Source organism: Canis aureus, chromosome 2 (genome assembly GCF_053574225.1).
Source record: "Canis aureus isolate CA01 chromosome 2, VMU_Caureus_v.1.0, whole genome shotgun sequence".
Classification (NCBI taxonomy): Eukaryota; Metazoa; Chordata; class Mammalia; order Carnivora; family Canidae; genus Canis; species Canis aureus.
In genome coordinates this window covers 38647232-38935589 of record NC_135612.1, presented here as the reverse complement: position 1 = coordinate 38935589, position 288358 = coordinate 38647232, and the positions used below count along the sequence as shown (strand labels likewise).

Genomic DNA, 288358 nt, shown 5'->3' with positions numbered 1-288358 from the left:
ATACACACACACACACACACACACACACACACACACACACTAAAAACAGGGAGGAAAGAGTTAAGATGGAGGAGGAGTAGGGGACCTTAAATTTCTCCAGTCCCTCAAATACATCTAGATACTTATTGAATTATTCTAAACACCTATCAAATCAATTGGAGATCTAGAAAAGAATTGCTGCAATCCTACAAATAGAAAGGCAACCACTTTTTGGAAGGTAGGAAGTGTGGAGACTTGAATCCAGGGTGATACATTAGAGGATACAGTGGAGGGGAGAGAGGTTGCTAAAGGAGGCTACTGCAAAGTATTACAAGCAGTGGAGTACAAAATCAGAACTTTTAGAAGTCTATTACAACAGGGTACGTCCCTGGCTTAAAGGTGCTTACGTGGCAGAGTAAGGTGGAATCCCAGGTGTGGCAGCATTGTTTCAGGATCTCCTGGGTCACAAGAAGAATGGAGGTATTTGAGTGCAGCAGAATTCCCAGGTATGGGAGCAAGGAAGCTGGCTAAAAACAGCAAGTCTAGGTGTCAGCTTTCTGCTCTGTGTTTCCATAAACTGCAAACCGCAAATTGATCTTGCTACTACTCTCCTAGTAGGGGCCCAGAAAAAGGCAGAAGATGGTGGAACACCCCTCTCACTCTCCCAGGAGGAAAACCTCGGGTCCATGCTGAAGGAACTCATAAACTTTGGTATTGAAACTCAGTGTCTTGCCTGGAATAAAACCACTTGGTCATGGGCCATGTAACCACAGAGTTCAAATGAATACGAGGGAGACGAGAGTGATTGACTGCTTTTCTGTGAGGGCTGAAGAGTGGGGGCCATGAATTTTCAGCTCCAGGGCTAGAGAGACACCACCATTTTCATCCCACCTATTGGTTCTAAAATCCAGCAGGGAGCAAAACAGTGCCACAGGGTAGAATCTGCAGCTGCTTAGTTAGCTTGGCCCCCTGGCAAGGGAGGTGCAATTCCACCAGGGTTAAGGGCACCTAAGAATCAGCACAACAGGCCTCTCCCCAAGAAGACCAGAAGGAACAACTGGCCCACACCAAGTATTCTGATTATAGAGAACTGCAAAGCTTCAGCTCTTGAGGATGACAATTTATACCATACCCATGGGTTTTCTTATTCCTAAGTTTTTCACTATTATTTTTTGTTATTTTATTTTTTCAATTCTTTTTAATTTTACATATATACATCATATATACATATTTATCATTTCCTTTCATTGTATTTTATCTTTTAAAATTTTTGCACATAGCCCCGGGTGGCTCAGCGATTTAGCGCCGCCTTCAGCCCAGGGCCAGATCCTGGAGACTAGGGATCAAGTCCCACCTTAGGCTCCCTGCATGGAGCCTGTTTCTCCCTCTGCCTCTCTCTCTCTCTGTGTCTCTCATGAATTAATAAAATCCATAAAAAAAGTAATAAAATAAAAAGTTTGCACATATAAATGAATATATTTTTATTCCTTTTTTTTTTTCTGGTTTCTGTTGTCATTGTGGCTATTGTTGTATTTTCTCTCTTTCTTCTATTCTTTTCCAGACAGAATGACAAGACAGAGAAATTTACCCCAAATGAAAGAACAGGAGGTAGTACTCACTGCCACAGATTTAATTAATATGGATATAAGTAAGATGTCTGAACTAGAATTTATTTATTTTTAAAGATTTTATTTATTTATTCATGAGAGACACAGAGAGAGGCAGAGACATAGGCAGAGGGAGAAGCAGGCTAACTGCGGGGAGCCTGACGTGGGACTCGATCCCAGGACCCCAGGATCACAACCTGAACCAAAGGCAGACGCTCAACCACTGAGCCACCCAGGTATCCAGTCTGAACTAGAATTTAAAATAACAATTATAAAGATACTAGCTGGGGTTGAAAAAAAGCATAAAAGACACTAGAAAATCCCTTACTGTAGAAATAAGAGAACTAAAGTCTAGTTAGGTTGGAATTAAAAATGCTATTACCGAGATACAGTCCCAGATGGAGGTTTTAAAAGTGAGCATAAACAAGCAGAAGAGATAGTCAGTGACATAGGAGATAAAATGATGGAAAATAAGGAAGCTGAAAGGAAGAGAGAAACAACTACTGGTTTATGAAATGAGACTAGAACTCTGATTCCATAAAGCAAAATAATATCCAGATAGTAGAGGTCCCAGAAGATGAAAAGGGAGAGACAGGGTTATTTGAATAAATTATAGCTGAGAATTTCCTGATTCTAGGGAAGGAAACAAGCACTCCAGTCCAGGAGGCACAGAGAACTCCATTGCAAAATCAACAAAAATAGGTCAACACTGCTTCTCAGCCTTTTGGCTAAGATCAAGTGTAAAAATAGGTCAACATCCTGACATATAATAGGAAGCTTGCAAATTTCAGATATAAAGAGAAAATCCTGAAAGCAACTTGGGGCAAGAGATCCTTAACCTATAAGTGTAGAATCATAAGGCTGTCAGCAGACCTGTTCATAGAGACCTGGCAGGCCAGAAAGAACTGGCATGATATATTTAGCATGCTAAATGGGAAAAATAAATATTTTTTAAATGTCTATGCTATCCAGAGAAATTTGCACATTCAATGCAATTCTTACCACTGATATTTTAAACAGAACTGGAACAATCCTAAAATTTGTATGGAACCAGAAAAGACCTTGAATAGCCAGAGGAATGCTGAAAAATAAAACACCAAAGCTGGAAAGATTATCCAATGGAAAGAAGACAGTCTCTTCAATAAATGGTGCTGCGAAAACTGGACAGCAACATGTAGAATAGTGAAGCCAGACCACTTTCTTACACCATACACAAAAATAAATTCAAAATGGATGAAAGAACTAAATGTGAGACAGGAAACCATCAAAACCCTAGAAGTGAACACAGGCAGCAACCTCTTTGACCTCAGCTATAGCAACTTCTCATTAGGTCACTGAAGGCAAGGAAACAAAAGCAAAAATGAACTATTGGGACTACATCAAGATAAAAACCTTCTGCACAGTGAAGGAAATAATAAAACTAAGAGGCAGCCTACAGAATGAGAGAAGATATTTGCAAATGACTTATCTGATAAAGGGTTAGTATCCAAAATCTACAATGAACTTATCAAACTTAACTCCCAAAAAACAAAAAATCTAGTCAAGGAACAGGCAGATGAAATGAACAGACATTTTTCCAGAGAAGACATACAAATGGCTGACACATGAACAAATGATCGCTTTGCATCAGGGAAATATAACTCATAACCACAGTAAGAGAACACCTCATACTGGTCATAATGGCTAAAATGAAGTCAGGAAACAATAGATGTTGGCAAGGATGTAAAGAGAGGAACACTTATACATTGTTGGTGGGAATGCAAGCTGGTGCAGCCACTCTGGAAAACAATATGGAGTTTCTCAAAAAGTTAAAAATAGAGCTACCCTACAACCCCAGCAATCGCACTCCTAGATATTTACACAAAGGATACAAACATGGTGATCTGAAAGGGCACTACATCCCAATGTTTATAGCAGCAATGTCCCTAATTGCCAAACTATGGAAAGAGCCCATATGTTCATTGACAAATGAATGGATAAAGAAGGTGTGGTTAAGTACACACAATGGACTATTAGCCATCAAAAAGAATGAAATCTTGCCATTGCAATGATGTGGATGGGACTAGAGAGTGTTATCCTAAGTAAGTCAGAGAAAGAAAAATACTATATGATTTCAATTATATGTGGAGTTTAAGAAACAAAACACATGAAAATAGGGGAAGTGAATTAAAAAATAAAATTAGATGAATATAGAGAGGCAAACCATAAAAGATGCTATTCTCTAGGAAACAAACGGTTTCTGGAGGGGCGGTGGGTGGAGGGATGAGGTAATCGGATGATGAGCATTAAGGAGGGCACTTGATGTAATGAGCACTGGGTGTTATATATATATATTTTTTAAATTATTTATTTTTTTTGGAGTTCAATTTGCCAACATATAGCATATCACCCAGTGCTCTTCCCGTCAAGTGCCCCTCTCAGTTGGGTGTTATATTCAACTGACAAATTACTAAGTTCTACCCCTCCAACTAATAATACCGTATATGTTAACTAAATTGAATTTAAAGAATAAAAAAAAAAAACAGCTACCTATGCACTCACTAGATCACTCACGAAGTGTTTCACAAAACTTCTTATTCTTATATCTAACACTAGCACCCAAAATACCTACCCATATGGAAGCTGTAAACAAGAATTGTTCTAGAAGAACAAAAACTTTTGAGGCCAAAAATCCTTACCCTAAAATTGAGGTAAAAAACCTCTCTATAACATCTTCAGAAAGTACTTAGTCCCAAATATGTAGCTATGAAACTATCAGCTGTCCTTTCATAACTGCATCCTCACTCACACAAGCACGTGCATGCCTACAGATATACACACTCTTTCACGCAGTAACATTCTATAGTCAATTATCACATTTTGGACAAGAATAATTTATTTCTATAAATATGATTTTAATAATATTTCTTAAGTATTTAGTAATCAAGGATTCCTCTAAATCAGAAAAAAACCCCAAAGTAATTAACAAATGTCAGTTATATATATTGATATACATATATATAATTAAAAAAATCTTTTTGTAATTTAGTTTTTAATTTTGAATTTGTTTTTAAGAGTCCACAATTAACATGGGGTTTGAATGCACAACCCTGAGATAAAGAGTCAGACACCCCATAACTGATCCAGTTAAAGTGCTCTTTAATTGTGAATTTTTAAGTGATGGAAGGAGTGAAGGATTCAATGCTGGAGTATAATTTGATGGGGAATTTCAGACTATTTAGGTGGGAATTTTTTAAGTTTCTTGCAAATATAAGTCAAGCTTGCTCCAATTCCACAAGAATACCACCACAGTCTTTAGGATGGAGAAAAATCACTGGTTTTCCATGTGCTCCTATTTTGGTCTCTTCACTGAGACTACGAATGTTCTTCTCTTTCAAATCCATCACAGCTGCATTTATATCATCCACCTTGAGAAAAGGAAATAAATAAGAATCACATTTGAGATCATTTGAGATCACATTTGAGATCACAAAAATACCAAACTATAGGATGTTAAGACTTAGAAGAAACTTTGCAAACTAATGTGGTCTATCTTCTCTGCCTCTGGGCAGAATCATTCCTAAACCTTCACAAAAATAAGCTTAATACTTCCACAGAAGGAAAAGCAGTTGGTAAATTTTCATAGGTGAGCAATCACAATGCTTAAGAATTTTCACCATTAGTAATTATTTCTCCTTATAACCTAAAAAATGTATGTTACATTTTACAATATTTTCTTTTAGTAGTACTACTGTTGATACTGCACATAGTTTTTTATTTTTTTTTTTTTGTAAGAGCCTTGAGTTCCTAATTTATAATAAAGAGATGAGGCCTACCGTATAAATGGGCAAGAGATTAAAATAACAGATCAGAAGTTTTTAGCAGTATATGATACAGGTTACAGTAGGTACTCAAAAGATATGAGTGTTTCTCTGGATCCACAAACTTCCCATCTGCCATACCACCTAGTTATTACTTTTGAGATTAAGATTTCATATTTTAATATAAATTACTATGAAATTGCCATCAAAATGTTTTTCCCCATTCTAAAAAATCCAAACATTTATAATTTTATGACTCTCTTCAAAATCATCTCTGTTTTCTTCATATTTACTGGCAGTCTAGGAAAGAAGCAAATGTGTTTCTATATACTGATGAAAGAATGATTCTCCTCTATCTTGGAAAGTCATCTTCCTTAGACTGGGAACCCAGTAAATGGATAGAAAGGTATTACATGAAATCCCCCATTCCTAGGCAGTCATAAATCGCCCTGGAGTTTAATAATATAATGGCATTCTAAACATTAAAAAAGCACAGAGAATAGAACACCCATGTACCCAACATATAGATTTAACAAATGTTCATATTTATACAATCTGATTTTCAATGAGCCAAGAATTATATATTAAATTCTAAAACTTGACAAACAACCGATAAGGAGGATACTAGCTATTACTATAAATAAATGATGATTTCTTCAAATAGTGTACATTCTAATTGTACACTCCCGACAATGTTTCATTTTAAACTTGATAGCTATGTCAAAGTCATGCCCAGACTATGATCATGGTTACGACATGTATCTCCAAATACTCTCATCTTTTGCAGAATAGTAGAATTCCTCCTGATGTCTTATCTTTCCATACCTGGACATAATGAATTTCTTTCTAATGAATGTAACTTCTCTTTCCATTTTTCCAAAGTTAGTCTAAATTCAATCTTTCCATTTTAAAATAATTTAAAAATTACAGAGTACATGAAAATTTAAGGATACAGATAAAGCTAAGTACCCTTTTACTACCACCACAATCACTTTTCTCTCAAAAGGGAACTACTATCTTCAACTCAGCACACATTCTTCCAAATCCTGAAATAAATTTATAAGTTTACATATATGTGTACTAGTAAAGAATTTGGCCTTTTCTAAAGAGAGGTCTTGCCTCAACGTCTGGGAGATAACCTATGTAATCTGAGAGGAGTGTCTTTGTTTAGGGTAGAGGCTGACCAGATTGATTCTTAAAGTAAGCTGGCCAAACCCAAGTCTTAGAGGAGGAGCTGGCTATTCCAGAAACCATGTGATTTAAGATAGGAGCTGTGGGTCACAGGATATCAGTTGATATGGAGAAAGTTCAACCATGTGGTCAATCAATCAGGCCTAAGTAATAAAGTACCAAAAAAACCTCAATACTAAAGTTTTTGTTAGAGTCCCTGGTTGGCAATATACTCAATGCATATTATCACACATCGATACCAGAATGGTCCTGAAGAAAATGGAAGCTTTGCGTTTAGAATCCTCCCAGACTCTGCCCTATGTGTTTCTTCCTTTGGCTGATTTTGATTGTAATAAACCACAACCGTGAGTATAATAACTTTCACTGAGTCTTGTGAGCATTTCTAGTGAAGTACTGAGCATGAGGGTTTAGAACACCATTAAATCTGCAGATGGTATCACAAGTGAGGTGGTCTTTTGTTGGACCATGTGTCCAATAAACTTGACAGTTGGCTCTAAACTTTGCAGTTTGGGACGCCTGGGTGGCTCAGTGATGGAGGTCTGCCTTTGGCTCAGGATGTGATCGTGGGGTCCTGGGATCAAGTCCTGCATTGGGCTCCGAGTCTGCTTCTCCCTCTGCCTATGTCTCTATCTCTATGTGTCTTTCATGAATAAATAAGTAAAAATCTTTAAAAAGAAATAAACTTTACAGTTTGACAAATATGTATATAAAGTTTTAAATATGCATATATATCTTCTGTATGCATTATTTTTTGTTTTTTACTTAAAAAATTTTAGCAAATTTTCTAAGTCAGCTGACATACAGGTGAACAACTTTTTAACTACTACACAGTGTTCTAAAGAACTACTTTATAGAAATACAAAAGGCGATCTACTCATTCCCCTACTGATAAACATTTCGGTTAGAAGGGAAACCTGACCCTTTCTCAATGGCTAGGCCTAAATTGGTCTTCCTTGGTATTGCCAATGGAACACAAGAAAGCTTGGTGACTGAGTTCACAGACAAGATTCCACCGGCATTTAAAGGCATAAGCACAGGGGCAGGATCTAGTGTAGATAAGATTTTTAAAAATTAAAGCAAAACTTGGGGATCCTTGGGTGGCGCAGTGGTTTGGCGCCTGCCTTTGGCCCAGGGCGCGATCCTGGAGACCCGGGATCGAATCCCACATCAGGCTCCTGGTGCATGGAGCCTGCTTCTCCCTCTGCCTATGTCTCTGCCATTCTCTCTCTCTCTCTGTGACTATCATAAATAAATAAAAATTAAAAAAAATAAAAAAAAATTAAAGCAAAACTTAAAAGATGGAGAATAGATTGAAATATCCTAACAAAACGGAGCTAAAGACAGAGACAAGATGGAGTGACAGGAGCAGTATTTGAAAAGATAACTGATAATTTTTCATAATTGAAGAAAAATTTAAGTCTTCACGCTAAAAGTAAACTTAAGAATTAATCAAGATCAATATGAACCAATACATGTATATGTAACTCACAAAATTTAATAGCATGAATGATACAGAGAATATCTTAGGAGCTTTCAGGGAAAAACAGTAACCACCTTCAGTTAAACTGACAGCAAATTCTTTGTAATAGTATATATATATACAAACACACGTACCATAGTATACCAGTGAAACATTATGGGTGAAATTACATGATGTCTGGGAATGGCTTCAAAATAATTTAGGAAGAGAGAAATGTGGTGGAAGGGAGCATATATGGAATGAGATTGCCCATGAATTGGTAACTTAAAATTGGGTTAGATACACGAGAATTCATTACATTATTGTCCTTTTTTAATGTTCAAATTTCTGTAAAATAATAAAGCTAACTACAAAAAATAGAACTAAAATCTGTGGCCTCTAAAAGCAGAAGGAATGTAAAAAAAAAGTGTCTCAATAAAGGAAAGTAGAAAGAAGGAAAAAAATTTTAAAAAAGGTAAAAAGAAAATACTATAAAATACATAGACAATATGTTCATCATTAGTTATCATAAATGGAGATGGATTAAATGTATGAATTATAAAATGAGATTATCAGAATGAATATAAATTTTTAAAACATATTTGTTGATTGAAAGATATTTCTACAAAACAATAAAAAAAACTTTAGTTATATGTTCCCTAGAAGAGACTTACCTACACAAAAGATGAGTAAAGGGATGGAAAAAAGATATACCAGGCAAATATTAACCAAAAGAAAGTTGATAGAGCAATATTAGTATCAGCTAAAACAAAATTTAAAGTGAAATACAGGGCAGCCCAGGTGGCTCAGTGGTTAAGCACCACCTTCAGCCCAGAGCCTAATCCTGGAGACCTGGGATCGAGTTCCACATCAGGCTCCCTGCACGGAGCCTGCTTCTCCCTCCACCTGTGTCTCTGCCTCTCTTGAATAAATAAATAAAACCTTAAAAAAAAAAAAGCGAAATACACTAAATAAAAAGATACAACCTAAAAATAAAATGAACAATCCACCAAAATGACAAAACAATTTCAACTCTGTATATACCTAATAGTACTGCCTTGAAACATAAAAAGCGAACCGAACATGCATAGCTCACAGTAACTCCTACACCAAGCAGACAAAAGATTAGGGATAAAAACAAGCTGTAAATCCTTTGACTACATTGGATCTAAGTGCCTTATTAGAAACGTGGTTTGTAGATATTCTCTTCCATTCTGTGAGATTTGTTTTTATACAAAACTTTTTAATTTTGATGAAGCCCAGTGTTATTATTTGTGCTTTTGGTGTTATATCTAAGAAACCATTGCCCAACTCAAGGTCATGAAAACTTATGCCTATTTTTCTCTAAGGGTTTTATAGCTTTAGCTATTACATTTAGGTCTTTGACTCATTCTGAGTTAATTTTTACATAAGGTGTAATGCAGCTCCGGGGTTTTTCTTGAAATGCTGTCTTGACCCAGTTTTGAGGCACTGGCTAGAGATTGGTTAATTCTTCTTGAGCAACTGATAAAGTCCATATCCTAACCATTCCCTTATTAGCTTCATACTCTGGGGCTATCACGTGCCTTCTCTAATTGCCCCAGAGACAGATACCAAACAACCATCTATAGTCCCTATGCCCCAGAGCCCACAGAATTATTCAAATTAGCCAATCCAAAGGGAGCCTATGAAATCTAACTAACCTCACCCCACTTGTCCCACTAAGCCTCCTACTACAGCTCCAGCTTGCTGTTACTCTGTCCGCAAGTGCAATCCCCAATGTGTAGGCCACATGGGGGATTGTGGCAGCTTTCTCTCACTTGGAGCTCTAAGGAACAAAGAATTTTGCTTTCCATCTATCCATTACTATTGTGTCCCACCCTCAAAAGAATCTTTAAATCTTATAAAACATTATGGTGTGAGCCAAGTGTTCTAATACATTCTTTTGCATGTGGCTATCCAGCTGTCCCAATGCCATTTGTTGAAAAGACCAGTCTTCCTCCATTGGATGGGATTGTTATTTTGTTGAAAACTTACTGTAAATATGAGGATTTGTGTCTGACTCCTAATTCTATTTTATTGATTTCTAAGTCTATCCTTATGCTAATATCAAGTATAAATCTTTCAATTTTGCTCTTCTCTTTCAAGATTGTCTTGGCTATTTGGGATCCCTTACATTTCAATATGAGTTTCAGGATTAGTTTGTCCATTTCTGCAAAGATGCCAACTAGAATCTGATGGGGATTGCATTAACTCCGTAGATCAACTTAGGAAATATTGTCATTTTAACAACAGTCAGTCATATGATGTGTAGCATAGATTATATTTCCATTTATTCAGGTCTTTTTAATTTCTTTCAACAATGATTTGTAGTCTTTGGAGTGCAAGTTTTGCAGTTCTCTTGATCAATTTATTCCTAAGTAATTTACTGTTTTTGATGCTATTTTAAATGGAATTGCTTTCTTAATTCAATTTTTAGATGTGTGGTTAAAAAAAAATCCAGATAATCTTTGCATTTTAAATAATGTTTAATCCATTCACACTTAACATTCATATAGTTGAATTTGTTTATCTCATTTAATTTTTTTGTCTCATTAATACTTCATTCTTCCTTTCTTGATTTCTGTTGGTTAAACATGTATTTTTTGGGGTAAAAAAAAAGAGGAGTAAAAAAAACAAAGATTCTTTTTTCTGAAAAAATTTATTTACTTGAGAAAGACAGCATGAATGAGAGTATGAGTGGGAGGAGGGGCAGAGAGAGAGGCAGACTCCCCATTGAGCAGGGCGCCTGAGGTGGGGCTTGACCCTAGGATTCTGGGATCATGACCTGAACTAAAGGCAGATGCTTAACCGACTGAGCCACCCAGGTGCCTCTAAGAAACACTATAGAGCACTAATAGTTACCAGAGGAGAGGTGGGTGGGGAAAGGGGTGAAATAAATGATGGGGATTAAGAAGTGCAACTTGCTATGATGAGCACTGGGTGTTGTACCTAAGTGTTGAACCACTAAATTCTACACTTGGAACTAATATTACATTGTATGTTAACTGGAATTTAAATAAAAACTTGGAAAAAAAAAACATGTTTTTGTATTGTTCAATTTTATCTTAATTATATTTTAGGGGATGCCTGGGTGGCTCAGCAGTTGCACGCCTGCTCAGGTCGTGATCTCGGGATCCGGGATTGAGTCCTGGATCAGGCTCCCTGTGAGGAGCCTGCTTCTCCCTCTACCTATGTCTCTGCCTTTCTCTCAGTCTGTCTCTCATAAATATATAAATCTTTTAAAAAAATTATATTTTAGTTATCCCTTTTCTTAACATTTAAAAAAAAAGATTTTATTTATTTATTCATGAGAGACAGAGAGAGAGAAGCAGAGACATAGGCAGAGGGAGAAGCAGGCTCCTCGCAGGGAGCCCAATGTGGGACTCAATCCTGGGACTCCAGGCTCAGGATCACGCCCTGAACCGAAGGGAGACACCGAATCACCCAGGCGTCCCTAATTTTCTTAACATTGCTCTAGAGTTTATAATGTCTATTTTAATCTTATTAGTCTACCATTTCATATATAAAAAAACTTACAATAGTATACTTTCCTTTGCCCAATTCCCATCCTTTCTACTGTTACCTTAAGTTTTTTTGTTATAAACCCTACATTTAAAAAATTTCAAGTCAATTATCTCATATAATTTGAGGTAAGAAAAATTTTATTTTATTTTAACCTACAAATTTAACATTTCTGGTGCTCTTCATTTCTTGTAAAGATCTGGATTTTCATTTGGTATTACTTCCCTTCATCCTAAAGGAATGAAGGCTGAATATACATCCTGAATATTTCTTTGGTTTTTCATAGTGCAGGTCTACTGGACAAGAATCCTCTCATTTTTGTTCAATGTAAGATACTTCCATTTCACTTTCATTTTTTAAAAAAGATTTATTTATTTGAGAGAGCGAGAGGACAAGCACAGGGAGTGGCAGAGGGAGAGGGAGAAGCAGGCTCCCTGCTCAGCAGCAAGCCAGACATGGGGCTCAATCTCAGGAACCTGGGATCATGACCTGAGCTGAAGGCACTCTTAACTGACTAAGCCACCCAGGTGCCCCTCACTTTCATTTTCAAAAAAAATTTTTTATTTAAATTCAATTTGCCAACATATAACACCCAGTGCTCATCTCATCATGTGTCCTCCTCTCACTTTCACTTTTGAAGAATATTTTTTCCATCAATTGCAGAATCCTAGAATTACAGATTTTTTGTTTCACGTTTTGTAGGAGTTTTAGGGTCACAGCAAAATTGACCAAAGGTACAGAGATTTCATACATATAACCTTTGGCCCTACAGATGCATAGCTTCTTCCATCATTATCAACATACTCATCAGAGTGTGACAATTGATGAACCTATACTGACAGCATTATCATCCAAAGTGCAGTTCACTGTAGGGTCACTTTTGGTGTTGTATATTCTATGGGTTTGGATAAATGTATGATATGTACCCATCATTAAAGTATCATACAAGGTGTTTTCACTACCTTAAGAATCCTCTGTGCTCTGCTTATTCATCCCTTCCTCCCGCTCCCAATCCATGGTAACCACTGATCTTTTTAGTGTCTCCGTATTTTGCCTTTTCAAGAATGTCATATAGTTAGATCACACAGTAGATAGACTTTTCAGATTGGCTTCTTTCATTAGTAACATATATTCAAGATTCCTCCATGTCTTTTCATGGCTTGAATCTGGGGTTGATGTCTTACCTCAAATTGGTAATGTCCTTGTAGGCTATTTCTACAATTGCCACTTGTGTTCTATTTTCTCCCTCCTCTTTTTCTGGGATTCCAACTATACTGATAAAACCTTTGACCATGTTCTACATCTCTCTTATGGTCTATTGTTTTTTCCCCCTCCATATTTCTTCCTCTTGATTTTGGACTCTAGGACAGTTAGAAGACAAATTTCTGCTGTTTTAAGCCACCAAGTTTGTGGTTATTTATTATGGTATCCCTAGGAAACAAATACAACCACCATATACCCATATTGAAACTGAACAATTAAATAGATGTCAGATGGTGGCAGCCAAGTTTCTCACTGTTGGTACGGGCAGTTATGAACCAAGCAAAGAAGGCTACAGTGGTCCATGTGATAATGGGTTAGAGTTAGAGACACCAGTATGAACTCATGAGTTCATAAGTAGGCTATATATACATCTTATAATTTCTGTTTGGCTATGCAGAGAAATTATCTATAGATGTATGTATATATACAATATATACATGTCCTTGCTCTGTTAGCTCAAAAGGCCAAGAAACGGTGATCCTCCGGTAGCAAGAAGCATATCTAGAGCTCGTATCTTGGTTTCTAATACCATTCTCTAATAAAATGAACCAGGGCTCCTTGGAGAAATATGTGGCTTTAGACTAGGGCAGGGAATATAGATGATAAGTTGGAGCATCTTGCAGTGCCAGAAAGTAAGGAAGTGTGGGAGGAAAACAAAAAAGATGTCACATCAGAGACACAGGAGTCAACCCAAAGTGCGCTTCTGAGAAAGCTGAACAATCTAAGCAACAAAATAAAATGGTATTGGATTACAGCCCAAAGTATAAATACTTATAAACCTTCACTGATATAAAAAACGTCTTAATGAATAAGTAAATTATTGAGTAACAAAAAGTTAAATAAATAAGTGGGGAAGAACAGACAAATCTTCCATTTGGAAAATTTCAATTTATGGAATTTTCGAGGAGATGGAGCTTAACTCTCCCTCCCTTCAGCCCTGGCCTCACAGTGACTTCCTTCCAAAGTTTATATTATGGAGAAGGGGGGTGGGGAGTGTAGCTTTACAGTGGAGAAATATGATGACATTTCCTCAGGTAGGGAATAAAGGTCAATATCAACAGTAATAAGTCATGTTGATAATATGTATCCTTGATGTGATATGAGAATGACACTTTACCTCTGTGGTCTCCCTCTCAAAAATCAATAACCCTAGTCTGTCTAAATCATGAGAAAAGTCTCAATTGAAGGACCTTCTACAAAATAACTGACTGGTAATTCTCAAAAATATCAAGGTCATCAAAAACAAGTAAACAGAAAAATTGTCACAGGCAAGAGGAGCCAAAGGAGAAAAGGAGACATGATAACTAAATGTAATGAGGTATCCTAGATGGGATCCTAGGACATAAAAAGGACACTGGGTAAAAACTAAGAAAATATAAATATAGATTTTAGGTAGTAATAATGCGTCAATTTGGTTCATCAATCATGACAAATATACTATACTAGTAAGAGGTTAATATTTTTAAAAAGGGCCTAAAGAGATTAACAACCATTTATAACAAGCGGACTTTGAGTCATGATTAGAGTAAGTCAACTCTAGAGACATTTGTGAATCAATCTAATAAATTTGACTCATGAACTATGTATATGATGGTGACAAAAGATTTTTAATTTAGGCACAAACTATATAAAAGTAAAATGACATGTTGTGAATGACTTAAATACTTTAAGAAAAAAAAATAAAGCAAAGATGCCAAGATCTTGAAAACTGCTGAATCTGCATGACGGGAACATTATCTTTTTTCTACTTCTTGAATGTTTGAAAAAATTCATAACAGAATCATGACTTTTTTCCAAGTGCCCTTTGGTAACTTCTACTCTAAATATGACCATGGATATTTTCATCATAGAACATTCGACCCATGTACAAATATCTACAATTCTGATGTTGCATCTCCATTTTTAGTATACTACCTCTTCGATATTCCTTAACTCAAGAAATAGTTCTATGATTTAATAAATTACTTATATTTTGAAAAAATGCCTACATTAACAGAGACCCTTAACAAGGCATGTTGGGTTGACTCCTGTGTCTCTGATGCCTACATTAACATTGTACTAGCATCTATTTCTATTTCTGTTACTGATTTTGATTTTAAAGATCTTGTACCATATTTATGCTTTTGTTAGAGTGTTGCTATAAAATTTATAATTCTTCAGAAGAACTCCCTAGTATCTTGCTTGGCAGTAGTAAAAACAAAGAAATAATACTGTCATAATTTTCTGAATTGAAGGTAGATGTAGATGCATTATGTACTCTAAGATTATAATAAATGCAAAGCAATTTGATTTGGGAAATTAAGTCTTTCCCCCTAATAAAAATAACACAGCCAATAACAACCCATATATGAATTTTGTTTTTACAATCCTTTGTACCATTAGTTAATGTATCTTTTAGCTCTGTGTGACCTTGAATGCCATGAAGTAAAAATCTGGGCTATTTATCTCATCTTCTTATCAAATTTTTTTGTTTTGTTTTTTTGGGGGTTTTTTTTGGTGGTAGTACCTTAAGACTGGAAATTATTTTGATTTTCTGCTGTCATTTGTAAATTAAGAGTGCCAGTATTCCAAATAAAAATGTTTGGGCTGTCACAGTCAGAATTCAGAATCTTCAGGTAAATCTTATACTCTCTAGTCCTAAACTGTCTCATCTCGAAAAACATCAATGCAGGCTTACCTGTGTGAAGGCAAGAAGTTGGGACTAAATAACATCTTTTTAAAAATCGTATGTAGGGATCCCTGGGTGGCGCAGCGGTTTGGCGCCTGCCTTTGGCCCAGGGCGCGATTCTGGGGACCCGGGATCGAATCCCATGTCGGGCTCCCAGTGCATGGAGCCTGCTTCTCCCTCTGCCTATGTCTCTGCCTCTCTCTCTCACTGTGTGCCTATCATAAATTAAAAAAAAAAAAATTTAAAAAATCGTATGTAATTCTCAGTGACCAAATATTATGAAGAGTATGCTACTGAAAAAAATATATTTTTTCTTTTTTAAAAGATTTTATTTGTTCATGAGAGACAAAAGAGAGGCAAAGACATAAGCAGAGGGAGAAGCAGGCTCCTCAAGGGGAGCCTCATATGAGGGACTTGATCCCAGTACTCTGGGAAGATGCCCTGAGCTGAAGGCAGAGGCTCAACCACTAAGCCACCCAGGTGCCCCACCCCCCTCCCCAATTTTTAAAAATTGAATTATAGTTAACATGCAACATTATATTAGTTTCAGTCATACAACTATATTGATTCAATAACTCTACATTGAGTAATATACAGAATAATATGTTTCCAATGGTGCATATTTTAACTACTTCCAAAAATTTGGGCTTTTATATAAAATTACAATGATCCTAAATGATATCACTAATGAATGAAATTTAATCCTCAAATTGACAGAACTCCATGAAAGTTAAAATTAAGAGTCTGGATAAAATATTTGTTTCAATTATCTTTTCTATCCCTTGCTCTAAACTAAAAACTAAATTATTCAAACTTAGCAATATTACTCTGCATGAGTTTCAGAGGGTTCTTGTGTATTCTTGGAAATTATGTCAGAAGGGCATATATCAATCACCTCAACTTCCACATTTGTTCAGTTGACAGGACTCTTTTTATTCCAAGAGGATCTCTCCTCTTCCTTATTTTTTCTTGGTAAGAAATTGCCCTTTCTTTTACAAAATGATGTTAGCAGTAGTTTGAAACTTACATTTTTTCCCTTATAACACAAGGTTTAAAACCTCATTAAATTGCCCATTTTTGTTTTGCTTTGTTTTGTTCTCTGGAAATGTTATCTTTCTATGAAACTCCCACATCTGGGAACTGGTGACATACAGATCACTCATGAAACTTAGCTATCTCCTAGGGTTTATCATAAAGCCAGAAATAGAACTTTTATTTTCTACTTAAATTTTATATATATATATATTTTATATATTTGACAGAGAGAGAGAGCATACGGGGAGTAGCAGGCAGAGGGAGAGGGAACAAGCAGGCTTCCTGCTGAGCAAGGAGCCTGATGCAGGGCTTGATCCCAGGACCCTGGGATCATGACTGGAGCTGAAGGCAGACGCTTAACTGACTGAGCCACCCAAGTGCCCCTAAACTGGAACTTTTAAAAAATAAGTTGTCTTACTAGCTTTACAATCTTTCTTCCATAAGGAATATATGCTCAGTGGAAACAGAACTATAAGATATACAAAGCCATAAACAAAAAAATAAGTTCTCTATTATGACATTATTCAGAAAATAAAACGGCTGCATTTCTTTACACTTTTTAATCTTATTTTTTTTTTACGTTTAAAGAGATTTAATTCATTTATTTGAGAGAGAGAGAGAGAACAAGAGCACACAAACAGGGGGAATGGGGCTGGGGGAGAGTGACAGACTCCCTGCTAAGCAGGGAGGTGGACTCAGGTTTTGATCCTAGGACCCCAGGATCATGACCTGAGTCAAAGGCAGATGCTTAACCAACAGAACCACCCAGGAGCCCCTAATCTTCTCTTTTAAATAACATTTTTATCATATGCTTTTCCCCAACAGCCTGGTACAGTGAGGGTTACCTCTAGATAAAATCTAATATCCTTTTTGTACTTGTAATGCCATTTCTCAGACTGGTAAACCTGATTCCCATGATCTTCACTATACTTCCTTATTTGATTAAACCTTCTAAGAAATCAGCCCTATTCCTGCTGCTGTCCTTCCTTCAGCAATGCACTCTTCACCACATGTGTGTTCCCTCCCCACTCACCTGTCTACACTTCCCACTCCATCTGAGCTCCCCGTCACCCTGAGCTGGACCTACTCATGCATGGGCATCTTACTCAGTCTCTGGCTCTCCCAAGGTAGGCAGCTCCCACTTGTAGATGCTCTTCTTACCCTACTCTGGCTCCAACACCCTGCTTTGGGCTACTCCAGCTCTCCCCACAAACATGGACAACTATTTTGCTGTGCCCAACCTAAGTCTTCAAGACTGAATTGTTCAGGAAGGGAAGGAAGGGGGAAGGAGCCATAATTATTTTGAATATTGCTTATTTTCCCTTTTGTTTCAGCAACTACAAAGTGATATTCGGTAAAGCAAATAAATATAGTAATCTTACTTAAAGAGAAGGTTTTATTTTGCCTTACATTTCTCTTTTGTTCTAACTTGCACTATTACTTATGTTTGTTATTTTATATCTTATCAACTGTATTTTGGTCAGTTACCACCAATCCTCTGTGGAAAATACAGAGGATGTATGAATAAATGAAGCAAGCAGGCAACTCCAGGAAGATAGGGACTCCATGTTTTGTTCAGCTACATATTCCAAGCAAATTATGTAGTGAGAATCAAAGTGAAACTGAAAATACTCAACAACCAGCAATATAATGCAAACAGAGACATCAACCAAATAGGGTAAAGGGGACCTTATGCAGGGGTCCCAGGGAAGGTTGCTTCCGGAAGGGGGATGTTACTCAGGAGGTTTAGCAGTTGTTTACTAGCTAGCATGGAAACATTAAATATTTTTTACAACTTCAAGACAAATTTGTTGAGTAAGAAAGATTTTCACTGTGACATGCCTTGCTGTCTGGTTAAGTTATTTAGTCAAAGTATAGCTAGTTCTACTCAATATCAGAATCATTTCTTCAGTGAGAGGCCTGTAGGGGGCAGGAAGTGCACATTGGCAGCATCAATAAAAGCTGTGCCAGAAAACAGCAGGCTACTTGGTCTATACTGCAAGCAAGGGGAGGTAACTTCTAAACTTCCTTTAGTGAGGGACGCCTGGGTGGCACAGCAGTTGAGCATCTGCTTTTGACTCAGGGCGTGATTCCAGGGTCCTGGGATCAAGTCCTGTATCGGGTTCACCATAGGGAACCTGCTTCTCCCCTTGCCTATGTCTCTGCCTCTCTCTGCCTCTCACATGAATACATAAAATCTTAAAAAAAATAAATAAATAAACTTCCTTTAATGAAAGGCAAACCACGCAAGTTTAAGAGACTTGGAAAGAAAAAAATGGAAACCAAAAGCCAACTTGGACAGATAACTGTTGATACAACTGGGTGAGATACTAATCCACGTATGAGAAAAAAGTACATTTTGTCTAAAATCTCTGTTAAGTCAACTAAAAGCTGAGGTGCATGTGCATAGTAGACACACTACTAAACCAGAGGTTTTATTTATTTTATTTATTTTAAATTTTTTAAACTTATTTATGATAGTCACACAGAGAGAGAGAGAGAGAGAGAGAGGCAGAGACACAGGCAGAGAGAGAAGCAGGCTCCATGCACCGGAAGCCCGACGTGGGATTCGATCCCGGGTCTCCAGGATCGTGCCCTGGGCCAAAGGCAGGCGCTAAACCGCTGTGCCACCCAGGGATCCCCCAGAGGTTTTATTTGAGGCCCCAGTGAAAAAGAATATAAAGTATCCTGGTGATAATTACAAGAAGAAAGTCACTTCTCTGATGGGGTGAATTTATCATTTAGAAGAAGAGCGCTAAATAAATGGCTGACTGACTACAGACTGTACTTGTGGCCAATTGTACCATGTGACTAAGCTTGGGACCATGGGGCATGAACAGGGGTGATATGTGTAATATTTAGATCCTCTCCTTACAGGCATTTGTGCTGTATTCTCTCTCTGCCTTCTCTCCCCTCTGGGTCACCTCACTTTTAGATCTAGAACAGAAAAATAAAATCCATCTATCCATCTATCTAGTTAAGCCCCTTTATTTTTTATAAAGAGCAGAGAACAAGGACAGGGGATGTCATACTAACATAGCAAATAACTTTTCACACCTTTTCCTATTATACATCTTCATTTTATACTGACATACATTTTCATTTCCCCTTTTTAATCTGTGCTTTTGGATTAGCTGTTACCTTAAACTTTGTTCTTTACTTAACTGAACTCTAACTCACATGGCAGCTTCCTTTGAAGGCATGGGCTCTCTGATGTAGAACAGACACTGTAGTGTGGGAAAGGGAAGAGTCAATTCAAAGGTTGATGATCCTGCTTCTCATCCTGGGGGGGTGTCTTAGACAAACCCTCAAGTCCACTGACATAAAGACTTGCAGCCAAAATTAACCTCCTAAAAAAAGGTGTAAAGGTTAAATATTAGGCTTGTTTAGCTCCTAACATACTATGTCACCCCAGCCTCAAATTTTAAACTTAGCCAATATAATGAAGGCAATCTGGCATCATGGCTAACAGTGCAGATCCTGGAATTAGGACAAATTTAGGTTTGAATCTCAGCCTTCCCAGTTACTAATAATTTGACTATGGGCAAGTTAACTGTCAAAGGTGAGTAAAGTCGCTCATAGAGTAGCTGTGAAAATTAAAGAAATTAGTACACATTAAATACTCCATATACTACCAGAAGATACAATATGAGTTGTTAGGATAACTCTATTCCTTTCCATGTTATTCCCTCTGTCTGGAATACCTTCCTCCTCTTGTTGACTTGGGGAATTCCTTCACATTCATTTACAACTTAAAGCCTGTGATGATGCCTTCTCCTCTCCTCCTGCTAGCCAGGAGCAATCTTTCCTTTATTGGTGTTACTAAGAAGACATGTCTATTAATGCTGCTTTATCTGCCTGTTTAAATAGTTGCCCCTTGTCACTGTGCACATGATCCATTTCTTCCTCATTGCTGAATCCTATTACTTGGTAGAGTGAACATTATAGGTTCTAAAATATATTTGCAAAATGAACTAAATCCTTGAATTCACACTAGAATCAACCCCCTTCTCTTCTAAGTTAGGAATGAGGCCTACCAATAAGTTACACCATTCTTTTTATCAAAAGAATTGTCCTATCAAAATGATTTAAACCAAAGCATAATCAATTAGTTTGCTGATATTACAAAAGGCAGTTATTTGATACAGGCTCTCTAATGAGAATGTTCCTGTCTAACATTTCAAGTTTTTCTTGGGAATTAAGCAGATGCAATTGAAAGGTCTTAAAAATCAGTCACCAATTGAAAGTGTATTGCTTTTGTAATAAGGAAGAAGTTATTAGAATGTTAAGGATAGAAAATAATCCTAAGAATACTTAGCATGTATATGGAAATTCTTTATAGTCTTCTTCTAATTTATAATTTATAAACTTTATTTATAAAATTTATAATTTATAAACTGCTTCTTCTAATTGCCTTGTATGTAACAGTGAAAGCAGCTGTATTCCTAATTACATGGGAGGTTGCGTGTAATTAATAAGTACTATAGCAGAGATGCAAATCTATTTTGGTCAGCTTTGGTGGCCTCTGTTGTGGCCATTAAATCTAGACTTCAATAAAATATATTATTATTTAGTTTTCTAAAGGGAAAGAGAATATATCCATGGATCCATCTTTGAGTAAGACCAGTATTACCATTCCCTTTTAAAAACTTAATACCAGCTTCTGATGACAGTGACAATATGTAGTCTTAAAGAGTAAAAGGCACTTTGTAAAAGAGAAATTTGAAAACACTAAACATTGAAATAAAATACCTCAATGCAGATATGATGCATTCCTCCAGCCTTGTTTTTCTGCAGAAAACCTGCAATTGGACTGTCATTTCCCAATGGATGAAGCAGCTCCATCTTGGTGTTTCCCAGGTTGACAAAAACAACAGATACTCCGTGCTCAGGAAGAGGGACCACCTCACTTATCTGGGCCCCCAGAATATTCTTATAAAATGCCTTGGCTTTTTCCAAGTCTGGCACTGCAACTGCTATGTGATTGAGTCGACCCAGGTTCCACACAGGGCCTGCCACTTGAAGCGAGGACTGTGATGTGGAAAAAGTTCTCACTTTTGAAACCGGTGTCTGAAGCCTAGAAAAAAACCCTGAAAAATGGAACAGCCATTGGTATCCTTCTTTTTGAAAACTAATGGATTTATAAAATTAATTTTTAAAAAAAACTAAATGAATAATACATTTAAAAATCATTTATATACCTATTCTGGTTTTAATTCCTGAAATTAAATCGGTGAGATAAATGGAAAAAATAGGTCAAATTACTCTGCTCTGAAACAACTGTCTGAACTAAAAAACTAATTCTGAGCTTTTCAGATTTAAAACAAAGACGGCATTTTTTCATAATAATTTCTATTTACTGATAACACTTAAAGGATAACTGCACAGCACTAAGAATTACTTGCTATTCTCTACATTTCACAAGAGGTTAAGTTTGAACGTGACAGTGAAATACACATATTTAAACAAGAACATGCAATTTTCATCCCTACCTATAACCAATTTTTTGTCTTATATTCTGTAATATGTATTAAAGCCATAAAAAGCTTTGCAGTGCTTTTTAATGTGATTTTTTTGAATGATTACTAAGCAAAATATCTCACTGTTGGGAAGATTAAGAGAGTTCTTAAACTTATGAGAATTCCCTCTGAGACCAGATTTTTAAAAATGCTTCTTTTTGTAATTGTGAAGAATTAGAAACAGAACTTCTGAATGTGAAGAAATCTCTTTTATTCAGAAATTGAAGAGACCTGTAATGTGTTCTCCCTGTGGATTACTGTTTCCCCAGTCCCCACCACACTGGACTTTAAGAGCCAGATTCTCCCCAGAATGAAAGCTATAGACATATATAAGGTCTAAAAATAATGTTGTAATACTACATCACTTAATATAAAAGGCATAAAATACCGAACTGAAAAATACATATTCTAAAACAATTAGGTTTAGCTTTTAATGTAAAACACTTTAAACAGTACTTAATAACACAGAGCTCCAGCTAACAATTTCCCTTTACTGAAATTGCTGATAATGAGGAAATTAAAGTGACACTATTAAAGATCACAAACCTTGTGGGGAAAGGCAGTCTCATGAGTGTAGTCTTTCAACCCCCACTCAACTGCAGAAGGATGAAACTTCCTTACCAGGAGATATAAAGAGCCCACTCGGCCTGTGCAGGGCTTATCACCTTGTCCTGGGAGTAGCTTTCCCTCTTTCAGACTCCGTGAATGCTCTTTTGTCTCAGCTTAAAATGTGTGCATCATAGGGCGAACCTCATTGCTATGTCACTCCTCTGCAAAGAGGGGACAGGGTTTTTTTGTACTGTGGCATAAGAGGTGTGTGTATAGATAAACTGTCCTGCACCAGCCACTGATAAAGACCCAATGACAATGGTGGACCAACACTCACCGTTAAAGGTAATCTAGCTGTCTCCTTTCTGTGTAAGTAAAGCACTATTCTATCATACTGCTTGTGTTTTCTTTGAAGACTCTGATACCAAGATGAAACAGGGAGTAGTGTTTAGAGCTCTCCCCTGGCACTGGTAACCAGTACATGGTACTCTGCTTGACAAACACGATGCATCATAAGTCAGAAGAAGGCAAAATTCAGCCTAAGATACTCTTCTGCTATGCTCAAGCCTGTATTACTGATTATTGAAATACCCAAAGGTTGTCATTATCAATAGGCTGACACAGATCAATTCTTGGATTCACCATATTATGAAGTTCATGTGTACTCCAACCTAGTACACAAATACATAAATGTACAAGTGAAAGAAAATTTCATAAAAAGCAGATCTGATTCTCAATAGATGTGATGTGGTCTGATAGTTTCTACTCTTATATTTTACTTCAGCTAAAAAAAATTCTGGTACTACCTGCTAAATATCTACCTTGCTAAGTTTGTTGTAAAGATTAGATATTTGGTGTAAAAAATATAATACAGTGCCAAGCATACATAATAGGTGTAGAATAAATTCAGCCATTCTTATTGTTACTGACATAAAATGATCATTTGCTAACTGTCTGGTATTCAGGGCAATCTGCGGAGACCAAGAATTTATCTTGAGAGCATGGTGGTAGCAAATTTTAAAAATGTCAACAACCAACAAAATCATTGGTCAAACTGCTTTTCCTTTCTTTCCTTGCATCCCTATCTGTGCATTTTGCAATGAAAGTCCAATACAGAATGTATTTACATTAAAAAAAATTGTAGCTAAGGCCAGTAATCTTTAGAGTAAAATGCACATCAAAAAAAAGTCGTTTGCACTGTGAAATTTTAAGGGTATGTCAAATATTGAGTTTAGGTATTTCTGAATTCTTATCAGTGTTATCTCTATAAGAGATGGGCAGCTGGTGGTTTCTTGGCAGGCCTCCTATTACTAGCAATGGAACATAGAGAAATATCAGAGGAACAAATTACAAGATGTCCAAATGAAGGTGAAGGTTTATACACTGTTCCAGTTTGTTGGGGAACATTCCAACACTTTTGACACTGAGAAGGAAGCCCAAGCAAATCATGTTATTGGAAGCATCCCTGTAGTCTGTCTACCTTTCTCCATAATCACCTTCTCATTTGGAAATGGGAGAAGGAGTTATTAGAATGACTGGCTCTTTTTCTTTTTAATGGAACACAAAATCTTCATTATATGTTAGGACAGTAGAAAGATAACATCTTTATATAATGTGAAAGTCAAGACTTTGTAGTTATAGGATTACCTTATCTCTAGAAATTTAAATTAGTTTGAGGAAAGAGGTATTACCTTATTGGCTTTATTAGGTCCCTAGGAATAGAACAAAAATAAACCCCGTGAGAATTCAATAATTCAACTTCTTTAAAATGAAGGGTTAAGAGGGACGCCTGGCTGGTTCACTTGTTATGAGTCTCTTGATCTCGGGGTCATGAGGTGGAGTCCCACTGTGGGTAGATTACTTAAACAAACTTTAAAAAAAAAGAAGGGTTAAGAACTTAAAAATGGCCAAAAAACATATAAGATACTCAGTATAATTAGCTGTTAGGGAAAGGTAAATAAAAAACACAATAGGATACCAGTTCATACCCACAACTACAAGTGATCATGAGGATATGGAGAAACTGGACATTGCTGGTATATTGCTTGTACCATTGCTGGTAAGAATGTAAAATGATAGAGCTGCCATGGAACAGTATGGAAAACTCAAGAAATTAAATATACAATTAGCATGTGACTCAGAAATTCCACTCCTTGGTACCTAAAATAATTGAAAATATGTACTCAAACAAAAACTGGATACAAACTTTCATGACAGCACTATGACATGACAGCACTTTCATGACCAAACAATGGCAAATGATTCATATTCATAAAGTGGAATTTATTTTTTAAAGATTTTATTTATTCACGAGAGACACACAGAGAGAGGCAGAGACATAGGCAGAGGGAGAAGCAGGCTCCTTGCAGAGAGCCAGATGTGGGACTTGATTCCTGTTCCCAAGATCACACCCTAAGCCGAAGGCAGACTCAACCACTGAGCCACCCAGGCATCCCATGCCTCTGGCAAATTTTAAATGATATTTTTAATTTAAGTTGCCCTCTGACTGGTAGGAATTCACAACTCTAGTTTCAGGTTTCTCTGCCTCCCATCTCAGAAAGGTACAACTAACTGCATTACTTTGAATTCTGTAATGTATAATTTGTGACTATTCCATATAGTTTTACAATAAACTACAATGTATAAATATGTAAATGAATCAGGTATTTAAGCCTGTTGGAACCCTGGGTGGCTCAGCAGGTTAAGCGGCCAACTAGATTTCAGCTCAGGTCATGCATGATCTCAGGGTGGTGAGATCACACAGATTTCTTTGGCACTCTCTCTCTCCCCCTTTGCCAACCCCCCTCATGTGAACACACACACTCTCAAATAAATAAATCTTAAAAAAAATAAAAACAAAAAAACCCAGGAGTGTTAAAACCCAATAGGATTGCAAAGATGAGTATCTACAGATTTAAAAAAAAACAAATGACTTCCACAAATCAGGAATCTGATAAGAAATAGACAGCTTACCAAATCTGGTGTGTATGTTAATTCTAATTCTTATCTTTCCCTCAATATCAGCACTTGCTAAATACTTTCAATGCCTTGACTTAAAAATAACATTGCATTTCCTTCCATTCAGATTGCATTTATTTCAGACCAGTCTTCCCAAACACTGGCTCCAAAGAAGTTAAAGGTTTAGCTACAAGGGCCTATACTCAACTGCATTAAGGGTACTTACTGTTTAAAAGAAATTATGTTAAATATGTACATAAAGTGTCACAAAATTGTGAGTAGTCACTTGTAGTAAGGTCTTCCTAACTTCTCACTGAGATATAATTTAAACACTAAGAGGTTCACTCATTTGAGGTGTATAATTCAATGTTTTCTTATACATTTGCAAAATTGTGCAAACTTTACATAACATAACCTAAATTTAGAACATGTAATATTTTGTTAAAGTCTGAACTTTCGTATATCTTGCTTGAGGAAATATAACATACTTAGAAAGCCATTCATCAGAAGTGCCTTCAAGTTGTTTGGTGAGAAGCCCCTATGTTTTCTGCATTCAGCCAGTGGATGTCACAGCATCATATACTATTTTCAACCTGTTTAAAACTCTGCTAAGAATAACTTTTTACTCATCACAGTCGGTAAACAGACTGTGTTTCTGTACCCCCACATACACATGACTCCATAATAAAAGTAAATCTCTCCTTACAGTCCTAAAACTTGGCCACTGTTGTCTCCTAAGAGGATCATCTTCTATTTTCAAAACACCTTTTTTCATGAGTCCATCCTTTGCAAGCCAAATTGGAATTTATTGTGTGTACTCATAGGATTTATTTTTCTGAGCTTCTTCTGATTTTTTGTGAAGTATTATGTTCCTTAAAGATAGCGTCATAACCTAAGATTACCATATTATCCAGCAATCCCACTTTTGGGTATATATTTAAAAGAACTGAAAATAGGACTTCAAGGAGATATTTCTATATCCATGTTCACAGATGTATTATTCACAATAGCCAAAATCTGGAAATAACCCAAGTGTCCATCGACAGATGAAAGTATAAGATGTGATATACATGTACAATGCAATATTATTCAACTTTTAAAAGGAACGAAGTTCTGACACATGGTACAACATGCATACACTTTAAAAACATGCTAAGAGAAACAAGCCTTAGAACAAAAGAACAAATACTGTATAATTCCACATTAATACAGCAACTGGACTAGTCAATTTCATAGAAATTAGAATAGTAGTTTCCCAGAGGTTGGGGTAGGAGATAACGGACTTATTTATCAATGGGTATAGAGGTTCAGGTTGGGATGATGAAAAGTTCTGGAGCTGGATGGTTGTGATGGCTGCACAATACGACCATACAGATGAGTCTTGAGCAAAACGGGAGGCTCAGAGTGCTGATCACCAACACAGTAAAAAAAAACGCACATAACTTTCAACTACCCAAAATCTTACCTGTTGACCAAAAGTCTTACTGATTAACATAGACAGTCAATTAACACATACTTTACATTATATGTAATTATATGCTATATTCTTACAACAAAGTAAGCTAGAGAAAAGAAAATATTAGGAAAATTGTAAGAAAAATATATCTACAGTACTGTACTATAAAATTATGAGTATAACTGGACCCATGCAGTTCAAACCTGTGTTTTGTTCAAGGGTCAATTGTATTTAATACCACTGAACTGTACACCTAAATATTGTTAAAGTGGCAAATTTTGTTATGTATATTTAACCACAATAAAAGAAAAAGGGAGTTATTTAAGGTTCAAGCATCTAATAAAATAGCAGAGTAAATCAAAGCCAGCCTTTGGAATACATTGTTTTCATTTTACTTTTCTCTTAAGATGATGTCTATATACTTTACCAAAATATACATATATATATATTATTAGTATTCAGTTCTTGCCATAAAGTATGACTTGTTGGAAATTACATTCCCTTCCTCTTAATACCCCCCATTAACTACTGAATAAAAGTATTTCTAAAAATACACATATAAAAATGTCTCTTCTCCAATATTCAAATTATTATTTATATGTTTACTTTTAGGTTTTGTGATTAAGTATCATATGACAAGCAGCATGTGTTACAGTTAGGAATGTGGGCTCCAGTGTTACACTGCCCTGGTTTAAATCTTGACCTACTATTCATTCTGTAACTTGGGCTAGTTACTTACCCACTCTATCTTTCTTTTCTCATATAGGAAGATAATTCCTACCTCATAGAACTGTCATGAGGCTAAAATGAATAATATATACAAAGGGTTTAGAAAAGTGCCTGGCACAAGTACATAACAAATACCAAGAACTATCATTATGGGCACTTACAGGAAGGTTACATAATAACTTACTTATAAATGCAAGCATCTCTGACTTCTAACATATGTTATGCTTTTAAAGGAAAAAAACTGTGTACCTACCCTATATACATATATACTAGAGTTATGCTAAAAATTTTACTCAAACACTAAATATTACTGGTATTTTTGCCAATGTTTTGGCATACATAGTATTTCTGTATTCCCTGCATCATTTCATCAATCCACAACTTGCTACTTTTTACAATAAGGAGTCTATTCTCCTTTTACTCTGGAAAACTTACTGTGTGGGCTGTGATTTTAGAAGATCTTTGGTAGTATTTCAGTATTCAATGACTACTGACATCATGATTTCATAAAACTACAGTATTTAGTAACTACTGACATCCTGGTGGAATAATGCTTTTGAAAGGTATTAGAGGCACAGTCTTCTTTTTGCCTTTTTTTAAAAATATATATTTTATTTATTTATTCACAAGAGACACAGAGCCAGAGGTAGAGACATAGGCAGAGGGAGAAGCAGGTTCCCTGTGGGGAGCTTGATGCAGGACTCGATCCCTGGACCCCGGGGATCACAACCTGAGCCAAAGGCAGAGGCTCAACCACTGAGCCACCCAAGGGTCCCCTCTTTTTGCTTTTTGATACAAGAATAGTGATTTACAATTTTTTCAAGTTAAAATTAGTTGTTTATAATAACCCTCTAACTCATCCACACTGCTTGTGACTATTGCTTTAACTTGAAAACTCCTTTTAATATCACAGAGAAGTGGAAACTGGTAACAATTCTGCCTTTCAAGAATGTGTAAGCTGGTTATTATCCCCAGTGCAGATATGCTCTAGTCTCTAGGCATTCTACACACTGCTGGGGTTTACCAACAGTAGAGAACTGAATCCTGTGGCATAACATGGTATACCATCTTGCTGATTTGACCTCACTCATCAGGAGAGACCCATGGCTTTATTTCATTGTTAGAGTTATGCAACAATACTACCATGTAAGCTTGCTTAAATCTGTAATCTTGCCTAAGCAAACTGTGAAATCATGAATTCTGAAGTGGGAATATATCATGTGGTAGTCTAGCTCTGCCTATTAGTCCTCATGACCATAAAATAGACATAACAGTAATAGTTCAGGAAACACTTTAATCTTCACCATAACTCTGTGCATCAGACAATATTATTTTTCCCATTTGCAAACATGGAAAATAGGCCTGATTAAGTAATTTCTTCAAGGTCGTACTAAGCTGGGCCTCAAGCCCAGGTCTGTCTGCATCAAAGTTGATATTGTTAAACCATGATGTTGAATTCTTTTTCCTCTGAAATTTTTACCATTCCTTTGATTCTCAGTTTTTAATATCCTTAGTGTATGTTTTATGTACAATATCTACATTCTAACAGATGGCTTCCTAAGAGATGATAAGAGACAACACTTTCTTATTTTTTTTATCTTTGTTTTTTGGAAAGTGTTACTTGCAATCGTGTGTAAGCTAAGCGTGTGTTATTATCAACACTTGAGAATCACCTATTAATTAGATTCATTTCAACAAGCTGTGCTCAGCCTGTTATAATATTTTTTCATGTATACCTATCACCTCTTTAAACTGATAACGTACTGAAATAACTAAAACTATTATGGAGCACTTCTTTGTATGTGGCCCATCACTTAGCCCTGATGACATACAGTGATAAGTGTATAAGAAATGTTGTGATTGGTTGAGAAAGACTGTAGTGGTCAATAAAGAATTGGTTAGGGGCACCTGGGTGGCTCAGTGGTTGAGCATCTGCCTTTGGTTCAGGGCATGATCCCGGGGTCCTGGGATGGAGTCCTGAATCAGGTTCCCCACAATGAGCCTGTTTCTCCCTCTGCCTATGTATCTGCCTCTCTCTGTGTCTCTCATGAATAAATAAATGGAATCTTTAAAAAGAGGAAAAAAAGAAAAAGAACTGGTTAGTTTGAGATGGGAGTTCAAAGGAGGACTAGAACTGTTAAGTTTGACCAGAGACAGCACTATCCAGCAAAGAGATCTAACATTATTAAAGGCTCACCCCCCTGAATACTTTCTGAAGGTGCTAAGCTGAAGGCTTATGGCAAATGTTCAGGAATAACTTTGGACACGTTACACACTTGGCACTCTTCCTAATAAGAAATTTCAGAATTCAAATAGTGGCTCTCTGACAAAGAAGAGGAAAAAGAGAGAAACAGGAGAAAGTGGGTAGCCTGAGAGTCAGAAAAATTGAGTTTCTGTCATTACTGAGTCTATTTTTTTTTTTTTTTAACGGAGGTTTAGAGGACTCAAGGAACTTTCCAAATTTGTCTGCCTTTGTCTTTCCTGTTTACATAGAGAATAGCAAATATATTAGGGCAGGAGGGAAACAATACTCTTGGTGTTCTTTACTGACCTCCAAGTGTTCCTAGGATACTGGAAGTACTTAGGACTTCGGCTTACGTTTGTTTTTTTTTAAAGATTTTTATTTACTTATTCATGAGAGACATAGAGTGGTAGAGACATAGGCAGGGGGAGAAGCAGGATCCCTGCGGGGAGACCAATGCGGGGGACTCCACCCGAGGACCCCGGGGTCAGCCGTGAGCCAAAGGCAGATGCTCAACCTCTGAGCCACCCAGGTGCCCCTAACCAATTCTTTATTGACCACTACAGTCTTTCTCAACCAGTCACAACATTTCTCATACACTTATCACTGTATGTCATCTGAGCCCCGCGGGTGCCCCCAGCCTACGTTTCTTAAAGGACTCGCCCCACTCTCCTAGAGTGCACGGAGATCAGAACTCACTGTCCCTCTGCCATTTTTTCACCCACTTCTGTTCCAGCCGGGCCGTCTGTCCCCGTGGGCAGGTCCCTTCCCCCCTCTGGGGTCACCTATCTTTTTTTTTTTTTTTTTTCTTTATTTTATTTGACGGGGCGGGGGGCGGGGCACAAGCAGGGGGACAGCAGGCAGAGGGAGAGGAAGAAGCAGGCTCCCCCTGGAGCAGAGAGCCTGACGTGGGGCTCTACCCCAGGGCAAAGGGATCTCGATCCGAGCCGAAGGCAGACGCTTAATCAACTAAGCCACGCAGGCGCCCCTCAATGTACAGATGGCAAGGTCAAGTGCACACACCCGGGGCGGGGGGTGCCAGGGAGGCTCGAACGCTGTGAGGAAACCCCACGCTCCCCTGAGGCGTTCCCGGGAGGTCCCTCCCGCCCACAGGTGCTCACAGGTGCCCAAGCCCAGGGACGCGGGTGCTGCGGCCGCCGGCCTCCTCCGCCAGCCCCCGCGCTCGCGCCCCGCGCGCCCCGCTCCCCGGCAGGCCGGACCGCGCGGGGTATTCACCTGCTGCGCCCTCCGCCGCCGCCGCCGCCGCCGCCGCGGCCGCCACCGCCGCCACTTTCCACATGCGCGCCATGTTGGGAAGTGAGCCGCGGAGCCCCGGGAGGCTTCACGTGGGGGGGCGGGGGAGGAGCTCCGCCGAGCGGCTGGGTAAGGCGGCCGGGGGCGGGGCCTGAGAGCCTGGGGGCGCGGCGCGCGGGGCCGCCGAGGGGCTCGCTCTTGCCTGACGTGTCGAAGCCACCCAGTGCAGCTGAAGCAGAAACGTAAACGAAGGACGCATCACCCCTGCGGGCCTTTCAGGAATACAAAACAGTAAGTTTGGAGAAAGTTCAAAGGCGCTAGAACTGACCTACGGCCCAGTGAAAGTTCTTGCGCTGCCATTGGCTCTGGCAGGGGGTGTGTCCGGAACCTGTGCGCCGCGGAACCTTCTCCTCCCCGGCCCAGGTTGCGCGGGGCGCGTTTTTGTGGCGCGGTTTCCGGTCGGACCTTTTCCTGTGCATGCGGCGCTGTGTCCCGAGCGCGGACAGCGATGGCCCCGCGGGTCTGGCGTCGACAGACCCTGGAGCGGTGCCTGAAGGAGGTCGGTAAAGCCACCGGCCAGCCAGAGTGCTTTCTCACGTAAGTGAACAGAGCCTGGGTTCGGGGGTGTCGCCCAGGTGTCACACGTGGGTGCCGACTGCTGGCCCTTTGCAAGTTCTGCAGTAGGGGGAAGATACAGGGAAGCCTACATCTGTTTCCCCCACATTCCAGATACTTTACGCTCCCTTGGCCCATCAAAACATTTAAATTTTAAATGTTCAGTGCATGGGGCGCCTGGGTGGTTCAGTCTGTTGAGCGTCTGCCTTTAGCTCAGGTCATGATCCTGGAGTCCTGGGATCGAGTCCTGCATCGGGCTCTCCACAGGGAGCCTGCTTCTCCCTCTGCCTGTGTCTCTGTCTCTCTCTGTGTGTCTCTCATGAATAAATAAGCAAAATCTTAAAAAAAAAAAAAAAAAGCTATATAGTGCAGATCTGTCGGCTGCATGCTAACAAAACTAGACTCGATTTTTAACTCCCAGAGGCTCCCCCTGGGACTTCGCACCGCTGCCCTTCCCACAGAAGCGCACTAGGCCGGCTGATCTTCCAACATGCTCCCAAACCACTCAGTGCTTATTTATCATACTTTAGAGAAAGTATTAAATTTGCTGTTTACCTATCCTCCCTCCACCCCACCCCGCTTCGATGAGCTTCTTGAGAATTAGGACTGTCTTTCATTTTTCTTCCCAACACAAGTTCCTTGTATTTCATTGAAGGACTTGATAAAGTAGGATCTATGAAAGTATGGCTCTTGGATTTGTATTTCACGCGTGACCTTTCCCTTGAGCTTCAAGCTCATAGTGGCAACAGCCATCTGCTCTCTCAGCATCTGAAATTTCTTATGTCTAAAAAGAAGCGGTTTTTTTTTTTTTTAGGGTTTTATTTATTCATGAGAGACACAGAGAGAGGGGCAGATACAGGCAGAGGGAGCAGCAGTCTCCATAGTGGGAGCCGGATTTAAGACTGCATCCCAAGGGATCCCTGGGTGGCGCAGCGGTTTAGCGCCTGCCTTTGGCCCAGGGCGCGATCCTGGAGACCCGGGATCGAATCCCACGTCAGGCTCCTGGTGCATGGAGCCTGCTTCTCCCTCTGCCTATGTCTCTGCCTCTCTCTCTCTCTCTCTCTCTCTCTCTCTGTGACTACCATAAATAAATAAAAAATATTAATAAAAAAAAAAGTTTAAAAAAAAAAAAAAAAAAAAAAGACTGCATCCCAAGACCCCAGGATCACGACCTGAGCCCAAGGCAGGCGCTCAACCACTGAGTCACCCAGGCAGACCAGAACTGTTGTTTCTGTTTACTCTGCTATGCTCTGCCTTCCCTGAAATTTTTCCCGCGTGCTCCCACCACCTGCCTTCCCTGAGTAAATGGCATCTCTGTTTTTTCAGTTCACACATATAATTACTTACTTGATATCTTCATTTTTCTCATTTCTACCATTAATTCGTCAGCAAATCCTGTCCTTCAAACTATAGTCTCAGTTTGACTGCTTCTTACTGCATCTGCATTTTTAACTCTCGCACAGTTCTTATCCTTTGCCTGGATGGCTGTGTCAGCCTTGTCACTGTGCTTTGATTCCTTTTCCTCCGTTGGCCATCTTTCCAAAGTGTAAATTAATATCATTTTGCTACTCTGCTTAAAATCTTCTGATGGCTTCTCTTTACACTTAAAACCGCAGACTCTATCTCTGAGCCCTGCCTTAATTCCGCTCCCATCTACCTCCCTGGCCTTCTGCCTCCTTCAACACACTTTAGCCACACTGGCATTTCTGTTCCTCAAACTCACCAAGCTCATTTCCATCTTAGGAAATTTGTTTTCAATGTTTTTCTGCTTGGAATATATGTTTCCAGATCTTTTAAAGACCATCTCCTTTCAGGTCTCATTTCAGATGTCATATCTTCAGAGAGGTTATTTTCTGAGCACTCTTGCCAAAACAAGTGTTAACCATTGGCTGAGCGAATGGAGTGGCATATAATATAGCAGAGTTGAGCATTTAAGGCTGAGATTCACTAAATATCTTTAGGCAAAGAGGTGCATAATAGTTTCCCTGCCTAAAATCTATACAGCAGATTTCACAGACACTTAGTTTATTATATTAATGTGGCTCTTTAGCAAGATAATATACTCTTCGGGGCCAGCTTCTATACTTAAAATTGACATTTCGTTCAAATTAGATTTTGCACAAGAGTCGGGGTTCTTTTTAATTCACAGTGCTGTGAAATTATTGCCTGTAATTATAAATCTCTTTAAACTTTCTCCCTGTGCTCCCTTAATAGGATTCAAGATGAATTGGCATCAAACTTCACTTCATTAACAAAAGTACTTTATGATTTTAATAAAATATTAGAGAATGGCAGGATGCACGGAAGTCCGTTACAAAAACTGGTGATAGACAATTTTGATGATGAGCAGATTTGGCAACAACTAGAATTGCAAAATGAACCAATTTTACAGTACTTCCAGAATGCAGTTAGCAAAACCATTAAAGATGAAGACATCAGTCTTCTTCCAGAGATTGAAGAGCGAGAGTGTGAAGAGGATGGCTCAGAGGTGGAGTCTGATGGCCAGGAGGCCCTCAAACAAGATGTGGTGGAGGAGGAAGTGGCTGACCTGAGTGGTAATAATCCTAAAGGGGATGAGAGAGCTAAAAACTTGAGCAAAGTTGATCTGAGGAAAAGTCCAGTTTTCAGTGATGAAGATTCAGATCTTGATTTTGACATTAGCAAATTGGAGCGACAAAGCAAGGTGCCAGACAAAGTCCCTAGGAAACTAAGAGAGAAGTCGGTGGTAGATGATAAATTTTTCAAGCTGTCTGAAATGGAGACCTTTTTAGAAAACATGGAAAAGGAAGAACAACAGAAAGATGATGAGGAAGAGGAAGATATTGATTTTTTTGAAGACATTAATTCTGATGAAGATGAAGGAGAACTGTTTGGAAGTCAAAAACCTAAGGTAAAGTTTTTGGGGGGAAGAGAGAAGGACTTTTTACCTCCTTAAAGTTAGATTTTGTTTTGTTTCTTTTTGTTTGTTTGTTTGTTTTTTGTGTGTTTTGTTTTGTTTCTTGAGAGGAGGTTTAAAATACCTCAAAACTCAACCAGAGCATGAGTGAAATATTTACATCAGTTGAGAACAATGGACTAGAAAAATTAAACCAAAGCTATCATTTCCTTATCACAGAATACTGTAGCATAAGAACCTTAATCACCCATGTTAGAGGTATTTAGAATTTCCCTCAAACATATTCTCACCAAACACTAAAAATAATAATAGGGAGAGGAAGACATTTGTATACTGTAGGCAGGGATATTTCAGAAATAATTATGGTTAAAAGCTTTAGCATTAGGAATACTGTGCTTTGTCTTAATTGGTTATAAATGAATCTATACTTTCTTCTAGTTTCTCATAGTCTAGTAGTTCTTAGGGCTTTATGATAAAGTTGTCAGTTGCCAGTTCCCTTTATGTAATATGCATACACATATATATGATTTAATGTCTTATTCTGTCCTTAATTGAAAACTTGAAACATCTTTTTTACTTTAGTCAGGTAAAAGTTCCAGAAACCTCAAATACAAAGACTTCTTTGATCCAGTTGAAAGTGATGAAGACCTAGCAAGTGTTCATGATGAACTGGGTTCAAATGAAGAAGAGGAAGAAATTGCTGATGAAGAAGAGAGCATTTCTGAAATGTGAGTATTTTGAATCCTTTACATTGAAGCTAGAGCCACCCAATATATGTGTGTACTCATAGTTGTCAAATATGTGTGTCTTAGGTAGTTATATTCTCTAAGATCAGATAGTCTCAAGATAGCCAGAAGAAAGTCTCTGAGTTTAAAAGAGGCATTCGAGATCACCTAGTGAAGGTAAATATCACTGGCAGTAGAAATCAGGCCTTTGTTACAAGGAGCTTTTGTTTGCTTTTTGTGCCACTAAAAATACCTTACTGTTACTTTTGTGGATACATTTATATTATAGATTGAGGAATAATTTACTTTCTATAATTATAGAAATAGCACACTCTTTGGTCTATTTCACCTAAATAATATCTTCTGTCCTTAATAACTGAATGACTTTGAAATTCTGACTATTTGCATTAGGTATATAAAATATCTTTAGTTACTAGAAAAACTGGTTTTTGTTTTCCTAATGAAAAATAGTGTATTATTCTTTCATATGTGTTTTGGTATTATAGGGATGAAGATAATGACCTTGAAGAAAGTGAAGACAGTAAACAACATAAAGAAACCTCAAAAAGAGTGACCTTTGCTTTGCCAAATGATGATGAAAGTGAGGATACAAGTATCTTAAATGTACAGAAAGATTCTGATGATGTTAAATCCTCTTTTGAAAAAAGACAGGAAAAGGTAATAATTAGAAATTTAAGGAATTTTTTTATATGCTTATCAAGACTGTGAGACTCACAGATAACTAATTTTCTCTGTAGTTCTTGGTGGAATGTGTAATTATCTTTTAAAAAACAAAACAAAAATCTTGCTGCTACTCTCTACTGGACACTGTATAGAGATGCCCATATGGAAGGTAGCTAATTTGTAAAAGTCAGTGCTGCATTTCCCAACCTGTGGCTTTCGATTTGTGTAAAAACCTGTTTTTCCTAATGTCCCTGGTTTCTTTATACCTAATGGCATGTTTTTCTTAATTAGCTGTCCTGTGAACCTCTCTTAGTAGCTTATGAGCTGCTTTGAGGTATTCTGTAGATGGCTCCACATAGTCTCAATTTTAATTAATGCCATCTCAAACACATCTTCTGAAGTTGATAAAAATTATTTCCTTGTGACATGATTTCGGACAAATGAAGTGTTATTTGCAAATAATAGATACAGCCTGGCTTCAATTATTTGCCTTTACTATTTAACCACCTTAAAATTATATCACACAATTAGGAATGAGAATAGGTAAATAATCAAATATATCAAGGATATCAATAGAATTACTAGAAAAAGAGAATCTCAGTTGAATTCATGATTGTCGGATTGTCCCCAGAAGAGAGAGAAAATTTGAAGGAGGGGGTAGAGAAACCTTGGGAAAGAAAAAAAGAAATTGTATTGAGTCAGTGTCCTTCCTTCCCTGTCTTCTCTAAAAAAATAAGAGAGGGACGCCTGGGTAGCTCAGCGGTTGAGTGTCTGCCTTGGGCTTAGGATGTGATCCTGGGTCCAGGGATTGAGTCCCACATCAGGTTCCCTGTGAGGTCCCTGCTTCTCCCTCTGTCTCTGCCTCTCTCTGTGTGTCTCTCATGAATCAATAAATAAAATCTTTAAGTTCTGTTTTACTGGGGAATTATATCAAACTTTCAAGAAATACATGATTGAATATTGTTTAATCAATTCCCACATAAAAAGAGTAAAGTAAGGCTTCCAAACATTTTTTCTTGTGAAGCTGTAATAACATGGTACCCAAACCTGACATTAAAACACTCACACAGTTTCTTTATGAATAGTGTTGTAAATATCCAAAATAACCGTGAAAGACTAACACCACCACAACCCAGTGGGCCTCATTGCCTTGATTTGGAATTAGAAAATCTATTAATGTAATTCTTGGTTGTAATAGAATAACAGAATGAGGAGAACAGAATAGGGAGAAAACCATATGGTTCTTTTAATATATGTCAGAAAGACATTTGATGAAATTCAGGATCCATTTCTAATTTTCACTTGTAGTAAAAGGTGCTGTCATGCTTCGTGGTAAAATTCTAGAAATATCCCTTTAAAATTAGAATAAGACTGTCCATAAAAAAAAAAGAATAAGAATGTCCACTATTACTGTTACCACTGTTAGCTAATGTCCTTGTAGAAGTGTTAGTGCAACTACAAAAGAGAAAAATAAGTGGTAAAAACTGAAATGAGTGTTAAGATGAATTAAAAGTGATTAGGAAAAATCAGGGAATTCAGTAAGGCAGCTGAGAAGATTGGCATTCTGTACAATGTAAAGTCATAGATGTCTTTTAGTAGTTAGAGATAATTTGGATGGGGGGTGTGGGGTCAAAAGAGACTTCAGTTACTAACGTGCTAATAATTCATCTTGGAATGCTGTGATAATTAAAATTGATAGTGGCTTATAAGTAGATAAATCATTAGACTAGAATAGAGTCCAGAAATCTACCCAAATTCTTCTGGGGGAATTCAGTATATTATAAACATGGTATTTCAAATCAGAGAGGGAAAGAGGTCATCTGCAGCTACTCAGCCCACCTCAGGTGTCAGGAAGAGTAACTCAACTGTTGGCTTAGTAATAAAATGACAAGAACAAAACAAACATACTGAAGAATAATAGTGTTGTTTTTGTGCTTGTAAAGATGTTAGTTGCTTTTATTTAGCTATAAGCCTGATTTTCTTAAATGTGTAATAAGTTTTTATCTTTTTCTTAGATGAATGAAAAAATTGCGTCTTTAGAAAAAGAGTTGTTGGAAAAAAAACCTTGGCAGCTTCAAGGGGAAGTGACAGCTCAAAAGCGACCAGAGAACAGCCTTCTAGAGGAGACTCTGCACTTTGATCATGCAGTCCGCATGGGTATGTGAGCCCACTGGCTCCTGCAAGTGTGTTTCCATGCTTTTTTCTATGGTTCTATTTCATCGAAAAATTCAAAGTGATACTTATTTTCCCTTAACTTTTAATTTAAAAGCTTATAAACACATAGGAAAGTTGAAAAAATAGTACAACAAACATATATGCCATTCAGCTGGATTCACTGGTTAACATTTTTGCCATATTTGCGTTCCTTGCCTTATGTATGTGATTATGTGTACTTTTCTCCCTCTGAATCATTTGAAAGTAACATCAATATCATGACACTTCACTCATAAGTACTTTTACATGTATCTTTTAAGAAATAGGACATTCTCTTCCATAGGCATGATACTGTTAATTCACCCAGGAATTACTAATATACTAATGAGTGCCTAAAGTGTACCTAATATGTAATCCATAATCCATTCTGCTTAGTGATCTGTGTGTGATTCCTGCTGTAATTGTCTACTGATTAAATTGTGTGCTCTAGACAGAAACCCTGTTTCATCTCATCAAATTCCCTCTTATACCTATGAAGTCAAAATGAGTTTCCATTTTATTCAGTTCCAGATAGAATAAAAAAGAGGGAGTACCCGGGTGCATGAAATAAAAGTATTAGCACTTATTACCAGATATTCTCTAGTTTTGTGTTTTTCAAACTAGAGGGGGCATCAGAAGGGCTACTTAAATACAGATTGGTAGCCCTCTCCCTCCACCTTTCTGATTTAAGAGATGTGGGATGGAGCCCAAGAATTCACATTTCTAACAAGTTCCCAGGTGTTGATGGTGCTGGTTTAAGGAACACCCTTTGAGAAGGACTGGTCTAGTTTATAACTACCTAATGAGTACATGTTACATTTCTTTTAGCACCTGTGATCACAGAAGAAACCACCCTTCAACTGGAAGATATTATTAAGCAGAGGATAAGAGATCAGGTCAGTAAGAATGATATTTAATTTAAAATTCACTGAAATTTTTAGAAATACTATGAGACTATTTTGGGAGTAGTACCAACACTCTGTTTTCATAGGAATTTTGTTTGTATCAATTCTTCACTCGAAGCCCTAAATCTACTCTGAAGTTTACTAAGTCTATACTATCCTTATCTTTTGTTGTGTGAGACATTGCCTTTCTCTAGTGCTCTGGAAAGACAGGCAGTTGTGCCTGACAAATGGGTAGCCAGAGCCATTGCCGGTCTTCCTTGCACCTTGTTCATCTGTCCGGTGGTGCTGAGTGATGCTGGTGGAGGGTAAACAGATATGGTGACTGATTCTGACCTGATGCGGTCATACATGGGACCCCTCATGTAGGCATAGTATCTGCCGGGATAAAAGATTTTTTTTTTCAAATCTTAAAAACCTAGCAAAGTTTTTGTTTAAGAATTGATCTTAGATTCCTAGAGCAATCACTTAAAAAGTATAGAAAGAGGGGCATCTGGGTGACTCAGTCGGTTAAACATTTGCCTTCAGCTCAGGTCATGGTCTCGGTTCTGGGATCAAGCCCCACGTGGGGCTCTCTGCTAAGCAGAGCCTGCTTCTCCCTCTCCCTCCCTCCACCTTCTTGTGCATTCTCTTTCTCTGTCAAATAAATAAATAAAATCTTTAAAAAAAAAAAAAGTGTAAAAAGACAATAAAAAACACAATTGATACATTAAAATTAAATACTGAAAAGTGTTTCAGTAACCCAGGTTGGGAAAGGAAAGGATGCACACGATGATGGAGGCTGAGAAATCCTATGCTTTGCTGTCTGTAAGCAGAAAACCAGAAGTGTTATGTCCCAAATTCTGAGAACCAGGGAAGCTAATAATATAAGTTCCAGTCTAAGTCCAAGGCCCAAAAACCAGAAGCATTAATGTCAAGGGGCAGGAGAAGATGGATGTCCGAGCTCAAGCAGATAGCAGATTCACCCTCCCTTCACCTTTTTGTTCTGTTTGGGCCCTGGTGGATTGAATGATGTCGACCTGCATTAGTGAAGGCATCTTCTTTACTCAGTCTACTAACTCAAATACTGATCTCTTCCAGAGACATCAGCACAGACTCAGATATAATGTTTTACCATCTATCTGAGCATCCCTTCACCCAAATTGACACTTGAAATTAACCATCACAATGGGCAACTGGGAATGAACCCTGCTGGGGACCCCTGAGGATCTGTGTAGAATTTGTCTCAGATTTATCCCACCAGGGATTGATCTGCTGGAATATTTATCAGTCCTTAACTGGTTGAGAACTGCCTCTGGCATGTTAAGTCCTAGACACTTTAGAGCTGCCTGGAACATAGGTAGGCAAGATCCCTTGGCATTCCAGAAAACCTGCAGGATAAGAAGCAGAGTCCCAGCTTGAGATGGGAAGCTGTCAGTATGTACAGATACTGTCTACCTGAAGCTAGGGGTGAGCTAAGAGATGGGTCAGGGAATATGAAAAATGGCATTTACACGGTCCGCTGCACAGGTGTTCAATAAATATCTATCCTATGGAAAAAAAGAATTGATCTTATTTTATAAACTTAAAATAAAACTGGGTGTATGACAGGTACAATAAGGCATGGTACAATTAAAGCATGTATAATGTTTGCTTGAAATAGGAAGAATTTGAAGGGTGAGTACTATATGTGGAGTGTCCTTAAATTTGAAGTCAACAAGACAAGCTCAGGTGTTGACTTTTAAACAACATGATAGGGAAATGAGGAATTAAAGTTGGTAACGAGGTGAAAAATGCATTTAAAACAACAAAAAGAAAAAAAATAAAAATAAAACAACAAAAAGGAAACTTATGTAACATCCCTTTGGTTTTTGTAATACTTATTTTTTGTGACTTGAATATCATTTCACAGGCTGAAATTAATTACTTTTTGCTATAATTTGTTTGCTCTAGACTGACCATAAATATTCCAGAAGAAGAGTCTGAGATGAGTCTAGAATGAAATGATGGATTTTATTAATTTATGTTCCTTCTGCCTTTCATATTGCAGGCTTGGGATGATGTAGTACGTAAAGAAAAACCTAAAGAGGATGCATATGAATATAAAAAACGTTTAACGTTAGACCATGAGAAGAGCAAATTGAGCCTTGCTGAAATTTATGAGCAGGAATACATCAAACTCAACCAGGTAAGGAAGCCTGGAAGGCAAAGCCATTGTTACTTAAAAAAAGAAGTGGAGAACCAGCTCTGCTGGTTGAATGAATTAAGTTCCAATTTCACCCTGGCTGAAATTCATGAAAGGAATCTTGAGCTCTTGGCTCACCTTATTTAAATGTGAGACAGAGTATGTTAGGAATAGAGGGGTTATAATACTACCACTGAATGTGAGGGGGGTAGGGGAGCTTGTATTGCATTTAGTTATTAGTCACCTAATTGTTCCACAGCTAATTACTAACTTTTCACCAATTATAGTAGCCCTACAATTTAAAAATCAGTTCTCATTCATACTGTAAAAGTTACAGATAGAACATATCTGTGAATTCATTCAGATTTTTAGGTCATGGGTTATTTGGTTTTTGATTCTTATTTCTTTTCAGTTAGATTCTTAAAAGAACTACCTGGCTAAGTAGGACAGAGCCTTATTTCCCATAATACTATATTACCAATATAGTGATGGAATTATTCCTTCACATTTGATTTATTGAGAATGTGGTCAATACGTGCTTGGGGAGGAGAGAGTATTTTATTTGCAAAAGCCATTTAAGATTTCTGCCAGATTTGTTTAATTAACGTCACATTAGCAGCAATAGTCATCAGTGCCCTCAATGCCACTGTTAAGTTGAAGATTTGGAAAGATTTGAATTAATTCTTCCTGGCGGTTTTGCATCCCAGAGTGCTAGTTGAAGGAACATGTTACTGAACATTGCCTGGCATGAGAGGATTTAGTAAACACAGAAAGTATTTTGTAACCATGAGAGTTAAAAATTAAATATGTAATGCGACAGCTGTACCAGCTCTGTAAATGATAGTTATATTTATGTCTTAGAATTCATCAGCCAGTTCTCAAGTTTTTGAGTATGGACTTAATTTAGGCTGATTCTAGACCCATTCCATTAAGAGTTTGGGGATGATGAGTATTTTCCAGAGTTTGGTATCCATCCTGGAGGTGATAAGCAAGGTGATGGTACACAGCACATGAATGAACTTCTTGTTGTTTATGTATGATTTCACAGCCATTATTCTCTGGGCTGAGGTAAACAACGTGTTTAAGATTTTTTTTTTTTTAAATGAATTAAGTTAAAATAAAGAAGCAGTGGCAAGTGCTTAGATGTGGCTGAAGGTGGGCTTTGATGACAGAAATTGGAAACAGACCTTGATGCGTCTCAGGCATTAAGGTTGTTGAGGCAAAGAGCCAGTTGCTTCCCTGTTTTGGTGTGTATTGTTTTGTTTTGTTATGCCTTAATAAAAAAGCAAATAAAAACGGTCTTAGCCTTTTAGAATAAATATTACGGGCAGAGGGAAAAGGGGATTGTGAGCGTTTGGGCTGTTTTTACCTTTTGGTTGCTGGGAATAGTGCTGCTCTGAATAGATGTTTACATGTATTTGTTTGAGAACCTCTTTCTACATTCTCTCAGGTATTTATCTAAGGATGGAATTGCAGGGTCATATAGCAATTCTCCGTTTAACTTTTTGAGGAGCTCTCTCATTCATCTCTATTGTGACTGCACCATTTTACATCGTTACCAGCACTGCACAACGATTCTAATTCCTCAGCACCTAATACTTGTTACCTAGCTCCCCTTTATTTTAATGATAGCCATCCTCATGGGAGTGGCTTAGTTCTTGATAGAAATCAGTACCAAGGGAATTATAAGTTCTAAATCATAGAGGTAGGGGTTGCTGCAGCTCCTAAAGTGCACGTCACACTTCTTCTTTGGTGCTGGCACCATCATGGTATTGATAATTTTAAATCTGCCTTGTAATGTGTCTTTGGAGCTGAAGCCTTGGTGTTGAGAAATGGGCTATACCTTATTGACTCTTGTGTTTTGTCCTGTGATGTGTATTAAGCTGCTCAGTCTGATGTTGCTGAACTTATTTTCTAAGCAAAAAACAGCAGAAGAAGAAAATCCAGAGCACAAAGAAATTCAGAAGATGATGGATTCTCTCTTCTTAAAATTGGATGCCCTCTCAAACTTTCACTTCATCCCTAAACCAGTAAGTGTGTTAACATTTCATTGTGTGGTCAGAGCAGATGTGACCTTAATTCCTCTGAGCTTTTGTGAAGCTAACTCTTTATTTGGTTTTAGGATACAAACCTGTAGGAATTCCTTATAAATTACATGCAGGGCCTCTCTTGAGGATGGTTCACATCTAGTCCTAGACAAGTCTGGCTTTGTCTGCTGATCCAGCCTGATCTCCAAATGGGCCCTTCCCAGGCCTCAAGTCTTAGCCACAGGGTCTCTTCATTTCTTACTCTTTCTTATTGTTCAGCCTTCTGTTTTATTTCCATCCTGCAGTTGGTTTGGAGACCTGTGGTGTCTGTACCTGATATTTTTTGGATACCTGCTCTGTGCCATATTAAGTCCTTTATGTACATTAACCCCTCTTCCCCAGTTTGATTAAGACAGATCTGTAACACTGTAGGTTTAAGATGTACAACAGTGGTTTGATACATAGGTTCCCCCACCTTCGGAAAGCACATGAAGCCTTTTGCAAGACTAAATGGGGTAAAGCAAAGAAGCAATTACCATTCATTCAATGGAAAATTTTTTGAGCATTTTAGACCCCAAAAATAATCTGTTGTAGGCTTTTCTGATACTTCAGGACCAATCTTGTAATGGATGCGCAAATAAATTGAGATAAAGCACAGATGCTCACAGACATAGTTTAAAGCTCTGGTGACTTAATGCTGAGATACCAAGTGTAGTTCCTGAGGAAGGAGCTGGGCAGAGCTGCTTGCTGCAGAACAGATGCTGAATGCTATTTTTGTTTTCCCTTTTTTTAAAAAATAAAAGTGAAAAATGTTTTCAGATCTCTTTCACTTAGCAAGAGCAGATACTAATGTAGGTATTTTAGAGTGACCTAGCATAAACTTTTGAAAGGTGTGGCATACCTGCATGAATATATTGAGGAATGATTATTACCACGGTAAGTTTAGTTAATATCCATCACTCTATATAGTTGCAGTTTTCTTCCTTATGATGAGAGCTTTTAAGATCTACTTTCTTAGCAACTTTGAAATATAAAATACTGTTAACAGTAGTTACCCTGCTGTATATTAGATGCCTAGAACTTACAACTGGTAGTTTGTACTTGGACTTGACATCCACCTGTTTTCTATCAGTTGGGTTGTTTTAGATACATCTGAGATTGTTACTAAGAGTTAGATGGAAAAGGAACGAAGCTACCATTATTTCTCTGCCCCAGTAAAGAATTACAGGACAGAAAAATGAAAGCAAAGCAAAGTTTTATTAAATACCCTCCAAGGGAGGAGTGAGCCAGCCAAGAGAGACAATGCCCCAGAAACTGGTGCATGGGGGCGTGGGCTTATATTAGTTTTTCCTTTTGGGTGGGTCCTAGGGTGGCAACATTTGAGTGACAGGCCTGGATTATATTAGCCAAGTACTCATGTTCTTTCCCAAGATGTATTCTGAATGCCTGCAAGAGTGGGAAACTGCAACATTATTTCTGTTATAGAGACAGAAGGACAAATGGCTGCTTTCTGCAGAAGTGCAGTAAGTGCAACAAACTTAACTCTTCCTCTGCTGGGATGTTGCAGCCCCAGACCTACTGCTTGATGGGTGGAATGTAGTGGTCCCTGGGTGGGGCTCTCTGGCAGGATATCTAAGGTCCATTCTCCTGTCGCTCATGCCTAGTTTCCTGCCTAACAGGATCGTACGGTATTTATCTTTCTCTGTTGACTTCCTCCCTCAGCATAATGGCCTTAGGGTACATCAGTGTTGTCACAAATGGCAGGATTTACTTCTTTTTATGACTAAATAGTATTTCACTCTGTATTTATTCATTCATCTGTTGATGAACACTTATATTGTTTCTATGACGTGGCTATAGTAAATAATACTGCAGTGAACACGGGGGTTCAGATACTTCTTTGAGCCAGACATGGGCACCAGCTTGGCTCTACAGATGGGTGAGGTTGCTGGCCAGGATCTCTCCTTGGGCACTGCTGTGAGGAGGAATGTGGTCTGCCAAGGTCCAGGTACTGTTGCTATAAGCCCTGCCCTTGCTCTCCATCCCAGTCTGAACCCCAGTGATCAAGCCTCATATTTTCCCTCCCTGATCCTCCTGACACAGACACAATTGGGCCTGCCCAGAAGCATCCTGCAGTGCTGGGAAGCTGAAAGGCCACCTTGGGTTCTGTTCCACTGGAGAAGGCATAGGCCAGGTCTCATTCTCAATGGGGCACTGTTCTGGCCTGGGATGATATGGTGAGAGTGTAGCCTCTCCTGTACTTCGAATGTGGTCCAGAGGGTTGCTTCAGCATCATCCTCAGGTTCTGGGATTTTCACAGTGCTCTCTTGTCTGTGGATAGTTGCTAGTTCAGATTGACCAGGGTTGCCATCTTGATGATGGCAGTGCTCCTGCCCATTAACTCTTAATCCACAAAACACTAAGGCAGATACTACTCTTTCTGTTTTGCAGATGAGGAAACCAAAGCTTATTAGGAGGTTAGGAGGGTTGGATTTAACTGGGTCCATGTTCTTCCATTGCATCCTGTTCTCTACTAGGCCCAGACCTCCAGTGATCAGTCTGTTTGACTCCCACCATGCTTGGCTCAGTGCCTTTCTACTTTTTAGAGCTTCTTTTCCATCTCACTACCCTCTGTGAGCTCATAAAACATGCCGACCAGTCCTTTTGGTACTTGCTCACCTATTACCTCCTTGTGTCCCTCATGTTCTCTGGAAACAACCTGTCATGAATCTCAAGGACTAGTCTAGAAGTCAGAAAGCTGAGTCAGATTCTGCCCCTAACAAGCTTTCTGAATTAGGCAAATTGCTTCACCTTTCAGCTATACAGAAGAGTTAATCACCCAAATCCTTCTGGTTCTTTGATGGTTGGGTGTTTTGTCTTCTCAGAGAATCCGCATTTCTCACCTTTGTGTGTGTGTGTGTGTGTTTGGTTAATCAGATGTATTTTACATGACACTGAGTTTTTGGTGATAGAAGTTGTCTTTGGATACCAAAGTGCCTAGTATGGGCCGTGTAATAGAAGAAAAGAGGAATTCTTAACCCCTCTTGGCCAGCAGCTCTTGCTCTGAAAAAGTTACTGATGCGAAGAACATGATTCCTTCCTGTGCCTTACAAGGCCCCACGTGATCTGGCTCCCTCTTACCTCTCTGGTCTCCATAGCTTCCTGTCCCCCAGCCACACAGGTGGCCTGCCAGTGCCCTCAGTGGTAGAGTGCCTCCTTCCACATACCTTCCTGCCAGCCTCTCCTCTACCTGCTAGGCTGTATGTACTTCCTTCTTTCCGTGGCTGTCTCCTTCTTATCTCTGGGGTGTCAGGCTGAGTGCTATCTTCTCTTTCCTGCATTCATTTCCCTCACAGCACCATGATTGCCATTGCTCAATTGTCAATCATTCCCTACTCATTTTTTTTTAATATTTTATTTATTTATTCATGAGAGACACAGAGAGAGAAGCAGAGACATAGGCAGAGGGAGAAACAGACTCCATGCAGGGAGCCTGATTCAGGACTCGATCCCAGGACTCCAGGATCATGCCCTGAACCAAAGGCAGATGCTCAGCCGCTGAGCCACCTAGCTGTCCCATCATTTCCAAGCCAGCATAAATGTATTTTGTCACACTAGCATGGAACTTGGCATGGGGAAGTATTCAGACCTTCCTTAGAACCTTGGGAATTGAAGAAGGAGGAATGTATTTAAGTCTACAAGCCCCAGTTTAAAAAGCCTTCCTTAGTCCTCTTTTAGAAACGTAGAATTTTCAGTGTAAGTTCCCCTTAATAATGAACTTTCTTTTATTTTTAGTTTGGTATTTCACAAGTCCTGCTTCACAAAACCTTGTTGATCAGTCATCATTTTTTTGTTTCATTTTTTTCTGGTCTGTCTTGCATTTTTTCTGTATTTCTCTTTAAATTGGTAGAATGGAACACAGTGTTCCTAATAAGTGAACAGTGGAAGAAATTATTTCTTTCACACTCTGACATTTTTTTTTTGTTAGAATCCAAGATCCTTTTGTGCGTATGGATTATTTTCATTCTTTCTAAAATTTCCTGGGACACACATCTGCCTGGTTAACTGGAATATGGCCAAGAGTAGGGTAAGGAAAAGGGTGTGCGAAGAAATCAGTGACACTGCAGTAGAGCTCCTCTCTTCTCAGTCTCATGTTTTCTCCACGGCACCTACTGTGTCCCACACTTCTGTCTTTTATTCTCTAGCCGACAGAGTCCCCATTCGTGTCCCCTGGTGTTCTCAGAGATGTGCGGGAATTAGAGGTAAAGAGCATTAGTGTAGGTGTTAGGTAGATAATCACTAGTGTTCTGCTATTACCAAGGTCAGTATGAAGCCTGTTCTAATTTCTGTCTTTTCCTGGACAGTTCTTCCAAAAAAAAGACTCTTCAGTTAACATTGCATTTCATAAAATTTCCCCTTTTTATAATTAATAGGTTTGATTTATTTCAGTACTATTCTAGTTTTCCAGAGCAGCTCTGTATCATTTTTCTGTTTACAAAGCTATGTTTTCAGGAACTGGCAGATGAGAAAATTTGTTTTAAGTAGTCTATTTTGACTCTTATTGTGATAAGCATTTTTATTTGTATCTCTTTCTGTATATTTCTTTTTTTTTATATAAAAGAGTTATTTATTTATTTATTCATGAGACACAGAGAGAGAGAGAGAGAGGCAGAGACACAGGCTGAGGAAGAAGCAGGCTCCCCACAGGGAACCTGATGTGAGACTTGATCTCAGATCCCAGGATCATGCCCTGAGCAGAAGGGAGATGCTCAACTGCTGAGCCACCCAGACGTCCCTCTTTTTATATATTTCTTAAAGCCTTTTTTCCATAACCACAGATAGGATAATATTCACAAAAATCAGTAGATTCTTTGTAACATTAGATAGGATTGTTTGAAATGTCCACATCCGTGGCAGATGGGAATAGTTCAGTAATAGGTAAGAGAACTGGTGTTTCAATATGGCATAAATGTCCTGCAAAAGTGTAGAGTAAGTGTTCTTGGTGCAGCAGTGAGTCAGAGAAGACCTAAAGTACTCAGATATCAAAAGATTCCTCAACCAGCTCATGCTGCCCGTCAACACTGCCGTCATTCCACTTCCGACTTTTGCTGTTAGCCATCTCACATTTTAAATAATGTCCATGAAATATTTTATTTTTTTTAAACCTACGAGAGCCTTTTTTTTTAAATTATTTCTTTAACTGTGAGTGAGGGGTGGAGGGGCAGAGGGAGAGAATCTTCAAGCAGACTCCCTGTGGAGCAAGGAGCTTGATCCAGGGCTTGATCTCATGACTCGAGGTCATGATCAGAGCTAAAACCAAGAGTCAGACTTTAAACTGACTGAACCATCCAGGACCCTCTCCATAAAGTATTTTGTATATTATGCCTTAAATTAATGTGTTCATACCTTAACAATAGAGAACAAACAGGGTTGCTGGAGGGGTGGGGGGTGGGCTGAATGGGTGAGGACGATTAAGGAGTGTACTTGTGATGAGCACTGAGTGTTGTATGTAAGTGATGAACTACTAAATAAAAAATAATAAAGTAGGGGGATCCCTGGGTGGCGCAGCGGTTTGGCGCCTGCCTTTGGCCCAGGGCGCGATCCTGGAGACCCGGGATCGAATCCCATGTCGGGCTCCCGGTGCATGGAGCCTGCTTCTCCCTCTGCCTGTGTCTCTGCCTCTCTCTCTCTCTCTCTCTGTGACTATCACAAATAAATAAAAATTAAAAAAAAAAAAAAATAATAATAAAGTAAATTTTAAAGGATGTTTAAAAAAATAATAGGTTCACAATGTAAATATTTTATGTCAGGACTATTTCTGACTTGTCTTGGGGTGCCTGGGTGAGTCAGTTGGTTAAGTGGCTGCCTTTGGCTCAGGTCATGATCCCAGGGTCCTGAGATCGAACCCTGCACTGGGCTCCCTTCCAGGGAGCCTGTTTCTACCTCTTCTTTCTGCTCCTGCTCTCTGTCTCTCGCAAATAAATAAAATCATTAAAATATATAAATAAATAAATGTGTTGTCATTTTTCTAGCCTGTTCCAGAGATTAAAGTTGTGTCAAATCTGCCAGCCTTAACCATGGAGGAGGTAGCCCCAGTGAGCGTAAGTGATGCAGCTCTCCTGGCCCCAGAGGAAGTCAAGGTAAGAAGCCAGTGTCGAAATATTTCGTTTATTTTTTTAAAAGTTAGTTTATAGCTAGATCTCTCCTCAACGTCTTTATCCTAGAGTTTGTAGTTTTTATTTTAATGGATCAGCAGTTTCTAAGTATAATCAAACTAATAGTATTACATGGTATTCAAACATTAGTCTTCTGTAAGCAAATATTATGAGTTATGAGAATTATTGTAAAAACTGCTTGTAATATCTGATGTCTGTGTCTTGTTATAATCCAATTTGAATACTAGCAGTGATGTTAGGTTTAAAATTAATGGTTCATGTTGCTCATATACCAGTAATCCTTTAATATCAGCATTTTCCTCCATTGTTGTATTCATTTAGTGCTCATCAATAATCAAATTGGTGTCTAGAATAGAACATTTGGGTTATTAGAAGAAGTTAGACATACCAAATGTACACAGTCCCTGCCTCACGAACATTGAAGCTCATGCATTACACAGGAATGATTTCTGCCGGGTGTCATCTTTCCAGCTGGCCTAGCAGCGCGGCTCTTTGTCCCTCCACACTTGCCTTGCTGCACCCACTCCCACCTCTTCAAAACCTCTGCTACCTCTACAGGTGACAGCCCTGGCAGGATAGGCTGGCAGCTGGGGAGGAAAGAGGACATTGATCCTCACTGGATAGATGTTTCCCTTCTGTTTCTGTAAAACCCTCCTGCCACCCAGTGGCTGTCCTCAGCAGCTTAGTGCCAAGGTAGTCCCAGAAGCCCATCTGAAGTCCTTAGTGCTGGAGGGGGCTTGCTTCTGGGGCCATCAGCTTGATACCCCAGCTTTCCAGGCCACCTCTGCAATGTGCTTTGGGGGCTGAACTGCCACTATGAGAATCTGCTTGTCAAAGAGTGCATCCCAGGTCTTACAGAGCTGAGCTCCCTAAGCTCTTTGGAGTGCAGGTGGGTACTGCATCCTCCTGGTGGTGGGGACACACCATTCGCCGTGCTCTGTGGAACTGCTGGTCTTTTAACTTCTGAATCGTGTGAAGTTAGATTAACTATTATGCTGGGGGTTATTTTTAACAGGAAAAAAATAAAGCTGGAGATGTAAAAACAGCTGCTGAGAAAACCGCCACAGACAAGAAACGAGAACGGAGGAAAAAGAAATATCAAAAGCATATGAAACTGAAGGAGAAGGAAAAGCGGAGAAAACTGCTTGAAAAGAACAACCCAGACCAAGCGGGAAAATACACAAAGGCAGTAGCTTCAGAGAAGTTAAAACAGCTGACCAAAACAGGCAAAGCTTCGCTGCTAAAGGTAAGGATGCAGGAAAGAAATCTGCTGAAGGGGGCCTTCATGGGGACGGCGGTTGAATCAGTGCGTGACATCCACTCCACTGTGTGTCAGCCTGCTGATGCCGCCTGCCTGCCACCTGCCTGCCCAGCAAGAGGCTTCTGGCCCCTGGCTGGATAACAGCCAGAAACTCTTGGCCCTCATAGCTCCTGGGGCCTGGCAGCAGTTGTCTTCCACTCCCTCCTGCCTTAAATTACAAGAACATTGCAACCACATAGAATGCATGTGATACGTCTGTGCTAACTGGTGTGATTTTTTTCATAATTCTCAGTTTTTGGAAATTTATACTTTTGTACATTGTTGTAATCATAAGCACATTTTATAGCATGAGTGTGTTATTATTTTTAATTGCAGGATGAAGGTAAAGACAAAGCCTTAAAGTCATCTCAAGCATTCTTTTCTAAATTACAAGATCAAGTAAAAATGCAAATCACTGACGCAAAGAAAACAGAAAAGAAAAAGAAGAAAAGACAGGATATTTCTGTTCATAAATTAAAGCTGTAATATATTTTGAATATAATGTAAATATTAACGTGTAAGCTTATATTCTGTCATTGTTCTCTTTTATAATAAAATTTTTGAGAATTTTTTTTGCATAGACAGCAGATATTTGACAATTTCTCATTTTGAAAAGACAAACTCCAGACTGACATTGGAAAGCCCTGAGTTGCTTCCTCTGGGTGTGAAGCTGGACTGAGCTCCCACGGCCCTTTCCACACGGAGTCCTCGCTGGGGTCTAGGTGAAGGCCAGTGAGCAGGAGCCAGACTGCAGGCTGACCAGGGCACAGGAGCCAGCCATCCCCGTCACAAGCAGCTGTCCACGGCAGAGGTCCTCACTCTTTGGGGTCCTGATGTTCTTCCCCACTGCCCTGTCATCCTTTCACAAAATAGTGCATGGGCCTTCCATCTTTCTCCTTATGGGGTAATCTCCCATCCAACTGAACAAAGCCTTCATGTAGGCTGTAGAGTACCACACACAGATTTATAGAGAGCAGGTATGATCTAGATGTGATAGTAGTGGACACAGCAGGGAAGGTAGGCTGGCAGTGTGGTGAGTCTTCTGTGACTACCAGGTACTTGCCTTCCCATCCAGGGAAAATTGCCTTTTTGTCTGATAGGACCTCATATTATGCTTTGATGGAAATGCCGTGAGCTTACCTCAAGGGTAGAAAACGAGAGCAGCTTCTCCTGAAGCAACAGGGAAAGCCCTGGTTTTTCATCTACATGGAACAGTCAGTCAGGAAGAGCCCATGGATGTATACTTTCTGCATTTCTGCTTCCTAATACAGAAACAGGCCACATCAGGATTAGAACCAGGTTGGCAAGGGCTAGATGAAGCACCAGTTAATACTGAATTGTCATCTGTTCGAAGTTTTATTCAGGAGAGTTTTCTTCACTATTGTATCTTTGTCTTCTGTTTTTTTAAAAAAAGATTTTATTTATTCATGAGAGACACAGAGAGAGAGGCAGAGACAGAGGGAGAAGCAGGCTCCATGCAGGGAGCCCAATGTGGGACTTGATCCTGGGACTGTGGGATCACGTCCTGAGCCAAAGGCACTGAGCCCAACCACTGAGGAGCCCAACCACTGAGATGCCCAACCACTGAGCCACCCAGGCATCCCAGCATTTGTCTTCTAAACAGTTTGAGGAACCCTGGATCTCTTTCTAGCCTTAGTGAAAGTGTCATTTTGTTTTAGTGGTGATTTGTCTGTTATATGGCTCTAAAAGTTCTGCTTTCTTTAATTCAGTTTGCCAGTCCCCATTCAATTGCTATCTTAGTTCTATTTCCCTTGAGTCTTTCATAATCATTCATCAGGATTAGAATGTTTGATCCTGGAGTGATGATTCACTTTACCTGTCCAAGGGCAGTTTGATGTTTGCATAGTTTGAATCCCTTTTATCTTCATTTCTCCCCTCACCTCTAGGTGAGGTGTGTCTATACATTCACTTTTTTTTTTTTTTTTTTAAAGATTTTATTTTTTCATGAGAGACAGAGGCAGAGACATAGGTGGAGGGAGAAGCGGTCTCCCTGCAGGGAGCCTGATGTGGGACTCAATCCCAGGACCCTGGGATCACACCCTGAATCAAAGGCAGATGCTCAACCACTGAGCCACCCAGGTGTCCTACCATTTGTGAGTTTCTAACTGAATTTCTTCTGTATCTATTATTTGGCATACTATAAGGAAAGTATTCCCTTCTCATTTATTTCACTATTGACTGATTTTTAAATTATTCAATTTTTTTAATCCTTTATTATGAATTTTGATTTTCCAGTTTTGGGCTGATACAGTGGAAGGCCCTCAAACTAATTTCTGAGTTCTGTTATGTTCCCACTATTCTCTGAGCACGTCCTTATTTTCTGGTGCTAATAAATGTTCCAGGCTTATCCTGTCTTTTCCCTGGAATTGGCCATTTTCCCACAGAACCCTGGTTTCTCTTGGAGAATGGTATTTTGAAACAGATATGGGTGCTAAGTGTGCTCATTGCCACTGTTGCCACTAGCCTCACTCACCAGAGCTAGAAATGTGTGGTTGTGTGTGACTGTTATATGTATACCATACATGAGTCATACCAAAACTTCCTGTTCTAATCCAATATCCCTGCAGATTATATTCTAGTATTTACTCTTCCCATATTTGTAATGCATTTTCTAACAGAAATTTTGCTCCCGTTATCTTTATTCGTTTACTCAAGCCTAGAATATACAAGTAGTTTTCAGAATTGGTAAGCTTGTACTACTAGGAAAAGGAAAACATAGGTGTTCTATAGTTGTTGAGAATAGTGTTCGGTATTTCAGATAGTCCAAAGGTTTGATTTTTGTTCAGTTATTATCTTAACTGATTTTTTGTTTAGTTTAATCAATTAGAGAAGCATATAAAATCTCTGTGATTGTGGATTTTTCTCGTAACTGTTTCAGTTTTTGCTTCATGTATATTGAAGACCTACTTTGTCAGGTACATATCCATTTATGATTTTTATGTCTTTCTCATGAATTGACCCCTTGACTATAAAATGACCTCTTTTTCTTTTGTGGCACTCCCTGTTTTGAAGTTTATTTTCAATATAATACTATAGCTCTTTCGATTATTGTTTGAATAATATATTCTTTTCTCTTACTTTCCAATTGCCTGTGTGTCATATATATCACATATTAGGAATTGCTTTTTAAGTGTAATCTGACAAGTTCTATCTTTTACTTATTTATTTTTTAAAGATTTTATTTATTTATTTGAGAGAGAGAGCACAGGGAGGAGGAGGGGGAGGGACCGAGGGATAGCAGACTCCCAGCTGAGCAGGGAGCCTAGACCAAGCTGGATTGCAGGACCCCGGAGATCACAACCTGAGCAGAAGTCAGATGCTTAACCAATAAGGCACCCATGTGCCCCTAGTTCTCTCTTAATTGGAGCTTTTAGTCCGTGCACATTAATGTAATTATTTGGTTGTATTTGGTTTTACCATTGTGCTATTTATTTTCTCTTTGTCTCTTCTAATTTTCTCTTCCTCTTTTTCTGCTTTTAAATTCAGTATGTTAATATTGCATTAATTTTCTATTGTTCAGGAATTACAATATGCATCCTTAACTTAAGACAGTCTACTTAGAGTTAATATTTTACCACTTCATATAGGATGTCAGACCTTTGTAGTGATATAATTGCATTTACATTCTCATCCTTTTTGCCATTGTCCTCTATAATTCATCTAGGTATGTTAAAATCTTCCAGTGCGTTTTTATTAATTTTGCTACTGGGCCTCCAGTTTCTGCCTACTTTTGGTCATTCTCCAATGTTCTCAAATATGCTTTTTTTTTTATATACTTTATAATTACTTATAATTTAAATTTATAACCAAAAACTTGTTTCTGTAATTTTTATATTGTTTGTAAATTTTTATATTGTTTATGCTTATGATATGCAAGATTTTTAGCCAATAAAGTATAGCTACACAGCCATTACTAGAAAGTTCTTAATTTAACTATAGTCATGTTTTTCAATCTCTTACTTTATGGTAGCACTTCTTCTCTTATTTAAGGAATCCTATAATACCTTTAAGAAGATAAAATTATTTCCTATGCAGGCATGTCATGTTACTGCACTTTGTGCTTTGCAGATACTGTGTTTTTTACAAATTGAAGGTTTATGGCAACCCTGTATCAAGCAACTCTGCAGGCACAATTTTTCCAACAGCATTTGCTTATTTCATGTCTCGGTCACATTTTGGTAATTTTGGAATATTTCAAACTTTTTCAATGTTTGTATCTGTTACTGTGATCTGTCATCAGTGATTATGACCTGCTGAAGTCTCAGATGAGACTACTACTAGCATTTTTTTAGCAGTAATGTATTTTTAAATTAAGGTATATACATAGGTTTTTTGTTAAGACATAATGCTGTTGCACGCTTAATAGACTGCAGTGTAGTAGAAACATAATTTTTATATGCATAATTTTTATATGCACCAAAAAATTAATTTGCTTTATTGTGATGTTCACTTTATTGTGGTGGTCTGGAACCAAAACCATATCTCTGAGGAATGCCTATATTCTAAAAGTCTTGAAGTTTGCTTTTCACAATTGTTACTTTAATCTATTCAGCCTTAATCTTTGTATTTGATATGAGGTAGGGATCCAGTTTCATTTTTTTCCAAATAGGTAACCTGTTTTCAAAAACCATTTTTGAACAGATTTTCCTCAGTACTCTATAACATTTACTGTGTTTGGCACTGGATTTATTACATTCTCATAAATAGTTTGGAACTTTCTTCTGCTATGTTCTTTCATTACGTGGCCAACCCCTTCACTTGTAAACTGTATCCCATCCCCTTGCCTATGGAATAATATTAATCCAGAAAGTCTCCTTTCTTCTGCATCAGATTTCACTCTACCTGAATATTCCTATCAGCATATAAACATTGTTATTTTTTCCATCTAAATAAACTCAGCCCCACCTTTCCTTTTAGCTCTGCTATTCCTCTCTGCAATCCTTCACCACAAAACCTCTTTAAAGTCTACACTTACTGTTGGAGAGGAAAAACTTTTCCTCTATAACCCCTTAGGTTTAGTGCCTGAGGACCTGTGAATTAAACTGATAAAAGACGGTTAACAGGAAAAATTATTCATATACTTATGGGAGCTTACTAAAGAAGTAACTTGATAAATGGTTAAAGTTAGTAGGGAAAAGAGAGGGTAGAAAAGGCCTTTGGGGATGAGCACATATGTTTCTAGAAGAACAAATGGGAGAGAAGACAGTTTGTGATAATCCAACAGCAGTTGGATTCTTGCAGTTTCTTGTTCTTGCAGATGCAAGGGGTTTTTCTATCTTCATGGCCCTAAGATTCCCCTGGAGAGAGAACTTACGGTAGGTATACTCTAGGTCTTCTTGGTTATAAAAGCCCATCTCTGAAAAAGGGAATTTATGACAGCCTTATTTCCTAGAATTTTTTTTAATCAAATAAGGGAACCTCCAAGAAGGCTTCTTTTTTCTATCTGTTGAATCCCAAATGCCTTCAGCTTAAAATAACCTTCATACCAACCTGGGTTCTGAATGGTACCCGTATAGTCTCCAATTCCTCTCTCCCAATCTTTCTTGAATCCTATTCAGTCATTCCACTGTTCTGTTACAATAGCTTTTGTCAAAGTTACCAAATGCCCTTCACATTGTTAGGTCTAATAGTTGCTCTCAATATTCATCTTCCATTCTAGCTGCATTTGACACCCCCCAATCTTCAACACACATCATTCACCTGGTGTTCTGGATGCCAACTGTTTTCCTTCTTCCTCACTGGTAACTTCTCAGACTCCTTTGCTGGCTCAGTCTCCTCTCCCTTTTTTTTTATGGCACTGTTCAGTCTTCCTGATCTTTTAATCCTCCATTTGTAGTCACTCCATAGAATCATATATTAATACCATATAAAGCCTGATGAATCCCAAATTTTTATTTCCTGACTTGATTTAATTAATGTATCAAGTGTCTTCATCCACAACGATGTCTGATTAGCATTTCATTTTTTTTTTTTAAGATTTCATTTATTTATTCATGAGAGATACAGAGAGAAAGAGAGAGGCAGAGACCCAGGCAGAGGGAGAAGCAGGCTCCATGCAGGGAGCCTGATGTGGGACTTGATCCCAGGTCTCCAGGATGACGCCCTGAGCTGAAGGCAGGCACTAAACAGCTGAGCCACCCAGGGATCCCCTGATTAGCATTTCAAACTTACATGTTGCTGTGATTTGAACGTTCGCATATGCCCCACCTCTTCTCCCCCAAATTCATGTTGAAATGCTAACGCCCAATGTAATGGTATTAGGAGATGGGGGTCTTTGGGAAGTGATTAGGTCATGAGAGAGGAGCCTTCCTGAATGGGATTAGTGCTCTTATAAAACAGACCTTACAGGGCTCCCCAGCCCCTTCCACCATGTGAGGATACAATGAGAAGTGTGGGATCCAGAAGAAGCACCTGACCCTGCTGGCACCTGGATCTTGGACTTCCAGTCAAAAGAAATGTGAGAAGTAAATTTCTGTTATTTATAATCCATCCAGTTTATAAGCGGCCTGAATGGACTAAGACATGTGTTTGAAACTGAACTCTTGATATCTTTCCCCTTTGTCCTAGTTGACAGGGCAAAGTTTTTTTCTTTCTCTTACACCTTACACCCTTCACCAAGAACAAATTCTGTTGGTTATACCTACTAAATGTATACAGAATCTTGCTATTTCTTTTAGCTTCAACATTAGCTCTGACCCAGGCCACTATCATCTCTCCTTGGATTACTTCCTTAGCTTTCTGTGTTCCCTGCTCCCATTCTTGCTTTCAGTCTCCCCTTTCCTCTGCCCCCATCATCTATGCTTAACATAGATGGCAGAGTGGTTCCTCCATATCACTCACAGTAAATGCTAAAATCCGCAAGACCATCAAGACCTGTTATCAAATGTCAGCAGACCAAAGCCAGAGGCCCAATCTAGTCAGCTATCTGTAAATAAAGTTTTATTGGAACCCAGCCACACTCATGTTACGTATGGTCTATGGCTGCTTTCACACTACAACAACAGTGTGACCAGAGACCCAATGGCCAGAAAAGACTAGAACATTTAGTACCTGGCCCTTTACAGAAAATGTTTGGCCCCCTACATGACCTGCCCTCTGCTACCTACCTCTCTCACTTCCCTCCTGCTCCAGTGAGTTGTCTTGGCCTTCTTGGTATTTCTAGACCTGCTAGGCAAGCTTCTAGCTCAAGGGACACTCCCTGTTGCTGTTTCATCTGCTTACAATCCCCTTTTCTCAAGTACCCACTGCCTTACCTCCTTCAAGTCTGCTCATAGGTCATCTTTTTTCAGTGAAACCCTTCCTTACCACTCTTTCATACTGTAGTCGTCCTCCCTACCCTCACCCTGATGTTCCTGGCTTTCTCTTCGAAGTATTCATCTTTTAATTCTCTACATAATTTATTTTATTTTTTGCTTTTTTTTCCCTTCCGTCTTCCTCCACTAGAATGCATTTTCCATGAAGGCAGGGATTTTCCTCCTCCTCCATTCCTCATTCTGTTCACTGCCATATTTTGAGCATCAAGAACCTCCTCACCTGACAGGAAGGCAGGCACTTGACACGTATTTGAGGCCGAATTCCCTATTCACGTCCCTTTCCCCTTCGGCTCGTTCATCTATCCATGCATTCTTTCGACGCTGTGTGTGGAGTAAGGACACGCTGGCCCTGCTGCGAGCACTGGTGAAGGGTACCCGGGGCCCTGCACTCAGGGAGCGGGCAGTCTGGGTCATTCGTGGGGAGGCTAGAACCAGCTGCTGTCGGTGCTCAGGGGCTGGTAACTGGTACACTCTGCCTCAGTGACAGTTTTCCGTTGTTAAGCAGCCGTTCTGGGACACGAAACCGTATCGCTTCACAATGAAACCATATAAAGGGCCGAAGTAGTGGGTACTCCCGACTCCCCACGGCCCAACTACTTTACACTTTATTGGGCCTCTGCTCTGGAGCTCCTCCCTCCGGCCTCCTGCGGCGAGGCGGCGGGCGGCGGCTCTTCGGGGGAGCGCAGCACGCGGCTGAGCCCCCGAGCCGACTCCGGGCGCGGGTCCGCGGGGCCCGCGGGGGCAGCTTCGCCCAGGGGGCCGCCCGACACTGGGTGCGCCCCCACAAGCAACCTTCCTACCGGCTCGGGACAGGGGTTCGGTCCGGGTGCACGGACAGGGGTCGCCAGGTGTGGAGGAGGAGGTGCCCGGGGAGCCCCCGGCTCGGCTTCGGCCCCTCGGGAGGAGGGGTGGGGGGCAGCCTGCGCTGTGAAGGGAGGGGATCGATTACTCGGGCCTCCGCTTGCCGCGCCTGTGGCGAGCCGAGACGCGGAGATAGGCTGGGCATGTCTGGCCGCGCGGAGCTGGGTGGGAAGCCTGGGGCGGCCGGCCGGGGTCCGGGGGCGCGGGGCGCGGGGTCCGGGGTGCGGGCCGCATGGGGGAGCGCTGGCGACTAGAGGCGGCCGGGCGGAGGGCGGAGGGCGGAGGGCGGAGGGCGGGGGGCGGAGGACCGAGGGCGGGCGGGCGTGGTGGCGGAGCCCAGGTGCGCGCCCGCGGCCCCGGCGGGGAGGCCCGGCCGCGCGCCCCGGAGCCTCGGAGGTGCGGTGGCCGCGCCTGCCCTGGGGGCCCGGGGCGTGGTGACAGATGCCCGCGACTTGGAGGGAGGGGGGAGGTGCTGTGCGAGCCTGTGAGACCGAGCTGACCCGGGGTCGTGCAGATGGGCTTTCTTCCTCCCGGAAAAAGTCACTGATGCAGGGGTTTAAAAAAGGAATCTGGAACCGTCAGGCTTTCGCTTTTTACAAATGGATAGTTTGAGATCATAAAAAGCCTCAGGAATGATCCCTGCGGAGCCTCACGCGGTGGTTTGATGGCCGAGGGTCACCGCGAGATATTGCGTGTGAACCCGGAGCAGAGCCCTGGTCGGTCCCAAGGCCAGGACTTTCCTGACCTCACGGAGACGGTGGTTGCACATTGTTGTGTGGAGGAGGAGGTGGTGCCCGGGGAGCCCCCGGCTCTATTGTCGAACTCAGAACAGTATTTTTAATCCACATGTGTTTTATGTTGTAGGGAGAAGAAGCTGACTACATGAAAACATGAAGTCAAATAGAAGCCCGCTTGTTATTATTTCAAGCCAGGGAAGTAAAAGTGAACCACTGCTGTCTTTACCCAGTAATATCCCGGGTTTTATTACTGGAAACACCCAGTTTTTCTAATACTCATTATGTCAGAAGAGAAATCTCCTGCAAAGAAAAGACCTCGTAGAAGTTTATCAATCAGTAAAACTAAAAAAAATGAGTATAACTCCATTATTTCTTTTTTTAACAATGCACCACCCGCTAAACTTGCCTGCCCTGTTTGTAGTAAAATGGTGCCAAGGTATGACTTAAACCAGCATCTTGATGAAAAGTGTGTTGGTGTTAACAGTGATGACATTACTCCAGTTGATCTGAGGCATGTTGGCTTAATGAATTCAGATGTGTCCACAGTAAATTTAACCAATGTTGTCTTAGAAGATGTAACACCGGGAAAGTTGTCACCGTCAAAGACGGGTTTAATCCCTGACCAAAGTAATTCCATAAAAATGGTCAAAAGACAGCAGACCAGCCCTTACTTTAAAAATAATGATAAATTGATGTGCAAAAATCAAGATAAGCAGAGACATCATAATGTGAAAGTCATTACTCTGGGAAGCCTGTCATCTAAATTGTCCAGAAGATACGCAGAAGCTAAAAAATCAATATGTAAGAATAATGAGGAATTTGCCAATAAGAGTCCACAGAGTTCCTTATCCACAGTGGGTAGGAACCTGGTTGACAACTGTTCAGAGATTGAGGACAAGGATCAAATTTTGGAGAATAGTTCTCAAAAGGAAAACGTATTTACCTGTGACTCTCTTGAGGAGCAGAGAATTTCTGAACATAGTGTAGAAGGCACTAAAATACTGGAAACTGAAAGCCAAAAGGCTACCCAGGAATGGGGGCGATCATCCCTCACCCCTGCCTTCTCAGATAATGCTTCTGTGTTATTTTCACCAGATTTAACTCTTGGGAATCCAGTGGAGTCTACTTCAGAGGAAAGTCTTGCAAAGTGGGAGAGTATCACAGGAGTAGATGATAAAGATGTTGAAAAATGTGAGGCAGGTAGTTGTGAAGAAGAAAAAATGACTGTTGCTTCAGAAGCTAAAACCCAGTTGTTAAACTGGGAGACAAAATCTCCTAGTTCTGCACATGATGTTTCTAAAGGCTGTAACATCCATGTCCTTCCTCTGGAAGGTGATAGTGACCTAAAGAATGAAATCACTTGCAGAATTACTTCAGAGCAGGGGTCAAGCTATGATGTTCCTGATGAAACAAGAACAGTACCACCAAATCATCCTTACTACCTTCGGAGTTTCCTGGTGGTGCTGAAAGCTGTATTTGAGAATGAAGAGGATAGGATGCTCTTCGATGAACATGAGAAGGAAATTGTAACTAAATTCTATCAATTATCAGGTATCTTAACCTTATGTTCCTCCATTTGCTTTCCTGATTTGGCTAGTAATCTAATGACCACAAGGAGTCAGTGTGGTTCTGAGTCCTCTGGGAATACTCAGGGGAAGCAGCCAGCTACATACAAGGTTTGAGAAGAATATGCATGACAAAGAGACAGGATTTTGTGGCTAGGGATGTTTGCTTCTGCACTATCATCCTTACAAGCTCTACTTTGGTTATAATGGAAGCACCTGTTTTTCCTTTATATGTGTATTTGATGGTTGTAAAATAGCCTTTTCCAGGTTAAAAAAAAAATAGGGATTTAGGAAAGTGTACTTTGCATTCTGAGCATGCAATCAAGCTTAACTTAGGTTGTTGCTTTATTGTTTTCACATACCATTTTCTCAAAAATGAAAGTGAAGTAGAATATAGGAAAGAACAAACCAAGGCATATTAAGGCATATTTTTCCCTCCCAACAATGTTTTAGGTTTCTAGACTTCGCTTTTTAAGGGTAGGGTGTGGAGGAATTGGAAACTTTTAGGCTAAGTTGGTGCATTTAAAAATACTGGTCTGTGCCTCAGTTCCTTGGCAGCCAGTGGTGGCTGTAAGTCCTTAGTGCTGATTTGGAGCAGAAGCCACCCTGGTTGTTGCACTGCTAATCCAAGGGGCCATGGTAGCTTTTCGGAACGAAGTCCCTTCTGAGCTGCGGAAAGCTTACTTCAGGGCTATGCTCACCTCTCATTATTAGTAATCTTGTCTGACTCTTCAGTTGGATTAAAAAAAAATCTTAAATATTACTAGTAATGTTCAGGAGAAGGGTCTTTGTTTTAAATTCCCACAATGAAATTACAGTCTTCGTTGTATTACTTTTTTTTTTTTTTTAGAGATTTTATTTATTTATTTGATAGCACGAGCAGGGGGAGGAGCAGAGAGAGAGGGAGAAGCCGACTCCTCACTAAGCAAGGAGCCCAATGGGGGGCTGGATCCCAGGACTCTGAGTTCATAACCTAAGCCAAAGGCAGACATTTGACCAAATAAGCCACCCAGGCATCCCGTTGTATTACTTTTAACATGTGAGTGATACTTCTCTGCGCATAGTTGCACAAATTATCCACACAGCCTCCATCTCTACTTGTGCTATCCTCACCAGAACATGGACATAAATGACACCCCATTACTCTTCTATCCACAGAAGTCACAGATCTTTGGTTGGGTGCTGGTTGCATTCATGCGAGCATTTGAGTAGTCTGTGTGCCTCTGTATAATTGAGAAGTATGAATAGTTTCCCTAGTGCAAGTTTTGGTAGATTCTTGTGTATGGCTCCCCACCAATAGTCATTTGCAGTGTCTCTATGTGAAAATAAGTGTTGCTAATTGAGTTTCCCTCTTTTTTTTTTTTTTCCTATGCCAATGTAAGAATTTATTTATTTATTTATTTTTTATTGGTGTTCAATTTACTAACATACAGAATAACACCCAGTGCCCGTCACCCATTCACTCCCACCCCCCGCCCTCCCCCCCCTCCACCACCCCTAGCTCGTTTCCCAGAGCTAGCAGTCTCTACGTTCCGTCTCCCCCTCTGATACCTCCCACACATTTCCTCTCCCCTCCCTTATTTTCCCCTTCACTATTATTTATATTCCCCAAATGAATGAGAACATATAATGTTTGTCCCTCTCCGACTGACCCACTTCACTCAGCATAATACCCTCCAGTTCCATCCACGTTGAAGCAAATGGTGGGTATTTGTCATTTCTAATAGCTGAGTAATATTCCATTGTATACATAAACCACATCTTCTTTATCCATTCATCTTTCGTTGGACACCGAGGCTCCTTCCACAGTTTGGCTATCGTGGCCATTGCTGCTAGAAACATCGGGGTGCAGGTGTCCCGGCGTTTCATTGCATTTGTGAGTTTCCCTCTTTAAAGAAAAAAATGAAAAAAAGTTGAAGATTTAAGAAGTGTAATTATACCATTTTAGAATTGGCAGAAATCTATTTATTTTAAAGATTTTATTTGTTTATTCATGAGAGACAGAGAGAGAGGCAGAGGGAGAAGCAGGCCTCGTGCAGGGGGCCCAATGTGCGACTCGATCCCAGGACTCCAGGATCGTGCCCTGAGCCGAAGGCAGGCGCTAAACCGCTGAGCCACCCATTCAGGGTTCCTGAATTGGCAGAAATTTAAAGATAATCCAGATAACAGGAAATTTGTGACCAGGTTAATCAAATAACTTTGCCAAGATCACTGAGTTAGGGATGGTTGCTTTACCAAACCTACACATATTTTGAAAATCTTTTCAGATTATTTTCAGCCAATAATAGAGTCATGCATATTAAGCTGAAAGCAGAGAACAAAAAAACTGGAATTCTGAGTAGGGCTTCTCTGAGTGAAAGTATTGGTGGCTAGAAAAATGAGAAACCTGGTTCTTAGAAGTTTTGAAATGGCCAATAACCATTACCAATTTTGGAAATTTTTAGTGGTTGATCTGCCCATCATCAAATACATCATCTTGTTTAATCTTTTCACCAGCATTGGGAAGATGGTGTTATTTCCCCAGGACCCCCCCCCCTTTTTTTTTTTAACAGAAAATGGAGTCTTGGTAAGGTTCATTGACTTGGATAATGCACAAGAGGCAGAGCTGGTCCAGGGCTTGAGTAAGCATAGGTGTATTTCTTTCTTTTTTTTTTTTTTTTGAGATTCATTATATTTTATTTATTTCAGAGAGTGTGCGCATGTGTGTGAGTAGGGGGTGGGGCGAAGGGAGAGAATCTCAGGCAGACTCCCTGCTGAGCACAGAGCCCGATTCAGGGCTTGTCTCATGATCCATGAGATCATGACCCAAGCCAAAACCAAGAGTCTGAACTAACCGACAGCCACCCAGGTGCCCCACCATAAGTGTATTTCTAATAGAATATATTTTACTCAACTCTGTTTTGAAAAGTATATTGTTTTGAGAAGGGAGATAATATTTTTCATAACTTTATTGCAGCTAGTGGTCAGAAGTTATATGTAAGACTTTTTCAACGTAAATTCAGCTGGATTAAAATGAGTAAATTGGAATATGAAGAGATTGCCCCTGATTTAACACCTGTGATTGGAGAATTGCAGCAAGCAGGCTTTCTGCAGACAGGTATGATTAGTCAAAGGAAATGTAATCTGAAAATAGGGCATGAAGAACTCAGTTTCTGCAGAATGATGGTGCTGTTGGTGCCTGGCAAATACTAATTTTTAAAAATTGAATTTTTAACCTTAGGACAACAAATTATTCATGTTAAAGCCATTCTTAGCCTGGGTGAAGACTATTTGTTGTTTTCTTGACTGTCTCATGTTGAGGACAATAAAGTCTCCCCTGGGTCCCTGAAGGTCCTCAAAAGTCTCCCTCACTGAGTCAGTGAAGAAACTCACCCCTTCTCAGCTCTCACCTTCTAGCAAGAATCTGACTCATTCAGCTGCCTCATCTTTGTGATAGAATGAAGCTGGTTTACTTGAAGCTAATATTGCCTCTAAAAGCTTCATCCACCCCCTCATGTACACACATACAGCTCTTGTAGTATGTAAGTTGATTGCCTCAAGTTCGTTGATTTAAACCTATGAGACTGTAGTTTTGGTGGTCTTGTCTGTAGCATCCATTAAGCACCTACCTACCTGGACTGAAAGTGATATTGTACTGGAAACATTGGTGGAGGGAGAATGTGAGTCTTAGGTAGTTGCTGACAGCCTTTTTTTTTTTAATTTTGTTTATTCATTCATTCATTCATTCATTCGAGACACAGAGAGAGACAGGAGACCGAGAGAGGCAGAGGGAGAAGCAGGCTCCATGCAGGGAGCCCAATATGGGACTCCATCCGGGGTCTCCAGGATCACACCCTGGGCCAAAGGTGGCGCTAAACCACGCGGGCTGCCCCGTTGCTGACAGTCTTGACTTGTCAGTCTTGAAATAGGCAAATCAGACCAAAGCCAGGTGGTTTCTGTGTGGAAGTTTGTAGTGAAGAGCACTTAGTAAAGTGAGGTTAGGTGATGTGCTGGGACTGGGGGAAAAGGCAGAGGGGCTCAGTTAAGAAGCTTGAATGAGAGGGATTAGGCAGCAGGATGCAGGCCCTGCTTGGAGCACTGCTTCCAACACATCAGTCCATAAGGGCCACTGGGGAGCTTCTGTCCTCACCTGACTTGGACGGTTTGGTGCAGATTCATAAATTCACAAGTTTGACATGCATGCCAGGTGATTGCTGCAGGTGAGCCTTGACTTACCTTTAAATGACCTTTAACCACAACCCCAGTGGCTCACTATTGTGCTCAATCAAGTCCAAGTCCTGCCCTCGATCTGCATGACCCCATGGGACACGGTCCTGCTCACTCTGCTGTGGCCACAGAGCTCTCCTTGGGGTTCTGCAGCAAGCTGAGTGCACTGCTTTCAGAGCCTTGTACTTGCTGCCATAGCTCCCTCAATTCACCCAGCTCTGCATCACCTCTTCAGAGGTCAGTCTGACCACCCTACATGGAACCAGCCCTCCTGCTACGTTTGCTTTGCCTCAGCCAGTTTTGTTTTTATTTATCATAGTTCTCAGCACCTGACATACCTACTTACTTGCTTGTCATGCAAAGAAAGAGGTGAGCTGCTTGTGGCCAGGACTTGGTTTGTTCATTGTAGTGTGCCCAGGGCCATAGAACATTACTTGGCATGCAGTGTGCACCTAGTAAGTCTTTACTGAATGGAGGAAAAAGGCATTGCCCTAAGCTGTAAGTGCCTTGAAGGCAGACACCAGCCAGGTCTGATTCAGCTGAATCTCAGGTCTAGACTGGTGTCTGGGTCTCGTGATAGCATACATGTGTATGTTTGTTCAGTAATTGAACACATAAAAAGGTTTCCAGCCAGAGGCCTGTACAGGGAGAGCAGAGCTGATGGTCAGTTTACTCTGATCTGTTTGGGAGAGGTCCAGTTGGAGGCCTTGTAATCAGCAAATATACCAGTGAGTTTTTAATGAGGGTGTCTAAGCCATAATAGTTACCCATATGTGTCTTTTTTTTTTTTAAGATTTTTATTTATTTATTCATGAGACACAGAGAGAGAGAGAGAGAGGCAGAGACACTGGCAGAGGGAGAAGGAAGCTCCATGCAGAGAGCCTGACGTGGGACTCGATCCTGGGCCTCCAGGATCACACCCCGGGCTGAAGGCAGCGCTAAACCACTGAGCCATCAGGGCTGCCCCATATGTGTCTTTATGTTATTCAGACTTTACTTTTTAGTGAGAAATTGTATTTTATAACTTTTATGAGATACCTATTTTCCATATTCTGTAATAATTGGTTTGACAAACTAATTACAGTTCCTTTTTTTTTTTTTTTTTTTTTAATAAGAGAGGGATGGGGTAGAGGGAGAGGAATAAAGAGAATCTTAAGCAGGCTCTGTGCCTAGTGCAGGGCCTGATGTGGGGCTTGATCTCATAACTCTTGAGATCATGAGCAGAGCTGAAATCAAAAGTCGGACAGCTGCACTGACAGAGCCACCCAGGCGTCCCTACTAATTACAATTTCTGCAGTAGAATTTCATTGTACTTGCATTTTTTTTTGCAGTCAGCAAGTTTACTCTGTTTATTAAAGTCATGGAAATGGTTTGACCAAAGTGCACAATAGAATGACATCACTGGTTTGTTATAAATCACAGTGAATTACTAGAATACAACAATGTCATTCCTTTACACAGAGGATTACAGGATGGGGTGAATATTATAAAGGATAGGATCTTTTCAACACATTAAGCCAATCAGATTTTACACCTCAACTATGTACCTTTGAAAAGACTGGTTAGCAAAGCTGAGGGGTTTTCCTCCTCTTTTCTTCTCTACCAATTATTACTAAGCCACAACGAAAAAAGCCATGCACAAATTTTACAACACCTGATAAAAAACAGATACAAAATCTTGTTTACTTCATCACTTGGTAAAGCTTGTATCTTTGCTCCTTCATTTTTCTGATTAGGCCACTTGTCACATGACTCACCCCTAAATGAAAAGCTGTTAATAATTTAGCAGTATTCACCCCTGTACACATATCAAGATACACTCCCCATAACCATCAAGTCCATGTCTCTTTCCTGTACATTAACACAAATGAACACACCACAAACCTAGGACTAAAGACATTTACTATACAGTTTTAAAAATTAATATATCTAGCATCACTATCAGTGTATTTCAGATCCCATATTTGGGAGAGGGGATGCTGTATGTACAACCCAGCCCATCTGAAGATTTGGGCAAATCTGCCAGAAATGTATGAGGAAAGCCCTGCAATGTGCCATACATAACCAGTAGCTTTCTGCCTTGCAGAGAGGAATCCAGAGCAGAGCTGTGCATTTCCAGAGTAGGAAAAAACCCAGAACTTAACGTCTTATGGGCGAGTAACTTTTCATAGAGTGAAAGGCAGAGTTTTGTCTTCTTAAACCCATTTTAATGTCACAGCATAGTCAGTGAAGAAAACAGAGTGGTCATCTGTACATAGGTACATAGATCTGGCTAGCCTAAAAAGAAACATTTAAGATTTTTACAGAAAATCTACCATAAAAACAAGTCTTTAATTATGCTCTTATCCATCTACTCACTAGTTCAATCACTGGCTGCCTCTAAACCTAGCAAACCATAATCCGAGGTCCAGCAACTCACTCCTCACCCCGTCCCATTCCAAAAAAGAAATGGCTTCTGCATGAATAATTCAAAATGGTCTTATCCATAAAGTAGCTGCCTCAAACTGTAGTGGAGACTGGCGACTGGATGGTTGTTCCCCTGGGATTTGGATTTTTAGAGACACTTCCCAAATGCAGAGTTGATTCTCAGGGAGCTGCTGTCCCCAAATCATAATGTTACTTCAAACAGTGTTATTGTACCTATCTAAGTTCCTCATAATTGTCAGCTACTAATCAGCTATTAGTATAATGAAATAAAACTGTTCCCAGAAACGAGCAAGACCAAAGCTTGCTTTTTGATTGGTTTGTTTGAAGTTCCCGTGGTAAAGAACCTTAAGGCAGTTGGACTGTGGCCTGCTAGAGCCATCCAGGGCAGACTGAAAAAAACTGTTGTGTCAGAGTTCTTACATCAAAAATTTCCCCCTTTATCAACTGGGGGGATGGATTTGTTGCTCATTCCTTGAGTTCAATAGAGACCGAAGGTCAAGAGTTCAAGGTCACCAACTCCATTTAAAATGTATAACCCACCTAAGTTTCTCACATGGTTTGCTCAGCTATTCATCCACCTGGGTATGCTTTGGATTGTAAGTCTTCCTTGATGATATTACAGATTCAGTTAAAATTTGTCTTGTTCATTATATTTGCATTTAAGTAAGCTTCATTCTTCTCAAAGTCAATAGAGCTAGAAAATAATAAAAATCTTTAAAACTATGTTTACCTTTTTTTTTTTTTTTAATCCATTTCAGAGTCTGAGTTGCAAGAGCTCTCTGAAGTACTTGAACTGCTTTCTGCTCCTGAACTGAAAACCCTGGCAAAGGCCTTCCACTTGGTGAATCCCAATGGACAGAAACAGCAGCTGGTGGACAACTTCCTCAAATTGGCCAAACAGCCTTCAGTCTGCACTTGGGGCAAGAATCAGCCTGGAATCGGTGCAGTGATTTTAAAAAGGTTTTGTTGGATATTGTTTCAGTAAAAACATTAAAATGTTGATAGCACATATTAACTTATGATAACAGATGGTACATTGTTTCAAATTATAATTTCTTATCTTATTTGTAGTTAGATTGATAAGACAGAAGAGCCTTATCACAATAGCTTGGATTCTTTCTTGGTTTATTTTTAATAAGTAATACTACTAAGACCAAGGAATTTCTAGGGCCAAGAAAAATCAGGAAGCAGTAGGCATGTGGTAAATTCTAGTATATTCTTATTCAAGAAAAATGCAATTTTAACTCCTTTCCTACAGGACTTACAGTAATATATTTGGTCGAATATTTATTTTAGTCAACTCTTTATTGAAGTATAATCTATCAGTCTTAATATGTAGTTTTTCTTGGGTTTAGAACATAAAATTGACCAAGAGCTATGGTTTGTTTCTTTTGCTTTTGTGAAGACCTTGAAATGTTTCAATTTGGGGAAAGATGTAAAAACCTTCAGAATTTATTTTTTTTTCCTCACATTATCTCTAGAATGCAGCTATATTAACTTTAATTTGGAGTTGTTGAGGATAAAGTAAGTGATGCTTTTGAAAACACTTTAAAACAATGTCAATGTTTATTTTGTGTAATATATAGTGTGTCTTTCTGAATACACACATGGGCATATATGTGCATGTGCACAAGTAACTTTCAGCTGTTATGTGTCAAGAGCCAATCTTTGTTGGGAGATACTACAAATATTAATCTTTTAAAAAAACATAGCTACAAACAAGACATGCATTATTAAGAAAACTGTCACTACTAACTCTTCAAAAAGTTTAATACTATAGGTTTTTAAAAAATATTTTAATTATGTATTTATAGTTAATTGACTTTTAGGATTATAGAATCTTCGTAGTATATTAAATGTCTTCTAAGACATTTAGACATTAAATGTCTTCTTAGACATTTAGACATTCTTTTTTTAAAGATGATTAATTTGAGAGAGAGAGTGTTCGAGCAAGCAAGAACATGCACGAGCTGGGGGGCGGGTTGTGGAGAGTCAGAGGGAAAGAATCTCAAGCATACTCCCCACTGAGTACAGAGCCTGATGTGGGGCTTGATCTCACAACCTGGGGACCATGACTTGGAGTCAAATACTCAACTGACTTGAGCCACCCAGGCAGTCCCCTAAGTCCTTTCTCTTTATTTTAGGGGCCCCACTTCCCCTAAGTCCTTTCTCTTAATTTTCTTTTTCTTTTTTTTTTAATTTTAAGGATTTTTATTTATTTGACAGAGAGCAAGAGAGAAAGCACAAGCAGAGGGAGCAGCAGGCAGAGGGAGAAGGAGAAGCAGGCTACCCACTGAACAGGGAGCTTGATGAGGGGCTGGATCCCAGGACCCTGGGATCATGACCTGAGCCAAAGGCAGATGCTTAACTGACTGAGCCATCTGGGCCCACCTAAGTTCTTTCTTGTTTAAATTTTTTTAAAATTTTATTTATTTATTCATGAGAGACACAGAGAGAGAGGCAGAGACATAGGCAGAGGAAGAAGCAGGCTCCCTGCAAGGATAACAATGTGGGACTTGATCCCTGAACCGGGATCACACCCTGAGTCGAAGGCAGATGGCTAACTGCGGAGCTACCCAGGCATCCCTAAATTTTTTTTGTTTTTATTTTAATTCTAGTCAGTTAACATACAGTATTATACTAGTTTCAGGTTGTACAATATAGCGATTCAACACTTCCATTCAATACCCAGTGCTTATCATGACAAGTGCACTCCTTAATCCCTATCATCTATTTCACCCATCCCCACACTCCCCTTCCCTCTGGTAACCATCAGTTTGTTCTCTATAATTAAAAGTCTGTTTCTTGATTTCTCTTTCTCTCTCCCTCCCTCTAATTTTTTCCCCTTGTTTTGTTTCTTAAATTCCACATGTGAGTGAAATCATACAGAATTTGTCTTTCTCTGACTTATTTCACTTAGCATAATAGTCTCTGGATCCATCCATGTCGTTGCAAATGGCAAGATTTCATTCTTTTTTATGGTTAAATAATATTCCATTGTATGTATATACCACATCTTAATCCATTCATCAGTTAATGGATACTTGGACTGCTTCCATAAATTGGCTATTTTAAATGATGCTGCTAATATACCAGAGTACATGTGTCCCTTCAAATCAGTATTTTTGTATTCTTTGGGTAAATACCTAGTAGTAAAATTGCTGGATCATGGGTTAGTTCTATTTTTAATTTTCTGAGGGAGCTCCATACTGTTTTCTAGAATAAGTAACTGCACCATTGTGCATTCCCACCAACAGTGCAGGCAGGTTCCTTTTTTCCAGATCCTCACCAGCATCTGTTTTTCTTGTGATGTTGATTTTAGCCATTCTGACAGGTGGGGGGTGATATCTCATTGTGGTTTTGATTTGCATATTCCTGATGGTGAATGATGATGAGTATCTTTTCATATGTCTGTTGGCCATCTGTCTTTTTTTTTTTTTTTAATTTAAGATTTTACTTATTTATTCATGGGAGACACAGAGAGAGGCAGAGACATGGCAGAGGGAGAAGCAGGCTCCATGCAGGGAGCCTGATGTGGGTGGGACTCGATCCCGGAATTCCAGGATCATGCTGTGGACCAAAGGCAGGCGCTCAACTGCTGAGCCACCCACGTGTCCTGATCTGTATGCCTTCTTTGGAGAAATGTCTGTTCATGTCTTCTGCCCATTTTTTAATTGGATTATTTGTGAGGTTTTTTGGGTGTGTTGAATTATGTAAGTTCTTTGTGTATTTTGGATACTAACCCTTTCTTGGATGTTATTTGCAAATATCTTCTCCCATTCTGTAAGTTTTCTTTTAGTTTTGTCAATTATTTCCTTCACTGTGCAGAAGCTTTTTATTTTGATATAGTCCCAGTAGTTTATTTTTGTTTTTGTTTCCCTTGCTTCAGGGGACATATCTAGTAAGAACCTGCTTCAACTGATGTCAAAGAAGTTGCTGCCTGTTTTCTCCTCTAGAATTTTTATGGTTTCCTGAATCACATTTAGGTCTTTAATCCATTTTTAACTTACTTTTGTGTATGCTGCAAGGAAGTGGTTCAGTTCATTCTTCTGTATGTGGCTGGCTGCCAGTTTTCTCAACACCATTTGTTGTAGAGACTGTCTTTCCGACTGGATGTTCTTTCCTGCTTTGTTGAAGATTAATTGTATAATTGTTGGTTCATTTCTGGATTTTATGTTCTGTTGTATTGATCTGTGTGTCTTTATTTGTGCTAGAACCATACATCTTTGATGACTGTAGCTTTGTGGGTGCCTGGCAGGCTTCAGTTGTTAGAGCATGGGACTCTTGATTTCGGGGTTATGAGTTTAAGGCCCATGTTGGGTATAGAGATTATGGATTACTACAGCTTTGTAATATAACTTGAAGTCTGGAATCATGATCCTCCATCTTTGTTTTTCTTTTTGAAGATTACTTTGGCTATTTGGGGTCTTCTGTGATTCCATATAAATTTTAGGCTTCTTTGTTCTAGTTCTGTGAAAAATGCTGTTGGTATTTTGACAGGGATTGCATTAAATGTGTAGATTGCTTTGGGTAGTATAGACATTTTAATAATATTTGTTCTTTGATCTATGAGCATGGAATGTCTTTCCATTTCTTTGTGTCCTCTTCAGTTTCTTTCATGAGCATTTTATAGTTTGCAGTGTACAGGACTTTTACCTCTTTGGTTAGGTTTATTCCTAGATATCTTATTATTTTTGGTACATTTGTAAATGAGATTTTTTAAAATTTATCTTTTTTTTTGCTTCATTATTGGTATATAGGTATATAGGTATATAGAAATGCAATTTCTTTAATTGTATTAAGTATTTTATGTAACCATATGTAACATTTTATAAGTAAGTGAACATTGAAATTAGCAGTGCTCTCAGTATAAGCACTAAGGATATGAACAGAAATAAAAGAAATAAGGTTAACTTTTTTTTTTTTTTTAATCCCTGACTTTGGACTTGTAGGAACATAAGATTCTCAAGGCTATTTTAGTTGTACTAAAATCACTGTCCTTTAAGATTGTACTTTCTTTCTTCATTTTGTTGTAGAACTCAGCAATGGAACCTGAGTCTCTGACAGCCCCAAATAAAGGCAGTGCCTTGTTATTGTACTTTGCTGTTATCATGAAGAAACAGAAAAGGCGCATTATTTATACTTTCTTAATCCCAGTAGATAATCATTGCTCATTTTACCATGTTTAATGGTTCCTTCTGAACTCAGAGAATTGGCCAACTGGGGCATCCCTGGGATGCTGAATGGAGATGGACAAAGTGTGGGCACTTCGTATCAGTCTCTGTTAGATGAGTGACTCTTAATTAAATAGTGGTGTGATAGGAATCTCACCTGTGTCCCCTCATGTATCTGATGGTGCACTAATTTCTGTAACACCCTTAGGATGTAGCACTGCTTTTGGGTTAATAATTCTGGGATGGATAGGAAAGTAAGGTCTTCCATTAGGCCAGTGGTTCTCAACTGCAAGTGACTTTGCCCTCTAGGGAATATCTATCTGGTAACGTCTGGAGGCATTTTGATTGTCTTGATGAAGAGGGAAGTGAGCACTACTGGCATTTACTGGGTAGAGGCCAGTGATGCTGCTGAGTATCCTATAATGTACAGGACATCATCCTTCTCCCCGGCAAAGAATTATCCTGCCCACATGTCAATAGTGCTAAGTTTGAGAAACACTGTTCTAGATGGTATCCAAGTTGTAAGAGCCAGAGGGCCCACGTGGCCCTGAATTTAATTCAGACCTCCAGGCCTACCTCGAAGGCATCCAGAATCAAATTCAATTTACTCTGAGGTAACCCTAGAGCAGAGATGCTTTTGGACAGCTTTGCATATCACAGAATAGCACCAGATCTTGGGACCACTTTTTGGTACACAAAATCATGCTAACCAACAGCCTTTGATGATGGCATTTTATTTTATTTTATTTTATTTTATTTTATTTTATTTTATTTTATTTTATTTATTTTATTTTATTTTATTTTATTTTATTATTTTATTATTTTATTTTATTTTATTTTATTTTATTTTATTTTATTTTATTTATTTTATTATTTTATTTATTTAATTTTATTTTCAAAAAATTTTTACTAAGTAGTCTCTATGCCCAACATGGGGCTCAAACTCACAACTCCAAGATCAAGAGATGCATGCTTTACCTACTGAGCCAGCCAGGTACCCAAATAATGACATTTTAAATAAATATTATTTAATCTGAATGTCACTTGTCAAGAAGTGAAAACGGCTACTTGTATGACTTTTCTTGTATTTTACACATTCATGACCAGTATAAACCTATGTTGCTTTTTTATTGAGCCAAACCTTATGTCAAACGATTTGGAGATAGAATCTCATTTAATCTTCACCATGTCCCTGGGTAGGCTCTGAGCCTCAAAGAGGTTAAGTTAAGCTCCAAGTTCACAGAGCTGGAAGTGGTAGATTTGCTTCAGGGTTAGAATAATGATTGCCACTTACCTTTATTTTTTCTGAGAATAATTTGTAAAATCTAACCTCCAAATGCTTTTTAAAAAAACAAAGTTATTTATCTATACTGTACATTTTTCAGAGCTAAAGCCTTGGCGGGACAGTCACTGAGAGTCTGTAAAGGTCCTCGAGCTATTTTTTCCCGGGTCTTGCTGCTTTTTTCCCTGACGGACTCACTGGAAGATGAGGAAGCCGCCTGTGGTGGTCAGGGACAGCTTTCGACTGTGCTTTTGGTCAATCTTGGCCGAATGGAGTTTCCTAGGTACACCATCAATCGGAAAACCCAGATCTTCCAAGACAAAGACGATCTCATCAGGTAAGATCATATATTAGCTCATTATAATAACTGTGTCACTTTACATGTACGTAAAAGTTTTCATTATTATTATATGTTTCTGAGACTATAAGGAGAATATAGAAATATGTTTAGATTAAGGTTGCCCAAAACCAATGAGTTTGGAGTTAGAACTACAAAAATTTTTCCTGCCCCATGTTCCCAAATAGCTTTGGCAGGAAACATTTTGTAAATACAGACACTTGAACAAACCTGCCTTGTGAATATGTTAGTGGCACGAACAAGGCCGAAGATGAATGTTTCCCTAGCAATAACGCTTCAAATGAAGCTAATACTAACTCTAACTTGTGTGCGTATACTCAAATCATGCACATGCAAGATTAGAGATTGTCACCAATCTGTTTTGGCACATGGACTCAGTGAATGTTTGGTTTGACTGACAAAGCAGGTTTTGGTAAAGATTTCCTACAGGAAAAAAAAAACTTGGATTTCCTTTAAAAGCCCATCATTATAAAAAAGATTAATTTAGATTCCTAAAATGGCACTTTTGATTCTTGATTTAAAGTTTATGACTCATATGTAACTGAAATTGATTCTGATACTTGATTTTAGGAGAGTTGTTAATATGTTGTCTAATGTGTGCTTTAAAAAATAACATTGAAATTATGGAATCAAAGCAGCATCGATATACATGGACTCTAGCCCAGTTTGCTGAGTTGTCAGGAAGCTCACTGTCTTGTTTGTGTCCTACTGGAATAAATTCTTTTAAATAAGAATATGTCCTTACTCTGTTTTGAGTTGTCTCATATCTTTTAACCTTTTCATTTTTAGTGACTTTATGTTCTTTCTCTTTGATGAAACTGTGTACACTGAAGCCAGGTTCCAGCCTCTCTGTAGTAAAGAACTGGTGAAACCACCCCGTGCCTCAGTTTCCCCATCTATGAAAGGGATGGATAATAGTATATTCCTCCAGATGTGTGTTAATACATGCAAAGTACTTGTGCTTAGAGCCTGGCCCTTGGGGATGACTTAGTATGTCCTAGTTAGCATTATAATTGTCCTTATTACTGGCCTAAGGGAGATTACTTTTTAGTTCTATGATTGACAAAACCATGGGTGACAAGTTCAAAAGCAGGGGAGCTGGAAAGAAAAAGCATGCCAGATTCTTTTGAGAAAGTAGGTATCCCCAAAATATTGGGATTGTCCCTGCATATTTTCAGACCATAATGCTTTGAAACTAGAAATAAATCACAAGAAGAAATTTGGAAGAAATTCAAACATGTGGAGGTTAAAGACCATCCTGCTAAAAGATGAAAGGGTCAACCAGGAAATTAGAGAAGAATTAAAAAGATTCATGGAAACTAATGAGAATGAAAATACAACTGTTCCAAATCTTTGGGATACAGCAAAAGCAGTCCTGAGGGGAAATACATCGCAATACAAGCATCCATTCAAAAACTGGAAAGAACTCAAATACAAAAGCTAACCTTGTACCTAAAGGAGCTGGAGAAAGAACAGCAAATAAAACCTACATCCAGCAGAAGAAGCAAGTTAATAAAGATTCGAGCAGAACTCAATGAAATAGAGACCAGAATAACTGTGGAACAGATCAACAAAACCAAGAGTTGGTTCTTTGAAGGAATTAATAAAGATAGATAAACGATTAGCCAGCCTTATTAAAAATAAAAAAGACTCAAATTAATGAAATCACGAGTGAAAAAGGAGAGATCACCACTAATACCAAGGAAATTCAAACGATTTTAAAAACCTATTAGCAGCTATATGCCAATAAATTAGGCAATCTACAAGAAACGGATGCATTTCTGGAAAACCACAAACTACCAAAACTGGAACAGGAAGAAATAGAAAACCTGAACAGACCTATAACCAGGGAGGAAATTGAAGCAGTCACTAAAACCTCCCAAGACACAAAAGCCCAGGGCCAGATGGCTTCCCAGGGGAACTCTATCAAACGTTTAAAGAAGAAACCATACCTATTCTACTGTTTGGAAAGATAGAAAGAAGTGGAATACTCCAAACTCGTTCTATGAGGCCAGCATCACTTTGAGGCCACCAAAACCAGACAAAGACCCCACCAAAAAGGAGAATCATAGACCAATATCCCTTGATAAACATGGATGCAAAAATTCTCAACAAGATACTAGCCAATAGGATCCAACACTACATTAAAGAAGATTATTCACCAACACCAAGTGGGATTTATCCCCGGGATGCAAGGCTGGTTCAACACTCGTAAAGCAATCAATGTGATAGATCATATCAACAAGAGAAAAAACAAGAACCATATGATCCTCTCAATAGATGCAGAGAAAGCATTTGACAAAATACAGCATCCATTCCTGATCAAAACTCTTCAGAGTGTAGGGATAGAGGGAACATTCCTCAGCATCTTAAAAGCCATCTACGAAAAGCCCACAGCAAATATCATTCTCAATGGGGAAACACTGGGAGTCTTTCCCCTAAGATCAGAAACATGATAGGGATATCCACTCTCACCACTGCTATTCAACACAGTACTAGAAGTCCTAGCCTAAGCAATCAGGCAACAAAAATAAATAAAAGGCATTCAAATTCAAATAAAAGGCAAAGAAGAAGTCAAACTCTCCCTCTTCGCAGATGACATGATACTGTACATCAAAAACCCAAAAGTCTCCACCCCAAGGTTGCTAGAACTCATACAGCAATTTGGCAGTGTGGCAGGATACAAAATCAATGCCCAGAAGTCAGCGGCATTTCTATACACTAACAATGAGACTGAAGAAAGAGAAATTAAGGAGTCAATCCCATTGACAATTGCACCCAAAAGCATAAGATACCTAGGAATAAACCTAACCAAAGACTTAAAGGATCTATACCCTAAAAACTACAGAACACTTCTGAAAGAAATTGAGGAAGACACAAGGAGATAGAAAACATTCCATGCTCATGGATTGGAAGAATTAATATTGTGAAAATGTCAATGTTACCCAGGGCAATTGACACATTTAATGCAATCTCTATCAAAATACCATGAAAAAAAAATCAGAGAGTTAGAACAAATCATCTTAAGATTTGTGTGGAATCAGAAAAGACCCCAAATAGCCAGGGCAATATTAAAAAAGAAAACCATAGCTGGGGACATCACAATGCCAGATTTCAGGTTGTACTACAAAGCTGTGGTCATCAAGACAGTGTGGTACTGGCACAAAAACAGACACATAGATCAGTGGAACAGAATAGAGAATCCAGAAGTGGACCCTCAACTTTATGGTCAACTAATATTCGACAAAGCAGGAAAGACTATCCACTGGAAGAAAGACAGTCTTTTCAATAAATGTTCCTGGGGAAATTGGACAGCCACATGCAGAAGAATGAAACTAGACCATTCTCTTACACTGTACACAAAGATAAACTCAGAATGGATGAAAGATCTAAATGTGAGACAAGATTCCATCAAAATCCTAGAGGAGAACACAGGCAACACCCTTTTTGAACTTGGCCACAGCAACTTCTTGCAAGGGACGTCCATGAAGACAAGGGAAACAAAAGCAAAAATGAGTTATTGGGACTTCTTCAAGATCAAAAGCTTCTGGACAGCAAAGAAACAGTCAACAAAAATAAAAGACAACCTACAGAATGGGAGAAGATATTTGCAAATGATGTATCAGATAAAAGGCTAGTATCCAAGATCTATAAAGAACTTATTAAACTCAACAGCAACAAAACAAACAGTCCAATCATAAAATGGGCAAAAGACATGAACAGAAATTTCACAGAGGAAGACATAGACATGGCCAACAAGCACATGAGAAAATGCTCCACATCACTTGCCATCAGGGAAATACAAATCAAAACCACAATGAGATAACCACCTCACACCAGTGAGAATAGTGAACATTAACAAGACAGGAAATAACAAATGTTGGAGAGGATGTGGAGGAAGGGGAACCCTGTTGCACTGTTGGTAGGGATGTGAACTGGTACAGCCACTCTGGAAAACTGTGTGGAGCTTCCTCAAAGAGTTAAAAATAGATCTGCCCTATGACCCAGCAATTGCACTGCAGGGGATTTACCCCAAAGATACAGATGAAACATTCAGTGAAATGCCAGGACACCTGCACCCCAATGTTTCTAGCAGCAATGTCCACAATAGCCAAACTGTGGAAGGAGCCTCGGTGTCTATCGAAAGATGAATGGATAAAGAAGATGTGGTCTATGTATACAATGGAATATTACTCTGCAATTAGAAACGACAAATACCCACCATTTGCTTTGACGTAGATGGAACTGGAGGGTATTATGCTGAGTGAAGTAAATCAATCGGAGAAGGACAAACATTATATGGTCTCATTCATTTGGGGAATATAAAAAATAGTGAAAGAGAATAAAGGGGAAAGGAGAGGAAATGAGTGAAAATATCAGTGAGGATGACAAAACATGAGAGACACCTAACTCTGGGAAACAAGGGTTAGTGGAAAAGGAGGTGGGCGGGGGGTTGGGGTGACTAGGTGATGGGCACTGACGGGGGCACTTGACTGGATGAGCACTGATATTATGCTATATGTAGGCAAATTGAACTCCAATAAAAAAATATCCAAAAATACCCCCCCCCCCAAAAAAAACCCATCTTTTTGTTATACAAAGGGCCTTAAAATGTAAATGAAATTCGATTTAACTGACTTCAGAAATGGTAATTATATAATACCTGGTAATATGATACCTGATCTGATAAGCCTTGTTGGTACTTGAAATATATCATGTCTTTTTTTTTTTTTAAGATTTTTTATTTATTTATTCACGACAGACACAGAGAGAGAGAGAGAGAGAGAGAGAGAGAGGCAGAGGGAGAAGCAGGCTCCATGTAGGGAGCCTGACGTGGGACTCGATCCTGGGTCTCCGGGACACCCCAGGCTGAAGGCGGCGCTAAACTGCTGAGCCACCAGGGCTGCCCTATCCTGTCTTTTCTATCCTCATTTATTCAATATATATGAGTTGAGTGTTGAGTACTTACAATGTGCCTAGGTGGTGGGATTGCAGTATGGACAGATAGAGTCTGTGCCACCATGAGGTTATATTGTACTGGGGGAGATAGAAAATAAAAGTAATTGTGGCATGTGAAAAGTGTTATGCTGATGGAGGGGCAGGCTGGGCAAGTTCCACTTTGTAGAGAGTGTCCCTGGAGAGGTGACATTTGGATTGAGACTCAGGATTGAGGGGGAGCTAGCCATGCAGGGTGTGTGCATCTGGCCATTGCAGGGAACCTGTGCTCCAGGCCCTGAGGCAGGAGCTACTTGCTGAGTTGGAGAAACTCAGAAGACCTCTGTGGCCACAGGGGCAGTATGCAAGTGGGAAGTCAGACAGGAATGCAGAGCTGGGGATGCTCATTCTCAGAAGCCCTGTGAGCAGACTCAATGGTGTTCTCTGAGCAATGGGAAGACACTGAAGAGGTTTAGGCAGGCTGGTGGTCTGTTTCACATTTTCCAAAAAACATCCTGTGGAATAGGGGGTGAAAGGAAGCAAGGGAAGCTACAGGAAGGCTGACATAACCTTGGTGGTCTAGGCGAAGGTCTTGACTGGGCCGGTGGCAGCAGTAACGAGGTGAATATGTATGAGAAATTTTGGAAGGAGGAGAGATTATGTTTATGCCTTGATTATGATTATGACTACAGTGGGAGAAGGACAGGCATGAATCATGGATGGCTCAGCTGGTGGTACCACCAATGAGCCGGAGGGTCAGGAGAGGGACGGTGGTACTAGTTGGGGATCACAGTTCTGGATGCCCACTAGCTATTCAGAGGAGGGTGTCATGTCTGGTGCTGGACCTGCTGGCAGGAGCTGAGGGAAGAGCTCCAGATTAGAGAAAGCATTTGATGTCACTAACACATGGATGGTGTTTGAAGCCTTGGAACCGGATAGACCCCTGACAGGGGAAGAGAAGGCAAGAACCATGGCAGCCAGCATTCGGAGGTCAGATGGAGAGCTGGACCAATCAGGAAAGGGGCATGGGGGACAATAAGGAGCACATATGACATAGAAGCCTAGAGAAGAGTGGTTCACAGAGGGGTGGGTAGTCATGTGTCTCCAGTCATGAGGACAGTCGCTAGGAGGCTGAGTAGATGTGGGGCCAGAAGTAAAACTGTTGGATTTAGTGAGATGCGTGCAGTTGGTGGCCTGTGCAAGAACTGCTTCAGAGAAATTTGTGGAGGTTGACAGTGAAGACAGTAGCCACTCTGGGGGTGGGGGTGGGGGTCAGAGGTTGGCTCTGAAACAGCTACTGCTGCGGTGGAGTGTGAGGGTGAGCAGTTTTGTGCTGCTGTTTTGAGGGAAGCAGATATAAAGGTGTGTGTGCTTCATGCATCCCCTGGCAGAATAGGAGAGGCTGACCAGAAGGGAAGAGGAGACAACCAGAGGAGGGAGAGTGTGGGGAGACGAGAGGGCCTGGGATCCAGAGCACTGGAGGGAGGGTGAAGGTGGGGACAGGGTTGAGGCTGCCATGATGGGAAGCTGAGAGGGCCCCTCACATGGCCTCTGTCCCTGTGGGAGAGATGTGATGGGGAAGCTTGCATGGGGACTGCGGCTGGGAAGGCAAAGCTAGGAATGTGCATCCTGTAGGGTGGGCAGGTGTGCAGGCTTCCCAGGGGAGCAGGGCTGGCCTGAGGTGTCATCTCAGATTACAGGGAAGCCAACTGTCCTGTCTCTGTCATTCTCTTCCCCACCATTCAGGGAGCTGGGTCAGAGAAGTGGTCGGTGTGAACACTGTGATGAGGGTGGGCCCGATGTACAGTGCAAATTTGCCATGAGTGGTGGGCTGGTTGACTCCAACAGGGTAGGGCATAGAAGCCTGCAGGCCAGGAGGCGCTGTGGTTGCAGAAGGAGTCACAGTGGGTCTTGGTGAAGTTGGGGAATTGTTGCCATCAGTAAGTGAGCTGGAAGGATTGGGGGTAGAGGTTCAGTGAATGAAATGCTGAAAGTGAAGATTTTGAGGGCATTGGGGACAGAAGTTCTGAGCAGCTGTCGGTATGTGGATAGCAGAAGCGAGGTGGAAAAAGAATGATTGGCCAGGAAGTCTGGAAACTGAGTGTGCTCTTCATCCTCACAGATGTTGAAGTCATGGGCCATAGAGGTGGGGCAAGATGACAGACAGGTGGCCAAGGATGCCTGCAGGGAGGAAGCACAGGCTTCCAAGGAAGGGGAGAGGTGCTCTCAAAGAGGGGAGAGTGATCCCGAAGCAGCTGGGAAGAAAGGGAGTCTTCTCCATCCATCTCTGGGTGTGAGGGCTGTGGGAAGAGCCACCCCCATGGGAGCGAGGCAGGCAGGGAAGACCGAGTTCTTAGCTGGGTTTTAGAGGGGGCAAGGGCCATGGTGGGTGGGGAAGGGTTGAGGAGATGGGTGAGTGCTGCCGAAGGACCAGTTCCACAGCACTGGGGTGGTACAACGGTATGACGGTATGATGAGATGAGAGCTAGTAACCTTTTCCAGTGGCGCTGGAGGTGACCGGGAGATGAGGCCCCATGGGGTTGGTCTCAGTGGCCCCTCGAGGGTGGGGCTTGGTCAGGGCCATGGGGCTAGGAGTGTGGGGGCCGCTTCTGACATGGAGAAGCTCCTGTGAGACTGGGACAGCCTAAGGACAGTTCTCTCTATTGCATTCTCTTATCAACCTTAGAATTGTCCAATAGTGTTGTATAAGAGAATTAGATTTAAGAGTTCATGAGCAAATTTTTACATTTAGAGGCAATTTCCTTTACTCTTATTTGAACGCATTTGCACATAATGATATTTCATGCTTTTCTTTTAGGTGAGAGTCCAAAATACAATGATCATGTGCTCAGAGCATCACTGGGGCAGATGTCTTTTTCATATCTAAAGATGCAATAAGAAGTTATCTTTGTTTAGGCAAGTGGTTTCATAATCTTTATAATTCAGCATTGCTGTCTCCCGGGGAGTGTCCGGGCTACCAGGCTACCTCTGACTAAATGATTTTTACCAGATCTGCGCCCTAATGTGATTTTGAATTTTTTTTAAATTTTTATTTATGATAGTCACAGAGAGAGAGAGAGAGAGAGAGAGAGAGAGGCAGAGACATAGGCAGAGGGAGAAGCAGGCTCCATGCACCAGGAGCCCGACGTGGGATTCGATCCTGGGTCTCTAGGATCGCGCCCTGGGCCAAAGGCAGGCGCTAAACCGCTGTGCCACCCAGGGATCCCCCCTAATGTGATTTTGAAGTCAGTTATGTGTTTATGGAGTTGCTGCCAGATTGTTGAATGAATGAATGAGTAGAAGAATGAGAGCCAATGAGCTGATTAATACTACATTTATATAGTGGAACATGTTATGTAATAATACGGTGTGAATATTTTTATCTTTCTAGCTAGGTAGCCTATGTTAATTGTTTCAGGCTACTTTAGGGCAGTAACATGTTTTTATTACTAGAGTAAGATTTAAATACTCTTCATATTTTCAAGAAACACTTTACCCTTCAGAATTAGATCTCAGGGATAGGATGTGGTATTTGTTATGTGAATGTTCATTCACATTTGAAACTTGGATGATGTGGATTTTTCCCTCAGATATGCAGCCGCCGCACACATGCTGAGTGACATTTCTACTGCAATGGCCAATGGGAACTGGAAAGAAGCTAAGGAGCTCTCTCAGTGTGCAAAAAGTGATTGGAACAAACTGAAAAGCCACCCTTCCTTGAGGTGAGATCTTTTTTAGGTACCTGTCAAAATTTACTTACCTACAAAGTGATTTCAACCACTTGAGGTAATTCTCTTCATGAACAACTTAGTCCTTTTGTTCTGTGGTCAAATCAGCTGTGTAGGTGAATTCCCCATTCGCTTTGCATAGTCAGTGTTGTGTGACATAGAAGGAAATGTCTGAAAGTCTGAAGTGAATTTTATATAACTCAGCACTCTGCAACAGGCATTTAAGTGAACAAATGGCTTTTTGCTTGCCTTTTTTTTAAATTGAGGTATGATTGACATATAACATTATATTAGTTTCAGGTAAAAATATGATTTGATATTTATATCTTGCAAACTGATGATCACAGTAAGTCTAACATCCATTGCCATCGTTACAAAACTTTTTCTACTCTCAGCAAATTTCAATAATGCAACATAGTATTATTAACTATAGTCCCCAAGCTGTACATTACATCCCCATGGCTTACTTCTTTTATTATTGAAAGTTCATACTTTTGAATTCCCTTTTGGTATGTTTGCTTTTCTGAGTCTTGGTCAGCTGAATTTAAATGTGGGGAAAACCCTGGCAGGACAGAGATGGTGAAACCATGCTAGATGTGTTCTTCCAGTGGAAATTCAAGTAGGTGTTAATCTGAAAAAAAAAAAAAAAAAGAAAGAAAAACAAACTAAATTGAACATTTTCTTTAAAAGCTCAAGTACACAGCATATGATTTTTTTTGGCTTGATAAATGTTAGACATATTTTATATTTGTTAAGTATTCTTTTATATAGGGATGAGGAAAATTTGTAGTGTTAAATAGCTCTTTCCAAAAAAATCTGGGACATAAAATTCATACAGAAATGATAATGACTTAAAAATCATTACCAGGAAAATGGCCTTTAAAGTTAAGAAAAAACTGAATATTTTGCTCAGATTTCATTTGGAAGTATTCTGTAATCCCCATACAGAAAATTTAGCCATTAACTTAAAGGCCCTTCTAGAAATGAAATAACCAATTTAGGGTCACTATTCCTGAGATACATATGTACATTGGATGAGTTTCTTATGACAAGTTAGATGAATTTATTAACATTGCTCACACCAAACAGTAAGACATACAGTTAAAACAAGTTAATTGGTGATTTTCTTCATAAAAAAAGGAAATCATAGAGAAATCATAGCCAGGGAGTTAGATTACTATAGAACAGAGGTTGGTAGAGGACTTTCATAGGTCATCTGGTCCGTATCTTTGGCTCTGTGGCAGCTGCTAATGTCTGCTGCCCCATAAAGAATGTGAATGAACGAGCAGGAAGTGTGCCAACACTATTTATGGACTGAAATTTGAGTTTCTTATAATTTTCACAGGCCACAGACTGTTATTCTCCTTTTGATTTATTTTAACCATTGGAAAATGTGAAAACCATTCTTAGTCTGCAGAACATACAAAATCAGCTGGCGGGGCCTGGGATTTGGCTGATTTGCTGCCTCCAGCTTAGAAGCTTTCAGGTGGTTCTTATTTTACCCCACCAAGTGCCCCAGAAATAATGGCGGGCTATAAGAATGCAAGTTTGTGGTGTAGAAAATTGTATACAACTGACGGAATTTGGAATATATCATTTTACAAGCTAAGAGTTCAGTCTGCTTTGTCACTTCTTAACTATCTTGCCACAAATCAGATTGCTAAACTGCTGGTGTCCATCTTCATTTTAGATACCATGAGAATTTACCACTCTTTCTGCGCTGTTTTACCGTTGGGTGGATTTATACAAGGATTTTGTCTCGGACTGTTGAGATACTGCAGCGACTTCACATGTATGAGGTTAGAGCAGAAGCCCCAACCCCCTGCCTTTACTGATATGTTAGTGGTAAGCTGTGCAGGGGAGCCTGCCCATTAACATTTCCCACATATTTTGTCAGCATACGGTAATGTCATCAAAGCGTGCTTGATGCGAGCAACCTGCTGTCTCCAGGGCTTAGAAGGAAGGTGGCCAAAGAGGATCAACCATTTCATCTGCTTGTGAGCCGCTGCATGTACCCCAGAATAGCCTGGGGGTCCTGGATGGAGCTGTGCAGGGAGCCTCAGACTGTCTGTCTGTCAGGACTCCATGTGGGACTTGAGAGGTCTTCAGAAATCTCTGAGGAGAAAACCTCACATCTGCTTGTGTTTTCCTGACAACAGGCATGATCCACCTGGAAATAATTTAAAATCACAAATCCGAAATTTGGTCCAGTCCTTCCCTATACAAGATATCATGAGGATGCTAGAGTGAACTTTTGTTGTGTTAACATTTCTATATGGAAAAATGGTATTTTACAAAGAGGATACATAGAACATGGGCTTCTTGACATGAGTCCATGAAACCCAAGAAGATCCATGGGGTTAATTGCAAATGCATAGGGCTTTGTGCTGCACTTTCTGAGGGGAATCGTTAGATCTAGTTTCAGAGATCTGTGAACCACAAAAACTGAAGATTTGTGTATAAAACTAGACCAGAAAATCTCCCTGTTGAGGTGCGGTGTTTGGATGAAGACATTGCTCATTACTATCCTGCTCCCCCCTACCCCATGCCTCACACCATCGGCCGTGTGACCTGCTATGCTCCCAGGGGCTTGTGGGCTGGCAGCCTTGGACCTGTGCTCAGCTGCCTAGAGCTTGATTGTGTGCAGCCCTGCGCCGGTTGACTAGGTGTGCAGAAAATCTCATGCAGTGTTCGCAGAGCTCCCTGTACTCACTCACCAGTTGGTCAGAGAGCTGGGAGGAAAGTAGGGATACCTCGGGGGCTCAGGCCTACTCCAGAGGGATATCTCAGAGTCCTGTTCTCGGCCCGGGGTCCTCAACCTCCTTGTAGAATGGAAGATGTGCTCTCTAAATATACTTTGCCAATCTTATTGGTTACTAAATATAGTTACATTTTTGGATATATGAGTCTATCTAATGAACTTTCTCTGTTGTTGTTGGAACAGGAAGCAGTCAAGGAACTTGAAAGCCTCTTGTCCCAGAGAGTGTATTGTCCTGACAGCAGAGGCCGGTGGTGGGATAGACTAGCTCTCAACTTACACCAGCACTTGAAACGCCTTGAACCGGTATTCAGTAACTAGATACACCTGAGTCTTCCTTAACTTCTGCATATAATACATAGCAAACTCTTAATACCTTAGAAACCTAAATGTAATGAGAATTTTTTTTTTTAACATTCTTCTTTGGTCTGTGTTCTTCTAACTCCCCAAATGCTAACAGAAACATTATATGGCGACAGGACACTTTTCATTGGTTTGGGAGATGGGTTGGTAGTGGGCTCCATGTTGGGGTTTAGGAATTAAGGGAGCAGAAAAATTAGAGGTCCCTGTCCTCAGGAAGGTGCTTTTTGTTTTGGAAATAGTGATTTCATTCATTTTTTGCATGGGGACCTCCAGGTAGAAAGTTTTTGTATATATATGTAAGTGTGTATATATATATATATATATATATATATATATATATATATACTCATATATATACACACACACACACACACATACGCACACACGAGTTCAATTTGCCAACATATAGTATAACACCAGGTGCTCATCCCATCAAGTGCCTCCCTCAGTGCCTGTCACCTAGTCACCCCATCCCCACACCCACCTCCGCTTCCACTATCCCTTGTTTGTTTTCCAGAGTTAGGAGTCTCTCATGTTCTGTCTCCCTCTCTAATTTTAACCACTCATTTTCTCTCCTTTTCCCTATAATCCCTTTCACTATTTTTCATATTCCCTGTATGAGTGAAACTATATGATGATTGTCCTTCTCCGACTGACTTACTTCACTCAGCGTAATACCCTCCAGTTCCATCCATGTTGAAGCAAATGGTGGGTATTCATCCTTTCTGATGGCTGAGTAATATTCCATTGTATACATAAACCACATCTTCTTTATCCATTCATCTGTCAATGGAAGTCTGATGGAAGCTGTTTCTTTCCACTGGGAAGTGTATTGTCTGACAAATGCCAACCGGGCTACCTTCTCTTTGGGCCACTGGGATTCTCTGTGGTGGGGATCTTGGGAGTCCAGGATTCTGCCTGCGGGGTTGAGCAGGGCAGGGCCTTGGAAAGCAGCCTTGCTGAGCCCAGAGGTAACAGTGGCCCTTTGTGGAGCTGCCTGAGCTTCCTCCCTGCCAGCCTGTGTTTGCATTGAGCGCAGGGGACCGTGCCTCTGGCAGCTTTTGTTTTTTCCAGCGGCAACATGAAGTGAATCAGGGTGATGTGGAGGTGGAAAAGCTGACCAGGAGTGTGGAAATATGACACACTATTTTTACTGCCTTCAACTGAAAAAGTGCCTTGTTACCTAAAGTGCTTCAAGCTGCTGGAAGCTGTTTCCTTTCTGGGAGGTGGGCGTGGTGACTTCCTTACCTCTTGCTGTTTACTCGGGTTGAAATAGCCAGAGGCAGCGTATGGTAGCCCATAGCCAAATGCAGAGAAAGTTTCTGCTTATGCTGCTTCTTTCTTTCACTGAAATGAAAGTTGGAAAGGGTTTGGATTCTCCGTTGTTCACAACAGTTCTGCTAACAGGTGTGTTCACTCAGGGGCATGGAGGTAAGATGAGCCACTGAGATATGTTTGAGATTGATGGAAAACCCTAGTGCCTCTTAGCCTTTTCTCAAAGATCTTACTGGCCACACTCATAGTCTTCCTCATTTTGTTACTGTCTGGTTCATTTCTTTACATCAGTCTCCGGTGCAGGCATCCATCAGCAGAATTCTTTCTTATTCTTGCAAAGTGCTTAGCAGGTTGCCAGCTGGGTGAGGCGGGGTGACCAGCTGTCCCCTCCCCATGAAGGGGTTAACAGAGCCTGGGGTGTGTCTCCTGCCCTCCTCCTGGTTCCTTTGACCATTCCACTCCTGGTGGTCTGATCTTTCACTGATTTTCAGGTTGTTTTTACTTTTTATTCTCTTATTATATTAGTAGTAACTAATATAATAAATAACAATTCAGCAGCGTTAGTTATAATCACAGTGTTTGTGCCATATTACCAGTATTTCCAGACTGTCATCACTCCAGACAGCAGCTTTGTAGCCAGCTAGTCACTACTGTTCCCTGTTCCCTCCCCACACAGCCCCTGGTGATCTCTAAGCTACTGTCATAGAAACAGACAAATACATAGAAATAATTTGCCTTTCTAGCTAGTTCCTATATTTGGTTTTTCATGACTCTGGCTTATTTCACTCAGCAGCATGTCCATCAGGCTCATCCCTGTTGTAGTAAGCATCAGAATTTCTTCCTTTTCAAAGCTGAATAATACTCAGTGTATGGACAGACCATGTTTTGTTTATCCGTTCATCCCTACATGGACACTTGGTTTGCTTATACTTTTTGGCTATCATGAATAACGCTGCTTATGAACTTGGGTGTAAAAATATCTGTTCAGAACTCCACTTTCAGTTCTTCTGGGTATGTACCCAGAAGTGGCATTGCTGGGTTGGTTATATGGTAATTCTGTGTTTAGCTTTTTGAGGAACTACACATCGACTTTCACAGTGTTGAATCATTCTTTTGTTCCTGTCTGCAATGTGTGTGGGTTCCAGTTTCTCCCACTGCCTTGTCAACACTTACTATTTTCCTTTTTTCTGAGTATAGTCATCCAATTAGGTGTGAAGTGGTATACTGTTGTGGTTTTTAGTGTTTTTGTTCTTTGGTCCAACTCTCTAACCTTAGGAAATGCATTTAACTTCTCCAAACCCGAGATTCTTCCTATAAATGAGGAATCTGGGCCAGGTCTGTGGTTCCTGAGTGCATGTGGAACTTAGCCAGGAGCTCTGAAGTGATCAGATGCCTGAGCCCCCGCCCTGGAGGTGCTCATTCTGCAGATCAGAGGTGGGGACACATGTCTTTTTCCAGAGCTCCCCCAGATGGTGCTCTGAGAACCCCTGAGCTGAGTCTTTCTCTCAGTCTCCTCAGGCCCATAATCCAGGGGCATCCCTGACTTTCTCAGTCTCCCTGAGGGTGTGGTAGATGAGATCAGCCGTGTCTACATTGGATGACCAGGAAGTAGTGTCAGGACCACGGCTACCCATGCTCCAGACATTTATAATCAGGGATTGTGCTTCATCTGTGCAGTAAAAGTAGCAGAATGATGGGGTACCTGGCTGGCTCAGTCGGTAGAGCATGTGACTCTTGATCTGAGGTAGTGTGTTCATGTCCCATGTTGGGCATGGAGCCTACTTAAAAATAAATAAGTAAATAAATGTAGCAGAAGGAGATCTAAGGAAATATCCTTTGTGTCTGGAAGTATTGCTTTGCTCATTTGCTAATTAGCAAAATTGAATAATTAACAGTGGGGTTTCCTGTCATACTAAATTAGCGGATGCTACCATGAGGTCTTTCAGGATCCTGATGTGGGACCATGTTCCTTGCTAGGCTATTAAGTGCATCACAGAAGGGCTGGCAGATCCAGAAGTAAGAACAGGACATCGTCTTTCACTTTATCAGAGAGCTTTGCGCCTGAGAGAGTCTCCAAGCTGTCAAAAGTATAGGCACCTCTTCCATCAGCTACCAGAAATAACCGTGGATGATGTTAAACATGTAAGTAAATATCCTTTGGGCACTTTGCACTTAAATGCATATGCTGCGGATTTTTCTGAATGGAAACAGCCTAAGAACATGCCTTTTCTTTTAGACTTCGAAAACCCTAATGCTTGCTTTGGACAGTGACTCCCTGTTTTCACACCAGTGCCTCCTACATCAGAAGGCTGGGCTGGCTGGGGTTTGGTTTTCTTGTGTCCTGGGTTAAATGAATTTCTGTAAAACTCCGCAGTCAGAAGCTCACAGCCTTTGCCAGTTTCTCTTGCTTGGTCCATGTGCCGCCTCACCCCCACCCCTGCCTTAGGCTGGGTCAGTGACCTGTCCACACCCTCACAGGCACCAGAGTGTGGGTCACATGGCCTTGCGCTCTGCTGAGAATAGGTGCGGGGGGTGGGGTGGCATAGGAAGGTGCATTTCTTAAGACATACAGGTCAGGTTTGCAGGGACTATAGCTCAAGTGAGGTTAATGGATGTTCTGCTGCCATCTAAGGTGACCATCACGGGCCGGCTGTGCCCGCAGCACGGAATGGGCAAGTCTGTGTTTGTGATGGAAGCTGAGGGACCCACTGCTCCTGCTATGGTCCTGTGCTCCGTGGAGGAAGTGGCGCTGGCCTATTACAGACGCAGTGGCTTCGACCAGGGTAATGTACAGTGCTTCCCCGGCCTACCCAGTTGCTGGGTGATGCTTTGTCGGCAGCAGGTGCCTGCTGTCTCTCCGTCCTACCCCAGTGGAAAGTGCTGCTGACCTGGGAGGGTGTGGAAAGGATTGTACTAACCATAGTTGTTAAAGGCCACCTTCTTCCATTTAACCAGCACCCACCACCACCGGCCTGTGAGGAACAGTGCTTTCTGATGGGACGTTAGAAGTCAGTGGGACTAATTTTGCTCTCAGAGAGCTTATGTTGGGCCTGGGAGGAGAACAAAGGGCAGAGTATTCCTCTGGTGCTGCCTGGTAACAGCTAGAGGAGGTGGGAGCTGTGGAGCTGGGCCAGGCTGTTCTGGAAAGACTGAGCAGGACTCGTCAGCTAACAACTTTAAGGAGATTAAGAACCAAGTCCTGGGACTGCACAGCACCAGGGGAACCAGAGAAGTTGCTAGAAAGACCAGTGCTTGATTTTCTTTTTTGTGTATTTTTTATTGAAGTTCTATTTCATTAACATACAGGTTATATTAACACAGGAGCAGCAAAGCATTTTGTTTTGTTTTTAAATAATTGACTTACCTCTTGCGTCTTCCGGAATTTCTGGTATGTGTATGTTTATTCGCATCAGCCCCATTTCCCTCTTACTCTCTTTCCAATTTTGGTCCCAGAGAATCAGTGCTAAAGCACTGTGAGGCCCAGTGAAAGAGGAGACGTGGCGAATTTGCCGTCTGATGAGCTTGTCATTCTGTCCTTAGCAAACTGAGGACTGGACTGAACAAGTACTGACTAGAACAAGTAAAATCAAAGGCCATCAGAGAGGAATTGCAGAGGAAGCACCCAACTGCCCACCAGAGACAAGGTGGAGGGAGGCAGGGCTGTTCTCCTGGAGAGGCTCACTCTAGTCCTTCTTGTTTTTTGAAACTTTTTATAAGGAAGCTGTGGAACATGTCTCTGTACAAAAGTGGAGAGGTGCAGTCAGCCCCCTGCACTGCCCAGCTTTGTTTGGTGTTCCTTCCACGCTCCCTGCCCTGGACCGTGGCAGCCCATCCAGACATCCTCTCAGCCCCTGGGGCACCCAACAAGCCCATCCTCCATCCAGGCAGGACTCCCCTGTGTCCATGCCGAAGGGTCATGAGGATTAAAAACATTCTGATACCTTCAAATATGTGAAAATCAGGACCTCATTTCCCTTGAGTATTAGGTCAGTGTTCAGAAGATTAATGAGGGCCACTAAACAACGATGAGTGTTAGAACAGTTGAGATTAATCTGTGTGGTGTCTTTATTCCTCACAGGGAAGGGAGATGCTATAAGGGAACAAGTGCAAACCCCAGTGAAGACAGAGATACCACAGACCTGGAAGGTTAGAGATAAGAGAATGAGCAGCTGTCCCCAGATAAGCCATAGGAGATGCATAAACTGGGCAGGCAGTTGAGGGCAGAGGACAGCAGGGTGCGTGGCAGGCAGGCTGTGAGCCAAACGCAGTGAAACGCTTTCAGTTTAGCCATGAGCCTGAAAAATGGACAGATAATTCCAATTCCAGAGCATAAAGTATTGTTATAGAAAATATTTTCTTCATTGGATAAAATTGATGCAGTGAAAATGAGTGGAACCCTTGCTGTCCATCTGTTTGAGAGGTGGTTTGGGATAAGGACAATCTCAAGCTCCCTTTGGGGGATGTTTATTTCTGCGTTACTCAGAAGGAGCTCACCAAAAATGATTTCACTTATAATACAGTGGGCTATGGTGTAGACTGCTTAGGAGTGCCGGGTTCTGACCACCAGTGTTCTTGCCTAGACAGTGGACAGTGTGCACTCCTGGGCAGGAATCAGGCTGGGAGTCAAGACCCAGCATTACCCCTGGCTGGGCAGGAGCCCAGGATCCCAGGTAAAGCTTGTTGGTGAAAAAGGGTTCGGCTCCAGCCTGGAGGCCTGAGTAAGTTCCAGTTGTTCCTGCTGCTATCTTTGGCATCTCTGAGACAGGCTGCAAGGACATTGGAAGGTGCTGTACCACTTCTGACAAGAGTCTCTGGTCTGTGTACTTTCATAGGGACATATGTGTGGGCACAGCCTGGTCTCTGTTCTGTGTCCTTTGCAGCACTGTGACCTTGTACAGAATAGGACAGGGCCCACCGGCCAGAAGAGCCCTTGTGCCTGCGTGTCAGGACAAGGTCGCAGGGGTCAGCACCTCCTTTGGCCAGGGCCGTAATGTGGGGAGAGAGGCACCTGCATGGCCACTATCCCTGGTCAAGTGTGTTGAAGCGCAGAGGACTTACCCTGGAGATAGGTCCATGTGCTGTGCCAAGGCCATGCCCCTGGTCTTGTCGACTCTGCTCCAACACCTACATGGCCTGGACACATGGTCAATTGTCTGAGGTCGTAGCCCAGTCAGTACAGTTTCTATGTGGTGTGAGGAAGGGGTCTGAGCTAGGTTTCTGTAAGAGCCCTGAATCTCAGAAACACTGGGCAGGCATGCATGTCCAGGCCAAAGCTTTGGAACCCTAGGTCCAGTGAGGTGAATGGAGACAGCACCTGCTAGGTCAGAGGGCACGGCCTCCTGGGTGCTCGTCTTTCTCTGGTAGATCTGTTCTGGGAAGCCTTTCTCCAGGCACACTTGGAAGGGACCATGCACCAGAGCCCCGTGTGGGGTTCTTGGCCCACCCACACCCACCAAATTGAACCCCGGAGCCTGAGGAGGGAATCTGCTTTTATTTATTCATCTTTAAACACATTCCTATGTTTCTCACTAAAGTTGGAGAACTGCTACTTTATGGCTCTGAAATGTGTATTTGACTTTTCCCATGGTTACTAAGATTTTTGCTTTTATTTTATAATTTTTAAAAGATTTTATTTATTTCTTCATGAGAGACACAGAGAGAGAGGCAGAGACACAGGCAGAGGGAGAAGCAGGCTGCCTGTGGGGAGCCTGTTGTGGGACTCAGTCCCGGGCCTAGGATCATGCCCTGAGCCAAAGGCAGAGGTTCAACCACTGTGCCAACCAGGCGTCCCCAAGATTTTTGCTTTTAAATGAGCCTTCTGTGTATAAGCAATGTGATGTAAACAAAAGAGCTAGGAATGGCAAGAAAACAGCATTTGCATTTGAAACTAAAATCTATAATTTCCTTCAAATTGAATAAGCAGTAGGTAATGATGGTGGTTTTTTAAAAAACTGAAAAACCTGACTTTCCTGTGTGTGTTGACTTTGTCGTAGGGATTCATGGGGAAGGGTCCACTTTCAGCACGCTGTATGGCCTCCTCCTGTGGGATATAATCTTCATGGACGGGATACCTGACGTCTTCAGAAACGCCTACCAGGTGCTCAAGTTACGCTATGTCCAGCGTGTGCTTTTTAGGCAAGCAGATGCCCCTGCGCTTTGTGACTCTTGCCCACCTGTGCTGTGTGTCTGTGGCTATCAGAAACCTGCCAATTACGGTCTTTTGGATGTGCTAATTCTCTGTAAGAATAGTTTTTAATTTACAATGGGATTCATAGAATTTAAAACGTAGGTCTTTTAAGTTTTAAACTTGAATCTATTTTACCTTTATCATTCCACTCGAAACTTATAAGTTTCTCCAGCTTTGACCTTAATCAGGCTCCTGTCAGGGCCTGGCACCCTCATGTGTGCTGTCACCCCTGCCTGCTCTGAGTGCCACCGATGTAAACTGAAAGCCCTTTTCACCTAACAAACCAGTGCAGTAAGTTGTTCTTAGGTTAGATTACTTAGATACTTTTTATGTATCTTTTGAGAAGAAGAATGTGTCAGTTTAATTCGATGGGCCAGTTTCCAAACATTATAGGTATTGAAAGTTCTTCTGATTAATCCGGTTCTGTCCAGGCACAGTACCCTAGCTTGTTTTCTCCGTAACATAGGCATTCCCATTGGACTTGTGTACAGACAGCTTCTTCGCAAGCCGTGGGCCGGCCATCGAGGCCAGGCTGCAGCTGATTCACAGTGCCCCTGCGGAGAGCCTGCGAGCCTGGGTGGCAGCCGCGTGGCAGGCCCAGGAAGGCAGAGTGGCTTCCATTGTCAGCTGGGATCGCTTTGCTTCTCTTCAGCAAGCTCAGGTGAAAATCTGTAGCAGGATTTGGTCAGAAAGTAACACCTCCCAGTGCTGGGTACCTTTTTGGCAAGATGTGTATATGTGTGTGTGTGTGTATATGTATGTGTGTGCATGTATGTGTGTGTATATATATGTGTGTGTGTGTGTGTGTGTGTGTGTGTATATATATATATATATATATATATATGAATGTGCCTGTGCATACATACATTTATGTGTGTAATGCCCTAGTCCATATGCCACTGTTACTGATGGGAACACGTCGAGGCACAAAATAAGCCCAGTTATGCCTTCTTCCCCCTAGTTGACAGCTTCCCTTTGCCTGACCTATGACCCTCAGCAGGGAGGATGCTGTTCCTGTCCTTGGAACTCTAAGCCTTCAACACTGTCATAGTCCTGAGTGTTTACACTGAATTCCCTCCTCTTCATCTGTTCTCAGGATTTTCCCATCTAGACAGAAGTATAACTGACCAAAGGAAAACTGATTTCCCAGCGCTTGCCGGTGGGCATTTTGGCCCGTAGCTCTGGAGCCCTGGCACGAGCCGCAGAACGACACGTGGTGTCCTTGGAATCCATTTCTGCTGAATTACACAGTTTTTACATCTTGTGATTACGGAAAGTATCTCAGTATCTCTGTCAAAAGGGAAGGCTAACCATCCATGTATTTTGTGTTCAGGATCTTGTTTCCTGCTTGGGCGGTCCTGTCCTCAGTGGTGTGTGCAGGCGCCTGGCTGTGGACTTCCGACACTGCCGAGGTGGCCTCCCGGACCTGGTGGTGTGGAACTCCCAGAGTCATCGTGTTAAGGTCAGCTGCACCAGAAAGGAGAACGCTTTTTCTCTGATAATTGTGTTAGCAATTTAATCAAAGGCTACAACGTAGGCATTTCTTGCATGACTATTAGTAAGATTGAGTCCCTCGAGAGCTATTGGATTGAAGGCCACAGTTCCTTGGTGGCTGTCGGCTGGGACTTCCTCCTCAGCCCCTTACCTGTGGACCTCTCCTGTCCACTGTGCAGCATTCCACTTGACAGCTCATTTCATCAGAGCAGGCAAGTGAGAAGAGCCAGGGTGTGAGCAAGATGGAAGCCAGTCCCTCACAACCTGATCTCAGAAGGGACATTCCTTCACTTTTGCTGTATTCTTCTGTTAGAAGCAAGTCACAGATTCCAGCCCCCATTCCCAGGGAAGGGATCCTTCAGGGTGTGAACAGCAGGAGGCTAAGGTGACTGGGAGCTGTTCTCTAAGCTCCCCGTGAGTGCCTTGTTACCCGCTGTGACCTCAGGGCCACCCTTGCCCGCACCCTGGTCTTACTCTGCTGCCTGTCCCAGGTTGGTTTTTATTATTGGGCTTTGAGATTAAAAACAATTCTGGATACACGTCCTATATCAGATATATTTCATTCCAGGCTGTGGCTTGTCTTTTCATTCTCATAATAGTGTCTTTTGAAGAGCAGAAATTTTAAGTTTTGACCAAGTCCAACTTCTCTGTTCTTTAATGGATCGTGCTTTTGGGTTCATGGGACATCTCGGACTGGAACTGTGGATTTGAATGTTTCTCCTTGAAGTTCTATCCAGTTTGCTTCATATATTTTGAAGCTCTCTGATTAGATATAAAAACCTAAGGGCCTGTCACGTGCACTTGATGAGTTGATTTCTCCATCATTGTGAAGTGACCCTCCTTTATTTCTGGCAGTGTTCTCTACCCGGAAATTGACTGATACCAATAAATAGCCACTCCAGCATTCCTTTGGTTAGTGCTAACAGGATGTATCTTTTTCTAGTCTCTTACTTTTAACTTATTTTGTCTTTATATCTAGTGGGTTTCTTGTAGGTAGCATTATACATGGGTCTGACTTTTTCATTCAGTTTGAAAACCTCTGCCTTTTAATTGGGTATTTGGACCATTTACAATTGATGTAATTATTGATGATTGGCTTTAAAGCTACCATCTTGATACTTGTTTTCTATTTGTCTCAGCTCTCTTGTTCTTTTCTTGCCTTTTTCTACCTTTTTTTATTTTTTTAAAGGATTGCATTTGAACTCTTAGCTGGCTTGTTATCTGTAGCTCTTTGTTGTAAGTGGTTGATCCAGTGTTGACAGTGTAGATCTTAAATGTATTGTCTTTCAAGTGACGTTAGGCCATTCCGTGTTATAGTATAAAGAACAGGAGTATATTTTTATATCTCTTCTCTTGGCCTTTGTACTGTTCACATATTCCTACATGTTATAAACTCTACATTTTTTTGACTTTCTACAGCTGATTACTAAGAATCTTTATATTTATTCACATAGATACAAATTTTTTTCCTCCCCTAGATACAAATTTTTTTCCAAAGATTTATTTATTTTAGGGAGCATGAGCAGGGGGAAGGGCAAAGACAGAGGGGGAGAGAGAATCGTCAGGCCTCTGCTAAGCATGGAGCCCGACACAGGGCTGGATCCCAGGACCCTGAGGTCATGACCTGAGCCAAAATTAAGAGTCAGATGATCAATTGACTGAGCCATTCAGGTGCCCTGGTAGATACAAATTCTTACTACTTGTTATTCCTTCATAAAGATCCAGATTTCCACATGCTGTTATCTTCCTTCTGCTTAAAGAACTTTAACACTTTTTGAAATGGAGGCCTGCTAGTAATGAATTATTTAGGTTCTCTATGTCTTTAGTCTTTATTTCACCTGCTTTTTTTTTTTATGATTTTATTTATTCATGCTAGAGAGAGAGAGAGAGAGAGAGAGAGAGAGGGCAAAGACATAGGCAGAGGGAGAAGCAGGCTCCATGCAGGGAGCCTGACATGGGACTCGATCCTGGGTTTCCAGGACCACGCCCTGGGCTGAAGGCGGCGCTAAACCCCTAAGCCACCTGGGTTGCCCTATTTCATCTGCTTTTGAAAGATATTTTCTCTGAGGAAAGAATTCTATGTTGATAGTTTTTTTCTTTCGGTATACTTTGAAATACTGGTCCAGTTCTCTAGCTTGCATTGTTTTTTAATGATAATTGTGTGGTGTTTCCCTTAAAGCTTTAAAAAATTTTAGCTGCTTTTAGAATATTCCCTTTATCACTGATTATGCAACTCAATTGTTTCTTTATGTAGTGTTCTTTATGTTTCTGTGCTTGGGGTTCATTGAGCTGCTTGGATCTTTGGATTTATAGTTTCTGTCAAATTTGGAAAATCTGGGTAGCTTTTATTGATGTTTTGAAGTTCAGTAATTTGCAGTGAATAAAACTGACACAGTTCCTGCCTTCGTGGAACTGATACATAACAGTTTTATCTTTTGATAAATACCATGAAGAAGAACATAGGAAGGACCCTACTTAGCGGTGTTGCTGGACCTCTCTGAGATGAATTTAAGCTGAGCAAGGACGGGTAAGAAGTCAGACATGTGAAGAACAGGATGTCTTGGGCAGAGGGAATAGCAAGCATATGGAAGGGCCAGCCCTTCAGGGGCACTTGGGTGGCTCAGTTGGTTAGGCGTCTACCTATGGCTCCAGTCATGATCTCAGGGTCCTGGGATCGAGCCCCTCGTCAGGTTCCCTGTTTGCAGAGAGCCTGCTTCTCCGTCTCCTCTGTGCTCGTGCTCTCAAATAAGTAAATAAAAATCTTAAAAATAAAAAAAAATAAAAGAGGAAGAAGAGCCCTTGTTGGAAAGAGGTTAGTCTTTCTCAGGAACTTTGAAGTGGTTGGCAGGGTCAAGATTATAGTTTTGTAGGTCATGGCAAAAGTTCAGATTTAATTGCAAACACAACAAAAAGTAATCGAGTTTTAGGCAGGGGAGCAACAATCTAGTGCTTTAAAACTATTTTCCAACTGTGTTTTGAGAATCAATTTACTAATTCTCTGTGAAGAACTGCCTACTTTCTACAGAATAATTCCCAGTGAATTTCATGTTTATATCTCTGTTATATATAGTAGAGCAGTATCAGTGAAAACTACTATAGTGTACTTGGCTATTCTGTTTCAGTAAGATACTAATAACTTTTTTTGATACTAATAACTTTAAAAATCATATTCCAGCTGGTGGAAGTTAAAGGCCCCAATGATCGCCTTTCACATAAGCAGATGATCTGGTTGGATGAGCTGCAGAAGTTGGGGGCCGAAGTAGAAGTCTGCCACGTGGTTGCAGTTGGAGCAAAGAGCAAAAGCCTTTCCTAACTAAGAGCTGTGGTGTCGGGGTGTCTGGTTGTACTTGGACTGATTTTCAAAAGCATAAAGCATGATTACATTTTTAACTTTGATTTTGCTTTGTCAGTAATAAACAAGATCATCGTTGTACAGTGTGTGCATCATAAAACTTGGTCGTGGTTTAATGTACTCCTTGATTCCACATAGCAGGTAGTGAACTTTCTAGAAGGTCAGAACCTTGGTGGCCATTTTAGGAAATGGATGCATCTATGTTATTAAACTAGACTTGCATAGCAACTGGAAACCATCCAAACAGGATGTTTTGCAGCTTTTGGTCTTTTATAAAAGTTGGCACACCCAATGTTTCCAGTTAAGCATATTGGAGAGACCTGAATTTAAGGTTTTCTATATGCCGATATATGCAGCTGTTTAACTTTCTTGTTTTATGATTATCTAAGGAGGGCATAAACAATTGAAATTCTTTCTCTGGGAATTAAAAAAATATTCTCATCAAGCTCCTTAACTTTTAACCTGCTCTTACTTACTGGGCCTAAATCATTAAAGGAATGAATAGTCTCTTAAAGGTAATGGTCCTTTTTCATCCGTAGCCTCCCTACTGACTGGAGGGGCAATTTTCTGTATAGACAGTGTAATTACAACAGGGCTACTCACAAGAGCCCCAGGACAAGGTAGGAAGGCAGCTAACCAGAATGAGTGGACCAGGAGTCAGGCGGGGACTCCAGCCTCCCCACAGACTAGTTCTGAGAGGTTCTTAGGGAATATTACTCTCCAGCTTGGTCATTTATTGAATGGAAGGACCGTCCATTAATACCCATATGGCCTTAACTGCAGCCAGTTCTGAAGCCACGTCAAAAATGTTACTGCTCATTAGCTGTTGCTTTAGAGCAGGCAAAAAGACTGAATGGATGACACACACATGACTATCGTTGGAAGAAAATGCCTTTGCTTCTTGAATCACTATGTTCCTGTACATGATTTCGTATTGACAACTACAACAATTTCTGTGGAAATTTTATTTAGCAGTCAAAATTTCCTTCACATTCATCACTGTTGAACAGCAAGATCTCTCGTCTTTCCTGCTCATCCTACTTTACTTAACTCAAGTCATAATTTTAGGCACAAAGGTTTTCGTTTTCTCTCAAAATCAAGTTCTAACTACTTGAGGTTACTGCTACGGCAAGCAGGTTTTGTTGAAGGTGTTGACTAATTTTCATCCCCTGTTAGCACAAATTAATATACTTTTCTTAAATAAAGTTAAGACATTTTTGGTTTTAAAACCGTTTCCATCATAAAATAACACACTGTACATCTTTAAGTTCAGTACTAGAAAGTCCCAGGCTGTCTGGTGCCTGTGTGGCATCCTGTGGGCACAGGCTTGTTCGCAGGGCTGTAGGGCCAAAGGGTGTGAAGCGCTTTTCCGTGCAGTGTCCATAACCACACGTAGGACTTCGGTTGCCACCACGTCCTGCCAGCAGAGGTGCCAGGCAGCTTTATAACGGCCAGGACTTAAAACTGTTATAGTTGTTTTTCATATTATGCACGAAAACTGGCACAATAATCATGATAGAACAACTGTCCAGAAAAAATAAAACTAAAAACCGTATTTTACTACATTTGATTATCATACAAAAATATGCACATTTTGTTTTGAAACAGTATTAATAGTACCTAATCTTTTTTAAATTTGTAAATTAAGAAAATTGTTAAGGAGTTGAAATAAATGTGTGAGGAGAGATAATTATAAAGAAATAAATGCTCAACAACCCCTCCAAGCCCAATTTAGAGTAATTTATAATAATAAAAAGGAAGCTTAATCAAAAAGGGAGAATTATTACACTTCTATGGCAGGATATGCTGTGGGATTTTAAGGGGATTGGGACTGGTTTCCAATCAAGGACTATAAAATATTTAATGGCAACAGTGCTATTTACTTATATAAATTGAAAAAGCCCTTATTTTCTAGGCAAAAACATTGGGCTTATCCACAAGACAAATTTCCTAAGACATTTTATAAGAACTTCTGTCCCTTGAGGTCCAGAGACATGAATTCTAAAAAGGCAAGTAATTTGAATAGAAACAGCTATTCATTTCACATAAAGGTGAAAGACTTCTTTGAAAAAACTTGTTTTAGAAAAGATAAACTAGCCACTTCACTATAAATTCTTTTTTTAAAGCTTAAGATGGCAGTTTAACAAACTCTAAGAGCCCAATTTGAACCCCTCCATCCTGTAAACAGGGCCTAGGGTGTGGGCAGGAGTGAGGAGTGGAGGGCAAGGTGCTGAGTGAGGCCTTGGCCTGGGAGCTTCGGCTTGGCCCACACAGCCCTGGCCGGTTCGGGTCCCACCGGCTGACCAAGCACACCCACCCCCCTGTGCTGCTCTGGCTCATGCCACCGGGGAACATTCAAATGGTAGTATTTTGAGAGAAGTACACTTTTCTTTCCCTTCATGGTGACACCTCACCACCAGGAACTTGGTTGGCAGAAGGAGGGCGATGCCTCACAATCCCATCAGTTCTTTCCAATGGGAGGTGCCACCAACAGTGACCCCGCTGCCAATACTGATGGGGGCACCCAGATGCCTCTGGGCGAGACCTCGACTTTCCAGGGTGGGTTCAGCGCCGTCCACACTCACCCCTGCTGCCCTCACACCAACACCCACCTGCCCACAGGCCCACTGTGCCCTCGCTGACCTTCAGATGGGAGGAAATGCACTTTTCGAGACTCCTGGCTCCTGGTATGAAGCTCAGGGGCAGGAGGCCTGTTTTCAATATCCAGCCTTGTAACACTTTGTTGTAAAAACTGGAATTGTGTTTAACTCTGTGTCAGGCTTCAGAGTAACATCAAAGGCACTTCTGTGTTGGCATCATCTATAACAAATGCTTCTAAAGTCAACAGTGCGTATCGTTTTAGTCAACCCTACGATGGTAAAAGCAAACTCGTGATTTTAAAACACAGTGATATACGGTCCTAAACAAAGTGATCTACCATCACTGTCTGCTCAGGGAGCTCAGTCAGAACCGAAGTGACCAGAAACCTGCAGGAATACCCAGGCCTGTGGGGCGTTTCCCAGAATGCCTACTGAACATTAACTTTCTTCCTGTCTGCCTCTGTGCAGTGGTGACCTAGGCTCAGGTAACCCTTACCAGGTGGTAGGGGAAAGTGGCTACAGACAGGATCAATGGCACAGACAAAGCCTGCTCCTCTGCTCATAGGAGTAAGAGTGGGAAGTCTGCCTACAGGTCACCCGAGGCTGAGGCAGCCCTGAGAGGACAGAGAGGTCATGGAAAAGAAGAGGGCTGCCTATCTTTTTGAAAACCTGCGAAGGAAGCAGAATTCAACATGTTTTTAAATATTAGTGCAAATTTCCACTGTTAATCTGACATAGAAAATTCTTAGAGCCTCAAGTGCCTAGGTTAGCAATTGTAAGAGAAGTTTCTGGCTTCCCTCAGCATGTTTAAAAAGTCCATCTCAGTCCTCATTTGCTAGCGTCTCAGTAGATAACCAGATCTTGGCCCCACTTAAAAACTTGCTCAAGGGCGTTCCTGAGATGCTCCGTCTACAGAGGTTGCCCACAGGGCTAAATGGGAAAGCAGACGACAGGAAGTCCGGTGTCCCGGGAGTGGCGTGAGCGCTGACCCGGAAGTACATGCGGCTCTCGTCCGGGCCCGCGTGGCCGGCATCCAGGGACCCGGCCCGGTGCTGCCGCAGCGTCCTGCTGAGCGCGTCCACCTCGTCGGCCAGCAGCGAGAGCTTGTGGAAGGCGGTGATGAAGCCCCCGAGGTGGATCTGGGCCTCAGGCACCCAGCGGAAATAGCACAGTTTCCAGAGCTTCACATGTGTTCCCGAGACATGTGGCAGAATAACGCCATGCAGGTCAGCCGGTTTGGAAAACCATTCTCTAAAATACTGCTCGGCACCATGGTCCTGGCTGGTGGGCGGTGGCGGAGGGTCAGGCTTCGCTTTTAGTATCAATGAATTTCTCCTTGGGACCAAGTCTGGGTCACTGATGATTCCATTCCTTAAGGAACCTGGCATTCCTCTCAGTGTGGAACTGTAGCTTTTCTGTGCAAGAGAGAGGTTGGCATTATTTTTCTGGCGCTGCCCCTTTTGGAAAAACAGGAAAGGTGCAGTGGCAAATAAAAACCTAGGACTATGAAAAAGTGGCTGAACAGCAGCCATCAGGAACATCTTGTTCCTTCCCTGGTAATCCTCATCCCAGTTCTCCTCCACTGGGGTTCCATGGTTTTAGGGACGGACCCTGGCTATTAGTCCTTGCTGCAGGGGGTGGGGAGGTGATACATCCTGTTGGTTAATTTGCTTAAATGCAAATTTCTAAGACTCCTGGGTTAGGAAAAACTATACACCTAGCTCATTCTAGAACGAACAGGCAAGTGGATGGGTTTCAGGAATGCGGCCTCCTAGGCTCAGAGTTGCTATCTGCTAAATCCTAGATGCTGAGAGGCTTTGTAGGCCTCAAAGTCGGGGCATGGTCAATTTCAGTTATAAAAGGAATGATCCCTCAAAATCTGCATGGGCAGTGTCGTCAGAAGTGACTTGGCTCTTAATACTCGGTGTTCTGAAAATACGCTTTCTGTTAGGTGTGAGCAAATACCAGGTTTTAATTGTCAGTGCATTTTTGTGACTTACCTTTGTCCGTTTGAAAGATTTCACAGAACCATTCTGGATGCAGGGCGTGCTCTTTCCAATGTACAAGGGGTTATGGAAAAGAGTGCGATCCTTTGCTGTAAACTGAAGAGACCAGTCCCAAACTGAGGGAAATTTTAAACCCTTTTCGTCACCCAACTGGATATTTTTGCTGATAGCAAATTCCTGCAAAGTAAAATATTTGGATATCTATGAAAAGATGCCAAATAAAAGATTTTCCCACATATATTCCTTTTTTGTGACAAACCCTTCATCACTACCTAAGCTGAATTTTCTGGACTGGAGCAACTTGAGCCCCCCGAGAGAGCAGCATGTTTTGCTTTGAGAGAAGAGACGTTCTTGGCACCTCAGATAAGAGGGACATCTCACACGTAGTATGAGCGAGCAGAGGGCACTTTCTTCTGGAAGCTGAGGAAGCTGGGCCCTCCGAGCAATGAGTATGTTATTAGAAGTGAAACTTCACAAAAATGATACCATAGAGTCTTAAGCATGTTGCAGTAGCTTTGGTACTTGTAGCAGTTTACTTTTTGAGTGCACCATCCTGCACTTTACACGAGTACCTGCTGGGGATAAAACTCTGTTGAGTGGATGTGCGAGATAGTCTCTGGAAGGAAATTACTACTGTCTGTGTGACTGTTTTTCTAAATGGACAGCTACCCGTCGCTTTCCAGTGGCCTTCAAAATCTGAACCACAGCCTAGAAGCAGGGAGGAGGGAATCCACCTCTCCCTGCAGTCCTAAAGTTTGGCCAAGGCCACAAAGACCATGCAGTGGCTGGGCCTCCTGCTCCCCGCAGCCCACCTCCAGCCTGCTCCGGGCTCACATGACCTGGTGACCCAGTGGCATGACACTGTGGGGTGACAGCCCACCACTTCTGTGTGGAGGAGGTGAGGATCATCTCAAACAATGCAACTGCACTTAGTCAGGTGGAGAAAGGACCCTTGGGGACACTTGGGTGGTTCAGTGGTTGAGCGTCTGCCTTTGGCTCAGGGCGTGATCACGGGGATCCTGGGACTGAATCCCCGGATCAGGCTCCCTGCAAGGAGCCTGCTTCTCCCTCTGCCTCCCTCTGTGTCTCTGCCTCCCTCTGTGTCTCTCATGAATAAATAAATAAAATCTTAAAAAAAAAAAAAGGCTGAAATCTAGTAAAACATAAACCCCAACCTGCTTTAATGGCCCTTAGGAAAATATATAGAAATCAGTTGTCTTTTCTTTTTAATGTGAAAACTAAAAATATCTCCAAGGAAGGAAATTAGATTTTCCATAAACAGTACCTGACTGTGAGCATCTAAGGCGGCCTCAGAATGGAAAAAAAAAAAAGGCAATGTCTTTGTGGAAGCGACTGAGAACAGTGGGGTCGTGCTAAAAATCAGGACCTTAAGTCAACAGACAGTTTCCCAGGGAGGGCAGAGGCGGTGCTCCCGGCCTCCAGTCTGGCTATTGCATAAATCATAAATCTGAAGCACTGAGGGAGGGAAGGATCCATGTTAGGACTTGCCAGAAAAAGCTTCTGAAAAACGTCCAGTTAAAAAAATACCGCACTGGAGCACAGACCAGGGAAAACAGATGATATACTTTAAAAAAATATTTAACTTCTATTCCTGCATAGAAATCTATTTGTAAACCTATGTCGGCATATCCAGAATCCAGCCGAGAAGGAGGGGGAGGAGAGAGTGCATCCAGGGGGCCAGCTCGTGCTCCACAGAGACCTCCCGCAGCACCCACCCGAGGTACTGTGGTCACTGGCACCTCCAGACCGACATACTGGCATTTTACATCTCATGCTTTGTGTCTAACAAGGCTATTGGATTTCCTCGCCTTGTGAACATTTTGAAGGCTCCAGTGGTGTATGTGTGTGTGTGTGTGTGTGTGTGTGTGCATGGGTGTGCTCTCAGGGCAGTGAAAAGACAGGCAAAAACCACCACATGCAGCCCAGCCCGCAGCACAGTGAGAGGTACCAAACTGATGATGGTCCGTGAACGAGAAATGAAAAGGAGCATCTCAGAGACTATTTAGTTTAGGAACAAACAGGTGCCCACACCTCCAGAGCCCAAGCCCAGAATTGTCAGTGCAGGACTGAGATAGGTCACGTTCTTCTAGGGAAGCAGAGAAATTATTTTATGAAGATCTCTCTCCCGAACTCTCCAATCCGAAATAAATACCCTATGACAGTGTTGCACTTCTCTCACCCTGAGCCCCTGGAGAGAAGCAGGCAAGACCTGTTCTACCTCCCTCTCCTGCCTGCTCCCTCTCATAACCAAGCCCCCAGATCCCCTCTCCTTTGCTTTGGGAGGTTCCTCATTGATAAAGTCATCTCCTTAGATGTCCAGTGCACTTTGTCTTTCACATCCACATCCAGAATAATTCATTTCTTTAGGAAATAGTGAAACATAATGCTTCACAGTTTACAAAATGTTTTCAATTCACAGAATGAGTCCAAAAGTAGTACTGTTAGTTTGGTGGATCCGTTTTTACAGATGGGGAAACTGGGCTCACCATTCTTCCAACCCTGGGCAGGATTCACATTATATCAGGCCATATCGCCTGGATGAGGGCCTTACTGCCAAGGCTAAGGACCCCACAGCTCACCGTGAAGGCAAACCTCTTAGAAAGTCTTCCTAGAGGCCCACAGGAGCCGCTCTTGTTTCTCCAATGATTGCTGCAGCATTTATCTGCTATTCTCATTGTTGGTTTAAATGTGGGCGAGCCAGCCAGAACCTGTGGTTTCGGAAGGCTGTACCAACGGCAATCAGAAGTTAGTCTCAAGTTTGGCTTGAGACTCTCCTTAGTTATGATTCTTCCTTCTAGATCATTGAATTGTGACTAGAAATGGATAATCCTACCCCAAAGGGACTGCTGTGTGACAGGTGGGACATTATCTGGCAGTCCAGCACCCACTGAGAATCTCAGCCTAGCACCATGACTACCCTTGCTCTCTGACAGTCCTTCTCCACAGGACCCTTGAAGAAAATAATCTCGCTTTGCTCAACTTTTTTTCTAAGAAATAAAAGTCCTCTAGCAGGACATTTTCAATTACCCATCCAGACACCCCAAATGTGAAAACACATTTAATGTGGTTAAAATAATTTATATCTTTAAAAACTGGTTAATTTTTTTTGTTATGTATCATGTTTTCTTTTTTTTTTTAAATAGGTCCACACCCAATAAGGGGCCTGAACTCATGACCCTGAGATTAAGTTGTGTGCTCTACCCACTCAGCCAGGTGTCCCTAAAAACTGGTGTATTATTGTGAACAATGTGCATTAGAGAAACATACCTAAAATACTCATAAAAATGAAACAGGGTCCTAGTTTTTATATGTCTTTAAATAATTCATTCAGAAATTGCAGCTTAAAATGGTAGCTAAGACAGTTTTAATTTACATATTTTAACTATGCAGCCAACTGTACTTCACTTCTATTTCCATAAAGCTGCACGAGGCAGAGAAGTCACTGTTGCCACCATCCTACTTACTGTGCTTTGTTTCACCCGCTGGTGAGGGGAGTTGAACAGGAAGGTGCCGAACAGGGAAATGCGGGTGCTGTCGTACAGCACTGCCAAGTATGTCTCTGAGAACTCGAAGGCCGCTGGGTACTGTTCTAGCAGCTGCCACGTGGCATCCAAGAACAGCAAAAATAAAGGAGACTGGCAGACACAAATGGAAAATGGGATTATTTAATGTTGTCCTTTGGTTATTCCCATTTATTTCCAAATTTAGGGCTCATGTTAAGATTACTAAGAAAACATTTCAGCCTAAAACACTTGGCTCTGAAGCTGAGCCAAGGATATGTGGACAGGTCACCATGGCTTCTGTTAAAGCTTAGAAGTATGTTCAACTGCCATTAACATCACAGCCCTCATTTGCCTAAGAAGCATGTATGTTGAAACGGCAAAGTAAACAGGCAGGTGTCACTATATGAATGGGGGACACTAAAATATGTGATTAAATCTATGTTGGAAATAATTCTTTAGAACACTGAAAAAAAGAAAAAAACACCCCAAACCAGAAAACAATTTATGTGATTTGCTTTTGGTAGACTGTGCAGGCTTGACATCTGGGAAAACAACTCCGTTTCAGAAACCAGTTGTCATTAGATCCACGTGGTGGACCCCCAAGTACAGCAGCTGATGACAACTATTCTATCTTGGCGTCCCAGCAATTTAAAAGTGAAGTAGTCGGGATCCCTGGGTGGCGCAGCGGTTTGGCGCCTGCCTTTGGCCCAGGGCGCGATCCCGGAGACCCGGGATCGAATCCCACATCGGGTTCCCGGTGCATGGAGCCTGCTTCTCCCTCTGCCTGTGTCTCTGCCTCTCTCTCTGTCTCTGTGTGTGACTATCATAAATAAATAAAAAATAAATAAATAAATAAAAGTGAAGTAGTCACAACTGAGATTTTCTCAGATGGTGCAGTTTGTTGTTAAACCGGAGACCCCACGAGTTGGACTGTGCTCTCTGCAACAAGTACATCTGTGAGATGCCTATAGGCTGTTCCCAGTTTACCTCTGCACCCAAGGCAGACACTATGCCCAAAGCTGTTATGAAGGTGTTCTTCTCCAACTTTCCATTCTTACACACGTGCCCCATTTTAAGAAAACATGGTATTCCAAAACTGATTTTTCAAAATTCCTAATGTGCTTGTTATCTGCTTTGCAGAAGAAATACAGCATTTTTTCAAAGTACTTTTCAACTTGAAGAAATGCAACAGACAATTTTTTGGAATTTTTACCTATATACTTATAATAATCTTCATAAGTATATCAATTTGGAGGCTAATCCATCATTAGTTTTGGACTAAGGAATGCTAAGAGGTACCAAATGCAATATTTAAAAAGCCTCTTCATCTCTTTAGACAGAACACCTCTTCACAAGATGACATAGATTTTATCTTGTGCACACTTAAATGACTCACAATGAGCATTACAATTCTGTTACCTCTTTCTCAGATCTCTTTAAGTGGTTGCATCTGTCTAGGAACTGATATCCAGCCATGACCCACTCCTTCTGGATCAGACTCTGAAATCCCGTAATTGTCCTAAAATGGGGATCCAGCATCACTTGAACAAGAGAAGCTACAATACAGCTCAAGTCTCTTCCCTCCTCCTCTGTCAAGAAAATGGAAAGAAAATGACTATTATATGGAAAAATGCTGAGAGAAAGGGAAGAAAAGATACAGTAGTTAATACAGTACTCTCTACCTAAGCTGCCTTCAAAATAATCTATGTTGGGAAAGTTCACTGGATTCCGGCAACTTTAAATTATAGACTTACAGATCAAGTAGTGTTTTGTGGGGGATAATCTTTCATATATGAATATTTTGCAGGTAATAAAGCACAGCCCTCACACTTTATATTTCAGTGGTTTGTGGTGGAAATCTTTCAAGAGTCCATTCTGCTTCCTAAGAATATTAAATATAATGTAATCTTTCCACTGGCAATTCCACATGGTGACTAAGAAGTGAATGAACGGACAATGAATTGTCCACTGTCCTCCAAAAAGGTGGCAGACATTTTCATTCCCTCTTTTACAGCTGGTGTCCTTTTCCATAATGCCAGTAATATCCTGGTATCAAAGCCAGCCAAAGAAATCAGGAAAAAAGTCCACCAGTATCCCTTATAATTAAGACTAGAATCATCAACAAAATAGGAGCAAATCAGCTTATCTCATGAATACAAGAATTTATTCTAGGAAAGCAAGGTAGGCTTAACATCTGACAATCAACTAAAGTAACATTTCATATAAATAAATGATAGAAATAACTTAACTCATCAGATAGATAAAAATCATCTGTGTGATAAAAATCCAAAATTCAATATATTTTGTCAAACTGAATTTAAATAAAAAAAAAATCCAAAGTTCATTCTGGATGTAAACTCTCAGCAAACTAAGAATACAGAAGGGTACTTCAACCTGATAAGAGGAATCTATGAAAATCTGCAACCAATATCATTCTTTAACAATGGTAACTCCTATAACTGAGCAATTCCACATCTAAGTATCTACCCACAAAAAAATATGTACATATGTCCTCATGGAGACTTTTATATGAACATTCACAGCAGCGTAATTCATAATAGCCACAGAATGGAAGACACCCAATGTCCATCAAGAGGTAAATGTATAAATAAAATGTCGTATTTACAAAAGAATACTATTTAGAAATGAAAAAGAAACGGCTGATACATGCTACATGAATGAACCTCAAAAACATGCATGTTAAATGAACGAAGCAGGAGGCAATAGATCACATATTACATGACTCTGTTTATGAGACATCCAGAATGAGCAAATCTACAGAAACAGAAAGTAGATTAGTGATTGTCTGGGGTTGGGACACAAGTAATCTTTCTGGTGTGATAAAAATTCTCTCCAACTGGACTCTGAACTCTGTGTTCTGTATATTGACTAAAATTACTGATTTCCACACTCAGAATGGGTGAATTTTATAATATGTAAATCATACCTCAATAAACTGTTTCAAAAACACGTTCTAAAGAAAAGTGTTAGTAAAACACAGGCTCACTATCTAAGCCTTTTGTATTATAACAAATGCATCAAGACATGTGCTAGGTAGGATTTTGCAAGGTAGGGTGAGAACACCCACTGGTTGAGAGGAGAGATTACTGGGTTGCTGGACTCTGCATGCACTTGTGAATTAAATAACTCTGACTGCATCAGTTAAGGATTACTTAAAATAGTGCATTACTATTCTTCTTCTCCCCCCTAAAAGTTGTAAATATCTTTACTTTGTTAAAGTCAGTTAAATTTGACAGTAAAAATTTTTGTAAGCTTTAGTACCATAACATATTCATAAACTATGCAATGTGAATATATCATAAAATAAGGTAGTTCATGGTTTATGAAGCTTTGTCCGTAAGCTTAAAAATTCTCTTAGCTGTAAAGTTATTATTTCACATTCAACTATCCTTTGCTTAACTGAAACATTTTTATATGGCACTTTACTCCTCCTTAACATTAGACAAAATTCACATTATTGGCTACTCAGTTTAGTCAATTTCTTGACACCAAGCTCTTTCTTTAGAGTCCAATTTAGCAGGATCCAGAGGCATTTAAACTAAAATTTGTATGAATTTGAAATGTAGCAAAATTAGAGCAAGAGGATGCTCTGCCAAGATGAACACTTTCTATGACTCCAATAGTAACTGTGACACCCTCATGCTATAGGAGGGAAGACTTAACACAGAGCAGGAAACTGGACTCCTTTCTAATCTTCTACCTGCAGTTGCTGTGCCACTGTTCTCCTCTACCTATGTGTGGAATCTGTAGTGGGTCTGGTGGTGCTGTCATAAGAGACAGCTAGGGATAATGTGATTTACTTGCATCAAGTCACCAAGCTGACTGGCAAGGTGACCAGTGTTTTCAGTAATGAATTACCTTGTAGCACTACAGACAGATGCCGGCTTTCTAGAATGTACACAAGTTCTGCTGAATGTTTAAGGAATGCCCTGAAAAGACAAAGGGAAAAATACTGTTAAAAATCAGACTTCTATAAATATTCCTTTAAAAGTACTTGAAGTCAGGGCACCTGGGTGGTTCATTGGTGGAACGTCTGTCTGCCTTTGGCTCTGGTCAAGATCCCGGGGTCCTGGGATCAAGTTCTGCATTGGGCTCCCCAGAGGGAGCCTGCTTCTCCCTCCACCTGTGTGTGTGTGTGTGTGTGTGTGTGTGTGTGTGTGTGTGTGTCTCTCTCTCTCTGTGTCTCTCAGGAATAAATAAAAAATCTTAAAAAAAAAAAAAGTACTTGAAGTCAAACACATCTAATCTTTCCCTATATTCTTAATGGTCTTTATGAATTTCATTAGTATTTACATGATTCAGAGTACATTTTGATTTTTATATCAAGGAAATTAACCCTTTTATAAAAGGGGGGTTGATTTACATAACATTCTTGAAATCACAAAATACAGAGATGGAGACAAGATCAGCAGCTGCCAAGGGACAGGGATGGGAACACAACTCTGAAGGGGCAGCATGAAGGGCTTTGTGGTGATGGAGTTCTATATCAGGACTGTGGTGGTAGCTGCACAGACCTATATGTGCAATAAAAATGCAGAGAAACACACACACACACACACACACACACACACACACACACGAAAACATGTATAAATGGGTGAAATCTAAATAAGGCCTATATATTGCACCACTTGGTTTTGAGACAGTATTCTGGTTAGGGAAAATGCTACCACTTGGGGAAAGCTGGGTGAGGAGTACATGGAGCGCTCTAATGTTTTTGTACCTCTTGTGAGTCTGTACTTATTTCAAAAAAAAAAAAAAGGGGGAAAGTGTTTGTACAAACCTTACATATTCTAACCACCGAGTATTTTCCAGTGAAGATAACCATTTTTCTTCAGTTTCTTCAAAAGGCTCTGCAATAAATATGGCAATTATATATACACACACACAAACATATGTATACACACATTTAGGCTTTTTAAACAATTTTACATGATCAATAAGAGTTAAGTGATACACGTCACAATTTTGAATATTTAAAAATTGGCTTTAAGAAAGTATTGTGCACTTTCATTTAATAATATGAGCATTTAAAGGATGTGTTACAATTCTAAAAAACACAAAACAAGGCATTCCCCTGGGCCTCTGTTTCCTTCACTGTGGCTTTCAGGGAAATCCTGGAAAGTCTCAGCACCTCTGCCTCCTAAGAGCTGGTGGTTCCCACCTTCTAGGTCAGCCCATGCTGGATTCTGGCGCCTCTTCCCCCCACACCCCAGCTTCCTGCCTGCAAGCCCTGCCCTCCCTGCTTCTCTGGATTCTGTGAGCAGGGAAAGGCCTGTACTGCCCTCCCCAGTCCTGTCTCAAGATGTCTCTCACCTCACCAACTCCAGGCTTTAGTTACATTCTACTTACCAGATGGCTGATAAACATTCATGTCATTGTATACACCACCCCCCTCCTCATCTCTCCTTCCAGGCAAGCGCCCATCCAGTGCCACAATGGCTGTCTCTCCTGGCTCTCAGGTAACTAGGGGCTTTCTCTGGGCACCCTTCAGGGACGACTCACTTCACGCCAAAATGATGCTTTCATGTGAGTCATCCCTTCCCACCCTGGGGCACAATGAAAGCAATTGAGGAGCACCTGCTCAAACACACATATTAGAACTCCAAGGCTGCACAGATTACAACATGGCTCTGTCTGAAATCCATGTCAAGTCCTGTGTCTCAAAAGTGTAACTGTATACATTAGAATTTAGTACGTTTGTCTGTAAGGTAGCTCGCTGTTCTCCTTGGCACTTTTACAAAAGTACCCTACCATAACAATCCAGGATTTGAAAGTGATTTCATTGATTTATTTTCTTTCCTCCAAAACAAGAAGCAGTTTAAACTTCATTTTCTAAGAGCTTCCAATTTTGTCATACAATAATTTGTACAAATATTTCAATGAGCCCCTACTTATATATTTATTTTTATATTTTCAAGGAATATTGCTTTTTCTGACATACCTCATGCAATGCTGTATCCCTCATTCACTATATACATATATACGTATACACACCAAAAAATTAAATTACCATTAACGCATAGTTGCTTGAGTTTTACAAAAGCCGCCTGTATTTCTTGGATATTGGGCAAGGTCTTATCCAAATCTGATTTGTAAACATCACTTCTCTGTGGATGACTTTTAGTTATTGCATTACAGATCCTAATAAAGACAAAATCCTTGAGTCATTCATTCATGCCACACATTTTTTGAAGACCTATTATGAGCTAAGGCACTACTCTAAGAGCTGGAGATAGACGGACATAGACAGGAGGAGCCTCTGCTCTCAATGGGCTTCTGTGCTTGGTGACAGGAGGGTAAATGAGAAAGTAACAGGCTGTAAAGGCAACAGGTGGCATCATCCAGTGAATGCAGGCTAGTTCAAGGCATGTGGTCAGAAAGGCTTTTCTGTGAAAACGCTACTGAAGCCAAAACCCAAAGGACCAGGAGCCACACAAGATGTGAGGGAAAGTGTTCTAGGCAGAGGGACTGTAGAGGCAAAGGTCCTGTGCTGGACACAAGCTCAGCTGTGGAGAAAACTAGAGAAGACCAGTGGGACTGAGCTGATGTGTCTAAGGAGAAATGGGTGGAGAGAGCTTGGACAACAAAGAGAATCTGTCTTACTTATGAAGGGTGGGACAACTGGAAAAACAAAGGAATTAAAACAATTCACAGCTTAGTAAAATTCAAAGATTAAAAGTGCTACTGGCTCTAAGGGTTCAGAATGAACTCTCTTCCCAAAGTGCTGTAGGCTCCCCTCTAATAGCAGTACCCCTCCCTAAGCACTTGACCAGCAGACATGGCAGTCAACAGCAGCCTTGGAGCGTGACAGGAAAGACAGGTCATCTTCAACGTGACTGAAGTAAAAAATCCATCAGAGATGATCTGAAGGCAGTCACCCTCCTTTGCAGAAAGCTGAAGGGTCATGTGAGGGTCATGTCACTTGACGTTTATTTGCTTCAGCAAACATAGCTTTCTTACATTTGGTAGTGTGGAAACAAACCTAAGATCTGGCTGTACCAATAACAGAGTGTGATACACAATTTGAGGCTCTCTGAGCTGGGTTTCTAAGATCTGTTCCCTTGTTCTTCATTTATTTAATTAAGTACTGAATAAATATCCAATATGATAGTTCTTTCCTGAGTGCTGAATGTATTAACGGTGTGCAAATCTAGTCCCTTCAGCTCATGAGTTTACAGCCTAATAGCAAAGACAGGCAATAACCAAGCTAACACACATATACAATTAAAAACTGAGGTAAGAGTTATGAAGAAAACTGAGAGAGCCAAGGAGAACATATAACTTGAGGACTGATCTAATTGAGGAGGTAAGGGAAAGCTCATCTTCAGGAAGTGATGTTCGAACTGAGATACAAAGAATGAGTAAGTACTGAGTGGGTGGGGTAGAGAGTGCTCAAGGATAAGCATGAAGAAAGGCAACCCAAAAGGGAAGAGCACTGGCAAATGGCAGGAGATGGGAAAGCCCAGGCAAAGTCCATGGGGCCGAGGCCTGGAGCAGCAGGCATGGTACTGGCTGAGACACTAGAGGAAGAAATGAGGGTGCCTGACAACACACTGGGCTCAGAGGGGAGATAGCTAGAGTGGACACACAAAGGTTTGTAAGATTTCTAAAGAGTATATGACAGAATTTGATGATGGACTGAATATGGGTAAGGAAGCGAGAGAGAGAATACATCCAGGGTGACTCATGGGTTTCTGGAGCAGGCTGGGAGAGGGTGTGGTGCCCATATATTGGAGTCTGGCTTTGGACATAATGAAAGGGACTTTGAGATTTCCACACAGAAGATGTCACATCAGAGATATAAATTTGATGGTCACTAAATCCACAGCCACAGAACTTCTCTAGGATGGAAATACAGAATGGGCAGAAGCAGTGGACAGATTGCCAAGAACCAGGGTTACAAAACACACAGAGTACAGGTGAGAAAGAGGGGCTTCAGGAGAGTGAAAGAAGCAGGAACCTGGGACTCAGAAGGCTTTAATGAGAGACAGATCAATAGTGATGCCCACCAACTGATGAATGTCTACTGCTTGAACAACATAGAGATTACTGGTGACTTCAGCAGATGATGCCAAACTTGTTTGTGGAAGCTAATCATTTAAGCTACTGTGACTCTGCAGACCTAACACACTCTGAACTATAAGAAAAGTTTGATTTATCCAGAAGTATCTCAACTGGAAATCAATGCACTTTGGAAGTATGATGAGGTGACACTGTTATAGCAAGACATGAACAACTTAAGATCTTTTAGTGTCTTAAAAGCCAAAAGAGTTAAAACTATATTTAGTACAACTTAAATATTAATTTTATGCATTTTTTTCAAAACAGTAATTCTTGCATAGAATATATGGTGCTAATTAATAAAACTCTGCCATTTTCCAAGTATTTTCAAGTAGTCAGGAGTTTACTGTACTCATTTATGATAACTAAAAATGTCCAAAGTAACAATGACCATTTCCTGATTACCTCTGGTCAATTTTCCTCTGTTGTAGCACATCTTTTATGAGGGCCATTCGCACAAGAGCACTGCCATTAGAGTGACTCCAGCACCAGAGCTAGGAGGGAAGCAGAGCCTTTACTTAACTGAGTAGAAAAAAAAAAAAAAAGACATAGGTTTGAATGAAATCCAACAGACATCACTTACTGGCATCCTTCTTCCAACAAAAGAATGGGAGAAGATCTTCAGATCCTGGTCTGCTAAAGAACTTGGCACTACAAAGTATTCTGGAAGGCTGGGGAGGAAAAAGCAAACCTAACATAAGAGTCCTCTGCTTTAGGCAGGTGCAGATCCCATATATAATTTTTTTTTAGAAGATTTTATTTCTTTATTCATGAGAGACACACACACAGAGAGAGAGAGAGAGAGATGCAGAGACACAGGCAGAGGGAGAAGCAGGCTCCATGCTATGCAAGGAGCCTGATGTGGGACTCGATCCCCGGTCTCCAGGATCACACCTCGGGCTGCAGGCGGCGCTAAACCGCTGCACCACCGGGGCTGCCCCCATATATAACTTTTTTTTAAAGATTTTATTTATTTATTCATGAGAGAGAGAGAGAGAGAGAGAGAGAAAGGGGGGCACAGACATAGGCAGAGGGAGAAGCAGGCTCCACACAGGGAGCATGACGTGGGACTTGATCCCAGGTCTCCAGGATCATGCCCTGGACCAAAGGCAGCATTAAACTGCTGAGCCACCCGGGCTGCCCCCCATATTAGAATTAAACATGTTTATCTTCATTTAATTTGTACCCTACTTGGTGACCACATGGTAGGCACCATGGAAGACAAGGCGGGCCCTAGGTATCTCCTTCTTAAACATGTGTGATGTGGTTAATTAACACAACTTATGTTTATGGCAGGAGAAAATATCCAAAGGAGATGTATGAAATGGTCTCCAAAATGATTAATTTATCAACATGTATTCAGTTTCTGAAAAACATATCCACCTGTATTCTCTATGGCTAAGGACACAAGGCACACAAGATAAAACCAAACGCAACCCACAAGTCTGCTAAGAAGTTTTAGCTCCTCCCTCTCTCTTCTAACTGTTCTCATCCCCAAAAGACACCCAGACTCTAGGATACTGCCTGGACAGCAATTCCAAGTGGATAGGCTCACTGTGCTGTAAGACAGCCTCCTTTCTCTCTTCTTCCCTTTATCTTTAAAATATTCATGAATGTGCTATTCAAAACAAATATTCCATTCACCATAACTTAAAAGCTATCAGAGAGCAGAGTTTGATGATTATTCATAAGAGGTCATTCCCAGCTATAAATAAGGTTGTTAAAACTGGACTTACCAAGTGGATATCATGTAACCCTCGTTAATAGAACAAACTCTCCACCCGGAAGCACCTGTTCTCTTGATTTCTCGGTCCCAGTCTGAGTATGTTTCAAAGAATGGGGTTTTTTGGTTGCTGCCACCAACAGCTCCACTGCCACCTCCTGAGGGTATTCCGTTAATTTTAGTGGCTACAAGAAAAAGCAATATTGTTAGTTTTGTTTCAATGGTCACATTTCACATTTCGTCCCACATTCCCCGTTCTTTCTTGGCACCTCCTTAGTCAGGAACACACTTGGACGGGACATCTCCTCCCTGTGCGTCTTTCAAGTCTCTCCGAGATGTTCCTACTGTTCCCAGCAGTCCTGAGAAAGAGGCGGCCCTCCTCTTGTCAGAAGAATTCACTTTGTTTTATCCTTATCTAGCTCTTTCCTGACTCCTTCAGCATCACTTAGTTTCTCTGTCCTTCTACTTGGCTCTATCTCTTCTGCCTTCAAACACAAACAGGTCACCTGGACTTTGAAAAGACTTTCATTTGACCAAACCACCACTACTCCACCTATTAATTTGACCAAACTGCACCACTACTCCATGCTATACATTTTTCCTCTTCTGTTACTAACCACCTTCCCAAATGATGAACAATGCCTACTGCCCAGATTTTCTCTTTTTCAATGGTCTTCTATCTCTACTATTCCACAGAAACCACTCACGAGCCTTGCTCATCCCCCTGCCCTAAACTGTGGGGTAAATTCAAGTCATGCTTATTTTTTCCACACGTTTTGCCTGAAACAATGAATGCTTCCAATCATCTGTTCTTGACCAAATCTTTCATCCTTTTAATACTGACACCTCAACTCTCTTCTATGGCTTATTATAAAATTCTTGGTCTCATAACAGTCCATTTTCCTTTGAAAAGTTCACAAGGTTTCCTTATACTCCACCAGAGGGCCACTTTTATCTGGGGATTTCAGCCTGAATATCCTTAGCAAGAAGCCCTCTCTCATCAAGGAAGGCTGCTATCCTCTGGGACATGCGCACAACCTCAGGAAGGCCTGCAGAATGACCCAAGGGAAGGAGAGCATCTCAGCAGTCAGTGTGATCTACCCTGGCAATCTGGAGAGACAGATGGCACAATCTTTCCTGGTCCTGTGTCTCACAGCTGCAGGCTGCAACGGTGGCAAGAGTCCCGCCTGACATCCCTGACATGATGTTCTCCAGCACTCAAATCAGCCTGCAGCCTGCCATGGGACACAATTCCCCAAAATCATGCTTTCATGATGCTATACCCTTGTCCCAAACTTCCCCTTATGCTCATTTTCCAACTTCCTCAAGCAAACCTAAATGGTTTTGCTGAAAAAGCCCTTAGATAATCAACCTGACCTTTCATTATGGCCTAACCCCCATTTTCCCCTGAAGCCAAGGAAACCCCTTCATTATCCCATGAACATGCCATGCCCATTTCTGTGGACCATTTATTAGCACCTAGTACAGCACAGTTTTTTTCTGAGAACCTCCAAGGTGCTAAGGCCTGAAAACTTAAAAATGGGTAAGGTTTTATCTCTATTTTCAAAGTGCCAACAAGACAGTGGCGGGTAAGTTCAGCACCAGTCACAGTGAGCTGGATGTACAAGCGTACTGAGAGCACAAAGGATGACAACCCTAACGCTCACTGGAGATGAAGGCCTCAGGACCTGACTACATCTGAACAGAGACTTGGGGAGTGAGCCAAATGTTGCTAGATGGCTGGTAAAAAGGAGGTAGGCATGCTGGGCAAAGCAGAACATAAAAAACGTGGTATAATTGTATTAAAATCAAGTAATGAAATACAGCTAGAGCATTGGGAATGCAAGGGGTGGTGGAAGAGAGGCTGGAAAATTAGATGGGGCCAAGACTCTTGGTCTGCGCTGCCCCAAAGAGTAGCCATTAGCCACATGTGCTATTTAAGTTGAAACAAAACAAAACAAAATAAAATAATGCAGGTCCTCAGTTGTACCAGCCATACTTCCAGTGCTCAACAGGCACACGTGGCTAGTGGCTCCTATGCTGGACAACGCAGATGAGAGAACACTGCCCTCCCTGGGTCTCATGCACCATGCTAGGAATTTTGAATTTTATACTTCAAGTGGCACCAGAATTACCCAGTGATTCTGATTTCAGTAGAGCTTGTTTAATATGAAAATGCTAAAGCCAAGCACATATCCTGGAGTGCCACTCCATCTCAGTTCCTTCTTCAGAGTAACTACAACCAGAAAGTATGCTGAGGAACATGGGAACTGTAATCTCTATAGGATGCAGAATTCCCAGGCAACTGTGACTTTATACACAGTGTTCCAGAGCACCAAAACCCACAGAAAGCTATTCAACATTAGAAAATGTAAGTAATTCATCATATGATCAAATTGAAGGGAAAGAAAAAAAACCCATATGATCAGTTCCGAGTGTAGAAAACATTTGATCAAGTTCAATACCTACTCACAATTTTAAAAAACAAACTTCAGGAAATTGGGACTAAAAGGGAAATTCCTACTTGATAAAGGGTAATTACCAGAAACACACAGTAAATATCTTCATCAGAATCCGGAACAGAAATAATGCCTGCTATCCTGATTACTATTCAATATTGTACCAAAGGTCCTTGCCACACAATGAGACAACTACCACCAAAAAAGAAGTATAAAGAGCACATTCTCAATTTTTAAAGAGCTATGAAAATAGTTTGACAGGATACTCTCAGCTAGGAGTCTAGAACTGAGTACTTTTGAATGTTTTGAAGTTACTTTATTAATAAACTAAGCTGAGAACATGTAGTTTATAAGATTGTTTCTCTGGCAAGATTCAGTCTCAGTATCTAACTACAAAAAAGACAAATTTTCTGAATATCGGGTGAGAAAAGCTATAGGATATTGAACTATTTACTATTGTACTGGTCTTGGTTGTTGAAAACCTGTCCATTTCCCAACAAGTAGGACTGTTTTATGTTCTACATTTCCTTCTGTGAGAACTTATTAGAGAATGTGTAGCAGATACTAATCTGGCATTAAAGAGTCTGGAAATTCTAATGCTATCAGAAAGTCCCAAAGCCCTAATGCCTGTGGCCTGCTCTACAAGTGGATTACTAATGGGTGCAGCAACAGACTGGCAAAATAATCATCTCAGGAAGATCCAGCTCCTCTGAGAGTTAGTTACCTACTTTAGAACAGCTCCTCAGCCAACTGAAAGTGAAAACTAGATAGTGAGCATTCCTGCTCTTGGCTTTTTTTTAAAGTTATTTATCTGAGAGTGAGCAAGAGTGAGACAAATGCACAGATTGGGGGCGGGTGGGAAGGGCAGTGGGAGAGGGAGAGAGAGAATCCTCAAGCATGACTTCTGCTAAGGGCAGAGCCCAACATGGGTCTCCATCCCAGGACACCGAGATCATGACCTGAACTAAAATCAAGAGTTGCATGCGCTCAACCAACGAGTCACCCAGGTGCCCCTCCTTGGCTATCTTCCCTGACAGTTTAAAAGTCTAATCCCATGCTGTGCTGAAATTAACTAGTCCCATCTATATTTAGAATGGTCTCAAGCAACAGCAAAGACAATAAAAGTGGTTAACATACCAGAAGAAAGCCTATCGCCTTTATGATACTGCTGAAATCAGAAGTCATAAAGGATGACAAGGGTAAAAAGAGAGCTGTGATATTAAGTGCAACAGGTTGAGTCAATGGCTGTAACCGGGAGATCTGTTGGGCCTGGGGCAGACCTGGGATGGCTGCCTTTTAAAAGATCCTCCAGGAATTCTGATACAGGAAGTTGGTTGGGAGCCACTAGTATTCAAGAGACAGAAGGATCAATCACAACCATGTATAGCTACACTGAGAAACTTAAAAGAACTGACAGGCAACAAACTTTAAAAATTTCTAGTTTCAAATGGACTATGTTCTCTGTAAGTGGTTTTCAAATAAGCATTTAATGGAAAATCTAATACCAAGGCCTATGTTAATAAAAAGGATAAAATAACAAAATAAACCACCGAGAACATACATTTTCTGCTGTGGGTCTACTATATGATACCTTGAGATTACGCCATAGCATTTGAAAGTTCGATGTCTGCCATGGAGTAGAGCTGCTAACACTGAGGCTGCAGGTAACTTTATGAAGTTTTCTTTTTTTTTTTTGGTTGGGGGGGGGGCAGAGGGAGAGAGAATCTTAAATAAATCCATGCCCAGGACAGAGCCCGATGTGAGGCTAGATCTCACCATGCTGAGATCATGACTAGAGCTGAAATCAAGAGCTGGACTGAGCTTAACCGACTGAGGTGCCCAAGTGCCCCAACTTCATGAGGTTTTCAATTCTTCAGACTGGAGGCATAATCTGAATCTTTGATTTTTATCACAAAGATGAAGCTGTACTTTTGGGACATTATTTGCCTGATAATAACCTGACCAATGAAAGCAGAGTCCTTGTGGTTTCTTCCAAATTAAAGAAGAAAAAAACCAGAACCTCTGTGCTTATCTGTGCCAGTACCTCCCACATTGTTCCTGGGGGAGGTATGCCTCGTTGCTTTACTTTGGGATCCTCGCAGAAGTACCTGGATGAGTGGTGAGCTATGCAGAGAAGGTGTTTTCACTCAAGGGATTATGAACTTGGAAGAAAACCTCTGAGTGCCAAAGGCCATCTAAAAGAGTCTTTTCTTAGATAACTGCAGGGGACATCTTCTAACTTCAGATCTTATTTGTGGAAACAGCTTTGTCACCTACCTGCCTGCAAAAAGGACTTCTTTATTCTTTAATCCAGCCAATGAATCAAGGTGGCATCCAGAAGTTCAAGAGTGGATTATTGGGCATCTTTCACTCACAAATTAATGAATTCTGACTGCAGTGTGTGGAAATTTCAGGCTTCTTTTGATCTTAAGGATGCAGTTTATGCTTCTGCAACAGCACGGAAGGATATTAAAGGGTGTTACCCTAGAAGGAATCTTAACAAAACTCTGGCCAAGTTTTAGGTTTATGAAGTACCTGTCAAAGGAGGAAGTGAGTGAAGGATGTAATGAAAAAAGTGTTCCTGAATATTTTAAGTATTAATTACCAAATTTTATTAACAAGCTATATATAAGAAGACACAGAACTGACTGATGTAAATAAGAAAACCCAGTAGTAGAAGAGCAATGTGTTGAATAACTATTTAAAGTATTATTAACCCAGAGATGCCCACAAGGAATGGATGAAGAAAACTGAAAAGTAACTGGAGCAGGCATCAGGTTCCCAAACACATAATGGAGTTTACTGCATTCACTGAGCTCAAGTCATTATGTTACTTCAGAAATCATGGATCTATATTGTGGACAGAATCATTTCTATTAGAAAAAAATAGCATCAGGAATTGATCTGTATCATAAACAAATTTAAGTGGGACTCAAAGACTCTTTCTTATAACTCCTGGACCTCCCGGAATTTTCATTTCAGCTACTCTCTTGCAAGTGTGGGTGAGGATCTTATTGAAAATAACCTTGATGATCATGGTCTATAGCCTTATGATAGTCCAAAGAAATATTCACCTAATGAGTAGTGGAGGATCTACAACACTTTTATGTTTAGACAATAAGTGAATTTTATAATTTATATTAAGAAATAAACTTAAAAAGTTAATTTTATTTTGCTCAAGCATAAGTTACAATTGGTTACATTTTGATAGTTAAATGTTTTGTTATCCAATTTCTATAAATACAGCACATATGATAAAAGCTACTCTTCCTGCAAAGCATGACTTTCACATACCATCTCTATGGTGTTTACAAGTATCTTTTAAAGTAGTGAAAATATATTTATACCACGTGCACCTACAGATACTCCATACTGTTCCTATATTTTAATGTATTTACAATATGGTGATACTCAAATATGCTTTTATTATAGAGATTATTTAAATTACCATAATATGTTTTGAGGTAATAAAATGAAAGACCAGTACAATTAATTTGTAAGATCCCTGTCCAGACTATGCTGGGGTGAACTGATCTTTCACTGTAAATATGTAACTGATTTATTCTTCTTCCTTAATAGTGGGAGAACTCATGTCTCAGTAGGTAGAGTTAATGTGTGGCCCCTAATTTCCAAGGGGCTAATATGAAACATGTTTTTCCTCTATCCTTTTATTTTTTTAAATGGCTGATTAAAATTACATTTGCATATAAGAAATATACAGAATTACAGGATCATCTGGAATTTTCCTTGGTGATGTCATCACTGAGTAATTACATACTCAGTAAGTATATGAACAATACTATTTTACTTTTACAAAAACTGCTTAGAATATACTTGTCCTTAAGACAAATGGCTCCTCTTCCTTTTTCTCAATCTAATTCAGAAACATAAAGTCAATATTTTGATGAGGTCAATCAATGATGATCTCTCCACTAAAAAGTTTAATCACTTTCGCTTTTGCATGAAATCACACTATGTCAGAAAAGATCATGCATCTCAAATATCTTTTAATTTTCTGCTTGTTTTCTTAAAAGATAACATCATTTCAACTCAAGCTATCAATTAATGTGGGTTCGAAAAGGGAGAATCTTTCTTCACCATAAAAAATAAAAGCCAGAGACTGTGGTTTAGTAAAAGACCTGACATGATTCTTATAAGCCTATGTTTATAGCTGCTTACAGATTCTTCCTCGTCACTTTCTGAGAAATGATCTAAGAAATATTGTCTCTTTTAGTATATAGTGCTTTCTTCTTTAGCAGTTATAAAGCTAGTAATTCTACCATTGTTAAAACTCATATACTTGGAAGCCTCTGATAAACATAAAACTTATACAATGTAAAGTTAATCACAATATTTAATATTTTCATATTTACCTGAATTGTGGTATTTTTTCCCAACATATTCAAATGCAAAGAGTAGCTGGAGGTCTGTTGGCTGGGAATAATGAGCTATTGCAAGGCATACCTAGGAAAAATTCTACATTTAGAATTTGATTTTAACACACTTATTTAAATGAAATGTACAATAAGGCCTTGATTATTGGGACCATCATCTTGGGTGGGGCAGTGATCACAGATACTTATTTACATGTCTTTTTCTGTTGACCCTAGACTGTGAAAGAGCTCCTTAAGGCCAGGTTTCTCATTCAGTGTTGGGCCCCCAGGACACTGTTTATAAGCTTTTGTGAGTACATGGTAAGTATTCAGTAAGTGTTTGCTGAGTTGAATTTTAACAGCAAAGTAATTTTATTCAAATAAAGAAACTTGAAACCTAAAGACGCATTCTCCTAAAAGGCAGCAACATGTGTGTATATATATATATATATATATATATATATACTCCCTAAAGAAAGGATTAAAAAGTTTCATTTTTGGTGGACTATAATGATTTAATACAGGAATCTGGAAGGCTAAATGTAAGGTATGAAATTTTAACATTCATACCTCATGTATTAAAAAAAAATCTAGCCTAATAGAAAAACTATTATCACAAAAAATGAAAATTAGCAACAAACCCAAAATATAGGATGGCTCAAAGAGGTACAAACACACACACACACACACACACACACACACACACACAAACTGCATTTAAGAAAATGGTTTGAGACTATGTCTAGGGTGGAGAAAGCATGGGCCTCTCAATCGAACAGATCAGGGCTTGAATCCTAGGGTCTACCAAACACTTGCCCTGTAAGTGGTATGAAATCAGTTCATCTCTCGGAGTCTCAGTGTATGCAACTATAAAATGAAGAGAATACCTATGGCTACATTAAGGATTAATAATCTTAATGCACACCTGGCCTCTGCAAAACCTCCACACATGGAAATAGAGTTGATATTACTCCCAACTGCTGCTGGAGGGAAGGAAGCAGACAGTGCTCTATGTTTACAACGCCCTGGACTAGACTTCTGCAGAAAACACTTTTAAATGATCAGAGCAGAAAGAGGAAATTTAAGACATATGCAAGGAGAGAAGAGAAGATCTTCCTTAAAAACATTAAAAAGCAGTGAGCCACAGCGATATACTTTTGACAGTAAGTAAGCAGGAAAAGTTTAGTTAATGATTAGTCCATGTCAATTAGTGGTGTTTGAGATGGGTTAATGCAAATCCTACCTAATGGGTAACTATGTGTCAAGTTCTTGTTTAAAAGATATTTTAAAAGTCTTTTATGGAATAAATGTTTCCTGTCTTACTAAATTAGAATATACATACAAATAAGAGGACAAAGGTTATCACTGGTTTTAGATTTGACTAAAAATAATATCCAAAGGTTTTTGAAACTTTCATATAATACCTCAGTTTTCTTGATGACTACAAGGAGAGCTTTCTAAGACAGTCTCACCTATGCAATTAGGACCCAGTAATCTACATTCCCATCCCTAATCTGTCCAACAGTCTTCCTTAAGGAGATGCTTCCAGCAGCAAAACTACTGAAATCTGTACCTTGAAGAAGTCCTTGACCACTTTCTATTCCTTTGGGCACTATATTTAGTTTATAAACTTTGTTGTACTTTTCTCAAGATTATCTTTCATTTTTGTTCCATTTCTCTACACTGCCACAGCCATATTCTTTTTTTTTTTTTTTTTTCACAGCCATATTCTTAAGCCATACTCACCTTTTGGCATCTCTGTGGGCCTCCCTACATTCTGCAAAAAAAAAATTCACAATGCCTAAGGATTCCCTTCTGAAGATGAAATTTGGACCAATAACTTTGCTTACCAGGTAAGCTGCTGGCTTTCTGAGATACCTACCTAATAAAAGAAATCTCATTCCTGATTCTTCATCAAACTGGCTCTCCTTTACCGGACATCCCTTTCTTTCCCAATATCCCCTCAGTGGTCTTCTGTTGGAGAACAACATACTTGCACATACTGTGCTTGCCTTACATCCGGCCACCTCCTCTGCCACACTCTGCCTGGGAAATTCTCCACTACTCAGCCAACTACACTGTCACTGAAACTACCACCTCTGTTCAACTCCAATCTCTTCACAGGCCTTCCCTGACCAAGCCGATTTTACAGTATTAACTGTAGAAACCCTTTTGTTCTCTGTGAATAACAACCACTCTGATATAAAGTGTCTCTTCAGTTAGCTGTGCTTGTATAGCTGAATGCATTTGAGAGTATTCATGAAATAGTTTGGAGTGTAGATAAAAAGGGCATAGGGATTCTTCGTTTTACTTCCACCATTAAATGCAATCCCTCAAGGGTAGATGCCACCTCTGTCATTCATTTGACAGATACTTCCTGTGCATCTAACCATGTCCAGAGCCTGGGGCTACAGCAATGAACAACCGAGATGCAGATCCCCGGCCTCACGAAGCTTACATTCTAGGAGGGAAGACAGATAAAAGATAAAAAAGAACAACTACAGTAAGGGAGCTCATTAAAGGAAAGGGACATGAAGTGTTATGGTGAGACGAGAAGGGAAGAGGTTAATAATTTAGAGAAGGAGAGAGACCAGGAAAAAACCTCTCTGTGCAGGGTGAAGACCTGAAGACTTCTGCATTTTTGCTCTCCTCAGTAGCTTTCTGAAGGTGCTCTGTGCACCACAGCAGCTGCACTAAAGATACTAGTTGACAAAATTATTAACATAGTAAGGAAAATGCTCTAAGCCAATGGAATGAGCATATAACATTTTCAAAGCAGCCACAGGCCTAGTTTACACAAAAGAAATTCATAGATCATTGATTATGCATGGAGTATGTTGTTTACTGCTACAAAGCAAAAAACAAAGTTTATCTGCTAGGCAAAACCAATGTAGCCTATTTCTAAAAAGTCCGTAAGAACAGTACAACATCACATTTATAAAGGTTAGAAAACAGATCAGTATATCTAATAGCATCTCCATTGCAAGAAGACTATAAGCAATCTTGTGAAACCTAAATGGTTTAATCACCAGCACAACAGCTGATTAGAGTGGGGGCGGGGGACACAGAACTTGAACTAAAGCTGGCGCTGAGTAGTGTAATTAGAAGTGTGGACCACTTAGTTCTAAGTAACTTAAGGGGCGTCTTTAGGAACCCAGATAAAGGCACATACTGCTTACGCTATCTGGGTTACATCCATTCTGTTATGTAGGACATTTTGAGAAGGAAAGCCAAGAATCCTCTCCCTCAAGCTTTTCCATACACACTCTTTAAAAAGCTTATGTCCACATTCTTAGCTTCCATCACTAAGAACTTGAAAGATTTTAAAAAGTAGGTCTCATTTTCATGTAAAATTATTCTAATTTTGCAATGTACTCCATAAACATTAAAATTTTTAGAAAAACTCTACATCTTTAAAAAATGCTTCTGAAAATAGTTCATCTGCCCTGGCTATCAAGGGAATGAAGAATATCTTGGTACTAAAGACATTAAGTTATGGTAAATAATTAATTTACTGGAGGAAGAAAAGTAAACACTTCTGAAATGATTTTTGGACCAAGACTGATCTTGTGGACAGAAGCCAGAAGTACCCACAGTTGGTTTCTCTTCTAAGACCAGCTGGGGGCGCAGCACTGGAGAAGCTCTAACCTCATCAAGTTCCAGCACACTGGCAAACGAAACTGGTTTCCTGTATTTTTGTGGTTTGAAAGCCACCAAGGAGTAGTCTCAGATTCAAGGCAAAAAAAAAAAAAAAAAGAATTTAAGGAAAAGCCAATTTATTCTTTAAATAGATGGGTTGAATTTTCACTTTTAGAAAGTACACCTGACAAGTGGTTTACACCTAATCCATAAAGTGGAGACTAAGGGCATACATTTTACTTACCATATATACACACACATATATATTTTATAAGTGATAAACCATTAAAGAATTTTTTTTTTTTGCCCCTTAGTTTTGAACAGAGTTCTTCAAAAGGAAAGGGAAGCTCCAACATGCTTTGAGGCTAGACATCCAATTCTGCAAGATCAAATTCCTTTTTGTTTTACATAGATCTGTCCCAAACATCCTTATTTACTTGTGACAGACCAAGGATATGCAGGATGAATGCTAAGCATACTGCCATCTAATCTTGTCCTCACACAATTTAGGCAACACCAACTAGACTACCAGAAGGCTATAGAGTAATATTTAACAAAATGTGAACAAATTTAGCATTTCAAGATTTCATACTTCAAACAGAAATATGAATGCTTTTGGTATTTCAAAGGTAGTCAGTTTTTACCCACCAGAGAACTCTGAATGGGCATCTGGTCATTTTAAAACTTATAAAATCAGAGCATTTCCAGAGAAAATTTAGCAAAGTTTCTGGGAGGTAAAATCAAGCTGTAACTTCCCAACTGTTACCTAATTTTAGATGAAAACTTTCACTTGAAATAAAAGAATATGCTAGAATTCTTGTTTTTAACTCATGAAGCCAGTAAACTTTGGCAGCACACAGGCCTTAACCTCTGTGTCTGAAACGTTAAATCAAGGGAAAAAAATCTCTATTTAGGGCAGCCTGGGTGGCTCAGTGGTTTAGCACCACCTTCAGCCCAGGGTGTGATCCTGGAGACCCAGGATCGAGTCCCATGTCAGGCTCCCTGCATGGAGCCTGCTTCTTGCTCTGTGTCTCTGCCTCTCTCTCTCTCTGTGTCTCATGAATAAATAAATAAAATCTTTATTTATATTCTTATTGCCTTTCATTTTCTTTCCTGCACCTGCCCCTCCCTGCAACTTGGCTGTACAGAAGATAAAAAAAAGCATTTCTTTCAGGCCTGAGGTTACATGCTTTCAAAGTTTTAAGCAGATAGGAAAGGACTTTTGTCAGAAGTCTGGTCCTGGGAAAGGGCATAACCAGTTGGACGAGGCTGTTTTATGCAGACAGTTCCATGCGGCCCCCTTCATCACTTACCAGCAGACAACAGACAAGGGCAATCCTGAATTTCCAGGGCACTTACCTGTTTCATTCATTTGGCAGCTAATCACTTATGTGGAAACATCTTTTATGTCACTACTTTGTACCACTATTCAATTTTCATTTGTTCATGCTCTAGCTTCTCAACAAGCACATTTGCCTCACACATTAAAGATGACCAGCAGGTCAAGAATGAAGCCAAATAATGATGGTTTCCAGTGACTGAAATAGAGTCCTCCGAGAAATATAATTGAGAGTGGGAGAGGGAAACTTTCTGAAAGAATATTGGGCCACTGTACCAATTTCTTACTTAAAAAAAAAAAAAAAAAAGTCCTGTCCTAACTAAATCTCTTAAGTTCTATGGTGTCCCTATTCTTGAAATACTATACATCCTGAAATTAAGATTTTCATTAGCAGATTCCTGATGCTCTGACTGATTAAATTACAAGTACATATTTAAGCCCAAAAAAGTAGCTCAGCTAAAATGTTTTATATATAGCCTACTATCTAATTAGTCCTCAAGTCTTTCTATATAAGCATAGGCATCTCAAATTAGTAAAATGCCAAAATCACAAACTGCAGAACTGAACAGATGAAAAGGGCCTTAAAAGCTACCTAGCTGAATTTTCAATAACGCAGCATGCCAAAAGAGGGCCTAACAGACTCTACCTGAAAACTTTTAGCCACAGAGCCCACCATTACTCTGCTAGATAATCTAGTTCCAGAGGTCCAGCATATTCAAATATTCATCTTATGCTTACCCTCCTGTGAGGAAACTGTTGATTCGAAGTTCTAAAAATAAATATACAATGTCCTCACCAAACTGTATGAAAACAGCTGCCTTAAGAATTTTTTGATGGCCTTATTTTGATATAAACAGAAAATTCACTGCATTAAGTCTACTAACTATGGAAACCAAAGGCACCCATTTTGGGGTGGTGCAAAAGCTGACTTATAGAATCAGAGCATTTCCACTGAGAAGAAGGTTCCACTTCACTAAGAAACTGTTTCTTTATTCCCAATGTGTGGGAGTTGGCTTCTCCTGGAAAGTGTTATATTCTCTGCATTTGCTGCATCATAGACTAGACCAGTAGGGCATTCGGTTAACTGGCTTCACTCCTTTGCCAAAGCCAAAATGTGGGATGAAGGAAGTGGGAATTTCTACCATGAATCTTACTCCACTAGCAGGCAATAAACATTCCCCAGAAGGCAGGAGAAAAACAAAGCCAATTAAAAAGTTCCTAGGCTTTTAGCTATTCTTGTGGAATAGCACTCAAATTAATTCACTAAGGTTTTTTTTAAGGACTAATAATTATTAGGCTTCTCCCATAACTATACCTTTACCTAACCCTTAAATCTAGCTAGTTCGTTGATCAGGTTCTGAAGTATTATCTAAAGTTCTAAACAAGAAAGAAACCAGCTGGTAACGGTCTAAATGCAAAAGATACTAATTTCTACATCACAGTTTCTAGTATTGTAGGAGCTGATAAAATCAAAAAACAAAAAACCTACATAGAATACTTTAAAGCAGGGATGCCTGGGTGGCTCAATGGTTGAGCTCTGCCTTCGGCTCAGAGTGTGAACCCAGGGTCCTGGGATCAATTTCCGCATCGGGCTCCCCACAGGGAGCATGCTTTTCCCTCTGCCTATGTCTCTGCCCCTCTGCCCACATGTCATGTCTCTCATGACACAATAAAAATATATTTTAAAGCAGCCACAAATCATCCAAGGAAATAGTTCTATTAACATTTTTGGCTTTGACTTAAGGAGATACCTGATAACCTCCCCTACTCGAAAAAAAAAAAAAAATCTGAGCAACTGAGAAAAGAGACCTTCCATACAGAACTGATATTGGTAAATATAGTGCAAAACCCAAAACTTGATATAATAGTATTACCTTTTTGGCACTTTCAGGACCTGATTCATCAAAGCGAAATCTGACAATTCTGAAATCTTTACAGTAAATAATTAACTCTGTTGGATTAAATTTCAGTTTCTGGTTGGGACCGAGGACTTTCTGCTTCCTCTTGTGGTCATTTACTATAAATGAAAAAATAAAGAAAAAAAATGTGTAAAAATTCTTTTCTGTTATTCACTCTTTAGTATACTTTAATAAATTATTACTGAAAATAATTAGAAGGTTACCCACCACTGAGCACTGCTTCTCTGGAATCTTTCATATTTGTCTACAATTTCTAGAACTTTGGGGGATTGGTTTTAAAATTTTGCTTTAGACTGTATTAAATGACCTTTGCACAAACCCACCACCATCTAGGCACATTTAAGCTTAAAATTTCAGGGATCCCTGGGTGGCGCAGAGGTTTGGCGCCTGCCTTTGGCCCAGGGCGTGATCCTGGAGACCCGGGATCGAATCCCACATCGGGCTCCCGGTGCATTGAGCCTGCTTCTCCCTCTGCCTGTGTCTCTGCGCCTCTCTCTCTCTCTCTGTGACTATCATAAATAAATAAAAATTTAAAAAAAAAAAAAAAAAAAAAAGCTTAAAATTTCAATTAAAAAGAGGAAAAATACTTAGAAAACATAAAAAGCTAAATATGCTGTATTTCCATTTAGAAATAATGTATTGAGCTCAGGGCACCTGCATGGCTAATTGAGCGAATTGGGTTGAGCATCTGACTCTTGATTTTGGCTCAGGTCATGATTTCAGGGTCATGGAATTGAGCCTTGCAGTCAACAGGGAATCTGCTTGAGATTCTCTCTCTCCCTCTCTCTCTCCCGCTCCCGCTCCTCCTTGCTCACATTTGCTCTCCCTCTCTCTCTAAAATAAATAAATCTTTAAAAAAATAATTTATTGACTTCTCTTTCATTAATATTCTCGGGACTCAAAAAAGGGGAAAACATAAACCTACAGAAATAAAATTCCAGCCCAAATATGTGAGAAGTGTGATTCTTTATGCAATACTTCCTGAAGATAATCAGCTTTTATGGACTGAGTAAAGAATACTACATACCTGTGACAATTTGCTCAATACATGTTAAAGGGACATCATGCTCACCAAGAAGAAGGTTTCTGTAATGAAATCTCTGAAATAAAAATTATGTTCATGTTAAGTCTTTCCCCAACAACCTTAAATGGTAGTAACAGCCTTACTTTTACATGTGATAAGAAACTGTGATGGCTATGTAAAAAGATCAAAAAGCTTTTTGTCTGTAGAACTATGAGAGTTCTAAAGAGGGAGTATCTTAGAACACATTTCAGTCATGAAAAGAAGAAAGAAACACATGCTATGTTCATACTCTTTTCACCTATCTCTCCATACTTTTAAATATGAAATGAAGTTGTGTAAGATAATACAATTATAATATCCATGATACGTAACATTATCAGTCACTTCATAGGCAACCATTTGCACGTCTAGTTCTGGTTGAATCCATCATAAATAAACAAATGGAGAAAATAAAGAAAAAGACTCAAGTCATCAGATTTTAAGGGATAAAATAGTGGCTTGATTTTACAAAGGAGACTTTAGAAAATCACTCCTTAGAAAGTAATTTTTAGAGCAGAAATTCTACTAGAAATATAAATCTTCAGGCAAACTATAGCTCGTTTTTTTTTTTTTTTAAATCTGTCAACAAACACTTTATACCAATTTTTAAACTCAGAACATAGTTGACACTATTAACCTGCTGTCAGAAGAGCACTGGTTTGTTTTCCCTGCCACTGGTATAGGATGTAAGGTATTTTAAATACATACATCTCATTTAAATTCTGTGCCCCAAATAAAAATGAAGCTAAAAACAAAGGGAAAAACCCAAGTCTACAGCCTAGTATGTCTACATACTAGATAGCTGTAAATGCCTTTAGTCTCAATATACCTACCAAAGTTTGCAATAAACACACAAATATACAGTAAATATTTTGGCAAACTAATGAATGATTATATAAAATATACTTATCCAGAGTCAGACACTTCAGTCAAAAGTTTACAACTGATATTAGAGAACAATTCCTATTATAAATAAAAGTCTAAAAAAAATAAAAGTCTAGGGGATAAAAGTATATAATACTTTACAAATCAAAACAGAAGAGCCAAGCAAAAGCCCAGAATTTTTAAGTTGATCAAATGAAGACCTGAACTTTTAAAAACCAAAATTAAATGGAACTATTTTCCAGTGAGACCATAAAATGGCAAGAGGGTTATTACAGAAAAATTTCATTAATATTTTTCTTTATTCTAATTATACTAGAAATTTGGGATTTCAAACTAAATTTGATGTTTCAGAAAAGTGACTAATTAGTTAAAAATACTATGAAATCTAGAAAATGTGCTGCCTTTATATAATTATTTGCTAAATAACTAAACTTTTCTCTTTGGGACTAGCAAAATAAAAAAAGCACTTTAAAAGATGTGGAAGAAAGAAAATACTAACTCCATTACTGAAAGGATATCTACACAATAATCACAGGAAATAAGCAAGGTGACTCAACCATCTCACTAATTCTACTCGAGTCTCAACATCCTCCTTACACTTTATTTTGAATTTTAAAATAATACATTCCCAACACTGTTAATCACATAATGACTTTATAATTTTCCATACCTGTGCTTTATGTAATTATATGTACTGCTTAGAGTCAAATCCTTGATACAAATAAACAGCACACAAATAACACACACCTGTAATGGCATCGGGTCATCCGTAATAAAGGAAATTTTGAAGTTACTGCAGATCAGCTTTCCCCACAGGTCGTACTGACTTGTGTCTGTTGCAATGCATTTTCTCACAAAACTGACTTCATTTACGACAATTTCTCCTTTTCAAAAAGAAAAATATTGTATGAGCTACAACTATACCATAAAATATCTACAGTCACTGTGTGGCCTATGAGGACTGCTTCATGACGATGAGGGCTCACCAGGTGCCAGGCACCAGAGTGCTTTCATCCTCATAACAGCAGCATCAACAGTGAGGCACTGCCTGCTATGTGTAAGATATAGAAACTGAGGCAAGAAGAACTCAGGGATCTGAGATAGTTCAACCAGAAAGGCTGATATCCAGTCTGCATTCTTTAGTACTATGTGATACTGCCCTCATTATCTTTTATTGAAAGGCATTCTGGAGAAGAAATAAATATACTCTCTTCTTCAGAGTACTACTTAACAGAATATTTGTATTTTATTAACAGGTGACTTTACACCCCAAACCAATGTCTTTGAATCCTTTACTAAGGGATGAGGAAGAGAGTTTGGGTTTAATCTCAAAATTAACCATACAATCTATTTATTTTTGGTAAATAGGGTTCAGGATGGCAAGCTAGGAAGACGCTAGACTCATCTCCTCTCATGGATATACCGAGTCTATACCTACATATGGACAATTTCCTCTTAAAAAAAAAAAAAAAAAAAAAAAAAACAACCCTAAAGGCTAGCTGATTGATGATTACACATTGGCCAAATGAGAACTAAACCATATACAAGCAGGTAGGAGAGACTGGGACATAATCTCACTATAAACTCCATCCCTGTATGGTCACCCACAACCAGGATGGAACACAAAACCTGGAGGTTCTCCCTGAGGAGGCAAAGGGTTCAAATGTTACATTAGGCATCCCAAGTTTTAACATATACCTTTAGAGACAAGCCTTCAAAACATGTAACTCTGAAAACCAATGAGGCTTGCATCTCAAGACCCGTAAGACCATAGAGATCCAAGAAATTGCTCTTAAAAGGCTCAGACACTTGGACTCACATACCTGGGGGCCCAGGTCAGAGGTAAGCTGATGATGCTTACCAGACTTAAAGTGAAGGAGGCTCACCTGCTTATATTAAAACACTAGCTTGAAGGGCAGGCGCCTAACTTAACACCTTTATCTAGGAGGCTGTTGGAATTCTCTCCAGGGAAAAGATTAGTGAGCACCGTATCACACATTCCCTTTGCTGTGCTCCAGGGCACTAGTATCTCCCAGTAGGGAGCTTTTACATGTATCTAACTGGTGCCTTGATTTTTTTGTAGCTGTCAACTGGGAAGCACCTCTTGATTGCCTGGCTCTGGAGGCCAGGGAGCTTGTGTTCTTCGTCCCATGGGACTGTAATAATTGGTGTCATTCAGAAAGGAGCTCATACCTCTGCCTGGAGCCCTAATTTTTGTGATTGCTGCCAGGGGACATCTCTACATCACGTGGCTCTGGTAGTCAGTGGGATTTACACTTATGAGTCCTACAGGACTGTAACCAACAGAGAAAGAGTTCTTAAACAGCTATCATCCCCAGGGCACAAAAGGAAGCCAACACACCCAAAAGCTCAGTCTTTCCTGTGAAGAAGGACCATTAGGTAATCAACACAACTGTGGCCTGAGACGCAAATTTCTAATTACATACACATCTAGGGTTGGGCTGTAATCCTTTCCAGAGACTTCAGAGGGTGGGTGCTATCTTTGTGCTCATGCTCTGCAGCACTCCAGAGCATCAGTGTCTCCTGGAGGAGCACTTTATGTGCCTCTGGTGCCTCTGGTACCCTGGCTTTTATGTCTGGAGTCCTAGTTTTTGCCCAGGGGACATCCCTTGATCATCCGGCTTTAGTGGCCAAAGGGGTTTACATTCTGGGTCCCATGACACTGTGGGAATGAGACAGCTGGTTCTTGGCAAGCAACCACCCCTATGGAGCTGCACAGGCAGGTGACAGGAACCTCCTCCCACCCCCAAATCTTTCTAAAGGAGGCCCCTCTGCTTGTGCTAGAGCAGGTTTCAGGTTTGGCATACACTTAGTGGTCTACAGACCCGTTCTCAAAGAAAGTGGGCTGTGGAGGTCATCTTGATGCTCTCCCTCTGCCTTTCACCAGCTTGATGGTATTACCCAGAAAAGAGCTTGTACACTTGTCTGGAGCACTGATTCTTGCAACTGCTACTCAGGGTACACCTCCAGCTCTCTGGCTCTTGTGGCCAGTAGGGCTTCCACTTGGGGTCCCACAAGACTGTATATATTTGCATACCTTAAAAAGTTGAGGCCTGAGAGTCTGGCTTCCAGTCAGCTGGAACCTAGGTGCCAAGACACTCCCCTCTGGAACACTGACAGGCCTGGCACACGCTAAACTATTGAGAGCTCTTAAAAATATAACAGGCTGACTGACAAGCAGGATGGTTCAAGAGATAACAAAGAGCTGGGGTAGAGCTGGATGATAAGGTTCATCTCCTATACAAGGCCCTTCCTTCAAGACTGAGAGGTAACTGTTCCATTTACTGTATAGAAACCAACACAGAGAGTCAAGCAAAGTGAAGAAACAGAGGAATATGTTTCAAATGAAAGGACAAGATAAAACCTCAGAGAAAAAAACATAAACAGAGATAAGCAATTTATCAGATAAAGAGTTCAAACTAATGGTTATAAAGTTGCTCACTGAAAATGAAAACACTAACTCAAAGAGATAAATATACCCCTATATTTATTGCAGCATTATTTACAATAGTCAAGATACTGAAGCAACATAAGTGTCCATCAACAGACAAATGGATAAGGTAAATGTGGTATATGTACACACAACGGAATATCACACAGCCATATAAAGGATGAGACCATACCACCTAAGACAACATGGATGGACCTAAAGGCTATTACAGTAACTAAAATAAGTCAGGTTGAGAAAGACAAATACCATATCATTCCACTCATAAGTGTAATCTAAAATAATAAATAAACAAAAAGTAAAATCAGAACTATAAATACAGAGAGCAAACTGATGATTGCCAGAGGGGAGGAGAGTATGTGGCTGGGCAAAGGAACAGGAGATACTGATCTCCATTTATGGAATGAGTAACTTACAGGAATAAAAAGCAGAGCATAAGGAATGTAGTTGCTGATATTGGAAAAGCAGTGTAAAAGGTCAGATGGTTGCTACACTCGTGGTGAGCAGAGTATACTGTGTAAAGCAAATGACTAATGCTTTACACAGTATACTGTCAAATGACTAGGTTGTATACCTGAAACTAATGTAACATTATGTGTCAACTGTACTCAGATTTTAAAAATTGCATTTAAATTGAAAACAAAAAAGGATGCTCACTGAATTAGGGAGAAAAATTCATAAACACCATGAGAATTGCAACAAAAAGATGAAGACCTAAGAAGATACTGAACAGAAATTACAGAGCTGTTGAACACAATAACTGAACCAAAACACCCCAGAGGGGTTCAACAATAGACTAGATGAAAAAGAAGAAAGAATCAGTCAATTTCAAGACAGGGGAATAAAACCACCCAAATCAAAATAGCAAAAAGACAAAGGATGAAAAAATGTGAGGGCAGCTTAAAGGACTTACTGGATAACATCAAATGGACTGTTTGCAACATAGGGCTCCCAGGAGAAGAGAAAGGGGGAGAAATCTTATTAGAAGAAATAATATCTGAAAACTTCCCTAACCTGGGGAAGGAAACAGGACATCCAGATCCAGGAAGCTCAGAATTCCCAACAAGGGAAACCCAAAGAAACCCACACCAAGACACATTATAATTAAAAATGTCAAAAGTTAAAGACAAAGAGAGAATATTAAAAGTGGCAAAAGAAAAACAACTTACTACAGACAAGGAAGCCCCATAAGGCTATCAGCAGACCTTTCAGCAGAAACTGTACAGGCCAGGAGAGAGTGACACTATATATTCAAAGTGCTGAAAGAAAAAAAAAAACCTTTCAATCAAGAATACTGTACACTGTAAAGTTATCATTCAGAAGTAGAGAAGAAATAAAAAATTTCCCAATCAAAAGCTAAAGAAGTTTATCACCACTAAATTAGCTTTAGAAGAAATGTTAAAGGGACGTTTTTATGCTGAAAAGAAAGGGCACTAATTAATAACAAGAACACATATGAAAGAATACATCTCACTGGAAAGATAAACATATAGTAAAGGTAGTGCATTAATCACTCCTAAAGATTTTAAGTTTAAAAGACAAAAGTAAAAAAATTAACTAAAACTACAATTGCTTACAGGATACAGAATATAAAAACATGTAAAATGTGACATCAAAAACATAAAAGCTGGGTGGGAAGAGTAATAACCTTGAGCTTTACAATGGAATAAAATTTGTTATCAACTTAAAATAGACTGTAACAGAAATAAATTGCTATATGCAAGCTTCATGTTGCAAAACAAAGCAAAAACCTATAGTAAACACAATAAAGATCAAGAGGAAGGAATATAAGCATACCACTAAAGAAAGCCACAAAATTACAAAGGAAGAGAACAACAGAAGGAAAAGAGAGGGACTACAAAAAAACAATATAAAATGGCAGTAAACACATACCTTTCAATAATTAGTTTAAATGTAAACGGACTAAATGCTCCAGTCAAAATATATAGAGTGAGTGAATGGATTAAAAAAAACAAGACCTATCTATATGCTGCCTATAAGAGACTCACTTTAGATGCATGGACACACAGACTGAAAAAGAAGAATGGTACAAGAGATTTTTCATTGCAAATGGAAACCAAAGCTGGAGTAGCTATACTTAGATCAAACAAAACAGACTTTAGAACAAAGACTGTGATAACAAAGAAGTTTGTTACATGATGATAAAAGGGTCAATCCAACAAGAAAATAAAACATTTGTAAACACGCACCCAACACAGGAACACCTAAATACATAAAAGATAATTATTAACAGACATAAAGGGAGAAATAAGACAGCAATATATTAATAGTTGAGGACTCTATTAATGTCAATAGTTTGAATCAAGTACTAACACAAGAAAATTACAGGCCAATTTCCTTAATGAACACAGATGCAAAAATCCTTGATAAAATGCTTGCAAACTAAAAAATTCAATAATATGTTAAAACCATCATACACCATAATCAAGTGAGATTTATTCCAGGGATGCAAGGATGGTTCAACATCTATAAATCAGCCAATGTGATACACCGCATTAACAAATTGAAGGATAAAAATCCTATTATCACCTCAATAGATGCAGAAAAGGCATTTGACCAAATTCAACATCCATTTATGATAAAAACTCGACGAAACCAGGCTAGAAGCCCACAGCTAAAAACAAACTTAGTGGTGAAAAATGGAAGGTTTTCCCTATAAAATCAAGAACAAGACGGGATGCATGCTCTTGCCACTTTTTTTTTTTTTTTTTTTTTTTTAAAGATTTTACTTGTTCATGAGAGACATAGAGAGAGAGGCAAAGACAAAGAGAGAGAAGTAGGCTCCATGCAAGGAGATGGATGCGGGACTCAATTCTGGGACTTGAGGATCACGCCCTGAGCCAAAGGCAGACACTCAACCACTGAGCTACCCAGGTGTCCCTCTTGCCACTTTTAATAATACAGTACTGGAACTCTGAGCCACCGCAATTAGGTAAGAAAAAAATAAAAGTCATCCAAATTGAAAATGAAGAAGTAAAATAGTTACTATTTGCAAATGATATGATATATATAGATATATAGATATCTACAACACCTTAAAGGCTTCATGAGAAAACTGCTAAAAGTAATAAATCCAATAAAGATGTGCGATACAAAATCAATACACTAAAAATCAGTTACATTTCTATATACTAATAATGAACTATCAGAAAGAGAAATTAAGAAAACCCACTTACAACTGCATCAGAAAGTATAAAATACCTAGAAATAATTTAACCAAGGTAGTGAAAAACCTGTATACTGAAGACTACAAGATAATAATGAAAAAAACTGAAGATGACACAGATAAATGGAAAGATATCCCAATGCCCATGACTGGAAGAATATTGTTAAAGTGTCCATTCTACCAAAGCAATATACAAATTCAATGCAATCACTATTGAAAATTCCAGTGGCATTTATCACAGGAATAGAACACACAATCTTAAAATCTGTATGGAACCATAAAAGTAATCTTAAAAAAGAACAAAGCTGAAGGCACCATGCTCCCTGATTTCAAACTGTATTATAAAGTTATGGTAATTAAAATAATATGGCATTGGTAAATAGGCACATACATCAATGGAACAGAATAGACAGCCTAAAAATAAACCCACACATAGTCAACTAATCTATAAAAGAGCCAATGGTAATACAATGGGGAAAGGACAGTCTCTTTAATAAATGGTATTTAGAAAATTAGGTAGGGATCCCTGGGTGGCGCAGCGGTTTGGCGCCTGCCTTTGGCCCAGGGCGCGATCCTGGAGACCCGGGATCGAATCCCACATCGGGCTCCCGGTGCATGGAGCCTGCTTCTCCCTCTGCCTGTGTCTCTGCCTCTCTCTCTCTCACTGTGTGCCTATCATAAATAAATAAAAAAAAAAAAAAAAAAAAAAAAAAAAAAAGAAAATTAGGTAGCCATGTGCAAAAGAAACTGGACCACTATTTTATATCATACACAAAAATTAATTTAAAATAGATTAGAATCTTGAATGGAAAACCATAAAACTCCTAGAAGAAAACATAGCTTTTGATGATAATCTTTTGAATCGGACACTAAAAGCAAAAGCAACAAAAGCAGAACAAACACATGGGATCACATCAAAGGAAAAAGCTCCTGCACAGAAGAAACTATCAAAAGAATGATAAGGCAACCTAGTGAATGAAAGAAAATACTTTGAAGTTATACATATAAAAGGCTAACATCCAAAATACATAAAAAACTCATACAACTCAACAGCAAAAACAAAAAAAACCTGATTTTAAAAATGGGTTGAAGATCTAAATAAATATTACTCCAAAGAAGACATACAAATGGCCAATGGTACATGAAAAGATGCTCTATATTGTTAATCGTCAGGGAAATGAAAATCAAAAAGTACAATGAAACATCACCTCACACCTGTTGCAATGGCTATTATCAAAAAGATTAGAAATAACAACTGTTGGCCAGGACGTGGAGAAAAGGCAATCCTCACACTGGTGGTGGGAATGTAAATTGGTACAGACACTGGAAAACAGTATAAAGTTCCTCAAAAATTAAAAACATAACTACGATATGATCCAACAATTCCACTTCAATTATTCAGTCATAAAAGAAAATGAAATCTTGCCATTTGCAACAACATGGATGCACCTTGGGAGCATTAAATGCTAACTGAAATCAGTCAGACAAATACCGTATAATCTCTCTTATATGTGGAATCTAAAAAAACGAACAAAAACAACAAACAAAAACAACCCAAGGTCTTAGACACAGAAAACTACTTAGTGTTTGCCAGAGGTGGAGGATGGGAGGAATGGGTGGTTTGGGTTTTTGTTTTTTAATTTAAATAAATTGAATTTAGAAAAAAAATCTTAAAATAGGGTATATTCCATAAAGCCAAAGTGAGTTTCTCTCTGTACCCAAATTATAACTTACTTGGCAACAAAACTTTAAAATATAGTTTTAGAGTTAAAAGGGCAGATTAAAAAAAGTGAGAGGTCAAAACAAAATTTATAACCTGCCTTGAGGAAAGGAGAAGAAATGAGTGGGAAATATCAGAAAGGGAGACAGAACATGAGAGACTCTTACTCTGGGAAACGAACCAAGGGGTGGTAGAAAGGGAGGTGGGCGGGGGGTGGGGGTGACTGGGTGACGGGCACTGACGGGGGGCACTTGATGGAATGAGCACTGGGTGTTATGCTATATGTTGGCAAGTTGAACTCCAATAAAAAATAAGTAAATAATAATAATAAAAATATAATGTGCCTTGAAAGGAATAATTTATTTAAAGTGTGGTCTTCATTAAAATAAACCTTAATTTCAAGATCTAAAACTCAATTAGACCCATGGACATTTTTAAGCAATCTGTCCTTCAGGGTCAATGGTAGAAAAGTGAGGGTACTTCATCTACTTCATCTATATTTATCATAAAAACCTTAACAGTGGTGGATAGGACCTGTTTGCTGATAAGCCCCAGATACCTACCAATTCAAGAAAGCAACTACAGTCTCAAAATGATCCTTTCTCTCAATAAAACTGTTATAATAAATTTGAGTTGCAATAACAACTTTTATTCAAAGTTCTTTTTTTTTTTTTTTTTAAAGATTGTATTTATTAATTCATGAGAGACAGAGAGAGAGAGAGGCAGAGACACAGGCAGAGGGAGAAACAGGCTCCATGCAAGGAGCCCAACGCCAGACTGGATGTTGGGAATCCAGGATCACGCCCTGAGGCAAAAGCAGGCGTTCAACCACTGAGCCACTCAGGCGTCCCTTATTCAAAGTTCTTAAAAATACACAAAATTATTTTAAGAACAGCAACCTACCATTTACTTGATGATTCAATTCAAATTTACTCATGTCAAATTCTCAGCTTAAATCATTTGAGTAATTTTCCATACTGAAGACAAGCCTGCTTCACATGACCTGTGACCTTGCTCTTTGCTACTATCTTCCTCACCCTCACATCACAGTGCCCTGATAATGCCTAAGGCTCATACTGCTTTCACTGGATGGGGTCTTTGCACATGTTGTTCCCATTTCCCAGAATATTTTCCCTTAGCCTAATCACTTTTTCAGAAATTCCTTTTCTTTTTTTTTTAAATCTCCCTGCCTGGATTAAATTCCTCAATCCTAGCATCATATACTTGTATTTTCTAGCATTTATACAGCTACAGTTTTATATATATATTTAAATCACTACCTGTCCCACCCTCGTGATCATATGCTTCATGAGGGTAGAAGGCGGACTGATTTTTCCTAAATGCTGAAATTTCAGTTCCTAGACAAATGTCTAGCACAAGGTAGGTGCCTATTAAATGAGTGTTGAAGATGTGAACAAATTAAATCACTTCTCTGTTCCCTAGTTCACCAGGCAAATACCACCAATAGAAGAGAAGGTGCTCTAGACAGAAGAGAAATCACAAATTTAATATGACCAAGCAGGTCATATTATGCTTACACCTTATCCAAGAGGGTAAGGAGATAGACTAATGGGTATACTCACATGAAGTCAGAAAAAAGGCACAGAATTGTTATGCTTCCCTATACACACATACGGAGTTGTAAAATATACCAATCAGAGTTTCTCAACATTTTTCCTATTTGATTTTTACAACAACCCATAAGGTGTGAGAAATAAGAGACTTGGACCCAAAGAAGTTATATCACTTTCCTGAGATTTAAAAAATAGTAAGAAGTAAATTTTCAACTTATAACCAGGTGTTCTGATCTCAAATCCAGTATTTGTTTCTCTATGCTTACATAAAATTAAATATACTGTATCTAGAAATAGTAAGCACCAAAACTGAATTAAAGATTCAAGGTACTAGTCTTAACTGGATTCTGATGAGAAAAAAATTTGAAATGACAAAAATATATATTCATCAAATGAATTATTCATCAAATAATTTAAATACATAAAATTTAAATCTTCCATATAGCTCTTTGAACCCAATGCTTCCCAATTATCAGAATGTGGGCTAGTGAATACTCAACCCTTCTTCCCACCAAGAAACCTTAGCTTAACTTGAAAGAAAAAAAATACCACCTAAATTATTATTCACATTCACAGTTAGATGTCATACTCCTGTAACACTGACTTCATACTACAACTACTGATTCACCAAGTATAACCTATATCATTTCAGGCTGTGCCACTTAACTAGCAAACTCATCAACCCAAGGACTCTCAAAACAATGCTACAAAAATTCATTCAGTTGTAACTTTAAATGTATGTTATGTATGTATGTTATGTACATGTATGTTATGTTATACTTATGTATGTTATACTCAAAAGTTTACTCAAAAAAAAAAAAAAAAAAGCCATACCACAGGCCTGTTTTAGATTCCTGAGAATTGGAGAAGACATGGTAATGAAAAGAGATGGAGGTCTTGTGAGACAGGGCATGGCAGCCTCATAGTACCATCAGCCAATTGTATTTATGATGCACACACTCAAGGACAGCCCTCCTTCTCTAGCAATGTGATCCTCTTACTAACGGCACAAATGTAAAATGTCAAGCCCATGAATGCAGTGAGAATGAGACAAAAAGGAGAATGCATTTAATGAGTCCAGGGGTTGGCTGAACACAGCCAATGGACCAAGTCTAGCCCTGGTTTATGTAAAAAAACTTACTGAAACATATCCATACTTATTTGTGTATTGTCTATGACTGCTTTCAGGGGACAAAAGCAGAGCTGAGTACTTGCAACAGAGACTTTATCGCCTTCAAAGTTCAAAACATTTACTGCCTGATACTTTACAGAGAAACAGCTTGACATGGTTTCTTAAGAACTTTTATATAAATTCAGATGGATACAGAAACATAAAGAGATGTGTATATATGTGAGTTAGTAATACAGGTACATATCTTCTACTCTGGCCCCTACAGGCCTAAAAGCAGTGACACCCCATCAACAAAGCACATTCAGCACACAGATCTTGGTGTGTCGTTCTCCAATGACAGGAACCTGGGATCCTTGTGGAAACAGCTATTTCCAGGGCCGCAGCAGAGACAACTCAACATGAATAGGGAGTCTCTGGTAGTTCCAGAATGCCAGAAAGTAAGGAAGGAGATAGTGGAGGGAGGACATTTCAAAAGGATGCAGGCACCAATATGCAAGAATTCATCAGTCCATCAGTAAAAATAGAGAAACTACCAGACTAAAGACGCTAAGAAGACATAATGACTAAATACACTATGGTACCCCGATGGCATTTTGGAATAGCTAATGGACATTAGTGGAAAAACTAGGGAAATGTGAAAAGTTGAAGTTTAGTTAATAGCATAGCTAATTTCTTAATTTAGCTAAATTTAACAATGTCAGGTAAGATATTTAACATGAGTTTATTTAACTGTTTTATGAATCCAAGTTTATTTAAAAATAAAACTGAGAAAAAACTGGACAAGAAATATAAAAGTAACGACAACAACAAAAGTTGAATAGGGACTCTTTGGGCTATGGTCTTTTAGGGCAACTGAAGCATCACACAATGCTGAGAGGGGAAAATGGGAATGAGCCCTTGGGAGAGGAAGAGAAGTCAGGTGGGATGGAGGGGAGGATGAAAAGGAGGGCACTTCTGGAGAGATGCTCTGTTTGGGTCTTATTATTAAGCATATAATTAAGTAAATGTCAAGTTAACCTGGCTTGAGGTTTACTTGATAACAGTAAATTATGTTCACATGGAACCAGTCTTTAAAATATTTGGATCATGTAGCACGGCTATCAGCTCTCATAATCATTTTCTGCTCATATTCCATAATAAAGCAGTAACACTGGGTAGGAGCTGTTGCAGCTACTGCAAGTACTGCAATTCTGTGAGACAGAACACTAGCTTACAGACAGGAAAGGGGAGAAAAAAAAAAAAAAGGCCTCTTCCTAGAGAGAACAGAAACATAAATAGAGGAGTACTGAGACGGTCCTTGCTGCATCTGAAATTAGAAAGCCCTAAGAAAGAAAACACCTAACAAAAGCTTCAAAACTCCAGAAGACCATGAAGTTTTCCCAAAGACTGTACTCCTGTGCTTGTCAGGTGGCAAAGCAGGGCTGTGTCAGCCTTGCACTGGCTCATGAGAACCTCCAGTTCCTCCTCCCCCGACACCCTCAATCCCCAGCTCTGTGCCCGCAAGTGGACAGCCTGCAATCAGCCCCGGTGGGAGGATTTTTACCACCAAGCACTTTCCAGCACAGCTCTGGAGGGAAGCCTCATGGAAGATAAAGTAGGAAATTTGTTTCACTGTAGGGTAAGCAAAAAGCACCACAGAAAAAGCTAGCTAAATCAGATGATGGGTCAGGAGTTTCTATTACAACCTGGGAAGGAATCAAGAAATCACCAAAATTTGTTTTCTCAAGACCCTTCCACCCATAAAAATAAACAAGGAAATATAATTAAAATTAATAAATCTCCAAAAATGGTATAGCTAAGATAGTTTTTAACTTCCAGAGAACCAAAAAATCCTGTTGTGTTACCTTTTGTAATGCCTTACACATTTACAAAGTCAATAAATAAGTGGTTGATGAATAAAAATACATATCCCCATACATTTTAGCTTGGAAAACAGCTACAGAAAAAGCCTTACTGTATACAGTGGCTAACTAGCCTATGAAATATGTTTAGGCCAAAAGCGTCATTCAATATATGGCTTTACATATGGTGACTGGCCGTCTGGAACTGAGCGGATTCTTGACATGCGAGACTTTTCAGCACTAATACCATGACACTCACAGGCAAAGTGGGACCAGGTGTCACCCTAGTTGTAGATAAATTCAGGAATTAAAATGGCCTAAAAATTATTAAGGGAGGGTGAAACTGCATAGAAGACAAACACAAAATGTCTGAAGCCATCATGGGTACCAAGGGTCCAATTTTGCAGGTCACACGATACAAAAAAAGCCTGTAATCAAGGAGCATGTCCAGTAAGTGCCACACACAATGCAGGCTGAAGGAGGGTTAGAAGTGCAGACCCTGCGAAGAAACTAGAAGGAAATATTAAAGGCAGAAGGGGACTGACATAGGACATGTGATAACAACACTGATAACGTCCTAAATAAGGAACCGGGCACCTGGGAGAGAGAAAGGAACCAGAGAGACTGAAGCAGGTATCAACACTGGAAAACAGGGCACAGGTAAGCAAGGTGGAGTGTTGGCAAATTGCAGAGGTTACAGAACTTGGGTTTTTATCTTGGGTAAGCAGGATTTACACGTGTAAATTCATGGCAGAGATTCTGAGTAGGAGCTAAGGTGCAGAGAGACTGATGGTCAGAAATGAGGAAGCGAGCAACAAAATGCTGGCCCACGGAACAGCAGTGGCAGCCTAAGGACAGCCCTGAAGGCTCTCTAGGGGAGGGATAAACATGATGGTTACCTGCTTCACAGCTCCAAAATGGAGTTACACATCCTTCTGGGCTTTTAAAAGCAACATAGGTATGAATTAAAATACTACAAAAAAATCAGTCTATAATCATCTCTAAAGTCGATGTACAAAAAGGTGTATTAAAAAACAACACAAAATGTTAAACACCCAAAAGATGTTAGAACATCTACCTGTAAGGGATTTACCATGCCAGTGAGGAAATACGAATTAGTGAGGCAGAAAACAAGAACAGTACATAAATGATCTAAACAGTGAATATGTAAAAAATAAACAGGACATCTACTCAACAATAGCTATTTTCATTTTCCAGATGGCTCGGGTCGTATGCTTTTCTGATCCAATTACAAAAGACTCTGACAATGAGTGCATTCATTATCGACCTAACAGTTAATCTCAATGCTGAAAGTGCTGCTGGCATTACAGATGGCAAGGGGGAAAGAGCTGAGCCAACACACAGCCTTAGCACAGTAGCTGAGGCTCAGGAGGCACTCGAGATGCCCAGCAGAAGTCATTTCCTGACAACTCCCTCAACCCCAAATTTCACTTTGGTGACCTTCCTCTGAGCCCTCACAACCTCTGCTCTTCTGAAGCATTTCCCCCAATGAACTAAAACTCTCTGAGGGCCGGACACCAACTTTTCTTTTAGCTTTCTACTCCTCCACCAGACAGTGTGGACCATGCATTCAATACCTATGGAACAATCAAGTCATTACTGTTAGCCACAGTGTTTCAAGCCATTCTCCCTTCTACCTGGCAGATCCTTAACAAGATCCCATCCAAGTGTTAGAAGAGAGAAAAGGCCAACAAGCCCACTTACTGCAAATCTCCCAACCTCACCACAAAGCCGCTGGCATTTCACCAGCCTCCGCTTCGGCACAGCCAGCAACAGGAAGTCCACTGCCTCCCAGGGCAGTCCGTTTTCTGGCAGCTAAAATTAAAAGTTGCTCCTCAAGTTGGGTCAAAATCTGTCACTGCTGTGGAAAGGGTACAGCCAAGGACAGAACTCTTTTTACCTCACTAAAGAACTTCTAGGCAGATATCCAATCCACCCTCTCTCCAGTTCCAAAGCATAAATCTGTACCCTAATGTCACCAGTGTGGTCAGGTAGGCCCTGCTGCTTACTGGTTAAAGGCATAGCCTGGGAGTCAGGCTCAGAATTCTGGCCTGCCCTTGCTAGCTGTGCAATACTGTGCAAGTTATTTCACATGTGCAACTATAGTTTTCTCACCTGGCACAAGAAGAAATGAAGAGTAACCTAAAAGCTATGTATTAAATAAGGATTTTAATTGAAAGTATCAAAAGTGTGCCTACAGCTTACAAAAAGAATTCTGTGGCTTTTCTGTTAGCTAGATTTCAAGGAAATAGAGCCTAGGAGCTTGAACCTTTAGAAGTACCCCCTCAGTATTGTGCCTCTACCTCTAAAACATGTGACTTTACTCTTTGGGGCAGGTTTTCTGGAGCTATGGCCACGGGCATAATTACCAAAAAGCGATCTCTTCCCTTGGTACCGATCTGAAAATATCAGGAGGCAGAACTGTGCTCATTTTTGCAGTCTGCGGGTGGGTTATTATCCTTGCTGGCCACACTAGAATCCAAGGTGGTGTGGGGATGGGGAAGATCAATGCGTCAAAAGATAGAGGGTACAGTTTTTCAGAAAAAGTGAAAAGACGCTTAGGCAGACAAAATTCCTGATGTTTTCTGTGTAAATAAATGCTCAATAAATTGTACCTATGAGGAGCATCTGGGTGGTACAGTCCGTTAAGCATCTAACTCTTGGTTTTGACTCAAGTTATGATCTCAGAGCCCTGTGATCTAGCCCCACAATGGGCTCTGTGCTCAGCATGGAGTAGGCCTGGGATTCTCTCTCCTTCTCTCTCTGCCCCTCCCACCTGTGCATGCGCTCTCTCTCTCTCTCTAAAATAAATAAATAAATCTAAAAAAAAATTCTATGATATAAAAACCTCATCAATAGTTTCTAGTTCAGATTCCACAAATGAGGTATACTACCTGATTCAGGCAACCAACACAGAGTTCTTAACCTTTTATTTTGCTAACTTAAAACCTTCTTTAAAGCCATAGCTACTATCACCATCATTTAACAGAGAACATATCTACACCAGGAAAGTGGGAAGGACTTTCAGAATCCTTCAGAAAATCTCAGAATACAGGATAATCCTTTAAGTCAACTCAGCCCTGTGGGAGAAAAGCTGCATTTTTCTTGATTTTCTCAATTTGACCAAGGGCTGGTAAAAACTCCATCTGGGTCTGATGCCAGCCAGACTGGGGAAACAGTGATACAGATCACTATCTTCTACCTGTCCACAGGCTTTGCTGTGATTCAGGCACACTACTCCTCTAGCACTTTCTCCATCTAGCACAGAGCCAGGCACCCAGCCCAGATCCTCAGTAAACTGCTTCACCAGTCCAGCAGCTATCTGAAACAAGATAGGAGCATGGTCTGGGGCGCCTGGGTGGCTCAGTCAGTTAAGCGTCCAATTCTTGATTTCAGCTCAGGTCATGATCTCAGGGTTCTAAGACCGAGTCCCACATTAGGCTTCATGCCCAGATTCTCTTTCCCTCTCCTTCTGCCTCACCTCCCCAAAACCTATATGAAGATAGTCTGGTAGTACTCGCCCTAACAAATACATGCTGGAATATACATGAACACACATGCATTTAAAAATTCAAACTCTCCCTATTTTCAAAAGGATTTGATTTTACACATATACAATATAATCATTAAAACAATAAGATTTCTGTAATGATGGGAAAACGGAGAGAAAGCCCAGGCAAAGCTAGCTGCTTTGACAGGGTATTATATCTCAATTCTAGGCATAGATAATAATTCTCTTAAGAAGTGTGGCTCTGGGAGACAGCAGAGACACAAGGCATAAAATAGTACAGTCTTCTACTACTGAATCAGAGAGCCGGTCTGTCTGCATGTGCACATGGCTATGGTTAACAATTCAAGCTGGTGTTCTGAGGAGTTCTTTCAGTCATTCACGCTATCAGCATCTCAATGCACTATGCTAGACATCAAGGTCACAAGGCTGAATTAGGTACAACCTCCATCTCAAGGAGGTTCATGAACCAGGCTAATTGAAAATTACTAACATAAAGCACAGTCTAAATTAAATGACCAGTTTCTTCTATTTTCTTCACTTAATAAGAAACAAAGATCATTTTAAATTTACCCTTTTTAAGTTCCAAAGGAACACACAGTAACTATACACAAACAATTCATTTCATGTCTAATTTTCATCTGCTTGTAAAAACTCAAACTTTGGGCAACTAAAGTAGGATATGCTTGAACCCTTGAATGCCAAAGCATAACATCAATACTAGATCTCTGAACAATTACTTCTTGTTCATGTGCCTGTGTAAAGCCACAGATGACCTGGCCAAGTTTCCTCTTGATTTCTGATATAACTATGGCAAGAACTCTATTATTAAGCCCTCTTAGTAAAAACCGTCACCTAGCCCAGGTCCTCAGGTCACCAATGCCTCAGTCACTTTCCACCTGTCTTCCAGATTTCACCAGCAGAGCAGTAGGATGCAGGGCAAAGGAGGAGCAACAGAGGTTGCTAGTCAGAAACACGACTCAAGAGGGAAAGCAGGAAACAGACCAAAATGGGGTGCCTGATAGGCGGAAACTGGGGAGTGTGTGGGAAGGCCAAGAAGAACAGAAGGGATGAGGAAGGAAGGCAAAAGACACATTCATTGAGGATTGGCTAAATGTTTTTTTAAGAAACAGGTTAGCTGCAAACAAAATCCAGGGTACCAGAGCCATCATGTTTGCATACCCAGAGCCAGTGCAAGAAAAAGTAACACGAACCACAATATCTAGATTTAGCTGCCCTTTCTAGGACACATAAACCACTTCCAGTCAGTAAATAAGTTCTTATCTTCCCCCAGAAAACTCTGACTTTTTAGTAGAAAGGTCAGTTTTTAGTGAATTCTACAGAAAGGATACTCCTCCATCAGTGTGAAGTTCTACAAACCCACTGATATTTAGTAACACTTTCGTAAGCATATCTTAAATATAAAAGTCAATCCTAAAGAAATCAAGCACTATCATTTGTCCCTAAGACCTGTTGTTTATTAATGTTAAGTCATAACATCAGAAGAGGGCCTTATTCAGACAAAGTAAAGGAAGCCAAAGTTCAATAGCTCCCAGGCACTCAAGATGAGTACTTTTCCCCACAGCTGACTCTTAAATGCCTGGAGTGACTAAGGCTCAAACAAGTAGGCACAGGGAGTAAAGGTTACATACTAATTCTATTGTTCAAAGTACAAAGGATTATTTAGTACACACTGGTCTGATGAAAAGCATTAACAAAGTAAAGCCAAAATATTTATAATGACTCTCATAATAAAGTCTAAAAACAATTTTTAAGAGTTAGCATCCATAATATTGAACCACAGATTGACTGTAATATTATTTGTTCCTGCTTAACGTTTAAAATTTTATTTTATTTTTAAAGATTTTGTTTATTTATTTATGAGAGACACAGAGAGAGAGGCAGAGACACAGGCAGAGGGAGAAGCAGGCTCCGTGCAGGGAGCCTGAGGTGGGACTCGATCCCACGTCTCCAGGATCACATCCCCGGCTGAAGGCGGCACTAAACCGCTGAGCCACCCAGGGCTGCCCAACATTTAAAATTTTAAAGCACAAAATTTAAAGTTTCCATATTTGTTCAATTACTACCTATAAAGTTCTAATCATTTTACTAGATTTAGCATTAAGTAATGACTAAGATTTTTAAATGCTGAGGGTAGCCACACAAATTGATATTCGATTAGATTCCAGGTTTAAAACAGGCTTTCCTAAGTATCTGGCTACTCCCCCCAATAATCATAGTATTGTTATACAATTCAAAATATCAATTAAGGGACGCAAGGGTGGCTCAGCAGTTGAGTGTCTGCCTTCGGCTCAGGGCGTAATCCTGGAGTCCCAGAATCGAGTCCCACATCCGGCTCCCTGCATGGAGCCTGCCTCTCTCTCTCTGTGTCTCTCATGAATAAATAAATAAAATCTTTAAAATATATATATCAAATAATATTTTAGATGCTTTAAAACTAAACAACTATCTATCACCAATTCCTACCTCTACCTCTTAAGGTGTTCTCAAGTAAATTTTGTTCTAAACCAGTGCTTCTCCACTGGGAGAAGATTTTGCTCCTAGAGGCAAAGAATTAAAAATAAGTTTTGGCAACATCTGGAGACATTTTGGTGGTCACAACTAGGAGGTGGAGAAGGGAGTTACTGGTGTCTGGTGGGTAGAGGCCAGGGATACTGCTTAATATCCTACAATGCATGGGACAGTCCCTGTAACAAAAAACTATCAGGCCCAAAACATCAACAGAAGCTCTGTTGGGAAACCCTATTCTAAACAAAAACAAGTAAATTTGCAAACACAGCTGACACCTTCCAAAAAACGATTGCCAAGTAAGTAATTCAAAGTTCACTATGCTTTGTTATTGGTATAGAGACCCAAACATAATAAAAGTTGCTTTTCATACTATTAAAATGATGATCTATTAATCATTAACGCATGAAGTTGCAGACATGAAGGGCAAAGAGTACTCTCACTACCTAACCAAATAATGATTGCTTTAAAAATGAACACTTCGGGAGACAAAAAAAGAAACGAGGTACTGATATTCTTGACAGCCTTCTAGGGTGCTTACATTTTCAAGGACAAACACCAATTAATCACTACTTTTTTGTTGCTGTTGTTTAGTTCTAACGAAGTTTTTCTGCCATCTCAGTGGTTAAATTTTTTTTAAGGTTTTATTTATTTATTCATGACACACACACACACACAGAGGCAGAGACACGGGCAGAGGGAGAAGCAGGCTCCATGCAGGGAGCCCGACGTGGGACCCGATCCCAGGTCTCCAGGATCACACCCCACGCTGAAGGCGGCGCTAAACCGCTGGGCCACCGGGGCTGCCCTGTAGTTAGATTTTTAACCGGATAAAGCTTAAAATAAATACAAGGGGGAAGTTAACCTCATGGTACTAGTTGGTAGAATGATCCTGAACCAGAACACATTGCTGAAGTATCTGTTGAAACTCTGATGTTTACCTGGCAAAAGGACTGGCTCCAGTTTTTTAATCTTCGGTTCCGAATTAATCTTATCGTCAGTCTGAAATACATTAGCAAAGTAAATCAGGATCAAAACTTTTCCTCCCCCGTGAGATACTAAAGCAACTTTTGTTTTCTAAGTGATGACACACACACAACAGACACCTATTTCCCCCGCCCCCTTAAAATCTTTCACATGTTTTACCAGATCTTTTATTAAAGATCTGTTCATTGTCGACTGGAAGTCTAACAAAAGCATGCAAACCGCCTGTGCCGCTCCCAGGTGTTCACGTTCCGGACAGGTGACCCCTTCCACCGGATGCCCACGGGCCATACAAGCAAGCTGGAGGCCACCGCGCGGACGACTGCCAGGCGCGCTACTACATAAATCCAACCCCAAACGCTCGCTCCCTTGAGTCTCGACGCACAAACTAGGAAGCACAGGTCTCGGGGCAGAGAATGGCTGCGGAGAAGTTGCACAAGTTTCCACCGAGCCAGTGGGGGCTCCCGAGAAGGTGCGTTTCCCGCCGCTGGGGCTCCGGCAACCCCGCGGCTGGGGACCCGGGGAGCCTCCCCGGAAGCTCCGAGGAGAGGGTTGTTTACCTGCGGCGGCGGCAGGAGGTAGGACCTGAAGGTGGGTCTGGGAGGCTTGAGGGAGAACATGGTGTCGCCGCCTTTTCGCTCTGGCCGGGTCCCACCGCCCGCCAGCGGTAGCGCCTACGCCTCCCGACGCCCCGGGGTCGGAGCTCCCCGTGCGGCCGCCCAGGCCCCGTCTGCGGCCACCCCGGCCGGGCGGACTGACGGGCGGGGACACCGCGGAGCGCCCGCCCGAGCGGGGAGGAGCCGGGGCCAAGTCGGGTCGACTCGGGCGCCGGAGCCCATCCCCGGAAGGGGCCCGGCGCCCCGCCCCGAGAGACGGTGCGCGCGAGGCCGGCGGCCGGCCGCTCCCGGCCTCTAGGCCGCGCTGGTGCCGGGAGGCAAGGCTTGCGCTGCCCGCCTGCCGCCGGGACCTCAGCGAGGGCGCCGGGGGGAGCGGGGCTCGGCGGCCATCTTGGGAGCGCAGCCGGGGTACGGCGGTGCTACGGCGGCCCGCGGGGATCACGGCGCGCCGCGGGGACCTACGGCGGCCCGCGGGGGTCACGGCTGAGGCCGGAGGGGGCCGGCGACCTGGGCTCGGATCCCCGTCCTTCGCGGCTGCTCCGCGCTCTCTCTTTTCCTGGGACAGCTGCTTGCACTGCTACTCGTTCGTCACCCAGCTTGCGCAGTCACTGCGGGTTTTAAGTCGTCGGGAGGAGCCCGGGGCACTGGGGAAGGGGACTCTGGTGCCCTGGGCTCAGTCACCTCGCGCACCCAGCGTGCGAGGGACCCACTGGGGGAGAGGACAGGTGCTGCCAGCAGTGACCAGGATCTAACGGCCTGTGCTCTCTGCACTCATGTGATAAAGCTCTCTTAGAAGTCCCACGAGCGGGGAAGACTTTCTTCCATCCTCCCGTCTGCTGTCTTTCCGCAGAGCTTTGAGGCCGGGATGTCCTACCAGCCAAGCGGACCGCTGATTTCCGTGGGATGCGCGGCCGCGAGACTATGGACAGATGACACTGGCGGCCAGCCAGACTCCTCAACGTCGTTTATGAACTTCTGCCCTCCTTATTAAAATGTAATGTGGGGGGAAGATGGGAAGCAAGTTACCTTCCTTTCTTTTTCCTGCCCATCCTCTCAGGCACAGATACTAATGAGCAGAGAAGTGATCAGAAGCCCCGTGAGAGAGAGGGTCTAGCAGTGTGAGGACCTTCAGGCAGGCTATCGGCCAAATAATCTGCCCATTGATTGCAAGGAACAGATAATGAATTTCAGCATATGGAGCGCAGGGCATTTCTTAACTCTGAACCGGAGCAGTCTTTGGTGGAAGGAGGCTCGTGATGTATCATTTTGGTGAATCTATTAGTTGAGGCTTAATTTTGCTTTGAAGAGTAAAACCCTAGTCCAGCATTTTATAACTGATGTCACAAGGAAGCTGTGATGTGGCCAGATGAATCACAATCATACTGACAATGCTAATTGAAACATTAAAAAGTTTTTAAGATTCCGAAGTTTGCTTTTTCTCTGAAAATAATTTATCCTGGGTTGAAAACCCTACTGATCTGTCTTGTTCATTTGTTTGGGTAACAAATGATTTCATTTGCTCAGGAACCAAAGTTGTACTTAAAGTGTTAAGTTCATTTGGTTATAGGTGTTAAAAACACTTGTGTACATACATTTAAAAATTTTTATGAATAGTCTGATTTTTCTACCTGAACTGGATTTAAAAAAAAAAAAAAAATCCATGCAAAAAAGATCAGATTTGTGGTAACCAGAGAAGCAGGGGTAGGAGAGGGGGAATTAGAGGAAGGTGATCAAAAGATACAAACTTCTGGTTACAAGATACATAAATGTTAAGGATGTAATGTATAGCATGATATAATGTATAGTTAATACAGCTGTATGATATATATAGGAAGGCTGTTAAGAGAGCAAATCCTATGAGTTCTCATCACAAGAAAATTGCTTTCTTGGTTTCCTTTCTCTTTATTGTGTCTGTCTAAGATGGTGAATGCTCCCTCAACTTATTGTAGTAATCATTTCACAGTATATGTAAGTCATTATGCATCTTAACTTATACAGAATATATATATATATATATATATATATATATATATATATATATATTAAACTTACACAGTATATGTCAATTATGTCTCAACACTGGGGGAAAATGGATATTTTTTCCACAAATACTCTTCAAGCAATATGTGGGTTTTCTCTCTACTTGAGTGACTTTGTGATTTGGGTTTTGTCATATTGATTTTCTTAGGATCTACAACTTTAATACGTGACCCTACAACTGAAAAGTAGAAAAACTTTGATTTCCAGATTTGTTATTAACCTAACACTAAATTTTATGACATTTTCAGATACCTAATTGTATTGACTTGGGCTGCCATAATAAAATATTACAGACTCTATGCTCAAACAACAGAAATTTCTTTCTCACAGTTCTAGAAGGTGGGAAGTCTAAGATCAAGGTACAGACAAGCTAGATTTCTCCTAAGAGCTCTTGGACTTGCTTGCCAATGTTGGTTGGCTGTGTTTTCATAGGCCCAAGGGTGGGAAAAGCAGAGAGAGAGTGGGAGAGAGAGACACAGCAAGCACATGTGGTCTGGTATCTCTTCTTTTAAGGGCACTGATCCCGTTGGATCCAGATCCCACCTTTAATGATCTCACTAAAAAGTACCTCCTAAAGATCCTTTCTCTGAATATAGTCACACTGGGGGGACACGGCTTCAACATATGAATTTTGGAAGGACACAGTGCAGTCCATAGCACTAGTCTTACAGCCTCTATTCAGCCCTGACCTCCCTGATACTTTGACTACTTCTTCTTTTGTCTCTAATGCCACTATTTTATTCTCCTATTTTTTTTATTCTATTCTATTATTGGTTCTGTCATGATAGATATTGGTATTCCCTACAGAGCACTTCCTTTCCCCTATGAAAAGAAAAAAAGTGCTAACCTTTCTTGAATACCTGTTATATTCTAGGTATTTTATATATTCATTCAGTTATCAAATTTGTATCGAGTGCTACCTTTGTGCTAAAAAAAAATGTTCAGGTGGTCAAGAAGACAAAGTTCCTACTTATGGCATTATAGATAGAATGATACATAAAAAATGAATATATAACATGTCAGATCATAATAAGAGCCATGCAGAAAAATAAAACATGGAAAAAGGATGAGACTTCTATTTTGTGATGGGAGGTGAGGTGTGGTCATGGAAGGCCTTTCTGACAAAATGACGTTTGAGCAGAGACCAAAGAAGTGAGGGAGCAAGCCAGGAGGAAAACAGAAGGGAAAGCTTGGGGACAGAGGGCATAGCAGTGCAAATGCCTTGAGATGAGAGCCTGCCTGGTGTGTTTGAGGCCAATATGGCTGATACAGCCTAATCCACTGGAAGAGGAAGTCAAAGAACAGGCCAGATCTCATAGGGCCTGAAAGTTGAGAAAAACTTTTGCAATATTTTGAGCTGAGAGTGATATAATCTGGCTGATATTTTTAAAACAATTGTTCCTACTGCTGTAGAGGTACAGCATGGTAGAAGCCAAGAGACTAGTTGGGAGCTACTAGAATAGTCCAGGTAAAAGAAAGTAATTGTGGAAGCAGTGGGAAAAGTAAAACATGGTTATATATACTGTCCACAAAACTATGCCATTGCCTGGGTATGTGGGCCTTTAAGATGACTATTAAGTAATTTTAAAAATCTATTTCTTGAGGGAGATTCTGGAAACATTGCAACAGCAACATTATTGTTTGCTCTCCACATAAAAACAGGCAAAGCAATTCTAAAGCAAAATCAAAACCCATAGATGACATCTACACCAGATCTAAGTGAAATGGTATCCCCATAATCTCCAGTACAGGCAAGTGAGAACATAGCAATAGCAGTCACAAGATCTTTATGGTATCAACTGAGGAAATCAGTGAGGCATCTAGAAAATTCCAGAGTAGCAGAAGGTATTCACTGGAAAGCCCAGCCAGTCAAGTTGAAAATAGCAGCTGAAATAGGAAGGGGTGTTTGTTATCTCCAAGATCATGGGAGTGCGAGGGGCTCATGGTAAGGTCTGAGGAGATTGGAGCAATATAACTGTAGGAACTCTTGAAACTGACTTAACCAGGGCTTCCTTAGGAAAGGGGCCAACACTGAGGACAGACTTCTGGGCATGGAAACAAAATTGAACCAGATAGAGACAAAGGAAAGAGAAGGTCCAGAAAAAATAAATAAATAAAGGACCAGAAAGCCTCTACAAGTAAGCTGACTTTTAACATGTTAATACTACACCATAAAAAATAAAAATAAAAAAATAAAAAAACAGAAAAAGGCTCTTTGTGAAATTAGAAAAGCTGTCCTGAAAACTGCCTCCTTCAAAAAGTTCAAGAAAACCCATTTCACATACACATAAGCAACAGGGAAGTATGGAAGTCAAATCCCATAGAAGATGACCATAGTCAGAAAGAGAATAAGAACAGAATAGCACTTCTAGGGACACCTGGGTGGCTCAGCGGTTGAGCGTGTGCCTTCGGCTCAGGGAGTGATCCCGGAATCTGGGATCGAGTGCCACATCGGGCTCCCTGCGAGGAATCCGCTTCTCTCTCTGCCTCTCTCTGCCTCTCTCTCTCTCTCTCTCTCTGTGTGTGTTTGTGTGTCTCATGAATAAATAAATAAAATCTTAAAAAAAAAAAAAAAGAATAGCGCTTCTACAGATAATAAAAGCATACCAGAAAGACAAGCCCACAGGGAAGATCAAAGCTAACACCCACTACTTAAAAGACACTAAAATGATATGAGACATGAACGAACTATATAAATCAGAGTTAGGAACAATCAAAATGAAACTAACCAATTTGGAAATAGAAATTAGAAATAAGAAATAGGAAATTAGAAATTAGAAATAATTTAGAATTAGAAATAAGAAATAGGAAATTAGAATTAGAATTAGAAATAAGAAAATAAGAATTAGAAATAAGAAATTAGAATTAGAAAAAAATAGAATTAGAAATTAGAAATTAGAATTAGAAATAAGAAAAAAAATACTTTGGAAATGAAGACTAAACTGAAAGAAACCCAAGGGTTAGTAAACACATTTGATTATGCCTTAAGAGAAGTGGAAGACAAAGAGGAGGAAGTTTTTTTTTTTTAAATCAATGAAGAGAGGTTTAAAAAAGATCAGAAAGAAAAATGGCAAATATTGAAGATATGCAAAGGAGATCCAGCATACAGGTAATAGGAGTCCCTGGGGAAAAAAAGGGAAGCAGGGATAAGAAAACAGAACAGATACTACAAACTAGACTTCAAGAAAGTCTCCTTGAGATTAAAAAAGAAAAAAAGATTTGCATCTATGCATTGAGAGGACACATTGCACCTGAGAAAATTGACCTAGAATTATCAACACTAAGACACGTTCTTGTAAAACTACTGGATTTTTTTTAAAAAATTTATTTATTTATGTTAGTCACACAGAGAGAGAGAGAGAGGCAGAGACACAGGCAGAGGGAGAAGCAGGCTCCATGCACCGGCAGCCCGACAGGGGATTCGATCCCAGGTCTCCAGGATCGCGCCCTGGGCCAAAGGCAGGCGCCAAACCGCTGCACCACCCAGGGATCCCAAAACTATTGGATTTTAAAGAAAAAAATAATGCAAATTTCTTTGGGTACCTAGACAAAAAGAGCAAGTGACTTAGATGAAAGAGATTTAGATTATCTTCAGACTTTTTGGCAGCAATGCTTTATGATGGAAGAAAATGGAGCAACATATTTAATATACTCAAGGAGAAAAATGTGAGAACTTGATAATTGCAAGAGATTGAAACACATCCATATGTTAAAATTCATGAGGTAATGATTGTGTGTGTGTGTGTGTGTGTGTGTATCTCAATCTATTGGTCACCATTCATGATAATAGGTAACCTACTCAACATCCTAAAAACCAATGGGAAAAGCCAATCATTGTCTTTGTTGTACGATATGACCTGTACTACTATGAAACAAGTAGCAGGTGAAAGGAATAATTTCTTTATAAAGTATCCTAACTAATAAAAGAAAAAGAAATCATAGGGTAGATTATTATAATTTTTAGCTTCCTATGAATTAAGTAACCTTAATTCATAGTATCAAACAGTATCAACAGCTACAGACACCCCAGAAAGAGTCAAATAGACATATGTGCCTTATGAGGGAGGAAGCAACACCATCCAAATAGCCTTGCTAAAAGAATTGAATCCAAGCCTGAGTAAGCCTCTAAATTCTGACAATTTGTAGAAACGGTGAAACATGTCAAACTGCATATGAATATTCAACTAGTAAAATTCAGATTGTGGGAAACTTTGCAAGACAAATGGCCCATGCTCTTTAACAGATAGATGTAAGGAAGAGAAAGTAATGGGAGAGAGTCAGCAAGTAGAAAAAAGAGAGAGAGCAAGCAAAGCTCAATTATAGTGCTAAAGGACATTCAGGTGATGAAGCTATAATGAAATGCAAGTGTGGTGATTTTAAAACATGTCTGCAGAATTTTATTTTAAAGATTTATTTATTTATTTGAGAGAGAGACAGAGATAGTGTGTGTGAGGGGAGGGGCAGAGAGAATCTTGAGCAGACTCCATATTGAGCACAGAGCCAGACATGGGGCTCAATCTCAGGACCCTGAGATCATAACCTGAGCTGAAACTAAGAGACGCTTAACTGACAGCACCACCCATACGCCCCATGTCTGCAAAATTCTAAACACTCCTTCCTCTCTTCAAATCTGGACTGGCCTTAGTGACTCACCTGTAACCAAGAGAATGCAACGAAAGTGACTCTGCATGACTTCTGAAGCTAAGTTTTAAAAAGCAATGACATTTCCTCCTGGCTCACTGGGACACTCAACTTTTGAAGCTCTGAACTACTATGTAAGAAATCTAATTTCTTTGAGGCTGCCATGCTGTGAGAAAGCCCAGGTCACATGCAGAGACCATGCATGGGTCCTCTGGTGGATCATCCTAGCTGAGATTCAGATCCCAGCTGACAAACAGGATCCATCCCCAGGCATGTGAGGGAAGGGAAGATGCTTCTAGATGATGTCAGCCTCCAGTTGTTGAATCATCTCCAGACACTGAGTCTTCCCAGCTCAAATACTATGAAATAGAAACAGTGGTGTGCTCTAGTGCATTTGTACTGGCTTGCAGGAGCCAATTGTCAGCATTTTTTCCCAACTCCACATTCAGATATCACATGGGTAGCTTGCAATTGGTCGTGGTAGGAGGGTTTACCATGAAAATCACCAAATACTATAAATCAGGGGCATTTTTCTGTGCCTTGACTGAATTCCTGAGCCACAACATCCATAAACATAATAACATAGGTGTTTTAAGCCACCTAGGTTCAGTCATGTTTTTACAACAAGGAAGTGACTACTGTAAATAGACAGTGGTCATTTTTGTGGGAAGGAAAGTGATTGAGATTGGAACTTCTGAAGCTTCTGGGGTAGCTGGAAATTCTATTAATATGAGTGGTGGTTATGAAGATTTTCATCTTAAAGTAATGAAGTCATATATTTGTTTTGTGTGATTTTCTGTATCCTTTATAATAAACATTTCTTTAAAATAATCTTTTCATGTTGGAGATAGTAGGGTGATGACTTCATTTGTCTTTTTTCCAATATGTACCAAGCAAAATGCATTTTTAAAAGTCTTTATTTTTTAAAAATTAATTTGAGAGAGAGCAAGCAAGAGATCACAAGTGGGGGCAGGGGAGAGCAGGGCAGAGGAAGAGGGAGAAGCAGACTCCTCACTGAGCAGGGAATCTGATGTGGGGCTTGATCCCAGGAACCTGGGATCATGACCTAAGCCAAAGGCAGATGCTTAACCATCTGAGCCACCCAGGTGCCCTTAAAATGCATTTTTTAAAACTTTTATTTTTAAAATGTAAGCTCTACGCCCAGTTTAGGGCTTGAACTAATGACCCCATGATCAAGAGTTGCATGCTGTATCGAATGAGCCAGCTAACTGCCCCCAAAATGCATGTTTTGTTATGGAATAACTCTAGGATAATGCTAAGAGTTAAATTTTGTAAACCTAAATTGTGTAAGCCTATAGGATTCTCAAGATGATACAATATATATTCAGAAAATAAGCAATAATACAGTCTCAAAGGAGAGAACCACTTATGAGTTCAATTCTTAATTTCTCTCGATCAAAGTAAAACAATGAGTTTACTTTCAGCTTATACAAATATCATAACATTTATGAGTGTGCCAGAATTTATGGTATATAAGAATAGTCTTAGTATATTTCTTACTGTGTTTTACACAGAGCAGAAATATGCTTCTAATTTATTTACTAAGACAATTTTTAAATTTTTATTTATCTGAGAAAGAGAAAGAGAGAATGAGAAAGAAAGCACAAGTGGGGAGAGGGAGAGTGAGAAGCAGACTCCCTGTTGAGCAGGGAGCCTGATGTGGGACTTAAACCCAGGACTCCGGGATTATGACCTGAACCAAAGGCAGGTGCTTAACTGATTGAGCCACCCAGGTATCCCTACTAAGGCAACTTTATAGTAAATGCTTTGAACATACACAGTGTTCCTATTTTAATTGTATTAGATATTAATAGATTTGATTAGATTAGATATTATTTCCTAGCATATATCCTCTATATTTAGCAAACTTAAAATGACAGAGTAATAATATCATAAGCAAGCTAGCACAGTGCCCTATATAATAGGCCCTTATTCAATATTTGAGCTATATTGAGTGGTAGAGTGCGTATATAGTATGATTTCAGGTATGCAAGACAGGTCCCTGCCACAGGTTCTGAAATTCCACCATTACAATGTCCATGGGTCTTTAAGATGAATATCTAAAGGAAAATATCACATCCCTTTCAGTCAACACCTCTACGGGCATCACAAATCTCATGAAACTTATGGGAATGGACTTGGCCCCATGGCAAGATAGGAGAGATCTCAGAAAGGGCAGGGGGTAGCTATGGAATGAATGCAGAAGTGGGAGTTCCAAAGATAAGGTTTGCCTTCTTCATATCCACTCTGTTGAACAGTCATAGGTTCTCCAGCTTATTCTGAGAAACCCTTTTTTTCTAGAATGTGGCAAAGAGCTGAAAGTTTTCTTGGCACCAAAAGGAAAGATTTAGGAATGAGGTAAAATGTAATGAATTAAGCATTGGGTCAAATAACACATGTAGTAGGACTGATTAAATTTTCATAGCAGCAATGTCCACAATAGCCAAACTGTGGAAGGAGCCATGATGTCCTTCGACAGATGAATGGATAAAGAAGATGTGGTCTATACAATGGAATATTGCTCAGCCATCAGAAAGGATGAATACCTACCATTTACAAGGCATTGATGGAACTGAAGGATATTATGCTGAGTGAAATAAGGCAATCGGAGAAAAACAATTATTATATAGTTTTACTCATATGTGGAATGTAAGAAAGTGTAAGGGACCATAAGGGAAAGGAAGGAAACTGAGTGGGGAAAAACTAGGAAGACAAACCATGAGAAGCTCCTAACTCTGGGAAACAAACGAAGTGTTGCATGCAGAAGGGGAGGTAGGTCGGGGGATATGGTAACCAGGTGATGGGTACTAAGGAGAGCACATGATGAGATGAGCACTGGGTGTTATATGCTGGCAAGTTGAATTTAAATTAAATAAAATATATATATATATATATACATATATATAATAAAATTAAGATTAAGGAAATAAAATCAGCTCTATTAAAATAGGAAAAAACCTCTCAATGTAGCAGTAGCTTTGTTTATTAAGTAAATGTTATCATTTCTTACATTTCAAAGCCCCATCATCCATGCAATGGTATTCTAGTGCTTTTTGATAAATTCAGCCCGATTCAGGGATTTTTAACCTGATTATTAAAAATTTCAGTCTCATTTAGTTGTTAATTATCTCTGATCACTATCTTTATAACTAATATAACTACGTAACTAACATAACTATGGTGAATCTCTCTCTTTCTCTTTTCCCTTGCTGGTTTTTGATGATGTGACAGTCCGAGTCTCACATGAGAATGAGAATGGGTGCAGTGGCTATTTTGTGATTATCATCATTTCTATCTGACCTGCCTCCCCCCATGAGGGACTTCACTAAAGTAACAGTAGGCATGTAACTCCAAGCATGAGGGTGGCCTTCTATGTGTGCTCCAGGGACTCCATGAGTCTCCCTGAGACTTCCCAAGAGAGACTTTTGGGAGATAGTAAGGGCCGAGGATCCAACTCTAACTTCCATGAATATTTAGTGGCCTATGTCCTAGCCAGAGGAGAGCCCTTTCTGTCCCTCTCTGCCCGTTTGTATTGTCAAGAGTGGTGGTGGTAGGCATGGCTTTAAGGGTTCCTAGACAGCAGCTCCTGACATGAGCATGGGGGGCCTCAGCAGTCTGGTAGTTTTTTGAACTTACAAGCTGAAGCACAGCACCTTGTATTCTCAGCCATTAATGGTCTCTGAGATTTTCAACAATTCCCACCTTGATGATGTATGTATCTCTGAGGTTTTACCCATGGCTTTGGACAAACCACTGGATAGGCAGAGGTACAATTTTGTTGTGCTTGCTCTCAGGGACTCTATGACAACAGGAAAATGCACATTGGATACTTTATTTTTACACGTCAACAAAACCCCTGGTCACCCTAAACTATTACAGTATGATCTTTGACATAATCATGTACTTTCTGTTTTCACTGTGTAATTATAAAACATAAAATATTGAAACAGAAATAAAAAACCCATAAAAATATGATGCTGATGGCTCCTTTCCACTTCTTACTTCTTGTACCTCACAATTTTTTCTTCTCCTTCCTCTTCTTTATTCCATGTTTGCTTTTTCACATGTCTCTCTTTTTACATATCCCTTTACTCCATTAGTAACCTACTGGTGGCACACAAGGACATTTCTTAGGCTACTTGGTGGCCTTCAGAAATAAAGAGATTATAGAATCTTTTACTGATTGAGGAATTTATTTTCACTGTCATTTGATCATACCCCAACTAAAAACAACCTAAGTTTATTAATACATGCTAGCAAAATAGTACTTTACGTATAGTGCATTACATTTTAAACCTGAAGTCCAAATTGCCAAACATTTTTAGTGAAAATGTTTTCAGAAATTGATGATTAGATGGCCAAGATGGCATTCATCAATGATTTTGATATAAAAATCAAAGAAACAGAATATGTCAACATTCAGTTTCTGTGGAAGTTTTCTCTTGCTTGGCCTTCTGTTCTTCTGTCGTAATTCCAGACACAACTGCTAAGTTACTTACACTGCAGGCATGTCCTGATCTGTCTAGTTTGTCCTGAGTGGCTCTAGCTTTCCTAGGATGGCCATGTAAACTTTTTGACCTTAGAGATGGGAAACCCATGGTTTGGTCTGGTTTCACAGACAGTAAATTTTCCTTCTCAGTTCTGTCAGTTACAGCTACAGATAAATGAGAGATTTGAGGGACCATTTCAGACACACAGTTATCATCTTCGATATCGGTAAATTGCTCTTTATGCTCGGCTTGCATCACAGCTTCTGAGACAATGTAAGGGATGTCGGTACTTCGAGAACGTGTAATCTTTTGAACTTGATATTTCCATTCTGTCGTCCACTGCTGAACTGTAGAGGGGTGTGCTCGGTCCCTGATTGAACTGTACTCTGTATTCCAGTTGTTAACCCCACTGACCAGCTTTTGTCCACGGGAATATACAAAGCTTCTGGACTTCATGGTTTTATAAGCACTGAACGTTTCATCAGGGTGATAGCGTGTCAACTTTGCTTCTTCCATGGGATAGGAAATTGTGCCTTCTATCTGTGTTGTTTCCACTGTTAGCTGAGGGTTCTGAAAATCTGATTTGTTCTGTCCGTACATAACATCTGTTTCATTTACACTTGGGGGAATAGTTTCTTCCCTTTTGGAGTCTACCTGCCTTCCATCATCTTTGGCTGAAATCCCAATATCTGGACCTAATTTCATTTCTGAAGCATTTTTGACGTTGTCTAATGCAAGTTGACTGCAGTCTGGTGTTGCTGGAGGACTTGTGCTGGATAAAAGGTGAAGGCTGCCCTGACGCTCTGGTACCAGATGCATTTTTGATTCCTTATCTTCCTTCATTCGGAAGGAACAGGCTTTTTTCCTGAATCCTGTCCCTGGTGGCATGGATAGAGAAGCATCCTCATACAGCAACTCCTCTCCATTAAAATGGTATCTATACATGCTGTAGCCATCGGCACTATTGATACTGCTTTGTCTTAGGAGATAAGTTGCATCACATTCAGAAGAAGCTCGGGACCGTGTCTGTATCAGGTCTGTCCTGTCAATTCCTGCGAGATTTTCAAGAGCATTCACCATTCTGTTAGACAGTTCTTCCAGTTGAGAAAGTCGAAGGTCAACAGTCTGTAGGGACGTCTTCATAAAATTTTCTCTTTCGTTAATTTCTTCCAATCTCATTGACATGTTTTCAACTCTGGTGAACACAAAGGGATAGATTTATTACCCTGAGATGAACTAAATATTAAAAACAAAAGTATAATGTCATTATTGTCATATGATTTTTCTGTCTTTTGAGAATCATGATTGTTCATTGGGCATATTTTCAAACTTCAAACTACTTCATACTTCAAACTACTAAAAATGACTGTGAGGAGCATTAGAAAGTAACAGAAATACAGTTAACACACAGTGCATACTATTTACCATTCATGGCTCTAAATGTCTTATATATTTGCTAATAAGTACTTACTGTGGCACTATTCTAGGCTAGTTTAATCTTCACAACAGCCCTGTGAGGTAAGCATTATTATCATCATCCCCATTTTAATGAGGTAATCAAGTCATAGTGTAAATAATTTGTCCAAGGTCACATGGCTGGTAAGCAATGGAGCTGCACACAGTGTACCTCTAACATTTGCTCCAGCTTTTGTCTCTTAGCTGGCACATCATGTTGCCTTTGAGAATAAAGGAAGATACTAGCACTTAGGTTTTTGAGGTTTGATTATAGCTATCAGCAATTAATGGTTATGAGGGTAAAATTAGTTAAAATCCTATTTGAAGTTCAGGGGATTCAGAAGATGAATTGTTAGTAATTTAGTACAGCTTATCAGATGGTTTACTTAAGGGACAAGAGGTCATTTAATTATCAGAAGAATTACTGCTAATTTTAAATTGCTCATTATATTTAATAATTAGTAATTCCTTAATTGGTTCTTTTAAAAAAGATCATGGCTGGGGATCCCTGGGTGGCTCAGCGGTTTAGCGCCTGCCTTTGGCCCAGGGCGCGATCCTGGAGTCCCAGGATCAAGTCCCACGTCAGGCTCCTGGGATGGAGCCTGCTTCTCCCTCCTCCTGTGTCTCTGCCTCTCTCTCTTTCTGTCTATGATAAATAAATAAATAAATCTTAAAAAAAAATCATGGCTGATTATAAATATCTGCTGTCAGATTTTTAACTCCTAGAAGATCAGGCAACAACTTATGAAACCACAGTGTTGTTGGAACTAAAGCCTGCTGGTATAGACTATGTTTTATGTTTCAAAAAAACATACAGTATGAATTTTTTCAACCAGTTCATGAAAGTTAACTCTAAGAGGCAGAAGTACACCCAGCACCTAGCACTGCCTTCTAAAGGTTGAATTTGGAGCACCTGGGTGGCTCAGTTGGTTGAGCATCCATCGCTTGATTTTGACTCAGGTCACTATCTCAGGGTCACGAGATGGAGCCTCTCCCTCCTCGGCTCACACTCAGCGGGGAGTCTGCTTGGGATTCTCTCTCCCACTTCCTCTGTGCTTCCCTCCCCCAACCCCACTCACACATGCACCTACTCTCTCTCTCTCTCTCTCTCTCTCAAATAAGTAAGTAAGTAAATAAATAAATAAATAATTTTAAAAATAAAAATAAAATTAGAATTTGCTCCTCAGGACATGGTAGGGGTGGGCAATGTGAATCATGGCTCCCAGGCAGAAGCCTCTGGACTCTGAGCCAGCAGTGTGGTGCTCTGTTTCAGCAGGTTCGTCCCTGGGTGAAGACTAATGCTTCAGTCTGATTCTGTCATACTTCGTTTCTTTCCCACCTTCTGATCTTTTCTTAGAAGCATACAGGCAGTCTCTAGGGCCACCCAGTTTGCATTGAGTCTGTGTCTAGCAGGTCCTTGCTACCTTCTTTACATATCCTTATAAATCCTTTCACCTGTTCTCCTTGCTTCCCGCTTACCCATGCCCTGAATGCGTGCTGCTCTTTTCTGCACTAAGTTTCTTCTGACTATGTCTCCTGTGTTTTCCTTACTCCCTGCTACCTCTGTGGTTACCCTTCCCTACATTCTTCTAGAGCTGCTTTTGCCAATGCTGTGCTTCTGTTGGCCACATTGACAGCTGCACTCTGATGTGTGGGAGGGTCCTTGGCTTCTATTCTTAACTTTTTTTTATGGAGGAAAAGACTATTTATATGTCCCCTAGGAAACCACATCATTTGAGCAGGAAGGGTCTGGCTTCCTGGAAATTCACCACCAGGAGGACCAAATTCACTGTGTATGAGAAGTCCTGACTTCTGTACCATAGATACTACAGGTTCTAAGGGTTCTTTCTTCTCTTGCATTTCAGAGACCAAGAGAACTTTTGCTATAAACTTATATTAACTCAAGTAAGACTTGATTTTCTCTGTTAAATGTAATGTCATCTTGTTTACTTCAAATCTGTTACCCTCAATGATTCCTTTTGTGTTAAGATCCATAATCTCCTTTGTAAAGTCAAACTTGAGATCCTTTAACAAATACTACATTAAGAGATAATGCAGCTGTACAAACTTTGAAAAATAAATACACTGGTAGAATATAGATAAGTATCTCTCCTCTCATCTTTTATAATTCTCTGCCTTTGTTTTTCCTGTATTACCTAATTCAGATAACAGCATTGCCAGCCACTCATACATAAAAAAGAAACTTGCTATTTGTCACAACATGAATGGACTGAGAGGGTATTATGCTCAATGAAGTCAGAGAAAGACAAATACCATATGATTTCACTTGTAGGAGAATCTAAAAAAGAAAACATGTGAACAAACAATGAAATGAAAACAGATCCCTAAATGCAGAGAACAAACTGGTATTACCAGAGAGGAGGGGGAGGGAGGATGGGCAAAATGGATGAAGGGGAGGGGGAGGTACAGGCCTCTGGTTATAGAATAAGCCAAGGAGAGGGAAGGTACATACTCAGTAGTATTATACTAGTGTTGTGTAATGACAGATGGTAGCTACACTGGTGGTGAGCAGAGCATAACATATAGAGTTGTCAGATCACCTTTGTACACCTAACACTCGTGTAACATTGTGTGTCAACCACACTTAAATAAAAAAACAAAAAGGAAATCTCAAAGTCATCTGATTCTTTAGTCTCCCTTACTGTTACTCTGCCTCCCTACTTCAACCCTTGCATTGAATAAGCTACCAATCTCCATAGTGGGATAGGACTACTCTGCAGGTGTCTCTAAATCTCCACCTGTTCCTTCTGCCACTCCCTTAGTTGAAACTGTGGAAGAAATAATGTTTCATGATGTGGTTTCGATAAAGAAAAATTATCAGATGCTTATTTCAACTTTGTAGACAGTTGCTGCAATGGAGACAACAAAGTTTAAATGGTTGTACCTAATCAAGGGACACTGTATTGAGTTTTTATAGTATGTATGAGAGGAGAAAGAAATAAATGAGTTTAAGTTCACTTATATCTGAAATGATGAACAAAAAGGATGGATAAGAAACCATCTCCTGTGCTAGCCATATTTTGTGACTTCCCACAATAACTTAAGACATTTCACAAATCTTGACATCCATGCGAAGAGTGATTTCCATTTCAGATGTGGAAAGACAGGCTAGCTAGGAAACACTTTGACAAGAGTCCCAGATCTGTTGACACACTGAGTGACAGGAAAACATATAAGTCTGTCATATCTCATAGAGCAAGATATGAACTTTCTTACTAAGTCTTGATTCTGCTTTTCTTTCAGCATAGAGTGAAATATTTTTCAGCATAGCACAGAATAAAAAGCTATTCTCAGGCTAAGTGATTCGGTCTTAAAAATATTTTCCTTGCATGCCATATTTCTAATTTTACATTTTCTTTTTTGAATTTTTCTCTTAGAAATTTTCATACAGTAAATGGACTATTTCTTCTTTTAGTATTCAGTTGTATGAATCATCCACTGGGTAAATTTAAGATGTCAAATGTGTTGATACATTTATATATGGCAATGGGATTAACACTGTAGTGTTAGCTAACACCTTTATAATGTCACATAATTATCCTTTATTTTTTTGTGGTAGGAGCAATTAAGATCTAGTATTTTAGCAATGCTTAAGTTAATAATACAGTATTTTTTTTTACTATAACCACTATGTTGTACAGTAGACCTCCAGGACTTATTTATTTACTGGTTGCAAGTTTGTACCCCTAAAAAACATATCCTCAATTCCCATGGTAACCCCTGTGTAACCACCATTCTACTCTCTATTTTTATGACTTTAGCTTTTGCTGATACCACATGTACATGAGATCATACAGCATTTCTCTTTCTCTGTTTGACTTATTTCACTTAAGCCTCATGACCCCAAGGGCCATCCATGTTGCCACAAGTGGCAGGGTTTCTTTCTTTGTCGTGGCTAAATACTATTTCACTGTATATATAAAACCATGTCTTCTTCATCCATTCATCTGTTGTGGACAGACCTAGGCTATTACAATAATGTTGCAATAAACATCAGAGTGCATTTATCTCCTGATACTCTGTTTTCATTTCCTTTGGATATGAGGAGAGAGAGGCAAGATGGAGGAAGAGTAGGGGCTGGAGATGTACCCAGCAGTGGAATTACTGGATCATCTGATAGTTCTATTTTTAAATTTTTGAGGAAACTCCGTATCATTGTTCATAGTGGCTGAACCAATAAGTTTTCATTTCATATCTAGAGAATACAGTGAGTGTATGTTTAGCTTTATAAGAAACTGTCAAACTGTATTTCAGAGTGGCTGTACCATTTTATAGTCCTACCAGCAGTGTAGGAGAGTTCCAGCAGCTCAGTGTCTTTGTCAACACTTGGTATTGTCAGTATGTTTTTATTTTGTTTTTATTTTAAATGTAAATGTGTGTAGAGTTATCTCATCATGGTTTTAATTTGCATTTCAATAACAGTTAATAATATTGAGCATCTTTTTATGTGCTTGTTATGCACTTATGCCAAACTTAAGTCTTCTTTGGTGTGTCTATTCTCATCTTTTGCCCATTTAAAAAATTGGATTATTTTCTCCCATATTATTGAGTTTTGAAGTTTAGAACAGTTATGGAATTTTAAATTCCAGAAGTTTAAGACTGCTGGTACATTGTTCAATAGCACTGGTAGAGTGGACATCCGTACCCTGCTCTCTATTTTATTTTATTTTATTTTATTTTATTTTATTTTATTTTATTATTTTATTTTATTTTATTTTATTTTAATTTTTTTAAAGACTTTAGTTATTCATGAGAGACACAAGAGAGGCAGAGACCTAGACAGAGGGAGAAGCAGGCTCTCGTGGAGAACCCGATGTGGGACTTTGGGATCATGCCCTGAGCCAAAGGTAGACACTTAACCACTGAGCCACCCAGGCATTCCTCTTTTTTTTTTTTTTTTTAAATCATGAATGGATTTTGAACTTGGTGGAAATGTTTTTTTCTTCACCACTTGATATCATCATATATTTTCTTTAAACTGTTAATGTAGTAGATTCTCTGGATTTTCAAATATTGAAAAGCCTTTCATCCCTGGGACAAACTTTACTTGGTTGTGGCTAGACTCAACTTGCTGATATTTGTTATGAAGTTTTAAAAGTCTCTGTGATCATAAGGGCTATTGGTCTATAGTTTTCTTTTTTAGCTCTGACTTTGGTTTTTGTGTCAGGGTCATGCTGGCCTCAGAAATAAATTGGGAAATAACTATATCATTTACTATAGATTTTATAGTGGTTGTTCTAGGGACTACAAAGTAGATGGTAACATTTCACAGTCTCCTTAGCAACAATATTTTACCACTTCAATAGGAATGTGAAGACATTGCCACCATACAGGTCCATTTTTTGTTGACATCTTTTGCTTTGCTTGTCTTAGACATTACATAGACATGTATTGAAAACCCCAACATTCCTTCATTCCTGATGGTCCAAGTTTACTTCTGGTATAGGTTCTTCCGTCTGAAGAATTTCTTGTAGTAATCTTTTGGAGCCCAACTCTAATCATGAATTCTCTAAGAAGACCTTTATTTCATATTAATTCCTGAAGAATTTGTGTTGCATATAGAATTTTGGGGTTGGCAGTTCTTTTTTTTTTCAGCTTTAAAACCATAATGCTACTTTTTCCTGGTCTTCTTGGTTTCTTGTGAGAAATCTGCCCATATTTAAATAGCTGTTCCCCTATAAGTAATGTGTCATTTTTCTCTGCCTGCTTTAATTTTTTTGTCTTTTGTTTTCAGAAGATTCTACCATGTACCTGGGTGTGGAATTCTTTGAGTTATTCTTGTTTGATGTTTGCTAAATTTCTTTAAGGTGTAGATATATGTCTTTCACCCAATTCGGACTTTTTTCAGTTATTATTTCTTAAAATATTTTCTGCACCACATTTTTTTTCTCTTTTCTTATTAAGACTCTGATGGCATAGTTCACATCTTTTGCTATTGTCTCATAGTTCCATGAGGTTCCTTTTTTCCCTGGTTTATTTACTCTGTTGCTCAAATTAGGTAGTTTCTACGTAAGATATATATATCTTCAAGTTTACAGATTCCTTCCTCTCTCATCTCTGATGAGATGATGCTATGGAGGCTAGCCAGTGAAATTTTAATTTCACTTACTATATTTTTCAGTTCTAAACTTTTCATTGGTTCTTTTTTATATCATCTATTTTTTCCAAGACTTTCTATCTTTCCATTAGTTTCAACATTCTTTGCCATTATGTTCAAGCACTTTTATAATAGTTACTTTAAAGTCTATCAAATAAAAAAAATAAAGTCTATCAAATAATTCAAACATCTGCACTACCTTGGCCTCGACATTATTGACTTTTTTTCACCAGGTAAATTGAGATTTTTCTGAATTTTTCATATTCTAAATTATTTTAGATTATATTGTAGACATTTTTAATACTATGTCATATGACACAGAGTCCTGTTTAAATCTCATGAAGAATGTTGATATTTTTCTTTTAGCAGTTGACTGACCTGGTTAGGCTCAAGATGCCAGTTCCACCATAATTTTTGTGGGCTATGATTCCAATTTCAGTTCAATTTTCAAAATCTTAGCAGTGCTTTTGGAATCTATCCTGTGTGTGTGCAGCCCAGTGATCAGTTTGGGATCTTGGTAGTGGTCTGTTTATTAGTTCAGTACTCAATGCTTTTGACATCTTTTGTCTTCTTCTTTTTCTAAAGATTTTATTTATTCATGAGAGACACAGAGAGATAGGCAGAGACATAGACAGAGGGAGAAGCAGGCTCTGTGCAGGGAGCCCAATGCAGGACTCGATCCCAGGACTCCAGGATCACAGCCTGAGCCAAAGGCAGATACTCAACCACTGAGCAACTCAGGCATCCATCTTCTTTTTAAATACAGGCATTTTCAATTAATGCCTGTATTAAATTTAGTTTAATTTAAAACGTTTTAATTTAACAGGCATTTAAGTAATTAATACAGAATAATTACTGTTTTTGTAATTATTCTCAGTACTGCTTTTGCTGTGTACTATAAGTTTGGGTTACGTTGTGTTTTCAGTTTTATTCATCTTGAAGTATACTTTTTCTTTGTCTTTAAAAAAATTGTTTACATTGTTGTAAAATACATGTAACATAAAATTTACCATCTTAACCATTTTTAAATGTACAAATGTATAGTTCAGTGGCATTTAGTACATTCACACTGTTGTCCAGCTTCAAAGTACTCTCCAATTTCCCTTATGATTTCTTCTTTGACTCATTGGTCATTAAAGTGTTGTTTAAAAAATAAAAATAAAAACAAATAAAAAAAATAAAGTGTTGTTTAATTTTCATATATTTGTGAATTTTCCAAATCTCCTTTTGTTATTAATTTATTATCTTATTCATTGTGGTCAGAGTAAACACTTTGATTAATTTCAATCTTTTAGAAATTTGGTGAGATTTGCTATATGGCCTAACATACGGTGTATCTTGGATAATGTTCCACATGCTCTTGAGAAGAATGCATATCCTGCTGTTGTCGAGTAAAGTATTCTGTTATGCTGAGTTGGCCTATAGTATTATTCAAGTCTTTTATTTTTTATATCTTTTGTCTAGTTATTCTATCATTAATGTGAGATATTAGAGTCTCCAACTATTACTCTAGACCTGTCTGCTTCTCCCTTTAATTCTGTCAGTTTCTGCTTCATATATTATGAAGCTCTACTATTAGATGCATATATTTATAATTATCCCCTTTGATAGGTTGACCATTTTATCATAATTTAATGTCCTTTTTAAAAATTTAATGTCCTTCTTTGTCTCTATTAACAATTCTTGTCTTAAAACCTGTTTTGTCTGATATTAGTATACTTATCATAGCTATACTAATTTTTTAAAGATTTATTTATTTATTTGAGAGAGAGAATGTGAGGGGGGAGGGGCAAAGGGACGAGGAAGGAGAACCTCAACCAGACTCCTCACTAAGGGTGGAGCCTGATGTGGGGCTTGATCCCAGGATCCTAACTGAACTCAAGAATCAGCCACTTAAACAACTGAGCTACCCAGGTGCACCACAGCTATACTAAATCTGATGACTGTTTATGTGGAGTATCTTCCATACTTTTACTTTCAAACTACAGTCTGACAGTCTTTGTGCTTTAATTGGAGAGTTTAATCCATTTATATTTAATATGATTACTGATAAGGTAGAATTTACCCCTATCATTTTACTATTTGTTTTCTACATGTCTTATGTCTTTTTTTGCTCAGTTCCTCCATTACTACCTTCTTCTGTGTTAAATAGACATTTTCTTTCTTTTTTTAAAAAGAAAATTTACTTATTTTTGAGAGAGAGAGGGTGAGTGAGAGAAAAAAAGGGAGAACATAAGCCTGGCCGGGACAGGGGGGGCAGACTCCCCACTGAGCAGGGAGCCTGATATAGGGCTTGATTCCAGGACCTTAGGATCATGACCTAAGCCAAAGGCAGACACCCAACTGACTGAGCTATGCAGGTGCCCCTTAAATTGACATTTTCTAGTGTACCATTTTAATTCCCTTTTCATGTCTTTTGTCATTTATTTTTTAGCCATTTTCTTAGTGGTTGCCCTAGAGACTACAATGAACATCTTAATTTATGACAATCTAGTTCAAATTAATGCCAATTTAATTTCAATAGTATTAAAAATATGCTCTTTTAAAGTTCATTCCTTCCTCCTTTACTTTATGCTGTTGTCACAGATTACGTCTTTACATGTTGTGTGTCCATCAATGTAGATTTGTAATTATAACTTTATACAGTTATCTTTTAAATCACATAGAAAATAAAAAATTAGTTACAAGCAAAAAATACATTTATAATGTCTTTTATACTTTTCTATGTAGTAACCTTATAATGTCTTTTATACTTATGTATGTAGTTATTATGGTGCTCTTTATTTCTTCATGTGGATTTTAGTAGTCTGGCGAACTTTCATTTCTACCCAAAGGACTTCTTAGTATCTCTACTAGGGCAGGTCTAGTAGTTACAAATTCTTTCAGTGTTTGCTATCTGGGAATATATTAATTTCTCCTTCATTTTTTGAAACACTGTTTTGCTAGATACACTATTCTTGGTTAATAGTCTTTTTCTTTCAGCACTTTGAATATTTCATCCCTCTGCCTTCTGGGCTCCCGGGTTTCCAGCGAGAGGTCAGCTCTATTTTATTGAGGATGCTTTGTGTGTGATGAGTTGCTTTTCTCTTGATTCTCTCAAGATTTTTTCCTTTGGCTTATGACAGTTTGATGACTATTTAAATAAGTGTGGATGTCTTTGAGTTTATTTTACTTGGATCACTTCTTGGCCTTTTGACTAAGATCAAGTGAAGTTTATTTTACTGGGAGTTCATTGAACTTCTATGTGTAGATTCATATTTTTCATCAAATTTGGGAAATCTTTGGCCTTTATTTATTGAGATATTTTCTGCCACTTTCTTTTTGTTTCCTTCTGGCATTCCCATTATGTGTATGCTGTCATGCTGATGGTATTCCATAGGTCTCTGAGAATCTGTTCATTCTTTTATATTTCTCTTCCTTAGACTGGATAATCTCAACTGATTTATCTTCAAGTGTACTAATTCTTTCTTCTGCCTGCTCAGCTATGATTTTGAGACTCTATAGTAAAATTTTCCTTTCAGTTATTTTACTTTACAATTCCAGAATTTCTGGTTCTTCACCTTCTCCTTCTCTTTCCTTTTCTTAAATATAATTTCTGTCTCTTTATTTGTATTCTCTATATGGTGAGACCTCATTCTCAACTTCCCTGTAGATCTTTAGAGATGGTATTCTTTAGCTCTTTGAATGTGTTTACAATAACTGATTTAAAGTCTTTGTCAGGGGCAGCCCAGGTGGCTCAGCAGTTTAGTGCCACCTTCAGCCCAAGGTGTGATCTTGGAGACCCAGGATCCAGTCCCATGTCAGGATCCCTGCGTGGAGCCTGCTTCTCCCTCTGCCTGTGTCTCTGCCTCTCTCTCTCTCCCTCTCCCCTCTGTATATTCTAGTGAATAAATAAATTAAATCCTTAAAAAAATAAATGTCAGAAAGTCCAACATCCGATTTCTTAGGGCCAGTTTCTTTGATTGCCTTTTCCCTAGGTGTGGACCATACTGTCTTGTTTCTTTGCGTATCTTTTTATTTAAAACTGGGCATTTTGAGTAATATTGCATGGCAACTCTGGAAGTCTGATTCTCTTTCTTCCCCAGGGTTTGTTAATTATTGATTCATATTATAGTAGTTGTTGCTTATTTAGTGACTTTTCTGAAATGATTCTATAAAGCCTGTATTCTTTGTTGTGTTTGGCCACTGAAATTCTGTTCTGTTAGCTCAGTGGTCAGCTAATGATTGAACAGAGAATTCCTTAAATCTCTGGAATAAAAAAAAAAAAACTCCCAGTCTTTGCTGAGGGATTCTGTGCATGTTCATCATCAACACTCAGCCAGAGTTTGCATCTTTGTCTTAGCCTTCACTTCCTGTTTTCACAGAGCCTTTAGGTCAGCTAGAACGGGAAGCTTTCTGTCTTCTCAGTATTTTCTGAGCATGTGCACAGACATATGCATGCCTATGGCCTTCTAGATTCCCAGGAATATGTTAGAACTTTTCAAAGCCTTATGGACATCTCATCTCATTTCCCAGCCTTTTTTCTGAAGCTTTTGATTAGTCTCATTTACCCCAACTCTGTTATTTATCACCTTGGGGAGTAGGGACCAAAACATTCGCATGTAAATGTTTATGACAAATGCCCTCTCCCTATCCCGAACCTTAGCTAGCAGTTTTATTTAGCCTTGGTCTAGTTCCAAGTCAAGGGAAATTAAGGTAAGTCTTTTGAACCAATCTTTCAGGGAGCCACCAGACAGGTCAAAATAGATAATTGCAACTTTTTGTGTATGTGGTTCTTTCTGCTTCCACTAGTACCAGGAATTCAGCCTGTTATTTTCATGGCTGCCAGTGAACTGAGGAGTGGGGGATGGGACTAGGTAAACTGAAATGCACAAAGCTCACTTAAAAAAAATATTAAGCCATGTTTCTTGAGTAAGCACTTCACAGATTGTTACAAGCCATTGGTTCATTTCCATCTTTCTAAAAAGTTGATTCTGAAAGTTTTGACAGTTTTATTGTTACTTTTATGGAGTTATCCAAGAGTTCCTTACTCTACCATTTTTTGTTCACTTTATCTTTCTCAATCCTTTAGGGATGCTAATAGCAGAACCACACACACACACACACACAAATACACATGCACGCACACACACGTGCACACACACACAAATACACACAGTTTGGGGGTGAGCTCTTAAGTTCATAAGCAACTTTGTAGGGTTACTTTTGCAAGTTCATTCCTCCCTACAATCTCCTAGGTGTTTCCAGTATCTTGGAGCTCCCCCTTTCCAACCTCCATTAAAAAATCTGGGGCTTTAATTAATTTACTCTGCGTTTCACTTCCACAACTATGCCTGCTTCCAGGGCCAAGTGGCAGGAGGAGAAAGAGCAAGAAAGCAAAAAGAAAGAATTGGTCCCACTTTCTTGATTCTTGATGCAATAGGTAAAGACTTTACTGGACCACTGGATCTCTTACAACTGACTCAGCAGAACAATAGGAAGGGAAAGAAGGCACTCTTTGAATAAGCAAGATGAGGTCTCACTATAATTTACTTTAATATTAAAAGATATATGACCTCATTTTATACCCCAGGCTGATAAAGCAAAAAGTGTTAGTTATTAGGAATAGCCTCCTTGCCTCCAATGGCTTCTTGCTCCAATCCAAAACAGTAACACAGGTACTCAATCATGTCACCCCTTGCTTAAAAACAGTAGCAGTAAAAAAACAAAACAACAACAAAAAAACAGTAGCAGTTTCTCATAACACTTAAGATTAAAAATCAAATTTTATTACAATGTTGGATACCAAGGAGTGTGTTAAAAGGAAACCTTATAATCTCCACTTGTATATTTCTATGATAGAAACAGTCGGCACTGTCTCAGCATCATGTAAAGTGTCATGTAAATGCAGCTTCAGGTTTTCCCTTCCAATTTCTTAGTAGCCCTTAACCTCATCCTATAAAGATTTTTGTTTCTTGGGGTGCCTGGGCAGCTCAGTCAATTAAGCATCTGCCTTCAGCTCAGGTCATGATCCCAGAGTGGTGGGATCAAGCTCTGGTGTCTGGCTCCCTGCTCAGTGGGAAGCTTGCTGCTCCCCCTCCTCCTCCCTAGCTCATGTTCTCTCTTGGTATCTCTATCACTATCTCTGTCTCTCTCTCAGATAAATAAATACTATCTTCAAAAAAAGATTTCTTGGGCAGCCCTAGTGGCTTAGCAGTTTAGCGCTGCCTTCAGCCCAGGGCGTGATCCTGGAGACCCGGGATCAGTCCCAGCATGTCAGGCTCCCTGCATGGAGCCTGCTTCTCCCTCTGCCTGTGTCTCTGCCTCTCTCTCTCTCTCAATCTCTCTCTCTCTATCTCTCTCTCTGTTTCTCTCTCTCTCTCTCACTCTGTGACTCTAATAAATAAATAAAATCTTAAAAAAAAAAAAAAGATTTCTGTTTCTTATATACATTCAAGACTTTTCAGAATCTGGCCCCCAGCCTCCCTTTCTGTCTCATCTTGTTGCTCATCCTCAAATTTGCTTGACAAACATTCCATCATCATCAAGATGGAAAACTAAAATTCTTCTAGAACTTGAGAACCCCAAACGCCAGGGCACATGATGACCTCAGTTTGAGAAAACTTGTTCTAGAACTTGCTACCTCTGATATTTATAGAACCAGATGAATGAAAGCTGCCTTGGTGATGCCAGGGATCCCAGCCATTGTAGATAAAATTATGTTGCTATCCTGGCTTCTAATATTTAATTAGATTAACATGACTGTATTGTTTATTATTTTTCAAAATAATACTTATTTTATAAAATAGGTCAGTATTTGCTTTTGAGATTTTCAAATCCTTTGGTCAAATTACTTATAACTATTATTCTAGTATGACTAGTATTTGGTTCAAAGAGACTATTTCTTTGGATAGCATTTTTGTGCTACAAATGCACTGTCTTAGACTGAAATACTGATTTCTTACAGACCTACTTCTATCCATTTTCACCAATTTGAATTCATGGCTTCTCTAATTATTTCTGTTTGGATTTACATATAGATCACTAAGTAGATTCACTAGGTTTTATTTCACACACCATGGTGGCATTCCCTTCGCAGCCAAAATTCTTCCATTTAGAATACTTTGGCAAAGTCACTAAGGCCATTTTTCTAACTACCAAACATCTGAATTTCAGCTGGCAGGCCAGAAGAACAATTCATGAGGGTTAGCCTTTTATATCAGAGGAAACTAGAACCAAGTGAAATCTATAAACTGGCTGGGCCCAAAGTAATCATGCTCCTGTCTTTGAATAAAATTTAAGCCACACTTGATTTATGACAATATTTGCCCTGTCTTTTACTACTTTATGTCTCCTACTAAAATCACTGAGAGTCCAGAACCTAACTGGCTTTATCAATCCTAGTTAATAATAGCTAAATTTGTTCCCTTCACATTTCTGTTTGATTCAGAGATTAGCACAGATTAGTCTACAGGATTTTCTGTTCAAAGCCCACATTCCCTCACCAGTCTCAAAATCTGGCACATATATAATTCTACTTGTTTTGTAAATTAAGAAAGTGAGAGATAACTATACCAGATTAGAAACTGACATTGCACATCAGGACTCTTTGTTTTAGCTTGTTTTCAAGAAAGAAGGGCTGTTTATGATCAATATTTTGTTAACTTCAGGATTCTCTTTGAGTTGTGCCCATATTCACATTAGGGATGAAGTGCTCCATCAGCTCCTCTTTATTATACATCTGTCACCAGTGACAATAAACAGCAATTAACAACCATAGTAGCATGATGGTGTTGTGAGAATTAAGTGAAATTGTGTCAGTGAAAGCACCTTGTGAGTTGTAAATGCTATGCAAGTGTAAAATAATGTGACCATGTGAAGTAGGTGTGATTGCAAATCTCCAGATGCTTTCATCTGTATCTTCATATATCTATTATCTAGGATATTTCGTTTTGGACATTATGCAACTAAACCTGAACGTAGCTTAATTAGAACACATTTTTTAAAGGCATTGTAAATAATGTTTTCCATTTCATTCAAATAAGAGGCACAACAGTATATAAATTTGTGGCACTTTTGTGGTAACTTCCAAGAGAATACTTATATATGGTATAACTTTATTGGAGTTTCATAGACTCTTATCTATTAAATATAAGGCCCAAATTCATGGTCTCATGATAAGAGTCCATGTGTGTGTTTCTTAAAACCAAGAACTTAGATATTTGGAGTTCTGTAGTAAGCTAGTTACTAAAACCTGTTTTATGTGCAGTCATCTTTTCAAGTGCAATCATTACCCTTCACCTGCAAGGCATCTTATAAATTATATGGGAATATTTCCTTAATGATAGAGTTCAATGTTAACCTAAAAACATAATGTTACTGGAAATCCAGTTTATACTTGAAGAAACCCATGTTTCAAGGTTGCATGGTATTCTATATTGAGTTCTTAGAGTATTCTTACCCTGTAATTTTATTCCAGGTCTACAGATCATAAACTTGTCTGATCTAGTCCAAATTTTATATCCAGCTATTTTAATTTCTATCTACTTCTTCATATGAGGCTGCCTTTTAAGTTTAGTAATTATAGTGAGAACACTCAGGATGGAACTTGGTTGTGCTTACTTACAGAGTATTTATACGTGAAAGACTAAACAAAGATCAAGACTTAAGTCTGAAATCTTCCAGCTTTCTCATTGTTTTTAATAAACAAAATACTGAAGACTTACCAAAAGAATGTTAAACTCTACAGGATTTTAGCTCTAGGCTAAAATCATCATTTATATATACCAACATGGCCATACTTCAGATATCCTTGGTTTCTAAAATTCAAGTCATCTAAGTCATTAGCCTTTTCTGGCTATATTCCACTTGTCTTGTTCAGGCAAGACTCTGGTCAACCACTCACTGAAGCCCTTAGTGATATCCTAGGTTCTCTCTCCCTTCCAGCATAGTCGTGTCATTTTGCCACTAGAGCTCAACAGCTGGGCAGGGAAAAATGGTACCTTGAGGTAGTGTAATATGTTTATGCTACCATTTGCAAACACTAATATCATTGTGGTATCCCCACTGATTGGTTCTTGGGAACATAGGTCCCTTTCAGCCTCCTTTTTGCTATGCCCCATGCTCCATTCACTAACTGTATCCTTGCCCTTGGGTTCTAGAGAGTCACTGTTAAAGGTCATGGGAATCACCTTGACTTGGCCCAATACAAAATCATATTAGCTAATTTTACTTAGGTCCTCAGTATTCCTTCTGAGCAATCTCTTGGCTAGCTCCTTCCTATCATATTTTCCCAAAAGGTGAACTCAAATCCTCTGTAGTGGCTTCAAGTCTATAATGTTACCAGAGGGTACTCTTTCCCCATTCCTGTCATTCCTTCCTATGTGTCTGGACTTTATATTAGTGTGAAATTCTTGGCCTCTCTACAGTCCTTTATTTATTCTTGAGGAGGACTGATTTTCTGATTGGAGTTTGAAGACCAGAACACCAGCTTACTTTTCTCTCTCTCTTTGGGGGCCAGCTGCCTGCATAGAGCATGGGTTCTTACTTTGTTTTGTTCATATGGTAAGCTTAGTGGGGAAAGCTGATTCTGCCTGTGAGAAGAGAGGCCAGCAGTTGCTTGTGACTGAGTGGCTATGGCTAATTCTGTGTATTTGGCGAGAACTGAACCATATCCTCTGGCACAACATTTATTACTGTAAAGCCAATACTATTTTTATCTCTACCTGCCTGATGTCTGCATCTCTCGCTGAATTGGCTCTCAAAGTCAGGTAAGGAAGAAGATGGTCATTTACCAGACACAAATTCTAACATTTAATCTCACCCCTTCCCCATAATCCAAGCAACTTTGACTCCAGTTAATTTCTGAGATTAAGACATTCAGATGGAATCTTCCCCAAACTTCTCTCCCATCACTATGTGTTTGTCTTTCTATGATCCTGTCCATATCAGAGGAATCACCCACCTCTTTTCTGAGACTCATCTCTCTTTCAGGTCTTCTTCTACTGACTATCTAATTTCTCTCCTTCTTGTCTTTCTTGTTATGGTCTCTGTTACCAGCATCTCTTCTTGATCACTCAGGAAGAGGATGCCAAATAAGATCTCAAGACCAGAAATTGCTGCTTTCCTAATCAAGCCTAGAGGAAACCCAACACCTTAGCCCAGATCCACAAATACAACATGTGAGCATATGACCCAGAAGTCTTGGTGGAATCCAAACCTTCTATTATAGGTTTAGCTAGTCTAAGACCCATAGATGCTTAAATACAAGACCACAGCATTGAAAATGTATACTTTATGAATTATATAGCCTGCATACTTGAAAATATCATATATGCAAAATAAAATTTATGCAAATAGAAGATATGAATGAGTAAACAAGAGATAGTAAGGAGGCAATGTTCACCATGTATTCCAAAAACCTATAACAATGTACTTGTTATAATTAAATATTAAGTTTGGTCCTAAGCTTCCTTGATGCCATGGAAAAAAGGAAAACACACTGGCTTACATAATTCTCATTGTTCAAGAAAAGGAAGTTGAATCTCTGATGAAATTATTTTAGAAAAGATTCTTTTCAACTCAGTTGTTCTTGAATCTGTGAACCAGGGGATGCCAAACCACAAAAGGAATGATGTGTTCAGCAGTGGATTTTCCAAGAGATACAGAGATGGCTTTCAAATTCTGATTGATAAAGATACGTGTTACTAGGTATTAGTCTGATATGATGAGATAGAATATCTAGGTTGACGAACTTTACCTTGGTTGTGCTGGCAGAAGTTATAAAATATTCTTTCACCAGCCCTCTTGGTTATCTGATATTAACCTTTCAGGCAAAGAAGCAACACCTGTCAACACCACAAGTTGTTTTGGCGTTGCTGATATTAAAGATTCTTCCTGACAATTATGGGTAGCAGAATCATTTGTTTATTGAGACCGTTCCTAGTTGCCAACAGCAAATCGGTTTCAAACCTGGGGGGAGCATAGTTGACATCCTATTTGATATTCATTGAGGATAGGATGGAAATTGCATTCAGGTCAGGACATGAATTTTTTAGTTATCCATTCATTCAGAAACTCAAGCTCTTGCTATGTTGAGATGTGCAGACTTCTTAACCTAGTCTAAGGTATGAGGTGATCAAGGAAGTTTTCCATAAGGAATTGACATTTGAGCAAAGATCCAAAGGGTGAGCAGGCAGAGGGAACAACATGTACAAAACTCCTATGGCAGGAAGGGAGTGGTGGCTTAGAGGAAGTGACAGAAGGCTAGCAAAACTGAACGCCAAGCATGAAAGGAGGACAGTCCAGAGTGAGGCTGGACCTGGGAGCAATGGGAGCCACTCAAAGGCTTTTAAAGAGAGCTAGTGGGGAGCGATGCAACCAGAGTGAAGTCTAGTTAGTGAGCGCAAAATGAATTGAAAGAGCAGAAATGATTATGGAGAGCTCAGATGCTATGAGAGCAACTGCAGGAATCCTAGTGAAAAATGCTAGTAGCTTGTACTAGTGTGCTGGTGATAGAGAAGGAAAGAGGTGGAGTCGGGATCATGATTCATTCATGGGGGAAGAAAGCAGAATTTGATGATTTGACAGTGTCTGTCTTGCTAAATGAGATGGCTAGTGGAGCCACTCTCAGAGCCCAGAGCATGTCCAACTTTGGGAAGAAATCCGTGAGTGCAGTGCCCTAAGTCAGCTAAGTGGGCATGCTGGGTGGGGCTTTGAGCTAAGTACCTTGCTGCAGTGTTGTTGCTAACTAAAAACTGAATCATACTGTAAATCTCTGATTGAGGGACTAAATGTTGGATCTCACAAGATGGTGAAATTGTTAGAACTTTATATATTACTTTCCAAACATTAAGGGAAAGCCATGAACGTGCTTCCTCCACAGAAGGCCTCAAAACACCCTGCATGAAGGAGCACAAGTATGTAAACTTCTTGTGTGAACATGTTTGTAAGACTGAGTCATGCAAATTGCTGGCTCAGGTTTTGAAAAGTACCTGACAAGAAGGAGGCCAGGCAGAGACTGATGCCAACAGCACCTTTCATAGAGGCTCCCTCCTAACCAGACCCCGCAAAGTGAAAGGAGCTGGGATGACAGCTGAGAGAACAGCAGAATCATCAAATGGCAAATGGTGACCCAGAAAATAAAAACAACCCAATATGTAAAGAAGATTTTTAAAAATGACAAAAATATCTGAGTACTCAAAAATTTGATTTTAAAAAGTAATCACTGGTGGGGTGCCTGGGTGACTCAGTGGTTGAGCATCTGCCCTTGGCTCAGGACGTGATCCTGGGGTCCTGGGATCCAGTACCACATCAGACTCTCTGCAGGGAGCCTGCTTCTCCCTCTGGCTGTGTCTCTGCCTCTCTCTCTTTCTGTGTCTCTCATGAATAAATAAATACAATCTTTTTTTTAAAAAAAAGTAATCACTGGTGTCAAATTTAGGTAAAAAGAACTAGTTTTATTTCTATTCTTCAACCTTCTTTCTTGTTCCTCAACTGTCCTGGTGAAGGGTGAAGGAAAGGCACCTTCTCCCCAGACTTTCTCCTCCTTTTGTCTTTGATATGCATCTGTGATTCAGCCTAGAAATGGTCAACAAGTGAACGGGAGGGGCAGGAATGCTCTCCCATCACTCTTGGAGATCTCAATGAAGGGAAACGGGAAGTAGATGTTTTTACGGCCCAGCACATTTTCATTCCTATTACGTGTGCACAGAGCCCCAAGAGGAAAATGCAGTTTGGTAGTGACCTGATAACCACATTCTTGGAGGCTTGCTCTAAGAATGGTAAAAATCCAAACAATGCTGGGAGAAGGGAGGAGGGGAAAAGGCAGAGTGAAACAAAACACAATTTCCATTGTAAATTACTGGCTGTGATCAAATCCAAGTTAATGTCTAACTAAAAAAGTTGAAATTTTAGAATATTAAGATGGGGGTAGCTTATCTTTCTCAGGAAGAAATTTTTATATCTTAAAAGCTTAGTAATTACTATTAAAACAGCAAAGAAGCACTGAAAAGTTTTATTGAAAATGTATCTTATTAAGGCCAAAAGTTAGTACAGATAACCCTTAAATTTGGCAGGTTGGATTACAAGGTGTCCAGTGCTGGATGGGTAAGGGCCCAGAGAGCTACAGCTGCCAGGGGCGTTGTCTCTCCCATGGACTGTGGCAGCCACCGGCCTAAACAGGCACACCAGGGAGACCTGAAGGTGTATTGTGAATCGTGTTGTAATTGTTGAGACCCTCAACTAGATGGTTTCCTGAAATATTCTTTCGAATGTCTTTATGTCTGTCAATAAATACATGTAACTGTGCTAGACACTTTGATTCTGAGGACTGAAGGATGGAATGGTAAGCTAGTATCCACTTAGGCATCGTCCTTCTACCTGCATTGCTGCTTAAACTCTTTGGAAGGATATTTTATCAATTACCACATTCTTTGAATAATAATAACAATAGCTTACACTGATTGTATTAAGTGATGAAGGTTCTTAAAATCATATGATTCGAAAGATATAGATAGTGTAATTTTATTGTTTTTGTCTGCCCTGTGCTGGTTACTCTTTCCCAGCTGCAGGAAGAGCAACACTGGAAAGTCCAGAAAATGTCACCCTTTCTGGCTCTTCCTGGCCTGCCTTCATTTGCTCATTCATAGATTCATGCACGTATGCATTCATTCGTTCTGCATTTATTAAGCACTAGCATATGGATGATAGTGATTTTGCCAGGACCCAGGATGTTAAATTGTCTGAAAAACACATCATGCCCTAGTTTAGAAGCTTCCCATCTCATGGAAGACAGACACTTCTGCTCCTCCCAAAGTTCCTGGTGGCATAGAAGCAGAGAGGAGGGAGCCCTTACCTCTGCTCTGCCAGGTTGGGAAAGGAGCAACAGGAACATTAAGGCACGAAGAGCAGGTCAGTCCCTAGGGGAATACTATTCCTTGACAAGGCAACCCCAAGTCAAAAGATGGCTTCCCCGGCATTTACACAGCCCTGCAGCTGGATTTTCTCTCATTGATGCAGGGTAATTGCAATAAAACCTCTTACTTTAGGAGTGGGCAAGAACGGTCAGGGTTTTTTTCAGTTTGGTTTGGCTTAGTTTGGGCCTGGAATATTTGCAATGCAGCATTCCCTTCTCTATACAATTTACAATCACCATTTCACGGTGGATATTTTCACATTGTTTTGGGGTAAAAACACGCAAAGAATCCAAAGTTTGAACAAAGAAGAGAATTTGGGAGTGAACATTTATATGGACGTTGGCATCCCCTGTAGAATGGGGCGGAGGAGCCCGCAAACCCTTGGCCTGTAGGCCATCGAGGGCCACCACGGGCCACCACTGGCCCCGGGCTGGGCGCACCTCTCACAAGTGACGCGGATGCGCTCATCGCTGGACGACTGCTGCTCATCCTCCTTCTCCTGGAAGTGCTCCTGAACACACTGCTCCTCGAACTCGTGCAGCCTCTTCAGCTCCTCATCGCTGAGAAACAGCTCTGCGTAAAGGGAGAAGCATTTGCTGAGAAATGAGCCCCAACCATAAATAATCAATTTAGTTGCATTATTGCGAATTCCACGAATCAACCTGAATTGAACTCACTTGTTGTCACTTGTAGGCAATTCTCTGACTACACCAATGGTTTATTACTTAAACAGGTTGTAATATGCAGAAACCATCTTTCTGCTGGAGCAAAATGGCTTACTTTTTTTAACACAAAACACCACTATGACAGCTATTTGCAAAGTGAAACCAAGCACTGTTTTCTGGAGAACCCTTTGCATGTATTTTACGGATAGAGTCAGGTGGACATCATTACTGTCCTACCCTCTTCAGATACAACACATTGAAGCAGTCTTAAAGGGAGTATATATATATAGAGAGAGAGGAGTCATTTTTTTAAGTTTAAATATTTAATAATATATTTTTAAAGATATTTAAATTCAATTTGCCAATATATAGTATAACATCCAGTGCTCATCTCATCATGTGTCCTCCTTAATGACCATTCAATCAGTTACTGCCTCCCCCAGCCCACCTCCCCATCTGCAACCCTTTGTTTATTTCCCAGTGTTAGGAGTCTATCTTGGCTTGTCTTCCTCTCTAATTTTTCCCTACTCAGTTTCCCGGTTTTGGAGGAGTCATTTTCAAGAACTCTCTCGGTTTCTGATCTCATCATGAGCAGGCTTTCGGTAACACTAATTACTCAGAAACTAACAGTACTGGAATAAAATCAACATAAAATGAGAAGCATCCTGCAAAGAACAACAGTTGGACTAGAGTGTTATGTTTTCACACAATTTAAGTAATTTAGTGAGATTTCCATGAGGGTGTCCAGTTGGAACACTCTTGAAATTTGCCCAAGAGAGAAACGAAAGAATCCTGCACGTACTTAGACCACGATCCTGCTCATCTTGATCCCCTTCTCTTTTTTTCCTACAGCGACCACTAAGACGCATAATGATTATATAGATGTGGCTTAAAATGATCATCGGTGGAGGTAGGACTGGCCGGTCATGAAATGTCATTATCAGCTGATAACGCTGGAATTTCCACACCTGGTTGGATATTGACTTAACTTCAAAGAAGGTATTGCTTTAAAAAGAATAAATGTTTAATTAGTTATTTTACTTTTCATTTAAATTTCCCAGGGCAATCATTTACTCACATGGAAATGAAAATAAACAATGAAATGGCCTTTTAGCACCTCTGATTATTAGATTACCCTGTCTTTTGGTTTATCTGTCAGTGTGGATTATCTACACACAGGGACATTTTCCTCATATAAATAAGAATTAAGTGTATTGAAGCTGCTACATATTGTTCTCTTGAAACACCATACTCATATGCTCAGGAAAATTTTATTTCATATTTTTCAATTAGCAATAATCGCACGGATAAACCTCATTGGCTACGATACTGCCACTGTGCAAAGCTTTATTTCATATTTTTAAAGTAGGAGCTATCCAACTAAGTATTTTGAAATATTTAAATCTGTAATACAGTTGAACAAGAGTTTGAACCAGATTCTTTCCAAAGCCTTGGTCAGCTCTAAGATTCTATATTTCTTTGTTTCTTTCTTTTTATGGACAGAATTTCTGTCGTCTTTTTTTTTTTAAATTCATGAGAATCAGAGAAAGAGAAAGAGAAAGAGAGAGAGAGAGAGAGGCAGAGACATAGGCAGAAGGAGAAGCAGGCTCCCCGCAGAGAGCCCAATGCAGGACTCAACCCCAGAACCCCGGGATCACGATCTGAGCCTAAGGAAGACACTTAATCACTGAGCCATTCAGGTGCCCCAAGATTCTATATTTCTATGAAGGATTTTTCCCTCATATTTTTCATCTTAGAAGATACAATTTTTTGGAACATTTATTAGGCATGGTCATAGGCTCAACACATTATGCGAAAATGGGCAAGTTTTACAAGAGACTTGATTTTATAATTTAAGCTATATCTTTCCTAGGCCATTTTATCTTCTATTCTGTAAATGATAAGGAAAGTATTTTATATAATATTACAGTAATTGTCACAGCTTATGAGATTCACATTGCTTTCTGTGCCTCTGATAATGAATTATAGTCATATCTTGATCAAATCTTCCCTACCTCAGGAGACTTTTATTCTAAGGATATATTTTCAGTAGATTAAAATACCTGTTACAATGTTAAAACACAAACTGAGATTAAATGTATTTAACAGAAAGACAAATACCATATGGTTTCATTCATATGTGGAATTTAAGAAACAAAACAAACAAAAAAGAGAGAAAAGAAAAAAGAAAACCAACCCAGACTCTTTTTTTCTCCCCACAGCCTTGAAGAAAAAAACCCCGAAAGTCAGAGAACAAACTGGTGGCTGCCAGAGGGGAGCTATGTGGGGGAATGGGTGAAATAGATAAAGGGGATTAAAAGTACAGTAATTGCATCCTGATGAGCACTGAGTAATGTACAGAATTAATGAACCATTGTTTTGTACACCTGAAACTGATACAACACTATGTTAATTGTACTTCAATAAAAAAATAAAATATTGAACCATCAAAAAATTTCTAAATGTATTTAAGTGTCAACTTTTGATTCATGAATACATGAAACCCAATTTAAGTTTTAATTAAAGAGATTGCAAAAATTCTGCATATTTAAAAGTTCTACTGAAATTCTGTGTAAATCCATGGCCACACGAGTGTTCCAAGATTAAAATGGAAATTTGTAATGTAATAAATAATAGGCACCCAGTCATCAGACTTGACACATACTTGAAAACTGCAATAAGCAAGTTCACAAGCAGGATGTTGGCCACCAGTAGGTAGCACGCCATGATGGCAGGTGTGAGCCAGGCACCCGGGATACAGGGCGGGAGCCGCTTGCCTTCTTCATCATACTGGTTGTCACCACAAGGAGCTGAAACAAAAGTTTATCTTTATGTAATTTTTACATAAAATGAATAGAGTAAGTAACTTACATATGCCACTACATGATCTTTTTCTAATATGATTTTTCCCTGATTTCATAAGCAATGAAAACTATAAATTTGTACAAAGAAAATAAGAAACTCACTTCTACACTCAGAGATAGTCATTCTTGACTTGTCATATTGATAAACATTTTCCTATTTCTGCATTTATGTTTTTCATATACAGAAGTTTTTCCTTCATTTCTAAGCAGATAAATCTATCTGTATGTTTTTTCTGTACTGTTATCCGTTAAAAAGTTATTATGTCTTCTGATTATTTATTTAACATCATCTCATGTTGTCTCCTTGGTATCACTTGTACATGAACTTTGGAAATAATTTTGTTATGAGGGAGGAGGTAAGGATGCCGTCTACTCTCAAATCCATTAATCAACAGATTTGGTGTCATGTTTGGAAAATCATCTTTTCTCTCTCTGCTCATTCAAAATGCCACTTCGATCCTATAGGACCTATTTCCTGAACTAAAAAATAGAATGACCCCAACAGTGATAAGTGAAATAACTTCCATGAATTTATAATCTACCTACTTTTTTACTTACTCATAGTTTAAAAGAGCATTGACACCAGAAAACAAGAGAAGTATTGAAAACCAGTGTAAGAGAAGTATTGAAAACCAACTCCTAGCTAAGGGAGAAACTGATTAATACACACATTTCATGGACTAGAGTCATTGATTCTGTGTAAACTTACGATTAATTTCCATGGCGTAGACTATATAGCGATTGGAAAGCAGGATTTTATTTTTTTAGTTGTGACAGGAAGGGAGGAAAGAAAACAAGACAACAGTTGAGAAGAAAGTAAAACAAATGATTAACAACACAAGAATGGTTTTGGTGTCAAGATATGCAAAGTATTCAAGTTTGGGAATTACAGATTCATGCCAGGAAAAAGTGGTCTATTTAGAAGAAACTGTAAACATTATTAATTCTAGGGAATACATATATATTTCATGAATATTGATTTTACCATGTGTCATAAGCAATAAAAAGCTCACACATTAAAAATACTGTGAAAAAGATATGAGGCTACTGGCAGATGATCATATTAACCAACTGGTTAACCAATCAGGCAGTCTCTATATCCCAGTTCAAATACCTCATAAGCACATATAAATGCAAAATTATTATGCAATAACCAGATCAAGAATGAAAAACCTGCATTTAATGATGTTACTGAGAATAGCCTCAAGTTTGCCTCTTTATCTTCACATTACCCAATTAAATAATAAAAAAATATCATAATTTATGTCTGGATCATATGTTTACCTAAGTAAATACTCTTTTGAAACCAAATTAGATTTTTATGTTCCAGTTTACCAAGCTACAAACACATTCAATAATTGACTTTGAGATACTGGTTATAATAATGTGTTCAGAATCACGTTATAAAAGCTAGATAGAAGGCATTGTGTGAACTAGTTATCAGTCTAACCCAGTGGCAGAAGATGTACTGAAAACCCTGCATTTCATACAAGGGGAGGATGTTCAAAACCATCTCCCAAGAAGCAGAACACCAGAAATAGCAGATGTGCTCTTGTATCTGTATCTTTGTGACAGAGCACAACATGCAAATGAAGGTATGGTCTGGATACAAAAACAGGTCTGAGGAGCCTCAATCTATTGGTGATACATTAACTGGCCAGGTGAAATAGGCATAAGAACATTTAAGCTTCACTTCCTACAACACGGGAGACACCATGACCTGCTGGCTCAGCCTGGGGAGGAGCTGGGGCCTACGCCCCCCAGAAATCCATGCAGGATTATGGCTCATTTCCTCTGCTAACATCTGGATGATATTGTTGATATATTGTTGATAATAACAATAATAATAATAAGTTGAACTCCATAAGTGAAGAGGAGATTGATAGCCATGTGGAAAATGAGCTTTGGAGAAGAAGCTTGAAGAAGAGGATGACACAAAGCACCAGTCACCCTGTCATGCCTTCTGTCTCATTACACTCATAACACTACCAGCTCTGTCTGAGGGTAGAAAGAGGTTGAAGAAATATTGGGATATTGGCACTGGGACTACATTCATGTGATAAGGTATTCACCAGGTCCAGCTAAAGGGATATGAGACTCTCAAAATTCTGGTTAATGGTTTTTAGAATAGAAGGAATGACTGATGTCTCAAAAACCTACATTTCATATTCTGTATTTATTCCTTCTTAAAATAATTTTATGCTCAGAGCAGAATAAAAAATAATTTATCTCCAAATTAACACATGCTCTTCTATTAATTTGGAACTGATCATCTGCCTCAGAAGCAGGGAAGAGAATCTTACTATCAATTCTATTCTTACGGTCTATCTGGTCTGCAAACACCTCTCCATAGATCATCCAGTAAGGCATGTAGAAGATGTTTCGGGCCAGTTTCCAAGACGGCTCCTCATCTGGGTGCAAAATGGCTTGACGGGCTACTCCAAAACTCATCAGCACAACCAGCATAATGACCACAAAATACAGCATGTCAATCATCTGAGTAAAGAGAAAATGTGTCTCTTACCGTCTTGAGTCATGGGCCAGGTTTGCCTGGTTCATTATATTGCTCTTCATGAGTGTTTAATTAGGATGAAAAGAGCCTCTTTCCCTTCTCTCCATCCCATCCACAGGCTTCTAGTGTTTATATGCCATGCAATGCATACATCTTATTCTAGAACATTGACTCCCCCATTTGCTCTTACTCTTTCTTCTCCTCTATTATTGCCCATAAACAAATATTCCTCTCATAACTACAACTGCAAATGGAGAAAGGGAAGAATTATGGGGGAAACATGGGAATTTGTAAGGGAAACTGAAGAGAAAGAGAAGGAGATATATAAGAAAGGAACAAGATGAATTGAGAGTACAGAATGATATTTATTCATTCATTACACAACTGTTGAGTGGTTACAATGAGTAATGCTCTGGTTACTGTGGATACAGAATTGGTATAATTCCTAATTTTGGATATCCCTGAAGATGAGAGCCCTTGTCAAGATAGGCTAAATCATATATCCCTTCACTCAAAGCTGCTCATGCTATAAAGAGTAATTTGTAACTTAAGATAACTTCCTTTCTTCCAGGACCAGTCCTAACACTGAAGCTATTTTAGGTGATGTAAAGATTACCTGCTAGCTCATTTTTTTGTTTCATATTGTATGATTTATTCTGGAAGAAATGTTGCCATGGATTTGTCTTGGCCTAATCACATGAATTGCCTTTGTCCATTCCAGGCCAGAGTACATGGGCAGAAGACTCTCTGGAATAGGAGTGGGGGAGTGACCCTGGGCCCCATTTGTTTCTGGCTTTTACTACATGTTAACTACAGATTATATATAAATATATAGACACAGTATTAATGTACATATATACAGTGCATCTCTCTTTGTAGATAAAGTAGTATATACTGTGTGTATATGTATATATATATGTATAGGATAGAATAGAAGTAGTATATAGTAGTAGTATATACTGTATTAACATGTAGGAGAACTATGTATCTTTTTTAAAATTTTTATTTATTTATTTGACAGAGAGAGCACAAGCAAGGGGAGCAGCAGGCAGAGGGAGGGGGAGAAGCAGGCTCCCCATAGAGCAGGGAGTCTGCAGTGGGGCTTGATCCCAGGACCCTGAGATCATGCCCTGAACCAAAGGCTGACACTTAACCGACTGAGCCACGCAGGCGCCCAAGAACTATGTATCTTAAAGCAAAAACATTTCCTGTAAGAAACCAACTACAAAGGAAAGACCAAATGAAGTCTAATAAAGCCACACCCAAGGCCTGGTCTCAGGTCCTAACCACAACCACAATGTCTCTAGCTCCTAAAGGGGTGTAAGTACTAACCATCTTTCCAATCATCATCACATAGGGCCCCAGATATTTGTTGACACCAAAAATGTCCAGGACTCGGATATACCAGAAGATGATATCCACACAGTAGATCACTCGGCCATAGCCCATGTATGGCTGCTTCTGTAGGCGGAGGATTGCTCCAATCATGAACATGGAAATGGCTACAAGATCCGTGATGTTCCAGTACTCCTGAAGCCAAACTTTTATTTTCTGGCTGAGTTTGCCTGGTTCTGACATGAGGATCTGAAAACAAATGCCAAAGAACAATAACAGGGAGTGCTGTATTGGAAGCCTCTTAGAATCTTGGAAAGATAGGACTGGTGGAACATTCCAGGGCATCTGGTCCCATTTCCTGCTTAAGACCTTTAAACACTAATCTTCTCAGGCAGAGAAAGATATCTTGAAAGGGAAATTCCATGGAATCTTCTATATTCCTAGATGCAGTGTTTCACAAATTCTCAGGAAATGCCTTCTAAATCATGTCTTTCTGGGTGAAATAAAAGCAGCTGCCTCTTGATTTCTTTTTAATTCTCTGGATATGTGCCCGTCAGCCCACGTTCCAGAGTTAGTCCAGGAAGAAAAGCCTAGAGCAGAGACACACCCGTGTGGTCTACAAAGGGTAATCCACCTGATGGAGAAGGCAGATTGGGCTAGGAGATGTTTTTTTGCCACAATTCCTTTGCAACTTAGATGTGAGAAGTCAGGGGAAAGTAAAATATTTTCTCCTACTTGAGATATTACCCTTTAAAAATCGCCATTGATTGGGAGTTCCTGGATGGCTCAGTCAGTTAAGCATCTGACTCTTGGCTTTGGCTCAGGTCATGATCTCTGGGTCGTGAGATGGAGAGACCCTGCCATTAGTGGAGAGTCTGCTTGACATTCTCTCTGCCCCTCATTCTGCCTTTCCCCCTGACCTCTTGTGCATGCTCTCTCTCTCAAATAAATCTCTAAAAAAAAAGTCACCACTGATAAAAATCACTACTTCCTCAGGGTAAAATTGAAACTACTTAACAAACAGCATGCAAAGATACATAGAGAGAGTGAGCCCCATGGATGTGGCTATGGTGTGCAGTAGGGTGGGGGGCTGCTGTACCATGGTGTACCCCTTCAGTTATGGAGACTGGGGCCCTGGGTACCCCATGACTGGGATGGGGTGGTGGCTATTTTTTGGCCAGCACAGAAGGGATTCACTAGTTTAACAACCCGTGTACACTATAGCCTGGAAGGTGAGCTCCTAGAATAAAGAATAGTATCTTAGCAAATGGCTGATGCTCAGCGGGATCATGGTGGCAGTAGGGATGGCATGGCAGGCTACTTGGGGGTAATTCCAGTTGTAACATTTGCAGAGTTTGATGAAGCCCAACTAGAAAAGAAAGACTAGTAGCAAAGGAGATGGGATTTTAAATGTTGGATTTTGGGGTGCCTGGGTGGCTCAGTGGTTGAGTATCTGCCTTTGGCTCAGGGCATGATCTCATTGAGATCCTTGCAAGGAGCCTACTTATCCCTCTGCATGTGTCTCTGCCTCTCTCTGTGTGTCTCTTATGAATAAATAAATAAGAACTTAAAATGTTGAATTTGGTACTTTTCTTTTTTGGTTTCTCAGATTCTCATTAGACTGACAGCATCGAACTCACTCTATTGGGAAGAAGTTGTCAGTAATATTTTTTCCAATTCAGTGAAAGGACTAATAATGATGGCAAAATAGTAGTACTGATTCTATACCAGTTGGAAGAAGCATGTGGAAACCCTTTTGTATGCTTTTTTAGTTCAGATTCATTTTTTCTTAGATATAGCTTGCCCTTCACAAACTAATAAAGTGAATGAAAATTCATAGAAAAGTACATGTCCCTATTTTCTCTGCCATCCTCTCAGAGCCTCCTGAGAGCCCTTCCTTAATAAGAAGGAAGACTCCACATTGCAGGTGGCAGGGAGATGTGGAATCTGAGTCCTAAGTTGTAGGTAAATAGTCATCTTGTATGTCTTTCAGTTCCAGGGAAACAGAGCAAAAATCTGTACCCGGTTGTAGTAATTGGTTTACCTCTGGCAGCATTTACTATTGCTTTTACAGTCACTGAGACTGTTTTTATTGCTAAATATCATTGATTTTTGCCTTGTGTTTTGATTTGCAAATTCAAATTCAGTTGGAAGCAGAAGACATATAAATCTTAAGCAAGAGAATGGGATACACTTGGTATTGTCATACCCCAAAAGAAAAAGTTACCAGAGCACTCATGATTTGCATGAGGTGTTTTGCAAATAAGAATCTATATCTGAATCAAAGTTTGCATTCAGTGGCCCCAGGAAGGACCTTTGGGGTAATCACCTCTCGTATTTTCTCCAATGCCAGGGTCAGGATGTAGGAGATGACAATCCACTCCTGGAGACAGGGCCAGCGGTCCATCCGCACCAGGATGACATAGTTGAAGAGCAGTAGGTAGCCCAAGTACGATATCTGAAGGGCAGAACAACTATTAGCAGTGTTTGGGGAGATAACACGTGCTGGGAAAAAAAACTTTTGAAATCCTATTTTCAGGTTGACAGGTCTTCTAAAACAAGTTTGCACTCCCAACTAGACTGACTCATTTAGAGGAAACCTTCTGTTTCCATCGCCAGTGTGGATAAATTCTGAAGCAGATCAGGACACATTTTATACTTTAGGATGATATGGGCACTGGCATTCTTTTTCTAAAGGAAGACGTTATTTGTGGCTACTATCACCTTCATGGGGGAATTATGGAGCTGCACAAAATGATGATACATAAGGAAATTTTTAATATTTCACTGATGTGTCTTCTACATTCCTGAAATCGGAAAATATTACTTACTCTCCCTGCCTTTCAAATTTCCCTCTTGAATCTTTTCACTGCTGATAAATGTGGAAGGTTAGAAGGGGTGAGGGGTGAGAGCTGTCTGTCGAGGTCCACAGAGCTGTCCCGAGTCCCCACAATTAGGAATGACATATCTATGGTTTGCTGAGGCCACAGCATGCTCCCTATCTTTGTGGCAGGAAAAGATGCAGAGTTTGGAGATATATGGGAGTGATGTATGGGGTGGAGGGAGGTGGTCTGAAGTTCATTGCTTAAAGTTCATTTACGGTGTAGCTGATGAATCTTAACCTCCAGAGCCCCTCGCTGGTCCAGGCTCTTCTGGAGTAATGGGGGTAGGAGTGGGGTATTCTAACAAGTGTGTATTTGTGATTCAACAGTTGTTGTCCTTTTTAAGATTCAGGGGATACATGGGTGGCTTAATGGTTTAGAGCCTGCCTTTGGCCCAGGATGTGATCCTGGAGTCCCAGGATCAAGTTCCACATTGGGGTCCCTGCATGGAGCCTGTTTCTCCCTCTACCTGTGTCTCTGCCTCTCTCTCTGTGTGTGTGTTTCTTGTGAATAAATAAAAATAAAATCTTAAAAAAAAAAAGATTCACCCCCACCTCTCCAAATTGTATAAGTTTTACCAGTAAAATAGGTAAAGTCCCTTGTATCCATGATGTATTCCTTGCAGTAGGATTAGAGCCAGAGTTCTCAAAATTGGGCTGCATCAGAATCCCCTGGGAAGCTATAAAATGTGTAACATCTTGCCACAGGCCAGAGATAGCATTCAGAGTATTCAGAGGTGTGGGGTGACTCTGGGGCTCCTCTGCTTCCTAACTCTGCCCTGTGCTGAGCTCTCCTGCAGGCCAGGTGCCTCACTGGTGCTCAGCTGGTTCTGACTAGAGCAGGTGGGTAACAGTGGCTTCTCTGCATCACCAGTTGTAGCTACCAAAATGTTGGGTGTCCAGGCCCATGGTTGATCTGGGTCCCCATGCAGCCTTCCTCTGCCTACTGCCTGCCCCACTGCCTAATGCCCCATCCAGAGCCTTGGACCTGTCTCCTCACCTTCCATTGCTGCTCCTGCCTAGTCAGTCACAAATGGAACAACATGACAGGGCTTGCTTGGCATAGGCTATAGCATGGTGCTTGGGACTTCATAGGTAGTCTTGCCCCACCCTCCCCAGATTGCAATGGTTGTGAGAGCCTCTACGTGCATGCTGGGCCCTCCTGCAACCAGAGCTTACCTACAAAAGTCATAGCATGCATGTGTAAGGCTGAGGCCACTCTTGTTATAGCTGGCACCACACTCTTGGGGATGTTAAAACAGTGGGCCCCAAAGGCATGTGGAGGAAAATGTACAACCAAGCAGTTGTCAGTTTGGTGTGCATTTCAGAGTGGAGAGGCCTTAATTTGCTTCTCTGTTCTAGGAGCTTATGATCTGGGTTCAACTACACTCCTTTGGTAAACCCACTGGTTTTATGAAGAAAATGGCATTTGTCAGTTCGCTCTTTAAACCACGAGTCCACTTTGTTCACTTAAAAATAAAACTGTATTTCCCTAAGTTTCTATTACTGAAGGCATTAAAAAATCCTTCATCTTAAGCAAACAGGACTGTTTTGCTTTACAAAGTGATGCTTTTGGGGCTAGGATGGCCACATTCCTGCATGCGTGTAAATATAGGACAAGATATGCAGATACAATTTTAGCTGAAGATCTGAATGAGTCCCGGTTTTGTTTTCACAATTCATTTTAATTCTGTGAATTTTAAACATTTTATTTTTTTTATTTTAAACATTTTAAAAAGCCTTTGACATGTTTTTCAAGTCTCACAATTCTGTGTGCTCAAAACATGCTATGTAGCAAATGCTAAGGAGGAAGCCTTACCGTGTAAAACCAGAACTTGACAATGGGAGCGTTATAGAATTCACAGATTTTCATTCCAATGGGAATGCTTCTTTGCTTTTTGTGCTCATTCTCCTCATCACCCTTTCTTGAACCAGCATCTGCATTTGCATCCTGGAAAACAGAATGGCACATGTCAAGCAGGTTGCTGAATGGGAAATACATAACATTTAACAGACAGGTCTCTTTAAAAATAAAGAATTATACAGAGTTCCCCAATTATGGTGGTTTCTAAACTCATGGTAAGAGAAATCTCAACAATTTTGAGAATGAGAGTGAATTGATACTTTTATGATCAAGTGTAGCACTGACCATATTCTCCTCTTCTTTCTCTTTACCATCTTCATTCTCCTTGGATGTCTGATAAGAGAAGTCATCATATGTGCGAAACTCCAAAAACAAGATGGTAGGGGGAAGAAGAATCCCCATTATAACCTATGTAGAATGAGAAAAAAATTGTTAAGATTTTTAGATTTTTAAGCTATGGCAAACCTAGAAAATTTTCCTAGTATACATAAAAATTTAAAATTATGATCTTCAGCATTACTCAATAAATCAAGCAGTCCTATGACAGGTTTATCACTGTCCTGATGTTCTGTGGCTTATTTGGTTTGATACATTGGTGGAGTTGCAGACTGTGAAAAAGAACTTGTGCCAAATTATTTCAGATAGACAGCAAGTGGTATTGTGTGGAATCCTTAAAAAGCAGAGGGCTTACATTAAGTTTCAAAGCAGGTAAATTTTTAAAATATAATAATAAAAGTGAGAATAAATAAATAAAATAAATAATACCTTCAGGGAAGTAAATAGAAAATATTTTATATGGAAATAACTTAGATGTAAATGTGAAGGTATGGATCAAGATAAAAGACAAATGTAATTTGGGCTTGACCTAGACAAAAGGATGCCCTGGCCCGTGGGTGGAAAACTTTGTTGTCATTTTTATCAGTGCTGTGATGTGTATCTCCAATATGGAAATTTGTTCCCAATGTTCAGTGCTGAGAAAAATCTCTCACGGCGATCCATTATTAAGAACACCACAAAGGGGCTATTTCTACCATATTTAAAAAGTTATATGATGAAAAAATTCAGGTGCATGAATAGACCAAACAAAGGAATAGAATAGTAGGTCCAGAAATAGATTCAAATACACATAGAAAAATAGTATTAAGTAAAGGTACCACTTCAAATTGGAAGAATAAAGATGGACTATCTAATAAGTGGTATTGAGAAATCATGGGTGATCATCTAAAACACAATTAAGTTGGATTCTATCTCACAGCAGCATAAATTAAAGATTAAAGATTTCATGAAAAAAAATATAAAGATTTCATGAAAGAAGGCAGCCCCGGTGGCGCAGTGGTTTGGCGCTGCCTGCAGCTCAGGGCATGATCCTGGAGACCTAGGATCGAGTCCCATGTCGGGCTCCCTGCATGGAGCCTGCTTCTCCCTCTGCCTGTGTCTCTGCCTCTCTCTCTCTCTCTCTGTGTCTCTATGAATAAATAAATAAAATCTTAAAAAAAAATAAAGATTTCATGAAAGAGAAAAAAGGTAGTGGTAGTGTGGGAAGAATGTAAAATAACTAAAAAGAATCACATAAGAATTTTTCAGAAGAGGATGGTTGGGGAAAGGCCTTTCTAATTATGCTCCCAAATCAAGAAGTAATTATACCTTAATTTTAAGATTAGCAAAATGAAATAAGCAATCAAAGAAAAATCACTATATTTGGAAATTTAAACAAGCACGAAGTTTCTGTACAGAAAAAAAAAAAAAAAAGCCTTAACCGAAGTAAAAAACAACTCATAGGAAAACATATTTGCAGCTCATGTAACAGGCAAAGGGCTAATCTTTCTAATTAGAAAAGAGTTCCTAGAAATTGAGAAGAAAAAAAATCTAACAATCCAGCAGAAAAATAAGCAAAGGCTGTGAGCTGAGACATTGGTACTGAGAGGAGAATGTTCTCACCCTTACTCAATAAGATAAATGCAATTACTACACAGAGATATTGTAGTTTACCACTAGATTGGAAAAATTCAAAAGTTAACTCCTCCCCTGTGTTGGTGAGACTGTGGGAAAACAGACATTCTCCTACATTGTCGGTGGAGGTACAAATTGAACAATCCCCACAGAGGGAGGCTGGTCGAACCTATCAAAATTGCAAGCACATATCCCCATGGAGCCACTAATTCCACTTCTGGACATCTATCTAACAGATACGTGAGACACCATATGTGTCCAAGAACATTCATTCTGCCACTGGGTATAACACCACGAGACAGGAGTGACCTCCATGGCTTCAGAGGGGACTGGCTAAATATTAATCTGAAATAATGGAATGAGATCCAGCTGGGAAAGAATGAGAACTTCCTATATAATAATATGGAAAGAGCTCCTGGTTTAGGTGAAAAAGCAAGATACTAAATAGTGAGTATGCCAGCTCTTGTGAAAAAGAGAATACAAAGACGATGATCACTCATAGTAGCTTTAGAAATGGAAGGACACACAAGGAATGACTATCAGTGGTTGCTGCTGAGTGGGAACAGGGCAGATGTGGGACAGGTGTGGGAGGGACACATTGTCATTTACACTTTTAAATAGTCTTGTTTTAATTTTTGAACTATGTGCATATTACCTACTTTAAAAAGTTAGGTTAAAAAGAACAAACAAAAAAGAATGATCCAAATAATTATTGCTTTAAAATAAGTATATTTTTATGCTGTAAGTGTAGAAATGCTTTGAAGGAAATTTGGTGCTTAAAAATATTTCTACCTCTTGGCATACATAATATTTAAGAGAAGCATTAGGTGAAAAAAGGAAAGTGTTTGCAACTTAATCAACTTTCTTGGGTCTCTTTTCTGAATTTTATTTACTCATATTTTATTTTATGATTTGTGATTTATTCATATTTTAAAAATCAAAGTGGGAGCACCTGGGTGGCTCAGTGGTTGAGCGTCTCCCTTCGGCTCAGGTTGTGATCTTGGGGTCCTAGGATCAAGTCCTGCATTGGGCTCTTCGTGGAGAGCCTGCTTCTCCATCTGCCTATGTCTCTGCCTCTTTCTGTGTCTCTCATGAATAAACAAAATATTTAAAAAGTCAGAGTAATATGGATACGTGGTTGAACATCTGAATGGGCTGGATGGACTCCTAGTAAAAAGAGGAGGACCTCTGCTCATTTCTCTGCTTCTCCAATCCTGTTCCCCAAGGCAAACTCTTGTAAATATTTTTTATCATAAAATAAAATGCAGATACAAAACACACCACACACACAAAGGCAAAGATTAATGAGTCATTATAAAGTGAGCATCCTCATATTCCTTGCAAATTATAAAATTGGTTCGTGTCAGCCCCTGTAGAAGCCCTTTCACGTACCCTGCCCTATCACAAATCCATCTCCAAAAGGATCCTCCATCCTCACTTTAAAGGAACAAAGTTCTTTCTGTTCTTTTATAGCTTTATCTCCTGACTGTGCATCCCTAGATGTGGGTTATCCAGTTTGGGGGCTACAAGCCACATGTTGCTATGGAGCACTAGAAATGTGGCTGGTCTAAATTGGGATGTGCACTTGTAAGTGCAAAGTACCCAACAGATTTCAAAGACTTAGTACAAAAACAGAATATTAACTATCTCATTAATGATTTTTTCAATTGATATGTCAAAACGATAATATTTTGTATTTGCATGTACTGATTTAAATAAATATTAAACATAATTTCAACTGTTTCTTTTTACAATATACTTTCATTTTTTAATTTATTATATTTTTAATTTTTAAAAAAGATTTATTTATTTATTCATGAGAGACACAGAAAGAGAGAGGTAGAGACACAGGCAGAGGGAGAAGCAGGCTCCTCCACGGAGCCCGATGGGGGATTCAATCCCAGATCCTGGGATCATACCCTGAGCCGAAGGCAGACACTGAACCACTGAGCCACCCAAGTGTCCCTATTATATTTTTAATTTTAATTATGGTATAGTTAACATATACTGTTACTATTTTCAGGTGTATGATATAGTGACTCAACACTTCCTTACATTCCTCAGTGCTCATCATGATAAGTATACTCTCTAATTACAATGTATTTTAACAAAGCTTTTTATAACCATTAAAGGTTTTACTTTTTGTAACTAGAAAGTTTAAAATGACAGGTGGCTTGCATTTTATTTCTATTGGAAAGTGCTGTGGCAGGCACTATGATTTAATCTTGTCCTTTAAAATTCTGGTATTTTTAAAAAAGATTTTATTTATTTATTCATGAGAGACACACACAGAGAGGCAGAGACACCAGCAGAGGGAGAAGCAGGCTCCATGTAGGGAGCCCCATGTGGAACTCATTCCTGAGCCAAAGGCAGAGCTCAACCACTAAGCCACCCAGGTGCCCCCAATTTCTGGTATGTTTTTATTTTTATTTTTTTTTCTGGTATGTTTTTAAATTGTTTTTTGGTATGCATGTTTTCCGGATGGTTATCTGAAGAGCTCGAGGATTTGGACCCGTAGAGTTGATTATGGAGTGGATTTGGGGGATTACATGACTTTTATACTATTCAAGGTGTTCCTTTGTCCACTTGGTGGCTGGATGCAGAGTCCTGACCAGACCCAGGTTCAAGCTCCTTGCTGAGACTGTAGACAGTATGTTCCTTCATCAGGAAGGGCTTGGTGATGTTTGCAGCCACTGATGCTCATTAGATTTGTTAACTCACTGGGTGTTGAGAGTTGGTGATGTTCTAACTCATTTATTTTTCATCTCTTAGTTGGAATAAATCTATGAACACTCTCACATTTCCCTTCATCTTCTCAGTGGTTACTCATGGTTGAGTTCCTGTAGAAAATGCAGGATGAATGCTTGATTCTTATTTAACTATCTTCCAGCTAATGAATTGGTTTCTTATTATCCACTGAAGATACTAAAATATCATTATAAACTCATGGATTTAAACATGTATAATATATTTCCATCTATTGCTGTTACTAATATTACTAAAAGTCAAATTGTCCCATCTTTGGCCAGTGGAAACTTCTGGTCTTCCGGTTCTTACCCTACTGGTCTTTGATAGCTTCTTTGCCTTCTGGTGTGTCAAGATGTTCTAGGTTTATCTTGTACATTTCTTGCTGGATCTGGAAAGGACCACATCACTAAGAAATTCTGGCTCCAGTTAGTGGGAAATGGTATTGGAGATGTTTATGGCTTTTAGGTAGGTCATTGTATCTAGGCTTTTCATGGGTCAGAGAAGGAATGAGTTCATATTGATGCTTCCAATAAGTGCTACAGGCTTTCTACTCTGACCTTTCTAGACTATAGCTGTGTTTCCTTTTGTTTCACACTGAGTCCTAGTTCTCAAGGACTGATCTGATTATAGAATTAAAATATCCCTTGTTACTCAGTTGCTTTAACTTTATAGTTTCAGAATAACACTGTTAATACTACTACTATCAATCATGATTGCTGGAAACATTTCCTTTTTTTTTTTTTTTTTTTTTTTTTTTTTTTTTGCATAGGTGCTCTGATTCTCTCTTCCCTTTTAAAATGGTTATATTATATCTATATTATTAGAACACATAGCCATTACATACTATGGTCTCTCCTCTCCGTCTTAACCCTTCCCTAGTTTCAGCACTGTAAGTAAATATCTGAGGCTTTTCATTAGTCCTTATACTGATGTCTCTCTGGTTATTTTGGTTCTTGGAAGGTCATTCTCTAATAGTCTTCAGAAAGGGCTCCTAGGAACAATATTTCCTGGGGTTCTTGCCTGTTGGTAAGAACTTTTGTGTACCCTTTATATTTAACAATCACTTTTGTTGGATATAAAATCCTGACTTGTCATTTTCCTTCTGGGAGTATCTTTATATGACACACCCTATTTTTTTTTTTCCTGACACAAATGATTGCTGTTGAAAGTCTGATGGTAATTTTCTTTCCCTTATAAGTCACTTTTGTTGCTGTTGTATCTTGCCTGGATGTCCAGAGAGCTTTTTGTTTTTCACTAAAATCCAGTAATTTAAAAATATGTGTTAAAAAAAATATGTGTTGATGTTGGTTGTTCCAGTTTGATATACTCAGATTTTGAATGTGTTTTTTAAATATATAATTTCAAATCATTTATCTTCAAGAAAAATCTTTGAATTATATTTTGACATAGTAACTTTGAACTATTTCTGATTTTGTTTTTTTATTTTATTTTTTTTTAATTTTTATTTATTTATGATAGTCACAGAGAGAGAAAGAGAGAGAGGCAGAGACATAGGCAGAGGGAGAACTAGGCTCCATGCAAGGGGCCTGATGTGGGACTTGATCCCAGGAGGCTGGGATCATACCCTGAGCTGAAGGCAGATGCTCAACCACTGAGCCACCCAGGCATCCTACTATTTCTGATTTTAGTTCTTAATGATAACTTCACATTTTGAACAACCTGAGTGATATCTTATACTGCTATTTCTTTGTTAATGTAAGTATGACCTATTGACATCCTATGATTTTAGACAAGATTTGACCTTTTCATCCTATTCCTCTGTTCCACCTTTAATAGCAACATGAATATTTTCAGTTCCCAAAAAGTTGCCTTTGTAACTTTACATCATAAGCTGAAATCTTTATCTTTTGTGTCAACAACATTTGATAGTCTCAATTTCCCACTTTATAATATGGGATATTATCCTTCTTACTGCCCTCCCTTCTGCCTTTCACCACCCAATTTTTCCCTGCTGTGCCTTTGCTTTTGAGTTTTCATACTTGGTGGCATTTGAATTGTTTAGGAATTCTATTTGAGTCTTCAGTGCTTTGTCTATGGGCCTACTCTAAAAGCTGAAAACCAAGAACAAGCATTTCCACTTTTATTAATATATAAATATTGTGTATTGCATGGCCATATAGCAATTTTAATACAGAATTCTGGCAGCACTAAAGGATCATGTTCTTGGAATCAGAGGTCAAATGGTCTTTTTTACACTCTATCAGCCATTCAGAATCATTCCAAATTTTAATTTTAATCATAACTGAAACTTAACTATTGGTGTATATTTTTTTTTTCCTGAGATTGGATTCCCCTTCTACATTCTCTTGAAGGATTTTCTTATTAGGAAATTGTTCTTGTTTTCTTCCTTAACCTATATCTCTGATACTTGTAGCTTCTTAGTACCTCCATCTTTGGAGTCATTTCTGTTCTTCTTGAGCACTTTCTTCTTGGATCTCAATGACTCCTTATACCCATTTAATCTGACTGACTTAATCGTGCTGCTCATTTTTCATACAGGAATAAAGCATAACCTTCATACTTTTTAAGACATGGATTGCCTTCTATTTGACAGAACCACACTACACAGTATAACATACAATGTCTTTTCTTTATACTCATGGCTATCTCATGAGATTGGCATAATATTGCCGTTAGGGACTGGGTTATCTAAAGATAACCTAATAGTTGGGGCACTTGGGTGGCTCAGTTGGTTAGATGTCCAACTCTTGATCTCAGCTCAGATCTTGCTCTCAGCGTTGTGAGTTCAAGCCCTGCACTGGGATCCGCGCTGGGTGTGGAGCCAACTTAAAAGAAAAAAAAAAAAAGGTAACCTAGTCATTAATAGTAAACAGCAGAGCTAGGATTTGATCAAAATACACTTTTCTACCCACTACATCCTTTGCAAACCCTTTCATAACTTTATATTCTCTTAGAAACCCTATGTAGTGAAAACATTGCCAATTAAAATAACATCACATAACTTTAGAGTTGTAAGGGGATCTGTAGAAACAGAGTTCAGATGCCTGCTTCAATGGCAGGTAGATGGCCTGTCCAGGGGTTTGAGGTTAGTTAAGGTGGACTCCAAGCTCTGTAAGCCAGGGATTGTGGTTAGTTTGGGCATTAGACCACTTGGGTTCAGATCCTGGACCCATGCTTTACCACGCTTTACTAGGTAAGTTACTTAATATTGAAATGTCAGGTTTTCATCTCAAAGACAAACATCTGCCTGGTGGGGTTCTGAGGAATAAATGAAATAATCCCCAGGAAGCGCCCAGCTAAGCAGGGTGCAGCGTTAAGAGCTCACAGGTGTCACTTGTTACTGATATAACCACAAGTCATACGTACTTTTAGGCCGGGGTTTTTCCTCATTCTCAGCCTTCCCATCCACATGTCAGTCAGCAGCATCTGGCTGCAGGTGTGAGCGATGAAGTCCCGGTGCTTGGCGGCCACCGCCAGCTTGAGGCATGTGGAGTTGCTCCAATTCTTCAGCTCATAAGTCAGCAGTTTCATGGCAATCTGCTCATCATGCTTATAGGACTGATCTAACAACTCCACGGCAAGCTGGCCAAAGTCTCTGGAGGGAAAGATATGAGATCAGAACTGAAGCTGCAATGTCACATGCTCTTTGTTAGAGAGACATGTTGACAGGGACATCATGGAGCCACAGGACAGAGAATGCTTGATTTCCAATCCTCTGCAGTCAGGAGGCTCATGGGGTATGTTGCCAGAGCAGAATAGCTTGGGACCAGAACTCTGTGCTTGGTCATATTGGGCTACTGACTGTTCTTGCTGCGGAGCTTTTTTTTTAATTTTAAAAACTAAAAAAAGATTTTATTTATTTATTCATGAGAGACACACACACACAGAGGCAGAGACATAGGCAGAGGGAGAAGCAGGCTCCGCATAGGGAGCCTGATGCGGAACTTGATCCCTGGACCCTGGGATCATGACCTGAGCCAAAGACAGACACTCAACCACTGACCCACCCAAGTGCCCCTCAGATGGAGTTCGTATTGGACCCCACATCTGCCCCTCAGGCCCCAGGGACACAAAGATGAGAAGACAATTTCTTTCCCTTGAGTATTCATGGAACAGGGATACAGACAGAAAGGACAGCAAAGCCTCTGTGGCAATGGAAGTCAGAATAGTAACTACCCTTTGTGGAGGGTACAGATGGACATTGAAAGGGGACACCAGGAAGGCTGGCAGGTCTGAGTAAGTTCCTGTTTCTTGATCTAGGTGCTAGTCATATACTGGTATGTGAACACATACATTTGTATGTATGCCTTCTCAGCATGTGTGCAATATTTCAATGACATGCTGGTTACAAGAGAATTCAACACTGTCAATGCTATGAAAGAGACAGGTTCTAGCTGTCATGGGGCATAGAGCAGTGAAGTTCTAGTCAATGGAGGTGGAGGATGGGAAAGTAATGTGAGCCAAGTTGGAGGAGGAGAGGATGACATAAGTTGAATTGTAGACATAATATTTTTTAAAAATATTTTAAAAAATATTTACTTGAGAGAGATTAAGTCAGAGAGAGAGAGAGAGAGAGAGAGAACACAGAGGAAGAAGCCGACTTCCTGCTGAGCAGAGAGCCCAGTGCAGGGCTTGATCCCAGGACCCTGAGATGGTGACCTGAACTGAAGGCAGACATTTAATCAACTGAGGCACCCAGTTGCCCCTGTAAACATAAAATTTATTCCATTTTCTACATGACCCTCATTCAAATATTCAATAACAGTCATAAACATGCTCTGTTCCTTCAACATTTTCATGGAATGTGGTTAAGATAAAGTCCCATGGTGATCACCCTTCATGTTTTTGTTTCATTTTTTGTAAAGTTTTAGTCCAATGATGAGCTGAAGGATATAGAAGGGAGGAATGGCATTCTCTGTTCTCTCAAGAGCAATGCTTTCAGGCCTCAGGTTCTATAGGCTGTGCGGTGACGTAGCACCATGATAATCTTCCAAGAAGCAGAAGGATATTGCTGAGCAACCCACTGAATTAGGAGAATACTTCCTTATTTTTTAGATAGCCTCGAATTCCTGATGTTTAGAAATCAGCTAGTGACTTTGGAAATCATTGAGTCCAAAATAAGAGCAGTGTGTCTCAGAAAACAAAGATGTTAGATGTTGGCAGAGTTGATTGTACAGGCCTCAAGTTTATGGGCGTATAAAGTTGTATTGGGACTTCTGGGTTTGAGTTCTGCATGTAAGGGGCTTGGAAGTGACCACTTGTCCTAACAATAAGTGAAAGGTTGGACAAACTGAAAAATTGATAACTCTTCTAAATTCATCAGAGAATTGAGGTCACAGGGCCAACTTCTCCCAAAATTGCAGAGACAGACAGGTGGATACAGAGACTCATGACTTACTAGAGCACAAACCTCTAGAACCAGAGCAGAGGGGGTAGGAAAACCCAAACTATAATTGATAAATTGTTGGAGGCTCTGTGAGCACACATCTGAGACTTAATAACTCCAGGGGCGCCCAGTCTTAGGGAAGTGTGCTCACACTTTTGTGAGCTTTACCACCAAGAGCTCCACAAGTTCCCATGAGAGTTCCCAAGTTCTCATCTCTCCCAAGATGAGAGAAAAATCTCCTTATGTGTCAACACAAGGAGGAGAAAAGGAAGCATCCTGAAATATGTCAGAGTACTCTGATCTTCTTAACAAGACTTGCCCAAAGGAGAAACTAGTTAGCCACAGTTTAACTTGGGAGTTATCAGAGCCTAACTGGCCCCTCTAGCTGTCCTGTCCCAGCTAAACGGGAGGAAAATGGAGGAGCACTTGGGAAATTCATGTTCAGGGACACATTTATGAGAGTTGTTCTCTTTTGTGTATTTCTGTATGGAAATCCATTTTACTGTCTTGCATTAGAATTATGTTTCAATAGCTCAATGAGAGGGCAATAAAAACAATGACAGTATAGAAATACCTCAGAGAGACAGGAGAAAAAAATATTGACATAATGGACAAAGTGATTTATGAACAAGCTTTAAACATAATTGTACTGGGAAGCCTGGGTGGCTCAGGTCATGATCCTTGGGTCCTGGGATAGAGTCCTGCATTGGGCTCTCTGTGAGGAACCTGCTTCTCCCTCTGCCTTCTGTCTCTGCCTCTCTCTCTCTCTCTTGTGAATAAATAAATAACTCTTTAAAAAAAAGATTATTTAAAAAATAAACATAATTGTACTTAAGTGAGAAATACATTTGCCACCCTCCCCCAAAAGGGCAAGTACTCAGGACAGTAATTTCTCCTGGTTCTTAAGTTCCCTTGAGACACTAACTTTGAGTTGTTGTCCAAATCCTGGGAGATATCATCCACCAGCTCACTCTCGGAGGATTCATGGGCCATGGACTTGTAGAGCTTACAGGCCACCAGTGCTTTGGCCATGCTCTCCTCTCCTCGCTGCCAGAGGAAGACTGCCATTTTCTGGCGCTTCATCAGCACAGCCCACACCATCAGCTCATGGAAGGGATACTGGAACCGACTCACAGCAGGGTCATCTACATCAATGTCAATCTCTTCCTCCTTTTTCTTCTTTTTCTTCTTCTTCCCTTTGGCTGGAGGCTCATCATCCTGAGGGGAGGCAAACACATTTTTCATGGTTCTGCCATAAGTGCACAACAAAGGATTTCATGACTACCAAAAAAAAAAAAAGGAAAACCCTTCGTCAGCAGTAATAAAGAGATTTTGTAAATATATCTGCAGTTCTCACTCAGTATATTGATTCTTGTGAATAGAAGCACATGTTTATTATAATAAGTAAACCATCTAAACCCAAATTGACAGAAATAGCATACTACTGTTTGATGAGTTTATACTCCTGGGTTGGCAGGTTTTTTTTTCACAAGCCTTTAAAAACTGAGGGAATACAAATAACAAGTATACATGGAGATGTGGAGGAAAAGGCACCCTCATACACTGTTGGTGGAAATGCAAGCTGGTGCAGCCACTGTGGAAAACCATATGGAGGTTCCTCAAAATATTAAAAATAGAACTACCCTATGATCCAGTAATTCCACTGCTGACCATTTACTCAAAGAAAACAAAAACACTAATTTGAAAAGATACATATACCCCTATGTTTATTGCAGTATTATTTACAATAGCTAAGATGTGAAAGCAACACGTGTCCATCGACAGATGAATGAATGAAGATGTGGTATTTATACACAATGGAATATTACTCAGCCGTAAGAAAGAATAAGATCTTGTCATTTGCAACAACATGGATGGATGTAGAGGATATTATGATAAGTAAAATAAGTTAGAAAGATACTACATGATTTTCACTTATGTGTGGAATCTAGAAAACGAAACAAATAAATAAGCTGACAAGCAAAAATCCCAGACTTATGTACAGAGAAAAAACTGGTGGCTGCCAGAGGGGAGGGTATGTAGGGATGGGTGAAATAAGTGAAGGGGATTCAGAGGTACAGACTTCTAGTTATAAAATAAACAAGTCTTAGAGATGAAAACTACAGCATAGGGAATATAGGCAATAATGTTGTAATAACGCTGTATGGTGACTGATGGTGATGACACTTGTCAGGGTGAGCATTGAGTAATGTATAGAATTGTTGAATCAGCCGTACACCCGAAACTAATATAACGCTGTATGTCAACTATACTTCAGTAATAAATATTTTAAAACCCTTGGAAGCCTGGGTGGCTCAGTGGTCGAGTGTCTGCCTTTGGCTCAGGGAATGATCCTGGGGTCCTGGGATTGAGTCCTGCATTGGGCTTCTCGCAGGGAGCCTGCTTCTTTGTCTGCCTATGTCTCTGCCTCTCCCTATGTCTCTCATGAATAAATAAATAAAATAAAACCCTGAGGACATGCTGCAAAACTGAAACAAAGAATACACTAAAATACAAACAGCACCATGGGAGAGGCAGGTAAAGTTTATTTCCTCAGGGAAGTCTCCCAATATCAACACTCATTTGCCAGATATATGTGAACCAGAGATTAATAGGAAAATGTAGAAGGGGATAGAGAAAAATCTTGTAGGTTTCCTTATCAGTGTTTAAATGGAACAAACATTCCTTTTTAAATGAGCTTTGTCCTTTCATGAGTGTGGTACAGAGGAAAAGCCAAAATTTCCATTTCTTAAAGGGATGATGAGCGATGGTTCTGAAAATAGAACAGCATCTGAAAGAAAGGTGGGTCATGACTGCAAGGATTGGGAGTGCAACATGGGAGCAAATTGAAAAATATGTGGGGCTCAGATTATTGCAGGCTAAGACTTCAATACTCAGTGGAATAATAGACATGGATATTTATTCTTTTGCAAACAGCTTTCCCATCAATTATCTATACTTATTCTTCAATGACTCAGAGATTGTGAATTTCTTCCATTCCCTCAGATGAGGAAGTTGTGGCCCAAAGTCTGGACAACATGTGCACATTCACACAGCTGGAGTGGCTGGGCAGGGGGTGGGGCTCTCTAATTCCTATCATGCATTATTCATGACTGACTTAATTGGTATAATCTCTTAGTGAGTCATTGTAATATTTTTATTGAAACTGCCATACCTTGCCCTGGATTTAAGTGTTTTTATTCTATTTTTCTAATTTGTCACAGTAAAATTACAGTTATAGTAATTTAGGGAAGATTGTTCTATATAGGTTAAAAATTGCCATATAGAAATTTTAAAATAAACATAGCTTTATTTTCAAGAACATACCAAATTAGCCCAGTGTCAGGCTCCATGTTGAATGTGGAATCTGCTTAAGACTCTCTCCTTCCCTTGCCCTTCCCCCACCTTTAAATATATATGTATATATTTAAAAAAATATATACCAAAGTAAATATAAATCTACAAATAGTTATGAAATGTTATGAAACAGAAGCCCTTTAAGCCTACCTTTCTATAATATATAATATTATCAAAATATTAATTCATGTAAATTATCTTAAAGTAGTTTTAAGATTGCTAGAGAGAGGATATAATAAGGAGGAGTTAATTTTCCGAAACCACTATCAACAAGAAAAAGAGAAACAACCCAATAAAATAACAAAAGATACGAACTGGATGTATAAAGAGAAATGGACACATCCACAATCACAGTAAGAGTCCCTGAATGCACCTCACTTAGAAATGAACTTGAAAAAATTCCTAAATATAGAAACAAATTAAATTACATAATTACCAAGTTTGATCTGACAGCTAAATGTAAGAAATATTCCCAACAAACCAAGAATACATGTTTATTTCTAGCATACATGGATCTTACCAAAACTCTACCAGGCATTATACTCCAAGTCCTTTGAGATTTTGTATCTCAAAAGATTCCAGAAATCATGTAGTCTACATATCAAGGAATAAAACAACAACAAAGTCTGCATCTGGAAATACTTAAATGTACTTATGGATTTTAAATACTCTTGGGTTAGGGGCACCTGGGTGGCTCAGTCAGTTAAGTGTCTGCCTTCAGCTCAGGTCATGACCTCAGGGTCCTGGGATTGAGCCCTGCAGGAGCCAGCTGACTCCCTGTTCAGTGGGGAGTCTGCTTCTCCCGCTCCCTCTGCCTCTCCTCCCCTGGTTGTGTTCTCCCTCACACATTAAAAAAAAAAAAAAAAACCTTCAAATGCTCTTGGATTAGAGAGAAAATTATAAACACTTTAGAAATGAATGGCAATGAAGGTTCTACTTACCTAAATTCGTGAAATATCATGAAAACAATGCTCAGAGAAAAATTTATACCTTTCATGCATTTATTGCAATAAAGGGAAGATTGAAAATGAGTCAGCCTCACTTACAAAAGGAGTCAATAAAACAATACAGTAACTATAGAAACTATATGAAAGGAATGAATAAAAATGAAGCAAGTATTATTAAGAACAAAAACAGGAAAAGGAAAGTTGCTTGATAAAGCCAAAATACCAATCAAATATGTAGGCCAGTTTGGTTAAGAAAAAAAGAAGATATAAATTTTTTTAGAAATCAGAAGGGCGCACAATTAAGATATTGAGGAATTTGAAACAGAATACAATATTAAGGTTTATAACAATGAATTTGAAAGTCTAGATTAAATAAATTGTTTTCTAGGAAAGTCTATATAACAAAAGTTGACTCTAAAACAGAAAGCCTGACTGGACTCATAAAGTGATTATTGGTGAATATAAAATCAATGAAAACATATCTTACTTACTTCCATTCCTAGAAGTTTAAGAGCTTTAGGCTGCATAATAAAAGAGGATAAAAACATCCATTTAATCATATAACTAACGTTAGTGACAGTAACATCAGTAGTACATTAGTAGTGTTGTTAGTAGGGGACATAATCCTAGGTTAAAACGTACTTTATATCATTAACAATTAAGGGCAATACTCAAGGAAAGGAAATGCTTTAATATGGAAACTGCTTCTGGACAGCTAAAGTCAGTTAAGGAGAAAGATGTGCAGACATATATCTGATTTCAGATGGAATCAGAGAGGTTCTCTAACAGAAATGCAGACACAGAACTTATGGAGCTCTATGTGGGGGTCGAGAGGAGGGCTTCATGAAAGATCTGATATTTGAGTTGGGCTTGCAATATGCGTGGAATTTTGATCAGGGGGAAAACATGGCTCATGGCTAGTACAGTAGTACAGTTTGATTCTGGCAGAGGTTTCTGGTGTCCCATGACAGTGTGGAGCAGTTCTCAGGCTGACAGAGGGCCTTGGATGCTGTGATATAATGAGTTTGGCAGTGATTCCTCAGATGGTGGGGAGCACTGGAAGTATTGGAGCAGGGAATGCACAGCCATGTTCCTTGGTTTGGAAGATGAAGGTAGCTACAGCAATAGGATGGATTGGAGAGGGCAGAGACAAGGGAGCCTAGGAGGAAGCCTATTTTGGACAAAGGACAGAGGGCAGATGTAATTGATGGGCTGAGAGTGTAAAGGCTCTGGGTGAAACATGGGCATCTCTAGGGACTGTACAGCCTCACACCTGGATTGCTACTGGAGGAAGGACAGGTGTGCTTGAGGATGGGGTGATGAACTTGGCTTTGAATAGGCTGAGTTATATTGGGAAGGACAGCAAGGGACCACATGTGACTCTAGGAACAATAAAACATCACAAGTTCACTTTGTTCTACCCTCTTAGGTCCAAACAAGTTGTTATAAAGGGTCCGAAAGCTCTTCCGAGTATAATTGCAGCGATACGCCCCGCCCATGAGGTACTCCAGCACAAGCCCTATGTCGATTAGGCTGATGTGGTAATCAGGTGGCAAGTTGCCCTGGAAGAAAAGAAGCCATGTCTCAGGCCCTGCAAGAATGCATCCCAAGTGTGGTCTTCATCACACACCTTGGGCACAAGTAGCCATTCCAGGCCACAACTTGGATGTTGATGTAAGGAATGGATTAAACAATATTCAGTCTATTACCATATGACTGAGATAGATGAGGATTAAGCCATACTTCAGAGAATGGAGTTAAGCTTTCCCAGTGAGAAAAGTTAGAAAGCCATGAGACTGCAGGGTAGAGCTCTGGACTTGTCCGTGGGCTAGTTCAAAATGGCCTGCTGTGTGCACGTGTAGATGTAGAGGAGATAGGGTGCACCTGCTGTGGAACCTCCTTTGTGAGAGCAGATGAGTTCTATTGAGAAGGTGCTTTGATAGCTGCCTGTAGGGGAGAAGCCAGCTTCAGGAGCCTGGAGTCCAGATTTTGTGCTGAAGGAGGAAGTAACCACATTGATGGGAAGGAGGACTCCACAGGAGGCAGTGGGAAGACAGTGCATCCCAGGGCTGGGAATTTCTTAGGGAAAGCTCCACAAGGTGCCCTGTGACTTTCTGAAGGAGAAGTAGAGTGTTGCAACAAAATACAACAGGATATGTTGAGACAAGGTTGGCCAGTCACTCATGTACCTGGACTGTTGACTTAACCAGGAGGCAGAGATGACCAGTTGATTGTAAGGATTTTTTTTTCTTTTTTCTTTTCTATATGTTATGTCTTATTGCTTGTTTAGTTTCACATGGCTGAAATGATGGTGGAAACTTGGGGCCCATTGCACAGAGATTACACATTCCAAATGTCCTCTGTTTTATATTAGAATTGGCCACATTTTGCCAAAATACTTCACGCAGGCATTAAGGAGTTTGTTCAGCCCCTATAGATGATCCTTCACCCTGTCGGGGATTCCATATGCAGAGACAAGGAGAGGTGTCCCTGCCCTCAAGGAACTCACTCTTTTGGAGAAGGGGGCAAAGCTACAAACAGTGAGTTTGGCCCTGAACTCCTGAGGCATAGCTTACCTGAAGTAGCCAGGAGCAGACAAAGCAGGAACTGTGGGTGACAGAGAGGAAGAACACTGCAGACATGAGCAAGGCATGGCCCACTCTGTGGGCCTCAGAGAGTATGGCATGTGTACCTGGGGTGGGGATGGGATGGGAAAGAGTAGGGATGTTGCTGGACCTGAGTCCAATGGGGTACAAGTGTCTTGGAAGGACTTTGAACTTCATGAGATTTTGGAGGATTTTAAGTCAGGGAGTCCTATGACTGGGATGGTCAGGGGGCATGGGGCTGGAGATGGGAAGAGGATTCTTGAAGCCATTTAGGTGAGAAATGGTTGGGTCTGAATTTGGGTAGGTGTGGCTTTTGAATGTTTGCTCTTCCTAATCTATGGGATCTGGGGAATCAGATTCCTAACGGAGGGAAGCAAGGGCACTGGTCCCTCTTGGCTCTCAGATCCACTGATTCTGTGCTGATCCAGTGCGTATTTGTAGAAGCTGAATTCCTGAATTCTTAGAAGTAGACATTTGTGTAAAGGATGACCAGGCTACCTAGGACTCTGAAAACTCCATTTTCTCATTTGAGTCATTTTCTCTTGCTCAGAATATGAATAGACGTTCCACACTTTGCAAGCCAGAGACTGCATCCTAGAGGAATGAATCACTTCTACATTAATCCAACCTAATCCTTCAGCCTGTGGTGACACGACAGAACAGTGAGTGAACGAGATCCTACAGGAACACGGATGGTAAGTAGTTAGTAGCAGTAGAAGGCACGGGGTGGTGGGGAACATCTATCACTAATGAGGGAGCAGAGAGGACAACTGCTTCAGTTCACAGAACACACACAGTGACATGAGGCATGTTCCTTCTGGGAACTGGCTCAAGTGAAGGAGTGAGCAGTGGATCTTAAAGTAGATGCAGAACATGAGGCTCTACTGACATGGAGGCTCAGGTCAGCGGTAGGATGACACCTCCCTGGCTGTTGCCCCAGGCATTGGTAATGGTGCCATAATCAGTCATTCAACATGAACCTACCATGTGTGGGGATGAATGTGAAATTTAAAAAAGATAATATATATACGTTTTTTTCAGTTTGAAGTAAACCCTTTTATGGAGAGAGGAATTCATTATTTCTGATGCCTCCAATAATATATTTTAGAAATTTAAAAATTGCTTTATAAAATGTCATATTGAAAGACACCAGTGGGTAAGAAATATAAAATGGCAGACTGACCTTTTTTACATCTCTCACCAGCAAATGAAGTGTGTTTGGTGGACCCAGCCTCTGAAAGAGAAGCATTCAGCCATATTAAATATGTTTTTCTCTTGAACTCTTGGAACTAAATCCTACCCTACTCTATAGAATTAATGACCTGTGAGAGCTGGAATGTAATCCACTATCAGACTGTTTCTTTTGCAAGATAGGACTGATTGTGGTTAAGGAGTACATGTTCAAAAATGCACTAAGTGCTTCCCACTGAATTATTTTAAAGAGCACCTTATGGTATGCAATATTGTGTGAAAAATTCAGCAAGGACCAAACAACTGTTGATGACAATTTTCATTATGTGAAATTTTATAATGGGAACAGGGAATGTACATTCTCAAAATCCACATTATAATAATACATGCCAAGAGGATTTTGCACGTATATTTGCATTCTCAGATAGTGGAGTTCTTTGGAGTGAAAGCTTAGTTCATTTTTCTCTGAAGCTGCTTTAAGTGCTGCTTTTTAAGTGGATGTCCCAAGAAACTGCTCACCCTGGTAACTTTTCACTCTGTTAATGACTTAGGAAGCTAGATTCTCTCTTTGTATAAACTAGTGTTCATATACCACACCCGAGTTCTTTCTGCAGCTGTCTGGTGAGGCATGGCAGTAGTTTGGTAAGAACATGAACATAAGCAGTGGCCAGCATGGGTGAGAACAGCCACCTGCCATTAAATGATAGGCCTCCCAACTGAAACCAGTGTTCCAGGGATTCTGCGCTCATCTTTGGGCATTTATAAAAATATACACTGGTGATAAATATAATCAGATGGCTAGCTTCCCTCTGGTCTCCCTCCTTCTAGAACACTTACTGTGTTGTAAAGCTCTTCCAGTCTTGGAATGGTGAGAAAGTGTTGCATATTCACTCCATTTTCAATCAGGAGCTTCACAAAGTCCACTCGATCTAAGACTAAAGCATCCAGCATGGCTTGTTCCAGAGCATTTACCTGAACAAACCAACAAGAGAGAGCCCATGAGGAGCACCTGGGTGGCTCAGTCAGTAGAGCATCTGCCTTCAGCACAGGTCATGATCCCAGGGTCCTAGGATAGAGTCCCACATCAGGCTCCCTGCTCAGCGAGGAGCCTGCTTCTCCCTCTCTTCCCTGCTTATGCTCTCTCTCATTATCTCTGTCTCTGTCTCTCTCTCAAATAAAGAGGGAGCCCATGAGTGGCCTCCCAGAGAGACTCCAGGCAAGAGGCAGACTGGAAGCATCTGGAAAAGTACAGTCTGACCCCCTAGGCCCTAGTGCATGCCAAATCTGGTTCTCTTTGCCTTTGAGTTTGTCTGGAGTAAATACTCCCCATCTCCCCTCTTTTTTCTCAGCTTGGTCCCTACCTTTCCTATCAGAGTATCAAAGCTTGACAAATTTTTAACATTTTAAAACAAATTGAAGAGGATTCAAAATTACAACCAAACTGGTGTTGGTCTCTCCAGTTTCGATTTAGTTTTTTTTTTTTTTAAGATTTTATTTATTTATTCATGAGAGACACACAGAGAGGTAGAGACACAGGCAGAGGGAGAAGCAGGCTCCATGCAGGGAGCCTGATGTGGGACTCGAAACTGGGACTCCAGAATCACGCCCTGGGCCAAAGGCAGATGCTCAACTGCTGAGCCACCCAGGCATCCCTCAGTTTAATTTTAATTAAAAATTGAGTTTATTCACTTTTCTTTTGAAATAAAGATGGCGGACAGCCCGGGTGGCTCAGTAGTTTAGTGCCTTCAGCCCAGGGTGTGATCCTGAGACCTGGGATCAAGTTTCACATCAGGCTCCCTGTGTGAAGCCTGTTTCTCCCACTGCTTATATCTCTGCCTCTCAATCTCTGTGTCTCTCATGAATAAATAAATAAAATATTTAAAAACATCATGAAATAAAGATGGCAAAGAAAAACCACATAAATGGTAGCATTCTTTGCAAAATGCAACTATAATCAGTACTTGAACCTCTAAGCCCTGGACTCCATACACAATGTATTTTGAGGCAGTGGATTATAATATTTTATATGCTATTATCTATTGTTTCTGCTTCTGCCCTTTAAAAATGATGGAAACTGAAGTATTCAGTATATAATGAGAAGTCTTCTGGAGAGAGCAGCTGGGGAGAGTTTAGTGGCTGTGACGATGTCAGAGTCACATGTCAGGGCAGAGGCCTCACGCCTTCCTTGTCTATGTGGTCAGAGCAGCAAGGCCAGGAACACTGCAGCGTGTGGCTCAGCCTCCTGGCGCAGACGAATGCTGTTACCTGCACATCCCAATCATGGGCTCCTTCTACTGTTCCCTGAACTATGTTTATTTCCAAATAATTGGTTGTTTTCCCATATTTTCAGGTATTAAGCATCTACGTATCTGCCAGGCAGAGAGAGCCAATGTTGGGCACCTCTCTGAGCTTCATAGCTTCATTCTCCCACAAGGCAGGAATGTTTGTGACAGGCGCTGTTTGTGAAACCTGCTGCTGCCTTTTGAAATATTGACACCATCCCATCACTGCTCCACTGCCTTCTGGGACTCAGAGCCTGGGTGGAGCTGAAGCAGAGGCAACAGGGACTACTGTCCCTTTCCCTGGAGAATGACAGTCACCAACTCGTGATCTTCGTGACCCAGGAAAGGGGAGTGAAGACTCTACACATACCCAGTTCAGCAGCTCAATCTTCCGGGGGTCTGTTTCTTCCTCCACCTCCTCTTTCACTTTCCCTTTCTTCTTGCCTTTTCCTTTTCCCCTTCCCCCCTTGGTAGTTGCTGTTGGGGGCTTCTTTTCCTTCTCTGTGACTTTGCTATCCGTCGGGGGTGCCAGGCTTCCCAGGGGCTGCAGTCCACAGCAAACAGAGTTAGGAAAATATGTTAGGGTTGCCCCTGGTCCCAAGACAAGCACATGGACTCTAGCCCCCCTTTCACCTCCAAGTGCACACATATATGTACACACATATAAGCACAAGGCAGCCATGCACAAACATGCATACGTGTACACACATGCATGCACGCACTCGCACATACACACACACTCAATCATTGTTGGCCTGCCACTAGCAGGAGGAGGCCCTGATACCATGAACCACTGTTACTAATGGGTTTGATGAAGCACATTTATATACTTAAAGGAGTTGACATTTTGATTCATGTGTGTTTTTGCCCAAAGGAAGGGATGCTGAGAGGTAGGTTCAAAGGCACCAAAGACAGTTGCTAATGTAGAAAGGAGAAAATGATCGTGAAGGGATCAGAGACAATGGATATATCTGGTATACCCAAGGATGCCTGTTTGGATAGAACTGTGACTGAGCTTATTGGTGGGTAAAGAAGGCCTCCTGGGTGTTACTGAAGTGAATGCAATGTGGTGACAGATTGGACATGTCAAGACCAAGAATGTGCTCCACTCAGATAATGGGAGAGAGCACAGAAATAGGACCTGGCCCCTGGGCCTGTCTTCTGGTCACATGGAGAACATGGAGCAGGGGCTGGATATGGCCCTGGTACAGATAGCGACAACAACAAGGAAACAAAGTTGACTCCTCCAGCTTCTGTGCTATCTTGCCAGACTTGTCCTATTCTCTGGCCAAACTCTTCTGGTGAACTGCATCCTTTCCCTTCCCACGCTCTGCTCCACATACTCCATGCTGCTTCTTCCCATCTGACCATTGCTGTGGCTGTGGCCATGGATGACTGTTATGGTGCTACCTCATGGATGTCTCTCAGTCCTCCTTGTGCTGGGCACTTAGCACATCTGTTTCTGCTGCCTGCTTCATCCTTGAGCCTCTTCTCCCTGCTTCTCAGGCATTGCATGCTCTGGTTTTCCTATCTGGCCTCTACTTCTCAGCACAGGTTATAAATGTTAAGGCTCTTTAGGGCTCTGTCCTCAATCCCCTTCCTTTCTTCTGTACTCTCCCTCAGCAACCTTATCGAGGCCCACACTGCCAGTCTCCATGTATTTGCACAAGACCTATCTTTTCTAGTCTCAGTCCATGTTTCTCCCTAGAGTTCCTGCTGCCAAGTTAGTACCTCCACTTGGATGTCTCAAAGGCTCTTTCAGCTCATAATGTCCAAAACCTCACTCAGAACCATTCCCTCCAACCTATTCCTCTTCCAGTGTCCTTTAATTCAGTGAAGTGGTGAACCAGAGAATTGAAAGTAATTGTTGTTATCTCACTCCCCACACTGCCTTCCTCTATGATTAATCCGCCTCAAAGTGCAGTCATGTTTCCTGCCAAATATGGCCTTATTCTGTCCCATTCTTGACTTCTCCTCTGCTTCTGCTCTAGCCCAAGGTGATGTCTTTCTCCTGAATTACTTCAATAGCCTATTAACAGGACTCCTCCCACCTGGCATTGTACCTACCCAATATATTTTCTATGTTAAATTCAGAATGATCCTAAAAATGTACATGCGACCGTGTAACTCTCCTGCTTGACATCCTTAAGTGGGGCAGGGCAGAGATTATATTGAGGTCACCATGCATATTTATATGATTCTTGGTCAACACAGACATATGGATGAGTGTCCTGGCTGACTCCTCATGCAGACAAGACTATTAAAATCCTCAGTGAGAAAGTAACACAGCATTCAACAAATGGTGCTGGGAAAACTGGACATTCACATGCAAAAGAATGAAGCTGGATCCTTATCTACTAACATTGTATATAAAAATTAACCCAAAATGGATCAAAAACCTAAATGTAAAAGCTAAAACTCCAAAACTCTTGGAAGAAAGCCTAAGGCAAGGCTTCATGAGATTGGATTCATGAAGTCAAGCTTCATAACTTCTTGGATATGGTGCCAAAAACAGAGGCAGTGAAAGAAAAAATAGGCAAATGGGACTCTATCAAGATTAACAATTTGTGCATCCAAAGACAGTATCAACAGAGTAAAGGCAACACACCTAATGAAGAGAATATTTGCAAATCACATATCTGATAAGAGATTAACATCTAGAATTTATAGAGAACTCCTACACTCAACAACAAAACCCAGACTGATTAAAAAACAAAATAACTTGAACAGGCATTTCTCAAAAGAAGATCTGCAAATGCCCAAGTACATGAAAAGATGCTCAACATCATTAGTCATCAAAGAAATGCAAATCTGGGCAGCCCCGGTGCCCAGTGGTTTGGCACTGCCTTCTGCCGGGGTGTGATCCTGGAGACCCGGGATTGAGTCCCACATCAGGTTCCCTGCATGGACCCTGCTTCTCTCCCTCTCCCTCTCCCTCTCCCTCTCCCTCTCCCTCTCCCTCTCCCTCTCCCTCTGCCTGTGTCTCTGTCTCTCTCTCTCTTTCTCTCTCTCTCTCTGTCATGAATAAATAAATAAAAGCTTTAATTTCATTAAAAAAAAGAAATGCAAATCAAAATCACAATGAGACAACCCCCTATCAAAAACAAGTGTTGGCAAGAATGTGGCAAAATTGGAACTCTCGTGCACTTTTGGAGGAAATGTAAAATGGTGCAGCTGCCATGGAAAAGCTTGGCAGCTCCTTAAAAAATTAAAAATAGAATTATCATATGATCCAGCAATTCTGTTTCTGGGTATATATCCAAAAGAATTGAAAACAGGGTCTCAAAGAGGTATTTGTGCACCCATGTTCATAGCAGTGTTATTAAAAATAGCCAAAATGTGGAAACAACCCAAGTGTCCATTGATGGATGAATGGGTAAGAAAATGTGGTCTATACATACAGTGATTAAGCCTTAAAAGGGAGGGAAATCCTAACACATGCCAAAATAAAAATGAACCTTGAGTATCTTAAGCTAAGTGAAATGAGCCAGTCACAAAAGGATAAATACTGTATTATTTCACTTGTAAGAGATATTTAAAGTGGTCAAACTCATAGTAACAGAAAGTAGAACGGGGTGCCAGGGGTTGGGGGGGTGGAAAGTAGGAAATGGGGAGTTATTGTTTCACAGATACAGAATTTTAGTTTTACAAGATGAAGTGTCCTGCAGATGGATAGTGATGGTTGTACTACAATGTGAATGCACTTAGTGCCCCTGAACTGTGCTCCTCAAAATGTTTAAAGTGGTAAATTTTCTTTAAATGTGTTTTATCACAATAAAGAGATTGGGGAAAAAAGCAGAAACAGGATGATACAGCAGTTGAGGAAACAAAGTATGAAAGACCAGAAGGAATAGCAAAAATTGCCAGTCATCTTATTGTGAAGAGCTTCAAGCAGCCCTGTGGGGAGTTCAAATGGGGAGAAACTGAGGTCAATAAGCAGCATCCACTTGATGACTATTTAGTGAGCCCTCTTGAAGTAGATCCTCCAGCCCCAGTCAAGCCCTCAAATGACTGCAGCCCAAGCCTACAGCTTAATTATAATCTCATGAGAGCACCTGAGCCAGAACTACCCAGCTGAGCCACTCCCAAATTCCTGACCCACGGACACTGTGTGAGATAATATTTATTGTTGCTCACAAAAAGACAAGCCCTTAAGCTGTTCCCCCAAACTCTTGGTCCCAGCCTTTTCTCCTATACCAGGTCTGTAGTGCTCTGTAATGCACGGTCCTGGTTGGCTTGCAGCCTCCTCCCAAGTCAACCCCTTCTCACTCTGCATTCTGACCTTTTTTCCTTCTTAAATAATTATTTGGAAATGTCCCATTCTTTCTCACCCCAGGCCCTTTACATGCTCTTCTCTCTGTATGGAAGATGCTCACCCCTCAGTCTTCACCAGCCAGCATCTATTCCCCTGTTAGGTCTCAGTGTTAGTTCCACTTTTCCAGTAAGGTCTTCCCTGGTGTCTCAATAAAAAGTAGCCCTCCCATCCCCCACATGTCTCATGGAAATGTGCATTTTTCCTTCTTATTACTACAATTTATAATCCGGTATTTATTCTTCTGATTATCTGTTTCTTGTCTGCCTCCCTTTTCTTGCCCACCCTCCCACACCACGTTCACACCAACACCATGCAGAGAGTTCTATAATGGCTATGGTAGGTCTGTTTTATTCACCTCTGTGTCTTCAGAATCTAGCATAGTGGCCTGGCACATAGGAGATGATTGGTGAACATTTGTTGAGTGAATGAATGAGTAAAAACATGGATTTTTTTTAAAAAGTTTTGTTTGGTTCAAGAAAGCCAAAGAAGAGATCAGTTCTACCATTTGCTCCTGCTGAGTGAATGAGAGGAGCAGAATTCCTCCTTCTCTATTTTAACTTCTGTCTTTACCATTGGAGAGAATTAAAGATGGAGTGGATGTGGTCAGGCATCATAAGAGAACTCCTAGATGCTCAAACAAGCTCATCCATTTTTCCTTCAAGGGCCACACCCTGGGATTCTAAGAACATGGTTGGTAATCTTAGAGGGGTAGCCTCTAACCTGGGCCAATACACCCTTTATTTTGAGGAGGGACTTCAGGGGCTACCTGGGGGGAGGTGGCCAATAGAGTGGGCTTGGCTCTTATCTACTATTTATGTTGTTACTCTACTCAACTAACTAAGAGCTTCTAACTAAAATACCTTGAAAACGACCATTCTGGAGGAATCACAAATAATAAGAGAGGTATAATAGGGTGGAAAGAGAGAGTAGGGCACTTTAGCATTTGAGCAGGCTGAGAGGAAAGTGATATGGTAGGTATATTGGGTAACATATTTGGAATTTTAAATATGTTGAGAGGCTGACATGATGGACTAAATCTAGCAAGGTAAGATGTAACAAGAAATGATGTCTCCCACCCAGGTCCACCTGGGCCCAAGAATAGCTAACCTCAGAACAGCAAGATGTGGTTTATTATGTGTGAGCATGATAAAACTCTTGAGAATTTCTGCAGGTAGAAACTTGTACAAGTGAAAGATTACATATTGCTGTATGACCAGAAGTGTAGCTCCAGCACAAGGCAGGTGGCAGTCCTACTCTGAGCTGCACAAGGTGTTAGTTTGTGGACACTACTCTTTTAAAAGGATGTGGGATGGCATGGACCATGTCTGAAGAGAGGAGATTCCTCTTTGCAACCTCACATACAGGTTAAACAATCACTTGCTGGGGATATTGTTCATAATATTCCTTTATTATCTTTTTAATGTCCTTGGGGTCTGTAGTGATATTCCCTCTTTCATTTCTGATATTAGTATTCTTAGTTAGCTTGGCTAGTAGCTTATTAACTTTATTAATGTTTTCGGATAACTAGATTTTGGTTGATTTTTCTATTGATTTCCTGTGTTCAGTGTTATTGATTTATGCTTTAATTTTTATTCTAACATATGCATTTACTGCTAGAAATTTCCCTCTAAGCACTGCTTTTGCTGCATCCCACAAATTTTGTTAAGTTGTATTTTCCTTTTCATATATGAAATGAAAATTTCATTTCAAAAAATATTTACAAATTTCTCTTGAGACTTTTTCTCTGATCTACATGCTATGTAGAAGTATGATAAGTAGACTTGGAAAATATGTTTAACCTCTTGGGAGCATCAATTTTTTTTCTACATTATAAAATAAGGACAATCAGATCTATTTCAGAGTTGTGAAGGCTAATCCAGTAATACTCATGTATGTGAACATATGGGGTAAAGCTCAGTGTATGATCTAAGCACCAGGCATTATTATCAATTTCTAATTTGAATATAAGATTTTAGTTCATGCGTTTCATTAAGGGCAAGCCCTTGCCTACAGAGGGAAGCCAAATAAATGGTTCTCATTCTGAAAAATAAGCAGACATTTCTTTCTGTTTCAGAAATCTCAGTGAAGCTGCCTAAGGTTTGTAGATTTTTGTCTTTAAAATGGGCAGAGGTTCTCAAACCTAGTTCTTGGATGCTTATACTGAGTTTGGCCTATTTCTTTAAAAAATTGTTAGTCCAAGTTTTTGTGACTTAGTATAAATAAATTACCTTGTTATATGTACATATCAAACACTACTCCCCCCCCCTTTTGTTGTTATGTTCTTAACAAAACCTTTTAACAAAGAGTTTTGTTGTGACAGTTTTTGTTTTTGTACTTAACAAAAAATATAGATAGAAGAATACTGACTAGTAAAATATAACAAATCAGACCTAGGATTGCTTTGTCATGTAAAGTCATTGTCATTGCTTGTCATTGTCAAGTCCTCCCTACTGTGAGTTATATATTATGTCAAGAATTCTAGAAAGACTATATATTTACAGCCACATAATTAATTGAGTGGTTCAACCATTAAAGGAAGATTTTTGGAGACCATATACTGCATTGTGGGGAGACAGAAGGATTTTGGTTCTAGATTGCAGTCTTGAACACATCTCCTGCTTACCCTCTCTCCCCACAGAAATGATAGCAAAAGACTATGATAGAGAAAAATCTATTTCAAGAAGAGGCAGAAGAGAGCTATTAACACATGTCTGAAAATGCTGACCATGGAGAGGAAGCTGAACCCAGAAGGAGTAATGTGGAGGTAACAGTAGAGGTGGAACCAGATTTTTTTAAAGAATGAGACTTAACGTTGGATGGAAAGCATGGTGATTAGTGGAAGGACGGTCTACAGAGCAGGAGACCACTCATTCCTTCTTGTGTGCCATGCCACTACCCCAGTAGGCAGGTGCAGAATAACTGGATTCCTAGTCTTCACCCCTAGGCAGAAACTGGAGGAAGAGCTGCTAAAGAATTGGAAGGATCTGCCTAGAGAGATCTAGAACCTCATTAGTCTATTCTAATCTGTACATGGCAAAGCAAAACTGTTTAGTGACTAAGTAGGCTTCCTACACTAATTAATAAGTCTCATCCCTCACTCGGAAATGGGGATGGACAAGCCAGAATCTGCAACAGAAAAAGACAAAATGAACTTAATGGGAGCAGCTGACCAGAGAGTGAAATAGAATTTAGGGAACAGAAGAGGATTTTAAAAATCCAATTTGTATCTTTAGGTATTGCATTCATGAGAGGAAAACAGGCTGGCATGAAAATGGAACCATCAAGAAGAAACCCTAGAGACGCCTGGGTGACTCATCAGATGAGTGCCTGCCTTTGGCCCAGGGCATGATCCTGGAGTTCCAGGATGGAGTCGCACATCGGGCTCCCTGTGTGGAGCCTGCTTCTCTCACTGCTTCTCTCTCTGCCTATGTCTCTGCCTCTCTCTCTCTTTCTCTCTGTGTCTCTCATGAATAAATAAAATATTTTTTAAAAAAGAAGAAAGCCTAGAGTTGTTTATGACACATACTCACACCTGCACTGCCCGACAACCATATCACACACATGAACATCCTTTTACACATTACACATAGCACACACACAGAGATACCACAGATATATACCACACACACACACATTGAACCGTACACGTATGTCACACACCACACCACACAACATAACATATACCCACACACATGCTACACGCAGACACATACACCCCATGCCCCAAAGACCATACACACACACACACACACACACACACAGAATTCTCTAGGCCTCCAGGGTACCATGGAACTGAATTTAAAAAAAAAATGCTATCAATGCAATCATTGTATTTAATTTTAATGGGCATTTTCTTTCTTCTTTTTCTTGAAAAGAGTAAATCCCACCTTCCACCGGCAAAGATAAAATATTTGCTGCTTATTTCTTCAAGAACACTGGTTTGAATCTGTAATTACTGCTAGTAGCTCTTCTTGCTGGTTCTTTGAAGTTAAATGGTGACATCTCCTAATAATCCTAATGGATTGCATATTGGATCATCAGAAACCCCAGGTAATTTCCTAAGATCTGTGTCATGAGGGAGAACATACTAATATATCATCTGTACAAAGTCATGGTAAAATGTATGAAATGAAAAACACTTAGTTTCACCGGCCAGTGGGGCCCAAAGACAAAGATCTGGCTTCGTGCTATGTCGACCCGGTTCCAAGCCAGTGCCAAGCTCAGCTGGTCTGGAGCCGATGCATTTGTTCCTGGAAAGGAAGAAACGAAGCTTTTCTCACTCCATGCGTAGACTGCCCTGGTTTGACAGGTGCTAGGTGGTGAGTACGGGCTTCCCTAAGTTGACTCACACCAGCCTGGAATTAAGCACTCCTGCTTTTTCTTTTACCCCTGGGTGACTGCTCAGGCCCCAAAGCTAAGAACTTCATATTCTCAAAGTTGCCTGAAAGTAGGTTGGAGGCAACCACTTTCCATACCTATGTGGCTTAGTCTCTCTGGAAAGGACAGAAGAGGAACCTGGTGACTCCAGGATCCTCATCTGCAAGAAGGTAGGAGCCCTGGGACTGCCCTGACATCTGCCAGGCCAGGACAAGGGATGCTGCCCCTTCAAGCCAAAGGTGAGTACAGGCCAAGAGCAACAGCTGCACAGGACTTCAGGGAGACCAGCACAGGACTGCCAGGCAGCTGGCCCGTTGGTGACATTCTCCTTTCTCATCCCTGCCTCCTAGTCATCCCAGAGTAGCCAAGAGGCAGGGAGGAAATGTGTGTTCTGGAGCGACCCCATGAGTGCCCAGGTTGCAACCTGTCATTAGGAGCAGGATGGAGAAATTGAACAGAACATTGTGGGATGCAGTGATAACAATGAAAAATGGTTCATGGCCACCCGCTATGAGGAAATCATTAATTGACCAGTTAGAAATAGAAACTGGTCTGACTTGAGCCCATCACGGGTCGTCGGCACACACAGAAAACACCCCTTCCCAGGAAACCCATTGTGAGCTTTGTCACACTGCTATAGCTTCATACTGAGATAACTCTAGGCAGCCTGGCTGGCTCAGGATTCTATCACTAATAGACACAATTCCTGGCAGGAGAAGAGTGAGTTTTCTTGGCCATGAGCAAAGCCCCAGGCTAGGCCAGCACCAAGAGGCCAAGAGTCGCTATTTCCTAAGAGCTTACCTTTCAACAGGGCAGTTAAAATAGACATCTCAATGTCCTGCTGACCTTCGGCACCCATTCTAAACACAGTGACCTGAAAACAAGTTAATTATGAAAAGACAAGGAAAAGCCAAGTTGAAATTGAAAGGGAGAATTGGGGTGTCTTTTTTAAAAAGGACCATGTAAAGGTCCTTTAAGGACCCTTAAAAGGTCCTTAATAAGGACGAGTTTAAAAAACTGACATATAATGCAATGATTCTGAGTGCAACAATTTTAAACCAGGTGCTTTTCATTTCCACAAGTGACAGCATTGCTCATCCAGGCTCTGAGTCCTTGCCAGGATCTCTATCTTATTATTTTACCTAATCTGCTCTAACACCCCCAAGAAGGAAGAACCCATTCAGAATCTGCGTAGTCTGATATCTAAATCGCTATGGGAGATGACACAATCATTACTACTCAGAAATTTGCTCCATTTGAGTGAAATTTGTAGTTAAGAATTTTGAAGGGGCTGCCTTATGTGTGTATTCTTCTACCAGCATAGTTAGGGAGGGCAAGAAGTGAGAATAATTACTGATTTGGAAAATGAAAGAATAAAATTTTGTAAGCATACCTAAAAGGGTATGTCTGTCATTCCTCAAGTCTTTACATATGATTAATGTCATAAACCTCAGAACTGGTGTGATGTGGCATGGTGTCACTTGATGTTGGCTAAGATCTGAAAGTACCTGGGTCCCTCTTCTGTGCATGTGTATTCTGCTTCCATCATGTGGGCATAATGGCCAGTTTGGTAGGCATTTGTCAACTGCCCCTTGGAAAAGCCTGGACTAAAATATGAACAAGTCCATCATGCACACATGGGCAGAATTAGCAAAGAAACATAATTCTCTCTATGGAGCTGGTTTGGAAATAAACGCAAGACACTTACAAGTTCTTTCTTTTTCATGCACTCCATTATAATTGCAAACAGCTGATGTGATTGTGTCTTGTTGTAATTAAATGTTTTCTGAATGGTAACTAGAAGCTGATCCTTGAGGGATTCATTTATTACTCTGTTCAAAGGAAACGCAAAAGAGAAGAAAACACACGAATTAAATCTGTACATGAATAAATCAGACAACTCTATGTCCGTCTGGTGTCTTTGACTTGAATCTTTGCCATTGGAGGGGATCCCAGGCTAGGAGACAAAAAGGGACCACAGTCAAAAACTGCATTCACATGTGTCCTAAATTCCAGGCTTGTTGGAAACCTTATAAGGGAAAATGAAGTTGGAAGAGAGTGTATTCCCCCAGAGAAAGAATTCTGTAAGAAACATCATGCTCTTGACAGCTCCCTCACATGCTGACCTCAGAAAATGGAAGAGATCTAGTAAATCATTATTTAGCATTTTTGGAATGGCTAAATGCACCACTTAAATTTTCTTCTTGGCCTAACAAGAAGGCAGCTCAAAACCCACCCTCTGTAACATGTCAGAAATCCTACCCTCCTTCTTCACAATACTTGTGTGCAAAAGACAGAATGTCTGAGGCTCGTCCGCTGCCATCACAAACCACCACGGGGACCGGAGGGTCTTCTCGGAGATATTCCAAGACGATGGAAACCACATTAGGGCCTCCTTCCACCACCAGGCCCACGACGGGCACACCCTGCCCCAGTCCTGCAACATAAAACACATTCATCGTAGAGACCAATGTCACAGCACAAATTACCTGGGAGGGCAAAGCTGGGCCACCATTATTAGCCTGTCAGTGAATGCTTGTTTCCAGAGTCCTCTCTCTGTCTCCATCAGATAATAGGACTCTTCAGGAACTCGGGAGGAACAGGCTAATTTCTGGAGGCAGAATCAACAGGGTGAACTCTGAGAAGCAGGAGGCAGGAGGAAGACCTCAAGAACCTGAGATTCTGGAGAGGGAAGACAGTGGGAGTGGAGGAGCCACAGAGACGTATTTGTCTACTTGGCACTCAGATTGGACAGGACAGGTTATATTCTGAGCGTGTTTCACCTTGTGTCCCTTGGTGGTGATGGGAGTTAATGAGCATCAAAGGATGACAAGTAGGAGAAACATCCTTTGTCTTCAGTCCCGATGGCCTTCAGATAAAATCTGCTAGCATACATTAGGAGGAAAACTAAAAATTTCAAGTGGCCAGATTCAGAGTTTCTGGTTTGCTTCCACTGTGCATTTCTATATCTAGGAACTCCTAAAAATTTTGAACGATTTTGTCTTCTTCTACCACAATAATATCAGTTATGTTCATTTCAGAGAATATAATGAGGGTCTGGTTGTGCCAAGCGCTGGCCAACAGACACTGCAAAATGGGTCAAGAGGACATGGGCCCTGCCTTTCAGATTCCCAACCCAAGCAACTCTTGGCATTCTAGATCTTCAGGAATATGGAGGCCAGATCACTTTATTTTCTAGAAACAGGGTAAAATTGGTTCTTCTTGGTTTAGGCTGGACTCCCCAAAGCTCCAAGCTGTGAGAGGTGACAACTGAGCACCCCTTTGCTGTCCCTGCCCCTCTCAGAACCCTAGGCAAAGGATGACAAAGGGAAGCCCACAAGTCACATGGCCAGATGAAGTTGGGTAGTGTGAAAACTTAAAGTCCAAGACAAAAATGTGAGAACAAAAAAGCCTGTCATCCAGCAGTTTATCAATCAAGATTTGACTCTTGGAAATCCACAGTCACCCTTAGAAGGTGAGCATTCTAACCATTTGTGCCATCTTCTAGGCCCTTGATTTGCCTTGACCATGACCATTTCCAGGGCTTAGACTGGCTTTCACAAAAATCTCATCAGTGATGGTAAAAGCAAAATACTCTTTAAAATCTTTTCATAATATTTTGGCAATAAGAACTGCTGGAGTATGAACATGTTCCAAGAGATGACACCAGTTATTTTCATTCTAACTGGTTATTATTTCATCTGGTTGTGGTTTGTTCCTTTCTCTTGAGCTTGACCTCACCATCCTCCCCGGGGTGGCAGCTCCACGGCAAAGCTGTGCTACATGAACCAGGACAGGTGGGGCCTTGGGGAGCAACCTCCTCCAACAGTTTCCCAACCCAGCCTGCCTTAGTTTGGATGAGAGACCCAGAGCTACAGAGCTATTTAATGTAATGATCATGCTAACACTTACTTGATGGGAAGGAATCCTACTACATCTTTGAGTGAGAAGCTTTCTTCCTGTTCAGATATTACAAAAATAACTACAGTAATTACCCTGTAATTATGTAGTGGGCAATGCCATCACCATGACAAGTGCTGCAGGGCTGTTTCTTGCACCATCCCTCCTGCGAGCCTGGGGCAGAGCATCACCACATAGCTCAGTGGGTGTGATTTGGTAGGTGGCCAAGGTGAGGGGGCTAGACAAGTCTGTTGATTTGACGTTCTGTTGATCTGACAAGAATCAAGGTGCAAGCTCTCAGCACCCTTGGGAAGTGAGCCCAGGTTTCATGGCAGCAGTGGCAGCCCAGCACCCATGGCCTTCGCCGGAACTTACTTGTGTTAATCTTCTGTAGAGAGATGTGTTTTTCTAGCTGCCTCCGCAGCTTCACCTCGGCACCGTATTTGCCCAGGGTACCATTGTCAGCCAGGATGAAATGGGTGTGCGAGTTGTTGAGCAATGAGAGCTTGCTTAGGGGGTTGGACATGGTCTGGTACACTCTTGTTACCTGACAAAATGCACAACACAGATTAGAGCTGCAGAACTAGGATGTGAAGACTAACAGGGAAAACAAGAAGAATACCTACGTATGCCGTGGCTACTTCATCTAATTGTGCACTTAAATCTACTCTCACTTCCCTGTCCTCATTATTGAAGAATTTCTTTTCACAACTTTCCATATTAAATTAGGAAAAAAAAGAAATTATTTTAGATAATGACAACCCAGCATTTTAGATAGTAAAAACCCAGACATTGCATTCCTGGGCATTTACTGCTGAGAAATGAAAACTGACAGTAACACAAAATCTTGCACATGGACGTCTATGGTAGCTTCATTTGTGATAACCAAACTGGAAACAACTCAGAGGCACTTAAATAGATATGTGGCTAAATGAACTGTGGTACATCCATATCATGAATACCACTCAGCAAAAAAAAAAAAAAAAAAAGAGAGAGAGAGAGAGAATGAGAATGAACCATTGATATACACATCAACATGGACTGATCTCTAGGAATGTGGATTTAAAAACATCCTCAAGGCTACATAGTGCATGATCCCATTTATAGAATTCTTGGAATAATGACATTATAGAGATAAGGGGCAGATTAGTGGCTGTCAGGGGCTAAGGAGGTTGTAGAGTTGGGAAGGAGCGAGGCAAGGCTATTAAGGGGCAACATGGGTGATCCTCGTGGTGATGGAAATGTTCTGCATCTTGACTGTATCAATGTCAATATCCCAATTGTGATACTGTACCATAGTTTTGCAAGATGTTATCATTAGGAAGGGTGGGAAGGGCATATGGGACCTCTATTATTATAACTACAGAGGAATCCACAATTATCTCAAAATAAAGACTGCTTTTTTTTAACTTACCAATATCTAGGGAGAAAATACTTACATCCTTTCCAATCAGGTCTTCCTTATTTTCCACGATGCCCCAAGGAGCAATTCCTATAGCACAAACCCGGCCTCTGGACTTAGAAGAGTGATCTTTTAAGGCATCCCCTACATGGCTGATAACACCTGTAAGCAGCCATAAATCATATTTTTAGGACCATTACCTCACATCATACCATTATTTATGAATGTTAGGAACTTCTTCTCTGAGCCACTCCATTTGCTATGGAATAGAGTTGAAGCATGACCTACATCATTAAAATCAAAGTACATCAAAAGCTGAGTTCATAATACCTAGTCATTCTGCATTAGCTCTTAGAAAAGGGAAAACAAAAACCAAAAACCAAAGCACAGTACAGAGACTTCCTTTACAAATTTCTTGAGACCTAAAGATGGAAGTAAGTGGGGTGCCTTGGCAGTCCTTGGCTACAGTTAGCTAAAGTTGAGAGTCAGACTGCCTGGCATGTCCCTAGCTTCTCTTTGTCTCAGTTTCCTCTCCCATAGGTCAGTGGGAAGGACTGTCAATGGCCTCAGCGAAAATGAGGCTTGAACAGGTCTCAGTTCAAGGAATGGCACATCATGGGTACCAGAAAGGTTGACCATTATCACTATCATATCAAAATAACAAAAAGCCACTGGATAAATATTTCACTTCTGTCATAAATATTGTCAGGTTGCAATACATTTTTTAAAAATCTTAATTATTCAAAAGCTCTTTGGGAATCATAGTGAGTTCTGGGTTTGTTTGTTTACTGAAATGGAACGAGGCTGCTCTTACCAGTACTGACGCCCCCAGTGAAGATCCAGGCCCCAGTGGTCATGGCAGCCTTGATCAGACCTTTCCCAAAGACCTGTTTCAGCTTGGGCTGCATCTCAAAGTTCTGGAGGCCTCCATGCACAGATATTAAGAGCTTGGGGAGTTCCAGCTGCCAATCTTTCACCATAAGATGAAGCAGTGAATCTGGCTTGGTGTCATAGGATACTCGGATATACTGCAAAAGAGTGTGTGATGCTCAGTACTGTTCTTGGTTTTCCTTTCATATCACAGGGGAACAGGGCTACTGCTCTTGTCCAAGCAAAAGCTATTTTGCCTTTCTGTTCCTCTGTGTGAGTCTGTGGCCAAGTGAGGGAAGAGAACTTTGGAAGGGTTGCCAGATTTAGCAAATAAAAATATAGGACACTCAGTTAAATTTGAATTTCATGTGAACATTGAAAAATGTCTTATTGTAAATATGACTTATGCAATATTTGGGACATATTTATACTAAAAAGTTATCTGTTGTTTATCTTAAATTCAAATATAAATGTGTGTCCTGTGTTTTACCTGGCAACCCTTAATTTTGAAAATCACTTCTAAAGCTGTCTCAGCTAGAAACATGGCTCCAGAATTTGGACAGGGTATTGTTGAGGGAGTGGCCCACTGGTCACACTGACTGGGTGCTGAGAATGGGGATCCTGGGCCAACCTCTGGACTTGACCTTACCCCCAAAGTGAAGAAGAGGTTAATGATCAGATGCCTTGGCCCCTATGAACTGCTTCTTTGTGTCCATGCCAATATGTAGGGTACCATTCCAGAAGTCCCTATGTGGTGCTATTTGGAACACAAATGAATTTTATTTGCACAATGACGTTGGGCTAGTGGAATAAAATGAAATAGCAAATATGATCTGACTGGGCATGTGGGAGTATTATTCAGAATTAGCTGAAAGGGATCACAGTGCTGACGCCTCCCCTCTCTGGCAGGGCTCATCAGAAAGGCAGAGAGCACTCCCTGTTTACATGCAAATGTGAAAGACCTTAGTCTTCTTGGGCCAGCTGAATGCAGGCCCAGGGAGGCTGTGGACAGACTTCAGAGGGAACTATTTCCAGACAGTCCTAAGCCATTTAGGGTGGGGGAGTGGGAGCTTGAAGGTCCACAGTTATAAAAAACAAAACCAAATCCCAAACAATCCCCCAAAACAAATAGCATCATTTCCCACTCATCACTGCAGATGGAGCAATGAGTATGGTTGCAGACTTAGGCCAGAGCATGATTTGTGGATTCACAATTCTGGTGTGAATTTAGTGACACTACATATTTTTTTTATAATAGTGCTCAGTTTCCAAATCTCATGACTACAAAGTTGAGTGTGCAGATATATTTCTTGCCTTTGCAATGAAATATCTAGGAAGACTGAGCTACACCCCCAGAAAGAAGACCTAGGTGGGGGTCTTGAAGGCTGCAGTCTGGGGGTCTAGGAGGCTGGCCTCTGATGGAGACTGTGGGCTTAGCTGCATCCCTTCCTAAGACCTCTCTTACCATGGCTTTATTGGAGTATCCGCCACCCTGGAATTCAAGAGTTCCATAGGAATCTGTGGGGTAGCTCTGGGTGTGTTTGCTGACAGACCATTTTTCGGGCAGAGTCTCCACCTGTTTATTCTCCTCTTCATTTTTGCCAGATGTTATACCAGGCAGTGGGGGGATATGCTGGTTGGTGAGCTGGCCACAACAACACCTGAAAACAAAGACAAAAGTGAGTCTTTCTGTAACATTTTTCTCCTTAAAATGAGTTAATCTAAACAGAAGGGTAGCACCCAAATAAGGCAGATTAACACCTTACTTATCCAGCTTTGTTGGGATAGAAATGCCCCTTATGATGGGCTTTTCCAGATAATCAACATATATCTATTTATATGCCAGTCCATTTAAAACCCATTGGGTGGTTGCCCTTCCTTACTGAACATGTTTTAACTCTTTTCGATGTTTTGAAAACATCAATATGGACATCAGTTTTGAACATTTTGTGACAAATATAATCACGCCCTCCAGATACAGAGTTGACCTTCTGAGATTTTACAATATTGTTGAATTCTTCTGTTAGTAATAATTCTGCTTAGTAAAACATTTCTCTACATATTTCTTTTTTTCTCTACATTTTTCTAAGTAACACTGAAAATATATTTCTTATATTTTTATTATATTTAAGAATCTTTTGCTAAGTCCAAAGTCATGAAGATTTGCTCCTATGTTTTTGTCTAAGAGTTTTCTAATTTTAGCCCCTATTTAGGTTTTGATACATTTTGACCTAATTTTTGTATATGATGTGAGGTGGGGGGTCTACATACATTTTTTCACATCTTGGTGTCTAGTTGTTCCAGTAACGTTTGATGAACAGACTATTCTTTCTCTATTTGTTTTGGCAGCCTTGCTGAAATATTGATTGCCCATTGATGTACGGGTATTTCTGGACTCACTATTCTATTCCATTAGTCTGCATGTTTATTCTTATGCCAGTACCACACTATTTTGATTACTGTAGCTCTGTAGTAAGTTTGGAAATCAGGTAGCATGAATCCTCCTAATTTGTTCTTTTTTTAATGTAAGATTGCTTTTGCTATTCTGCATCCCTTGCAATTCCATATTGATTGGCTTGTCAATCTCTGTAACAAAGTGAGCTGGGATTTTTTTAAATTTAAATTTAACTTGCTAACATGTAGTATAACATGCAGTGCTCATCATATCCCGTGCTCTCCTTAATGTCAGTCACCCAGTTACTCCATCCCCCCTGATTCTAGTAGGGACTGCATTGAGTCTAGATTATTTTGTGAATATTGCCATGTTAACAATGCTAACTGTTCTGACCCATGAACATGGGCTAGTTTTTCAATTATTTAGATCTTTGTTAATTTCTTTCAACTATGTTTTGTACTTTTCAGAGTAAAGGTTTTGCACTTCTTTTGTAAGTTGATTCCTAAGTATTTTATTCTTTTATTTGTTCATTTTCACTTTCTAAAATTTTAAGTAGCCTCCGTGCACAGAGTAGAGCCCAGGGCAGGACTTGAACTCACAACCCTGAGATGGAGACCGGAGCTGTGATCAAAAGAGCCTGAGCCTAACCAACTGATCTACCCAAGAACCCCAGTATCTTATTCTTTTTGATGGCATTGTATATGAAATTGTTTTTGTTAGTTTCATTTTCCTATTGTTCATTGTAAGTAGATAGAAATACATGTGATTTTTGTATACTGATCTTTTTTTTTACACTGCAAACTTGCTGAATTTGCTTGTAAGTTACAATAGTTTTTTAGTTATTCCTTAGGATTTTCTATATACAACATGATGTCATCTACCAATAAAGGTAGCTTTACTTCTTCCTTTCCACTATGGTTGCCTTTTGTTTCTTTCTCCTAATTACCATGGCTAGGACCCCTAGTACAATTTTGATTAGAAGTGGTGAGAGTGGACATCCTTGTCTTGTCTCTGATGTTAGGGGCAAAGCATCTAATCTTTCACCATGAAGTATGATGTTAACTATGGATTTTCATAGATGTCCTTTATCAGACTGAAGAAGTTCTATTCCTATTTTCTAGATTTTTTTAAATCATAAAAGTTTTGGATTTTGTCAAATGCTTATTTTGCTGTCAGTTGAGATGATGATATGATTTTTGTTTTTTACTCTATTGATGTGATGTATTGTGTTTTCTTTTTTTAAAAAAGATTTTATTTATTTATTCATGAGAGATACAGAGAGAGAGAGGCAGAGACACAGGCAGAGAGAGACGCAGGCTCCTCACAGGGAGCCTGATGTGGGACTCTATCCCAGGGCCTCCAGGATCACACCCTAAGCCAAAGTCAGACGCTCAACCCCGAAGCCACTAAGCCACCCAGGCGTCCCACATTAATTGATTTTTCTAGTATGAAACCAACCTTGCATCCCTGGGATAAATAGTAGTTTTTTTTTACAGTGTATAATTCTTTTTATATGTTGCTAGATTTGGTTTGATAGTATTTCTCCAGGATTTCTGCATCCATACTCACAAAAGATATTGTTATATAGTTTTCCTTTCTTGTGGTATCTTTGTCTGGTTTTGGAGAGTGCTCTCTCATCTATGTTTTGAATTTTTTTGTAAAAAATTGGTATTAATTCTTTTAAAAATATTTGGTAAAATTCAGCAGTGAAGTCATTATCTTGTGGGTAATTTTTATTTTATTTTATTTATTCATAGAGACAGAGAGAGGGGCAGAAACACAGGCAGAGGGAGAAGCAGGCTCCATACAGGAAGCCCGACATGGGACACCCCAGGCGCCAGGCAGCCCTAAACCGCTGCGCCAACTGGGGCTGCCCCCCTGTGGGTAATTTTTGATACTAGCCTATGTCTTCACTTCTTACAGGTCTATTCAGATTGTGTATTTCTTCTTGAATTAGTCTGGTGGTTTGTGTCTTTCTAGGAACTTGTCCACTTCATCTGTTATTTAATTTATTGCCATTGGTGTATAAATCATAGCATTTCTTTATATACATTTCTAATTCTGTAAGATTGGTAGTAATGTTCTTTCACTTCTGATTCCAGTATTTTGAGTTTTCTCCTTTTGTTTATTCATTAAGTTAGTTAAAGGTTGGTGAATTTTCCAAGAACTAGCTTTTGATTTCATTGATTTTGTCTTAAAATTTTCTATTCTATTAACTTCCATTTTAATATTTTTTTATTTCCTTCTGCTTCCTTAAGATTTAGTTTGCTCTAACTGAGCCCGGAGGGGAAAGGGGCGGAGCTCTCTTGGTTCAAATACCACAGACTCTAGCCTTTTTTATTGAATTTTTGTAGGGTTTTTTTTGAATAGATATTTATTTCCTATTGGCCCTTGGGACCATTTCCAGGGACTTTAAATGGTTGTTTATTCATTCCAGGGCTTTTAAAGCCCATGCTAGAGGATGCATGCAACTCACAGAGGAATCTCACATGTGAGTCCCTTAAGCCTTTTCTGCTTCTTCTGCCTAGAAACTTGACTGTGTGGAGGACTGCAGTGCAGCAAGTGCTAAGGAGGGCTGGCATAGTAGTTTCCATCAAGGAGGGTCTGGGTGCTACTGAAACAAGGGGGGACAATTATGTGCAACAAAAGGAAGACTTTTGTGATCTTTGGCATTGTCCCCTAATGCATATTTCTTGCCCTGGGGGTAATCACTGGGTTTTAAGTAGGGAGAAGAATCTATGAGGTGGTGGTGGAGGGAGCGAGCTTGAGGACATGGCAGTGCTGACGTGTGTGTCAAATTTGACCTAGGTATTCTCTGAGAATCTGTGCACTCTGTGTCAGTGATCCTAACTGCATGGATTTCATATTGTGTAAACATATGGATAAATCATCCCCCTCTGGCTCTCCAAACTCAACTCGTAGCTGTTGTCCTCAGAGATATGAAGGTTTAGCTAAATTCATTCCCAGTCACTTTCACAGCTTTAGAAGACCTTCTGTTTAATTTATAACAGACTCATTTTCATGTAGATGAATGAAATTCATATTTTGTGTACAAAGTACATCTTTTCATAGAGTTACATATAGTTCACTTAACTGCTCAGACCTTTCCTGTGATGGAGTTGTTTATTGAAATAGCATTATGAAACTTTAATAAGAGGTGACAAAGTTATCCTGGAAACCTGTCTAAAACTGTCAGCATCTTGAGCTCCGTAAGATTAGGAGGAGCACTGTGGGCCCGTCTGGTTATGAGAAGTCACATTAGATTAGGATGAGTGCCAGACAGCAATCTTTCCTGCATCTTAACAGAGAGCTTCTTAGCAGAAATACTCCCTGGGTTAATGCCTCCCATGAGGCATGGATTCTGGCCCATTCTTCTTGTATCCTCTTTCTCCTCCCACAAACACAAGAAGAATAGTTGCTGGCACTTGGTAGACAAGTGCTGGTTTGAATAATGTCTTAATTGTGACTTCCAATTTACCTGTTAGGGTCTTTAGTGCTGGGAATTACAAAGATACACTCTCGTTTGCAAAACGTTTTTTCTATCCAAGCTTTCTGTCCCTGGAAGAGAAAGAAATGAAAATTAGACCAATATAGTCACAAACTATAGTCAGAGTTCTTTCTTTTACTTTTATAAAACCTCTATGCAGCTAATAAGAAGTCTGCCCCAAACATCTGAATAGACACCTCCAATAATGGTGGATGCAACTCTCTAAGGATCTTGGCTTTGGTTCTTTTTCAAAGTGGCTTGGATGTATGTATTCATGGTTTCCATAGGGCTACAAAACCTATTCTTTGCATGCAAGTCAAAGTCTGCAAAGGGGACATTATGCCACCCTGGAGTAAGCCATTACCCAGACAAGCCCTGGTGTGAATCTGAGTTACTAGAGAAACTAACAAAGTCTGCAAGTCTCTAATAAGGACTTTGTTTTGCTGTCAAGAACCTCATCTTCTCTGGACTTCCAGGCACTCACCCACACACCATAGTAGTTTTACAAGTGGACCCTTTAACTGGTGCTCAGATTCACTGAATGCTATTTTTATATTAAAAATATTGAAGGTGGTAAGGAAATGGGTACTCATATAACACTGAATCTGAAGCTGGGAGTTGGTACAATCTCTATCGAGGGCAATTTGGCAATAATATCAAAATTACAAATCATATACGTTTTGGCAGTTTAGTATTTTATTCTACCAATATGCCTGAATGCATGCAAAATGACACATGCTGAAGTTCACTTACTGCATTTATTATTTGTGATATCAAAAGACTGGACATCACCTACTGTCTACCAGTAGGGGATTGCTACCTGTGTTAGGGAAAAGTCACTGATGGAACTCTCCATGACTATTAAAAAAGAATAAGACTTTTCCTCTGTATCATTAGGAAAAGATCACCAAACTATGATAAGTAAAAAAGCAAGACATGGAATAATCTCTAGGGTATTGTCATTCTGTTACAGGGAAGAAGTATTAATATAAAAATACACTTGCTTGAAAATAGACACATTATACTAGGAAGGGTTCACAAGAAGCAGGTGACACTGGTTCTTCTGGAGGGCAGGAGGATCTGGAAGCTGGGAGGATGTGGGTGAAGGGGGAAGACACTCATAGATGGGTACTCTTTTAAAGTCTTGAACAAGACTTTACTTTTAAACAACAGTTTTATCTTCATAACAAAATTGAAAGGGAGATACAGAGAGTTCCCATATGCTCCCTGTTCCCACACTCCATCATTATCAGCACTGTCCACCAAAGTGGTACATTGTTTACCAAGGTTAAACCTACATCGACACTTCATAATCACCCAAAGCCCATAGTTTACTGTAGGATTCACTCTTGGTGTTGTATATCCTATGTAAATGTATAACGACATGTATCCACCATTACAGTGTCACACAGTATCATAAAAATCCTCTGTGCTCTGCTTTTCATCTCTTCCTCCCCACTGAGCCCCTGGAAATCACTCATATTTTTACAATCTCTATAGTTTTGCCTTTTCCAAAATGTTATATAGTTGGAATCACAGGTATGTAGCCTTTTCAGATTGGCCTCTTTCTGCATTGAGGATTCCAATCTGCATTGAGGATTCCTCTCCACCTTTCTAGGGCTTGAGAGCTCAGTTCTTTTTTGTGCTGAGGAATATTTTATTGTCTGGATGAGCCACCATTTACCCATTCACCCACTGAGGCTGCTGGCTTCCAAGTGCTGCCAAACATGAATAAAGATGCAATAAACATGTGCAGGGTTTTGTAGGGACTTAAGTTTTTCCTTTTAAAATTGCGGGGTTTCTTTGCCCCTTAAATTTTTTGAATTACATAAATGTATTAACTATTTAAAAATATACAAAGTTTGCCTAAAATGCAAAAGTAAAATAAAACAAATTTTTAAAAAGAGAGAAAAACCCCTGTGCTGCCCTAACAATTGGGTGCTGTCATTTTCATTTGCCAACCTCTTATTCGTCTACATCCATTTGTTGAATTTTTTTGTGTGTGTGTGTAAAGTGCTGTGCTGGGTGCTTGGGGACTCCTGAGGAGATGTGCTTCGGGTACTTGGGGACTTCCAGGACAAGCTGGGTCACCACCCCATGGAAGTGTCAGATGGTGTGGTGTTTGCATGAGCTGAAGGATGTTGGCAGTACATAGTGGCTTTTTGGAGCAGAGGGAGGCAAGAAGAAAACCTGTCCACTTTACCAGGGACCCAGCATCCTTCTGTGTATCTCCTTGAGGCCTGGCTCAATGTACATAGTGCTATTTGTGTATGTGCGATATGTGTGCTTATATGATGTATTTGTGCATGTGTACAATGTATTTGTGGTGTGTAAGTGTAGAGTATATGGAGTATATGTGTATGTGTACGGTATGATGTGTACACATGTGTGGTGGTACATATATGTGTGATGTGATCAATATATGTGGTGTCTGGTATGCATGTGGCATGTGTGCTATGTGGAATGTGGTGTGCATATAACATGGGTGTGTCTCTGAGGGTAGGTTGGCAGGCACAAGGAAATGGAGCAGCCTAGCATGTGAAGCCTGCAGAATCCTGAGTCAGATCTTGGGGACACCATGGAAGACAGAGCCTCATATTTTTTGGCCACTCTCCCACAGTCTCCAGGGTGAGCAGCACAGTGTGACCTGTGAGTCTAGTGGCCAGGTGCCAGGTGTGTGACCTGAGAGTCTAGTGGCCCTCACTCACCTGGGTAGCAATGCTGATTAATTTCACCTTCTCAGAGACGGGAACAAAAACCACATGTCACAGATGCTCTCCCCAGTGAGGTCATGTCAAGGACACAATGCTACTTTTGTTGCTCCCCAGAGTCCTGGTCCCAGTCTTAGGGATGCAGAGACAGTCTGATCAGGGTTTTCATCCTTCTGGAGGGACATTTGGGGCCCCAGGTTTTCTGGGAAGATCACATTGGCTGGACACTTGGCTTCTTTTTGAATAACAGAAATGATTTTAATTCAAAATCTTCCCTACAGGTCTTCAAAAAGCAACACTATATACCTTTTTTCTCCAAATAATTTAATGACTTCTTGAAAACCACATTGCTAGTGAGAGAAAAGTGGCCACATCAGCCAGAGGAGAAGGCTCAGAGTGGCAAGCCCCTGAAGCCCTGGCCCCAGCCCTTCTCATGTGGACTGTTATAACAATCTAGTGCAAAATAGCTAAGCAGAGCATTTGCTATCTGGAGAGAAAATGTACTTTCCCTTTTGCATGTCGCTCCTCTCTTTCCAAAGGTGAGAGATTACACCCCTCCTCCTTTTTAAAAAATAGAGTTCACAGTATTTGGACTATATGCCTTCAGTGAAAGACAATAAGAACTCTAAAAAATCTGGAACTCCCATGAGTAGGCTAGTTTTTCACAGAGACATAGGGTAGCAAAGAAATCAGTATATTGTGGTTAATGAGAGCAGAGTTTCTCACTATTGAGGATTACAAATACAGAAAATGGAGAAGGTTAGAACAAATTCCTGTAGCAGGGAATTGAAATTGAAATGATCAGTATGAATCCATGGCTTGTAACACATAGAGAGAGAAAAAATTATATAGATATAGGTGTTTATGGTCCCTCTGCACACACACACACACACACACACACACAAGTATATATAACATGTTATGTTAGTTATCTGCTGCTTAACATAACAAATTGGCCCCAAACTTCATGACTTAAAACAATAAAATTTATTATCTCACAGTTTCTGTGGACTAGGAATTGGATGAGGCTTAGCTGGGTTCTTCTGACTCTGCATCTTTCTCAGGGATTTGATCAAGCCATGGGTGTGGGCTATGGTCTCATCCAAAGGAAATCCACTGGAGAGGACCCATTCCCAGCTCCCTCAGGTAGCTGTTTGCAAGATCCAGTTCCTCTCAAAGATTGTGGGCCCAAGTACCTCACTCAGTTTCTTGCCATGTGAGCCTCTCCACAGGGTGCCTCACAACATGGTGGATGACCTCCATCAGAGGAGGAAGCATAAGAATCACACAAGACAGAAATCACAGTCTCTTTATATCCTCATATTTTGGTGATATCTCATTACTTTTGCTGTATTCCATGGAAGAGAGTCACCAGTCTTGCTCTCCACACTCAGATGGAGGAGATTACTGTAGAGTGAATGGATGTTAAGCTTTTTCTATTATAATGTGAGTGCCTGACATTAAGCTTTTGATTGCTGAGGAATCCATGTCAAAGACATCCATTTCCAATAAACACAGTGCCAGGTGTGTGACACAGCTACTAGCAAAGCAATCAAATAAAGAACTAGACTGCCCTCACTCACCAAGTTCCCTCTTTGGTGACTTAGATACCTGACTATTGACCTTCTTGTGTCCTAGTTCTCACTCATGCCTGAAATTAGCCATAGAGTGAATCCTCAAAACTCTAGACACCCACCTTTGGACCTTATCTGCGACCTTGCTGTGTGGTCCTTGGGTGTGCCATGTATCCTCCAGACTTGTGAGTAATAAATCTTGTTCCTCAAAGTTTCCTGTTGGTTTTTGCTGAAGTGCATCATGGAATCATGATAAGAATGACAAGGGCTGGTCCAGCTACAACATTAGTCTCATGGGGGCAATACCTGTGGGGACTTGCTGTGAGTAACACAGGTCCTGACGAGTGCCTCAGGTATTCCTAGCCAGAAGCATCACTAGCAATAGGCTGGGACCAACACAACAATTTCAAAGGCATGAATATCAGAATATCCCAAATGTTTTATGAATGCTAAAAGTAGTGGATAAAAGTTTGAAGAGTAACAGTGCACTTACATAATCTAGTAGTATCTCTCACAGATATTTATTAACTACATAGAGGAAATTAATGGCTAGGCAGTGGAGAAATCTGGTGAACACCACCTAAAACCAAGTGAGCATTATCGATAATGGAACAAATATGCACTATGAGCCACCCAATAAAATGCACTGAGGATAAAAATGTCAAAAATACATAACCTGAATCAAATCAAGAGGAAACTTCAGACAACCCAAACTGAAGGGCATCCTACAAAATAACTGACCCATATACTCTGCAAAAATGTCAAGGCCATGAAAGACAAGGAAAGATTGGGGAATGGTTCTAGAGGCTATAGAGTCATGACAATGGAATGCCCTTTCATCTCTCCACCCTGGCCTCTTTGTCCCACCCCCTCACAGCCTTCTATCTGGTCCCTCTCTAGTGCCACCCACCTGCTCCCTGCTAAGCATTGCCCTCTCTCCCTATCACATAGGTCCTCCCTCTCAGCCCTCCTCACACAACAAATCAGCCAGTGGGCACTTCCAGGAGACCTGTGCCAATACAGTTGGCAATCAAGAAACCAATATCTAGCTTCTGGACAACTAGGCTTAGGTCTCATATCATCAAAAGGAGAAATGTCACCTTCCCCACCAGATTTAATATGCTGAGGTGATGAAGGACTGGGAAAGCAGTAATATGCCTCTTATTTTTATTAATATCTGTTCTGTCTCAAGCAGCATTTAAATGCCTCCATCACAGAGTGCTCCTCCACCCCCACCCCCATCTCCTTTACATGCAGATGCAGGGCATCTGTGACCCTAAGGGAACATTGGCTTGCACATTACCCCCCCAACTTGGGAGGGGCTCTTTTCAGAGTGCCAAGCCCCAGCCCTTGCTTGTAGCCCTGGGCAAAAGCAGCAGCTGGCATTCTGCAGGCCGAACCCATTTCCCTCTGCTTCACCAAAAATCCTTTTTTTTTTTTTCACCTAATGAATAAGCTAGCATGTGATTAACAGACTTTCCCTGGGGGAAAAAGTGCTTTGCTTTAAGTACTAACTGTTGAATTTTAAAACATTTAGTCCTAAAGAACATTCTTGTTCAAAATTCCAAGTTACTATTGAGTCTCCAGAAATGTTCTAGAATCTTCTGAGGATTAAAAAAGATACAAGAGCCACTCTTTGCATGCAATCTCTCACGCTGTTTCAGTCTCTGCTCAAATGTCCCCTCTTTAGGGAGGTTCTCTGACTCCCCATCTCACCCCCAAGCCCTGTTCCCTGTTCTTCATAAGGCTTCAGCCCACTGACCTCCTTCCTCTCTACCCTTCTCTCTCCCTTCCTACAAAAGCCATGGAAGCTGAAACCCTATTCCATTCTCTGCTTTATCCCTAGTGCCTCCGGGAATGCCTGGCAGAGAGGAGGTGCTCAATATCCTATAATGACTAAATGAGTCAATAAATCACTCAGTAGGAGCATTGCCAGGGCCCTCAGCTCTTATCAACACCACCTACCACGATCTTGGCTTCTGGGCCCACACTCCCCCAGTGGGGTGCACACAGAGCAGAAGGGAGGTAACCCAGGTCACTTGAGGAAAGTCTATTCGCCATGGGGAGGAGCTCAGCCTCTGAGTGGCTGCATAGCACTGATGCAGGTGAAAGGCAAAGGGTGGAGGACCTCTTAGTCAAATATTCCTCCTTCCCCTCCAGCTTCTGCTACCAGGGCTGAGTACTGCCAAGGTAACAACAAAGAGTCATGGAATCTTGCAAAGTGTGTCCTTGTGAAATGCAAAAACAGAGCCTCTTAGGGGTCATTTATAAACCCTTCAGATCCCCCTGTTAGGTTAGATATTGCCCACTCAACCAAAATATTCCTGCCCATCACAAATGATTATTCTAAACACTTTAGGGCAAGATAATAGGAACACTGGCATTGGGGATTAAAATCTGACCTGCTAGAGTGCTCTCTCACTGGAAAGTCTGTCTTTGAGGTGGAGTGAGGGGACATGGAGGTGGTGCCACCATCATGCTCCCTAAGCCCTCTGACCTGTGACTTTTTCATCTCTGAGATGGAAACTGATTTTCATAGATTAGCCTCACCTGGAATAACACTTGTAAAGTATCTGGGAGGTATTAGATTTAAATAGAAATCCTGGTCATTATGTTTTATCACAGGATAGTAGATGCATGAAGAAACAGAGGCAGTGTGTTGTCAAGGCTTTGGTTGGTGGTTCAAAAACCACTGGGTGTCAGGAGTTTGGAGAGGGTAAGTACAGGGAGGAAAGGGACTGAGCTAAACCTCATAGCGTGGCAATATCTAAAAAGGTGGGCTGAAGACATTTGGGGCCAAAGGATGGTGGGGTGTGTGGAACAGCAGGTGCACAGCAGAGGGAGTGAGGATGCAGATAGACAGTGGAAAGGGGGAGGGGAGCAGGTGGTTAAAGGGAAGAGGTGGATGCTCCGGAGCAGATGGGCAAAGAAATGGAGGGGAGGGGATAGGTTTCTCATTCCACCCCTCACCTGTGTGAGATTGGGAGTGGGCTGTGAAGGGGCAAGAGAAGGCTCATCATGTGATGAGCCCACCACGGGCTTCTCCTGGTAGTGCAGTGAAGGCAAAAACCAGGCTGCTACCTATTCATGGTCCACATATTTTATGGGTGTCACCATGTGGCCAGCACGGGGCTATCCCACTGAGCTTTCCCACTTCCAAATGAATGTTTCTTAATCACTATGGGCAGGTAGTGGAGGCAAATCAGGACGTCGTGGCCCTGCCCTCATGAGGCTTCCATTGAGGTCAGGAAGAACTAACGGCAAACAAGCAAGGCAAAAAAGAAACCAGAGCGTTGCAGACAGTGGGAAGCATATGAAGGGAATGAAGAAGAGTGTGTGATCGGGTATGTGGTGTGCGTACGGGGTGGGTTGGAGGGCTTGTTAGATTGGGAAGTCTTGGCTAACCTGGTCACACATTTAAACTGAGAAGTGAAAGATCAGAAGAAAATTCTAGGCTGATAGAAATAGCTCATGGAGGGACCTGCAGCAAGCAGAACTGGGGCAGTTGCTAAGGAGCGTGAACTGTATACGTGACAGAACTTGGACCTCGAGAGGCAGGTGGGGCATGTTCTGCAGGGACTTTAGGCCTCAGGAATGGGTGGGCAGAAGAATACATGAACTTATGGAGATGGCAAAAGGGAGGCAGGGCACCAGTAGAAGACTGGAGTGTGGTCCAGGCAACACATGCTGGAGGCTTGGACTAGCCTGGGTGCAATGAAGGTGGAGTGGGGGTGGACAGATTGGAGATAGATGGTGGGGGTGGAGGGACAGGGAAAGGCATGACCTTTTGCTGATAAGGCTGAAGGAAGGGGAACCCAGTAATGACCCCTGGCTTTCTGGCTTGTGGAGCTGGGTGCTTAATGATGCAATTTTGGAAGTGGGATAGCTCAGGAATGGATTCTGGGAGGAAAGTCCAGGCTCCAGGCGCCTGTTAGACTTCCAGGTACAGCAGAGGTGTCTCATTGGACCTTATTAAGGTATCTAAGATAATGGGAATTACTGAGATTGCAGAGGAAAGACTACACATATAAGAGAGAAAGGTGCCCTAGCACTGAGCCCCAAGGAGCCGAGGAGGGGACTGTGGAATAAAGGCCAGTGAGTTGGAAGACAGATGCACTGGTGCAGAAGCAGCGATGGCCCCTCTGCCGGGGACTGTGTGCCCATGGTGGGCTATACCAGATGATGGCTCAAGGGCTTAGAACCCCTCCATTTCCCCTGCCCCAGCCAAGCTATCCAGGCCCTGCCCCTCGCTCCTCCACCCCCTCCCCTCCATACCCCTGCCCCCATCACCCCATCCCAGCCCCAGCCTTCTCAAAGGCGTCCAGGGTCTACCAGGTCTTTATTATGATATTTTTTTTTGTAAAGGAAGGAAAAAGAAAGAAAGAAAAACCTGCTGTAAGGATGACCAAGGTAACCTCTGTACAATCTGGGTGTCATGCTCACCCAGATGCTCACTGTCAGACTGTTCTCTGGACTTTTACATAGATTTAGAGGGTGGGGCCCAAGGATGCGCAGACAGCCAGCACCAACCCCTGTGAGAAGTTTCCTGTGAAGCCCCGAAGTGGTGGAAGCTAGAGGGGTGCAAGGAGTCAGGAGAATTTGACTTTCTGGAACTTGTACACACAGTAGGGATGACCCTTTAGGAGAGTTGCAGGAGGGAGGGGGAGTCTGCAGGGGGACACCCTTGAGAAGGTGGGGCTGGGATGGCATGATGGGAGTCAGGGGTGGAGTTTGGAAGGAGGGGAGTTGAGGGGTGGGGATTGGGGCCAACAACTCCAACTCGTGGTGGAAGAGGAGGTGCAAGCGACAGGGGAAGGCAGGAGGCAGGGCCAAGACAATAGGGAGTGGCTTTTGGCCTGGGCAGATGTGATCAACCTTGGGAAGTGGCTTCCAATATGTAAGAGCTGGTTTACTGTCAGGCAAGTCTCTGTTTACTCAGTGGCCCTGTTTCTTGGGCCAAAATTAACAGTAATTAGAGACTGAACACTGGCCAGGTATTGTGGGCTCATTCTCATTTTCTTTTTAAGGTCAGTTATAATTTTCCTTAGAGAATTAAAACCCCTGGGAACCCTGGGTGATTCAGTGGTTGAGTGTCTGTCTTTGGCTCAGGTCGTGATCCTGGAGTCCTGGGATCGAGTCTTGCATCAGGCTGCCCGCAGGGAGCCTGCTTCTCCCTCTGCCTCTCTCTCTCTCTGTATCTCTAATGAATAAATAAATAAAATCTTTAAAAAAAAAGACAAGAATTAGTTGCCATTATTAACTGAGAGGGAGATTACATCTGAAAAGCTTGACTTCTGGCTTCTCTGGAATGCCCTGGCTACATGGGACACCAGCAGACATCCTTGGACAGTTGCAGGTAGCAGTGGGTCCCCACACATGCCCCTGACCTACCCTTGCCTGGTTTCTGGGAGCACCTATGGGCCTGGCAACTCTCCAAACCCAAGAATCAAATAACTTCCCTGCCAAAGCACTGTGGCAAACCACCCATCTTTGTGTGCACAAGCGTTAAAACTCCACAATTGTTCCTTCTGACTCCACCTGCCACTCACTCACCCCACCATGAGCCCCACCCAACAGGCCATTTTTGAGTGGTTTGGCTGATACTCCTGCTCTGGCCCCTCAGGGAGACTCTTGCAAGACAGACCCTGCCTCACTGGCCCCTACAGCAAAGATAACCAGTAGGAGCCTCAAGTAGGGACCCATTGCATGGCTGCCCTTCAGGCACTAGGCCTCAGTTTCCACATCTGTAAAATGGGGATGACAACATGAGACTCCAATGACAGTGCTTATAAGAGCTTCAAGATCTGATTTCTTTGCTTTATTGATACAGTCCCCAGGAGGTGACAGGGCTGGCCTGCAGGACATGCTTGGGGGGTCATTAGAACCCACGTCCCCTGCTCCCCTGGGCGAGTTCCCTCCTCCCCAGATCCCAGATCTCCAGCCTTGTTCTATCCAGGGACCCTCCCTGGGCCACAGTAACACCATCCTCCAGACCAGAGTCCCGGGAACAGAGTAGGAAGTGATCTATCTATCTTTCTTTCTTTCTTTTTCTTTCTTTCTTTCTTTCTTTCTTTCTTTCTTTCTTTCTTTCTTTTCTTTTCTTTTTTCAAATGAGATATAATTCACACACCCTAAAATTCATCTTTTAAAGGGTGCAGTCAGTAGTCTCTGAACTTCATTCCTATGAATGCCTCACTGATATTCCACTGGAGGAACTCAGCCATTCATGGACGTCTGGGTTGTTGCCATTCCTTGGCTATTGAAAAGAGCACTGCTCTAAAGACATTTTTCTTTTTAGAGGGGATACCTTGAATAAGGCCATGAAAAATGGAAGCAAATTTATTAACTTGATTACTTGTGTTTGTGCTGGGGGCTGCAGAATATTTCCCTTTCATTTCTTACTGTTCATATTGTGTTTTCAATTTTCTTTCCTTTTTAAAATAGATTTTATTTATTTATTCATAAGAAACACAGAGAAAGAGGCAGAGACATAGGAAGAGGGAGAAGCAGGCTCCCTCTGGGGAGCCCTATGTGGGACTCGATCCCAGGACCCCAGGATCACGACCTGAGCCAAAGACAGATGCTCAACCACTAAGCCACCCAGGCTTCCTAGGGTTTTTAATTCTCTAAGGAAAATTATAACTGACCTTAAAGAGAAAATGAGAATGAGCCCACAATACCTGGCCAGTGTTCAGTCTCTAAGCCCAGGGTCTCCCAGCTGCCGTTGGCTCCGCAGGTGGGGGGGTGAGGTCGGCAGCCTCATGGTAACACCTTGGGGTTTTAGTAGCATAACTAACTTTGTAATCTTCCAATAACACAGCTAATTGCCATTCCATCATCTTAGATTTATGCATATTTTGAGCTGTGATTGCAAATAATGGAGTCATAGACAGGTCTTGAATGGTCACTAGTAGTTAAAGTCACAATTACAAAAGATTATCTATATTTTCTACACTTGTAGAAAAAGTTCAATGGACTGAATATTTATGTCCACCCCCCCCCCCATGCTTATATGTTGAAATCCTAACCCAAATGGGAGGGTATTGGGAGGTGGGGCCTTTGGAAGGTGATTAGGTCAGGAGGTTGGAGCCCTCATGAGTGGGATTAGTGCCCTTACAGAATAGACTCCAGAGAGTTCCCTCGCCCCTTCCACCATGTGAGGACACAGTGAGAAGGCAGCCCACTGTGAACCAGGAAGTCCTCACCAGGCACCAAATCTGCAGGTACCTTGATCTTGGACTTCCCAGCCTCCGGACCTGAGATAAATTAGTTTATGAGCCAGCCAGTGCTACAGTGGTATAGCAGCCTGAATATACTAAGACAAAATCTTGCCAGAATTCAGTGTGTGGATTTCATCAAAATTGAGTTTTCCTGTTAAAATGTGAGCACACACCCATTTGTTTCTGGGATGATCATTCTTGATGCAGTCACATCATATAAGATAATGTCTTTAATTCAAAGCGGTGCTGCACAGATGCTGAATACACTTCTCAATGTGCTATCTGCCAGGCTGACCTCACCTTAAGTGAGGGGGATGCCAACCTTCAAATGGAGTGCAGGGTGGGTATTTGCCTTGAGAAAGTGACAATAGTCAAATAGGAGGACAAACAAAAGCAAAACCAAAGAAAAGGAGAGCCCATCAGAGTAATTCTGCTACTTAATTATACAGCTGGGCCAGCCGCATAGGTAGGAGCTGGGCTTAGGCTACTATGTCTTTGATATTTGTTCTTCATTTTTACTGTTGATAGGAAAGACCTTCAGGTCTCACAGATGCAGCAAGAGACCCCGGACCCAGATCAATATTTTGATGTCCTGGAATGAAGGCCTAGTGGGACCAACTCACACACGCTCTTTCTTGGACTATTTGAAGGAGGAGAGGAAACAAAAATGGGCCACATGTTGGGTTATCCAATTCTCCCACTCCCAGACAGCTGTGCTGCTCATGAATGAGGACCAATGCACAAGGAACATAAATGGTTTGTACTCCAGCTCCTGGCTCTCCAGTGAGCCTGAAAACACAGGGTGAACTGTCAGGAGCTCAGGGTTGGCAGGGGTGATGAAGAGAGAAAAGAAGAGGTAGCTAAGGTCAGCTTCTAGCCCCTGCTCCTGGTAAAGCCATCTGAGCAGAAAGCTCCGCAAGTCACATGCCCATCTGGATCTCAGATGCTTCTGCTCCCCATTTACAGAATCACATAAAGGTAAGCCAGACAGGCACTTCTAAACACAAGCTGTGCTTCACAGATGTGAGTGGCCTCTCTTCCTCATTATAGAATGGGACCCAGGGGTGGCCCATGTTTTTTTTTTTTGGCAGGGGGGAATCATGCTTTTGAAGGAGGATGCTTTGCTCTGTAGATAGGGGAAGCCACAGTTTCTGCATGCCGGGACCTGTACCACCTTACATACCTCTTCCCCCTCCAGTGCCAGAGACTGGATGTTCAGGTCAGGGTTGCCACTGCTCCCAGAATGGGCCAGTAGGAGCTCCCTATCTCTTCCCCTCGAGCCCTGCTTCTCAAAAGAACCTGGCCCAGAAACTTACTTCTAGAAGGCGGTCCATAGGGTCTGTGCCAGTCTTCCTCAAAGTATGCAGGGTAGATGGTTAAAAATGAAGATATCTGGCAACTATAGGACACAAGGAAATATTTGCAAATCACAAATCTGATAAATAATTAACATCCAGGGTTCCTGGGTGGCTCCGTAGGTCCTGGGTGTCCAACTCTTGGTTTTGACTCAGGTCATGATCCAGGGTCATGGGATCGAGTACCAAGTTGGGGCCTGTAGTCTCTGGGGAGTCTTCTTAAGATTCTCTCTCCCTCTCCCTCTGCCCCTCCTGCTCATGCTGTTTTTCTCTCTCTCTAATAAATAAATAAATCCTAAAAAAAAAAAAAAAAAAGAATCAACATCTGGAATATTAAGCCTTACGGCTTAACAATGACAAAAGCAACAACAAGAGGAAACATCCTGATTTAAAGATGGGCAAAGCACTAGAATCACCATTTTCCAAAGAAGACCTACAGATGGCCAACAAACACAGGAAAAGATGCTTAATATCACTAATCATTAGGGAAATGCAAATCAAAACCACAGTGAGATATCACCTCATACCATTAGGGTAGCTACTATTAAAAAACTATAGGAAATAACAAATGTTGGTGAGGATGGGGCAGTATCTGAACCCTTGTGCACTATGGGTGGGATTTTAAAATGGAGCAGAAAACAGTATAGTAGTTCTCCAAAAATTAAAATTAGAATTATCATATGATTCAGTAATTCCACTTCTAAGCATATGCCCCAAAGAATTGAAAAGAGGGTCTCAAAGAGATATTTGTACATCCATGTTCACAGCAGCATTATTCAAAATAGCCAAACAGTGGAAGCAACCTAAGTGTCCCTCTACAGAGGAATGTGTAAACAAAATGTGTTCTGTCCATACAATGGAATATTATGGGTCTTAGAAAGGAAGGAAATCCTGACACCTGCTACAATGTGGATGAATCTTGAGGACATTATGCTGAGTGAAACAAGCCAGTCACAAAGGCCAAATACTTATATGAAGTACCTAAAACAATCCAATTCATAGACACAGACAGTTAGAAGGGTGGCTGCCAGGGGCTGAAGAGGGGAAATGGGAAGTTCATATTTCATGGGTAGAGTTTCAGTTTTTCCATCCTCTGGAGAAGATGATGATGATGGCCAGACAGCAAAATAAATGTACTCAGGGACAGTGGACTGTATTTTTAAAAATGGCGAGGTTGGTATATTTTATGCTGTGTGTAATGTTTATGTTATTATAATTAAACATAATTTTAAAGAATGAAGGTACCTGGGTTACATGCCAGGACTTGGAATCAGAATCAGGGTGTGAGAATCTGTATTTTAACAAGCTTTTGAGATCCACTGCCTATGCTGCACTCAGCTTCCTGCTACTCTGAGTCCTTCCAACCAGACCTCTCAAGGAACTACAATTCCTGGTATAGGGGAGTAAGTCAGAGGGGGCGCCTTTGATGGCAGCACTGGTGCCTGGACACCCAGGGAGGGAGTCAGAGCTCGGAAGCTGCAGAGAGGGCATAGGGCTATTGGGTCTGCTGTGCCTTTCTTGGGTGATGGGCAGGGCCAGGGTTAGGGAGAGGCCAGTAAGGGATGACCAAAATTTAGTACCTGAGATAAATAACATTTCATACAAGATTAAAAAAACTCAAGTCAGTACAAAGAATCCATTGTGAGCACAATATCAAAACTTTAAAGACAGGCTGCTTGTTTCATGACCTTGCATCATTGTGTGAAGGTTGTTTCCCATCAGCTTACAGCTCTTGGGTTGTGCAGCCAGCCATCCCCGCTGGGCGGTGTACAAGGATTTACAGTGGTGTGCCAGCACGCTGAGCAGTGTGAGACTTTCATATAGTTCATGGGTTTTTGACTGCAGAGTTCTTATTCACTTTTCCCAAACAGGTTAAAACATGTGAGGATATTTTGGTAAGTGTATATAGGGCACTCATTGTTCCTTCTCTCACAAACTCCAGTATGGCTCAGCATGGTGTCCACAATAGGTCACTGGTAACCATGGCAGGTTGGCTCTCCGAGGCCCACGCCTCTGCCACAGGACGGTGGGGAAGCCTGTGTTGAGTGTGGCAGAAGACTTCAGCTTCCTCCATTTTGACCTTAGTCTGTATTTTCTAACTAGTTAAATTCTTTCCAGCTTATCTCTTAACTCAGACCAAAGACCTGGTGGGCCAAGCATCCCTTAATGGGAACCACAATAAGGACTGGCCTGACACCAGCAAGACTCCACGTGATTGACCCGAAGAGAGTGATCAACCTGACCTTTACTCCCATCACACATAGCCACCGACCTTTGTCCCACATTCTCCTTATATGAACCGAGAAGTATTTTCAGCACTTGGGAGACAGTCTTTGAGGTGGTTGTCTGCTGTCTTCCCAGTGTTGGTATCACTGAAATAAATTCCTTTCTTGTTTTGTCACCACTCGTCTCCCTGCCTTTAGATTTTGTCAGTGGTGAGTGGCCAAACGTGGTTTGTTTGGAAGCCCCAGAGCCAGCTGCTCTTGCACCCCTGTGCCCGGGCTACAAGGGGGCCTGGGATCATAATGAGAAGACACATTCTAGAGGGCACAGTGGATGGGTGCTGGGTGGCCTGGGAGTCACCATCTAACATGTTCACCCTGTAACATGAAGAGGCATGGAGGCCACTGGCGTGGGTGATGATCCACCACGGGGTGGAGAACTTCAGCTATAGGGCCCCATATTCATCTCTCTGAGACCTGAAACTTGACTTGGAGTTCACAGTTTCTCTAGTCTTTTCCTTAAAGAGATGGGCCCAAAACCTTTGTGCCTGGAGCATAGAGTAGGGGTGAGGATGGCCATTTCCACGGGCCTGTGGAGGGGGTGGGGATGGTGTGGGTTTTTTCCCCTTTGCTTAGAATTATAAACAAACCAACAATCATCCCTAAATTAATATGGGCTCAATGCAACAAATTAAGAAGATTTAGATATGGCTAAATTAAAAAGTGATTTTCCCTCCTTCTGCCCCCAACCCCTTTCTTCCAGCAGTAACCCTTCAGACATTTCCTTCTGGTTTATTCAAACACACACACTCTTGTAAAGAACTTTGTAAAAATGACAGTTCAGTGATATTTGTGGGCATCGTTCTGAGCCATTTTGAAATAGGAATACTAGAGAGGTGCCACGAAAGACTACTTGTATCCTGCTAGGACTTGCACCCCCTCCTTTACACATGCCTTAATGTATGTCCTCCTTGTAAAGGTCAAGGAGCTAATGATTTCTTTGGAGACTTCCAGCACAATAGATAACATGCAAGGAATAATCCGGTGAGGTCAGCATATACATTTTCCAAGAACACCTTGCCACCGAAACCCCTGGCTCCAGGGCATACATGACTTATGGAGGTCAAACCTTGTTTTGACCAGAGCCTGAGAGGACATGTACACCAGATCATAATCCTCAATAAAAACCCCAGACTTCGAGCAAAGCCGAGATGCACTCTCCTTTCCTTTCTGAGTCTCCCAGACACTGTATCTGCTCTATGTCTTCAATGAACTCTACTCTCACTTTCTTCTTGGCTTGCATTAATAGAGGTCTTTTGACCTCTATTCTGGGTACTTGGACCCGGCCAGCCTGTATCAATTGCACAGAGAGCTTCCTCACCATTTAACCAATAGACATGGTATCCCACCCTGTGACCTCCTGGGCATATTCCACATGGAGTCACACCCTGAAAAGAATCTTTCCAGTGGGCTTGCACTGGTGCCTGAAAGTTTTCCTATTAAAGCCATTTCTTTGGGTTAAGGCTTTGAAGGTGGTCCCTAAAATAAAAATACAATCAAAGGCATGGTGAAAGGAAAAGGACTCCGGATGCGGACATATCTGTCAGCTCCTAGATTCACCGTTTTTTATGTTTATGACTCTGGCCAAGTTATTTACCTTTCCTGAGCCTCGATTATCTTGCCTGTTAGGTGGGATTGTTTTTTGTTTGTTTGTTTTATTTTTTTAAGGTGGGATTGTTGTATGGATTAAATACAATTCAGTGTGAAAAACCTCAAGCCCATTGTCTGACAGAGATTGGTATTCAATAAAAGTTATTGAGTTTCTTAAAGAACATGAACTGAATGAAGTGTAACCAGGATAAGATTTCAGCTTCCCTTTAAAAGTCCAGGATCTAAAATTTGTATTCTATCACTCCGAAGTAAACTTGTTAGTGTCATGTTTTAGTTTTCTCAGTTACTGGAATGCATTGTCACACTTAAAAATGTTGAGGTACCCTAAAATGTGAGGCATTTGATAACATTTTACTTCATAGTAGAGTTAATTGTATCTAGATTGTAGAAAACCAGCTACTGGAGTTCAGTCACTTAAGAACTTAGAAATTCAGCAAGGTTGGGTGAAGAGGGAACATTATAGCACTGGAGAGTAAACCCAGAGTTTGAAGAGGTGCAATGGGAAATAATGTAATGAGAGGAAGGACTCCTTCGGACTGGAGTGTAGGGTAAGCTTTCTTTATAGTCTGAAAATGTCTTGGAGGTTTTGCTAAGTGTCATTCCAGTAACATTGCCTAATGAAGGGAATACTAAAAGATGACAGTTTGAAGTTTATGATAAACAGGATGAAAAGCAAAGAGCTCTTGAGAAATGAGTGGTAACCTACAACAAATTGTGAATTTTAACAGTATTCGGGTGACAACTATCAAATTCTTGGCTTTGGAAAGCTGGCAAATGCTTAATACTGGTATATTTGAGATATTGCTATGTGGATTTTGACCATTTGAGTATTCTTCAAAGACTCTATTTGATCCTAAAACTTCTGCTTTATGAAAGGGAAATCCATTTCTCAAGCTGCTTTGAAGTGTGGCAGGAAGCATACAGGACACTTTGTAATTTATGATAATGCTAAGTGAAATGTCTTACCAACTTCTGTAGAAAGCGACTGCAATGGAAAAATCTCCATTTAGTTCTAAACTAGGTAAAATGGTCTCAACAGTACCACCAGGGGCACTGATGAGTCCTATAAATTAGAAACTAATATAATAAAAGAATTTCACAACTTAAAAAAAAAAAAAAGTCCAGGATCTGTCAGGTAAGGTTGGTGGACATTGGAACACATTGTTTCTAATTCCCAGGTCCATGGCAGAGGAAGCAGGAGGCCAGTGAGATGGCAGGGCTGAGAGTCAAGCCCTGGCCTATCTGTCTCCGAGATCAGGGATAATTGATGAGAAAGAGACCCTTCCCTCTCAAACTCACAGCTCAGTCATCAGTCCTAGCAATGTCAGACATAAATCTTGGTTTGCTTTATTCCAGGGCTGTCTTTACCAGTATTCTCCCTTTCATCTTTGTAGCAGCTCTGTGCTGACAATATTATCATCCATGCTAAATCAGGTTCCTGGGGCTCCTGGGGACCAGTGTGAATGCATTAATCAGCAAGCACCTCTCATATTTTAGCACTGTTTGTGCGACAGATTGACCAGTTTGCAATAGTCAGCTCCAAGAGCCTGAGAGCCAGGATGGGACAGGTTTCTTTAGCTACAATGCAAAGGGAAGTTACTCAAATGAGAGGGCTAAGTGTTATTAGCAGAAGGGAGGTTGGGGAGGGACATAAGCAGAGAAGGAATGCATTTTGTTTTGCAGAACCAACAGATCTGGCCAAGGAGACCCCCACCACGTGTTTCACCTGAGAGTCTCTTGTTAGATAGGTCTTGCTTGATAGCCCCTTACGTGAGCCCCTTTGAGCCAGACTGGTTCTGAGACCCTGCCTAGAAGCCCTCTGGAGTCATCCTGAAGTTACCTCTAGCTCATTATGATACAAAGATCTCCTCCTATGTGTGGAGTTTTCCACCACTTTTCAAGTATACAATGTGTGCACTAGCATGCTGACACATTGGGAATGCACAATTGAACCTAAGTGCCTAAGTGATAGGATATGTCTACGTTCCTTAATGTATATGCATGCTCCCTCCCGTACTCCCCAGTACACTGAATAAAAGCTTCCTGTACTGACCCCACAGGAAACAGTGCTTTGAGAGCTACCTCCCTGTCTTCTTACTTGTGACAAATAATAAAAAGTTCTTGGCTTTCAACAAAGACTTTCCTGCAGGGGACCAGTCTTGGGAGCAGCAAGGAATGCACCTGGCAGGAGGGGCCTGGGATGGGAGTGGCTGTGAAGAGACACGTGGGGGCTGGTTGTAGAGGAGGGGGCATGGCTGAGTATGGGGTTCACATTTGCTATCTTCCTCTAGGGCTGTCCCAACTAATGTGGTGTGTAGTGACCGTGACTCAGGCCAGTGTCTGAACTGTTCTTCCTGTATTTATAGATGAGAGTTCCCACATACAACTCAGTATTTAAAACTTGGGAGGGTTAAATCAGAGAAAATATATCTTCAGAAGTTCAGTGGGGCCTCTGTAGCCCCTAGTGACCTTGTAGGATGTGAAAGAAAGCCAGTATTCATGTATTTCACACTCGTAGTTTATGAAGCACCTTTACCTGGTAGGTTGTGCTAGGTCCAGGTGAAGTGAGCACACTCAGCCCTCAGGAGTTCTCAGGTGGTCACAGTGGCACTGTAAAGGTGTGTACAGTGTGGAGGGCCAGGATAGGAACAAGTACTTCTCTTTAGGGAGGAACTTGCGAGATGAAGAAGGCAGGGAGGGGCATTTGGCTTATCCTTGAAGCCTGAGTAGAAATTAGCTGGGTGCAGCGGTGGAGGGAAAAGAGTCCCTTGAAGAGGGAACAGCAGGAACAAGGCAGAGCACCTGATCCCATTTCTCACTGAGGTCGCGGTCACTGTCACACAGAACTGAGATGCCATGGTCATTGGGGGACAGAGGTCTACAGAGAGCACCTGCTCCCTCCCTGTGGTTCTAAAGATGAGGACACTGAGAGGTGAGGGGTTAGGGCTCTGGATGGTGAATGGACATCAAGAGAGGAGACCACATCGTGGTGAAGCCACCAGTCCAGGCTATCCTCATGCCAGGTGGCTGGACCTGACTCCTACACACAGCTGTGTCCCTCCTCACACATCTGTCTCCTCTGGATCATTCCAAATGTTTTCTCCAAAATGGGCAGATGCTTCTGAGCTTCTTCCTTAAAGAGGAGAGAAAACCTTTTGGCATTGTCTGGGGAAGCAGGGCAGCCATGTGCTTGAGTCCAGCAATTCTACCCTAAATTTGTTCATGCATGTGTGGACCAGGAGACCCCACACACATGTTCACATGGCACCAATTATGAGAAGTCCAAGAAACAGCAACCCAGCTGCCCAGCTGCAGTAGGACCTGTAAGTGTATCACCACATATTCACCCGAGAGAACATGATATGGTCACGGAAATAGACAAACCACACCTTCTGAATGGCTCTTAAAACACAATACAGAGCAAAAGAAACGAGTCCCCAAGGACAAACACTGTGCGAGTCTATTTATATGAAGCTCAAAAGCAGACACAGCTAAACAATGTATTGTTGAGGGATACAGATGCAGTTCAAAATGAAGCAATAGCACAGTTCTCAAAGAGTGCACAAAAAACCTGCTATAGCTAATAAATTTAGCAAAAGTGCACACTACAAGATCATTACACAAAAATTGGTTGTGTTTCCAAACACCAGCAGTGAAGAACCCAGAAAGGAAATTAAGAAAAAAAATCTAATTTATAATAACTTCAAAAAGAAGAAAATATCTGGGAATAAGTGAGGTGAAAGATCTGCATGCCGAAAAGTATAAGACATTACTGAAAGAAGATAGAAGACATGGCTAAATGCAAAGACCTCATGTCCATGGTCTGGGGATGGATGACTGCCCCAGTCTTCCCCTGCCCTCATCACCAGCTCCTTGATTGGGAACTTGGGGTTTGCCACAAGGGACCTTCCTAGTCCAGCCAGCATCACTTGGCTGGCTTGCTGAGGAGGGCAAGCAAGTTGGGAAGCCACTGTGCATAGGGCCTCCCTGACATGACTCGAGAGCCCAGTCTGTCTTCCCTGGCTGGGAGGATGCAGCCCAGTGCCCACGGAAGAGAGGATTGAAAGACCAGGGCTGACCTCATGCCTGCCTGGCTTCCATGGGGGGCACCCTCTCCTTTTCAGTGGTCTTTTGCCACGCTCTATGTCCCTATCCCAAGGACTTCCTCTATCAGGACTCCCAGGACCTGGGAAGGTGCCCCACACTGCTGGCGGCATGTGCAAACAAGGACTGTGTCTTTCAGGGACTGTGATGACTGTGTCTTTCAGGGACTGTGATGTCCAAACAAGGACTGTGTCTTTCAGGGACTGTGATGACTGTGATGACTGCTGGGTGGGGAAGGACACTGGGTGACATGCCAGTGGAGTGAGGTGGGTGCAGCTCAACGTGATACTTGAGGCAGCCAGCTCAGGAGCCAGACTGCTAGGGCTGGTCCTCGCTCCTCTGCTCCTTTGCTGTGACAACACTTAATAGACAATATCATACAAACAGAAAATAGTGTAATAGTAATTGTACAAAAAATCAAGTTTGGGTCTTTGTGGAGAGTTTTCTGCTGACCTCCGACAAGGTATGTGTGGAGCTCTGCTCATCTGCCTCTCTGAGCCTGCTCTGCTGAAGGTAAAGCAGGTCACTCACCTAGGCACCCTCCCTCCAACCAGATATGGGCTGGAACCACCAACATTTGAGCCGTAGAATCAGGCATTTAAGAGGGGTTAGCCTGGGGCAACTGGGTGGCTCAGTCTGTTAAGTATCTGCCTTCAATCGGGTCATGATCCTGGTGTCCTGGGATCGAGCCCTGCACTGGGCTCCCTGCTCAGTGGGGAGCCTGTTTTTCCCTCTCTCTCTGACCCTCCCCCTACTCATGCTTTCACTTGCAGACCCCCAAAATGAATAACTAAAAAAAATCTTAAAAAAAAAAACAGATCTTGATATGCAAAAGTCTAGAGCTATGTTGTCCAACATGGTAGCCACTGGCTCTATGTGGCTATTAAACACTTGAAATCTGGCCAATCTTAACTGAGATGTGCTGTGAGTTCAAGTATAAGACAGCAAACTGTCTTTTTTTATGTCTGACATTAGAGCCAAAAAAGGGGGGGCATAGTATTTGGTTGGACTTTGAAGTAACAAGAAAAAAGAATGTAAAATATGTCACTGATAAGTTTTTTTATAACTACATGTTGAAATGATAATAGTCGGGATATATTGAGTTAAATAAGTTCTAAAATTAATTTCACTTATTTCAACATGGCTTTACTTTTTTTTAACATGGCTGCTCTATAATTTAAAATTATGTCAATTGCTCAGGCATGACTGGGTGGCACTAGTTTAGAATGATAGACATCAAACCACCAAGTGTGCTCAGAAGTGGGGGAAGGGGAGAAGTGTGTAGAACAGGACCTTCCCTTAGCTTTTCTGCATGGTTATACAACTTCACATATTTGTGTATAGCCTCCCCAACAATTAACAGAAAAAGGATTTATTGCCATGATTCCTGGCCACAATGCTTTCCACCTCACCATGCTTGACATATTTGCCCTCCCCGATGCCCTATCTCTAGGGAGGGCCTGTGGCTCATGGAGAGAGGCCACCTGCCATTTCAACATTAATTTTACATTGGGGCATATCAAGCATGACCAGCCCTTAAGGAATGGATGCAGGGCATGTTGTCTGCCTGCCACATTCATGCAGAGAGCAGACCAGGAAGGGTGAGAGCCAGAAGCAGTGGGGGAGGGTGGGGAGGCACACAACAACAAGAAGGCCCTGGCAGCCAGGAAGGGGAGTGCAACTAGCTTGTTTTCTTAAAGCCATCTCTAGCATTGGAAATGCATTCTTCTCTCTGATGTGGATAGCAATTGAGGGCACAGTTTCTGGAAAAGAGCAAGATAAATTCTAGTAAGTATTTTCTGTGGGAGCCTGGGAAAATTGCTCCTGTATGTGATGCGTGTCTGGGGCAGTGAACCAACCATTTCCTGGACACTGGTGCTCCCAGTGGATGCTCTAATTCATTCACTGATTGCAGAGTCTAACAGAGCTAGAGAATGAGGGGGCATCACATTCCCTGATGGCCTGGGTTCCTTTGCACATCAACATGTCTCTGGCTACTGCTTTTTTAATGGGGGTATTAAGATGTTGAACCCCATTAACCTCTAGGTCATGGAAGAGAATCAGGGAGTGGGTCCCATTATTCTCCTGGATGAGGACTTCTATTTTCCCAGATCCAGAATTCACACACGCACACACACACACACACACACACTATAAGACATCTTGAAAACATTTTCAACCAAAGCAAAAGAGAGATTTCTAAAAATATTAAATGCTCCCAGTACACGGGTTTTAAGTTAATAGAAAGTATGTTTTATTTTAACTTAGTTCAGAATGAAGATGACTAGCCACTTAAAATGCCTGAATGTCATTCTATTTCTTGTACTTAACAACTTTGCAAAGCAAATAAATGAGAATGCAAAGAGCCAAACCAAACAAAATTCCAGACTTCTCCTAGAAAAAGTCCAATAAAACACAAACAATTACATTAAACACATTCAGCATAAGTTGATGTTTTCGATTACATTTTCTGGGGCCTGAGACACATTGTAGGCAGTGGCCAATTTATGCTATAAATACCATTGCAAAAGCCATGAATTAAAACTGCTATTAGATAGTGTACAGAATGATAGTTGGAGAAGATTGCCAAAGACAATCCTTCCTTAAAGTCAAACCTCTGTAAAGTCTACTCCCAGAGAGACTGGTGTCCTTTCTAAATTCCTCTCTAAATATTTAATTCAGACAAAGCAAATTGTCTCATTTTATTTACTTATTTGAGAGAGAGAGAGAGCCCACACAAGCGGGGGGTGGGGGGACAGAGGGAGAGGGAGAAGCAGACTCCCTGCTGAGCAGGGAACCTGACACATGGGGAGCTCCACTCCAGCACCCTAAGATCATGACCTGAGCTGATGGCAGACATAACCAACTGAGTCACCCAGGCACCCCTCTATTTCTGCTAATTTTTGCTAAGGCTTTAAAAAAAAGTCAAAAAATTTAAAGACGTATAATTTCTGGTAACAAAAGGAAAATGTATTTGTCATAGAAAATGATTAAAGTAAAGGAAGAAGAGGAAATGTATCAAGGAATAAATAAACATCACCCAGATGGCCTTCATCCTAAAATAACAACAGATAGAATTTCAGTGTATTCCTAGGCTTTTTTTCTGTGAATAGATTAGACAGATGTGTGTGTGTGCATGTGCGTGTGTGTGTGCGCGCGTGTGCGTGTGTAATGAAAAACATGTCCATACTGTACGTTTTCATCATACATTTTTCTCTGTCCTTTTGCAAATGGCTGCATTATATTTCATCTTGTGGATAGACCATGATTTATGTGCCCATGTCTTGGACATTGGACAGTTCTTGTGTCTCACTGCAGGCAACAATGCTATGTAAATCTTGGCTTCCTTCAGAATGGATCCATCTCTACATGAAAAATTGTACTTGGGTACATTCTACTGCACTGCCTTCCAGAAACCAATTCTATTCCCCCACTGCAGTGAGAAAGAATCCCCACCTCCCTTTACAGCCCTGTGTAGTAGAACCTATCTTTTCCCTGGGTTTTTATCTAATAGTTGGGATATCAGCTGAAAAAGCTTATAGGTATAGCCTCTGCCCAACCACCCCCAACCCAAAGAACTTTAGCAATCACGAGAGCTCTCAAGAAGAGGCACACTCTCCAGGAAGCAAAGGAGCAGAGGTAAGATGCTAAGGAGTGACAGGTGAGGAGCCTGAGCTCTGGAGCTGGGGCTCCTCTGCAGATCCCCAGCACCTACATTAAGAAGCCAGCTGTGATGGAGTCTCCATACATTGGAGTCTGGTGTTGGCCGGCTGATGCAGGGCTTAGCCTCCCCTTACGGAGTCAGCCAGGAGGCCTTGTGGGCTGAGAATGGATACACCCCTGTCTGGTTGGCTGGCAGTAGAGGAGCTGGCGGCCCCAGGAAGCAGGCTCCCCAACCTGAGCTTACCCACACCTGAGTTTAGCCCTAACCTGGGCTTACCTGCTACAGTGGCCAAGCGGAGAGGGTCCAGCTGGGCCTCCTCCACTGTCCTTCTCTGACCAGGCAGGAAGCTGGCTGAGGTGAGCCCACCCTTTAAGAGCAGAAGTCCACATGAGGAGCATGTGAGCGCCCGTGCCGGGGCCCTCATGATCCTGGTGAGGCGATGGCCCCGTGACCTCGCTCCCAGGCCAGGAAAGGAAACCAGGGCCTCATGTTGCTAGGCTGCTCTGTGTGGGATCCCATGAAAGCAGCCTGGGGATCTGAGAGAAGTGGGGGAGCTAGAACTTTCCCTTTGAAGTGACCCTCCCCCCAGCCAGTCCTTTCCCTGATGGAAATGTCAGCATGGTTTGCATAATTGAGACAATTGGACATAATCGTTCTTTCAGAAGCCCCTCATCAGGCGGGCAGTGCCAGGGCCCCAGGGAGCCCAGAGAAGGCACCACATGGCACTAATCATCTGTAATTCTTTCTCAAATCATCTGAGGTTGAGCCAGAGGTCGAGGTGAACTTCACTACAAATGCAGTGTGAGTCCCACATGACTCTCGTCCCCATCCGGGTGCTCCTAACTTCCACTGTCCCCACACTACCAGCAGCCTGCATGACCCATATCTTCAGTCTCTCTAGAACCACCATTGGGGGGATGCTGTAGGGATGTGCATGGTTTTCCAGCTTTCAGTGAGCTTTCTCAGACTAGTGAGAAAGAGAAAACCCAAACTTGGAAATTCTCCTGTGCACGACCCTCTAGGCAGGGGGCTGGATTGCCCACACACCTGTGGGTCTCCTGGGATGCCTCCCTCATCTCCCAGAAGAGTGGACAGAAATGCAGACAGGCTGGATGCAGGGGAAGTTAAGGCAGTTTCCATTTTACAGATGAGGACACAGGCCTCTGACTGAGCTCGTGAAGTGGAGCAGAGATGTAAATTGGTGCCATAGAGCCCTGGTGGAGATGCAGCCTGAACCTGGGACCATGCCCCCCAGGAGGCCAACCCCACACCTGCAGGACACTCAGTGGGCTCAGGGAGCTTCTGACCTGAGAGGTGGATGCTAGACCTGGCAGGTGAGCCAGGCCATTTTCTGGGGAGGGAGTCTGTCCTTTGTGAGAGGGAGTTCTGAGCTTCCCTCAGGTCTGTGCCCACCAGAGGCTGACAACCTTGTCCCAGGAGAGTGGGCCCAGTGAGGGTGAAGGGTGACTCTGCCCATCTTTTGCTGGTGCACACAGCCTGGGGGCAGAGAGGTGCCCACCCAGGAGCAACTCTGGACCAATGCCACCTTTGTCTTCCCTTGTAAACTCATGATTGGCTCTAGATAGACTCACAGCTTTTAGAAAGAGTTCCCCCAGGGGCCAGAGGGATCTGCAATGACAGTATTTTGAGTGGCACAGGTCGAGACAGAATTATAGAGGTGGGGTGTTCCTAGGGTATCAAGAAAAAAGCTGGGGGCAGCTGGGAAGCCCCAGGGGCAGCTGGGAAGCCCCAGGTGGCAAGTGAGTGTCTTGCCATCTTTCACGGCATACTTGTGCTCCATCATGTCTACAAAGTATGAAAGTTGGCACAGAACACTGTGCCAATGAGCAGCCCCAGCCCATGGCCAAGACTGGTGATAATGACTTTATACTGCCTGCATGTTGAGATGATATATTGGGTGTTTTGGACTGAATAAAATGTATTATTAATTTTGTTATCTGCTTCTATGCATTTCTTTAAAGTGGCTACTGGAGAATTTAAAATACTATCTGTGGCTCACAGCTGTGGCATACCTTATATTCCTGTGGACTGGTGCTGAGCTGGAGCCATAAGAGGGAGGGGATCCTGAGCAGAATTCCCATTTTTCAGGATGTCCCCTCTCTGGGCATGGCACCCGGAAGAATCCGGTGCTAGGAAGCAATGCACAAGAACTGCGGACATGCTGTTAGTGTGCGAGGATTATTAGGTGTCCAGTGAGCACTCTGAACCAATGATAATAGCACTAACACTAGTGATGAGGAAGACACATGTACTGGTTAACTGGTGCCAGGTCCTGCCACTTGTGTAGTGACCTACTCAATCAGTCACCCAGTCTTGGAGGTGGTGCATTTCTTAACCTGAGTAAGGAATAAAGGTTCCAAGGCTCCTTGGGAATAACTTGCCTATGATCACAGTTGGTGAGAGGAGCTAAGGCAGTGTCCTGTGTGGTCACCTGTATGGAGCCCTGAGGAGGCAGTGGCAACCAGGTAGCCAACCCAAGGTAGAGCCAGCACTTGCACTCTATGTCTGGGGTCTTGGCTTGGGTCCCCCTCAGAGGAGACCCTGAGACAAGTTCATGGTGTTTCTCTTGCTGCTCTGTGCCCTGCATTTCCTTACCAATAGTAAGATCTTGAGACCCATTTGGATTCAGAAAGGATTTTTTCACAAGGCCCCCTGGTGACATGTGTCCTTCCATCAGGAGGCACCTCATATCCACTTGTCTGTCTTTTGTGAGATTGGGGGAATCTTGATGATGATCGCCTAGAGCCTTTGTATCAATACAATTTACAAAAGGGTGATCCTCAATTCTACCATTTCTTCTTCATTTACTCGATGGAATTCACTTATGAAGAGAAACTTCCCCTGACCAAAGGGGTTAGTGTGGTTCACACAGGAAAGGCAAAAGGTTTTGGTTTCCAGAGTAATGACTTGGTTCCCTGGCATCATTCCAAGGTGACTCATATGTTTCTTTTTTCAGAGTGTCAGGATGTATGAATTCATGGATGGAAACATACTTGGTGCATTTTATTTATTTATTTATTTATTTATTTATTTATTTATTTATTTATTTAATTTATTTATATAAATTTATTTTTTATTGGTGTTCAATTTGCCAATATATAGAATAACACCCAATGCTCATCCCATCAAGTGACCCCCTCAGTGTACTTGGTGCATTTTTTTTTAAATTTTTATTTATTTATGATAGTCACAGAGAGAGAGAGAGAGAGAGAGGCAGAGACACAGGCAGAGGGAGAAGCAGGCTCCATGCACCGGAAGCCCAATGTGGGATTCGATCCCGGGTCTCCAGGATCGCGCCCTGGGCCAAAGGCAGGCGCCAAACCGCTGCGCCACCCAGGGATCCCTACTTGGTGCATTTTAGTTCACAGCAGTAACTTTCCTTATTGTTACTCAAATTGTTCCAATTTCACATGGGTTCTTGAATCCTGGCACAACACCAGGAGTCTCCAAGACTATCTCTCTGGAGCAAAAAGGTGTTTCACATTCATCTGGTACATTTCTTGGCCAAGACCTGGATGTGGCCATTTGTCCAAGGAGAATTTCTAAATATCATTTTAGTGGGAAATGGTACTTAGAAAGAAGTATCTGCTTCTGAATTGAATTGTTTTCTAGTCCTTGCAGTTGGCAGAATGGTCATGTTTTATATGTGTCCATATATATAATATACATATTGTATACAATATACAATTATATATAATATATAAGATACATAAGAGAAAATGCATCATGAGTTAATATTGATAGTTCCAATTCCAATTTAGAAACACACCCAGGGGCACCAGAGTGGCTCAGTCAGTTAAGTGGCTGCCTTTGGCTTAGGTCACGATCCTAGGGTCTTGGGATCGAGTCCCACGTCAGGGTCCCTGCTCAGCAGTGAGTCTGCTTCTCTCTCTCCCTCTTCCCCTCCCTCTAGTTTGCGCTCTCTCTTTCTCTCAGATAAATAAATAAAATCTTTAAAAAAAGAAACACAGCTTATTTACTTAATATCCTGATCTTATGTTTGTGTCTCTTTTTGCTTATGCTGAGTCTTATTCCTAATGACATTAACATAATTTGTCTCTTGCTTTATCCTAAGTTCAGTTTCAGAGCAACAATGCCAATATTGCTGTTAACAATACAATTACTAAATGCAGTTTAAGACACTATTTTGTTGTTCATTTTGACCTTAGGTATATCCTATTAGAGTTTTAAAATTACTTAAAATGATTCTTCTCCATGGGGTTATTATATAAACTTGATACATGGTTGAGTCCACTTATTTAATTTTCCTTTGGATTTTTAGGAATTGGGTTTTCTTTTTTTTTTTTTTTAATTTTTATTTTATTTATGATAGTCGCACAGAGAGAGAGAGAGAAGCAGAGACATAGGCAGAGGGAGAAGCAGGCTCCATGCACCGGGAGCCTGACGTGGGATTCGATCCCGGGTCTCCAGGATCGCGCCCTGGGCCAAAGGCAGGCGCCAAACCGCTGCGCCACCCAGGGATCCCAGGAATTGGGTTTTCAATTTAATTTTGTAAAACATTTTTATTATTGCAAAACCAAAACTGCAGTTAAGTTTTATCCAGAAGTATCTGGCTACTGTATCTCTCTCTCCTACTTGTCCTTTCCTCTCTACAAGTAAAGTATAACATATATCTTTCCTTTTTTAAACACTAGTGTATGGTATTAATTCCATATATATGTCCCTCCTCCTCTTTTTTGTGTAAATGGAAGAGTACTTTACATCTCCACTTTTCCTGGGAATTAATTAGCCACTTCTTATTTCTTTTTGTAGCTGTATACACCAAATCCTTGGGTGAATGCATGAAAGTTGATTCAATTAGACGGACACTAGGTGGCTTTCGGTCTTTATAGATCTCATAACAACAAAAAGCCATGCCACACATTCTTTGGAATTTTTTCAGTAATCTTTAGGCTAAATTCCTAAAAGAGAGGTTGCTGGAATTAACAGTAAATGCACATGTGATTTTGCTAATATTGAAAAATTCCCTTCCATACAGGTTATCATTATGTGTTTCTACCAACATTTTTTGAGAGTTCTTGTTTCCTCACTGCCTCATCTACAGAATATATTGTGAAATGTTGGGATGTTTGCCAATCTTATTAAGAAACTGTATATAGAGATATAGTTTGAGTCTGACTTGATGGGATGAGCACTGGGTGTTACATGTTGGCAAATCAAACTTAAATAAAAACAAATGTAAAAAAAAAAAGAAAGAAATTGTGTCTGTATATAGTTTGGGTCTGAATCTCCTTTCTTAGGATGCCCTTGTCTGGTATTTCGATCAGGGTAGCACCAGCCTCATAGAATGAGTTGGGAAATGTTCACCCTCTTCTGTTTTCCGTAAGAGTTGGTGAAGGATTGGTACTAATTTTTCTTTACAAGTTTGGTAGAATTTACCATAGAAACCATCTGGGTCTGATGTATTCTTTGTGGGAAGTTTTAAAATTAATAGCTCAATCTCTTTACCTCTTTAATAGATCTGTTCAGACTTTTCCATTTCTTCTTGAGATGGTTTTAATAATTTGTGTCTTTGAAAGAATTGGTCTAATACTTCTGGATTTTCCATTTGTTGGCATGATATTCCCTTATAATCTTTTTTATTTCTTAGATCAGTGGTGGTATCTCTTCTTTCATTCTTGATTTTAGTAACTTGAGTCTTCTCCCTCTCATACCCACCCCTCTGTCCATCTAGCTAAGGATTTGTCAACTTTGCTGATCTTTTCAGATAATCAACTTTTGGTTGAGTTGATTTCTTCTATTGTTTTCCTATTCTTTATTTTACTTCTTTACATTCTAGTCTTATTTCCTTTCTTCTGTTTGATTTGAGTTTCATTTGCTCTTCTGTTTTTAGCTTTATAAAGTTGAAGATTCAATTATTGATTTGTAGTCTTTCGTTATTAACAGAGGTGTCTAAAGGTATCAATTTCCTCTGCACATTACTTTGGCTGTATTCCATAAGTTGTGGTATATTGTGTTTTCATTTTTGTTCATCTTAAAGTAGTTCATCTCTAATTTTTAAAAGATTTTTAAAATTTATTTATTTATTTAATTTATTTATAAGATTTTATTTATTTATTTATTCATGAGAGACAGAGAGAGAGAGAGAGAGGCAAAGACACAGGCAGAGGGAGAAGCAGGCTCCATGCAGGGAGCCTGACGTGGGACTCCAATCCTAGGTCTCCAGGATCATGCCCTGGGCCGAAGGCAGGTGCCAAACCGCTAAGCCACCCAGGGATCCCAGATTTTATTTATTTATTCATGAGACACACACAGAGAGATGTGTGTATCATGCAGGGAGCCTGACGTGGGACTTGATCCTTGGTCTCCAGGATCAGGCCCTGGGCTGAAGGGGGGGTTGCTAAACTATTGCTGAGCCACCCTGGTTGCCCCACATCTCTAATTTTTTGTGTGACTTTTTAACCCATTGATTGCTTAAGTGTATGTATAGTTGTGAATTTCACAAATTTCTGTTATTGATTTTGAATTTAATTCCACTGTGGTTGGAGAACATACTTAGTACAATTTCAATCCTTCTAAACTTATTTAGGCTTGTTGCATGGACTAGCATATGGTCTTTCCTGGACAATGTTCCATGTGAACTTGAGAGGAATATGTATTCTGCTATTGGGTGGAGTGGTCTGTTAGATGTCTATAGGTCAGTATAATTTTAATTTGCATTAATGTTACTAGGAGTGAAGTTGGGCGTCTTTTCATGTTTAAAGGTGATCTGCATTTCTATTTCTGTGAACTTTCCACATCTTCTGCTCATTTTTAAAATCGAATCTTTTCCTTATTTTTAAAGCTTGTTCATATAAGATGATGAACTTGTGACTGTGCTAAAGTGGCAAATCTTTTCCACTCTCTTGTCATCTGTCATTTAACGGCACTTATTTTCCTTGACCTCTTGCTTCCTTGCTATCCATAGTTCAATTTAATTCACCACTGACATCACCCTTTCTCTTTTTTAAAGTTTTTACTTTAATTCCAGTTAATTAACATACAGTGTTATATTAGTTTTAGGTGTACAATATAGTAATTTGACAAGTCCATACATCACCCGGTGCTCAGGACAAGTGCATTCCTTAATCTCCATCTCCCTCTCTTCTGGTGACCTTCAGTTTGTTCTGCATAGCTAAGAGTCTGATTCTTGATTTCTCTCTCTCTCTCTTTTTCCCTTTGCCCATGTGTTTTGTTTCTTAAATTCCAGATATAAGTGAAATCATGTGGTATTTGTCTTTCTCTGACTTAATTCACTTAGCATTATATTTACTAGCTCTGTCCATGTCATTGCAAATGGCAAGATTTCATTCTTTTCATGGCTAAATATAGTCTTTTGTATAAATATACCACATCTCCTATGTCTATTCATCAATTGATGAACACTTGGGCTACTTCCATATCTTTGCTATTATAAATAATGCTGCTATAAACATAGGGGTGCATATATCCCTTTGAATTAGTGTTTCTGTATCCTTTGGGTAAATATCCGTAATGGGATTGCTGGATCATAAGGTAGTTTTTTATTTTAACTTTTGAGAAATCTTCATACTGTTTTCCAGAGTGACTGTACCCGTTTGCATTCCCACCAACAGTGCACAGTATTCCTTTTTCTTCACCTCCTTGCCAACACCCATTTGTTTCTTGTGTTGTTGATTTTAGCCATTCTGACAACTGTGAAGTGATATCTCATTGTAGTTTTGATTTACATTTCCCCGATGGTAAATGATGATAAACATCTTTTCATGTGTCTGTTGAATCTGTATGTCTTCTTTGGAGAAATGTCTGTTCATGTCTTCTGCCCATTTTTAAATTGGATTATTTGTTTTTTGGGTCTTTGATTTGTATAAGTTTTTATACATTTTGGATGCTAACCCTTTTCAGATATCACCCTGATATGATAACACCCTTTCTGTGCTGTGCAGAGGTATGGGAATGACTCAGATATGACTTTAAATGTTCATAAGCTTGTGGGGGAGGCACCTATACAAACACATTTGAAATACAAGGCAGACTATAGGAAGCATTCTAATCAGACTTGCCAAGCAGTAAGAAAATATAAAGGGATAGAGGACTTATCAGAGGAGGAGAGGTGCTTCAGCTGGACTTGTTTAAGTGGGAAACTAGATGGCAGATTTGAGGAAAGGGGGTACTTTACACAAAAGCTGGAGGGGGGATAAGTGGCACCTCAGTCAGGCCAGCAGACCCTGTGGACTGAAGCATAGTTCCCAGGCCAGGAGGGATGATGGGTGGGGAAGGGGAAAGATCAGACTGGGAATAGGGAGCAAGGTGAGAGATACCTGTGGATGCTGAGGGCTCAGGCAAGTACTTGCCAAGCAGGTGTGTGAATCCTGACCTGGAAGTCCTGTTCCAAGTACCTTCCTTCTCAAAGTCTTATTTGGCATAAGATTTGTGTCTGTGCAGCAAAGTATTGTTCCTGGGATTGGTTCCAGAGGTGAGTTTCCACTTCCATTTTCCCTGGATTTTTTACATATGTTTTAAAACAAGATAGTGGTGGGGCACCTGGATGGCTCAGGTGGTTAAGTGTCTGCCTTTGGCTCAGGTCATGATCTCTAGGTCCTGGGATTGAGCCTGGCATCTATTTTTAACTTTTTGAGGCAACTCCATACTGTTTTCCAGAGTGACTGTTTGCATTCCCACCAACAGTGCATGAGTACTCCTTTTTCTTGACATCTTTGCCAACGTCTGTTGAGTTGAGCCTGAGCCGTGCTCAGCAGGGAGTTTGCTTCTCTCTCTCTTCCTCTCTCCCTCTGCCCCTCCCCACCGTTCATTCTGCCTCTCTAATAAATAAATAAAATCTTAGAAAAAAACACAAGATAGTGTTGACTTTTGAATGACTTAATTGGCATAATTCCTGAAATAAAGAAGCTGAGGTGGTAGATTAAAATATATATTTGCTTTGTAAATTAAACTCATATTCCTTTGAACAATGCCTCTGCAAATGAAAAAGGGTAGAGAGGGAGAGGAATTTAAAATCTTTGGTATTGTTATCAAAGGTAATCATAAAAATAAATAAAAGAATAACTAGATTAGGCAGAGGCCTACAGGTCTTCAATGCTTTGATCACCATAAACTCTTTTTTTTTTTAAAGATTTTATTTATTTAACCATAAACTCTTCATAAACTACTTTTCTGTAGATTCTCCACTGACTGACAGATAAAGTGGGGTTTTCCACTTGGGGGAACTACGATCCTCAAACATTTGGAACACAGAGGAAACTCCACTCTCTGGAAGGCAGAGGTCCATCCTGGTGAGTCTTTGGACCCAAGTTGGTCAAAATATGCAGCCTCTCTCCAAAGGATTCTTGGCCCCATCAACAGTTGAAAATTGGCAGCAACTTCTTTACATAACCCTTCCCTATGCCACATGGCTCCAGGCTTGTGGGAGCTGGAGTTCTTAGCACGCCTTCACTGCTGGCCATTCTGCAATGGAGGACAGAAGCTCTGGAGAGTCTACCATGGAGGTATCAAGAGGATCCCAAGTGGACCGTGGCTTCCTGTCCTATCATACCGGCTTTCTTTTCATTTTTTTTTTCTCTTTTCTCTTCTTATTTATTTATTTATTTATTTATTTTTGGCAGTGGATTATGTTGCAATGTTGGCAGATGATGTGAGCTAAGATAACAAGCACATGGATGAAAAACCTGCCAAATATTAAACATTTTAAAATTTTCAGAATAAACTCCACAATGAAAATAAAACCAGTGACTTTGCTGTGGAAATAATCAATTATATCAAAGCTTTGTGGAAGTCTCAGTGGCATAAATGTCAAGAACTGGTAGGACCAGTCTGGGCAAAGAAGAATAGTATGCCTGGAACTGCTGTGGAGTGGCCTCATCATGGGTGGAGCTTCTGGAAGTTCCATAAAAAGAGCATTATCTGAGCTGGTTTTCCTTTTCACAAAATTCTTGACATCTCATTCATCTATAAGTCTGCCAACCACATGTAAGGAGCCCCAGTGCATCACAGTGCTGGAATCCATTCAAGTCTGAATGTAACATTCTGCCCTCTGGTAGGACCTAATGGTGTACTTCCAAATTCCAAACGTAAGTTGCAGCTCATGCTTCTTAAATCTTTACTGTGTAGCAGTGGCAAATCTCCCCAAATATGAGTCCAGTTATATGAAAGTCACTTTTACCTTTTCTTCCTTTAAGATATCTGTGTTCCTGAGAAGAAATTTGGGCAGGAGCCATGGCAAGAAGTTATTTCACCTCTGTGTGACTTGGTTTATAGGAGCTGACGCGTAAGAACAGATCTCTGGGAGATGAAAGGATGTGCATGAGCCTCATAAAGTCAGCTGTGCCTTCTCACAGATCAGCACTGCGAGATGCCTCAGAGCATATAAACGTTCTACAAGCTGTGCTCCCTTGACACCTGGCACAGAAGTTATTTATATTTCATGCATCATGCCTCACTGGAGAGGGAGACCTCCTAATGGTCTTCAAGATAATCTATCAGTCTCATCTCTTTTGAGTAATGCTTCATAGCTACTAAAATTTGGATTTTCCCCAATTTGGTTGCAGGAACCCATAAAGCAAAAATGCACTCAAAACAAATTTAGGCGCATCCAGTAAATCTCAGTACAGTTTAAGCAAAACGTTCTGGGAATAGAGTGCCCTTGTTACTTGAATCTTTGTTTCAATTAGCAGAATGACTTTGAGTTTTAATCTTTTGATAAAAATCTCTTGAAAAGTCTCTGAACAACAGGCCAAGGCACGCTGCTATGGAGAAGGGTAACAAGTATGAGCACACAATGCTTAGACTGGTTAAGGGCTAGTTCTGTGGGATGCCTGGGTGGTTCAGCGGTTGAGCGTCTGCCTTCTGCTCTGGGTGTGATCCCGGTGGTGATCCCGGAGCCCAGGATTGAGTCCCTCATCCAGCTCCTTGCAGGGACTCTGCTTCTCCTACTGCCTATGTCTCTGCCTCTCTCTGTATCTCTCATGAATAAATAAATAAAATCTTAAAAAAAAAAAAAAGGCCAGTTCTGCAAAGTGTGGAAACATCAGGAGAGATTCTGGCATTTTATTTTTTAAACAATTTTAATAGATCTTATTATTTTTTTTTTAGATTTTATTTATTTATTCATGAGAGACACAGAAAGAGAGGCAGAGACATAGGCAGGGGGAGAAGCAGCCTCCATGCAGGGACCCCAGTGCAGGCTTGATCCCAGGACCCTGGTATCCCTACCTGAGCCGAAGGCAGATGCTCAATCACTGAGCCACCCAGGTGCCCCAGATCTTATTTTTTAAAACAGTTTTAGATTTACAGAAAAATTGAGAAGATAATATAGAGAGTTCCCATATATCCTGCACTCTTCTATTATCAATATCTTATATTATTATGGTACATTTATGCTGTGAAATAAGAATATATGTGCGGTATATATTTATATTTATATGGTAACATATATACTATGGTATATTGTTATAATTAATGAAACAATATTAATATATTTTCATTAACTAAGACTACGTCCAGATATCTTTAGTTTTTTCTAATATCCTTTCTTCTGTTCTAGAGATCCATGTTACATTTATTTTTTTCCAGCTTTGGGGATCCCTGGGTGGCGCAGCGGTTTAGCGCCTGCCTTTGGCCCAGGGCGCGATCATGGAGACCCGGGATCGAATCCCACATCGGGCTCCTGGTGCATGGAGCCTGCTTCTCCCTCTGCCTGTGTCTCTGCCTCATTCTCTCTCTCTCTCTGTGACTATCACAAATAAATAAATAAATAAATAATTATTTTTTCCCAGCTTTATTGAGATACAATTGACACATAACACTGTGTCAGTTGAAGGTGTACAGTGTGTTGATTGGATACATTTATAAATTGCAAGATGATTACTGCCATAGTATGAGCTATCACCTCCATCCTTTCACAAACTTAACATTTCTTTTTTGTGGTGAGAACATTTAAGATCCATTCTTTTTTTTTTTTTTTTAAGATCCATTCTTTTTAGCAACATTCAAGTACATGGCACAGAATGATTACTATCATCACCATGCTGTACATTAGACCCCCAAACCTATTAATGTTACAACTGGAAGCTTGTACCTTTTGACCAACATCTCCTCATTTCTCCCAGCCCCTGTTAACCACCACTGTATGCTCTGTTTCTCTGAGAGTCTAAAAAAGCTTAACTTTTTCAGATCCCACATGAAGTGAGATCATATGGTATTTGTCTCAGTATGACTTATCTCACTTAGCATAATGCCCTCAGGATCCATCCATGGTGTTACAAATGACAGGATTTCCTTCTGTCTCATGACTGAATCATTTTACTTTTTAAAGTTAATTATTTCTTTCCCAGTTGACTCAGAAGGCAAGCAAAAAAGGAACACTTTGGTTAAAGAGATTGTTAGTAATTAGTCCCAAATTTTCCATTGTCCCAAGCAACTGATTGGTTGAGGTTTTCCTTTCTCATCATGCCTAGTTCCTTCTTCCCAAGGGGGAATTAAACTTTTTCTTTTCTTTTCTTTTCTTTTCTTTTCTTTTCTTTTCTTTTCTTTTCTTTTCTTTTCTTTTTTTAAGCCACTGGGATCAAGAGGAGTGGTGTCTGCTTTGAGGAGTCCCTACCTCACATGCTCCCTTTTACAATATCGCATCAGCCTGCAAGCAACATTCTTTAAACTTCTAGACTGGGCCCCTGGGGGCTTGGACATTCTCAAAAAAAAAAAAAAAAATGACCCTATGTGAATTAAATTGGGGCAGCTCTCCATAGTCTCTTTTCATTTTGGAGAGTCTCAGTGCTTATTAAGATATTAAAGGCTCTGAGAAGTCATGCAGTGAAGCAAACTTTTTTGCTATTATGGAACCCCAAATTTCCTAAGCTAATTGACCTTTTCTTCTAAAATACTTCTGACTGGGGGATCCCTGGGTGGCGCAGCGGTTTGGCGCCTGCCTTTGGCCCAGGGCGCGATCCTGGAGATCCGGGATCGAATCCCACATCGGGCTCCCGGTGCATGGAGCCTGCTTCTCCCTCTGCCTGTGTCTCTGCCTCTCTCTCTCTCACTGTGCGCCTATCATGAATAAAAATTAAAAAAAAAAAAAAAAAAAAGATTAAAAAATAAAATACTTCTGACTGGGATGCCTGGGTGGCTCAGTGGTTGAGCGCCTGCCTTTGGCTCAGGGCATGATCCTGGGGTCCTAGGATTGAGTCCCACATCGGGCTCCCTGTGTGGAGCCTGCTTCTCCCTCTGCCTATGTCTCTGCTTCTCTCTGTCTCTCATGAATAAATAATAAAATCTTAAAAAAAAAATACTTCTATCTCTTAGAGCCACAGGAAGGATTTAGGAAGCCCTAAACTCAGATAACCATGAATTTAACCTCTGAGGTTCCCATAACTGTTCTGTGGTGAAGGAAACTGCCTCCAGAGGTCACATTCAAAGGTCTGGAGAATGGTTCCGGATGGTCCTTATTGAGGGCTCTCTTGGCTTTACTGGGATGGAATCATGTCCCAATGTGGATTCTATCTAAATGGCTCCTATGACTCAATATAGGCCATCTGTTCTGGCTGGGGAATGGTCCCTGATAGGAGTGAGTCTCCCAGCTAAATCAGCAGAAAGAGGAGGGAGACTCAAGCAGCCCTGCCCTTGCTCCTGCCCTTTCAGACTCCAGGAAGAACACCTGCTTCTTGAGCTCCTCACTAGGCTATGACCACTGGACTGAGGGTTCTCTCAAGGGCCACTGGTGGCACTTGGCCACTATGGTTCTACTCCCACATCCACCAAACCAGCTGAATGTCTTTCCCATGCAGGGGTTTTCAAACATGCCCTTCTTCTCCTAATCTCTTTCTTGGTCTTTGACTTTTTATCCAGCACATTTGCTAAGCTTGGACCCTGCTTTCTGTGCCCAACTCATGCTCCACATGGGGGCAGCATCTCCGTCAGCCCTTCCCAGCCAGCCCAGCCATGGGACTGTGGCCCTCTTTGGATGTCAAGCACATTCTATCCTAGTTCCTGTTGCTGTAGATGAGAACAATTGTGCATAGCCCTGTGCTCCCTGCTATACATGACCCCCCTGCAAAGGGCCACATCATGATATGGAAGCTCTCATATGCCTAGCAGGTGTTCAACTGGGTGTTAAATGATCTGCACAGCTCCCCATGCACAGACATCCTTTCCATACCATGCTGTACAGCTCTGGGCTTCCTATCTTGTGTGCTGGAGGCTTGGCATTTGCTGCCCTCTTGGAGGGCCTCATAGGAGGCTCAGCTCTGGCTATGCTCTTGGGGTTTCCACCCACACCTGACTGCCTTGCCTCTGCACCCTTGTAGATCACGCGGTTCTCTTGGCCAACCTCACTTGCCTCCAGGTCCCCAGCTCTGCCCCTTCTGGGAGCTACAAAAAGACTAGAGTTTTCCCTCACTCACTGCTGGAAGGTCAATAGCTTTCCCCTGCCTTCACTCATCTTGCAGGGTGACCTAAGACATGCAGACCAACTGAAGATACCAGCTCTAATCTGCAGATTCAATGTCATCAAATTAGTGTCTTTTGTTTTTAAAGAATGCAAATTAAAGTCATTTTTATTTGTAATTAATTTAACTTTTTAATAGTTTATATATCTACATGGTTCAAACATTTTATTTTTTTAAAGATTTTATTTATTTATGAGAGACACACAGAGAGAGGCAGAGACATAGGCAGAGGGAGGAGCAGGCTCCTTGTGGGGAGCCTGATGAGGGACTCAATTTCAGGACCCCAGGATCACAACCTGAGCCAAAGGCAGATGCCCAACCACTGAGCCACCCTGGCTCGAACATTTTAAAAGCATTAGCAGGTTTATGGGGAAGTCTCCCATCCACATCTGGCAGCTATCTACAGTTTCCACATCTCCAAAATTGGTAACACTTGTTTGGATTTATTTTGTTACCATCTGAAGATGGTGTGTGCAGGCAAGTGTAAGTACAGGTTCAAAAATGGAAATGGTTCCACCACTCTGGAAACCACTGCCCTAGTGTCAGGTCATCCTTGGGCACAGGGAAGTGGAAAGTTGCCCAAGTGATTTTGGAAACTGTCGGAGATAAGCTAGACTCTAACCTGGAAACAAAGAGAACAATGAGGAGAAGCAGGGTGGCTTTTCCGTGATATGTTCAAATAGCCCTGAGACTCCTTTATAATAATTGAAATCCCCTCCTTCTCTTTATCCCCATCTCAAAATACCTAATAATAACCACGTTTTTTTACTCTCCTATAAGTCACTGTAAATTAAATAAACCTAAATTATTTTGTTATGGAAAACTAACTGTATGTAACATAAAATTTATAATTTTAACCATTTTAAAGTGTACAGTTTAGTGGCACTAAGCTCACACACATTGTTATGTAACCATCGCCACCATCCATCTCCAGAAATTTTTCATCATCTCAATCTGAAACTCAGCCCTCCTCCCCCAGAGTCCCTGGTAACCACCCTTATGCTCTCTGTCTCTATGAAATTGATTGTTCTAGGGACCTCATATAGGTGGAATAATACAGTATTTTTCCTTTTGCGACTGTTTTATTTCTCTGAGCATAATATCCTCAAGGATCATCTATCCATGTTGTAACAAGTGTCAGAATTTCCTTTCTTTTAAAGCTGAATAATATTCCATTATATGTACAGACCATGTTTTGTTTATCCATTCATCTGGTTTTTTTTAAAGATTTTTATTTATTTATTCATGATAGAGAGAGAGAGAGAGAGAGGCAGAGACACAGGCAGAGGGAGAAGCAGGCTCCATGCTGGGAGCCCGACGCAGAACTCGCAGAACTCGATCCCAAGTCTCCAGGATTACACCCTGGGCCGAAGGCAGGCACTAAACCGCTGAGCCACCCAGGGATCCCCTCCATTCATCTGTTAGTGGGCTTTCATGTTGTTTCTATTTCTTTGCTGTGAATATGTTGCTATGAACAAGTATGCAAATATCTGAGTCCCTGTTTTCAATTCTTCTGCATATGTACCCAGAAGTGGAATTGATGGATTAAATGGTGATTCTTTTTTCAAATTTTTTGAGGAACTACCATACTGTTTTCCACAGCAGCTGCACAATTTTATATTTATGCCAGCAAAGCACAAGGGTTCCAATTTTTCAACATCATGCCAACTTTTGTTGTTTTCTGTGTTTGTGGGTTTTTTTTTTAAAAAGATTTTATTTATTAGAGAGAGAGAGTGAGAGTGAGAGAGAGCACAAGCAGGGAAGAGAGGGAGAAGCAGTGAGGCTTGATTCTAGGACCCTGAGATCATGACCTGAGCTGAAGGCAGATGCTTAACCCACTGTGCCACCTGGGTGCCCCTGTATTGTTTTAAGTAATAGCCATACTAATGGGTGTGAAGTGGAAATTAACTCATAATACTCATAACAGCCTTATGAAGGAGATAGAATAATTATCTCCATATTACACATAAGACACAATGAGTCACTGTGAGAACAACTTGTTTAAGGCACCATGACTAGTAAGTGGCAGCTACAGAATAAAAAATGGAACAATCTTTCTCAAGACCTGTGCTCTGAGCCAATCTGCCACACTGCGTCTCTGCTGGATATACCAGCATTCTTCTGGGATTCACCCTTACTCTGTTCCTTCATAGCTTTCTCAGTAGATATTTAGACTGAATTTTCCTGTTGAGTATTGAAATTTTATTTTATTTTTTGAGTATTAAAATTTTAGAGAAAGAGGAATAGATGGAAATGAGCAGGATCCTCAAATCCAGACTCTCAGACCGTGGTAACCCTGTGTTGCTTTGAGTTGGGACCTTGAAGGGACACTGGGGAAAAAAGGTAAATAAACCAGTTTGTACAGGAACTGCAACTCAGTTTAGGGTTATGTGTGTAAAAATATCAAGTCTTACAACTGAATTAAGGTGATCCTAGATCGTTAATGCTTCAAGGTACTTGAAAGGAAAAAAAAATGGTAATCTTCTTTGGAGGAAGGTAACAACATCCTAAGTCTCAGTGTATTTCTACAAACAATTTTTTTACATATAATTTATGCAAACAGTTAAAGATAACCAGACACTTAGGGATACAGAACAATATGTAAAAGAACTAGCAGAAACAACAGGCAATAGAAGAAGACTGCCAAGGTTACCATGTATTGAAATTACCAGACATGGGCTTTAAGGCCATAATACTTATGTAACCAACGAGATAGAAGACAAAGTTGAAAACTTTTGCAGAAAGCTTCAAAAAGTATTCTCACAGCTTTTAAAAAATAGCCAACTAGAAATGGTAGAATTGAACAATCTGCTAACTGAAGTTAAGAATTCAGTGAATTAGATTAACAATGTATTAAACCAATTAAAGAGAGAATTGGTGGGGAGCCTGGGTGGCTCAGTGATTGAGCATCTGCCTTTGGCCCAGTGTGTGATCCCGGGGTCCTGAGATTGAGTCCCACATTGGGCTCCCTGCGGGGGGCCTGCTTCTCCCTCTGCCTGTGTCTCTGCCTCTCTATGTGTCTCTCATGAATAAATAAATAAAATCTTTAAAAAAAAAGAGAGAAAGAGAATTGGTGAACTGGAAGCCAAATTAGAAGAAATTATTCAGAGTGTTATAGTAGAGAGAAAAGTGAACACAGAAGAGAGGATAAATGCAGAGAATTCAAGGAAAAAGTCTGTTTATATAGAATCCTGGAAACAATAGAGAGAAAATAGAGTAGAAACAACAACTGAGGAGATAATTTTCTGAGAATTTCCCAAACTTATAAAATATATTAACCAACAATTTAATTGATTGGAACTTAAGTGTTCAAATCAATTCCAAGCAGAGTAAATACAAAAAAGTACAGATCTTGACATACAATAGTGAAGTTCCTGAAAACCAAGGACAAAAAGAAAATCTTAAGAGCTTGAAGAGACAAACCCAAATTACCTTGAATAGAGCAGACAGCTATAAAAAAGGCATTTGATTTCTCAACAGAAATAATAAAAGTCAGAATGTGATGAAATGGTGTATTCAGAGTGCTGAAGGGAAACCATTGTCAACCTAGAATTTTATGCCAGCAAAATATCTATCAACAGCAAAAGGAAAATAGAGACATTTTCAGGCAAACAATAACAAAGAATTCATTTATAACAAGCACACATTTAAAGAATTACAAAGGGCTTCCTTTAGATAGAAGTAAAAATATCACAGACGGGGGGTATAGAGCAGAGAGAAATACAGAAAAATGAAATAGTAAATGTGTGTGTACATATACATGGTTACCAACTATATAAGGTAATATCAATAATATCTTGTGGGATTTAAATACTTGGTAATAACTTCTGGTTTCTGCTTGAACATGCATAGATTTGGGAATTCATCACCTCCATTCTTTCAACAAGAAAAATCTTAAGTCTATCAAAGAGTTGAAGTCATGGGAAATGACACCCAGAAGCCTGGAGAGACAGGTGAATGCAGAGAATCACAGTTCATGAGAACCAGGAATAGGCAAGAAAAGTTGAATTGTAACTGACATATTGCTGCAAGCTAACTATAGGCTAGCTTAAGAATGAACATCAAGGGGCTCAGTCTGAGGGAAGCCCCCATATTTTTGTGAGTATTACCTTCAAGAGCTCAGCTAGATTCTCAGAGTGAAGTTTAGAGAAAAATCCTCTCCTGCAGAGGGAGGGAGAAAGTATCCATTTTGATATATGCCCAGAGCCTTCCATTCTCCACTTGCCCTCAAGGAAAACTACTTTATCAAAGCCTAGTGACTGTGAGGGTAGGAAAATACACAGCTACATCTCCCTCTAGTTTTCCTGTCTCATTTAAGTGGGAGAGAAAAGCTGATAAGCATTTGTGAAGGTCAGAGTCCAGGGGCAGAGACTCACTAAATGTCTGAGCCTTGAGGTAGTATGATACAATGCTTCTCTACTCCTTGTACCTTGTCACTACCACAATGAGGCTCCCCTATATTATAATGGATCACAGCTGAAATAATTGCAAGCCTTGGACTCTTTTTAAGGAGTTTCAAGAGATCTCAAAGATAAAGGGGAGACCAAAAAATAAACAAAAGAGTTACTAGAGGAGAGTAAAACTTTACATACCTATAGTACAGTAAAGAGTAAACACAATGTAACTCCTAGCCAGATAAATATAAACCCTCAATTGAAGTCCCATTTACCTCAGTTCTTATTGTGTAATATATCATGCCTGGCTTTTAACAATTACAAGTCATGCTAAATGTCAAAAAAATAAATAAAATAAAATAAAAAATAAAAACAAAACAGAAGAGACAAAGCAAACAACAGGACCAGACTCAGAAAACAGCAGAGATTCTGGAATTATCAGACTAAGAATTTCAAATAATTATGATTGATATACTAAGATCTCTAATGGAAAAAAATGGACTACGTGAAAAATTAGATGGGTAATGTAAATGGACAGATGGAAACCCTAAAAAAGAATCAAAATGAAATAAAATAAAATAAAATAAAAAGCACCATAACAGCAATTACCAATGCGATTAATGGGCTCACCAGTAGACCTGAAATAACTGAGAAAAGAATCAGTTTGATGAGGTCAATAGAAATTTCCAAAACTGAAATGCAAAGAGAAAAAGGAATGAAAAATAAAGAACATAATATCCATAAGCTATGGAAAAACTACAAAAGTTATAACATATATGGAATAGGAATACCAGAGGGAGAAGAAAGAAAAGGGAGAAAAGATATTTGCAGTAGTAATGACTATTTTCCAAATTTAATGACATACATCAAACCACAGTTCCAGGAAGCTCAGAGAATACTATTCATGATAAATACCTCAAAATCAACATTTACACATATCATATTCAAACTTCAGAAAATCAAAAGAAGGAGGAGAAGAAGAATAGAATATTTCATCCAATGCCAGCAGAATGTACATTCTTTTCAAGCTCACACTCACCAAGATAGACCACATTTGAGGACATAAAACACAACAACAAATTTTTAAAAATTAAAAAATATGTTTTTAGAACACAATGCAGTTAAACTGAAATCAATAATAGAAACATAACTGGAATGTCCCCAAATACTTGGAGATTAAACAACAGACTTGTAAATAACACATGGGTCAAAGAAGAAATCTCAAGAGAATTTTAAAAATATTTCGAGCTAAGTTAGAAAGAAAATACATTTAATGAAAATTTGTGGGATCCAATGAAAACAGTGTTTTAGAGAAATTGGTAGCCTTGATGTATATAATATAAAAAGAATATTCAAAATTAATACTAAGCTTTCACTTTAAGAAACTAGAGAAGGAAGAATAAATTAAATCTAACAGAAGAACAAGAAAAGAAATAATAAAATTAGAGCAGAAATTGATTGAATTAAAAGCAGGGAATCAATAGAGAAATAAGTTAACTTATTCTCTAAGAACTAAAAGCTTGTTCTTTGGAAAGATTAAGAAAATTGACAAATCTCTAATCAGGCCTGACCAGAAAAAAAGAGAGAAGACACAGTTACTAATATCAATTGTTTGATAGAAGCCATCACTACTAACCCCATGGACATTAACAGGGTAGTAAAGGAATACTAGAATATTATGAACAACTCTATGCCCACAGATTTTACAACTTAGATAAAATGAATCAATTCTTGAAAGACAATCTACCAAAACTCACACAGGAGAATAGATAAACTGAAGAAGCTCATATCTATTCAAGAAATCAAATCAATAATTAACAAGTTGACAATACTGCATATTATCATATAGATGTGTTCACTGGTGAATTACATGAATTATATGGGAAGCTAGATGGCTTCACTGGTGAACATACATTTAAGGAAGAAAATATGCCAATTCTCTATAGTCTATCAAGAAAATAGGAGCAAAGGGAATACTTCCTAACTTATTCTACAAGTCCGGCATTATTCTAATACCAAATTACAAACTGTAGAAAACTCCAGACAAATATCTGTTATGAACATAGAGTCAAAAATTCCTTATGAAAATATTAGCAAATCAAATCCAATAATGTATTTAAAAAGCTACATATCATGGCTAAGTGGAATTTATTCCAAGTATGCAAGGCTTGTCCAATACTCAAAAATGAACTAATGTAATGTAATCCATGACATCTATAGGCTAAAGATAAAAAATCATGTAACTGTATCAATAGATGCAGAAAATACATTTGACAAAATACAACACCCATAAATCATAAAAACTCTTAACAAATCAGGAATAGAGACGAACTTCCTCAATTTGATAAAAAACATATACAAAAACCCTACAGGTAGCGTTATACTTAAGGGCGAGAAACTAGAAACTTTTCTGCTAAGATTAGGAACAAAGCCAGGATGCCTCCTCTCACTACTCCTTTCAACATCATATAGAAATCACAATGAATGCAATAGATAATGAAATGAAATAAAAGACATACAGATTTGAAATGAAGACATAAAATTGCTTTTGTTTCCAAACGACATGATAGTTTATGCAGAAAATCCAAAAAAAACTGGCAAAATTTAAAAAAAAATTAAATTTAAAAATTTTCAATTTAAAATACACAATAACAGCAAAGCTACAGAATATAAGATTAATAGACAAAAGTCTATTACTTTCTTATATACCAGCAATGAACAAGTAGAATTTGGAATTAAAAATATAATACCATTTACATTAACACCAAAAAAGTGAAGTACTTAGTAGTAAATCTAACAAAATATGTATAAGATCAATATGGGGAAAACTATAAAATTCTAATGAAAGAAATCAAAGAAAGGTGACCTTAGGTTTGAGGATGACTCTGGATACAATACCAAAAGAATGATCAGAAAAGAAAGAAAAAACTGCAAAGTCAAACTTATAAAAATAAAAAACTTCTACTCTGTGAAAGACATTGCTAAGAGAATGAAAAAACAGACAAGAGCCTGGGAGAAAATATCTGCAAAACATTTCTGATAATGGACTTATATCCAAAATATACACAAGGCTTTAAACACTCAACAATAAGAAAACAAGCAACCCAATTAAAAATTGGAAAAAGATGTGGACACCTCACCAAAGATATACAGAGGCAAATAAACATATGTTATCAGAAATAGCAGAAATTGCAAATTAAAACGACAAAGAACACCAACACACATACCATGAAATGGTTAAAACCTTAAGAAAGACAATATCAAATGTTATCAAGGATGTGGAACAACAGAAATATTTATTTTCCCTGGTCAGAATGTCTCTTTAGAATACAGTTTGGCTTTTCTTACAGAGCTAAACACAGTCTTATAATGTGATCCAGCAATTGAGCATCTAGATTTGTAGCCAAATGAAAAAAATGAATTCAAAACTTCTATCCACACAAATCTACACACAAATGTTTATAGCAACTTTATTCACAGTCACTAAAACTTGAAGCAAACAATCTGTCCTTCAATAGATAAATGAATGAGCAAACTGTGATACAACCAAACAATGGAATATTATTCAGCACTAAAAACAAATGAGTTATCAATCCAGAAAAATACATGGAGGAAGCCTAAAGGCATATTTCTAAGAGAAGGAAGACAGTCCGAAAAGGCTACACACTGTATGATTGCAACTATAAGGCATTCTGGAAAAGGCAAAACCATGAAGATATTAAAAAGAACAGCTGATGGCAGAGGTTCAATGATATGGGAGGGATATATTGGTGAAGCACAGGGAATTTTTAGGATGGGGAAACTATTCTGTATGATATTGTGATGGTGGACACACGACTATGGATTTTTCAAAACTCACAGAACATGCAACACAAAGAGAGAACCTTAATGTAATCTATAGGTTTTGATTAATAATAATGTATCAACATTGGTTCATCAATTATAACAAATGTACCATATATTGCAAGATGTTAATAATTGAGAAAATTGTGAGGGGAAGAGAGAGAGTAAATGAGAAGTCTCTGTATTATATGCTCAATTTTCTATAAACCTAAAACTGCTCTAAAAAAATACATTCTAGTAATTTAAAAAGTACATGACATTAATAGCCCACAAATTGAGGGTATCAAATGGATTTGAAATTCTAAGGCCTTTGCATTGACTAGAAAGAGGTAAAAGTACTGGGCCACCTGTTCTCTCAGTGGTTGAGCATCTGACTTTGGCTCAGGTTGTGATTCTGCGGTCCTGGGATCAAGTCCCTCATCAGGCTCCCCACAGGGAACCTGCTTCTCCCTCTGCCTATATCTTTGCCTCTCATGAATAAATAAATAAAATATTTTTTAAAAAATCGCTACACTTTGATAAACCAAGAATGCAAGGCGGTAGTCCCAGGCAAACAATAAAAATGTAGGAAAAGAGTATGATTTCCAATCCAAAAGAGAGGAAAAAGATAACAATAAAAATAATCTAAAAGAAGGCAGAAAATGAGATAAATGGGGAAATAAAACAGGCAAGAAATAGAAAGTGCAAAGTAAGATGGTAGGTTTAAATAACCACATCCGAATTTATATATATATATATATATATATATATATATATATATATATATGTGCTTAGTCTTTTTTTTAAAAAATATTTTATTTATTTATTCATGAAAAACACAGGCAGAGGGAGAAGCAGGCTCCACACAGGGAGCCCGACGTGAGACTCGATCCCAGGTCCCCAGGATCACGCCCTGGGCTGAAGGCGGCGCTAAACCACTGAGCCACCCAGGCTGCCCTGTGCTTAGTGTTGTTTTGTTTTGTTTTGTTTTGTTTTGTTTTGTTTTGTTGTTTTGTTTTGTTTTGTTTTTATGTGCTTAGTGTTAATACTCTGCTTTGCCGACTTAAAATCCTTAATTTTTGAGGAAAGGGTCAGGTGGCATTCTAATGTTGCACTGGGACCCAGCAAATCTTGTAAGCATTCCTGACAAAAGTCCCTCCAGCTTCAAATCAATGCCGGCCAGTGTCCCTCACGTTGCCTCCTCAGGAGCTTGCAGGCCTGGAAAGCAAGCTGCAAGGGATGCGTAGACCAAAATCAAGCTCAGAGGCCTCATCACAGAGATCAGCCTTTTCATTTTCATGTGATGTTGCTTTTGGTCGAGCCATCTCTCCTGTGAACTGCCCCAGGGACAGTCAGGGAGAGCCCCAGGCGCTTGGCAGGTCTCTGGAGCAGAGGTTCCTCCGCCTTGAGGGTAGACAGATGGGACTAGGCAGGAGAGTCCATCCCAGGAGCTACTGGTGCAACTGTTACAGGGCCTACCCTGGGGCTTGCCCTTCGACTCTGTCCAGCTGAGGGGTCCCGGATAGGCTGGCCCTCCCCACTTTGGGTTATCTGGCAAGATCCTGACAAGGCCATTTTCGGGACCTGGCTCTGCCCACAGCCCCATCTGTGAGCCGACTCCGTCAGCTTAGCTCTCTGCTGCCCCCACCTGACCATCTCTGGAACCCACCTGACCTCCTACAGTTTGCTCTCCTTTGCGAATGGGCACAGACAGACCTTTGTGTCAGTTGTCTGTGGGGACATCCCTACGTGTTGGCCCAGCAACTGGCTGCCTGTGGGGAGTGAATAAAGCACAGCAGGAAAGCTCCTGCTCTCCTCTGAAGACCAGGAAAGATGAGGAGGGGGTGGGCACGGAGTATGCTCTGGGAGGGCAGGCAGCAGGGCCAGGTCCTGTGCAGAGACAGGCTAGGTGGCCCAGGGACAGGAGGGAGGCCTCTGTCATCCCGATGCAGCCCACTCTTCTTGTGAAAAAGAAGTCGTCTCTTCCTGCAAGGAGAGGTGAGCCGAGGATCTGACACCTGT

General features: G+C 40.4%; 5 protein-coding genes, 1 long non-coding RNA gene and 1 pseudogene across 15 annotated transcripts; 3 read left to right on the top strand and 4 right to left on the bottom strand.

Annotated features, from left to right (window-relative positions):
- Positions 1-4707: 4707 nt before the first annotated feature.
- On the bottom strand, positions 4708-31405 carry MCEE (methylmalonyl-CoA epimerase). Of its 2 annotated transcripts, XR_013363282.1 has the most exons (4): positions 31235-31405; positions 21298-21635; positions 19726-19895; positions 4763-4993 (listed from the first exon to the last, which is right to left on the bottom strand). XR_013363282.1 is itself a non-coding variant. In XM_077869036.1 (3 exons), the coding sequence occupies exons 1-3, from the start codon at positions 31305-31307 to the stop codon at positions 4841-4843; spliced, it is 564 nt and encodes a 187-aa protein (XP_077725162.1). In that variant the 5' UTR covers positions 31308-31404; the 3' UTR covers positions 4708-4840. The 2 variants fall into 2 exon arrangements, 1 of the variants encoding a protein (XP_077725162.1); XM_077869036.1 differs by lacking the exon at positions 19726-19895 and having other exon boundaries at positions 4708-4993; positions 31235-31404.
- Positions 31406-31598: 193 nt separating this feature from the next.
- Positions 31599-51516, top strand: MPHOSPH10 (M-phase phosphoprotein 10). The gene is made up of 11 exons (XM_077869024.1): positions 31599-31849; positions 34082-34757; positions 35346-35491; positions 35995-36166; positions 38188-38329; positions 39194-39261; positions 41297-41434; positions 43351-43461; positions 49491-49598; positions 50650-50880; positions 51271-51516. Exons 1-11 carry the CDS (start codon positions 31761-31763, stop codon positions 51418-51420), a joined length of 2031 nt encoding a protein of 676 aa, XP_077725150.1. The 5' UTR covers positions 31599-31760; the 3' UTR covers positions 51421-51516.
- Positions 51517-58949: 7433 nt separating this feature from the next.
- On the top strand, positions 58950-99070 carry FAN1 (FANCD2 and FANCI associated nuclease 1). Of its 5 annotated transcripts, none has more exons than XM_077868961.1 (14): positions 58950-59116; positions 59994-61417; positions 64388-64528; positions 68823-69024; positions 74624-74857; positions 83404-83535; positions 85232-85340; positions 86486-86605; positions 89915-90079; positions 90570-90720; positions 93931-94034; positions 94591-94785; positions 95458-95586; positions 98794-99070. In XM_077868961.1, exons 2-14 carry the CDS (start codon positions 60148-60150, stop codon positions 98929-98931), a joined length of 3090 nt encoding a protein of 1029 aa, XP_077725087.1. In that variant the 5' UTR covers positions 58950-59116; positions 59994-60147; the 3' UTR covers positions 98932-99070. The 5 variants fall into 5 exon arrangements, with proteins under 5 accessions (XP_077725087.1, XP_077725079.1, XP_077725071.1 ...); XM_077868953.1 differs by lacking the exon at positions 58950-59116 and adding an exon at positions 59243-59294; XM_077868945.1 differs by lacking the exon at positions 58950-59116 and adding an exon at positions 59420-59525.
- Positions 99071-101676: 2606 nt separating this feature from the next.
- Positions 101677-154465, bottom strand: MTMR10 (myotubularin related protein 10). 5 transcript variants are annotated; one of them, XM_077869008.1, is made up of 17 exons: positions 154194-154465; positions 152508-152568; positions 137224-137313; positions 133333-133469; positions 131665-131737; positions 130593-130735; positions 123741-123831; positions 116922-117093; positions 115769-115856; positions 115591-115679; positions 113135-113265; positions 111905-111974; positions 110980-111050; positions 108520-108689; positions 107062-107232; positions 103571-103753; positions 101677-102985 (listed from the first exon to the last, which is right to left on the bottom strand). In XM_077869008.1, exons 4-17 carry the CDS (start codon positions 133342-133344, stop codon positions 102392-102394), a joined length of 2058 nt encoding a protein of 685 aa, XP_077725134.1. In that variant the 5' UTR covers positions 133345-133469; positions 137224-137313; positions 152508-152568; positions 154194-154465; the 3' UTR covers positions 101677-102391. The 5 variants fall into 5 exon arrangements, with proteins under 5 accessions (XP_077725134.1, XP_077725129.1, XP_077725125.1 ...); XM_077869003.1 differs by lacking the exon at positions 154194-154465 and adding an exon at positions 153111-153321; XM_077868999.1 differs by lacking the exon at positions 137224-137313.
- LOC144296127 (uncharacterized) lies at positions 152557-155506 on the top strand. Its single transcript, XR_013363286.1, has 2 exons — positions 152557-153128; positions 154018-155506. It is a non-coding gene; the product is annotated as an uncharacterized LOC144296127 (long non-coding RNA).
- Positions 155507-164281: 8775 nt separating this feature from the next.
- TRPM1 (transient receptor potential cation channel subfamily M member 1) lies at positions 164282-287911 on the bottom strand. The gene is made up of 30 exons (XM_077858333.1): positions 287816-287911; positions 263941-264031; positions 247872-247999; positions 246399-246509; positions 239135-239214; positions 234727-234922; positions 233206-233419; positions 232429-232553; positions 231365-231536; positions 229352-229526; positions 228798-228921; positions 227891-227963; positions 226862-226962; positions 218768-218941; positions 216953-217087; positions 216108-216158; positions 213740-213880; positions 212810-212839; positions 208940-209232; positions 205995-206223; positions 198234-198356; positions 197904-198035; positions 195533-195661; positions 193201-193452; positions 191678-191852; positions 190066-190086; positions 189158-189302; positions 187295-187497; positions 186268-186400; positions 164282-165554 (listed from the first exon to the last, which is right to left on the bottom strand). Exons 1-30 carry the CDS (start codon positions 287909-287911, stop codon positions 164282-164284), a joined length of 5325 nt encoding a protein of 1774 aa, XP_077714459.1.
- On the bottom strand, positions 187681-187839 carry LOC144304182 (U4 spliceosomal RNA; annotated as a pseudogene).
- Positions 287912-288358: the final 447 nt, after the last annotated feature.

What these genes read in the sequence shown, in the direction of transcription:
- MPHOSPH10 (XM_077869024.1), top strand. Translation starts at nt 31,761, where the DNA reads ATGGCCCCGCGGGTCTGGCGTCGACAGACCCTGGAGCGGTGCCTGAAG. An exon ending in CAGCCAGAGTGCTTTCTCAC is followed by an intron (nt 31,850 to 34,081) that starts GTAAGTGAACAG and finishes CTCCCTTAATAG; the next exon opens with GATTCAAGATGAATTGGCAT. An exon ending in TTGGAAGTCAAAAACCTAAG is followed by an intron (nt 34,758 to 35,345) that starts GTAAAGTTTTTG and finishes TTTTTACTTTAG; the next exon opens with TCAGGTAAAAGTTCCAGAAA.
- TRPM1 (XM_077858333.1), bottom strand. Translation starts at nt 287,911, where the DNA reads ATGGCCTTGTCAGGATCTTGCCAGATAACCCAAAGTGGGGAGGGCCAG. An exon ending in TTAAACTTCTAGGAATGGAA is followed by an intron (nt 209,233 to 212,809) that starts GTAAGTAAGATA and finishes GCCTCCCCTCAG; the next exon opens with GATGATGAGCCTCCAGCCAA. An exon ending in TGATGATGATTGGAAAGATG is followed by an intron (nt 191,853 to 193,200) that starts GTTAGTACTTAC and finishes CTCTTTACTCAG; the next exon opens with ATGATTGACATGCTGTATTT.
- FAN1 (XM_077868961.1), top strand. Translation starts at nt 60,148, where the DNA reads ATGTCAGAAGAGAAATCTCCTGCAAAGAAAAGACCTCGTAGAAGTTTA. An exon ending in GGTGCAGTGATTTTAAAAAG is followed by an intron (nt 69,025 to 74,623) that starts GTTTTGTTGGAT and finishes TACATTTTTCAG; the next exon opens with AGCTAAAGCCTTGGCGGGAC. An exon ending in GACAAAGACGATCTCATCAG is followed by an intron (nt 74,858 to 83,403) that starts GTAAGATCATAT and finishes TTTTTCCCTCAG; the next exon opens with ATATGCAGCCGCCGCACACA.
- MCEE (XM_077869036.1), bottom strand. Translation starts at nt 31,307, where the DNA reads ATGGCGCGCATGTGGAAAGTGGCGGCGGTGGCGGCCGCGGCGGCGGCG. An exon ending in GGCGGCGGAGGGCGCAGCAG is followed by an intron (nt 21,636 to 31,234) that starts GTGAATACCCCG and finishes TCCATTTTTCAG; the next exon opens with GGTTTTTTTCTAGGCTTCAG. An exon ending in TGCATCATATCTGCATTGAG is followed by an intron (nt 4,994 to 21,297) that starts GTATTTTATTTC and finishes CCTTTTCTCAAG; the next exon opens with GTGGATGATATAAATGCAGC.
- MTMR10 (XM_077868984.1), bottom strand. Translation starts at nt 152,841, where the DNA reads ATGGCCCGTGGGCATCCGGTGGAAGGGGTCACCTGTCCGGAACGTGAA. An exon ending in ACCTGGGAGCGGCACAGGCG is followed by an intron (nt 152,569 to 152,772) that starts GTTTGCATGCTT and finishes AATGTATTTCAG; the next exon opens with ACTGACGATAAGATTAATTC. An exon ending in GGAGCCAGTCCTTTTGCCAG is followed by an intron (nt 133,470 to 152,507) that starts GTAAACATCAGA and finishes CTTTTTGAAAAG; the next exon opens with GAGAAATTGTCGTAAATGAA.